The following is a 219,316-nucleotide window of genomic DNA, read 5'->3' as shown; positions in this document are numbered from 1 at the left end:
TCTCTCTCTCTCTCTCTCTCTCTCATAACCACAATGCGGTTTTGGCTCTGCTGCCACAAAGCAACAAGGAATATTTGCTTCTAATTACAGTACTGTATTGATCATCTGCTATTCTAAAGTGAAAGAGGTCTGCCTTCTCTTTTCCATTAGTGCAGTGCAGCATTCTCCAAGCAGATGCCCTCAGGATCAGACTGTAACTTCCATCAGCCCCAGTCAGCATGGCTCGGAGGTCACCAGGTTGGGGGAGGCTGGGGAAGGGCGTTTTCAGTCTAAAAGCAGACCTTTACCTAACATGAGGTTTGCTTCTGGGATGCCCTGTGAAACAGGGAGGACTTAATTCCCTCCTTTCCCAGAATCCACCTGCTTGCTTGCCACCATTCCCACACCTGCAAGCCCAACCACTGGCTTATCTATCTATCATCTATCTGTCATAGTGAGTGGCAGTGTTTGATTTAAGGAAGGACTCTTCTGTGCTTCCTATCTCATATTGAGTTTGCAGGTGGCATCTGCTTTTATTTCATTTATAGCACACACACACACACACACACACACACACACACACACCTTCAAAGGTCCTGGGTCAGATAGCAATGTGCCATAGGACACTACCTTCTAAAAAAGAGGTCAAAATTAAGTCAGTACTTTGGGGATTAAGGACTGCAATCCTTCCCACCTTTGCCTAAGGTGTAAGCACCATTGAACATAGTGGGACTTTCCAAGTAAACTCGAATATACTTCTGCTGCCTTGGTCCTGCCTTGCAGCAAGAGGCTGTTTTGTATGATTTTGTGGTCTAATCTTACTCTGTTTCTATGACACTATGTAATCTGCACATATTTTTGATGGTCAGTTTGTTTGCACTTGCCAGGCACAACACTGAATTCCAGTGCCTTTTTTTTCTCAGAGTGCTATTAGTTTGTTTGACACCTCTGACAAGCCAGAAGCACTTAGCGATTTGCAGCTACTGCTCTCTCTCTCTCTCTCTCTCTGCATTTGGGACTGCAGCAGTTGCTTGCTAGACAGCTGAGTTCACTTCCAAACAGTGAGCAGAGGATGCTGGCTGAAATGTGCATTCCGGCATGCCAGGCAGTCTGCCTTCTGCACAGATCAGCTGATTCAAAACAGGAATAGAGGACTCCGAATGAGAATGACCTTTCTTGTCAGCAAGGGCAATCAAGTGTTTGTATAAAGCCACGATACTCTTGGCAGAAGCTTCCTTTCATAAAATGGCTTCTCTTTAGAGAATTACAATTGTTTTGCAAGCACAGTTTAGCTTAGAGGGGCCAATTCACATCACCATATTGTCATGGAGAATATGTGGCCTGAATGGATCTGGATTGATTTTCACCTCACTGTGAAGAAGAATGTGTTTGTTTAATTATACATCCAGCTTACAACTCAGCCACTATTTTGCCATGCTGTTGCTCAACCGCCTTTTGGCTTCTTTGCTGCATGAATTGGAGTTTGTTTCCTTAAGAAATTTGCTTGGCACCCTGCACATACAATTTACAATACCATTTATAATACAATATTACAACAATGACAACACATTAAAACTCAATAAAGCAGCAAAGTCTTAATCTGTTCTTTTTTATGTATTATGTTTTTTATGTCTTAATCTGGTTTATAAAAGGCAGATACCAGGTGAGCGCATGAACACATACTCTGCAAATGTATTAATCAAAAAACAATTTTTGGGGAAATTAGCAATACTTCTATTGGGGTCTTAATGGCAAGATTGCATTGGCTATGAATACCTTCCTTACTTTGGGGGATTAAGCAATGACCACTAAAGAACCAACATTAGTGTGCTTGCTCTAGAGTAGGTGTGGGGATCCTTTAGAGATCCAGATGTTGCTGAATTTCCTCTGTCATCATCCCTGGCCATTGTCCATGCTTTCTGGAGCTGATGGGAGTTGTAGTTCAACAACAGCTGGAGGTCTAAAGGTTCCCCACATCTGCTCTTGAGAGCTGGTAATAACCACACTACTGTTGCAATTGTAATATTTAAAAAAAGAATTAAAAAAATGATTTAAGAGTGAAAATAATGGCTTCTGTGGTTTGACATGCTGCTACAGAAATATATAGGGTTCAAAGAGTTAATAAGATACTACACAGACCACACACCCATGCTGCCTAGGTTATATGCTTAAGGATTATGCAGACTTCCTTTTGTGCTACATTTCTAGGCACAAGTCCAGGTTTTAAAGTTCCACGTCTGCAGGTGTCGGTGTTGGGTTTTTTTTTTTTTATCTTGCTGTTTTTCCAGGAAAACCCACATTTTACCATTTGAGTTGGAGCAAATGGTAATAAGGATTGCTGTTTGTTCTGATTAGGGATTGCCATTTGCTCTTCTTCAGTGGGTTTTCTCAAGGAAAGCACCAGGACAAAAGAGAAAAGGAAAACCACTCAGACACGAAGCTTTAAACTGTGGATCTGTGCCTGGAAAGCAAGGTGCAAAAACTGGGAGAAGCTTAGAGGCAGAGAGTTGCCTTCAGTGGAGTTAGGAGGCTGGACCTTACAGACTCAGCTTTGCCATGGACAAAGAAACTAAAGCAGGACGGGTGAAAGGTCATCTGCAGAAGTACTGGCTTTTCAATCAAAGTGGGACAGAAAAGCAGGATGATAAAGAAAATAAGAGAGTAAGGGAGTTGAGGTGCTAATGATCTTATGAAACCAAAAAAGCATAAAACTGGGTTTTCACTGTAACATGGAGGGATGCTTTCATGAATGGACTATAAATTCACCGCTAAGCCAGTCATCTCAAACTGTGAAAGTGCTTAAAACAGCAGCAACTACATAGTCCTCTAGATGTTATTGGACTCTAATTCCCATCAGCCCCTGACAGCATGGCCAAGAGTCCTGGGTAATGGGAGTTAAGTGTCCAAAGATATCTGGAGAGTCACAGATTTGCCATCTCTGTTTCAAAATGCCAAAACTAGCAGCTTAAAGTTCTGGGCTACATGCACCACGAAGCATTTGTGTCACTACATTTGCTGAACATAGCCTTGAGCTATGTGATTTCATTGCTTTATGTTAATAAACAAAACAAAAAAAATATGCATAACAGTCTCCAGTTCATTGTGTTTACAGAAATCCATCACTCTGTGTGGCTGGGTACACACTCCAGTGTACTCTGTACCCAGTGCACACCCATTGCTGGTTTGGGAAGTGTACATACTACATTAGCAACAAACCATATCTATCTTGTAATTTATGAAATACAGAGCCTTGATGTGCTTTCCTCCTAACCACCTTCGTTCCAAATTGAGAAGAAGGCCGGAGTGCAAAGAAGTATCGACGTCACTCTTTCTGGTAATTTTACAGGCAGCGTACTCTGACATAGCTCCAAGCATATCTAGTACTTCAGATGTGCCTTTGTGTTTTAGCTCGATAAAAGGAAGTGTAAACAGTGTTAGACATAAATGTAGATAAAGTGATACCTTTTATTAAAGCAACAGGAAGTGTTAAGTCAAATATCAAGTTTGTCTATGACGCACGTAGATCAGTTTGGAAATACTCTGCTGTCAAAAATCTGTAGACATGTGAAAACAAGGAAGCAAGACATTAGAATTCAAAAAGGGCACTGGAGAGTCTTATTGATCAACACCATAGGGCAGTGCTCAAATTATTTGACTTTCCAAGTTTAGCTCAATTGTAAGCACCTAAAAACAATAGCTAAGGGGACTGCCCCAGCCCTGAGGTCCATTTTGCACTCTCTTTGATGGCCTTCTGTCAACAGGTAAACGCCACCATGTTCAGAAAGGTGTCTTGTCCTGCCAAGTTGATTAGGTTCTGCTCCTGCTGCTCATTGATGTGTTTAGTTTAGCTGGTGCTTCTTTATGTCCATGCCTGTTTTTATTCGCTTGTTTCTGTGTCTTGATAGTTGCTTTATTGTACTTTATTATTGGAATTGTGAGTTGTTTTAAGGTGTTTTTAGTGGAATTGCAAGCTATCTGCCTTGGATGCTTTAATACAGAAAGATAAGGTAATAATTTTATGAAAAGTACTAATAAATAGCAATATTGCAGAATGGTCCCCAAATTTCTTCTGTGCACTAACTTGAGAAAATATGAGAATTCAAGCATGCCATTTAGATCTCATCCATGTGATAATTTTGAATGTGTTTCAGTCTTAGGGTCATTCCACACATCACAATTACTACAGCAAAAGCACAGAATGTGCAGTTGTCATTCCAGGCTAAGTTAGTAAAACTTAGTTCCCATTGAAATCCATGGGAGTTCATAAAGTCATGACTAACTTTTCACATTAGTTTCACTGGGACCCATCCACAACTAACTTACTCAGGATCCTTCCTATTGTGTTTATGCATAAGAGCTGCAGCCAATGTCTGAATCCTTGCACATAGATGCCTTTCATTATGTGTGACTGAAAAACCAACATCACACAATTGTCACCAGGCTTAAGATAACCACTTTCTGTAAAAGCTAGTTGGCGATCTGTATATATATTCTTGCATGCCACCCCATTCTCTGAGTGGTGCGAGACTCCAGGGGTTCCAAGCGCTTACCCAGGGTTCAGTTTCCTTGGAATGAGGGACAGTGAAAACTGTGGCTTCTTTACAACATATGGTTTATTTACACATATCTACAACCTGAGCCTAAGATGGAGGGCCTCACAGCATTAGCACTGCTGAAGGGCTTGCTTCTCCCATAGTCACAGCCATGGATTCCAGCCGAAATCAAGCATGGCTCCTTCTCTCTGGCTTCTCTGCCTGCTTCTTGCCTAGCTGTTACACACTCTAATCTGGCTATTGTCCTCCTCACCAGCAGCCAGGTGAGGGAGGGAGGTCTACCCATGAGCCCATTGGTACAGAGCAACCTCTTTAGTTATACTAATCACCATACATGCAGTTACCTAGGTAGCAACTATGACCCTTGCCTGGCTAATTCAACAATGGAATCCTCCATTAGATTTTAATCCTTACTGGATCCAGGTGATTAGAAGGGACTTGGGCCTTATACAACTCGCAACACTATAGATCAGGCTTCCTCAACCTTGGCCCTCCAGACGTTTTTGGCCTACAACTCCCATGATCCCTAGCTAGCAGGACCAGTGGTCAGGGATGATGGGAATTGTAGTCTCAAAACATCTGGAGGGCCGAGGTTGAGGAAGCCTGCTATAGCTGTTGAAAACCAAATTGACATTTTTAAATGAAATTGCAGCATACAAGTATTCTTTAAAAAATAAATAAACCATACATTTTAGGTATTCGCTTTAAAAACCACACAAAGCTGCCAGAATTCAGGTATCAGATCACAAATAAATAAGTACATCATCAACAGCCCATTCTCAGTCCTTGAACAGACCTGAAATTGTGAATATTTGACATATATTCTGGCAACATAGACTTCACCAGCCTAGATTTTGATGACAATGTAGTAGAAGAACTTGCATAATTAATGGATGTCATGCTTGAGGCCATGAAAGCTTTTAAAAACGTTGTTGCTGAAATTAGCCTCAACATAAACTGGGCTGAAACAAGAATGCTCATCGTTTGCAGTTTCAAGCCCTGGTATGAAACTTCAGCATTTTAGCATGTAGCAATCTAATTCATTTTTTATTTCACCTACTTTAGCTCTGCAGTTAGTTACGCATGTAGTAGCATTAAAACATGAAGGTGTTGCTTAAAGCCATGCCATCCAACAATACATTTCATACAGCAAGCTCAATATTCAAAAGGATAAAAGACCCAGATGATTTGTTGTGAATCTATGCCGTCTCTGCCAACTTTTTTAAAAAACACCACCAAACCGATACTTTTGAGGTGAGACACATTCAAACCATGGGAAATGTTAAAGGATTTAGATTAAAATCAAATTAAGAACTTTATTTTGGAACTTCAGCTAGATTAGGCTTTGCCAGCTCATGAATGATGTTTACATAATTCAGCCCTTTGATACGAAACTTCTGGCTCATATCAATCCCCTGGAAAGTTTTTTCAAATGCATTAGCTTATTCTGTCTTTGATGCCTGTGTTTGTCACCTTTAAAAGTTGTGGTATTATGTGACCTGACCACATAAGATGACCCAACTAGAATCTGTTTCTAGTTCTACAACACTGTCTTTAGTTCACAAAAGTAGTACACTTGAAGACTTGATTGCAGACTGACAGCTATCATTGAAAGAGAGGAGCAGTCCACCATTAATCAAAACCTTTATGCTGGATCCAGTGCATATAGCAATGTTCATATTCCACTTGCTAAACCATTTTAGCCCCCAGTGACAGCATAGCAAAACTGTAATAGATAAGAAAAATCAGAGCTATTATACATGGCTGGGGAACATTGCACACCTTTTTTTTTTAAGGGAATATGGGTTGAGGTATTGCAGAGCTAGAGTGTGTGATTTCGATAACTTTTTGCTACATGCCAACTAGGATTGCCAACTTTTGAAGCAGCCCCTTTAGTTGTCTCTTTAATAACAGTGTGATTTGCAGCAATTAGCAGATGATAATATTTAGCTCCATGCCATAAAAAGCTGCTCGCCTGCTGATTTCTCCCTATTAAACCCCTGCTTAAGGGATGGGAACAGACTGGACTGTTCCTCCCACCCCCTAGGCACATTGGCAATCCAAGTGCCAACTAACATGTACCAAATAAATCCTAAAATAAATGTGCTTGCTGGAACCCTGAATAGATGGATGAAAATGGAACACAGAGATTTGGAGAACCCTTTCTTGATAGCAGAAGGAATACCAAGACAATAGTTTTGTTTTGCTTTTTTTTTTTTTTACTTTCCCTGCTGGTGCCTAAGCATTTCTCTTCCAAAATACATTGTTTCTGTCCTAGATTATTCCCACTCCCCTTTCTTAATTATTATCCTCTGCATTCTTCCCCCTGGTGTCTTGCCATTAATTGCTTTGTTCTCTAGCTTGCAGTAATTAAAGAGTACTGAAATACAACGGGAGAGTTGCCTGTTTCTCTTGTGAGTATGAGGATGTTGCTGAAGTTGAACTGGGTGAGCAAAGCAGAGACCAAATACGCAAAGGCACACATGGTCATGACCGCATCATGATTAGCAAGTCTGTTTTCTCTTTGCGTTGTTCCTCGGGGATCTGTTCTTGGCCCTCTGCTCTTCTCTAGCCTTTACTCACTGTCCCTGGGTGACTTCATCAATTCCCACAGCTTTCAGTGCCTCCTGTACAGATTACACACACCCTGAACTCTCCTCTCCATTCCAGTCCTGCATCATGAACTGCCTCTTCAGTATTTCAGCATGGATGCTTGGTGTCATCATCTCAAACTCAGTATGTTCAATCTTTCCTCCAGCCCTTCTCTCATACCCTTTTTATCCATTGACAAATGTTACTGTTCAAGCTTTGGCTTTATCTTGACTCCCCACTCTTTCTCCTTTGCTCCCTGTATTAAGTAATTTGCTAAAATGTGCCACTTCTCCCTTTATTACATTTTGAAAATATGGCTGTTCCTCTTGGCAAAAACTCTGGTGCATGACTTGATCATGTCTTGGCTATCTTAATGCAATCTCCTTTCTGGTTGTCCTACCTGTCTTCTTTTGTCTCACCTTAGTCTATTCTGTGTTAATTGGTGGAAATTATCAAACTTCTGGAACAGAGGTTAGAAACCTGAAGCCGGAAGCCAAATGTTTCTCTACAGGCCTCTCGATCTGGCCATCGGAATTTCCCAACCCATGCCCAGTCCAGTTCGCATCTCCTCTCACCAGGCTACTTACCGTATTTTCCCCTCTATAACACGCAGATTTTTTCTCCTAAAAAGTAAGGGGAAATGTCTATGCGTGTTATTGAGCGAATGTGTGGTCCCTGGAGCCGACTGGCCCAAGTGCATCACACATTTTCTTCGAGGGACGTCTTCGTTGCGGTCAGCAGAAGCCAGGGAAGTGCTTGCTAGGAGGTTTGGCCACTCTGCAGCGCGACTGTGTGTTTGCTAGTGTGTGTGCTTTGTGAGTATGTGGTTGCCTGTGTGTTTGTTCGCTAGCGTGGGTGCTTGGAGGGAGTGAGAGAGTGACTGACTGCTGCATCTTCTCCTGCAATTTGCCTTTTAAAAAATTGGAAGCAGCGGGGCAGTAAAAACCACCTCCAAAAGCCCCATTTCTCCCTTCTAAGGCTGCAGCTCGGCTTTGGGAGCCCTGAACCCCTGCCTTGTTCTTGGGGGATCTTTGAGGTTTTCCCTTTAGCTTTAACCCAGCCCCCTTATTTTACCAGTTTATCTTCATTCTCTGCGTTCGAGCCTCCCGAGAGAGAAAGCTGTTGCTTTCCTGCATTCTGCCTCAGGGTCTTACTGCCCACCCGCTTCTGTTTCATTACTGTGTTTGCTCAAACGGAACAAAGAGCAGAGAAAACCCCTCCCCTCCAGGCAAGCAGAGGGGAAAGCAGCACGTCCTTCCTTCTACCGTAATTCCTCTCCGTGCTCCAGTGCTGCTGCGTCTAGGGACTCGCAGGCAACACGCAGGTGGGGGGAGAGAAAGAGAGCGAGAGCTGGCTGGCTGGCTGGCTGGCTTGGGTGGGTGGGTGGGTGGGGGAACTTTTGCCTTCCTTTCCTCCCTCCGGTAAAACCCCTCTCCTGCATTCTTAGCCAGCTGCTTCGCACACCCCTCTCGGTGCTCCTTGTCCATTCTATGTTTTTCCTTCCCTCCCCACTTAAAACGTGGTTACAAAGCACGGATCCACATGGATCCTCAGGATCTTTGCATAGGGTCACCCCAAATTCACAATCAGATCACATAGTATATCCATGACTACAGCCTGCACCAAAAAAATCACGCACCCACTGTTGCCTGGGGCTGCAATGGTGCAAAAACGTGGTTACAAAGCACAGATCCACATGGATCCTCAGGATCTTTGCATAGGGTCACCCCAAATTCACAATCAGATCACATAGTATATCCATGACTACAGCCTGCACCAAAAAAATCACGCACCCACTGTTGCCTGGGGCTGCAATGGTGCAAAAACATGGTTACAAAGCACAGATCCACATGGATTCTCAGGATTTTTGCATTGGGCTACCCCAAACTCACCGTCAAATCACATGTCTGTGGCCACAGCATGAAGCACAAAAATGATACATCCACTGCGTCATTCAGAATTTTTTCCCTTGTTTTCCTCCTCTAAAAACTATGTGCGTGTTATGGTCAGGTGCGTGTTATCGAGCGAAAAATACGGTAATAGCCCTGGGAAAAATGCAACCTGATAAGGGGCCATCCTTTAAGCATGTCATTTGTTAAGGATGAATGGGAAAGTTGTGGGAAAATAAGGAAAGCATATTGGTTAGAATAAGCAATGAGAAACCACAGTGTGTGTGTGTGTGTGTGTGTGTGTGTGTGTGTGAATTTAACAGTGCAATTGTATACATGTCTACTCATAAGTAAACTTCATTGAGTTCAATAGGACATACTCTCAGGCAAGTGGGGGGTAGGATTAGGATTGCACTGTAAAACTAACGTATTTTATGGACAGTACCTATAAGCCACCTTAGAAGCCCAGTGTAATTTTATCTACTGTTTCTCCCCACACCCTCTTACCTTTCATATAAATAATGCATATATACATCTGGCTTATGTAAGAATGTATACCTCCTCACTTATTTCCAGGTGAAATCTGAGTTGGTGAGTTCATACATGGGGGCATTTATAAGTGCATGTACGGTACATTATCTTAGTCCTACAGGAAATGAATTCTTCCAGTGATGGTATCTGAGCCTGATGATTGATTTCACCCCAAGAGTCTGCATTGTCTGTGCACCTAAGTGTCCTCTAGTGGGACAAACACCAGCTTTGGGGCAGGGGTCATTGCAAAAGCACTGCAGGAAAAGATTTAACCCTCCTCACCCAGCATTGTGGCTCAATCCAGATTTCCACACATACACACCCGCCCATCCACAAGTCTTGTATAGTTAGACCTTCTAAGGTTGGGGGTCACTGACATGGTGCCTATAAATGCTGGGGTACCCCCAGGAAACTTGGTATTATGTCCGCTGGGCTAGCTGATCCCCTCTGTACCAGATTGCCAACCCTGAAACAGATTAAAATGGCCTCATTTCAATATCAGCACAGCCCACCATATGACCCAAATTCATTGCTTAAACATCAAAAAAAAATACTAGCCTGCTGCTGCATAGATTCAACTGTCAGCCCAGAAAGCTTCTGTACATGGATAATTTTATTTTATTCTTAAGTAAAAGGCTACAAATCATAAATAACAAACATAAGAGAGAAACGCCCAGAATTACCACAAAGGCAAGTAAAAGCAAATAAGATATAAGACCAAGGTTGGTGCTTAGTCTGATTATTCTGCCTCTCTTCACAAGTTCCATAGCATGCACCATAGAGTTCCCAAGGTACTGATGACTGATATTTGATAGCAAGGCTTTTAACTATTACGAGTTTCACAAACCTTGTATGCCTTGATGGTATATCAGGGGCCTCTACCCCCTCATTTATATATTTAGTAAAGTCACACCACACTGTGGCAGGGGGTTGGACTCGATGGCCTTGTGGTCTCTTCCAACTCTATGATTCTATGATTCTATGATTCTATGATTCTAAATAAAAAATGTCATATCTTGATATCCCTCTCTGTGAAAAGCTTAGCTTTTCTGACATCACCAGAAATCAGACTTTGTCATACCAAATTTCTACCGTGGCTTTATCCATGTACTTCCAAAAGCATGTGATGTTCGGTCTAGCTGCCATTAGCAAGTAGTCAAATCGTTCTTTATTTTATTTGCTTCTAACAATGAGGAAAGCAGCCATGGTTTCTTAGGAGTGCTAGCTCAGGGGTCAGCAAGGTTTACCTCACCTGGGCCAGTTCACTCCAGCGGAGATCCCTCCGTTGGCCAGATCGTGAGCGCCCGTGCTCGCGATTTCTGGCATCTGCGCATGCGTGGGGACTCGCCAAGCAGGCAGCGCGGTTTGGGAACAGCTGCTGGGCTGGTTAAACAAACCCCGGGCACCGCTTGTGGCCCATGGGCCTTAGGTTGCTGACCCCTGTGTTAGCTGATATCTGGAGCACCTGGGACGGACTTCATCAGTTTGCAATCTGAATCTTGGAAATGACTCTACAGGATGACCTCATGGCTACAACATCAAGCTTAATGTTTGTACTTCCTTGTTGTTGTCCCCCCCCCCCCTTTACCCCACCACACTCTGCTTTGTTAACATCTTCCCTAATGAAGAGTTCTGGAGAACTTGAACGCCTGCCACATTTTTGTGACTAAATGGTTGGTCCTATATAAAAGCATTACCGAACCTTGGACTTGGGAGGGTTTAAACACACACACACACACACACACACATATTAATAAATGTCAGAAAATTGGTTCAAATCTTCCTGTTTGGACAAGTGCCCAATAAGCTTTCATTGATGGTAGATTGAACTATATGATGGAATGTATTGTTAATTAGATTTTAAGTCTTTTAAAACAACATCAACCAATATTTGCTCTGTACTCAGGTTTTTATTATATTTACTTTAGATTACTTTGAGTTGTATAGAAAAAGAAGTTTGTAAAAAAATAAAAAAATGCACACTGGCATTGAGGAATAGCCTTAATAGTCTGTGCACATTCTGAGCTGTTCTAAACATATTGGCGGCTATTCAGCAGCCTCTGACAATTTATCCCCCACCCCCACCCCTCCCTGTCTTCTGTATTTACCACTTGGTTCTTTGGCAGTGGAGAATGTTTCCCTTATTTTTCTCACCCCTCACAAAAGCTGTGCTCTGCTTAACATGCACATTCTTTCTTCCAGAGCTCTTTGCAGCCCCTCCACCATCTACTACAACTGGCTAAATGCCAAATGGTAGGGTGGGCAGCATGGGGGGGGAAGCTTTATTTCACAGACAAGCTGTCTTGCAGTTTCTTTCTTGTATTCAAGGTGCATATGGATGCTATTACAGAGACATATTTTTAAAGCATGGATAGATACAGGCCTTCCTACAGAACTGGTGCACAAAGCCTCTGATGCTTATAGAGCAAGCCTAGGCTAACATAATGCCAGGGTGTATTGCACCACCCTGAACAGCCCTGTTACAAGCTGAACAGCCATTGAATCAAAGTAACCTTGGCCCAGGATAAAAAAAAAGCAATACAAAAACTGCATTAAAAATGACAGACGTGCCCCCAGCATCCCTGGGAACACTGCCAGTGCCCACCAATCAGGGACTGTGCCAGTCAGCCAATGAACTCATGACAACAAGAACATACCCTTGCAGCCCCGCTTACACATAATATACAGAATGGCAGCACAGTGTCCAAAATCCATTGGCCCCAATGGCACAGAAACCAGTTTCCTCAGGCATCCCTTCAGGCCAGAGGGAAGAAGGTGGGGCTACATAAACATAGCACCTGATTAAAGTCTGCTTGTGAAGAGCATACACAGGTCTCCTAGGATAAGCATTCAAGACCACCCAGGGCAGGATAAGCCTTCTTTTCGCCAAGCAGCCAATGGGAGGAGCCAGCAACAAGGGCAGCCATTGGCTAATGTGGACAGAGTCACAGAAGGTGGAAGTTGCTGTTTCCTGCCTCATGTTGAAGTCAATGGGGAGGAAATTATTTGTGCCAGGTCTGGGGCTGGCGTAGAATTGGGCTGTTGACAAGGATGTAGCTGTGGACTGAAGCAGCATTAGATATAGCGACAGTGTGTCCATCCCTACATTCCCCCTTGACACTGTTTTGTTTGGGCCATTCTGCCATCTTTGCCAGTGCAAAGGCTCTGTCAACAGAATGTGTTCTGGGGTGTGCTGCATTTGCACTAATTTCTGTAGCCCCTTCAGCTGGAGGAACTCAGGTATCGGATATTTTCCCCCATGCAGGATATATGTATGCTTTAGAAGATTTGAAAAATAGTAATTTTCACAGTATTCATATTACATTGGTACCTTGATTTAAGAACAGCTTAGTTTATGAACAACATGAATTAAGAATGCTTCAAACCCAGTTTGTGAACTCTGCCTTGGAATCAGAACATGTTTCCACTTCCTGTTGAGTGTGTTCCATTTGTAAATTGAATCCCCCACTGCTATGGGAAACCACGCCTTGGTTTAAGAACGCTTTGGTTTAAGAATGGACTTCCAGAATGGATTAAGTTCATAAACCAAGGTACCACTGTACAGGGATATGAAGTAGTGTAGAAGTGTTGTTTCTTGTTCTTTCTTTTTTTTACAATGATAGCTCAATTATTTGAGTATTTACTCATGACCAAGGTCCACTGAGTTCAATAGAGTTTAATGCCACATATATTTGCATATGTGTGTTGTCTTTGACTGAAACACTGTGCATACTTACTAGACAGTAAGGACCAAACTGCCCATTGCATCAAATGTATAGCTTAATGGGGGTTTTTAAAAAAAAAGTATGGGGGGGACATATGCACAGGGAAGATTTTTGAAGTCCTTTTCGGCTGCATTGTGGACCTGATTAAAGTCCATCCGTCCCCGGTATTTGTCATGAGAGGGAAGCTTCTAGTCGGGCCAGTCTGGTACTGTACAAGAGAAATAGAAGGTGTCAAAGTGAAAAGGTGTTCCAAAGCTCCAGTGGAAATAAATCTTTTGCTTCTTGTATCCCTTGCCAAGTATGGAACCTCTGGTAGAACCTCATTGGTGAATCTCAAATGTCGAGGAGTTTTATAGGGGAGAAAGTGTTCTCTGAGATAACTGGCACCTCCTTAGACATTTGGGGCTTAAAAGTTAAAACCAGGTCCTTGAACTGAGCTTGGAAATTAATGGAGTCTGTTACAGATCTTTTAGAAAAGGTGATATATATGAGAGCACCAACTTCAACCTGTCAGTAATCAAGCATTCTACATTAGCATTCTGCAAAAGCTTTAAGTTTCCAGACCGTCTTCAAAGATTACCGGTATTGTAGGAAACACTACAATAATCCAGTCTGGAAGTGACCAAAACACTGATGACAGTTGCCAGGTCTTTCATCTTTCAACAGCAAGTGTAACTGGCATATCAACCAAAGCTCATAAAAGACCCTCCCAACCTCAGCTGCTTCCCTGAGACTCCTACATATGTGCCCTGCATTAGAACGGAGAAGGAAGTTGATTAAGATGCATTTTAATGTACTAAAATGAAGAGGCTGGCAAGAAGGAATGGATGCAGAAATAGTTTTCACATACATTAATAATAATAATAATAATAATAATAATAATAATAATAATAATAATAATAATAATAAATATATTATTTATACCCTGCCCATCTGGCTGGGTTTCCCCATACATCCCTTTCAAAAGAATATTCTGAAACTGGATTCCAAGTCTCTTGTGTTCTGTAGGAGAAAGCCTGGCTGCTGTGAATTAAAAACTCCCGACTGTTGCCAGGTCCAAATCCTGGGCCAACTCAGGGGTGGAGAGAAAGGAACAAGCACAGACTAGTGGCGTTAAGTTCTGACACCTGACGAAGTTCCTCCCCAGACTGAGCAATGTTCAAGCCTCCCCGTCCCCACACCCCGCTGTCCTTTCATTAGCCACAACTTGAAACAAATTCATTGAAGTATTAGACGGGTAAGTTTGAAAAAAATGGTGTTGGAGAAGGAACTACAGCCTGAAGGTATTGTTAAAATGCTTTGTTTTCCGTGTTTGCTGTCACCAACACCCACTGCCCTACTATTAATTTCTAAAAGCATAAAAAGCACAGGTCTAATTCAGGAGCTTTTCTGTTAATGTCTTAATTTTTTAAAATAAATAAATAAAAGCTTTCATGGGGTGGAGGAATGCTCATTTGGATGATGTGACGTTAAATGTCTTGGATTTCTGAGACCAAAGCTGGATTATAAGAAGAGACCATTGACAAAGCAGCTGCAATATGTTAAATTTTGAGTACTAGATGGTTACAACAAATGTATTTATGATATATTCTGTAGACAGCATTCCATAACTATGGAATATTTCCCAATAATATAGGACATGACTACCATAGTGAAATTCAAGGCTGCAGTGTGAGTTCTAGTAGGGTGATTTTTTATTGACTTGCCTAAGATCCAGGACAAAGAGCTGCATTTCGGAAATTCCCCCCAGATGTCAATTCTGCCTTTGAAATCCCAGAAATGTCTGGGAAATTCCGGATGTATGGCAGCCCTAGTTCTAGGATGTTTAGGGTGCAGTCCTAATATACGCAAGTTGTGCTGACTGAGGGGCTATGGGATATGATGGAACTTATGATAGGCTACTGGCATAATAGATGTGCCAGCAGAAGCCTCCAGATACATTGGCAGAATGGCTGAAACAAGGTGCAGTCACTATGACACGGGCAATACAGAGGATGAGCACATTTATGCTGTATCTTATACCACCTAAATCCATGGCTGCACCCCTGTCAGTGGCAGAACTTTATACCATCCCAAACATGGAGTTCATTAGCTCCATGTGTGGGTGGCAATCACTTGCATAGTTTCTATTTGGTTGCCACTGCTGGTGTTTCCAGGAACACTGTGGGCATGTTTGTCATTTTAATGTTGTTTTGTATGTTATGGTTGTGTGTTTTTCCCCTCCCCTCCTGGTCTGAGTATGTATAAGATACAGTGGCTGCTCCATCAATGCAGCAGTAAGCAGAGTTGCTCTGCCCTTTATGCATTGTAAAAATGAAACGTTTTCTATCTTGTGGTACTATGTGTGATACAAAAGATCTGAGTTCCTCCACCAAGGAAGCAATTTCCAATCTCTTCCTTTTGCATCGATGCCATTTTCAGTCACGTAATAGTGTCCAATTCCCAGACAATTAAGTATTCTGGGGAAAGATTATGAAAACACTCCTGAATATTTAGGAAGACATAGTAACATTTGAAGTAATTGATTTTTATTTTTATTTCTGTTTCTTTTGATTTCCAGCCACCAAAGCATGGGCCTGGAACTGATTTTTACTGAAACCATTGTGATATTTCCCATAGGTTCCAGAAATAAGCATGATTTTTGCTATTCCTATAGTCTGTCATTTTGGGATAAAAATGCATCAGATGTTTTGGACAGCCATTGAGAAGACTTATATAACAGATGTTTAAATGCATCTTGGAATGATTGAATAATGAGGAAAATGAATCATTTGCTTCTGTTCAATAGATCCAGACATCTGCGACTAGTTAGCAATGTGCAGGCTTTCACAAACAAAGAAATCCTCAGCCAAGAGATAGCCATATGACTTCATTAATTCAGATATATCAGAATTGTGTGTGTGTTTTCATGTTAGAAAAATGTAGATATATGGGTACACAGAGGAATGTGGAGAGGACGAGAGGGAGGAAAGATGAAGAAACCTCACAATGCTTAAGGCCAGAAAGGGGCAAGTGTACTAGGGACAGTGGCCAAGAGATAAGATAGTTAAAGGAAGGGAGACAAAATAAGGTGAAAAGCAAGGGACTGTGGGCATTGGTTTGTAATACACATCTAATTAGTTGGCTGGAGACTTCTAGTATTGAGTTCATGTTACTACAGTGGTACCTTGGTTCTCGAATGGCTTAGTTGTCGAACAAATTCGCTCCTAAACGCTGATTGGTCCTAGAACAATAGGATTCAGAATGCAGCAGTCTGATTGGTCCTAGAACAAGGCAGCAGTATGATTGGTTGGCAGGAACCACCCAATCATGCTCCAGATAGAAGTGAATCCACAACCTGATTGGCTTACAGTAGAATTCCGGAATTAGCCAATCATGTGCAGCCCATTGTGTAAATAATGTATATAAAGCAGATACTTTCCTCCTCACCACTATGAGCTGAATAAAGAGCATGAAATCACTTTGCGACTCTGAGTATATTTCAAAACCCAGAAGTAAGAGTTCCGGTTTGCGAACATTTTTCAGAAGCTATACGTCCAACACAGCTTCTGCAGCTTCCAATTGAGTGCAGGAAGCTCCTGCAGCCAATCGGAAGCCATGTGTTGGTTTTCGAATGATTTCAGGAGTCAAACAGACTCCCGGAATGGATTAAGTTTGATAACCAAGGTACTACTGTACTATGTTTTGTACATTGTGGAAAGACAGTTGCCATTTTGGCTCATGTGAGGAAGCACACTTTTCTTAAGTAACCCAAACATTCCCAAATAATTACTTCATACTACATGAATACTTGTGAAGGATTCTGTACTAGAAGTATTACTGACCTCGTTGTATCACCTGATCTTCCATGAGGTACACTTCTTTTTCCCACCCCGCAACTGCAGAAGTTGGCTAATATATATTTAACATAGAGAGAGAGAGAGAGTAAGTGCATTAGAATCATCTTGTCAGATGCAATTTGAACAATTCCACAGAAGGCTTTAGATTGCCTTAACAGTTCACCACAGCTTTGACCTACATGGAATGAACTTTGCTGGGAGGAGGCAGTGATTAGGTTTTAATGAGAGCTGATCCCCAGGATTCTGGGGGGATGCTTGCTGCTTTATAGGAAAAGGCTAGTAGGTGAACAATGAGCAGCTGCTGGTGTGTGCATGGAGTGGACGTTTTCTTGTTTGGCTGGTTTGCCCTCTTAACTGAGTTTTAAATTGTGGATGAAACTGGTACCTCACAGTATTTATCATTCTGTTGTTTGGGTTGGCATTCCAAACTAAGCAGATCTACTTAAAATCTATAGCCTATGCGGAGATTCATTCATTCCCACACACCCACTAGGCCATATGCTTTGAACAGACTTGGGTGAAAACGACATGATGAAGAGACACAAACAAGGTAAATGTTCCACCAAGGGATCACTACTTTTAAAGCAACAAAACCACTCGTGAATTTTTCAAAAATTGCATACGTTTATCGCAAAAAATATATAACATACTGTTAAAGCATCTAAGATACAGAAAAGATGGGAGAGTGGCTTTTGTACATAGTAATCAAATGAGTCAGTCAAAGCATGCCAAATCTGTGGAGCCCAAAGACTCTTTCCAAGGAACTGTTTCGTCATAACCTAGTTCAGTTGTATAGCAAACAATGGATATTGATTGACAAAAGAAATTATGTGTCTGGAATAATAATGTTTTGACTCAGGCACAGAATCAGTTACTTTTTTAAAGCTCCTGTTTGAGGAAACCCCATTATGTCTTCAGCCTTTCCTGAGATACTCTACAGGTCCCAAAGACTTGGCTTGGAGCTCACTAAGCTTATTTATGTTTGAGAATCCCTCTTTTCCACTTCTGGCACTGTCTGAAGGCCTCTTTAGCCTAGACTTCCTAGGCTGGCCAATAGGAGCATTGGGAAGATTGTGTTGTGTGCTTTATTGTTGTGAACAGCTTGAAAGATCCATGTCTTCATGTTTGTTTTCAAACATTTGTTTGCATTCTTGCAAATTACCGGTAAGCATAGGTTGTGAAAGTAATTGAAATAAAATTTGGATCCCCCTCTTATATTCAATGGGTGTAATTCAACATTGTCCTACTACAAACATTCAATCTGAGCAAGTATGGTATATCAGCTTTCCAGAAAGAGCAATCTGAAGCTCACTTTGTAAGCACATTTTCTTTTAAATATGCATTATCTGCTTTTGAAATATGGGGGGGGTGTGTCATTAATTGAGCTTTACTCAGAGTAGACCCAATTAATAGGCCTACTCTGAGTAGGACTTGCACTGACTACAGCCCATTGATTTTGAAATGATGTTTAGCAAACTTCTAACTGGTAAAATCTTGGTATGTCTGGAAAAACAAAAATCCTTTTTATCCCAAGGAATTTGCTTTTCACCAATTGATCTTACCTATTTTGCAAAGAAATTGTAGGATGTGAGCTGGAAAGTTTCTAGTTCAGAGCTGCCATCCATCATGAACCCACTAAGTAACACTGCTCTCGTAGCTTCAGCAATATGACTTGCCTTCTAGGATTCTTGTAAGGATTGCTATCACAATGTAAATGAAGTAATTTGAATACTTGAAATTTGTTATAAATACATGCTAAATATTCTAATAAGCATGACACTGCAATAAACCTGGAGAAAGTAGTAGTTAACTCAAATCCTTTCAAATCCAAAGGACTTTTCTCCTAGCTTTCTATGGGAACTTCTAGAGGGTGGCTGTATATTGCAAAAGGGTCATTCAGATCTGATTTTGGGGGGGGGTGAGATTTGCATGTTTGCTTCCATGCATTCTGTTTTTACAGTCATGCATATTCATTGCTTTTCTACTCTTTCTCTCTTATACACTCTGGAAGTGTGTGTTACAGTAAAAATTATAAGGACTGAAGCACTATATCTTGGAATGTGGCTGCGCATAGTACTCATCATTTTCCAACCCTAATGGTTCAGGAGAGAGACTGTTTCAATGAACATTGTCAACTTTCAGAAGGGAGTAGTTTGCAGAAACTTAAATAGCCCACCGTTGTCATGGAGATGCTCTGTTCATTGTTAATAGGATATTCAGCATAGATAGCACCTGTTTCATTCATAGAACTATAGTACTGGATTATCATTATTGGCTTTTAGCACATTTGTAAGGAGCATCTTTGAAAACCAGTTCTGATTAGCAAGATTTTATGAGTATTCACTGAAATGCTCATAATGCTCTTCTATAGTAAAGACTTACAGCTCAGTCCTATGTCTACATAGATGCAAGCTGTATTGAGCCTGATGACAAAACGTACATTTAGATCCCCCTGTGCTTTTAGTTTAGGATAATTTATTGGTGCACCCTATGCGCTGTGGGTTAAACCACAGAGCCTAGGACTTGCCGATCAGAAGGTCGGCAGTTCGAATCCCTGTGACGGGGTGAGCTCCCGTTGCTCGGTCCCTGCTCCTGCCAACCTAGCAGTTCGAAAGCACATCAAAGTGCAAGTAGATAAATAGGTACCACTTCAGCGGGAAGGTAAACGGCGTTTCCGTGCACTGCTCTGGTTCGCCAGAAGCGGCTTAGTCATGCTGGCCACATGACCCGGAAGCTGTACGCCAGCTCCCTCGGCCAATAAAGCGAGATGAGCACCACAACCCCAGAGTCATCTGCGACTGGACCTAATGGTCAGGGGTCCCTTTACCTTTACCTTATGACCAGTGGCGTAGCTTGGGTTGTCAGCACCCGGGGCAAGGCAAGTAATTTGCGCCCCCTAACCCGTGGATTTGCGCCCCCTAACCCGTGGATTTGCCCTAACCCCCAGATGTTGCGCCCGGTGTGGCTGGCCCCCCCTGCACCCCCCCACTCTACGCCACTGCTTATGACTCCTGGAAAGTAAATATATTGAAAAAAATCTCAAAGAAGCCAAAGACTCTTTGCACAACCAAAAGCCTCTGTTTTGTTGTACTGTATATGGCAAACTGTTATAGTTTCACTTTTTTATATTTCCTTGCTTCCTTCCCTTTTGGCTGCTGTCACTCATAGCTCTTAAGATGCCATAACACTCTTACCTAAGAGAACACCCATCAGAAGTTCTCTTGTACTGTGTTGGCCAGTACCCAAAGAGGCATGCACGTGGAAAAAGATAGGTTGCAATTGGTTCTGTATGTTTGTATCCAAGAAGGACGTGGAAAATACAAGATCCTGTTGGTCACTACTCATTGGGTGATCCAAGAAAAAAAGGCATGGACAAAGATCTTAATGTAACATTTTCCATCTGCTTATCACCTTGAGCTTAGATCTGGCCATATTATGACCTACATGGCTTAAGTGGCAGATAAGGTGGGACAATGAATCACATGCCCTTATCCATCCCCATGGCTGATACCACTGCCACCCACCATCACTGCTTTTGTGCCTGTAGCATTTGGTACTTCAAAAAGTGGCTAAGGGCCAATGTGAGACTCTCTGGTCTGCCCACCTCTGGCCTCACTCTGAGGAACATATTGTGGGTTAGATGGGTGTCACAGGTGCTCTCTAGGTCAGGTTCTGAGGAAGGGAGCACTTCCTCAAAGTACAGTATGCAGGTGTCTTGCACCAACCAGATCAGTGGAATTGATTCTAAAAGCACTACTGAAGAAACGAGAAAAATAGGGCCTTCATTTAATAAAGTGGGAAGTTATATTCTGATGATTCGCTTCTATACCTGCCTTCCTTAATGGGAGGCATAAAGATCTCTATATGTGCCCACAAGGCCTTTGACCCAAGATTTTAATTTTAAAAAATTCCAGGCAGCTAGGCTTGCTTCAAAGCAAAGTCCTGGTGAGGCTCTAGCTGTTTAGCCTATTCATTTCTCCAGAATGCCGCTGGCCCCAGTGTAGGCCCAAAGGCATTATTTTGGAAATAAAGATGGTAGTCAGCTGGAGTCTTGCTAGCACTTCACTTTGAAGTTTGCCTAATGGCCCATAAAATGTTTTTAAAATGGGACTGCACACTGCCTGATAAATGTAATGTGGGAGGCAATGAAGAGTGATATTTTTTTTGGGGGGGGGGGAAGCCTTGGGGTAAAGAAAGGAGCAGAAAGAGTGGGCACAGAGGAAAGTCAGTGAAAGAAGACTCTCTCTCTCCCTCTCTCTCTCACACACATGCGTAACTGAAAGCTTTTGAATTTGCATAGTTTTAATGCAGGACCCCCAAAGCCACCATTAAATAATGGATCACATCTATTTCCAGACTCTGAACCATAAAAATAATGGATCTGGCATTTGTGGTACCACTATGGCACATAAAATGAATAATTGGACTGGATTGTTATGGTTTGTCGTTCTTTTTTTACAATGATACCCCTCAAACCACAATGAAATCATATGGCACCTTTGTGTCCACAGGTGTGTTCTGCGAATTACTGGTGGTTTTGCTGGCATTCAACAAAAAAGAAAAGTATTTTGGATCAACATTTTTGTGACACTGCTTCCCTGGCAAGTGTTGGACCTCTAGAGCTACAAATTTTAATTTTAATTTGATGGTGGTTTGGGGAAATCCTACGTAAAAATCATGCAAATTCAAGAGGATTCATGTTAATTCTGGATCCATCTTTTACCCAGACCTCATGGAAAAGTGTGTGTGTGTAGCTCTAACCCTTTATGTGAGCAAGTTGGGATGGGGGGTTGGAGTAACAGATGGGGAGAGAAGTGACCCTGTACCCATGTGAGGACTCTGCCAATTATTCAGGAAAAGTTTGCAGACAGATTTTCTGAATTGGAAAAATGGCCAAGCAACTTCAAGTCTCATATTTTTAAAACAATGAAAACTAAAAGTTCTAAGGCTCTACTAGTAGGAGTAATGGGCTGCTAGTTTGAAAATGTTTAACTCCACATTCATCAGTACCTTTGGTGACTTTTCCATTAACTTCAATTGTATCTGGACTTTCTGTAGTGTTTTTCTTCTGTCCAGTTTGGTTTCCATCATTCTTACTCCTTTCATGAGCTTATGAAGGGAACAGATTCAGCTACTGGTAATCAACAGTAAGTAATGGAAATGATTAAATGTCATCACTCTTTTGAGAAAATAAATGCCTTTATGTTTAATGAAGTTCAGCATTTGTAAAATTTCATTTCAATAGCCATTGTTTTTTTCTCTTGAAGTTTAATAACTGTCTGGCTCTCCATTGTGAAATGCTGAATGAAAGGAAAAGGAAAAATGACACACAACCCATTGTACAAAAAAGATTTTAAAAAGGACTTCCACCTAAACTGCACTTTTCAGTTCTGCGTATCTCTATTACTGGTATGTGACAACAACAGGCCAACATTCCCCTATGTACTGTATGCTAGCATAAAAATATCAGGCTATAGTTACCGTATTTTTTGCACCATAACACTCACTTTTTTCCTCCTAGAAAGTAAGGGGAAATGTCTGTGCGTGTTATGGAGAGAATGCCTACGGGTGGCATGCCTACAGATTTTCCTCCTCTAAAAACTACGTGCGTGTTATGGTCGGGTGCGTGTTATAGAGCGAAAAATACGGTATTTGGGGAAATGTGGTTATACAATGATAAAATCACAACTGAAATTGATTCAAGTGTCTGTACTGATAGATGGTTTAGAAATGAAATACAGTGGTACCTCTGGTTACGTACTTAATTCGTTCTGGAGGTCTGTTCTTAACCTGAAACTTTTCTTAACCTGAAGCACCACTTTAGCTAATGGGGCCTCCTGCTGCTGCCGTGCTGCCGCTGCCCAATTTCTGTTCTCATCCTGAAGCAAAGTTCTATACCTGAGGTACTATTTCTGGATTAGCGGAGTCTGTAACCTGAAGCGTATGTAACCCGAGGTACCACTGTACATACCAGTAGATACAATTCTTAAACTAGAATTATCTTTTGCCAGAGCATTTAGTTTAATGTTACCAGACGTCCCCATTTCCCGGAGACAGTCCCCAGATTTACAAATCAGTCCCCATACAGAATCCATTGAAGTTGAAAAGTGTCCCTGGATTCATTGAAAAAAATCTGGTAACCTTAACTTAGTTAGGTCACATGAATTTATAATAAATATATTGCCGTAAGTGCTTTGTATGTGGCCTTATGCAGAAGGAATCACATTCTTTTCAAGCATACGGTATATGGTTACAGGGGATGGCACACTTTTGCAGAAGGATTAAAACCCAGCTGCATTAAAGCCCAGCTAATGGGAGTTGGAGTCCAAAATAGCTGGAAGGTACCAGGTTGGGGAAGGCTGTCCTACCCATTTTGACCTAATTATGATTCAGTTGACTTCTTTAAATAACTGGTGCCACATGTCAGTTGCCATATCCTCATTCATCTTGTGTAATCTTGATGTGAAACTATAAATGTTCTGTGATTCTTCAACTGAAAAATTAGCTGTGGAACTAACAGCCTGCTACTGACTCCAGCATGGACTATGAAAAAGAGGAATGAAATTTTACTAGAGATTCCACATAAAATAAACCTGGTGTTTTATAGTTAAGTATTGTTCAGCTTCCAGTTGGTATTATATCTGAATGAAGACTAAGCTAGCTCTACACTTCTCTCCAGTACTGCATTTTATACTTTATTATCATACTGTTATCTAGTTTTGTTGTGAATTACTTTTGGAGGCGGAAACAAGATTTTTTTAATGTAATGAATATCAATAAGGGAATGCCATATCTGTTTTAGGCTGTTGGTGGGAAATAAGAAAACTATGGAGTAATTGAGGGAGAAAAATTGAGAGGCAACAGATCATCAGGTGAATGTTGCTCAAAGCTCAGCCTGAAAAGAAAGAAAAGAAAAACCTAATAACAAACCAGAATGCAACTCTGATCCTAAAGAACGCATATATCTTAGGTAGTGACAGAGTAGCTTGAACAGCTGTTGCTGCTGCTGCACTCTTTAACTTGTTTACACTTGTTTTTAAAAGTTTTTTTGTAAGTCACTTTGAGTTGTTTTTTCTGAAGACGTGACTAATAAACAATAAAAATAAAATAAACAACTGCTTCGACTCTAGAGCTCCTTTGTGTTGCAAATGCATAGTTTTATTGCAATGAACTGGAAACATAATGAAAACAGAGGTTGCACCCAGCCTTTATACTGTTAAAAAAGTAGCATGGTCATCTCAATAGGGTCTTGTTCCCCACAGGAGTACAGCCCTGGAGCCCAAGGCATCTCTCCTATTCTCTATTCAGCCCGCCTGCCAAGATGGTTCTGGCCTTTGTTTCCCTTCTTCTTCCCAGGACATCTTTCATAAGACTGCTGAAGAAAAAGAAAAAACGAATGAAACCCAGTCACTAGGGGCCTGGTGAGGAGGAAGTGGTGGAACTGCCAAGCCAGGCTAGTGAGGGGCCCTTCTGAGCCTCTGGCACTGTGCACCAGTGCCTGTCTTGGCTGATCACTGGCCCCAGGTCTGCTCTTCTCCATGGTCAAGGTCCTTCTAGAGTATTTACTGCCTCTCTTGCTCATCTTGTTGCTCCACAATCTTACTCAGAAAAATATTTCAGCTGCTCATGCATTAAATATGTCAAAGTCAGGAAAGCAACAGGAAGAAGTGAACAAGAAAAAACCCCTCAATGAATAGAATGAAGATATACTGTACTCTATCCAGAGTAATCTACACTCCAATAACCTCTTGGTTAGATTATGATGTACTTTATGTGGGGCTGCCTTTGAAGATGGCTCAGAAGCTCCAGTTAAGAATATTGCTCCCTGTATTTTTAACTGGTAAAATTCCTTTGGATCACAGCTTGCCAGTTTTAAAAGAGCTTGGCTGATTCCTTGTTCACTTCCAAGCCTAATGCAAAGTGCTGATGCTTACTTTTAAAGCCCTAAAGCTGGAGCTTGGAACCTGTGTTAACGGAAGAAAGAAGTAGAAGAGGCATTAAATATATAGTGGAGAGGCTGTATGGAGGAGAGAGATGGCCATATTAGAAGGTGATTCTGAGGCAAAGGCCTGGGGTGAGCCTCGGATAACAAAGCTTGGATTTACTTGAGACCATCTGCTTTCCACGCCTGTGCTGTGTTTCCCCTACCCACTCACTCCTAGCTTGCACTTGGCAGCACTGGTGGGTTAGGTAGCTGTGATCTCTTACAGCAAACCCTCGCCGCCTTGTCCCTCATGCACAGATTTTTTTTTGCAGTGGTCTTGGGAAGCCAGAGGTTTTGTAAACTTTGGACTTGGATATCATACTAAACTTTATTTTTCTATGTATGCAATGGGATAAAGATTTTGTATGGAGAAACTGAGCCGGCCAATTAAGGACCATCTTTTCAAAACCATATTTCCTACATATATTTTACTTATTATTACATATTAACTTGCACTAGTGCTAGACTATCATCAAGTGATTGTTATGCGCTTCCTTAACATTACAGACTGTTTCTGTAACAGGCCAGGGCATAAAAAGTACAAATTGTTTATGGCAAGGAAGTGCAGTTAACAGACTTGCACCTTGCTTAGAAGTGTTGCTGCAACAAATGTAATTACTATTTAAGCATCTATGGTAATGTGCAGTGCTATGGCAAGCACAAATGTAAGTGTTTAAGCAATTTAATACAAGCAAAATCCATTACATAATACAAAATGAGGTGTTAAATTGTATTATAAATTTGCTTTTGCTCTCCTGCAAAGACATTTGTCAGCTGTGGGCGAACTTAGGGGGGGGGGAGTGAGAAAAGTAGCTATGCCAAGAGAATGACATACTCTTTCCCTCCCTCCCTCAAAATATGGGCCCAACATACTATTTGCCCTGCAAATTTTGGGTCCCATAGCTAGTGCACAGAGCCTGTTGTTTTATTATTGGTTTTGTTGTATCTCCTCACATGCAAGATATTGTTAACTTTTATTGCTGTTAATCATAAGCCTAAATAACAATGGTGCATCTGCATCAGCAAAAACAGACACCTTCATCTACCCCAGCTGCAATAAAGCATGTCTCTCCCATATTAGGGACGTGGGTGGCGCTGTGGGTAAAAGCCTCAGCGCCTAGGGCTTGCCGATCGAAAGGTCGGCAGTTCGAATCCCCGCGGCGGGGTGCGCTCCCGTTGTTCGGTCCCAGTGCCTGCCAACCTAGCAGTTCGAAAGCACCCCCCGGTGCAAGTAGATAAATAGGGACCGCTTACTAGCGGGAAGGTAAACGGCGTTTCCGTGTGCGGCTCTGGCTTGCCAGAGCAGCGATGTCACACTGGCCACGTGACCCGGAAGTGTCTCCGGACAGCGCTGGCCCCCGGCCTATTGAGTGAGATGGGCGCACAACCCTAGAGTCTGTCAAGACTGGCCCGTACGGGCAGGGGTACCTTTACCTTTACCTTTACCTTTACCCTCCCATATTGCTCTCTACAGCCACAGCAGGCACTGTAACTCTCCAGTGATTTGACTTTACCCCCTATGGCACACTCTTCCATTGTCTTTCAAGACATACAGATGCCAATAACAATTCAGAAAACTGCATGAGTAGCATGATTATAGTTAATATAGGACAGCCAACTAAGAGATGATTGACAAACTAGGAAATACTTACTTGGAATTTTGCCTCTACCATGCACTCACTTGAAACAAGTCACTCTTTCTTAGGCTTAGCACTTCCTTCTCCTGCATATGCAATATAAAGGTAATAAACTTTATAAACCTATCTTACAAAGCTTTTGTAAGGATTACAGGATAATGAATGTGAAGCACTCTGAACACCTCTAAAGCACGCTATAAAGGTAAGTGCTATTTGTTTTTAATTTTTATTGATTTAATTATGGTTTTGTGACTATTTGTTTTCATGGATTTTAGCCAAGTTTTACCTAGAATTTTATCAGTACACCGTTTGGATGATTTCTTTTTTTAAAAAAATCAAGAGGTTTATAAGCAATCTGTTTATCCAACAAGGCTTTGGAATTGCTTTCAAAGAGCACCAGTCTTAGATGCCACAAAGAAAACCTCCTTTGAAAGTTAGGGAAGGGCACGGTAATGCATTCTAGCTTCACTGATTGAGGTGGTGCAAAATAGTTCTGCCAAAACAAAAGAGAGCATATGCCTTATTTGCACATTTAGGAACTTGTACAGATGTTGAGGCATAATAAAGGGATTTGCAGAACTAAGTTTCAGAAGGTAAATGCTAATAAGCTATAAGCTAGGTTTCTGGTGGTATAAACTATACAAAAGCAGCCAAGGATAGGCTTCATCTCAGGGTCTGAAGAACAATGTTTAGCTCAGGAGGAGGTGGTCATTTGGACTCTTGATGTCATGGATCACTATAGAATTAGGGAGGCATGAGGAAAATCATGCATGAAGACATCATACAGGAAGAACAATCTCCTACATTTTATTTTAAATAGTTGGTCTATCCATGTGAAAAGGATCTAGGTGCCTTAGTGGATCACAAGCTGGACATGAGCTAGTAGTGTGACAGGTGTTTTTCTCTCTTTCTTTCTCTCTAGTTAAAAAACGAAATAAATAAAGAGTAGACTGCACAATCAAAAGCAGTGTCCCAATCATGGGGAGTAGTATTTCTTCTCTATCGTGTGCTGGTCATACCACATCTGAAGTCATGTGCTCAGTTCTGGTCACATTTTAAGAAGGCTATGTGTACAGCTGAAAGTGACCAGCATGGGTCTAAAAACAAAGTCATGTGACAAAGAGTTATAAGAGCTGAGTATGTTTATCCTGGAGAAGATTAAGGACACAGTGGTCTTCAAATATATGAAGCACTATGATGCAGAACATGGAGCAGACTTTGCTCTCTCTTTCACTATTGGGCATCATGAGACATAACAGTGGAAATTGCAGGGCAGCAGGGGAAGCTTCCTAATGGCAAGTGTGCTATTCCACTGTTAAGAGGTGCTGGGCTCTCTCTTGCTGTTGGTATTTAAGTAGAGACTGGATGGCCATCGGTCAGGGATGTTATAATTGCATCTTGCATGGCAGACTTTGCATTGAGCAAAGAGTTAGACACAGAGTTGGACCTCCAAGGTCCCTTCCAGCTCATTGTTTGTAAACATATCATATATTCCTGAGACTGTTTTCACATGGGAACTCCCCATTACCTGCCTGTAAGATCTAGTTCGACCAGTTCAACTAAAGACATAGCCAATGTTCATGCCAGCAGCCGATTTCCCACAGTTCGCCAACCTCTTTGCGCAAACTGGAGAAACTGCCATGGTCACAGAACACACACACACAAATTTAGAGAGGCATGTGGCAAATCCTGCAAGAGGCACAATAAGTCCCATTTGCACACCTCACTGCTGGTGTTTTTTCTCTACCATTGTGTGAACACTTGAGAGAGCCAGTATAGGATTTTAGACTGCTGGATTAGGTCCTAGGTTCAGAACCACTCACTGAAGCAGCTGACTGGGTGAAGAAGTCAGAGGACGGCCCTGTGCCAATCCCTCTCTCTCAGCCTTGCCTCCCAGTGTTGTTGTGCAGCTAAAAGAGGTGGGAGGATGCTGCCCCTGAACGTTGATGCAGGGTGGCGAAACATTCGTCGATCCAGGAACCATGTGGGTGGCCTTCATCCCGCAGGTTTCCTCCTGCTTCATTATTGTTGGCATTCTGACACTGACACTGGCACTAACACCCCCCCCCCTTCGACCAGTAGAGCACTCTCAACACCTTTGCAACATATCTCAACGGAATGGGGTTATCGCAGGCTGCAAAGCGGCTCTCACGTGGCTCCCGCTGATGCCAGAAACTAGAGAACCTCTTCAGAAACCCATTCGCAAGGGTCCGCCTCTTCCAGCGCGTGCTAGTGGCGGGTGAAGCGGAGCATTGCCAGTCCGCGGAATGAAGCTGGAAAGCGGCTTCTTATTGCCGAAAACTTCCCCAAGCGAGAGCGGTTGAGTTCCCCCCCTCCTCCCGCGAAGTTCGCGCCTGCAAGGCTGCCCATAGCGGGCTACTACCAGGCAGCGCGCGAAGAAAACAAAACACCACAACAAGGCGAGGAAGAGGGATAAGAAGCAGCGCGGCTCTCGGAGGGAGCGAGGCATTCCGGAGTCTTTTGTGGCAGCGCGGCCTGAACCCCGCTGCGAGGAGAGCGGCGGCGCTTTGCATTGCGGCTGAGGAGACCAGCAGGGCTCGAGGGGCGGGAACCTGAGGCGGTGCGGCTCCTCCTCCTCGTCGTCTTCGCCGCCGCTGCCGCTGCTGCCGGTGTGGCCGGGCGCTGCTCCCTCCTTCCGTCTCCTCACCATGGTTGCAGCAGCACAAAGCGCGAGCGAGCGCTGGAGGCCGCTCCCGCCGTGAGCCTCGGCCTGCCCGACCACAACACTCCTCCTTCTGCTTCCCCTCAGGCACAGCTCCGCCGCCCCTTCCCTCCCTCCCTCCCCAGGCCGGAGACGTAGCCCGAGCGCGGCCAGGACGCGGCGGCCCCTTTCCCGCCCCGCCGCCTGAGGGGATGCGGCGGCGGCTGAGGCGGGAGAAGCAGGGCGAAGACGACGACCGCGGCGGCGGCGAGGACGCCGAAGACAGTGCCGGGCAGCCCGGCAGAGGCGGAACTGGGAGTCGCTGCTGCTGCTGCCGGCAACAGGCCCCGACCGGGCGGCGGCGCTGCTGAGGCCGAGGGGCTGGTCGCCGCCGAGGAGGAAAGAGCGGCGGCCCGAGTGAGTGAGTGACGGGCGGCCAGCGGGAGCCGCCTCTCTCCCCCAACTCCCTCTCGGCGCCCGCCGCTGGGGGCTCTGAGAAGCCCGCCTCGCCTCGGGGCCAGGAATAGGCGCTGGTGAGCGGCAGGAGACGAGCGGAGGGGCCGGGGCGCCTCGTTCGGCCCGGAGCAGAGAAGGGGCGAGATGGCGTCCTACGTGGATAACAGCTTCCGCCAGGCGGTCATGAAAAACCCGGCCGACAGGAGCCCCCAGGTATTTCTCCACCCCCGAGCAGCTTCCCCTCGAAATTCACCTCAATCTCCTCTTGCTGGTCTTGCAATACAGTATTCCCCACTCTTCTCTCTCTCACTCCTCACCCCCGCCACCCTCGCCATGTATCTCATTTGGGGATAATTTATCTGTCTCTCGTCGAGAGGAGAGCCCAGCCATAAACAACCCCTTTCTTCCCCTGCGTTTCCCCACGCCAACTCGGCCTACACGTATAGGGAGCTCTTCTCAGTATGAGTTCCCAGTGCCCCATAAATGAGATATAATGCATCGAATATGATGTCTCTGTTGGCACAATCGCGGGCGGCGAGTTCACTCCGTGTTCCTTTATTTTAAAAAATGTCATAGCCACCTATGTCAACAGAGCTGTGATGTTAAGTGATTGTAAGGGTGACGGGTGGGTATCATCACACACACACCCAGCCCGCCTGCCTGGCCAACGTAGTTAGAATTGAATGGCATTCTCTGGCTCTTAGAAAAGTGTGTATGTTTTCCCCAAACGCCCCCCTCCTTCTCCTCCAAACAACTGAGTTACTTTAGATTCCTTCTCTTGTCTACACAGAGAGATACATCAGCTAATCTGCTGTTTTCAGATATCTCTAATCCCTTTTCTACTTACGGGAAGAAAAGCTTCTCTCATTCATTCACAACACTATCACTAGGCTCCCCTCCCCCTATCTCCACCAGGATTGTAACCCCTTAGATGGGTGCTAGTATTAAGATGGATGCTTAATTTAGTCTTTCACCCTTCTCTGCTGCTAAATTTGACTTGAGCATTCATTTCAGTAGGTTGATAGCTTCATACCTAATCTTGGGGGGGGCAGGGGGCGGTTAGCACTGTGGTTTAAAATCTCTCCCCTCTCAGTTTGGATATTGGATTTCCACAACATTGCTTTCTGAATAGCTATGCTAAAAAACAAAAACAAAACACCCTTTAATGAACAAGCTAAGTGCAACACTTATTACAATGTTAGGGTGTAGTGGCATTTAGATTTGTTTATTGTGGTAAGGTTTTTGAGCTCTGCTGTAAAGGAACTGAGATATATCATTTGGTGTATTGGCTTGTGATTGCAATGAGATAATGGTGCAATAACCTGTAGTCTCCTTTGCATGTGGTGCTTAAGATACCCATTGTAAAGTATGCCAGTGATTCTCCCTAGGAAGAGACTATTTAGATAAAATACTTTTTGGGGCATATTTTATAATGTCATGCAAAAAAGCTTGTTGTCTAGGATGCTCCACATCCTAACTTGAAAGAACAAATCATTTATTTCATCTGCTTTCTTTCCTTACTGTTTTTGCCATATTTTTATTAATCCACAGTGCTTTGTGGTACTTCTGGCAGATGTATGTTGCTCAAAAATGCAATGAACTTCTCCAGCAATGTGATAAGTGTTTTTCTTTTTTATCCATCTGTACATTTCATTTCTGGCCTGGTTCTGTGGAATGTCAGGAATTGGCTTGGTTTCTTTGTCAGATTATTAGCTCTTGGTAAACAGGATCTGAATTGGAAGATGAGGCTCATAGAGTACATTTTGATAGGATAACCCTTTTAAGGTTGTGCTAAGCTGTGAACAGATTCTGTCTGATTTGGAACAGTGACTGTATGGGTTATTAGTGCCAATTGTTAAAAGATAAATTAGCTTTAAAAAAAAAAAACACAAACCTGATCCCTCTATATAGCCTTGACTCAATAGCTAATGCTTTATGGTGTTAGTTTGCTTGTTGGAGTTAGTGCCATCTGTCTTGCTTTCTAAGGGGTCTGTATTGCCATGTATTTCCATGATTGTTGGGCAATTCTGGGGTCCTTTTTAGGCTAAAGTTTTAAATTGTGCACAAATCCAATTAATTGATTTTGAGATGACTCACCCTTAAACCCTTACCATTAACAAGTTGCACTAGGCAGTGTCAGAAACTCTGATAGGAAAGCTAGGAGCTAAATGGCACCTTAAACCTAGATTATGGGCGAAACAATGAAATGTCTAAGTACACTTTTTTGATAGCAAGAATACAGAGCTGAAAATGAATGAACTGCAGCTAAAATATTATGCTCACTTTTCACATAGTCTAATCTTTTCCCTGCCCACCCTCCCCCAATATTCTTAAGAGGGTCTCTTCTCCAGTCTTCAGAGAGTAGCTGGAAGTGGGAAGGCAGAAAAAGGTCCTCTTTCCCTTCCATTCTGCTCGTGTTAATGAAATTCCCTGTCACAAAATGCACCTAGAACAATGGGAGTACACAGACATGTGCATACTCGTGCGCGTGCGCGCACACACACATGAATACATACATACACACACACACACACACACACACACACATCTGGTGTTTATGGTTTGGATGTGAGTCAAACCATATCTTAGTTGTTTTCTTTTTTAATGAATGTTGTTACTGGTTTTTACTATCTTGCTTGAGTGGAATGTTCTTATGTCCTTGCTTCACCTTTTAACTGTGACTATATTTACACAGTTCCCTGGAGTTCTGGTTGTGTGTAGTAAGGCCCAGGAAAAGCTGCATTTTTATTAATGGGCCTCTGACTTGCATATTGGAATGATAGGAAAGGAAAACTGTTGGTCAGCAGCAAGAAAACTGGCTGGATTTCAGCATCATCTAGTCCACTAGGCTAGGGTAACTGTGTTCTGTGCCAAATAAAGTGAACTTTATTTTATTGCCTTGCTGCCATATATATTTTTTTTAAAGGAAAGAAGTGACACAGTAAAAAAATTAGCTTTAGTGTAGAGATAGGGCCAACATAAATGGTGCAGAAAGCTAAATCCAGAACACTAGGACTGCATTAGCACTGCAACCTTATGTATCTGCAGACTGAAAACACTGTAGCAACATGCTTTAAAAGGTAGCTTATATCAGTAAGGCCCCAGTTGGCCTTTTATATTAGTTTAAAAGAAAAATTCAGACTGAAGGGAATGCACTTGGTTGGCAACACTGGAAACATTTTGTTCATTTTGTTTTGGATTTTACCAACGGAATAAAGGATGATACTTTACCCTTATTGTGATTTCACTTGCTATTTCAATATTAAACTTTCTCTTGCATAACTACCGGTACAGAGTTATTTCAGTTATTTCTTTTCAATCTTGCACTGTCTCGGTAGGTGCCTCTAATGCTACAGTCTATGTACACTTACCTGGATTAAGTTTCATAAATTGACATGCATAGGATTGCACTGTAAGACTATTTCAGTGCATCTTTAAGACAGTCAACTAAGTTCTTGGTTTACTTAAGTTCAGATGGTTTACCTAAGTTCAGATATATGAGTCTGTTCATTTCATACTGTTTTTATAGAGAAACCTTTCAACCAGATTTATATTTTGCCTTTTATCACTGTTTGGTACAAACTGAACAGTCTCAGTGTTTAAATATGGCTAAATTGTCAGTCCTGAAATTAATGGGGATAAGGGGCTCCTAACCTTTGTGCCACTGCAGCATGACTAACAACATGTCAGGCCAGGATTGTGAGCAGGATGTGGCATATAAAGTATTAATGATGAAGGCAAAACATGTGGAAGATATCCCCTATGTGTATCTTTTTATTTCCCCATAGGTGTATTTCCCCCTAATGTGTATGTGTATGTGTGTATTTTAACAATTTAGAATTCACATTTTAACCCTGAATATATCTTGGAAATTTCAGACATGATCTAGTCCACTGTGGATACAATGCACTCTCACATGCAGAGGAATCCTGTTAGACTGACAAGATCTGTTTTCTCCTCTACCTGTGTTCAGACAGGCAGCGTGACAGTGAGAATAGTAGGGCCAGTGCACACCTACCATCTTTCCATCCAACCCACCATTTTGCTTCTCTGTCCACCAGATAGAGGGAGAATGCTGAATGGGATGTGGCAGGTGTTCAAAGGTCTACTGTTCTCCCCTAATGGCCCATATAACTGCTTATGTGTATGTATAGTGGGGAGGACTTCAGCTACACTGTGGAAATCGTCTGCATTTGAGTGCTACATCTGAAGGGAAATGATTTGTGTCCATAGTGTGTTTCAATGGAGCAAATGAAAGCAGGAGATAGATAAGCAATGGTTGATGAACATATGTTCGTTTATGTTTTGGCAGAAAAAGTTATGATGTAATATAGCATGCTGACAATTGTACTTACCTTAGAGTAGACATACAGTAAGCCCACAACTTGCACTCATTTAACTTGTGTGCATTCAGCTTTCTCTCTCTCTCTCTCTCTCTATATATATTTAAAGAAAGGAAAGGGGGTGGGAGTCCAGGAAAAAGACTTTGGCAATCCCACCTGCCATTGAACCCAATGTGTTTTGACTATACACGATTTGGGCTGTATGTGCGATCCCCACAATGTAACCCCCACGTAAGTTTTGGGCTTATTGTACATAGAATTGGACGGTTAAAAAGGTGAGTCAGCTTTTTGTCCCTTTCCAGAACTCAGGGTGTGTTGGAATGTTCTGTTTTAAAACTTGAAATAGGTAGCTCTATGACTGTAGAACCTGGTGGAGCTATAAAGTAGAAAGTTGTAAGCTGATTCAGAAAAGCCTTGAAATGGTAATGAAATCAAAATATATATGGATTGGGGTTGTAGGTCACCTTTATAGAAATAAATAGTCTCTCACATAATCCTTTTGATAAGTTTACGTGTTCGCATGACTCAGTTTGAAGCAAAATAAAATTTAAATAAATAAATAAATAAATAAATAAATATCCTTCCAGTACCACCTTAGAGACCAACAAAGTTAGTTATTGGTATGAGCTTTCGTGTGTATGCACACTTCTGGTTTATTTACCATTTAGAAAGTAAATGATAAACGACTTACCAAAATGAATGCAGTGATGCCTATTTTGTTCAAATATATTACTTTCTTCTTTGTAGGGCTACCTGGAAGGAAGTCTCACTTTATTCAGTGGCACAATTTCCACACAATCTTTCTTTGTCATAAATTTCATGTATTTGAAGTAAATTTCAAGAGCATATGTTGGGATTCAAATCCTGATGAGTTTAAAAACCATTGCTATTTCCTTTCTTTGTAGGCAATTTTTATTTAAAAATAAAGTTGAACATACAGGCAAGAAATACCAGTTTCTGAAAGGTTATTGGGGACTGCTGCCGCCCTGGTTTTCTTGTTCTTGGCAGATCACTACATTTGTGGCCTTGGAGGCTAAAACTTGAAGCAAAATGAAATTATCTTGCATTCAGTACTTCTTTAATGAATAAAGAATGTATAGGATAAAAGTAAAGGACTAACAATGTTAGTAGATTGACATCATTGGTTGGCACATCATCCCAATCATTGAGATGTTTACCACAGACTTGATACTCTAGAGTTTTATACTCTAGTTATCCTGGTTTTTAAAAGGATAATAATAATAATAATAATAATAATAATAATAATAATTTATTATTTATACCCCACCCATCTGGCTGGGCTTCCCCAGCCACTCCGGGCGGCCTCCAACCGAATATCAAAAACACAATACAGCATCAAACATTAAAAACTTCCCTAAACAGGGCTGCCTTAAGTTGTCTTTTAAAAGTAAAATAGTTGCTTATTGCCTTGACATCTGCTGGGAGGGCTTTCCACAGGGCAGGCGCCACTACCGAGAAGGCCCTCTGCCTGGTTCCCTGTAACCTCACTTCTTGCAGTGAGAGAACTGCCAGAAGGCCCTCGGCGTTGGACCTCGGTGTCCGGGCTGGACGATGGGGGTGGAGATGCTCCTTCGGGTATACAGGACCGAGGCTGTTTAGGACTTTAAAGATCAGAACCAACACTTTGAATTGTGCTCGTAAACGTACTGGGAGCCAATGCAGATCTCTCAGGACTGGTGTTATATTGTCTCGGTGGCCACTCCCAGTCATCAGTCTAGCTGCCGCATTCTGGATTAATTGCAGTTTCTGAGTCACCTTCAAAGGTAGCCCCACATAGAGTGCATAGCAGTAGTCCAAGCGGGATATAACTAGAGCATGCTCCACTCTGGCAAGACAGTCTGCGGGCAGGTAGGGTCTCAGCCTGCGTACCAGATGGAGCTGGTAGACAGCTGCCCTGGACACAGAATTAACCTGCGCCCCCATGGACAGCTGTGAGTCCAAAATGACTCCCTGGCTGCGCACCTGGTCCTTCAGGGGCACAATTACTCCATTCAGGACCAGGGAGTCCTCCACACCAGCCTGCCCCCTGTCCCCCAAGAACAGTACTTCTGTCTTGTCAGGATTCAACCTCAATCCTTGATCTAACAGCTCCAAAGTAATTAGAATTGTGGTTTGCACACACAGAGTTGTATATTTGCAGTTGTTTGTGTTCCCATTTAACATGTGTGGTCCATATAATTTTACCCTCAAACAACACCAGTCTTAATGTTTTTCCCCTGTATATTTCAGTTTACCCAGTAATGGGATAGTATAATAAGATGGGGAAAATTGGGCTCTAGAATATTCCACATGGAGTCACAGATTATTTGCTTCAGTGTGGGTGGATCGGTCATCACTTTCTGCTGCTGCCCTTTCTGTGCCCAGTACTTGTCCAATGCTTTCATTTCCCCCCTGTCCCTTCTCATAACTGCTTCCAGTGCAGTACTGTACACAGTAGCTAGCATATATTTTGATCCCTCAAATTTGCACAAAACCAGGAAACTGCAAATGTGTGTGTGCTGAGAATTTACAGTTGCTTGACTGTGCTTTTGCATACTTCCTTGGTGGCGATGTATAAATAAGGTCCATGCAGTTGTCTGTGCACAACCCCTGTAGATAATCAACATAATAGAACCAACAAATTAGAAGGCAGGGGCAAACATAAAAGGGAATGCCTGCTGGTATGAACAGGAAAACAAATTCAGTTTTGTATGAATGTGGACAACTCTGGTCTAATGCGAATGAGAGAAAAGTGCATTAAGAGCTAAATAATGTTCAGATGTGGAGAAGCCTTTGGTAAAGTTCTCAAAGTGATTATGTCATGTTTTTCATATTGCGTTCACTGCTCCACATTATTAGGTGGAAGGAATTGGGAAATAGGTATGTGATGACATTACATCACAAAGGGAAAGGGGAGAATGTGCCCTGAGGAAACTGTTTTTTGGCAGCCATGCTGTGTTTACTGTAGGTTGGTTCTTGCTAGTAAAGTTGTCAAGATCTCTCTTACTATATTGAGCTAGTAGAATTAAGAAGGCAGCAATTACTCTCTAGATTCAATTTTGTGAGCTGGTTATGTTATGACATAGGCTTTTGAACTTGCTGAATTAAAATCCTTTCATGCAAGAAACTCTTAATTGACACAAATGTTCAAGCCATGAGTAGTTCTCAGGGTTTTGGAACACTGACCCCTTTGTTCCACCTATTCCAACGCACCTGCTAACTTCAGCCTTTTCAGCAGGAAAAACATGGAAGAATTTCAGTTTGCGGGGGGGGGGGGGAGAGCGTATCTCAGTTTTTAAGCATGCATAAAAGTGTGTCACACGTGAGTACTGAAATAGAATGTGCTTTTGATAAAGCATCTGATTCTCTTTGTGGTGTACATAATAAAATCTTATGTATTAAAATGTTTGGACTTTTAAGCTTTGAATGGTAATAACGTTTTTAGTGGCATGGTCCCTGGTTACAAAATGGAGAGGACCTCAAAAGACTGCTCTCAATTATTAGCTGCTCATGTTATTTTAACAGTTGTATACAATCATACTTTGTGGTTTGAGTTGGCTATCTGTGTCCTGTTGTGATGATTTTGAAACACTTTATTTACCGGAAGTGCTGACAACAAGAGAACTTAAATAGATACAAATCAACAAATGTAGGAAAAGAAGGTGAAGATAATTGTTGGTAAACTTGCATGACTAACTATGCTGATGGATAAAGTGTTTTGAGCATTGTGCTTAAAAGTTGCCCAACACTTCATGTTTTCAGTTACCTGAAGATCTCACTGAACTTATACAATTTATTTTTACTTTCTTGCTGTTACATTGTATTAAGTTTCAACAAATATTTTCAAGTGAATGAGGTTGCGGAAAATTGTTCTGCTAGTATTATGGTTTTCTCCTCAGAAGTTCCCATCAAGACTGTTTTTGGTTGTGATTTTCATTGCATTAATATCCAATATTAGTAATACAGTACTCAATTGAAAAAAGCAAACAAAAGTGCACATACCATGTGCCTCTCTATTAGGTTCTTTTAAAAGTATACACAAAGTTGTTAGTCATTCCTTTAACTAAAGAAACGTTTCATGTTCCTTATTTCCCAGTAGAACTTGGAGATCCCCTTTGCAGGTGGAAGTACATTTTGCTTACACCTAGGGGTCTGTTTGATCAAAGACTGTAACATGGTGGAGTGCCAGAATGTGTACCATTTACTTAGTCTTGGAAGCCACACCAATCAGATGCTCAAACAAATTTTGCCTGTTATTTTGCCAGGTTATTTATTTAAGCTTCCTTGTACTGCATACAATTCTTTTATCTGTGTGTATTATTGTTGAGAAGGTAGGTGGAAAGAAGTTTCTATACAACAGAACCTGTTTTTCCATTCCTGTATAGTGGGTCTGGCAGTTAACTTGGATAGGGTAGAAAAGCCATTCTGAGATTGTGTTCAGCATCTGATCTGAGTTTAATCCTTGTGTGCAAAACGTATCCCTTTACTCTTGCAACTTTTCTGCATTTGGACAGTATTACTGCTTTGATTGGTCAGTAATTAATTTTGGGGAGCTAATGGTAAAGCTATTTGGAATCAGTTAATGTTGTTTTGTAGCTATCTAGTGTTTGGTTTTGAATTTATAGTTGTGAAATTTATAGTTGTGTAGGATTCAGAAGCTTGGATTTTCTACATTTATATATGAAGCATGTTCTGCACTGCATCAGCTAGAGCTGACCTTGTGCTATCTTTAGAAAATTGGTTGCCTCATCTGTTAAATATGAAAAGGGGGTGGGAATGAAAGGCATTCTGCTTGAGGTGTGCATATTGCTCATTAGGGACTGACATCCAAAAATGTACCTGCTGTGAATGAGGAAGGAAATGTGTTACACACATGCTCTTTCTTTAGTGAGACCACATTTTATTTATTTGGCGAAATCCTATATAGCCTTTGAGTCAAACACTTCCCAAAGTGGTTTAAAATGCTAAAATAATAATGTTCTTGCATTATAACACAATAAGACAGTATGTGATAAAAACAGCAATTAAAGGCACAATCTTAGGCATGCTTACTTAAAAGTCTTGCTGAGTTCAGTGGGGCTGTCTTCTAGGTAAGTATGCATAGAGTTGCAGCCTTAGAGCAGTGATTAATACAGTTTAAATTTCATAACTTAAAAAACACAGCATCTCAATTTTTCTGTTAAGACTATCTTTAAGGTTTGCTTGAAGGATGGAATTATGGGGCAGAGCTTATTGTAAAGTGAAGGGGGTTAGGTACCATGTACTTTGTTCCTTTGCTCATGGAGTACTCAAGTTCTATTTCCCATAAAATGCACAGCAGTACCTCTTACATTTATGCTCCCTCTTCCCTTGGTAGTTGCAAAGTGTCACTTTCCATGTTATTAGAACCTTTTAATTAATTAGCATGTAGACAGTGCACAGACACTGGCTATCCTCACAATTTGGAGAACCTTGTTCACCATAAGTCTTCAATAGCCACTTTTTACATCAGTGTGAGTGTAAACTGGAAGCTTCTATGAAAGTGTTTCTATAGCAGCTGAGTTTATTCTCTGTACCACTGGCGTTCCGGAGAGAAAAAGCAACTGTTGAGTAACATCTGTAGGATACAGGCAAATGGTGGTGCTCATCTACTTATGTAACTTGCACCAAGAGAAATCACTTTTATAGGGATGAAGGCATAGCTGACCTGAGTGGAATTTGTCTGCCAAATCTTTTATTTCTGTTTAAATTTCAAAGGAATATGATAATGGTTTTAAAAGAAATTTAAATAGCACAAAGCAGAAACAGTTCACATTAGCCAATATTTTTGAGGAATGTTTTTCTTTCACTCTTCTATTTATGTAAAACTAGTCCAACTCTGGAGATGTGTCTGAACTGTTAATGTCAACTGCAAGTACTCTGTCAAAGGTTTAGTCTATCATAATTATCCTATGGAGAGACATAGATCTTAACACAATATGCTGGCTTTGCATATAGAGAAGTGTTTTGAAAAGGAGATTCATTGCATATCATTTATGGATAAATGATAATTGATTGAATAGACCATATTTTGACAGGACATTGAGTGAGAAGAAAAGACATCCCCTCCACCACCTGACACCATGGGGGAATAATATTCTGGGGAATGTTATGACAAATGCAGGTGTACAGATTTTGATTCATACTGGTTGTTGTATATCCGTGTACAGTACTTTGTTGGTCATCATGTCATCATTATTTTTATCTTATCCTTCCTTCAAATAATTAAGGGCAATCTGTATGATTCTTCCCACCATTCATTCTATTATTGCAACAACTCTGTGTGAGGTATGTTAGGTTTAGAGTCTGTGACTGGCCTTAGTGAGCTTTGTGGCAGAGTAGAGATCTGAACTTGGTTTTCCATGGTCCTAGTCCAAAGCATATTGACTTTCCATCACTTAATGACTTTTAGATGAATTTGGAAACTCCCTCTACTTGAAAATACTGCTTTGAGTTGACATAAGGTGACATTTAAAGTTCAATGAAAATTTTACATGTGGTGTGTAATATGTAGTGCAGGGATAGTCAGCTTGATGCCTTCTAGATGTTGTAGACTACAACTCCCATCATCTCTGCCTATGGGTCATTCTGAGTGGAGCTGATGAGAATTTCATTCCACAACATCTGGAGGTCCCCATATTGATTGCTCTGATGTAGTGCCTTGCTCACACAGGCAAGTTACCCATTACTAATACTGCACATAAACAATGAGTAATAAGGTGTGTAAATGACCTAGTGGGCATTATGAAACAATATTTGATATGAAGCAATATTAGAAAGGATTGAATGTAAAGATTTTGTATTGGCAGAAGGCAATTAGAATTTCTTCAGAAATGTCTGCTGCTACTATCTGGAAGTAAATTACAATGAATCATCTAGGAGTAATTGGGAGTGATGGAAAGAGTTGCATTGAAAGAGCTGAGTAGAAAATTTGGGGAAGAACATATGCACAGTATGACAAGATATTGAGATATAGTAAAAATGTATGCATAGAAACAAAGTCATAAAGGCTGAAGTAGCCATGGGGGTAGACTCTTAGGATGCATGAATGCAGCAGCCCTGGGCCACAGAATGCTAGTGAGCAAGGAATCAAGCAGCAGCATGAGAGAAAAAGCAAAGGAGATCATGAACAGATGAAAAAAAATCTGTTAGAAGACACCGCTTTCTAAAAGTCAGTGAAGCACTGCAGTACTTGGCTATCAGTCTTAATAGAGAATGTTCCTAGCTGAATCTTAATAGGAAATGATTTTAGTTTTGTGATTACCTCTGTATAAAATGAATGGAGGTAAATAGCATAATTTTTTAAGGCATGTTGAGCTATGTTTTTGTCTGTTGATGAGACTAAGCAGTTTATATCAACCCCTTAAAAAGGGGTTTCATTATGTAGTTTATATCAACCCCTTCATTATGTAGATGTAATTCTCTGAGCATTTCTCTAGCAAGCCACATATCCACTGGGAATCATTAATTCACTGGATTTCATAATGAGCTTTGAAGTCAGAATTCCATTGAAAGAGGAATTCATTTGTAGCAATAGGGTATTCAAGGAAACTAAAGATATGTTTGCTCTGTTAAATTGCTAGCCAGTGATCACTATGTATTTCAGCAATTGTGAACATGCTATAATATAGATTTATTTTTAAATATATTCTTGTATTAAAAGTGCAGTTCTCGACTGAACAGTGTTCTGTTAAAACCACTGTATAGTTATTCGAGAGCTTGGTATTGATGCCTGTGGAAAAACCCCATTGTATCTCTAATACTGTGTAATGTGTTTATAAGTATACCATATTTTTTTGTTTGTAACTTTTCTATTCCTATGTTATTTTGTTGTTGTTGGCATTTGCAAAATATTTCAGGTCTAGAAATATTTTAAAAAGTGGTAGTCATAGACGACAATAGCATAATACAAAGCAGACAAATGTTGCATAAAACTTGTGGAACTGTGATTCTAAAGGTATCTTTTACTTCAAGTTGATGTGGAACAAGTGCTATATGTGGAAGTTGCTTTGAGAACTTCATTAGTTAGGACAGGAAAGATATTTCAGTATCTGGCAGCAGAATCAAATGTTTAGGGGTCTGGGATTTTCTAGCGCTATTATCTGACTCATAAGTGTTGTTTCTCTGTAGGGAGAATGTACATCTGGGGAACATGTTTCATAGAATTCTCATTGAATTGTTTGAGCAGATGGTAGGGCAGTATTTTGATAACCTCTGTTATGAAGCTTATTGGTTTATGAGTTGTGCTGACTTCTGAATTGTAACTTTTAATTACTGTAGTTACTCAAATCTAATGCATACCTTTTTTGGCCAAATCACGTGAAAATTAAGGTGCACATTAGATTTGATGGCAAATTTACATTCACCAACAAATACTTTTTTGGTTTCAAGGTTCTGAAAATTGAAGTGCACATTAGATTTGATGGGGCATTAGACTCGAGCAAATACTGTACACTGATGTTGAATTAAGTATTTATTGGAAAAAGGAAGGTGGAATAAAAGTATTAAAAATGGATCCATAAAGTTAATCCTGGGCTCAGACTTGTGACTCTGCTATCGTTTGCAATCAAGTGGTGTTTAGTTTATACTCTGGCAGTTCAGATTTGTTAATTCATCTAGTTTAAACCTGTCTTCTTTGAATTTGTCAGGTCACTGGCCCTCAGCAACCAGTGCTACTCTGAACATGGTGGAAATGTAAGAATTGTCTCCATTGCAGTGCATATCTGTTATATATGGCAACTCAAACATGCTATATATACATTACTTAAAGACATTATTAGGCCAGCATTATCTAAAATAACCATCCTGCCTTAAACAGGGCAGTATTATTTAGCATTTTATGGCATATTTGCATTGTTTATAGTACTTCACAGACATAGGAAGCAGCCTTGATTGAATCAGATCAATGCTTCATCTAGCTCAGTATAGTGGATACTGACTGACAGTTTTTCAGGCAGTAGTCTTTCCCAGCTCTTTTTGGATATTTCAGGGGTTAAACCTGGGACCTCCTGAATGCAAAGCATGCTAACTACTACTGAGTTATGGGCCATTCTCAATGCATTATCTATATTTTGTGGTTATGAAGCCTCTGGTGTTGACTAGCTAAGCCAATTTGAGAAGAAATGTCTATGAACATTCCAACTGTTGGGAACTATACCCCCTGGCAATAAATAGTCCAGTTTCTGTGGGAAGAAGATAGTATTCCTTTCCTCAGTTTGCAGATGTGAAAGGGTTTGAGAGAATATAGATTGTGGATGGCCACTTACACAAGTGAGTTCATGAGGGAAGTCCAAATGGGAGCACCGAAGCTGCCTGAAAGCCCTTTGCAAACAGTAGAAGGGTTTTGAAACTGCTTCAGGTTTTCAAGCACCCAATAGCCATCTCCCTGTCCATTGTTTGGAAACCCTGCACAAGGGATTTTGAGGAGTGGGCACACCTCCCACCTGTCAATCATTTAACATCATAATGGTGCCATTATGTCCAATTAGGCCCATGAAAGCAGTCCTGATAAGGATCTGGCCTGTGGAACCAAAAAGGTTCCCCACTCCTGGGTTGAGAAGTCCCTGTCTCACTATACCAGTCCTATATTTTTATTTCGTAGCCCCTGGAGCTGCATATAACAAAAACAAAAATCAAATGCAAAGAAAGCACAAGTGGTGTAGTCTTGGTGTAGTATAAAGGCAGAAAACAAATACATAGTCTGTGTGGGAGAGGACAGCACAGCAGTCTGGGGGAAGGGGCAGTACCCACTTTGCAGGATGCCCTTCTTTCTAATCAGAATTATACATGTTTCTGCTGCTGCTTTGTATTCTCCCCTCTTGCTCCAGTCACCTCAAATTCAGCCTGTTATTGGTGCTGGACTGTAATAGACTCTCCTAAACTGAGCTATGAGCCAGGACATTCCTTAGTTCTAATATTGCCTTGCCATTGCCTCAGTGACTTTAGACAAGTATGTGGAGTGGAGATTTCTCCTCCACATCACAGACATCTGTAATCTTGAGATAATACTAACCAACAATGCAGGATGGTGATTAGAATGTATGTGAAGTACTTCAAATGCACAATATCAGAGCTATTCCTTGTTTTTGCACGTGTACTTCACTTCAAGTTGTGCTAAGAGTGGAGTGAAATTAGGGGGAAAGTGAATAGTCCCATATTTTTGCTGCAAAAACTGAGAAATTTATTGTAACCTATGTACAGTAACAGAAAGGTAGCCGTGTTGGTCTGCCATAGTCAAAACAATTTTTTTTTTTCCTTCCAGTAGCACCTTAAAGACCAACTAAGTTAGTTCTTGGTATGAGCTTTCGTGTGCACTTAGTTGGTCTTTAAGGTGCTACTGGAAGGAAAATTTTTTTTTGTTTTGACTATGTACAGTATTCATCTTTCCCTTCCAGCTCTCTTCCAAACCTTGGATAGGTGATACCTCAGCAGTTCCTCTAAGGGAGGAGATTGCTGCAACTGTCAAGCTGAACAAAAACTAATTAGAATATGTGATGGACAGGCACTTGTGTGCGCAGCTACATGGATTAATGAACTTGGTTTAGACTGCTGCAAGCATTCAGGAGAAACTCAAGTGTTTGAGTTCCACAGAATCCAAATATGCCAGGCTTTTAAGAATCTGATTTTGGAATGTTTATTATGCGGCCACTGTTTAGCACCATCACTTTCCCTGTAGCAGTCAGTGTTAGAAACTCGGGTATGTAAGCTAGGTGCCAAATGGCATCTTGAATCTAGATTGCAGTCGCCACAATGGAATGTCTATTTGCCAGGGTGGTTGAACCAGATGACCTATGGGGTCCCTTCCAATGCTACAATTCTACAATTCTGTGATCTTAACTACACTGTAGTTTGTCCTTACAACAATTCACTAGTTCAAGTATGCAAGAAGGAAAAAAACACACAGTGGAAATGGAAATGGTATTAACTATGGCATAAGGCAGAGGTTTTTAAACTGTGGTTGCCAACCTGGCACCCAGAAATTTCCATGTAGTTGCACTGATTTCAGACACTGGTAGCAAAAGTGAGGACCACATTTCCTTGTGGGCAATCTTATGAGGCCTCCATGCCAGTGGTGGTTGGAGCTTGAGGCGAAGTAGATGAGGCCAGATGCCAAAGTAGGCAGAGCAATGGATGTGACTTTTACCTTCGCTCAGTAGGCCCTGCTCCAGGCATCCAAGAGTCAGAGGTTTCTGGACCCCTCACACCTTTATTACTACCATTCCAGTTGAGTGTGTAGAGCGAGTTGGTGAGGGGCATGGCTGGTGATCAGTATTTCCAGCAAGCCCCTTTGAAGGCATTTTCCCAGCACACTGACAAAGGAGGTAGCTGTAACCACTGATCAGCAGTTACAGTGACCCCCTTTAAACTTGGACAGCTGTCTGTCACCTGATGTCATGATAACAGGTGATTGATAGGTGGCTAGTATTGACCACTGCTCAAAGTTGGCTTGTGGGGGAATCCAGTTCCTCACTTCTGTTCTAATGGAACATATTTCAGTGTAACTGTGGTTAGGACTACAGCCTGCATGGTTAGAAGTTAATTTTTTCAACTCTACATATAACTTATTGCACGAAGTATGGTAGACATGTGGAGAGTATAGGTAGTCAGTAAGCAGCAGGGAAATGAAGTAGCAGAGCACAACACTTTAGTGGAGTGTTGGGGTGGAAACTGCAAAGCATGCAGATGTGTTACTTCAGTGAGGTACAAAAAGCCTTCTAAAAAAAGGTCATGAAATTAACTGGTAATAAAGGGTTAGTTGAGTTAAAAAAATACTTCTTGAAGAAAAACTGGAAACTGGAAAACAGAAACTACTGAGTTTCAGTAGATACAAACAGGAGAGCCAAACAAAAGAGAGTAATGAATACTGAAGTAATCCATATACATCAAGAATACACACCACTACTTGGATCTAGACTTTGCCTTCTGTGGACAGACAGGTTCCTTCTGTCCACAGAAAACTTTTGATCCAGTGAAGGAATCCTGCTGATTGGGGTTGGGGTGGGGAAGAGAGGAACATAAGGTATAAGCAATGCTTTTTTCTGGGGGGAGACGCAGGGGTATGCATACCCCTAAACATTTTGTGAATCTTTGTACTTTTGTCCATTTACTGTATTGATTTTACCTGATTTGAACTATAAAATGGTGATTTACTTGAGTCAAAATGAGAGTACCCCCTAAACATTTTTTAAAGAAAAAAGCACTGGATATAAGTCTTTTTCTCCCTGCCTTCAATCCCCAGCAGCTTTTCTCAATTATTTGGCAGGGTGTGTGTGTGTGTCCCAACCCTCCAGTACAGTGTAGGAGGTGGTGCAGGGGGAAGGGACCAATAGGTTTATCCCATGACCAAAAGTCAACTGGATAACTGTATTTAAACATAGACTGCTCTGAAAAACGGGATTTAAAAAAGGAAGAGGAAATAGGAGCAAAAAGTGGGGTACGGCAACCACACAAAAATACTTTGCAGTGTTATTTGAGGCAGTCTCAGAGAGGGTGGGGTGGAGAGACTGCTTGGAACAGTGCTTACTTTAAGGCAGTTCCCAGGCTCAGATGGGAGAGTGGGGCTGCCTTAAAGTGCTTCTCCTTGAAGCAGGCAGAGGTGCAGAGAGGCAAATAAGCCCTCATTGTACAGGCTCCTTTAATCTTTCCTCTGCTTGCACATCTGCCACTTGCTTAAAGGAGAAGGTCCTGCTCCATAGCTGACATCACCAGTGACATCAGTGTGTAGTTCGGGGGAAATGTCCTCGTGGGCCAGACTGGACCTCCAGGCAGGCCAATATTTTCCTGTGGGTTGTGGTTCCTATGGATGTCTGAAAGTAGACGCTTCCAACCTCCTCATGGCCTTGCTGGGGAGGGAATATCTTTGTTCCTGTCATGATACAGTGTAGTTTAGAGTAATGTCTGAACATGGACATTCAGTTGGATGGTGTACATCTATAGGTATAAGCATAACTGACTTCTGTTGTGCCCTTGACTGTGAAGGTGTGATCGATGCTTTCCCTAATGCCTTCTTTTTTTATACAACTACAGAACTTGTCTAGGCAATGTTCCAGTTCTTTGTACAGTAGGCTTCTTCCAAAACCAGTTGATGAGATGGTACAATAATTATTCTTTGTTGAAGTTGAAAGCTTACTCTTAGGTTGCCCTTGACAACATATCAATGTTAGGGCCATTAGCTAAATATGTGCCCTTTAAAAATTCCTGGGAAATACCTTTTGCTTTCTCAGTTTTTGACTAGTGGTTTATTTATTTAATGTTTGCAAACTTTATTCCATTTAGGCACTCCAGGCAGCATATAATATTTCTAAAACCTATGAATATGTGAACTAACTAAAATAAAACATATTAAAAAACATGAGCAGCAAAAAATGCCCGGTGCATGGAACCAAAGCAGTAGCACTTAAAACCTGGAGCAGGCTTTCTCAACCTTGGGTTCCCAGATGTTCTTGTACTACAACTCCCATCATCCCTAGCAGGACCAGTGGTCATAGATGATGAGAGTTGTAGTCCAACAACATCTGGGAACCCAAGATTGAGAAAGGCTGACCTGGAGAATAAAACTTTGGATTTAAAAGACCAATACAAAAAAAAAAAGGATAAGCAGGAACATGGACTGGCTTGTCTTTACATGAAGAGCAATTCCATAATTGCAGCACTGCTACTTGAAAAGGCCCAATGCTTCTTTTCATGGTCTCTGTACAGTCCCATGTGTGGGTTCTGCACCTGAGAAGAGTGTCAGCCAGAACTTTCTAGCTCTAAGCTTGAGTTTTAGTGGGAAGCCTGCCCTCTATTTTTCAAAAAGGGCTTGCATTAAAACCAAGAACACTTCTAACTGTAGGGTTAGGGAACCTGTGGCTCTCTCAGTGTTGTTGGAGTACAACTCCCATTAGACTGACCTTTGGCTATGCTGACTGAGGCTGAAAGGAGTAGGAATCCAACTTTATTTGGAGGGCTGCAGGATTCTCTTTCCTAGTTTAAAGGAAAGTTCCCTTTTACAAGAGTTCCATTTATGGCAGTAAACTCTGCATGTCTGATGGGTCCAAAAATTAATGTTAGCCAATACTGTACAGCATTCTGTGCTTCAGAACTATCTTTAAGGGTATAACCACACTATGCACGTAACAGTAATCCAAGTGGTTATTGGTGCATAGATAACAGTAAGTTCTAGTTATTAAGAAAGGACTGCTGCTAGTTGTGAGGTGTAACACACCTGCACTCCTGGGCCTTGTAGCTACATGGTATCTGCAATCACTCCTGGAGGGGTGACATAACCTTCAGAACTGATAATTGTCCCCTTTACCTTCCATTTATTTATGTAAGCTTCATGCTTAATGTTTCTTTCATGTCTACACTGGATATAGTCTAGTTTTCAGCCTTTTTAGCTGTTCCTCAGTGATCCCTTGGCTGTTCCATATCTGCACAGTAGAGTACTGTGAATTCTTCAGGGTGGCTATAGTGTGGATTTGCTTTAAAAGCTTAATGGCAGGCCACCAGATATCTTCTAGCCAAGCTGACTCTTATGGAATGCAGCCCTGCAAGTGCTAGGTAACTGGAATTCTTTCCTTACGTATTGTAATACTGTTCCCTTTGTGTTTTGATTCTCCTTTACTTTGTCATAGAGGATGCTGTTTTAACCAAAATCAATGCTGCAATTTCCTGTTTAGCTGCGTGTGTATGCATCTCTAGAATGAAGGACTGCTTATTGCAGTAATTGTAGCTAGCAAGTTCTGCAGTATTTGGGCAGCTTATGTTTTGAAATGGGAATTAAACTTTGGAAGAGTGTTGGGCATTTTAAATGTAACATAGGAGATTTCTGTTGTGTTGCAGGATAATCTTATTTATATGTCTCATCTTGACTTCACTGCAGAAGCACCCTTTGATTCTACTCCTGTCTGCTGGAACTCCTAGTTTTCAAAAGTGGGTGTTTTGCTGTAGCTTTTTGCTGCTTTCCAGCCAACCACAGGGAATTATTGCTCCTGTTTCTTGACAGCTGTTATTTTTCTTGGAGCGCTTTCCCTAGTTATCCTGTTAGCATTCCTTTGCTGTTGCCTATTTCTAAACCATCCTTAATATTCCTGGCAGTTTTTATTAGCTCCCATTTTTGTAATAGAAATAGTTGCATTGATGGAATAATCCTCACTGGATACAGTCATTCACTTTCATTTTCTCCTCCCTAAGAACTTTTGAATTACCCCCAGTTTATCTATTAACTTGCTTATACCACACAGATATTTATACTCATGATGGTGTCTACTCTGTAATATGTAAGTGTGGTGCAAATATTCCTTTTGGTGTAGGACAATTATTTCCCTCTTGTATAACTAGAAAAAGGCTTGTGTTGTCCTTGAGGACAGCTTCTCATGCTGCTTTTTGTGCTCTTCGACATTTTTACATTGTGGGATTCCCCTCTCCCCCAAAGCTTTGTTTCCCATTAAAATCACGAAAAGCTTGATTTCTCACTTTTATATATTTAAGGTAAGTGCAACTTCACCCCCCTATTTACATGTTCACTCTTTTCTGAAGGCAGGGGTGAGGAACCTTTGGCCCTCCCTCCAGGCCTCCTTCCCAAGTTCCACCCTCCTTGGGTGTTTTTATCTGGCCACAATGTGTCATTGAAGTCTGATGTTGACCCTTTTTTGCTTGGATGTGGAACAGACAGGGGTGTGTGAGTGGATGCAAAAACCAGCCTACTTTACAAACAGGTTTTTCTATGGTTGTTCTCCGTCTGTGGAATGCAGTCCCCAGAGAGGCTCACCTGGCACCATCATTACATGTCTTTAGGTGCCTGGCAAAACAGTTCCTCTTTACCAAGTCCTTTGGCCATTAAATAATTGATGGTCTGTTAAAGTTGGGGGATTTATTATGATTATTTTATTATCATGCTGTCTGTTATTACTATGCTTTGAATTATGTTTGTATTATGCTCCGTAAAATATGTTTTCAATGTTATGCATCACTCTGGGATCTTTTGATAAAAGGTGGTATAAACAAATACAATATAATAAATGTAGGGTGGTGTACTACTGCTACTACTATTACTACTAATATTTAAAAAAAATAGTTTTCTACCTACTTTTGACACATTGGCAGGTTGCCCAGAAGTGAATGCAGTCCTTGGGCTAAGACCAGTTTCCCACCCATGACAGATAACTTCCCTAAATTTATGCACACAGTAATACCTCTGCGAACGTCCGCCTTGTCTAGTGTCCATTCCGGCGAAAGTCCGCTGCAAACCCGGAAGTACCAGAATGGGTTATTTTCAGGTTTGCCGCTCGCGCATGCACAGAAACGCGAACCGGTCCACGCGCATGCGCAGACGTGGCGCTTTGCTTCTGTGTCCTTTTTGGCTAGTGGCCGTGGCTCCGGAATGGATCCTGGCCGCAAAACGAGGTACGACTGCATATAGTAATGTTAGATGGCTTTAACCAGAAGTGGGGGGTGAATTTCCTACTTTTCCCTACATCCCCGGAAACTGGAAGACATTCTGGAGCAACTTTTGGAAGGGGTGTGCGCATACAAGTGTCTCCCAATTGTGTATGATATGTTTGTGGTAGTGTTTGAGATTTCTGCATGACTACATGATGGAGTGTGAAAAGCATTCTTTGGAAGGAATAATTTGTTTGCTGTTATGTGCAAGGATTCACATGCCATTAGATACTTTATTGAAGTTTATAACCACAATTTCTATAATCTTATGATGCTAAATAATGTGTACAGTCATACCTCGGGTTGAAGTAGCTTCAGGATAAGTATGTTTGGGTTGTGCGCTGTGGCAACTTGGAAGTAATGGAGCGTGTTACTTCTGGGTTTCGCCGCTCGCACATGCACAGACAGTCAAAATGATGTCACACGCATCCGTAGAAGCAGTGAATTGTGACCCGCGCACGCGCGGATGCGGGTTACATTCGCTTCTGGATGCGAACGGGGCTCCGGAACGGATCCCGTTCGCATCCAGAGGTACCACTGTATAGCTATGTTCCTGGGTAACATTGAGGAATAGGTTTTTTCCCCCTCTCAAGTGGCCACCATTTAAATTATGCCAGTTGTAGTACAGAAATTAATTGTCCTTAGCTTAAAATGAGTGTTAAGTGCGATAAGCTGTCCAAACAACCTGAATGATGGTCAACCAGGCATGACTAATGCCTGCTTAAGAACTATATGTAAACACGGCAGATAAGGGCCATGGTGATATATGGTAGTTGAATAGACTCTCAATTAGCTGGAAGCATTTTGTTGTTGCAAAACCTGTTACAACTTTTCAAACTTCTTGAGATCCCATTGGCACATGTTTCCTATGATGATTAAACTTTGATAGAATACATATATTATACGTTTGGTTGGGGATCTTTCAATATTTGTAGGAACTTTTTCCAAATACTTTTTATTACCAGGCTATGATTATCTTATTTCAAGTTATAGTGTGAGTTGACAGTTTAGGGCAGCACAGCAGAATAACTCCCAGGAAGAAGCAAATTATACAGGAAAAAATGTAACTCCTTTAGAAGCTTTAATTTTCTAAGTGATGAAGAATGCTGAGCTAAGCATGCTTTATGTAAGTAAGCACTTGAAGAAATAGGGCTGAATCTGCATTTTGAGCCCTGACGTTTCACCTTCATGACTTTTTACATTAATGAAGAATTCATTCCAGGCTTGCAAAGAAAACAGTACAAGAATAGAAATACTCCCATGACTACTTATATCTAAACTGAATCAAATGGAAGGAGGTAATAAAAATATCTCATGAAGCAAAATATAATATTTACGGTAATGTTATTATAGTTAGGCTTTACCAACAGTTTAGTGCTTTTAAAAGTGGCCTTTCTGAAATCTCCAGCCTCAAACCTCCCCTGAGATTACATTATATTCTGCTTTGTTTGTAAACTGACATTTTATTTGTGGCCTCATTCTATGCACTGTTACATATTGATATGTAAACCCAGGAAATCAATAAAAATAGGGCAGATAATGTTAGGAGTATATTGCTTTTGATGTGGATTGCAAATTTTTCATGGTTTGATAGTATCACCTTGTACCTGTTGGTTTTCATCTCTGAAAAGCTGTATACAGCTGTTTTTGCGGACAATAGCATGTTTCAAGGTAGTTTGACATACATCTAATACAACTTCCGTAGGATGGTTATTGTGGAAGCTTTTGCTTAATAAACTGATCTATGCAAGCTGTGTAATTAAGCCTATTTTAGATAATTGATTATTTATTAGTTTAGTTAACAGTGTGCACTATTCAACAGTGTTCACATAGGGAGTTATGTAAGAGTAGCTCTCTGATCTCCTTCTGAACATAGCTGAAATTTTTCATAGCTATTAGGTTTGTATGTGGAAATCTTTTTTTGAGTGGATTCCAAGTGGTAATGCGGTATTTATTGAGCTGTATTATTTCCAAGACTGCATTCTTCATCTCCAATTCAGGGATGCAGGCACATATTTCCAACAAACAACGGGACAGAAAAAATGAACAAAAGGTAAGGGTAAATTTGGCTTTCACATAAACGTCAGGGGTAACTATTTTGGTGAAGACTTAGACAACGGAGAGTCTGTTATGAAAAATTCATGCACGCTAACTATTGGTTACTGTCTACTTTCTGTAGGGTAATTCCTTCCAAGCTACTCTCATGACTTGTATGATAATGATGTAATTTGAGAGATCAAGTAGGAAAAAAGAAAGAAAGATGCTAAGAACCAAACCAGATTTTACAGCAGCAGACCTGTAATAAGAGTTGATTTGTTGTTGAATTCATATCAATCAGGGATCGGTTTTTGAGTTCAACAAGGGACAGGCAGGAGGGTGGGATCTGAATCCTCCCTCCCACCATTTCACTCCTTGAAATTGCTTATTCCCAGCATTTTTTAAAATAAAAAATGGGGTTCCAAGATGGGGAAGTATCTTCAAAGAGTGCCTGATTACAGAAGGGACAGGCTGGCCGGGTTGGGGTTATGTTTCCTTCTGCATGCCTATGTTGCATTTTACCCCACCCCTAGGGCATCACTAGCTTTATGTGAATTTGGCAAGGGTTACACTACCATAATTTCTAGTTTTCCCTAAAGCAACCTGGTATTGTCAATCTTCATAAATATGGAGAGAGAAAACTTTTTTCTATCAGGAAGGAGTAAGAATTAATAGGGAGCCAAGCACAAGCAAAATACACATCTTCTGACAGAGATTAGCTTTGAAAGTGCAGATCAGGCTGGCTATTAGCCAGCCAGCCTTTCTCATCCATGCTTTCAGAGTTGAAAGCAAGGATTGGATCACCTGTCAGATGAGCCCAGCTGTTTGGATTCAGCAAGTCTCTTCACAATCTTTTCAGCTGGGTGAAATTCATGGGTTTGTATTTTCCTACACTTTTATGAGATATTGAATATTTCAGTTTTAAGCTAGGGATGTGAAGACCCAGAAAAATTACCGTATTTTTCGCCCTATAGGACACACTTTTTCCCCTCCAAAAATGAAGGGGAAATGTGTGTGTGTCCTATGGGGTGAATGCAGGCTTTCGCTGAAGCCTGGAGAGCGAGAGGCGTCGGTGCCCACCGACACCTCTCGCTCTCCAGGCTCCAGGAAGCTATCCGCAAGCATTGCATGACCGGCGTGCAAGGCTTGCAGGCGGCAGCCTGCAGCGCGGAGCACGGGGCGCCCTCCGGAGGACGCCCTGTGCTTCGCGCAGGTGTCAGCAAGCCTTGCGTGCCCGGGGGATCTCCCCCCGGGAGCGCAAGGCTTGCGGGCGGCAGCCTGCAGCACGGAGCACGGGGCGCCCTCCGGAGGACGCCCCGTGCTTCGCGCAGTGTCCGCATCCTGCCGCCCGGCGCGTGGGGCGCCCTGAAGCAGAGCGCCCCTCGCGCCGGGCAGACATCGGCCAGCCCCACAAGCTTAGGGGACAGTGGGGAGGCGCAGCGCCGCCATCCCACTGTTCCCCGACCTGGTTTTGGGGGGGAAATAAAGAAAAAAATTTTTTCCTTTATTTCCCCCCCCAAAAAAGTAGGTGCGTCCTATGGGATGGAGCGTCCTATGGGACGAAAAATATGGTAGGTGTTGAACAGTTCTGCCTTCTCTGTGTCACCTGATAGCATTTCTGTCTTCACGCAGAGGGCCAGCTACTTGCCTGGTCTTCCTCGTGCTTTCAGCATAGGTGAATAAACCTTTTAAAATTATGTTTAATTTCTTTTGCAAGCCTGAGCTCATTCTGAGCTTTAGTCCACCTGACATTCACCCCACAACTGTTGGCTACTCTTGTATACTCCTCCTTCATGATTTTCCCTTTCATCCAATTCTTAAACATGCCCTTCTTAAATCCCAGCTCATCTGTAAGTTCCTGATGATATCACCTGCACAGCCAGTGGTTTACTTCCAGTATTTCCCCCTCTCTTCCTGGGCCACAACCTTCAACAGGAAGGAGTGAAGAAAAAACACACAGTCTGTACCCCAAGGTCCTTGCTGTATGTAAGAGGCTGTGTGTGGCAGTATTGTTTGTACCCACATGAATCAAAAGGAAGGGGTTGTGATCAGTGGGCTTTATAAGACTTGGCAACTTGTCTGTCACATACTGAATCTTCGCACCTTGAAGACAGCACACCTCTTGAAACAATGTGTTACCTGCACACTGCTGCCTTTGTCCCCCTCAGTAGGGAGTCACCTACGACCACCACATGCCTCTTCCTCCTCTAGGGAGTGGCAGGAATTGTTTTGTACACTGTACCTTCCAAAGCCATCTCAAGAGTGTTATGAGGTCTGCAACTGCTGATTTTTGCACACTAGCACTGCTTTAGTCCATTGACCTGAGTCATCTCTTGTCACATGCCTTGTGCATGACCAAGGGGATGACCACCTATCTGATGGGTGGACAATCTAAAACTGATGTTTAGTCGGAATCTCCTTTCTATGAAACTTACCACCTAGGTCTTTTAAAATTGTTTATGCCCATTTTAACTAACTTTGTGGCTTTTCCCACTACCTCTCTTGCTCAAACGTCAACCTCACCTATTGTTCACACTGGACTAAAATAGCAGGACTTAAGTGGATGCAGCAAGCAAACAACAGAGAATGGTGGAGAGAAATTGAAGAGATGTATATCCAAAGATGGATGTGAGACACTATAGAAGAAGAAGATGCCCTCCCCCATTTCTATTATGCTGAAGTTTTAACATCTCCCCTGTCCTCCAGCAGGCACTGAATTTGTGCTTGTATATGTGTTCTTCCTCAGGATAGTCACTTGAGAGAAGTTAATTACCACTTTCAAACTGCTAAATTTGTCAAGTCATTTATCAGTTCATTATTTTACTGAAAATCATTGTGAAGCAGTTCAATTTTGGAAATGGTAAATCTTCTATTACTGAAGTAGGGTTTTATGCTAGCAGTTTGATCTCTCATTGTAATATCTTGCATGTATGAATAGAGTTGGATTTTCAAACTTTTTCTCTATCAGCTGCAGGGCAGATACACTATAATTAAGCTGTCAGTGCAGCATCAATCTTTAAATTGCTTCAAACCATAAAAGATCAAGGGCCAGTGACCCTAGTCCTGCCAAATTCAAAACCCCTTTTTGGGGATAATTGCATGGGAAAATAAGTCAGAATTCTTTGAAGATGTGCAAATCAAAATGTAAATGTCCCAAAGAATTCTTATTATTTCTTGCAAAGCATGAAAGTGCTGATATAGTGATATTCCAGAGAAGAAATCGAGTCTTGAACGTAGCAGCAGTTTATAATTAGTCAGTGCTAAATAGTTGTGGAAAGAAGTCTCAGCTAAGCTGTAGTGCTTGTGGTGTAAACACCCAGTGAATGAGTTTAATATTTTGTCTAATGGTGGCCTAGAAATGCTGCCACAAAAGTATGTACCGATGCTAGAAAAATCTAAATGAGCAGGTCTTCTAGTTGCACAAGGTAATCTATGGTAGCTGATTTAAGTTTTTATTAACTCCATTGTGAGTAGCCTACAGAACTGATGTTTTAAAGATACTGCTGTAATTAACTCTAGAAGAGCAGCTGTGTTAGTCTGCTGTAGCAAAAGCAAAGGAAACTTGTGGCACCTCAAAGTCTGACACATTTCTATTTAAAGTGGCCTGGGTTCTTTTTAGCTCAGAGCATATTTCATCAAATACATGAGGTGGACAGTTATCGACTTGGATCAAGTATATGCTTACGTGGTTGAGTGTTTTATAAGTTGAGAGCGGGGCTTCGCCAAAGATCACTTAGGCAGCTTCCAAAGCGATCAACAACCAGCTGGCTGGCTGGAGCTTTTGAAACACCTGCTAAGTAGGAGTCAAGTGCTAAGCAGGGTTGCCCCCCCCCCCGCCAATGTGAAGAGATGGGTGTCCTGCTTAGTCCAAGTTTGCATGTGATCTCCCTGCAGGGAGTTTCCTCGCACACCCAACCCCAGTGCAAAAGGGGTTTGCAGTGAAAGAGCTGCAGAAATGAAGGGGGAACCATTGATTGGCTTGCAAGGCAGATCTTGAGAAGGATCTGGCCTGTAGAATAAAAAAGGTTGCCCACCCCTGTGTTTATGGATTTCAAATTTCAGATAAAGCTGTTTTCTGAGTATTTAACATTAAAATACTTAGAGATTATATTCTAGCATACTCCATGTGGGGCACTGGCCAGACTTGCTGAACTTCACTGTTGTCCCACATATGTGGCCTTGTGCCCTGAGCACACCCAACTCTCCTTGTAGGTGTGTGCATTACATACTTGGAAAGACCAGAGTTGTGAAGAAATTGTTTTTCTACAGTGTTTCTGCTGGCTTTTCAGATGACTGCCACAGTCAGGGGTGCTTTTCATCAGCCTATGCAGGTGAACTGGCTGCAGTCCCTTCAGACAAGGTTTTGGCTTCAGTTATTCATGTTTTGGTGATACCTCATATCAGCTTCTGCAACATGATCTGTGTTGGGCTGTTTGGGAGCTTCAGTTAGCAGAGAATACTGTGGTCCATCTCTTAATAGGAATAGGTGTGAAGAAGCATATTTCCCTTCTCTTCTGACTTCCTGTTAATTGAGCTATTCAGCTAGTCATTCCTATATAACACTTCAATATGATCATTTCTTAGTGTTGTAAATGCTTGTGCAGTCCATTTCTGATATTTATGGATTGCTTTTGGGTTTTGTTTTTTAAATGTTTGTCTATAGAAGTTAGAAGTCTTCGTTGGTTATAGAAGGAAAAAGCAAAATTGACAAACATAATTATTGAATTTGCTGTTAGATTTTTTTTAAAAAAATCTTTCTAATTCATTAATTTTGAGTCTTGTTCATACATTTCTACTCAAAGCACTGTAGGTTAAAGTACTTGAGCCAAGCAAGTTTTTAAATGTATGTTGTGCGTTGGCTGTGTAAGGGAAGGTATTTATTTCAGTGCATATGGTAACTTTTAACTGTATTGTGAGGATAAGGTATAGCTCACCCAGTGTACCTACACCATGTTTTGCACACTATAACTATTTCAAATATTACATTCATATTTTGCAAGAAAATGTAAGAAGTGACCTAAACAGTTGCAATGTAAAGGTAGTATGTCCTGGTAGATAATGCTAAAATTTGGAGCAGATAGCTATAGCAGTGATTAAAAATGGCTCAGAACTCAAGTTCCCCTAGCCTTGTCTGTCTAAGTCTGTGTAAAGTTTCCAGTGGAGGTTGGGTGAGACCAAATTCCTTCAGGTTTTTATTTTTGTTCCATGAAAGGTGGGGTCATTTCAGTGGAAAGAAATAGTTTGATAAACAGGAACTCCATAGAATTGTAAGGAAATGGAGTCGTCCAATCCATTCTCAAAGGACGAAGGATAAGCTTAGCCTGTGTAGTCAAAGATTTCACACGGCTAAATTAAGAACTATTGTTCTTGAGAGAACGCAACTGTCAAGACCTTGTCCTTGCTTTTGCTACTAAATAAATAGAAATTGAAGCTGTGCTAAAATTTAAACAATGACAAGAATCCAATTGTGTTCATGCAAATTCTTTAAGTGCTGTAGAACTGTGACTGGCTTGGACCTATTTTCTGAAATTGTTTAGTAGTCCAGCGTAGTCTGGTATCATTTCCATATTACTTTTAATTTCTGTGGTATAAGGATTATTTTGCACATTCATATTATTTGGGGATAGGGATATGTATCTTTGTCTGTAAATACAATGCTTTATTTTCAAGCTGTGCCCTGCTCTTGTTACAGCTGAAAATCGACTTTTAGCAGTTCTATTTTTAGCACACTGGCCTTATTTTTCTCTACAATTTAACCTTGGCAATCTCTAATAGTTTATGAATGGCAAACCTGCGGACATATTTGTGCTTCGGTTCATATTTTAGAGGAAGGAGGATTAAAACTGATAATAATTAAGCTTTGCACTTGACATTTTTGGCAATTTACCTGGTAATATGTAAATTAAGACACACCCACAACCTGAAAGACACACAGGAAAAACATGTTTGTTTTTTAAAAGTCTTGCTTGATCCTAGGAAACCATTATTACCACAGATGACTAATTGTTTAGCAAGCCTGGAATATCTGATATTTCAGTGAAATGGGATGAGGCTTTCAGCTACACTGCAAGGCCTAGAAATGAAAGATCCTTGTCATCTACATTTGTTGACCATAATTAGAGGATAATACACACCACACTATCATAAATAGGAATAATAGAATCTCAGAGTAGGAAGGGACCTAAGGGTCATCTAGTCCAACCCCCTGCAATGCAGGAATCTCAGCTAGAGCATCCATAACAGATGGCCATCCAACCTCTGTATAAAAACCTCCTAGGAAGGAGAGTCCACCACCTCTCATGGGAGTCTGTTCCACTGCCGAACAGCTCTTACTGTCAGAAAGTTTTTCTGAATATTTAGTCAGAATCTCCTTTCTTATAACTTGAAGCCATTGGTTCGAGTCCTACCCTCCAAAGCAGGAGAAAACAAGCAGGCTCCCTCTTCCATGTGAAGATGGCTATCATATCTCCTCTCAGTCTCCTCTTTTTGAGACTCATAATTCACCATATGCCGCGACTTTCTGATTAGTCACAATTTCAGGTTCTCAGTGTCATTCTGTAATTAATTTTCTTTATAAACTATTAACATACCAGGAACACATAAATTCATAGGTTAAAACTTTGACATGGTTTTATTCCGGATATTTAATATATTGGAGTAGTTGTTGATTGCCAGTCTAGCTTGCAGTGTGAGAAGTAGAGCTTGGTAAAGCTTAGTTTTTCATTGATGGACTCTTATTGTTTCTGATAAAGGGATGCCCTCATCCCTTGCCTTGAGACTTCATATTTTGGGGGCTTATTGTATTTATATTCGCACCAGCACATTGGTGTTGTGGATAGGTAATGTTGCTACAACTGGTCAGAACAGTGTGCTTGGATCACCTTCTAAAGTCTAAAAAACATAAGGAAGGAAGCTGTCAAAATATTATCAGTGTCCTTTGTGCGGGAAATGAACAGCACGAATGTAAGTTAGCCTTTCTTATCTCCTTAGTGACATGTATTTATAATCCTTGAATATCAAGAGGCTTCTCATAATTCAGCATGCTGTTAATTTTTTCATGTAAAGTAAAGGGTTCTGTGGCAGCCTGCCAATAATGGGGCAGCGAACTTGAGGATGAGTGGGAGAGATAAATTAATGCACTTACACACAGATGGATTAAATCTGTTTGCACTTGTAGTCTATTAAAATAAATGAATGATGATGCCTAATGGATAAACTTTTGAAAGAGAAGTTTTCTAATGAGAAGTAGTCATGTGATTGAGACCAGAAATTACAAGAAGTTGACTTTATAGAAGTGTTTATGACCTTTAGAGCCTTTGGAATATTGACAGTACCAAATGATGGTATCTTTTTATTCGTAATCAGCATTGTATAGGGTAACGATGGAGATTATTTTCATTCAGTCCTCATTTGTAAACAAATTCACCTAATTAATACCTCTTGGACTAATATATGGATTGGAATGTAATTATCCATTGGATTTTATTCTTTTCTGAAGTTTGTGATTTTCAGCTCAAGAAAGTTACCAAACTATACAAAAAGTATATATTTTAGGATAAATGTATGTACCGTATTTTTCGCCCCATAGGACGCACAAAGTTTTTTTGGGGGGAAATAAAGGGGGAAAAAATTATTTCCCCCCCCAGGCGCTTGTGGGGCCGGTAGCGGGGAGAAGCGCTCTTCTCCCCGCAGCCCACCTTCAGACCAGGTCCGTGGACAGCGGGAAGACGTGCTGCGCCTCCCAGCTGTCCCCGGAGCTTGCGGGGCAGGCAGCGGGGAGACAGCCACCAGCCTCCAAACCACTTCGGGAGACAGCGGGATGGTGGCGTTCCGCCTCCCTCTGTCCCCCGACCTTGTGGGGCCGGCGCTGGGGTTCTCCTGAAGCCTGGAGAGCGAGAGGGGTCGGTGAGGCTTCAGCGAAAGCTTGCATTCGCCCCATAGGACGCACACACATTTCCCCTTCATTTTTGGAGGGGAAAAAGTGCGTCCTATAGGGCAAAAAATACGGTATATATCCTAATGTATCTATGTATATATCACACATACATCTACACATGTATTGTATAAAATATGTTTAGAGGTAAAATGCATTTTTAAATACAGTTTTGTGATAAAATATCTATATATGTACATTTCAAAGTGTTTGAATAAGCATTTTAACCACAGATTAAGTGACAGAAAAGACTTGGGAATGGAACATACAAAATTGAGACACAGCAGAAATAGACTGAGCTGTCCATCCCTAGTATAGTGACATGTTGTAATACCAGTCACTTTATTTAACTGAAATTGTCTTATTTTAGATACAATTTATGTGAGATGTGTAAATGTTCTACCATGATTAGACTTCTCTGAATTTCTGCCTTATTATTTCTTAAATGGATAAATCTTTCACCCTTCCCCCCTAACAAAAAAACAGAAGTAAAGAAACATAGCATCTTGGCTCTGTGAATGGAAATAAGTTTCTCCCTTCCTCTCCCCACCCCCACACTCAAGCTTGTCTGGTGGTTTGTGGTCCACCAGAATAGCATAGAATGCAGGTGAGGAGTTGATAGGAAAATCCTTGTCTCATGAGTTTCTTCTTTTTATAGTTCTTGGGATCCAAGCCAATAAGTGTATTGTTCCTTATGACCTTAAATCAGAGTTGAGCTGTGGTCCAGCTATTGTGTTAAGAGCCTGTAGACCACTTTTGGTACAAACACAAAAAGTTTGCACTCTCTGTTTGAACATGATGATTCCTATTTGCTGTAGTTGAATTGGCATTCTGTGTAAGGAGGGGTGGGTGGAAGGAAAACCAAATATGTCATTTGCTTGGAAGTTCACAATAGGTATCGAGTTTTATTTGCTAGCTGTTGTGGCCTCAACAAAATTCCTGAAAATATTAAGTAACTTCATCTCTTCCCCTGGCCCCATCTTAAGCTCCAAATTCATAGAGGGAATACCAAGATTGCCTTAATCTTCTCCCCACTGCACATGACTATATAAACAGATGGCATGGTGTATTCTGTGCTTCGATCATTTTGTCATAGGTTTCTGAAAGAAGGTTTTGATCTCTTTAAATTGCTGCATTTATTTTCTTATATTGATTATACGTGCCCAGGCTATTTCCTAATTTAACACTATGCTAACATAGTACAGTAAAAGCCACTTGCAAGTCCACTGTGGAGTTAGTGTCCACTGCAAGATCCAGAAAATCAATTTTTTGGTATTGCAGTCATGGAAGTTTGCCATACATGCTAGAATTGTTCACTAGTCAAGGGGCTAGACTGGAATGGGGTGTCCTTTTCCTCTTGCCGATAGCTTTTGTAAACTGGGTTGCCCTGTTTTTATTTTCTGAAATGTAGATATGTGTTTAATGCTACTGTTACAGCATTATGAAAGGAACGAGTGTATGAATCACATTCTATACTGATTTGCTGTTTTACAGTGTCTTGATCATACACAGAATAGACACTAGAAGTCATTTGGAGGGTGGGGAAAAGTAGGTAATGTATCTCTTGTAGTTTTCCTCTGAACCCAGTTATGTCATGTGATCTTTCTGGTTTCTCAGTGGTTTGTGCTGCCAACCTTGTTTGGCATCATGAGGACAGCACACACACCACTTTGCCATTTGGGAAACTTATTTTAAAAGGAGGGTTTTCCTTTTAACCTTGGTGTTACCACTTATTTGTAGTGACACCCCAGCTTATGCCTTGCCTCATGTTAGAGTCTCATGTTGGAGCCCAGCATGCAGGATACCCACTTTCCAAAAGGGGCATCATTTTGAGGAAATTGGAAATTATTATAAATCAGACTTGCAAGAAAATGTTAAAGTGTATCCCTACCATCCCTAAGGATTCCTCCTCCTTAGAAATCTAAGCAGAGCCACAGACCTTGCCACTTGGGAATAGGGGTAGAGGAGAGAAAAAAGTATACTGGAAGCCCTCTGGTTTCTTTCTCTTTCTCTTCTCTTTCTCTCTGTCTCTGTCTCTCCCCCCCCCCCCAATTCTGTAGATTACCAGATTCATGGAAGGGACCACACGGGTCATTTAGTCTGACCACCTGCAATGTAGGAAATTTCTGCCCAATGTAGTGATTGAATCCACAAGATTAAGAGTCATATGCTGTACCAACTGAGCTAAGCTCAATTTTGGGATTGGACCAGTCCTGAACCTGATCACTTTATAGCATATGTGTGGAAAGAAAGGGTTCTGGATAGTGGGAAAGAGAAATTGTGTCGTTTTACCTTCATTTCCTCCGGAAACATGGTGGCAGGAATTTTTTTAAACATCATGGCACATATCCTCCAAACCCCATCTCCCACTCTTTCCCTTATTACTCCTTCCAGTTTCTTAATTTTTGCAAACCTATACTTTTGCTGACCTATAGAATCCCCCAAGTATGTAAAAACCAACTCCTTATTTTTTTACTCAAGTACTCAAGCACCTGTGTTTGCTGTTAGAGGGAAAGAGTGCAGTAATATTTTATATAGCTTACACTTATATGTGGAAACAGCAACACCATGTGCCCAAGAAACCTAACTGTTCCCTAATTTTAAGGTGCTTAATGCTATGTCAAAAATGTAGCATTACAGAGAACCTGTAGCATATTGAAATAAAGGAAGGCAGTCCGTGAACTGTGACAGAACCGTAAGCAAAATGTGCTTCAATATATTGTATAAAAATGGCTTACACCCTAAGCCTAAACATATATTGTTATTAGCCTGTAATATGCAATATGTTTTGAAGCACCAGCACAATGCTGCAATTGTTTGTAGTGGTATAATAGTAGTAGTCAGTACTTGTAAATATTTAAATGCTTACCTTAAAAATCTTTGGAGTGGGCTATTTTTTTTTGTTCTTCACAAGTACTTTTTTAAAATCTTAAAACTTCATAGAATATTGACGGATAATTGGTTGGTGCTGTGTGCCAGCAGTCAATATGACACTTTTGCTCTTTGGCAAACCTCTGTCTCCAGATTTATAGTGCACATGGTTCCATAAGCATTAGATAGTTTTCCTCCTAAGAATATTTACTTGGAAGTAAGTCTGTTGATTTCAGTAGACCCTTATTAAAATCAATGTGTTTTGGGCTCCTTCAGGATAAATGCTGCAATCTTTGTTTTCTTTGAAGTTTTATTAAATTTTCTGTACAGCTGACGAGGCAGACTTTTCAGTTGAACTAGTAATCTGCAAGCCACATAACACAGGATCCATTGTAGATAGACTTCTAGCAAAACTTTAGTAATGCTCTAGGATGTTGTAAGCTGTGTAATGGTGGGAGAAGATCCCCAGTCCTTGTTTTTCTTCATTGAGACCAACTTGCATATCGCAGTGGAATTGTCATTTTATATTACCTGGACTGAAGAGGATGGAATGTATGTTCTGACTGGTTTTTAAATTTTAAGCTTGGCTGAATTGAGACTTCATTGAGGGCCTGGTAAGATTTTATTTTGCCCAGGAGAGAATTTAGCAGATCTTTTGGTCTCTCAATCTCCACCTTCCTTCTTCTCACTGATAGAGAATGGGAAATCTGTGGGTTATTTCAGTGTGTAAATTCATATTACCTTAGGAGCTTTACCTTGGGATAACTATGAGATTCCCCAGGGCAAATATAGTCTCAGCCAACTTTTGTGTTGCGTGTGTGTGTGTGTACGTGCGTGCGTGCGTGCGCGCGCACACACACACACACACACAGAGTATTGTGTGTTTAAATACAATTTTGATGTAGTTCTAAGTGTTGAAAGATACACTGATCTGGATACAATCTACTCATTCCTCTGTGCTGATAGAACAGGATGCACATAGAACTAGATTAATACAAGCAGAAATTTTTGGAAACTTAAGTGTTGCTAAAAATGTGCAAAATTCAGTATTGCAAAATGTAAGCAACACACTATAGGGATAGATTTAAAAGCAAAAGAAAACTAAAAACAAACATAAATAGACCATTGTGTCAGATGTACTTTTAATTGCCTGCATAGATCTCGTAGAATAGAAAAGTTTTCAACAGGTATTAAAAAGTTGGCAGAGAAGACACCCACTGAATGATTGATTTAGAAATACAGTCTGAGATTGGGGTGTATGGGGAGTTGGGAGAGGGGTAGAACCTCTGGTAAGGGACCTGTTGTGCTCCTACTGTGGTAGTTTGCCCACATTTGGTTTCCAACCAGCACTCAGCTCTCAACTTTGGCTCCTAGAAGCTCTTGGCATGTGACAACAGCCACACCCTGGAACAGCTTTGACTGACTGCTAAACCAGGTGAGGGCAGCCAATGGGTCTCAAATCCTCAGTGTGTTAGGGACTTCCCCTGCATGTGAAGACAGGCTCCAGCGGGTGAGACCAACAGTGGGTCCAGCGGTCCAGAAGGCAGTTTCTGCATGTGGTGTAGAGGGAAGTGAGGGGGGAGGTGGGGCTTGTCAACCTGGGAAGGTAGCCCATCTAGGAAAATGAAGACTCTGATCCTAAAAGTCTGCTGCCTTGTGACTATACTCATTCATGAGAAAGGCTTCAGGAGTAAACCCTGAGGGAAAATCTCTGACTGCCTTGTGAGACACCTTCAGGAGAAGAAAAGGCTAAGCAATAAACCAGGGGTCAGCAAACTTTTTCAGCAGGGGGCCGGTTCACTGTCCCTCAGACCTTGTGGGGGGGCAGACTATATTTTGAAAAATAATAATGAATGAATTCCTATACCCCACGAATAACCCAGGGGTGCATTTTGAATAAAAGGACACATGCTACTCATGTAAAAACACACTGATTTCTGGACTGTCCACGGGCCGGATTTAGAAGGCGATTGGGCCAGATTTGGCCCCTGGGCCTTAGTTTGACTACCCATGCAATAAACCCTATGTAAATCTGGGAGTGGAGTCCCTAACATGGTTGGATGGCACATTAGACACCTCCTTCCAGCACTTCCTGCAGCCAAGCTGGTGTCAAACATATTGCTCTGCTTTCCTTTGGACCATATCAGCAAGGCCAAGAGTGAGGTTTTGCCGACTGCATCCCAGGACTGCTGCTGCTAACACAGCAATTTGACTTTACCTCCGGAGTTATACTCCATTGTCTCTTGAGGCAGATGGATGCCAACAACTCTTGAGAGTTGGATATTAAACATCCAAATAAATAGGAGGGTCATGCACAAAATCATGTGTACCTCATTATGAGAGCAAATTTCAATAAATATGTGTGTTTTGAAGCTGCTACACAGTGACTTTACATGTATAATTATAATATCTTAAACTTATATAATTATTATATATGAATATGCACATATGTGTTCCTATACTATGATTAATCTTGCATTGAGGACAGATGTCATGTGCAATGACCTTAAATGAAGCATCCAGTTATTTTGTTCATCCTTGCTTGTCTAGACATCATTAACTAGATAAGAATATCATGTGTGTCATTGGAAAATTTAATGGCCTTTGTAACTTTAAGTAAATCAGAAGAAATCAGTTGCTGACAGAAGTTGTGAAAGCTTAAAGAAGGCACATAAATCTTGCATAAGAAAATTGACAGGATGCCAGGCATCTTTCTAGTAAAACTGGCCTAAATAATTGTTTTGACTAGGATTGCCTTGGTAAATACTTAGGGCATTTGTGTGACCATGTGGTGCTGGAGCTGATTAATTGGGCTTATTTTGGTGATTTTACCGCTCACTGAGTAAAACCATGACGTCATCAAAGCACCTCAAGTTGGATCAGGGCCTTTACAAAGCCTTCTGCCACTGTCACTGTCACCCACCTCCTTTTTTCTGTATGCTATATCTCTTTTTTCTGTACCTCTTTGTTTCTCTGCTCTAGGTTCATGAACTTTGCAAGAAGTTAAGCTGTTTAAATACCACCTGTGGAGCACAACAGAGTTCTGGGTTGTTATTTTTTGTTAAAGCAGAAGGGCAGAGTTAAAAGTTAAACCTTTATTTCATCTGCTGCTCTGCTTGGGGAAAAAAGGAATCCTCTGGAGCTTTTCAGCAGTCCACTGGCAGTATCAAGGGCAGCTTCCCCTTTTAAGGCCTATTGGATGACATTCTTTTCCAACACAAACATTGCAAATGGCCAGTGTGAAGATGCTATTGTTAAAAAGATGTATGGGCAAAATATACTCCATCCCTTAATTACTTCAAAGAGAAAGAGACAAAGGCGCTTAAATATTGGAAACTAATATGAATTTTGTATTTTGCTTGGTTTCATAAGTATTGCCCTAATATGGATTATGGAGAAAAGTGAATACCTTCTGCTTACTACAGAAAAGCTCCTGGACCTGCAATTTATCAGACTTTATCCACTCTGAAGGGGCTTCTGTGCCTGAATATTTCATCTGCTTCTGCCAAATAGAAATAAAAAGTTGTATCCATTTACAGATTCCCCATAGAATGGGGAATGAAGAGCTTTGTTTTGTACAGAGTGTCTCAGAACCCAAATCAAAGATTTAAATGGACAAAGATAGCACAAAGTGGTTGAGAAACCGATACAAGCTGAATTTTGGGGCCCTTGCTATGTTAGTTGTTATGAAAATCAGGGGTTGCGAAATGTTTTGTGTTTGCCTTATTCATAGGTTTGTGCAAGTTTGAGGATGCTGGTGTTGTTTTGTTTTGTTGGTCTGTGGACTACTGCTGGTAAATCTGTAACGTTCTTCCGTTGCCTGGGCTTTAGCACAATCTGAAGCTGTACTTCCAGCATACCTGCAGCTAGCCTTTGAGTTGCCTTTTTATTATTTATATTTTAACCATCCAAGGAGCTATGCTTCATTAACTAGACACTGAATTACAGAGAGCATTAGCAAAGATTTGTTCCTCAAAGTTTGCTGACAAGAAGAAAAATGGCTGTGGTTTATTGATTCTTTTTAATCTTTCTTCATATCTCTTATCTGGTATAAAATCTGCTTATAGCAATCTTTGTCTTGAGGTTGTTTGTTTCAGAGGTCCTGTGTTAAATAGATTAATCCTTGGGGTCTTGTGATTTCATGAAATATGCTCTCCTATTTGAGCTCATTGTGGGATTGGTTAATAATTAGGGCAACTTGGTGCTTGTTCGGTGCTGAAAGGATTATTGTTTTACTCAGGATTCAGAGGTTAGACATGGAAGCAGCAACAACAAGCTAGATGCATTACAGATGGTATAATATTTTTATCAGCTTCCCTGGCAGGTTTTTTTTTTTAAATGTAGCAAGCCACAGTAATAATGATGTAACTGTTAGTTATTTTGCAGGTACACAGAATACTGGTGCTTAATAGTGGGACTTCTCAAAATGTATAGTGTATAAAAAGCAAGTCCCTGTTAGCCATTAAATGCATATTGATTTTTGCATTTCCTGCCCTCTGTGGAACACTGGTTTATCTGAAAGCAGACCACTGGAAAAACGGTTATGACCTATTGATTACTTGTGAGCTACTTTGGGGAAAACTCCATTTTTTTATAATAGCAGTAGTCAACTTGTTTTATAATGAATTACAAAGGTTATTTCTTTTAACATTTTCAATTGAACATGAAATTATTTTTTAAATATATATCTCAAACCAGCTTGCACCACCACCATCGAATGCATGTTTGCTGAGAAGCCCCTTTTAGTTCACTATGGATTTCTTTGCACACAAATGTATGTATGTTTGCATTATCATAAACTCTGCACTTGTAGACAATTGAAGTTATGTGGTATAATACAAGCTATGGCAACTTTATGAACCCATTATATCAGAGAAGGGAAATTTGAACTTTTAACCTGAAGTTTTGTTCTGAGGATTTGCAAACCAGGAGTGGGTTATATAAGGGTATCCAACTTTTTTTGGCCTTATGGGCAAATTTGGAAATTGAAAAACCAATTATGGGCATCATTACAGCATGGTGACCAGGGTGATGGCGGCTAGACATAAATAAAAGTAAGAAACTGTCAGCACTGCCCAAGGTCCCAGCTCACACAAGACCAACGCTGCTTCTTGCTCAAGTTTAAAAGTCTTTATTGAAGTTCAGTTTCATTTCCAGACGCGCAGCGCGCAACGCTACATCTATCCATCAGACCGTAGAAGTCCCATCTGAATCTCCTCCCCCCTGACACCAGCTTAAGATTCTAGCCTTACTCCACCTCTTCCTCTGTTCCTTCTTTCTCTGGGTCCTTCTGCTAGTCGGAGTCTCAGCCCTCCGAGATTCCTCTGACGCTGATTCTCCCGACTCCTCCCCCCCCTCTTTCGGGCTTTAGGACCTGGCTCCCAATCCGGGTTTTCTGCTGTCCCGCGCTCCTCCACATTTGAACTTGGCGCGCGCGCGCAGCCTCCCACTTTCCTTCTGACCGTTACACTTGTGTCACTGCTCCCCCTTTCGGGGAGGCTAGCTGGACCTGGCCTTCCCTCCGTCTCCCCACTCCCCGATGGAGGAGAAGCTGGTCCTGACTCACGTGACTCTTCCCCCCCACTGTGCTCTGGTGAGGGAACTGGCCCTACTCCTCCGCTACTCCTTTGGGACTCCCCTCTGGTTCCTTGTTTATGGATCGTCCCCTCTGGGATTCGCCTCGCCCTTACCATAGGCGCCCCCTCCTGGGAATCTTCAGATTCGCTGGAGAAGCTCATGGAATCTCTCGGTCCACTGTCATATTCCCCTACGCTCCCCTCTGATTCCTCTCCTCCGCTCTCTATTTGCTCTCTCCCCTGCTCTTCTGCTCCTGAGCCTCTGACAGAAACTAATCCCAGAAAACAAAACTGCACATTTCCACAATTTCCTGCTGCCAACTGAAAACCTACTTTGAAGAAGGCAAGCTGGTAAGACAGAAGATGCCCCCCAAATAAAATATCACAGTTGGGTCAGAAGTCCAAAGCACAAAGGCACACTTCTGCTTGAACAGTTTTCTGTCCAGCAGAGCATTTCAGAAGGCACACAATTTTCCAAATCACTCCATCAGTCACTTTCTCTTATTTACACCCCATCTTTTCATTTGCAAACATTCATCTGAAACACATGTGTCCCTTTTCTTGCTCCTGGGATCTAACTCTATCCTTTAGGGAGTGAGGTGAGGGATTTGGAGGATAGTCAGTTGCCCTCAGGGTCACCAGGTTGTATATACTGTACTTGAAGAGCTTGTGTAAGAGAAGCCCATTATGCCAGTACCTTTCTGGCCTGAAGTAGAATTGCTCTGCTCAAACTACAGCTTATGAACACTAAGGAAAACACAGTTTCCCCCATTCTGTTAGAATCAGTGACTACTAAAGAAGGCCGGGGCGGGGCAGGGTTTTAAATGAAATGGCTCCTCCATGGAAGGCCGATTCAGCTACTGAGATAGAGCTGAGGCTCCTATTTAAGGGAAATTCTGGGGGGGTGACTGCTGAAACAACACCTGAGCCCCGCTCTTGGCAATTGCCCATTTCAGCCCTGCCTGGAGCTGTCCACGGTACCACTGAAGGATACTGAAGCCTTCCCTCCATACTGATGATGCCGTTGCTCAAAACATAACAGTTCAGTATTCCCCATCCTTTAATACATGAACACATAGGCACAGCTCATCTACCACTTTGTCCCTTTTTACTTCAGTCAAACTAAAGAATCGTGCAAAATGGAGGTGGGCATGTGCAAAGAAGTAGCAGAAGAGGCCAGAACAGATTTAGAGACTTGTTTGGGTGGTGGGATGACCAGGAGAGGAAGGACATTCTATTGCAGAAATGGAAATCATTTCACTGACAGAATGAGTTACTATCTTCTATGTAAAAATGGTAATATGGCTTAAACAAACTAATTGATTCATTTCAGTTACAACCCTGAGTGTGTGATCTTCATCATGACCAGTTCTGCTTTACTCCTTGTCTCACTAGGTCACTAATGTGCAAACTTGAATGCTGATTATCCAATTGGTTAGGAATTGGCTAGTTAAGTAGTAACATTAATGGAATTCCCAAATTAACAACATGGGACATTGAGTGTTAATTTTCTTTATTATATGTGTTGGAAGCTGTCCAGAGTTGTTGTTGTATTGAATTACCAGCACTGTCTGTTTTTCTGTTAAATGCTTTGATTTCTCTACAGTAGCTGTTTCCGCTGCAAGCTTTGATCCCTGTTGTTTGGGTATCAAGTATAAAACAAATTGCAGAAAACAAACACACATACTATCTATAGAATAGCTTTACTTATTCCACTCCAGATATATGCCTCTTTATGTGCCTTTTCAATTAATGTAGGCAGCAACCATCTTGCAATTGTAATATTTTAACAACTCCTCCTCCTCTTCTTCCTCTTCTTCAATTTTGGCAGCTATATCTAGCTTTTTCATGAGATTCCTTTAGCAATGTTTATATTTTATGTTTTGCTTGGTTTTAGTACTTGCCCATTTGCCTCTGAAAGTACCTCACAATTTATCAAAGTTTTAGAAAATCACAATTTTGCTGAACATGTTTGTCAAGTGTTAATGGTAGTTAATAGGATCAAAAAGTTTATACGTTGGACTATATTTATGCTCTAATACAGGCATAGGCAAACTCAGCCCTCCAGATGTTTTGGGACTACAGTTCCTATCATCCCTGACCACTGGTCCCGTTAGCTAGGGATCATGGGAGTTGTAGTCCCAAAACATCTGGAGGGCTGGCTGAGTTCACCTATGCCTGCTCTAATATGACCCAGGTCTTTGTGTCTTACCTATCTGTTACCTAAACTGGTGGGAGCCAAGCTCTGGGTAAACTGACTGAAGTTAAATGTGCACAAGTCTGAGATAATGATGGTTGGCAGTTGTGTGACTGACTGAGTGGGTGGGAGAGTAGACTAAGGCAAAACAATGCATAATACATAGTGTTTAATCTTTCTTGGACTCTCAAGTTTGAAGCATTATGGTGCTCTGTATGAAGAGTGGCGTAAAATCTGGTACAAATATATCCATCAGTTTCTGAGATACATTTTGTGGTACAAAAAGCACTGTTTGCAGTTAAAGTGTAACCTGATTTGAGAATAGATTTCTTACTCCAGATCTTCAACGTCCTTTAATTGTATGACTTCTGACAATGTCTCTGAAGTGTGCAAGAAAGGAGAATGGGGCACCCTATAATTATCTGTTCACTTTTTTCTGACTGAAAGAGGTGACAGGCTCTAATTTTCCATCTAGCCTCTTTCACATTTATCTTCTTCTTGTGGCATCATTATAATCATGGATGTCTTATTTTCATCACTGTTATTCTGTTAAAAGATTCAGCAGCAGCATATGTTGCATAAATTGTGTTGATTTGAACCTCAAGTATATAAAAACCTCCATGTGTGGGTGGATCATTAAGTCTTCGTACTGTTTCGCTTGAGTAGATTATCCTGTATACTCAATAAAATGATTTTTAATAAAAGAAACAATTAAAAATGCATTTGAGAAAGACTTGCATCTATATATCTATCATAATGAGCAACACACTGGTTTACTGGAAACATCCTTTAATGACAAATTATCTGATTTAATGATACAGGATAAACATGAAGGCTATTTACTTATTTACCATGTTTCTAGTTTGCCCTATACCTAAAGGTCCCAGGGTGGAAACACAAAAGTAAACAATACTCAACTCCACACTCTCTATATACATGAATTCCATATAGATTAAAGCAGCAGAAATAAAAGCCAAATCTAATGTACCTCATCCTTCCCTTAAAGCCTGAGCAAGCTAGTGCATCCTCACCTAATAATGAAACATGTCTCAGAGTTGAGGTCATTCCAAAGGCATGGGGCACTACAAGGGAGAGCCCTTCTATGGGTCCTTCCTTCAAATATTTCATTGGGCATGAGGACCACTAGCAGAGGTTCTTTCAGATCTCAAAACACAATGAGGCTAATGTGGGACGAGATGTTCTTTCATATGTTTGAGGCCTAGGTTATTTAAGGCTTTGAATGTCAGCAAAAGTACCATAAATCTGGCCTCAAAGGCAACCGGCAACCAGTGTAGTTGTTTTTAAAATTGGTGTTACATGTGAGTGTCTCCCAGCACCCTGGCCTCCAGAGTTTGCATGAATTGCAACTTCCGGACCATTTTCAAGGGCAATAGGGTTTCTGATGTAGTTGTATTCTTGTTGTGTTGCATCCAGGTTTAGCATGATCAGAGTTTTATTCATGGGCAGTGGCATAGTTTGTGGGGGGGGGCACAGGGGCAGTTGCCTCAGATGCAAAATTGTTAGAGGGAGCAAAATTTTAATACACGGTGCTGCCTCAATGCAGCTGTGCACTTCCATTGAAATATGGCTTCATGCAGACCAGAAATTGACTTCTCCAAACAATGGAATGACTCTTCTTTTCTTATCTCTGTGGCTGTGATATCCTGGGTGATGGGGAAGCTGTTAGGCAGTTGAATGCACATTGAATGCACAGTTGAATGTGAGAGCCAGTGTGGTGTAGTGGTTAAGAGCGGTAGTCTCGTAATCTGGGGAACCGGGTTTGCGTTTCCGCTCCTCCACATGCAGCTGCTAGGTGACCTTGGGCCAGTCACACTTCTTTGAAGTCTCTCAGCCCCACTCACCTCACAGAGTGTTTGTTGTGGGGGGAGGAAGGGAAAGGAGAATGTTAGCCGCTTTGAGACTCCTTAAAGGGAGTGAAAGGCGGGATATCAAATCCAAACTCTTCTTCTTCTACATGTGTACTCCATCAGTTTCCCTCCCTCTGTGTGGACCTGGGCGCTGGCAACACACGCTATGCCACGGCTCATGGGATGCTCCTGATAGTGGAACTGAGGAAGGGTGGAGGGTAGACTGTTTTTGCCAATTTGTTCTTTACCCTGCAGCCTTTTCTTTTCCCTGAAGAGCTGCTATGAAGGCTTAGGTAGCACTCTGGAACAGTGTGGGAGCCGACTTGGGTGCTGCAGGAGAAGGAGGAATTGGTAACAACAACAACAACAAATTCTCCACCTTCCTCTAGTGGGAAAATCCACTGAATCAGACAGACCCCTTTCTGTGAAAGGAAGGAAGGAAGTCTATTTTTTAAAAGGCGTGTCTGGATCCAACCCCCATATGTGTTTGTATTTGCCCGATTTTTTTAAGTTATGAAGTACTAAGAAACCTAAGATACATTAAAATGGAGGAATGCAAACATTAATGAATGTTGTCTTGCCCCTGACGTCCTTGGTGTTGTGTTTCTAGCCACTGTTGTTGGACTCTTGATGTAGAACTGTATCTCGTGAGGTGTGCCTTATTTGGACTGTGGTTCTGCAGCTTGCAGAGTCCATAAAGTTGGGGAAAGAAGTAGGAAACACAACAACACTTCTTCAACCCTTGTATTTTTCAAGAATGATTGTACACTTCACGGTTTGTAAGGGTTGATTTTGTGTGCTGCAGGTTGTCTTGGTGTTAGGAGAGAGAGGGGATGGATGGGCAGGTGGATAGATAGTGAATTAATGGGGTACAAGCTTACATGAATAGATGTATATGCAAGAAGTGGAGATTTTGTGAATGTGCTCTTTGTGAATGGGTGCATGGGTAGTGTGTGTGTCTGTGTCAACAACCTGCAAGCACTCCCCCAACCCTGGAAACCAACTTCAAAGACTTAAGGAACCCTAGAGCAATCATTGCTAGTTAAAGAATTAAGAGTGCCTTTGAGCATCTTTTAAAAAGCATAAAGTGACAGGTGCTACAGGATTTTTGCACTTGACTTGGAAAAATGCACTTTCTAAAGCTACCCACTGCTATCTGATAGCTTAAAATATTCCCACCCCACAACAATTTAACAGTTCTTTTGTCTGTAGTAGTCACTGAAACATATGTGTAAGAGGGTCTTCACTGATAACAACACCAAAGGATACTGTACGAACAGCTCTTGAGTTTGAAAAGGAGACAAGATGTAATTAATGCTACCATGTATAAGTAAAATCTTAACTTATAAAGACTTCAATCTTTACCTGGCAGTAAGCCCAATTAACTTTTTTATAAGTAGATATAAATAGGATTACACTGTAAGTCAATAAAAAACAATGTTCCCTTTAAAAAACAACTTTGTAATGACTGTGCCTTACCTTATTTTAATAGTGTAAGCCAATGTATGTTTACATTGCTATCAGTGTTTACTTTCAAGTAGGCATGTATAGGATTGCAGTCCAAAGCAGATTCATTTCTTAATAAATGCTGCTCCAGTAACCTGGAAGTTGTATTAACTTGGCATGTTTGCTCATTTTATGGTTGGGATTTTATATAGCTTACAAAAAACATCCCTGCCATCTTCTAACACAGATACTTCAAATCGACCAGCTGCATGTTGTTTCACAGTTGATGCCAAAGTTAAATAAAATGTCATGTTTTGATAAAATTATGACTTGATTCATTAATGTCAATGAAACAAAGTATATTTAATTCCAAAGCATTTTTTTTCATTCAGTGCTTAAAGAAACCCGCATATTGCTGCTATTAATTTTCCAAATACTGTATATCAGATATGCATTTAGGTGTCTAATGCATACAATCCTTGCCACTCATCTCCAGAATCATAGCTCTTATTACTACTTATATTAATTGGAAGCCTCTTTATATACACTAGTTCATGAGCTATTACACTGTGATGGAGCTATTACACTGTGAAGGAAGGACAATAGTATCCAGGTCTGAAGGACAAGTAGCTAGTTATAGGAGATGGTGCACAATAGTGCCATTATATTTTACTTCTCTACTGCAGGCTGCAAGCACTTTTTCTGATATTCAGAAAGTACCGTATTTTTCGCACCATAGGACGCACTTTTTCCCTCCTAAAAAGCAAGGGAAAATGTGTGTGCGTCCTATGGAGCGAATGCAGGCTTTCGCTGAAGCCTGGAGAGTGAGAGGGGTCGGTGCGCACCGACCCCTCTCGCTCTCCAGGCTTCAGGAAGCCATCCGCTAGCCGTGGGAGACCCAGCTCTCCCACGGCTAGCGGAGCGCTGCATTAATCCTGAAACTTGGGGCTTGCGGAGCTCAGCGCGCCCCAAGCTTCTGGGTGCCGGCAAGGTCTCCGCTAGCCGTCTAGACCTTGCCGGCACCCAGAAGATTGGGGCGCGCTGAGCTCCGCACGCCCCAAGCTTGGGATTAGCGCTCCGCTAGCCGTGTCTAGGCTGCAGATAGCAGCCTGCTTCCCGGAGCATCGGGCGCCCTGAAAGCAGAGCGCCCGGCGCTTCGGGAACACATCCGCAGCCTGGGGAGCCTTGCAGGAGTTCCCCGCAAGGCTCCCCACGCTGCGGATAGCAGCCTGCTTCCCGGAGCGTCGGGCGCCCTGAAAGCAGAGCGCCCGGCGCTTCGGGAACACATCCGCAGCATGGGGAGCCTTGCAGGAGTTCCCCGCAAGGCTCCCCACGCTGCGGATAGCAGCCTGCTTCCCGGAGCGTCGGGCGCCCTGAAAGCAGAGCGCTCGGCGCTTCGGGAACACATCCACAGCGTGGGGAGCCTTGCAGGAGTTCCCCGCAAGGCTCCCCACGCTGCGGATAGCAGCCTGCTTCCCGGAGCGTCGGGCGCCCTGAAAGCAGAGCGCCCGGCGCTTCGGGAACACATCCGCAGCCTGGGGAGCCTTGCAGGAGTTCCCCGCAAGGCTCCCCACGCTGCGGATAGCAGCCTGCTTCCCGGAGCGTCGGGCGCCCTGAAAGCAGAGCGCCCGGCGCTTCGGGAACACATCCACAGCATGGGGAGCCTTGCAGGAGTTCCCCGCAAGGCTCCCCACGCTGCGGATAACAGCCTGCTTCCCGGAGCGTCGGGCGCCCTGAAAGCAGAGCGCCCGGCGCTTCGGGAACACATCCGCAGCGTGGGGAGCCTTGCAGGAGTTCCCCGCAGGGCTCCCCACGCTGCGGATAGCAGCCTGCCGCCCGGCGGGTGGGGCGCCCTGAAGCAGAGCGCTCCGCGCGCCAGGCAGACATCAGCCAGCCCCACAAGCTCGGGGGACAGCAGGGAGGCGCAGCGCCACTATCCCGCTGTTGCTCGACCCGGTTCGGTTTCCCTGACCTGCTTTTGGGGGGGAAATAAAGGGAAAATTTTTTTCCTTTATTTCTCCCCCAAAAAACTAGGTGCGCCCTATGGTCCGGTGCGTCCAATCGTGCGAAAAATACGGTAAACATTTTTGGTTTGCAAATGTTGTCAGGTTTGGGATTCTGATGGCTAAGTATAAAGTAATCTGACTAACACAAGTTCTAGCTAAAATTCAAACAAATTGTCTCCAGGCTGAATTTTAAACAAAAAGGGGTGTGTGGAACATTGAAGCCAGGAAGTCAACAATTTGCATTAGTTGTAAGATGGCCCAGTTGTGCAGACTTAATTAGATCAGCCTCTTTAATTTCAGGTTTCACCAGTGGCTGCTGGGAAAAAGAAACAACCATAGCTGATCCTCCATTAAAGAAATATTTAATGCAGTTATTGATATCTGTACCTAGTAATAACTGGAATGCATAGATTCCATGTGAAGCCCAAAATAGAAGCAAAGAGAAACATGCTTGCTTTTTTATATAAGCAAAGCTGGACAAAATTAATGTGCACTAGTCAGTAAAGTCAGCCATGAAATTCAGTGTAGACTCAGGCAAATTGTTGTGGCTCAGCTGAATTTACCTCCCATGTTTGCTTTGTCCTCAGAGGGCAAAATCAGATTGTCTTCACCCGAGCTTAAGTAATGGTTAGTTGATTTCTATATTTAACAGCAGGAGTTCATTTAATTTGCAAAGATGGCATGCCCATCTATCCAGTAACTATCCTTCATTATTCTCTAAACTGAGAAGTTGGCCAGGTGTATTTGGTTTGAACCCATTTTTCTTTCTGATCTAACTCTGGTTAATTGACAGCAAGCATACCAAGTCAGCCCATGAAATATTTGTTTCAGTGCAGACTACCTATTTGTATCTGCCAATTAAAACCTGCTTTCATTCAGTTAAATGCTATTCCTAGTGGGTTATCCCCTTTCTAGATTTGTTTGTGTTTTTAAGGTGGGGGGGGGCGGACAGAGAGCTTGTAGTAAAGTGTGACTTGCTTTCAAGGACTTGTTCAGCAAGTTGTGAGGAAACAAATGCAACATGTATTTTATCCTGTCTTTCTGTTGACATAGTTTACATGAATAACAACTGTTGGTTGAAGGAAATAAGCTAATGAAATTTGTTTGCCGGCTTACCACAAAAATATTTGTGTGCATGTTGGCTTGCAAGTTAAATAACAATAATAAGTTGAATACCACATTCAACATTGTGTAAATTGTGTTTAAAATATTAGGTTTTTTGTATTTGCTGGAATAAATATATTTCAAGTGGTTTGTTTTTTTCATTCATGAAACACACAGTCTATAACTGTTGTAGCATCAGCATTGCAAACAAATTCAGTCATAATTCATTTAACAATGATTAAATATTAAGCAGTGGATATAGCAGGAGCTTTAAATTGTGCAAAATTTGTCCCTGTTGGGGGGCACAATCAATAATTCATTTTATAATAACTTTCCAACATAAACTAATAATACATTCAATAAAACATTTAAGCAGAAGAGAATTATAGTAAAGTAAAATGTAATATAATTACATTTCAAAATGATTCATTCTATTCAAAGCCAAAGCTTTTAAAGACTATTATGTATATTTCAAAAGAATAAAAGTTATGTACTGAGCAGCTCGACTGACATTGACAGATTCTGTGTGTCAGGTGAAACACCTAAACAACATAATTTTATGTCTAGTTTGTTAACAGAATATCTTTAATTATTGGAATTGAATTTGGTTTTTTTAAATCAACCTTTCAAAGACCAAAGTTGGTCCAGACTGCCATCTAGTGGAAATTTGAAACTTTTTAAATTTCTGTCAGGAATATTGGCTGTATATTGGTATTCTATCTAAAAGAATGTTGCGGCTGTAGAACATGGACTCTGGATCTTCATTGAGTGGCAAACATGCCAAAAAGTCATGTGATTGAATGCACATGCTACTTATTGGAACCTAGTAGTACTGCTCAGAAATCAGTTTTTCACTTGAATATTTTCACTTTGGAAAACAATTAGTGAGCATCTGTGTGCATAAGGAATATAAAGATGATACTAAAATATTTTTTGTTTTCCTTTTTAAAAATGTAAAAACAAAACAAAACAAAATCTGGCAAGAAATAGTTTATTAATACTATAAAATAAGGACTCCCAACTTCTATAGACTGCAGCCAATATTGCCAATGGTCAGGGAAGATAGGAGCTGAAGTCTAACAACATCAGGAGGACCATACATCCCCACCTCTGTTAAAATCTATTATGAAAATCCAAGTCATTTTTACTTCCTTCTGTTTTACATTGTAATAATCAGTCTTTATTCTCCTTTTGCATCTCAGGACAATTAGAATTAATTGTCCTGTTTCTTTATGCACCATAAATCTGCTATATGTAGAAAAGAAGAGGTCATATAGTAGTATTCTTCCAAGAAATAGTACATTAAAAAGTTTTCCAAGGAAGATATACACAAGCAATGATAGAACCTTCATCTGCTTTTCTCTGTAAAGTAAAATATTTCATTGGGTTGATTCATAGTACCTTCCAAGAGGACTTAGATTTTAAGATTTCATGTGCATGGCCAAGTAGCACAAATATAATTGATGAGTCTTAGCAATTTTGATCTAAACTTTCTGTGGTGACTCCCAGTACTATATAAGTGGTAATATCTGCAGCCAATAGGTAATAGATATTAACTGCATTATTGATATATACGCAGAGCAGTTACTTCCTTTTTTGCAATGAATGTGTCCATCAAAGTCCAGTAGCTGGCTGTGCCATTTATTTCAGTGCATTGCATGATTCAGTGGTGTTTTGCCTCTGCAAATTTTATCACATGAACATTTCCTATCTGCAAGCTGGAATGGAATTACTTGCTTCCCTTTTATAAATTTCCAGCCCAGAAGAAAAGCATATTCCTGCTTCTGCCTGTAGTTGTCCTCATCTGTAGACATAGTTAAAAGCACACAATACAGAGGTACATACAGTCCTGCACTAGGGTTAGTGTGGCTGTGATCTGAATTTACTTTCCTTCCTTCCTTCCTTCCTTCCTTCCTTCCTTCCTTCCTTCCTTCTGGAGGTATTTGTAGTCTGCCTTTCATTCAAAGGTTCCAAGGCAGTATATGATAAACCAGAGGTTAGCCAACTTGGTGCCTTCCAGATATTGCTGGACTACAACTCCCATCAGTTCCAATCTTTAAGGTCAAGGGCATGGGTTGGCAAACTAAGGCCCACGGGCCGGATCAGGCCCAATTGCTATCTGGGTCTGGCCCGCAGATGGTCCGGGAATCACGCGTTGATCACCAGCGCACACGTTCTTTCCCTTTCCCTCCCTCTCCTTCACAGGGCGGCGCCAGTGCCTCCTCCCTCCCTCTTCCCGTCTTCTCCCTGCCCTGCCTAGAGGAGGAGGGGTCTGGGCTTTGTTGGTACTAGCAGCAGCAGTGCTCGAGTGGCTGCCATTTTACGCAGCCCCTCTCTGGAGCCCTTTTGCGCGTCACTCATCGTTCCTCCACCACCACCGCTGCCTCCAGCCCCTGCTGCTCACAAGACACAGATAAGCAGCCACCGGGGCTTGTGGTGCTCTTGCATCATTTCCCCCCCATATAGTCCGGCCCCCCACAAGGTCTGAGGGACAGTGGACTGGCCCCCAGCTGAAAAAGTTTGCTGACCCCTGGACAAGGGTGATGGCATTGTAGTCTAGCAATATGTGGAGGGCACCATGCTGACCTCACCTTCAACAAACATTAAAACTGCAATTAGCAATAAAAAAATTAAATCAAAATAAGCTCATAAAATTTATAACCATCCCAAATAAAACCATGTACAGCCAGGTGGCATACAGTGGAACCTTGGGTTACGTACCATCCTCCTTACGAACGCTTCGGGTAATGAGCTCCGCTAACCTGGAAGTAGATGCTCCTGGTTGTGAACTTTGTCCCGGGATGCGAGCAGAAGTCGTGCGGTGGCGGCAGCGGCAATGGGAGGCCCAATTAGCGAAAACATGCCTCATGTTAAGAACGGTTTCAGGTTAAGAATGGACCTCCAAAACAAATTAAGTTCGTAACTGGAGGTACCACTGTATTAATTTTATTAAATAAAACAGGCAGCAGAAGCAAAACTAAAATATCTCTTTGTACAGTGGTACCTCTGGTTGCAAACGGGATCCATTCCAGAGGCTCGTTTGCAACATGAAAAGAGTGCAACCTGCAGTGGTGTGTCTGCACACGTGCGGGTTGCGATTCGGCACTTCTGCGCATGTGCGTGACATCATTTTGCGCTTCTGCGCATGTGCAAGCGGCGAAACCCGGAAGTAATCCTTTCTGGTACTTCTGGGTTGCCGCGGGACGTAACCTGAAAGAACGTACATGAGGTATGACTGTACTTCATCCCTCTCCAAAATTATTCTGAGTGTTGCCTCCTGATTGAAAAAGAGTTTGAGGTGGTCAATACCCCCCACCCAGAAGTTCACAAAATACTTATTTTTCCATTATCTGTGAATGGCAGGGGCAGTTGGGGGGTGCTGTTTCCTAATAGAAGCTCCTTCTTAGCGCTTTGTGGAAGAGCTTTACAGGATTTCACACTACCTTCAAAGCAACTGTTTGTGGAATAGATTGCCTAACAACAGATGACAGGAGCTCAGATTATGCAGCAGCTTGAAAAATGTTTGCAGAGTTACGATCTGTTTTCATAAGATCTGTGTGTCTGTGAGTGTACTTTTCTTTTTCATCTCTAGCTCTGTACTTATTTAAAACAGACGTAGGATGTAGATTACTTTCCTCTTGCCCTCTTGGTTAATTAAGGAAAGCCTGCACACTCTTTCCTGTGTAAGAAAGTCTGACAGCAACCATAATTTGGGAACTCCCTGCTTATTGACATCAGGCATACTTCCTTTTACTTTTTGGTTCCTGCTAAAAAGATGTTGGGGACGCGGGTGGCGCTGTGGGTAAAACCTCAGCGCCTAGGGCTTGCCGATCGCATGGTCGGCGGTTCGAATCCCCGCGGCGGGGTGAGCTCCTGTCTTTCGGTCCCAGCTCCTGCCCACCTAGCAGTTCAAAAGCACCCCTAAGTGCAAGTAGATAAATAGGTACTGCTTTATAGCGGGAAGGTAAACGGCGTTTCCGTGTGTTGCGCTGGTGCTGGCTCGCCAGAGCAGCTTCGTCACGCTGGCCACGTGACCCACGGGACAGCGCTGGCCCCCGGCCTCTTAAGTGAGATGGGCGCACAACCCTAGAGTCGGATACGACTGGCCCGTACGGGCAGGGGTACCTTTACCTTTTTAAAAAAGATGTTTGTTTAGATATGTAGAATGTTTAATTAACATTTTAAACTGTTTTTAAACTGATTTTACTACTTTATTCTTTTAAAAAATTGCTTTGAGGTTTTTTAAATTAAAGAATCAAGTGGAATATAAATTTCTTAACATAAAATAAATAAAGATAAAGGTGTGTGTGTGTTGGGGTGTGGTTTTATTGTTGCCAGATGACACAATTGACCATTAGAGTGGCATGCACAGACTTCTCGTCACCCAGCTATGGAAATAATAATAATAATAATAATAATAATAATAATAATAATAATAATAATAATTATTATTATTATTATTAATACCCTGTCCATCTGGCTGGGTTTTCCCAGCCACTCTGGGCAGCTCCCAACAGAATTTTAAACAGAATAATTCTTTATATTGCTGGGGATAATTTTTTCCCCTAAGTTTCTCTATAGTATTCCCCCCCCCTTCAAGATACATAGATTAGTGAAAATATAAATGAAGCAGCTGTATTTTATGATCACAGTCTATTATTATTACATTTGAGAGATTCATTTTTCTTCATGGTGCATGCAGAGACACCCACTGTTTCCGTTACCTAGTTACTGTATCCTCTACTTCGAGTATGACAGTGTTCCAGCGGTTTTCCACATAGTCCTTTGATATCCTACTCTAACTTAAAATTGGGACCACTTTTCCAAAGTGTAGCGATATTCACAACTCTTAGTAATGCCATTCCTGTTTTAGAAAATCTAGCGTAGAGATTTTTTAAAATGTGAACTGCATTACTTAGAGTTGTGAATCTATACACTTTTGCAAAGTAACTCCCAATTTAAAATGAGAGTAAAATATCAAATAACTGATATTATTATTATTATTATTATTATTATTATTATTATTACTACTACTACTACTACTACACTGGTGGTCTTAATTTTTGCTGTGGGTGGCTACATGCAATATCTATAGCGTACACCTGTGCTGCTGTGACATTTCAAGGGATAGTCCAAAACATTAATAATATTTTACTCTTCCCATCTGGCTGGGTTGCTGCAGCTTACAATATAATAAAAGCACAGCCAAAGTCAAACATCAAAAACTTCCCAATACATTAAAGTGATAGAATCTTCAAAAGAAATGTCAAGAACAACAATTTAAGGACCTTCTATATGCCTCTGGTCCATAAGTAGAATAGTACCTCACAAGTAGCCAATTGGCCCATATGTTAAGAATAATTGGTATCAGAACAGCTTCATTTACCAGAGACATGGGCTAAGAAGATGTTATAATGGCTAGAACACAAGGCTTTGAGGCATTAATTGTTTGTTATTGGTAGTGGAAAATATATGAGAACCAATGGTACAAAAAGCTGTGTTGAACTGATGGTGGTATTTCAGATAACAATTCCCAGTCTAGCATGTAGTTGGAATCAGTTCTATATCTTGTCATGGTGACTTGGTTTGTTCTTTATTCACAGGTTTTAAAATTCTATAAAGCACAATGGAATTTCTCTAATTTATTTCTATTATTCTTGTCAGTAATAGATGCAGCCTCAAACCTTTAAGAATTTTTTTAAAAAAAGTTATCCCCCCCCCCAAAATATACTGCTCAAGTTACACTAATTTTGATTTACTTAAACTATTTTGGTCAGGTAATCTACTTTTAATTTAGTGAATTTCTTCCTTTTAATTCAAGTGCTTTGCATTTTAATATAGCCATTGATCTATACAATAATGGGTTCTTTGAATTTCTGAGATTGTGCGCTTGGTGATGTGTTTTTCAGCAATAGCTGGTGATAATGTTCTAGCTTGCAAGATATTTTTAAGATTTGTGATAGGGCAGGGGAGAAAGAAGGTGATATATAGGCAATGAAATCATTTCATTAGAGATCTTCTTGAAATGGCATTCTAATTATGTCCAGTTTACGTTCTTCTATTTAGAGAAGAAAGATGCCTTCAAGAAAATCCCAGTCTTGTAAAAATAATCAATTCTCCCAATAGTCCAATAGATTAGCACTCATTTGTTTTAGGAGGCTGTTTGTGTTTATGTATATAAAAATATAGCTCCCTTCTGCATACTTTAATACTGTAGTAAGTATTTAAAGTGATTTTCATTGATCTCAAAATTTTAATGATTGTTTTCTCTGTTTATAGGATCTGGAGATTGTGTATTCCTATTTACATGGAATGGAAGCTTTGTCTAATCTACGAGAACACCAGCTCCGGTAAGTTGTTTAATGAAAGTGCTTTATCCTCTTTTTAACACAAGGTGCTGCTTTTTAACAGAAAAGATTCTGTTTTGGGAGTTAAGTAATACACTTCCTCTCAGTGTGGATTAACTGAAACTTAAAGCAAAATTAAAAACTTTAGATAAGGAGTACCTAAATATACAGCCACTGGTCTCATGAAAACACACACACACACCACACACACACACACACACACACACAGAGAGAGAGAGAGAGAGAGAGAGAGAGAATGGAGAACCAAATAGAACTCCTATATTGACACAATTTTATATACTGTTGATTAGTGAAGTTTGCAGAGCAATGAAAAGTGATGGCCATGAAGTTTATTTGGGTGTCTTGTAAGAATGCTATTTAATGATTTTTTAAAAATCTGTTTATTTGAAGTTGTTAGATCCCATTTTCTTTATAACTTAACTCAAAGCAGCTTATGACACACTTTTAATATGAAATTCAATATGTAAGAAAAGGAAGTTACAGTAAAAATAGCTAATGATTTTTTACTTCTGACAGGGTGTCACTTGGAGAAGGGCATTGGCCGATAGTTTTATAACCAAAGTGGGTTGATATGAGATCAGGTTGTTGTCATGCATCTGTCTCAAAGACAATGGAATGTGCCGGGGGGGGGGGAGTCAAACCGCTGTGTTAACATCAATGAAGTGACCTCCCTGGGCTGCAAGCCTGGTCAGTGTGTATGGAGGTCCTGGGCTGCCCAGATGACAAGACTCACTGATGTGGTGCTAAGGAAATCAAAGCAATACATTTGGTACCAGCTTGGCAACAGAAGTTGCACAAGGCACCATCCAACTGTCTTGGGGAATCTCCTCCGAATTTGTGTAAGGTCTTTTCTTCTCCCAAAGATACCCTGCAAAGCAGGAGAGGTTTAAGATCAGAGTTTTCCTGCTCCTAGATGGGCTACTTTCCCAGGTGGGCAAGCCCCATCTGCACCTCACTTCCCTCTACAGCATGTGCAGGAACTGCCTTCTTAACCGTTGGACCCACTATTGGGATCAGCTGCTTCTTAAGGGTTCCAAGCAACCTAGAGTTTTAGATGTAAACAGTAGTTTGCATTGGACTTGAAAATTAGATGTAAACAGTAGTTTGCATTGGACTTGAAAATTATTAGCCAGCGAGGGACACTTTTAAAACCAGTGAGATATGATCTGAAAGAGCTGTGTCAGTTAAAATTCTTGCTTTTGTATTCTGAAACAATTTGGGCTTCAGAACCATCTTATAGGCAACCCAACTTACAGCACATTGCAGTAACCAAATTGGGAGGTTAACGGAGCAAAGATAGCTGAGGTCAGACTATCCCTATCCAGGATAGCCTGTGGCTGGTGAGCTATCTATAGCTGGTAAAAGGTACTTTGTGCCAGTGAAGCTACCTGAGACTAAAATGTAACCAGGAAAACCCTCAAGCTGCGAATCTGCTCCTCCAGTGAGAGTGCTGCCCCATCTGGAGCTAACTAAGTGTTGTCTCCTAATCATATGGACAAATGTGGATTCACACATTGGCTCTCTGAGCAAGCTGTGTTAGAAGAAAGAGAAAAAGCGAGAGTATGTGTGAATGCAATTGCTTCAAATTGCTCACAGTGTTGTATTGTGGAACTCAAGGACAACTGAAACCTGCTAATTAGTGTTCTGAAATACTAAGTATGACTTTGGGAACTATACATGCCTACACTTGGCTGTGATAAGTTCTGTCAGAAAGTTAAGGAAATATCAGAAATCTACAGCCAGATGGAAGTTGGTAACAGTTCCTTCATTCTTCATCACACATCTTTTCTTTTGTGAATGCACAATCAGAGTCTTAAATTTAATTGGAATAAACGTATCATGAGAATTCAGCTCTTCTGAAATGAAATTTTTAATGAAAGTAGTTTGGCTGAATGTAGGTTATAGGTAAAGTGTTTCAAGTTAGCAATTAAGCCATTCTGTAGAGGATGGAACTGGTGGGAATAGAATCTGTTAATTCACATTCCAGGAGTATTGTTAGATAAACTTTGTTAAATACATGTGAAAATCTCAGATGTCAACTTTATGAACAGACACATTTGACTGCTATCATTAAAGCATTATAATATTGAGCAATCAATCTTGTGTTTCCCATCTCTGTCATGGTACCTGTTACTATTACAAACAACTTGGAAAATTAGATTGGAAAGAGTGTGCAACAGTGGCATTCTCTGCCTTGCTTTCCTTTTTTTTTTAAATTGCGCTTGCATTGCTGTATGTCAAAACATGTTCCAGCATCATATTATTACTTGTTATCACAGGTTGAAATTACGTTGCTGCCTGCTGATGACAGGGGCAGGTACCATGGTGCCCTGAGCTAGGCCAAAATTTAATATTTGTATCCTGCTTTTCCAACAGCAATGTTGAACTCAAAGCAGTCCACAATAATAACAGTAGGATTTAAAATTAGCATACATTACAACCACTATAATATCAAAAACACAATAGCATATAAATAACATAGAAAAACAATCAAATCCATCAATTAACACAATTCAATACAATCACATAGAGGTTCAAAATACTGCATCCAAAAATGGGCTTACGAGCACCAGTGCTAGTTGACCTTCTCTCTCTGGGAAGGGTATTTTTTTAACCCAGTGTAGCAGGACACTCCCAGGCAGCAAATTCTTTCATAGTTTTGAGCCTCAGCTTCTTTTTCACCCTTAAGAATTTGATCACTTCTGTGGAGGGGTGGGGCAACAGTTTTCATAGAATATCCAGATTCTCTATGATTTCTTTTCTCCATATACAGTATTTAGGGTAACTTCTTTTCACAGCTCATTTGGAAGACTGCACTGGGCTCTCTCTCCCTCATTGCAGGGGCACAGGTTCCTTTGACTTGTGCCAAAAGGCTCACACCTCTGACAAAGCTTGAGCTTTTAATGTTATCTGGAGGGAAAGAGAACAGACAGCCCCAATAAGCTTGGGAGCTGCCAGGTGGAAACACACAGAGATACAGACTCCCAGCAGACTCCTTCTGTAGCTGATTCTGGCAAGGGATGAGCTTTGAAAGTTACCTGGAGGGAAGGTAGCTACTGACATTAGTATATTAGATTTTTAAATAGCACAATTATGTGAGTTGCAACTCATGGTGGCAAAGAAAGTCTAGTGGCATAAAATCAGTTATTAGAACCACAGTCGCTGACAGAAGTGACAATAGGGAATCCTCCATTTCTGTTGTAAATCCCAAAAGTACAGGAGTCTGCTTGTTCATTTTCTGATAAATCTTTTGAGTAAGAATTCCATTCCTGCCCTGGGATACTGGGTAAATGTATTAACTTTTCTGCGCTAACATGATTTGTAGCTTACATGTAACATGAAAGGTATTTCTATGCAGTAGAAGACACCCCCCCAGACTTAAGAGGAACCATTCACTTCAATAAAATGAATAAGACTTAATTAAGTAAATCTGTTTTATCTCTTTATTCCTGCCCCCCAGGACCAGGTTTGCATAAACATGTAAGACTTAAGGTGCTTGTAACAGAGCAATATCATTATCTAATTTTTTAAAATAAGTTTATATCCTATACTCCCTGCATTCAGCATTTTGAGAAATTTCTGTATGTATATATTTAAAAACATAAATATGCCACATACTTTGCTTTCTGGAATGAGACCAAATTTAAATAAATGTATCTTCAGGCAGAGTTAACAAACAACATGGAAAGTGACACATGGAATGGAATAGAATCACTGTCACTTAAGGGATTGCGATCTTGACATTATTTTCCTCATGATGTCTACAACAACAAAGAACATTATTTGTGAGGACTTAAAATTTCACTTCCCTGAAATCAAATATAGCAGATCATGGTCCGCAACCTTCGCTTTTTGCACATCTATTTTGATATGTGTTTGAAAACCCACTGTGAGAAAACTGCTACATTGCAGCCATATATTAGTGACAGCCACTTATCCTCAGCATGTGTGGCTTTAAGGGAACTGGCCTAACTGTAATATAAAATAGCAGCTAATAAAAGCGCTCTTACTTATAAATGGTTTTTGTTTCTTTTTTCACAGAATGATGTGTGAAACAGTGAGATACGAGAGGCACGAAGCAAATGAAGTTTTGTACTAGTGAGTGGTTATCTTTCTTTCATACTACATTGCTTATATGGAAACTTTTATCTGATCTTTGCACAGCAGTTTGCCACTTCCAATTGTATCACTGTGGGGGGGCAGGTAGGTGGGAGATAGTGGGCAGGGGGGTGTCATTTACTAGTACTGGCATAAAATACAATGAACTAGATTATGTTGCATCAGAGATGAATTTAAGGGAGTCTTTCTACCTAGCGACATTCCACAGTGTAAGTGTCCTAATACTGTGCTTATGTAATGTCCATACTCCTTTGTAAGTATTGAGAAGAAAGATGTGTATATGCAACTTGACTACATTTTTAACAGGTATGGTTAGTCGAAATAGTTTAAAATATTATGGACCAATAGCACTTGTTGTTCAGTAGCATTTTGATACTTTCTGAGATCAGTTATTCGAGATCTAAAGCTCCTTACAATGCTCTTGCTTTAAATTTGAATTTTCTTTCTAGCAGTTTCCATATAGGACAAGTAGAAAACAGAATTTTATGCCATGTTTATCCACCCATTTTCCATTTGGCATTTGCATGACTGACCTGTTTGTTATAGACATAGAACAAATTTAGGGATTTCATGAAGGTGCAAACTGATTCATAGCATGGGGTGACATCTAGATCACAATTCTGGCTTCATCCTGTTGCATAATCTTACGATCCAGTTGAATTGGTTTGTGGGTCACACTCTATAGATATACTGGCAGGTCAATATAATATTGTCTTGTGATTTTGAGCATGATTGTTTGTTTTTCTTCCCTGCCCTTTAGTAAGTCCTGAGGCTCTCTCTTCAAAACTAGCTCCTACTATGATCAACCCATAAATTATTGAGTGGCCTATTTTTCTGTGTGCGTGTGTGTTTGTGCGTGTGTGTATCCTCCTCTGGGCAAAACATTTTATCAATACTGAGAAGCTATGGCTCCATTCTTGTGCACATTTAATAGAGTGAATGCTATGTTAAACCCACATAGGAATGCGCTAGAAGTCTTTTCTTTTGGAAGTTTAAATAGAAGCTATGGTATCTTCTCACAGGCACAGTATGGGGAAATGCCACACAAATTAGATGTGCCACTTTCTGTCAGCCAATAGGGTTAGAAAGTGTATCCACTGGATTGCTGTGGCAGAAAACATTAGGAGTTACACTGGGTTTGCCCTCATGCTTCTAGAGCATCCTGGGTACAGGAAGAAGAGAGAGCTTCAAGCCTATATTGGGTGCAAGATGCTCCACATGCAAAGCCTCCTTACCCATCCTTAACCTGTTTTAGCAGCAGCGCAAAAGAGGGAAAAGGATCCCTGGGAGAAGGCATGGGGAGATATGCATCCACTGAGGTCAGTTAACCTGCCTACAGGGAGTTATTAACTGCAAGTGGGTGTGTTCCATTTCTGGGATACAGACTGTAGGAAGAGGGGAAATGTTTTGGAGGAAGTAGAGTCAAATTCTTGTTCCCCCAGAAGTTTTAGTTTTAGGTTTTGTTTTGTTTTGCTTTGTTTTTTGCAGAATAAAGGATTTATTGGGTGGGATGTAAATAAATGGACTCAGAGGATGCACTTCCTCTGAGTACAATTCCCACTCCTCCACCTCCCCTTTCCCCACCCCGTTGAATAACTTTCCCAAGTGTCAAACTCAGTAGTTCCTTGTGTTAGTGGAACTTACGTTGAAATTTAATGCTATTGCTTGCAGATATCAGCCTCAAGACATTTTTTTCTTACACTATTGTCTTAACTTTCTATATTAAATATGAACTAGCCAGCTTACGGATAGAGTAATGACAATAAAATAGCAGTTATTAAAACAGTGTACACAAGAAGGCTAAAACCATACAGTGCCTCGGGTTACATATGCTTCAAGTTACAGACTCCGCTAACCCAGAAATAGTACCATGGGTTAAGAACTTTGCTTCAGGATGAGAACAGAAATCGTGCTCTGGTGGCATGGCAGCAGCAGGAGGCCCTATTAGCTAAAGTGGTGCTTCAGGTTAAGAACAGTTTCAGGTTAAGAATGGACCTCTAGAACGAATTAAGTACTTAACCCGAGGTACCACTGTACTAGCAATACAGTACTCTCCTGGGTGGTTGCTTCTTGGTGGCACAACTGCAAAGTACCTAGCAGATGGCACAGGGATCCATAGAAATATCTTTCAAGAGAAGCTATATTCTTGAGCAAACCCATATGGAGAATAGTACTTCAGGTGGTCTCTGCAGAATTTATAATCAAACCAGTAAGAGGTTTTTTTAAAAAATTGAAGGGGTCGAGCAGTCTGGGTTAATAATTATGACAACTGGTTTGTTAAGTGTTTAACAATAGTAAATGCTGTAGAGGGTGTGGTGGGTAAAGATTGCCTCTGCTCTCCAACTGGCAATCCAAGAAAAAAGGGAGGAAGGAGATAGTAAAAAACAAAACAAAATGCCAGTAAGGCAGGGAACGAGAACGATAAGAACAATATTAATCAGGGTAAACTTGAAAGAAGAGGTGATTCTGAAAATATGTTTTCTTAAGAAAATGGAAGCAAGACAAAGACTGAGATGAATATCTAGGGGAAGTGCATTCCAAAAGAAGCAGGAAGAAAATGGTTAGAATAAAGGATGTGAGGCTTTAAGATTTAAAGAGAGAACAAAGAGAAATGAGATGGGAGTGTTCAGAAATAGAGAAGGAATCTGGGTAGGATCGATTTAAAGGGGGAGGAGGAGTTTAAAATGAAGCCAGAAAGCAAGGGTAGTCAGTGAAATGACAATGCTTCTTATGCTTAATTTGTATACCCAAATATGGGAGACAACTTGAGGCTGCAGCCACAGAATTTAGAATACCTTTTAGACAATTAGCTAATGCAATTGGTGTCCTTTATTGCTGCAATAAGATATAGAAACAGCTTTTATTTTAGGATTAACCGTGGACCATAGGGTTTATGATTATACAAAGGCTTGATTTTCAAAGGAGCACGATTGTTCTGCAGAGGTGTCTGTGAATGTTGGTGGGGGAGAAAAAGTTTGTGTTTCAATTTGGGCTGCCAATGTGTAAACCATAGCCTGTGTTACATGATAAACACTGATTTCAGAGTATTACCTGGTCCTTAATGTTTGTTTCCAAGGACAAAGAAGAGATGTTAGAAAATTATTTTAAGTAAAGTCTGTTCTTGAAGCCTTTGCAGAGTTCTGCGTACCAATTTCAAACAGTGTGCTGAGGCCTCTTCAAGCTATGGACGTTCATTTGCACTGTGCTTCCACTGTCTTTGTGAAAGTCATCCAATAGGATATTTAATAATGCAAAGAGTAGCTGCAGCCAGACTAGTCTGTTGATTTTTCACTCCCCCTTCCTCCCCCTGAGGTATATTATACCTTCTGATAGCTAGACAGTTGGCCAGGTTGTCTTGGGATCTAGCCAGGTCTGCACTGCAGTAAATCAGAATGCTTATTGGGAACATATTTTTCCACAGGGAGCTTCCAGTCAGCCTTAACCACTAGGACCAGTGTGTACAAAAATCCAGTCACTGATTTTGGCTATATAATGATTAAATAGTTTTGTAGCTTCTAGACCAGGCTTCATTTCTTCTAAAGGGTATATGCCAAATCCTACGGCCAGTTGTTGGGGGTTATTATTGGATGTTAGTGGCAAGGTTTCTTGCTGGTGGACAGGATGTAATATCACAGTGAATGGACCAGGAAAGAGACTTTGTGGTCATAGCAAATGGCTTGATGATGTTGACCCAGTGTGCAGCTGCTGTGAAACAGGCAATGAATGAATAACATGCACAAACTTTGACAATCTTGGATTTACAGCTTTTTTAACAAACATTTTTTGTGAATGACTTCCCTCTTAGGAAGAATTTTCAGACACCAACTAGTAGACCAAACCAGTTCTAACCAACTCTAACCAACTGAGCTGTTTGACCACCACCTGCTGGATCAGGCCAATAGTCCAGCGTCCTGTTCTCACAGTGTCCATTTTAAAGAAGCCTTACTTTTTATAAAAAGAAATTGGATGTGGTGCATTCAACTGGAATTAGCCCACTAGTTCTGAACTTTAATAACCATGCTGTCACATCAATCAATCAATGGGCTGGTCCCTTTTCGTTCATGCTAACTATTTGTGACTTGTACTTATACTTGGTTTTAATGCTTACAGAATGATTGAATAATGCAGGTCCTTAAACATATTTGCCGCACTTTGGTGGCTGTGTTGGTTATGAAAGTTATAGAAACAGATGTCCAATTTAATATGGGCATAATTGCAAAGGCAAAACAAAAGTTGTGCCAAGGCCAATGACTTCAATGTAAAAGATAGCAGAAAATAGTATTTTAACATAATCCTAGCATTCATTAGAAGCTAGTCTGGTTTCCAAATTGTTCCAAATTGTATGCTTAAAATTTGAGAGATAATGCTCTGCAACAGAAGGATCTTCCTGTCTCTCGGGAAACGTGTTTTAATATTGCAAGAAGAAATAAGATCAAACAGTTTTCTCCACCAGCAGCTAAATACTTAGCTGGTTCTGACCTCCAAAATTAAGCAGCTTTCTAATCTTGACTTTGTCAGGAAAGAACTCAGAACATTTTGCACAAAGTAGCAGCTTTTAGTTTGGGGGTGGTGGAGAAGAGAAGAGAAGAGAAGAGAAGAGAAGAGAAGAGAAGAGGGACTTTAAATAGAGAAAGAAAAAAAAAGAAGACATTAAAATGTGTTTGTGTGGTTGTTCTGTAGGAGTGAATCATTACAGCTTAATCCTATGTTTGAGACTTACTCTTGAATAAACAAGTGAATTTCGTGGGACTTACTCCCACATACGTGTGTACAGAATTGCAGCCTTAGGCTGCTGTACAGTTCTAACAAGCCAGTTGCTGTTATCAAATGCATTCAAAGTACCATTAAGGTTGTTTTGATATATAAAAGTATTGGACTGTATCAGACTAAATCTTGCTGAAGAGTACATTCAATGAAATGAATACATGCAAGCTAATCCATTGGTTAAGTTAATCCATTTTCTCCATTGGTTTTTGTGAGTCCATCCTGAGTATGACTGAGTTGGATACAACACTATATATGTAACCACTACATGTTGAGGAAGAATCAGTTTTAGAAAATTCACCACTTAAAAAGCAGTCTGTCATGGGCAACTCACATGTAGATTTATATTGATAATGTTCTGTTTGCGTCTGTTACCCAAATTGCACTTCCTAACATTTTCTTGTTTTTATTTACAGCCCCGATGATATTGGGACCTGTTGGTATATTCTTCTGTCTGGTTCAGTATTTATCAAAGAATCAATGTTTCTTCCAAGGAGCAGGTATGACTAGAATTTGTTTTATACTTCACATAATTAAAGATAAATAGTTCTCATCTAATATTGAAAGAAATATTAATTAATTGCATCAAAGTGTTGAGGGGCTTAACATAGTTTACAGGTTTGAGTCCATTCATCAACACACGTTGAATTAGATCTCTAATCACTTTTCAAAAGTAATTTGAGCCTATGTTCATACGCTTTGAAGAGAGTGCACACCCGCCTCTTGCCACACAGTGCTTGCCCCATTCAAAAGGCATTGTATTCTTCCTTAAAAATACGCTGGCATTGAACCATTGGAGGAAGAGTGTTTCAAAGCTGAGCAGCAGTCACCAGGATCTTCTCTGGACATGACCTTGCTTCTGGGGCTTAATGGCTATCACTAAGTAACCTGTTTTCCATGTTTGTAGTGTAACACAGGGAACTCTTCAGCATGAGACACGTTGTTGGCAACTGATCATTCATGGTTAATGTAAAGTGGTACTGTTCATTGAATGTAAAAGCATGATGCTGGTTCCCCCCTTCCCCATTTTTCTTGGAATGTGTATGTTGAAAAGTTAGAAAAAGACTTTAGAAATGGGGTAAAAGCTATTGTCAGTTGTGGATAATATCAGAGAGGTGGTGGCAATGTGGGACGTAGGGGGGGGGGGGAGTCTTTCTTCACATGCCTGCACTATACAAGCCATGATCCCCTGCACATATGTATTTTATCCAGGACAAGAAAGAATAGTTTATCAGTACTTGTGGCTGAGCAAAGGGGGTGGAAGGCCTCTACTTGTTCTTGTGACCTTTGTTTTCTCCAGCCAAGGTGCTGCGTTGTGTATGAGGAAGAGCACTGACAACATAACAGGGTTTAGGGAAGCTGTATTTCCAGTTCTTTGAAAGAGCAAAGAGGACCTAATTCACTAGAACTAGTTTACAGACCTATTGTTAATGTGAATTGCCTTTAAGTCCATGAAATAAAATGTACATTTTCAAGTAGGTGTGTGTAGCTACCACATGAATTTTGAGCCAGTATGCTAAATGAACGAATGCTGCAGTGTGAAAAAGATTTCTGTATTCATCTTGCATTCTGGGATACAGAGGAAAAATCTGACAAAAATATTGCCAAGTAGCAGGTTGATACAGATTTAAGTCAACCTTGAAAAGGTCTCTCTTGATTTCTTTCCCTGTGCCTTCGCTTTGGGTGTCTCATAGCATTTAAATCAATTTTATGCCATTTTGCCTGAGGCTGTCAGCAAGGTAATACACAGATGTGGATTAAAACCACAAGAAACTGCATGTATTCTATCATGATTTAAAAAGCAGTAGTAACCAAATGTATAGCGTGTGTATCATACCAAGCAGTTGCAGAACTGTGTTTAGTAAAAAGTGGTAGTTACTGATAACAGTATTCACTGACCATTTTATAAATTCCTGAATTAACTACCAGAAAGTGTGATCAGTTAGTTACAGCTTAATATTCATTCATTTCAAAAGATTTGAGCTGCTTTCCAGGTGAACTCCTTAAAACGAACAGAAGTTGCACAATAGCCCTGCTTGGAGGATTGTATCTCTACATGTTGATCCCAGAAGGCGATTGTACATGCACACAACCTTGTGCTCGTATGTTGGAAGTCAACAGTATAAATTAGATGTGCATCTGAATGCAGAAGTTACTGGTTTGCACTACATAAAATTTTAGATATATTACATCCCTTATGTGTTCTTCTGCTCACAAAAGGCTCTTGGCCTAATGGATGAAGAAGGGATGCAGTGTTATGCTAATTTTTCCCTGCAGCCCTGCAGCGCCCCCTGAAACTTGTTCAGACAGTTGAGGAACCCTTTGGTACAGGATGGAAGACGGTATGGGGTGTGTCAGTCAGCACAATCACATTCCCTTCTTTTCTGTTAGCCCCGGTATCGGCTTGATCATAGAATCATATAATTGTAGAGTTGGAAGGGATTCCAAGGGTCATCTAGTTCAGTCCCCTGCAATGCAGGAATCCCAACTAGATCATACATGACAGATGGCCATCCAACCGCTGCTTAAAAACCTCCAAGGGAGGAGAGTCTACCACCTCTCAAGGGAGTCTTGTTCCACTGTTGAACAGCTCTTACTGTCAGAAAGCTTTTCCTGGTGTTAAGTCAGAATCTCCTTTCTTGTAACTTGAATCCATTGGTTCAAGTCCTAGCCTCTGGAACAGGAGAAAACAAGCTTGCTCCATCTTCTTGCCCTTTATATATTTGAAGATAGCTCTCATATCTCCTCTCAGTCTCCTAATATTCAGGCTAAACATGCGCAACTCCCTCAACTGTTTGTCATTGGGGTTGGTTTCCAGAGTCTTGATCATCCCTCCTCTGCACACGTTTCAGCTCGTCAATAACTTTTTTAAATTGGGGCACTCAAAAGCTGGCACGTTACTCCAATTGCGGTCTGACCAAGGCAGAATAGAGTGATGCTATGACTTCCCTTGACTGGGGCACTATACTTCTGTTGATGCAGCTTAGAATAGCTTAAGCCCTTTTGCTGCTGCATCACACTGTTGACTCATGTTAAGCTTGTTGTCTACTGAGACCCCTAGATCAAAAGGGCACAAATTCGAATCCACACTTTGTTTGCGTATTTGGATATGCACTTAGTGTGAATCAACATCTACATTGGGATATGAATGGAATGTGTGTAGAAAGGTGCACCCCACTGAAAGTAATGTGGTTCAAATAGGCATATGTTTGTCTGGCATGCTAGAAGTTGCTGATAGGTGTAAAGAAGTATGTTTTGTAATGTATTCAGGCCTTATGATCTGCTCTTTTTCATGACTTTAGGTGAAATTCTAGCAAATGATAATTCAACTCAAAGCATTAATTCAAACATTCATTTTTTATGTTTTAACAAAAAAATGATAAAATTGAACATTTATGTTTAAGGTAAGTGGTAAGAATTCAGATAAAATACTATACAGTACCTTGTATCTTGTAATAGGACCTGCTGTAATACTGTCCTAAAAAATAGTTGAAAAACTTACAGTGAAATATACAGTGGAACTTTTTCACTGGCATTGCTTAAAACATCACTCATACTGATTGACAGTGAACTCAATTTATTATCTCTGGAGCACCTTAAAGGTTAATAGGCATTTGCCAGAACAAATGCAATCTAAATTTTAGATATGACATGATTAATGGAAATTAACATTAGTTGGGTGGCAAGAAGAAAATAGATGCTTAAAACAACAGGTGACAAATTGCTTAGACAAGAGATGCTTTACAAGAGAGATTTTAGAAGGTTTTTATCTCTGTTCGTAGAGGTTCCACTTATATAGCTGCTAAGAGTGTTTGAGATTTTAAACACCCAGGTTCAAATTTCTGCTCTGTTCTGAGATGGGTAAATAGCCACACGTCAGCTTAATCCTGACTCGTGATAGTGAATATTGTGGGGTAACAAATTCAGCTCTGAATTACTAGAAGGAATGGTAGACTATACAGTAAATGTAAAAAAGGAGATTAATTCTGTTATTTGTTTGTTCAGGATTACTATCTCTCAGTTTATTTTTGTGTTTCATTTATTGTATGTCTTTACTTGAACCCACCATATTAATCACAATATATTAAACAAAGTATGCAATCAAGTTGGTCTGATGTCAACTTTTATTTTGGTATAGAGTATTTAAAAGATTTGATATTTCAGTGAGATTGTTACTTTTACTTTGCATAGCACATATCTCTTGCTATATTTATAAACTGCTTTTGGAACACTTCTATTTTTCAAAAGTCACTTGTGATCTATCATGGTGTAGTATCTTCTGTTCAAGAAACCTAAGTCCAAGCTCAAGCTGGGCATGTAGAATTGGTTGCACAGCTATTTTGATCTAAGTTGTAGTTATTCTAGATCACAATTTTTACATTCAGTTGTGCGTGTTAGTTAAGGATTGTTTTTGCCGCTATCATTTTATTAAAGGGTTTCTCATAGAATACAAATTAACCATTCCCCAGTCCTCCCTTCTTTTTCTCACCCCCCCCCTTTTATCTGCAAATGTCATTGTTTGGTCTATTCTTAAAAGTAAACAATATAATACATAGAGTGTGTGGTATCACATGATAGAAAGCTTCCATAAGCAGAAAAGGAAGGGATGCAATTTTTGCACTGCAGTGTCCCAAGCACACACCAAATCTTCTCCAAAAGATTGGGAAACCCTCTGGAGGAGATTTGGAGAGTTGCTTTGTGTGCAAAGGGAACAAAGGAAATGAGGATAAATAAGGAGTATTTAAAAGGCATATGTATGAATTATATGTTTACCATGTTTTTCATTTGCAGTTTATCTAATAGTTGTGAGTTGCTTTTGCATGTCTTGGAAATGCAGGCAGAGTATCAGAAATGGTAAAAGCTGTCCCATTCCTTGATAACTCCAAATATATTTTTCAGAAATACATTCATCTATAGGAAACATTGCTTAGTGATTTTTCTTTCTTTTTTTAATGTATTTTTATTAAAGATTTTCTTGGTTTACAAAAGTATGTGCAATCTCTCCCCCCCCCCAAGTACAGTGGTACCCCGGGTTACATACGCTTCAGGTTACATACGCTTCAGGTCACAGACTCCACTAACCCAGAAATATTACCTTGGGTTAAGAACTTTGCTTCAGGATAAGAACAGAAATCCTGCAGCAGCGGCGCAGCGGGACGCCCCATTAGCTAAAGTGGTGCTTCAAGTTAAGAACAGTTTCAGGTTAAGAACAGACCTCTGGAACGAATTAAGTACTTAACCCGAGGTATCACTGTAACATTTTTTACAGATCAGTTTCATTTGTTGAGGCATTAGGAAGAAAAGGGGGAAGGAGGTGGAGGGGGGAAAGGTGAGTGGGGGTGGGGTCAGGTGGCGATGTTTCTATTTTACTTAATATATGTGGGGTTTTGTGTCAGCGTCGCTTGCGCAGGTTCTCTGCTATTCACTTGTGTTTCTTTAGTGGTGAGAGAGGTTGGGGTTGCCCTAGGGTGTGGTTGTTTGTTTGTGATTGGCTGTGAGTGATTTTTCTTTCTGAAACATTTGAAATGAAACATTGGCTTTTGATCGGTAAAGGAAAATAAAGTATTTCTTATTTCTCTACATCATCAAACACAATCATTGAAAGAAGGGAAGCTCAAATGTTTTCATTTTTTAACTGTTAAGTTTTCAAAAGATTTTGTTACATGTTGTATACAGCTGTAATATTTTGCATGGAATCATAATAAAACAATAAAATAGCAAAAGGACAAAGACAGGGCTTAGAATCTATCCAAAGCCAAATGAAAATAATAAATCTCTTAGTGTTTAGAATTAAACCCTAAAAGGAACAAGTGGGTTCAAGGTCTATCCTCTGCCCAAGGGAATCCTGACTGTTCTTTAACATCTGCAATAGACTGCTAAAACAGCATGCAAACTGCTTTTCATGGAGACTTCAAAAGATTCTTTGCAGTTACTTTCTATTTTCCTTTCAATGAAATAAAAAGGATCCTTTTGGAAAACACAAGTCAATTGTAGTAGATCTGCCCCTTCCAAATGCTCAAGACGCCTTTCAGTAACTGAGTCCCTATAAATAAGACATTGCAGCAGTTGTTTGCTCTTGAGTCTCCTTGTTTTGATATACAGCACACCTGAGCCCCAAATGAACTGTGCTTCTGCAAGTACCATTGAAATGAATAGCACTTAAGCTGAAGCACTCTGAGGACTGGAGAATCTATGAGATAATATATTGCTTAGCCTTATTCTTTAGTAGATATTGATAGTTTGTTTCAGGCTATTTTCCTCCTTGAGCCTTTTTGTCTTGTGATGAGAGAGCCCCTCAAGCCCTGGTTTTCACATCTGGAGGCTTATGCCCAATCATGCCATATCCTAGTTGATCCGAATAGCAACTTGTGTTCTGTTGAGACACAAGTTGCCGCAGTTATGAAGTTTTGGAAATACTTCGCTGTCTTCAAAGAACTACCGTTGAATCTGTTCCAACAGGGAAAGCAAAGGGCAGCACATTCATATGCTTGTGCACTCAGAAGTAAGTACCACAATATTCAGTTGGCCTTACTGCCAGACAACTGTGCATAAGATTGCAAACAATCAGTTCGGGTTTAATAATGGAACTTCATTTTAAAAAATCCAGCAGTATGAGACAAAAACCAATGTTTGTTTGTTTGTTTATTTAAAGGTGATGTGAATCTGCAGTTGGAATGAACAATAGAAATGTAAAAAGATAAAGGGACCCCTGACCATTAGGTCCAGTCGTGACCGACTCTGGGGTTGCAGTGCTCATCTCGCTTTATTGGCTGAGGGAGCCGGCGTACAGCTTCCAGGTCATGTGGCCAGCATGACTAAGCCGCTTCTGGCGAGCCAGAGCAGCGCACGGAAACACCGTTTACCTTCCCACCGGAGCGGTACCTATTTATCTCCTTGCACTTTGATGTGCTTTTGAACTGTTAGGTTGGCAGGAGCAGGGACCGAGCAACGGGAGCTCACCCTGTCACGGGGATTCGAACCACTGACCATCTGATTGGCAAGTCCTAGGCTCTGTGGTTTAACCCACAGTGCCACCCGCGTCCCTAATAGAAATGTAGCCTGGTGCTTAAACAATGATGACACTGAGGGCTATTGCAGCAAACCTTTCCTTATGATTAGACTGTCAGAGTAGTACATTGGCTTGTCTCAAAGATGTTTTAAACAAGTGAGTTCATAATGCTGGTGGTTCTAGATGAGATAGAAATGCTTACTCTTTCATGAACATTCTTTCTTCACCAGAGATGTGGAAGCTCACACAGGTGTCTGAAAGTATTAACATCTCCTCTGCCCTGCAGCTCCTGTTATAGTTTTTGTAATTTGGTTTCCCTTCACCCATGAAGTAAATCCTTGCCTAGTATTTGGCTTAAAATCCTTCTATTTGATCCATATGTATTGTCCATGGTGTGGTGTTTATGGTTAACAGTCTTATGGCATAAAATATTATATGTTATTTAATGCATAGATTGGAAGCATACCTACTTTGCCCATACAGAACTGGTGGGTGGGGCAATAATGAATTTTGGGCGCAGGGTCACATTTGACTCATTATCAGTGTTAGAAATTCAGATATATAAGCTAATCGCCAAATGACACCTTACATGTAGATTATGGTCGTTGCAACAGATTGTCTAGGTGTCATTTTGTTGTTGTTTCTGCTGCAATGGAATTAGTTGTTATTATTAATATTATTCCTTTCATTTCTATACTGCTTTATATTTTAAAGAAAAAAATTCAAAGCAATATACAACACATCAAACCATCAAATAAAACAATCCAGAATTAAACAAATTCAAGCTTCAAGGAAAATATTTTAGATCCTTCTCTAAGTGACATTTTGCTTTCCCCATATTTATTTACCTTTTTGATTTATATAGCTGCCCCATAGCAGAAGTACTTTAGGAAGCCAGTGTGATGTAGTGGTTAGAATGTCAGACTAGGACCTGGGAGTTTATGCTAAATAAACCTTGGATTCACCAGGATTTATTTATTTTTTTGGTATTGGCGCAACATTTTCAGCATTTATTCTCATGATGAATAACATTCCACTGAAGTGAAGTTGGACATGAAAACTAGGAATGTAGAGGCCCAGCAAGGGCAAGGGAGTAATAATGAATACTGTAACTTTTTTGTTGAAAATTTTGAATTACTTGCCAGTGTGTATTATAGCATATCTGACAATGTGGATGTTTGTGAATAGAACACTTGAATGGAGAAAGTTCCTCTGGCCTGTTGATGTCATGGTATTTTTAATTAACATAGGAAAATTGCACAGATTGTCTTTTTGTCTCCAATTTGCTCATGTGTGTGCATGTTCTCAGCATATTTTGTTACTCCCCTACTCTTTTTGGTGCTTCTAAATAACAAGTGTTTAAAAAAATATTGTTAAGGGTTTGCATAGCTTGGAGACAACAAATGCAGTTTTCTATACAGTAGTAGCTTTCTGTCTTGTTTCAAATATGCAGATAAAAAGTATTGCCAGCAAACATTTTCTATACTTGAATCAGAAATGCTTGATTCTCTTTCTGTATTTAGAGTGCAGCTGATGTTTTGGCATCCTTTTTACAATTGTTATAATAATTTTTCATGATGTAATTCTGACTGTTAAACAAATACAGTAGTAAAACCTGGTTTCTATGCAGGTCATTGTTCTGCTGAACAGACAGAAGAGAGGATTATGCTTTTCTGACATGATTTGTAAAATGAAAAAAACAGCAGCAACATTAAAAAACACCTTTGGGTTTAACATACTGTGTTAAAGGGTTCCCATGTTAATTCAGGCTTCAAAATGCCAGGAAATTATGGCTGTTAAGGGCCACACCCCAAACACGCATTATTAATATGGTGTGGTATCCTGCCCTGTGGTTAGTTTCAGCTTCACAAATACCTTGGCGCTGGATGGCTGTAGGTGGCAAAGGTATGGACCCTACTCACAGATTTGTTTGTTCACTGGGACAGACACATCAGTTCTGTGCAACAGAAGAACAACCAGTTTTCCAAAACACATGGTATAATTGGATACATCTTTCTGCAGAAAAAAGCACCCCAGCAAAGCCTATGGAAGGAAAACACAGAACACCTATTAACTTGCCAGAGTACCTTATAAACTTTTAACTCATTCAAAATAAATAATTTCTCATAAATTATTTCCCAACTTTGAGATGGACCATCCTTAAACATACCTTCAGGGCTGTCTTACCTATAGGCGCTAAGGGTGCAGGGCACCTGGGTGCCGGGCTCTCATGGGAGCCAGGCCGAGAGTCCGGGGCCTGAGAGTTGAGTCCGGGGAAGAGCCTGCCTATCGGTTGGAGTGCCGTGATGGGCTCTTCTGCTGCGGGTGGCTCTGTGCTGTGAGTTTGGGGGTGACTGAGCCAGCAAGACGCTGAGGTGGCTGGCCAGGTCCGCCCTCCTGGGACTGGGAAACCGGGGGTGTCTGTGTGCTGGGTGGATCTTTGCACCCCAGCGCTGCATATGCTTAAGACAGCCCTGCATACCTTCCCCTACACTGCCAAGTTTCAAATCAGTCACCTGAACTATAAGGCATAGATCCCACCTTTCTCTGATTTCTCATTATAATGGCAGAATGAATGAAACATTATTTGCGTCAGCCCTCAGCCACAGGAACAAAAATAAATGGCAGAATGAAATGTAGCCAACTTGTTCTTAACTGTGGCCCTATAATTAATTCTGTTTTATCAAGCAGTTTTCTTTGTAAATAAATATAAATTCTAGGGCCATTTTTTGTTTTTTAAAAAGCTTCATATCCTGACCTGGCGTGATGGCATATAAAGTCTGGCCACATTAGGTGAACCAGACCACTTAAAGGTAGTGAATTAACTTTCAGTGCAATCCGATGCACGTCTAATGTGAAGTAGGACCCCCCCCCCCCGGTGTTCGAATTGGGTTTATTCCCTAGTAGGTGTGTATATGATTTCAGTCTTAAGAGGTAAGAGAGAACATGCTTTCAGCCATGCCTTTAAATTAGGTTTTGGAAATAGTGTAGCTTGAGAGCATATTTTATATTCAGAACAATTAGTAAAGCCAGTATGTTTGTTCCCTTGGAAACCATTTATTTTTTATAGAACCATATGGAGCATTTTCTTCTTAAGTGAATATTATAATAAAATTAACTATACATGTGAAGTGACTTCTATTTTTCCAGCCAGTTAGGAATGCTTTGATTCTGTCCATTGTAAGCATATTTTTAAGAGGGCTTACTTCAATGCCAAATGGCTGTACTGTATGAATCTGTTCTGGAAAAGGTGAGGTAAGCTTTGTTTTGAGTCTGCTTTAGTCTAGGTTGTTGTGTTATCTGTGCCAGACTGAGATAGTGTAATAGGAGAAGATATGCCAAGATATAGTACTATGAAAGCGTGTGCAACTTTCAGTGGTGTTGTAATGGTAAACTTTTTAAGTACACGAGCGGTTCATGACGGCACCCCCCACCCCCCAAAAAAGAGTAAAAAAATGAAGGCAACAATGTTGCTCCATTATTGTTGTTATTTCTCTACTCATTCATTGAACTTTCAAACTTCTTTCATCAATAGTAGATCCCAGAGTGGCTTACAAAATGTTATATAAATCAGAACACAACACACACACAAAAAAAAAGCATTATCAAAGTGTTAAAACCAACAGTGAAAGAGTACACTTTCTATGATCCTCAAACCAGTTCTTTGTTACAGTAGTAACAGGACCTTGAACATTCAATTTCCAGCAGTGGCCTGTGCTAACAAATAAGTCTCAACTGGATGTTAGAAGCCCCAAAGTAAGAGTCATCTTTGCATCTAGAGAGGGCGTTCCACAGTAAGGGTGCCACTTCATAGAACCCTTGTATCAGTGAAAGCCTTCCCCTCTCCTCCCCCACCCCCATTGGTTTATACAGGGAAAAGGTGTTCAGGGCTTTATTATGTCAATATTAACACCTTGAATTGAGCCTACTAACAAAGGGGTGGCCAACGGAGATCCTGCAAAACGTATGTAATATGCACAGGTGTGATGGAAACGTTTGTTTTGCTGGGCAGGTTGGGTCACCAAGTGTTTCCTTTTCCTTTCCCCCTGCCAGTAAATGGTTAACGAATGGCAGCTTTTGATTGGCTGGGGTTCCAGGAGAGGGACTTGAAAAGGAGAGGATTTGGAGAGACAGGTTTCAGGTTGGGAGATAGGGAGTGAGAGGAGAGAGAGTTGGTTCTGGGTAGAAACATCTGAGGAATATATCAAAAGCTACAGAAAGGAGTCTCTGAGCTTAATGTGAAGGACAGTGTGTGGTGTCCTGTGAGAGTAATAGGCCAGGAATTAACTGGGAGGCTGAGCCAGGAGAAGTAGAAGCTGGAAAGATACAGTCTACTTAGGTCTTATTCCAGTCAGGAGGGCAGAGATTGTGCTACAAAAAGAGAAGACTCCCAAACCAGCTAAGAGGGGTGTGGTGATCCCTTGGGTCTGTTACTTGAAGTAGCTCAGGAGTAGGGTTGTCAAAGGGGTGTGTAACTGACAGGAAGTACCACCTTGTTTAAGAACCAAAGTATTAAGCAGCAACAGCTGTGCAACTGAGAAAGAACTGAAGTGAAAGAACTGGAAATAAGGTGAGCATTTACCCTTTAGTCTAAAAAAACAAAACAAACCTGTAACATCTACCTGAAGTGAAGTAACTGAACGCAAGCAACTGAAGTTTAAAAGAAGTTGTGCTTGATTAGAAGTCCATAACATCAGTTAGATTTAGTATCAGTATTATTAGGTGAACGGTTACCTGAAATTACATTATAACCTGAAGTATCCTTTGTTTTACCCGCTTTGTGTCATAAACTTCCTTTGTTTAATAAAATCTTTCTTGTTTGTTTGATCAAATCCTGCCTGAGACTCCAAATTATGACGTTTTCCCTCACACAAGTCCCCCACTAGATAATCTGAGGTAATTTGTAGAAATTTGTGTAACTGGTGTACTGTGAGGGACTATATTTAAGTGAGGGCCGGCCCAACGGTGCCGGAGTGAAAATGTGCCATTGCACCATCGCAACAGGTGCATCAGTCAGCCCTCTGGAGGTTGAGTTCTGCTTTTGCTATGCTTTCTGGATTGACTTCAACGGTAGCCCTACAGAGATTACATTACAGTACTCTTAACATGAGCCACCAAGGCAAGTCCATCTCAGTCCAGAAACAGGCGTATCAGCCAGAGCTGGAAATAGGCACCCCTTGCTGTGACACACATTCTGTGTGTGTGTGTGTGTGTGTGTGTGTGTGTGAGAGAGAGAGAGAGAGAGAGAGAGATCATCAAGAGCACGCCATTCATTTTATTCCTGTATACAAGAACCATATATCAACCTATCGTGCCAGGTTTCAGCCTAAGTTATTGGACCTCATTCAACCCCTGCCCCAAGGGAGTGGTTTAGTATAAAACAGCTTCATCTGGTTCTAATGGCATGGAGAAATAGACCTGGGTATCATCTGCATATTGGTGGCAATGAGCCCCAGATCTCTGGATGACTGCTCTTGGCAGCTTCATACTGATGTTAAATAGCATGTGGGAGAAGATTAAATCTTGCAGGATGCCACAGCATAACTGGATGGGAGCACTATTAATGACACTCCCTCCCCCATGGACCAAAAGGATGTCTCATGACAACCAGAAGTTGTGCTTTAAGTGTAGTGTGCCCAGCTCTATGGAACTTCCTCCATTAGAAATCAGGCAGTGCTGTCCTTGCTAAGTTTCAGATGCCAGGTTGTTTGTATTATTAAAGTTGTTTTAATGGTTCTGTTTCTTGATATTTTAATCTATGATATCAGTTTTGTGTATTGTATATATTTTTTGAAAATGTCTTTGAGACATATAGTGAGTAGCAGTGCATAAAGCCCTTAAATAAATGGAATGCTGCAGAGTTTGGAATTCTCTGGAAACATCCCTGCAGCTTGGGACAAAACCACCGTGATGTCATGGCTGTGATTCTTAACTCACAGAACCTCTTGAGAATACAATGGTCAATAGTATCAAAAGCTGCTAAGAGATAAGAAGAAGGAATATGGTCATTTTAGGAATATGGTCCTATGGGAGAGGGAGATTTCTGAGAGGGGGAGAGGTTCTACTCTTGCATTTCTTCCCAGCATTCCTTAATTCCTAATTGGTGCCATGGGTTAAGTCTGACTGTCTACCCAGGACGGGGGATGGGGTGATGCAGAATTAGGTCATCCTGTCTCATGACATAGCATTCTTGCTGCTGTCTGCTCCCCATGGCATTCCTAGTCAGCCTTTGAATCATAGTCCCAAAGAAAAAATATGATACTTCTATCCATCTGTGTCACTCAGCATACTCTCAGTCTAAATGCAAAAATAAATGTTGGAGTCCCTGCAGATTAATTTCAGCAGCGAATATCTGTATAAACTGCTGCATAATTTAGCTGACATATAATTTTCAGGTGTAATTTTAACTGATCCCACGAACACTTAAGGTGGTGAAATATCATTCAGTTCCCACCACAAAGCATGGTTTGTTTAAGGAGCCTGCACTTCTACCTCAAGACAGCTGACCTATCCAAATTGGGAACCAAATAAGTTTCATGGGCTTGTAGGATTAGAGGTAAAGGTAGAACTGTTACAAGGGATCAATTAATGCTTTTCCATGGGAGCAGGAACACACAGACACCCCGGGCAATCCCAGGACCGGGACGACAGCAGAATTACTATACCAAGACTGTTTATTCCCTTCCCTCTGTGTGATACAATTTTACTACACCAGTCAGATGGGCGGTGTATAAATAATAAAATGGTGATGATGATGATTTGGCTTACGTGACCAATCTCAAGGTGGTCTCTCGCATGACAGTGCTGCTTTTCATTTATGCTGTGAAGAGCGACCCCATTTGACCAGTGGGACCACATGGGGAGAATAAAGAGCATGGAGTCAAAAGCATGCTTTGAAAAGGGCCTAGGGTGGAAAAGAAGTTCACAAGTTATAGTGCAAAAATTAATTAGGAATTGTGAGCCTCATTAATACAGGGAATTGACTTACACAGAGTGCACCTCCCTTGCCAGTGTGGGATCTTTGTATTTAATAAGATGATTCTTAGTAATGTTGATGGATGATTAATAAATCTTGATTATATATTGACATTTCTTGACTTTATTTCATTTACATTCCTAAAAATTCAGGTTTGACAACTTTGTACTCTGGCATTTAGGTAACCCTGACCTAGAGGCTCTCATTGATAATCTAAATTCAGCCTTCGTAGTATGAGTGCAATAATTTAATTGATTTAATCAATTAAAATTGCTGACTGAAGGATGGAAAGTGGGAAGGTGAATGCCATGAGCAAAGAAGTGTGGTTGCGGAGCAGTGTTTCTCAGACAGTGGGCCAGGATGCACCAGTGGGCTTATGCATTGTTCAAGTGGGCTTCAGTGCCATAGCCTGCCCAGTGCCTCTTCACTTGGCTTCCCTGCCCCCAAATCATGACATAGCCTTCAGCTGATTCCAGCGCCAGCTGGAGCAATGGTGGCAGGGAGAAGAGTTCAAGGAAGAAAGAAAAGGGAAAGGAAGTTCTCTTCCTCTGAGGAGAAACCACCACAGGAAGTGTTGGAAGGAAGCTAAAATGTTAATATTCGCCATGAATGTTAATAAAAAAAAATAGTACAGCAAACAGGGAATAGAAATGAAAGGGATAAGGAAGGAAAGGTGTTATAGGAGGAAGAAGTGAATATAAAAAACCAGAGAGGAGGGATGAAAGACACTATTAGCAGTTGGAGGAGAGTAAGGTTCAAGTTGAATGTAAAAGGTGAATGGGAGAAGAAATTACAGGAGATGGGAGGCATGTGGGGGTAGGAAGGGAAGAAGAAAAAAGAGAAAGCCACCTTCATTAGATCAGCAAATTCTGCTTAAAATGGGGACACTGATTCGCAATACCTCCATAGCAAATTTCTGTACTTAGCTTGAGGAAAGTTAATCAATGGAACTGCTCACTGCAAGGAAAACACAGTGGTGAAGAATTTACACGTTTCCAAAGATGGATGACATATTAGTAGAAAGTGATGTCCATTATTGCCAGTTGATTGTCAAACTTGCCCACTATTTTGTAACTGCTTCTGCACCACCATTTTGTCACTGGCTGACCTTTGTAATTTTCAGCCATCTGAAGTGGGCCCTGGGGCTACAAGGTCTGAGAACTCCTGCTCTGGAGCTGAAAGACCTGAAATTCCACATATATGAGGCACAGATGGATTCAGGTTGAGAGGAAAAGGGAGTGACAAAGATTACGAACATTTTTCCCCAGTAACCAGAAACTACCTTTCTACTACAGTGATTGCTGTGTAATATAGTCCTCGTAATGCTAGCATAACGTCATTGTGATGCTGAGCAAGTATAGCAGTTTCTAATTATTGACATTTCAGCTATATAAAGACAGGTTCTTAGTGGTTTAACAGATTTTTACAAGTGACTTGCATTTTATCAGTACAAGCAAAATTTGTGCAGAGGTGAGAATAAACGTTTTGAGTATTTCTATTTTAAGAGTGGTCCTAATGTCTTACATTTTACATTTGGATCCATGTGCCTTAGTATTCAACAATATAGTATTGGATAAAGTAATGGGACAAATTTCTACTGTGAAACATGTGTGCCAAAAATACAAAATGAAGAATCCCATAAATTTTAAGCAGCCTTTAAGTCTAATTTGTATTGCCAATACACCCCCACCCCTGATATTGCCTCAGAAGAAGACGAAAATTGATTGAAAATGTGGTTTTGTCATGTGCGTAGCATTAAATTTTAAAACTGTAGCTTTATAGACTTGGTTTTGCTCAAAGTATTTTCTGTCCTCTTTCAGTTTTGGCAAACGTTCTGCAGGAAGCTTCAGACGTGGCTGTGAATGCATTGTTCTAGAGCCATCTGAAATGATTGTGGTAAGCATAACTAGATGAATGTCCATGTTAAGGAAATGTACAATTATGTATTTGAGAAGTGTATCATTTGCCATCTTTAAAACGAGTTAGTTGCTTGGGTTTTAAAGTAGGTTAATTTAAGGAAGACCATGGAAAGAAAGTTCTATGTCCCTTCCCCGCAGTCTATGATTCTAGAACTCCTGTCTCCTGCATCCACCTGCAACCCTTGAAAAACTTGTCTAGAAAGGGTGTTTGTGTTTATATAGAACGGTGCTGGAGAGCTCTCTGGATCCCATCCCATGTTGCTCAGGAGGAGCCCACACTCCCAGTTGTCTGAACAAGTTTCTTTAGGCACAAGTGGCTGCAGAGGGAATGAGGGTATGGGAAACTTTCTTCCCGTGAACTTTCTTAAGTTAACTTGCCTTAGAATCCAAGTCATTATGTGTACAATAGGTATGCATACAGGATAACTATATTTTATCTGTTATACAGATTAAAATTCAGTGTTGAATAAGGAATCCTAGTTTTGTAGGAATTTTTAAAGATTTCTTTAAGATAGCTGGATTTAGCAACACACCTGGAGATACTGTCAGAATATCTATTTTAGTAGGCAGTAGAGCGAATAAATTCATTTTTGTGCAAAGAAACTTTCTTACATAGGCCTTCTTAGCACACAATTAATTTATCTACTAGCAAATTCATAAAGTGACCTTTTAGGAAGCTCTACAACCTACTTTTCATCTTGGTCTGGTCTGACCATTCAATTTCCTTCAAGACCTCCCGTTTCCCCCCCCCCCCCCTTACATTTCAGGCATTGCAGAATCCATTACATAATTGTTTTGCATCTTATTGTTTTTGGTGGTTTTTTGCTTTTGTTTTGTAAAGGAAATGTTTTGGGTTGGACTAGATGACTCTCATGGCACCTTCCAACTCTACAAATTTTAAGTAAAAATTCTTGTCACTACGTATAGGGAACATTTACATTTTTAAATACTTCCTTTTGGTGACTGATTTCCGCTCACCCTGCTATAATTGGATTAATCACGATATGAAACAAGGGCATTACCCCTCTTCCGTATTTCAAGCAGTGGGTGTAGAGCCCCACAATACAGTATTGCAGCTAATACTACCTCACACAATACTTGCAGTAGCATTCAGAACTGGCACAAAGTTCTTTATAAAATAGTTGTTGCATGCTTTGTCATAGCTCAGAGCCTTATCAAATACAGTGTTACCTTAGCAGCTGAGCATCCAGATTTCTACCCTCTCCAAAGTAGAAACGGCTGTGTGCAAGATGCAAAATACAATACTTGTTGTAGGTGTGTATCAGAAGATTTTTTTGTGGGGGTTGACATTATTATAGTATACCCTTGTGCAGTTTTCCTTCAAGTCTTTCTTTTTTCTTTTAAAAATTTTGCTTGCTTTAGAGGAAATAGGATGCTGTGTTTTAGAAGAGCTGGCTCCCACAGGATGGGAGGGGTAGCTCCCCAATGGCTTATTGAGATCAGCCGGAAAGCTTCAAGTTTGCTTCCTTCAGAAATATTCTTTTTTTCTCCCCAGTAAGAAACTAGCCTTCTGTGTGAGAGAGAAAAAAACAGACGCTTCTAAATACATAGGTGTGCACACGCACAGTAGGTCAGTTGTAGAATATATGAATGTCAGTTGAGTAATTGTCTTAAGAATTATGCCTGTTCATTCTCACTATGTAGGAATAGCTTCTACTGTGGAAAATGCAGAAATTTTTATAACTACTTACTGCTGATTTCTGTGAGAGTACCATTTCGTGTGTTCTATCTCAAACTGAAATGAATGTACGTGCTTTCTAATTGTAGCAGAGAAGAGGCCATCCATAACCTTATTTATTTTTATCATATTACAAAATGTATTTTTTTGCTATTAAATATGCCTTTTTATCAGGTGGATTATATGGATGAAAATGAAGAATATTTCCAGCGACAAGCATCTCATAGACAATCTCGACGGAGATTTAGGAAAATCAATCAAAAAGGAGAAAGACAAACAATTATTGACACTGTGGATGCTTATCCTGTAGGGAAACCACCGTTACCTAGAGGTTATCACACGGTAAGCCATCCAAATTATTTTGATAGTGTAACAAATTTGAATATTAGCAGTTGCCAAATGCTCATTCTTATTTTGTGAAAGATTCACATGGCCACAATTTGCCTTTCTTAAAATTTCATGTGCAGGAGATTTTTTAGCAGCCATAAAGAAGAAACTGAACTTGTAGTTAAGAGTCCTTGGAATAGTTTAGAAATACTGCTTTTGGAGCAGATCAGCTTCAAAATGCCAGCTTAAAACACTTTATTCAAATTTGATCTCTGTAATAGATAATTCTGCTGACTTTATTTAGTTTAAAAGACATCCATAAACCAATCACTGAAACATTAAGTTCTGTGAATAGCCACTTCTTCTTGAAGCACTATCATCTATTTAGGCCATTATTTTGCTTTATCTCTTCTCAGCATGAGAAGTAGACCAGAGCGGGTTGTTTATACCGATGTGACTAATATCAAATTGTTCTAACAAATCTACACCATGCCTTTATCATCTGAGAGAGCATTATGTCTATATTGCTTTATCCTTCAAATTATAATTATTCTGCATTCTCAGACTGATGGAGAAAAGTCTTCACAGTTCATCACTGTAGCGTAGAAATACAAAATTGCGAACACTGATGTTCAGAATGGAAGAAACCCATATTTGTGTTCTATGTGCCTAAGTGCTTAAGATGGGTGTTATATTAAAACATATATCATCATCATCATCATCATCATCAAGTATTGTTTCTTACTAATTCACAGTATCAGCTACACATTGCTGGAACTAATTTGGCACCAATGCTATTCATATTAGCACTTTCCATTATGCAAACAGTATTCTAGTACATAATTGTATGGGGAATTACGACATTTACACATACCTATAAAATTATAAATATCTTGGGACTAGAATGTCCTCCTTGGGACTGCATCCTTCTGCATGAAGATGCCTATCAGTCATCATCTGAAGCCCTGTTCTGTTCTGCCACCAAGGGTAATGGTAGTGTGAGATTGGGCCTTTCCTTATCTGTGTAGCTTTCTCCTGATAGAGGCTTGACTGGCCGCATCATAAATGGTTTTTATGTGGCAGTCAATACATTTTTATTTCATCAGGTTTTTAATGAGTTTCAACTCATAAGTTATATTTGTTTCTTACTTTGTTTTTATTGTAGTTTTGTTGCTTTCACTTTTTTCTAATAGAATTTGTTTTGTTAATCTGAATTGCCTTGAGGAGCAGTGCCACCATATTTCTATAAATAATAATATTCAGTATTGTTGTGTGGCAACAAAAAACCCTCACAATCACGTATATTGATGCTGTGTTGCATATTTAACAAGTATTTTAATAGTTCTTTTCTCAAAGCTCCAGAGAGGTATACAATCAAATAAAACAAACATTTAAAACTACTATAAGCACCTCAAAAAATATAGTTTCACCTTGAAGACTTGACAAACCAGAAACATTTCACAATGTTATGAAAAGGGAACCAGCATCTCCCTATATATCGCTAGTTTACATGATTTATCTTTACATAATTGTATTCCAGAGCTGATATGGAATACAGTTCTTCATGCAGGGAATAAAAGTTTCCCAAAATGACTATGTGAGCTATTCTTTAGTGTTTGTGATTAACTCTGTAGGAACTCAGAGTTCCTCACAATATAAAGCCTCAGGAGTACATAGCCATTTGAGATTCTTCATGTGCTCTCTCGGATTTTAAAGTACTCAGGATTTCCCACTGTTTCCTTTCCTAAAAATTAGGAGTTAATTAAAATTAAATTAATTAAATTAGGAATTTAATTAAGAATTAAAAAATTCTTGTCAATTTCCATCTACAATTCCACCTGCAACTGTTAGCACCTAAAGGTTTAACTATGTCTCTTGTTAATTGTCCAAGTTTTTTCTTAGATGTCTTGTGAGATTCTTCAATACTTAGGTGTTTTGCTTGTATGACAGAAGGCTTGATTTTTCAGGTTTTGATGTAACCCCATCTTTCATTGTAATTTTATTATGAACAATTTACTGAAATCTAATAAGTTGATTTGTGGTGTACTAATATGGCATACTTCTTGATCAGTTTTATGAATGACTAAAAGGAAAATGTTAATTTATGATCATATGTTCCCATTACTCAAAGTTAATCAGTTTGTTTGTGGGAAGACGTGCCTCTCCAAACACATGGTAAGAACATCCAAAGAACCTCATTTTAGATATGGTTTTCTCATATGTACCCACAGAGAGTTTAGAGATGCAAGTCTTCCCTTTTGTGCTATACATATCAAGGCAGGAAAACATGGCTGCCAAATAAAATATGAATTTCTTTATAGTGTTATAGTTTCTTTTAGGGTTATAATATGTAGATATACTGATTGAGATAGTATGTGATCAGCTGACTGTGTTTCAAAGACTAGTGTACATAATGACAGAGAAGTGAATATATGTTATGTTTTAAAGGAAAGTGCTTGACAAATACTAGCAATGCTGCTATTATACTGTTGTATGTTAAGTGGCCATATGGGTCAGGGAGAGTATCTACACCAAACTCATAAGTCCATTTAAGAACCTTCCTTACATAATAGCATTAGTTTCATAATGGTACTATATGTTTTGAGCATCTCTGATAATGTTCATCTTTTCCTTTCCTCCTATATGGCATTCATTTCATTTTGGCTCACAGGAATGCACTAAACAGCAGGTATTGTAACTTATGTGTATGGTCCTCTAACCCTTTACACCCCCCCCCCCACTTTGGAGTGTAACTAATGTCTTAATACTAGTTTGCTGTTGCTAAATTTGTTCTGCATCCATTCTGTTACACTATATGATACACAGTTTACCTTCAGTTAAAATCACACAAACTGAATGTAGATAGAGCCTAGTGACATCACCATTACTTGCATTTCAGTTTTTACCTTAAAAAAATAATAATTCATTTCCTGTGGTGGTGTATTTTGTTGTTAGAATTCGTCATGTGGTATCAATATATGACATACAAAAATGATAAAGTACTCACATTGAACAGAACACTCTCCATTTATTTCCTTATTTAATATCCATTACCCAACCATTGTCTCTATCTTACTCTTTAGCTGTTGCATTTTGAAGCAGAAGTTTCTAGATAATGGCTCTGATACAAGCTGAATATTTGTAGGCCGTACTGTTATAAAACAGATTATTTTGATTCTGCTCTATATTAGTTGCACCTAAAGATACTATAGAAACCACACGTTCCTAAAATACAGAAGGTGTTGAAACAGAAAGTGGAATGGAAGCTGGAGGGGAGGGACTTACGGAATTACTTTAATTATTTGTGGCAGTATTTTCACTTGTTTAAAATTTAAACAGTGTGATATTTTGTTATGAACTAGCTAGTAAGAGTTAATTTTATGTCACAGAATTATGATTTTTAGACTATTGTAAGCAAGCAGTGAAAAACATGCATAAAACATATAATTATTATGGTTATATTATCCTTCCAGTGCTTTATCTTGCATACAAATTTAAGGTGGTAATAGCATAATCACTATAGCATAACTGTTTTCATTTTAAATTGCAATCATGGTGTGTTTTGTGTGAAATTATGACTGTAGTGGCCTCTGAGAATGCCAAATACACAACATCAGAAGGCATCTTACTGGAACGCTGGTTGATAAAAGGATACTGAATGTAATATGTCTCTGTGTGTAATATATGTAGATGCTTTGATGTTTTCAACTCAACATAAATAGAAAAGCTGTCCCTGGCAGGAGAGCACAAGGTTCACTTTGGAGCTTCCTCAGCCCCACTCTTCTCTGCCTCATTTCTCCTTTCATGAATGTTGACACTTTTATTACATGAATTTTTACTGTTTACGAACATTCTATACTACCACAGCAGTTGTCAATCACTATTTTAACCCCATTTGCACACGTGGCAGTGAATCCAACACAGTTATGTAAGCATTAGGGGTATGCATTGACTGCAACAGGGGTGGAAATCTTCCCTAACCCTCACAGGCCATATTTCACAGTTGTCAATGATGTCAGGTGAACTTGCACCTTCAAAGAGGGTTGCTACAGGAGCAAGAAATGATTTGTATTAAAACCACTGCTAAAATGGAGTTGTCCCCCGCCCCCATTCATTTTCGCAGATGTTTCAGTGCAAACCACTTTCTGCTCCTGGGTCAAGATGTGCTTCCACCATTCATCAGCTGATGGTTGGTAGAAGCATGCCATGCTCCAGCTAAATAACAAGAGCTCACTTTAAGCTCCTAGTTGTTCCTTTGATACCATGTCAGTGTCTGCATGGTTTGTCAGTAACAGCCTTGTGGGTCAAATAGGGGCCACAATATTTTTAAACTAACCCAGCTCCAAATTCTGCGTCATAGAATCATATAATTGTAGAGTTGGAAGGAATCCCCAGGGCCATCTAGTGCAGCCCCCTGCAATGCAGGAATCTCACTAGATTATACATGACAGGTGGCTATCCAACCTCTGCTTAAAAACATCCAAGGGAGAGCCCACCACTTGTGGTGGGAGTCTGTTTCACCGTGGAACAGCTCTTACTGTCAGAAAGTTCTTCCTGATGTTTAGTTAGAATCTCCTTTCTTATAACTTGAATCTGTTGGTTCAGGTCCTAGCCTCTGGAGCAGGAAAAAATAAGCTTGCTTATTGCTGACCGCCCTTTAGATGTTTGAAGATGGCTCTCATGTCTCCTCTCAGTCCCCTCTTTACCAGGCGAAACATACCCAACTCCCTCAACTGTTCCTCGTAGGGCTTGGTTTGTATTTGTAATAGATATGTGTAAGGTGAATTTTTTTTTACTAGTAAGATAGATAATGCATCAGAGACCACTGTATCTTTTTATGTACTGTTCAGGAAAGGTGAAGATCAAAATATAAGCTTGGCTTCACACCATTAATACAATTCTGTAAATAAAAAAAATATTAAAAGTAGTAGTAAAATACTGTGTTACAGTCGTACCTTAGTTGTCGAATGGAATCCGTTCGACTTCCGAAAATGTTCAACAACCAAGGCGCAGTTTCCGATTGGCTTCAGGAGCTTCCTGCACTCAATCGGAAGCTGCAGAAGCTGCGCCAGTCGTTCGGCTTCCAAAGAACGTTTGCAAACCGGAACACTCACTTCCGGGTTTGTGGCGTTCAGGAGCCAAAACATTTGAGTTGCAAGGCGTTTGGGACCCAAGGTACGACTGTACTATGTTTGCAATCTATAGCAATTAGTGGTTTAATACTTAATAGTAGCTTAACACTATTAATTTCATTGGTTTGTCATAGGCTGCTCTTTTTAATACTTTCAGTTGTAATATTTCATCCTAACATCTGAAATCCTATAGAGATTAGCAGCATCTGAGGGTAGAAATCAAAAGTAGTTTTTGTACTAGACAAAATAACCAGGTACTAAGTATTCCTAAAGTATAATGATTTAAGAACATTTAGGCTTTGAATTTTTTGATGTATGTCAGGATAGATGGATTTATTAGCTGTAGTGGCATATTTAACTTTGTTTTGCTTACGTATATCCTAAATTTATATTTTCACAAGGTGCTTGAGTGACTATTCTTAACTCATAGCCAATACTGTTTATTTTTTTTGTCATATCAATGTGGCAAACGTATGGATAACAACCTGAGATACTGTTACAGTTTCTGTTGCCATTGTGTGTGTGTGTGTGTGTGCGTGCGCGCGCGCACACACACACACACACACACAGTTGAAAGAAGTGCACAGCAGTTCAAGGTACTGTGGGGTCTGTTTACCTAAGTTTCAGCTTCTGTCTGAGGATACCTTTCTGTCTCTATACATTACATCATCTTTGCTGCAAACGTGTGTGTCCACTGGGATTTGCTCTTCTTCCATTCCCCTTGGAAGAAGAGCTTGTATTGATGCCATAATTGGACCCATCTTTTGGTTGCTTTGGAAATTCACTGTAATAAGGGTGTTGTGTATCAAGCCATGCTGCATTTTAGGCAATTTAGGTGTCAGTAATATGCCTGCCAGTCTGGGTCCTGTTTCCAATTTGTGAAAATTGACAGTGCTGGGTTGCCTGCCCTGTAAGCTTATAAATCTGTTAAGAGAGTTACTGAGATATTCTTCAATAAGCAGTTTTTGTATCAGGTGGCATTTTTTCTGAATTACTGAAATGTGGAGTTGTGTCACATTAAATGCTAGTGTTAAATGTATGCTTATTTGTTAAGAGAAGATTGGGCAACCTTCCTTGAGAGAAATCCATTTAATAATAGAAAATTGAAACCTGTATATAAATTCAGTAGAAAATTGAATGACAGACGATTGTTAAAAACTTGGAAAAACATTGAATACTAAAACTTTTCTTCACCACTGGTTTGCTACTAACTTTGCAATATTTGAATATTGTATATACATTATGCTTGGGCATCTTGCATCCTTTTGGAGTTCTAGAGAAGAAATAGAGATCTTGGTATTTGTTTCATGTTGATGAATAAAAATATAATCTATAGTATTCAGTCAAATTCATGCATCAAAATTTGTTGTTGAGCTGCCATTTTTAATGAGTGGGGGCACTAGTCTGCTATGACTTGTGCAGAGGTAACCAGTCAGTATGCATTAAATACATTTAATCTGATCACACTTAGAAATAGGGACCTAGAGATGAAATGTCTGTCAATATATGCAACTCCTGACTCTCAGCTCATTCCTGGGAATTAAAGTGCTGGTTTCAACCTGACAAGCCCTAACTGGCTTAGGGCAGGTTTCCTGGAAGATTGCCTCCTGCATAGCCTACTCAAACCTTAAGCCTTGCTCTGGTTGCATGACATCTGATCACTGGCGTATGTCTACCAGGGAAAGGGCTTTCTTGGCCATGGTACTGTAGCTATGAAATTTAAGTATTTTCCTGTCTTTTTGGATTCTTTTCCTAAAAAGTATAATGGGGGGGGCATCCATGCCATACAAGCTTCCCCTTCTCTGTGGCCTGAACTTTTGGACTGTATGGGAGCTGCAGGGGGAAAGGGAGGAGAGGAAGGGTAAGTCTTGTCTCACCAGTGGAAGCCTGGTCCACTAGTGGGTGGCCACAATTGGATGTCATTCTCTATTTATAAATGTTTTGTTTGTAAGATACCCAATGAATATTTATTAAGGGTGACTAACTAATCAATCAATCAATCAATCAATCACTCAATCAATCAATCAATCAATCAATCCAGTCAGTCAGTCAATCAATCCCTGACTGTTCAAACTCCAAGTATCCATAAGCTTATGATTGTTATAAAAACAACAGCAAAACTCATTATTCTGATTAAAGCTGTGGAGTGCTTACTTTAGACCGATCACATCAGTGTCGATGGCTATGATTCTAAGGAGACTTGACTTAAACATGTCTGAAATAAGTAGCTGCACATACTTAACTGGGACCATAGTTTTGCCACCGCAGAACCCAAGTCCAAGTAGCTGGCCAGTCCTCAAAGCAGCATGTCTGAGAACTGAGGGAGCTTCAGCACTGAAAATGAGGGATGTTATGAGTAACTGTTGGAGCCTGACTTTGATTGAAATCCAGGGAGTTTGGAAGACAAGGCTAAATGGAACATAAACCTTCAGATACCTTGACTGAACTCTTGCACCATCGGCTACTCTCTTGCCACTCCCAGGTCCCCAAGCATACTCCCTTTCCTTCGTCCTGTGGTGTCCTAATAGAGTAAGGAGCAGTTACAGTGCCCACTCTGTCATTAACTGTAGCAGGAGTGGGGAACCTCAGGTCCTCTAAAACAGGAGTGCAGTGGCTGCCTTAAAGAATTTATCAAAAACACTGTTTAAAGTAGCCCCCTCTCCTTTAAACTTTCAAAGATAGATGCTTCAAACAGCGCTTTTGGAACCCAGCACTAAGCAGGATCACTGTTGCAAAGGGTGAGCAATCCTGCTAAGCTATGGGCTTGGGTACACAAGATTGCTACAAGCTCTCTAAACGCTCTTGTGCAGCTGAGCAGAGCCCTAAGCAGGATTGCCCCTCCCCTCCACATTGGCTGTTGCAAAGGAAAAGTGATCCTGTTTGTGTGATAGTTCCTTCAGTAATCCATAAATATGAATAAACATCCATAAATATGCAAATTTAAAAAATGAGGGCCACCACCTGTACTAGCCAGGATTGCTTTAATGCTGTTGCTTTTTAAACATTTGAAATGCTCCAAGGTATAAGCTTTGTAAGATATGTGAACACTTAAGCCGCCTTTTTTGAGGTATAATTAAAATAGATTTTAAAGTATTTTTGCAGCTTAAAACTTGTGTGTTTGCATATGGCAGGCTTTTCTAGTTTAGTTATTAAATCCTGCTAACAAAACAGCTGGCATTAGCTGGAATGGCGCAAACACTTCCATAGTTTTCTAATGTTTCTGTTTTAAAGTAGCTATTTAAACAGGAGTCATGGATTAAAAATATTTAATACCTTTATACACACTGCTGCTCTTTTAAGCAGTAGGAAATGTAAATGGAATGTTTTTCTCTAAAAGCTAAGAACAGAATGTGCTATATGACTAACCAATCTGCAATTAAAGCAAGATTGGCAGGTGTCAGCAGCAAACCCAGCTAAGGCACCAATGTGTCTGTGCTCAGTGCTGGGTGTATTAAAGATCTGGATTATGGATTCATCCACAGTAACAGCTCAACAGAATGGTATTTGTACAGATGGTCTGGAACACCAGCAAATGGGTTAACCATGCAGCATATATTGCTAATAGAGTTGGTGAAGATAGAATGTTAACAGGATCTAAGCCTAAACCTAGAGAATCTAAGAAAAATGCACTATAACATTATTTGCAAATGTAATATTTTAAGGTTAAATAGTAATACATTAATAATAATAAGTCAGGGTAATTATATTTTCCTTTTTACAAAACTGAAAATTTCAAGTGGTATGGGAATAAACTAAAGAGCCATACTCTGGCATCCACATATGATTGCCTGCCTGCCTACTGTTGGCTTTAGTAGTGGATTGGCAACCATGATTCAGATCACATAGTTCTTAATTGCTGCCATTATATCTACTGCAGCCACTCAGACCAAAGGGTAATGATGTGCTGAAACCTGCCCTTTTATTTTGCAATTTGAATAGTGTTACTACTCAATTTGAGTAGTGTTACTGTTGCTTGTTACTACTACAGCCCTGCAAAAAGATTAGTTACAAAGAGATAGTCATTCTGCTGCTATAGTTGTCCCTGGATATTTTTGTCAACGTGTTCATCTTCCAGGTTGGATATAGTACTGGGAAGGCACTTTTTGTTCATGGTTCATCGTTCATAGGGAGAGGTAGTACCCTATTTAATCTCACTGAGATTGTGATGTATTGGTGTCATGGCTGTAGAAGTTGGCAGTACTTTATGGCAATGCAGATGAGTTATTCAGTGCACTACAGATTGGAAGGGTGGCAATAGGTATAATGGGTGGTTTTCATCACTTACTGGATGTCCTTATTAAAGTATTCACTTGATGCTATTCTGAATCTTCTACCTCCTGTTTGTGTTTGAGACCACAAAGTAAGGTGTTCATAAGTTCACTGCCATCATCACTAATGATGGCCAACCACCACCCTATTTTCATCAATGTTGGATCTTGTACTTGACACTTAGTACTTGCCTACAATGACATCAGTGTATAGTCAACCAGCAGGGGTGAGTGGTGCCGTAGTCTAAACTACCGAGTGTCTTGGGCTTGCCTCTATGATAAGGTTGGCCGTTTGAATCCATGCAATAGTGTGGGCTCCCATTGCTCTGTTCCAGCTCCTGCCAACCTAGCAGTTCGAAAGCATATCAGCGCGAGGAAGTAAATAGGTGCCACTGCGGTAGGAAGCTAAATGGTGTTTCTGTGTGCTCTGGTTTCTGTCACAGTGTTCCGTTGTACCAGAAGTGGTTTAGTCATGCTGGCCACACGACCCGGAAAGCTGTCTGTGGGCAAACACCAGCTCCCCCTGCCTGAAAGCAGAGGTGAGCACCGTACCCCCTGGTCAAATTCGACTGGATTTAACCGTACAAGAGTCCTTTACCTTTACCATTTTACCAACCAGCAATGGAACCCATGGAATATATAGTTGCAGTTCAGTTTTTATAACTGCCCCAGATGAAAATTTCTCACAGAATGATTGAGAAGCAAGGTTTTGGGTAGCAGAGGGGGTGTTGATATATTTTGCTGACAAATTAGACTGCTTGGATAATTAATTGATTTAGCTAGGTTTCTAGTAGCACTTTTGTCTACTAAAAAAGAATGGCATTGCCTTAATGATATGAAATAATGAAGGTAGCCAAAGAATGTCAGGTAGATGGGACTGCCAACAGTGGTGTTAAAAAGTGTTGAGTTAAATTGTAAATGAGTAGGATTCCCCCCTTTTTGGCAGTTTGTGTTACAATGATTCTTTCTAAAAGATATTGAATATTGCAATGTGTGGTGCTATTAGTTTCTGTCTGTTGTAGCAGTTGTAATGCATTGTGCTTAGAATGGTAGAATTGTAGAGTTAGAAGGGACCCCGAGGGTCATCTAGTATCCTGCAATGCAGGAAACTCAATTAAAGCATCAGTGACAGATGCTTAGATGCTGCATGGTTTTTATTTGTATTTTTATTGCTTCTTTTATTTCTTATATTGCATTTGTATTCTTACAATTTCAATTTTATGGAATGCAAACTGTAATACAATACAATACAAATGTAAATGAAAAAATAATATGAATGTTTAATGCAGACCTGCTGCGGACCACCATGCTGTGGTCTGTGGTCCACAAGCCCCAGTTTGGGAACCCCTAATTTAGACTTAATTTTAGGAAGAACTTTCTGACACCACAACCTATTTAACAATGAAAAAGGCTGCCTTGGAAGGCAGTTGACTGTTCTTTACAGATTTTTAAGCAGAGCAAGTCTGGGTAGTTACTTATCAGGGATGCTGTACTAGTAGATTTCCAGCGTCAGCAAGTATTGGACTTGATTACCCTTTCAGGCACCTTCAAACTCTATGATGGAATTATGGTCACTATTTCTGAACTAATTCTTTGTCACTAATAAATAATTCCATTACTTCATACTTTGCTGACATCCAAATTTGCATGACAGTGATATCATGTCATTAGATAAGAGTAAATTCTGGGAATTGAAATGCAAGTGACATGACATCTGTGTCCATAGGGATTTCATTGTTAGTAAGTTCCGATGTATTTCTAATGAAAAACATAGGTTTGATAACAGAGTAATGGGTATATAGTGAGGTCTTTAAATTGTATCCTAAGGCTACCTAATTTTTCCAAGCCTGTGTTAAGTGTGTTTGTATTGGTCAGTTGCTTACTACTATTCTAGACTTGGGCCTGTTTTCACAGCTCCAGAGTACAGACATTATATACAGTAGGATAGCTTTTCGCAACCTTGTGCTCTTCACATATTTTGAACTACAAATCTTATCAGCCTCAGCCAGCATGGCCAATTGGTTATGGAAGATGGGAATTTAGGACAAACAATTTGAGTGTTACCAAATGGGGGAGGTTGCTCCAGGGGTCAGCATACTTTTTCAGCAGGGGGCTGGACCACTGTCCCTCAGACCTTGTCCCTCAGACTATATTTTGAAAAAAAGAACGAATTCCTATGCCCCACAAATAACCCAGAGATGCATTTTAAATAAAAGCACACATTCTACTCATGTAAAAACACGCTGATTCCCGGACCGTCCGTGGGCCAGATTTAGAAGGCGATTGGGCCGGATCTGCCCCCCAGGCCTTACTTTGCATACCTATGTTCTAAGGTATAGAACTGAAACTTGGGGATGGGGGGCTCATAGAACCTTCCCATGCCATGCATAGAATATACAGAATGAACCAGGTCCAGCTGATTTTTAACATTTAAAGATTTTCCATTTATTTGTAATTTTCCCTTGTTCTGCAACTAATTTTTGATCATCCTTAAGTTTCTTCCTTTTGTGGCTTGAGATAATTGACCTTGAAGGTTTTGCACATGGTGGGGGAAGGTGTGCAAGGCTAATGCTATGCATCTCTGCCATCTGTAAAATCGACAAGTTGTGACTGGGACCTCAGTGTCCCTAGCCCATACTTAGTGAGCCACTTAACCTTTGTGAAGTGAGACTGTATAGCCTTTGTGCTTAACTGCTGAGCAGCATTTCCTAATTTAAATCTAAACGTGCTTCTTTTAGTGACCTTGGTAAACATTTGTTTTCTCCACCTCTCTGTGGGCACCTTAGGGCATTTGAAAATGACTTCTGCTAGTTCCACATACCTCAGGCTGCTGCCACATGAGCCTAACACATTTTTTATTGTAGCTCAACAGTAGCCAGGTAGTCATGGAATCAAGCCTTTGCACCTGCGAAGTCTTGTCATAAGTCGGGCTATCAGAACAAAATGTGAAGAAGGAAGGAGAAAAAGAGGATAAGAAACCAGAATATGGGAACAGGAAAAAAATCCCAAACAAACAGAGAGCTTTTGTCTACAGGGCTGTGCCTTCCACTCCAGTGAGGAAGTAGTAAGAGCTTAGTGAGTCAGACGACTTGCTGCAGCTTGCCAGAAGAAAGCCCAGCAGCTGTGTGAGAGCTCTTCTAGATAGGTTTTGTGTTGCTCTGTGATTAGTATATCTGAGCTGTCTTCTTTTGACAGCCATAGCACATGGTGGGAGAAGCAATTGCCACACTTCTTCACATCCCACTTCTGCTTTTCCTAGTAGGTATCACTGCAGAAGGAAGCTCAAGCCTTACCCACTATAAACTACTGCCTGTGGCACTTGTGACTTCAGAAATGTTAGCCACATTACCACCAGTGTCATGTGTCCACTAAAATCTAGAGACAGAAGTGTTCTGGGCATGGCAGCAAGAGGAAAAGATGCAATAAGAAAACCATTGTTGGGGAGGGTGCTTCCTAGATATTAAGAACCAAAGAGTCCAGAGTAGGGCGTTTCCTCATTTGCTTTCTTTTATATGTTTAAAGGGAAAAGATTTGCAGTCGGAATAAACAGTGATGGTGGGAGGGTGACAAACGTATCCACGTTTGTTCTTTGGCTACAGCTAAAAATAAATTTGAAGACCACTGCTTCAAATGAGTGCTATCAGCTCCCACAATACTGTAAAATGCTTTCAAAAATACTCTTGCACGTGCGAATACACATGCATAAAGGCAGTTTTTCCATAGTCAAACCCTGCAGAAAAACCTACGGTCCCATATTAGTCTTATTCTAGATTTCCATTCTAAGGAAACATGTTTTAATGTGTGTTTTAAAAAGAATACACGACAGATTATTATGGTATACACAAGCCTAAAAATGAATGATCCAAAACATTAAAATATGGTTTAGTGGTGGTGCTTGTTTTTATTTTTTAAAGAATTCTATGGCTTTATAAAAATAGACTTTTAGAGAATCACCTTTTGGTCTGCCAAGTGAGCTTTGACCTGCAGTCAGTACAGGAAAGCATTACTGTATGACAGATTAAATTAACCAACTGAGAATGCATGTGTCTGGTAGAAACAGCTGCAGCCTCTGTCTCTGGCACTTTTCTATATTGTTCATAAATATATGTTTAAAGTTCTTGTCATCTGTTCGATTTTTGTTACTGTAGTAGCAGAAATGAGCATTCTTTCCCTTCCTTTCTCTCCCAAGTTGTGTGTGCACATGGGCTTGAATACCAGGAATGCATTGTAAGTGTAAAAAGGTCAGATTTTCATGATAAAAAATTGATGGCAAAAAGTCTTCCTTATTTTTCTCACTGATGACTTGCATAAAAACATCGTGGAAGTGTGTTGCTTGTAATGTAGCAGTGCTTTGTGCTTTTTTTGGCTGGAGTATGCCCTTCAGCTTAGTTCATGTGCCATAATGCTGTGGTGACAGAGCTAGTTTTACATGGGAGTGGCTAGGTTAATTTCTCCATTTAAAAAATGAAATACTACCTTCAAGAGACATGTTGGATCTGTACAAATTTAGAGCCTGCCTGCCTATTCCAGTGCTATATTCTGTGAACTGTACACCTCTTTTAATGGAAACTACATGTTTGACCTGTGTGGCAAACTGCAGACTTTATTTAAACAAATTTCAGCGGAGGATTGTGAAAATTCACAGCTATGCACCTTTCAGTTACCTAAGCCTGAACAGTATCATACCTGTGTGCCCATGAAAGCTTGTCAAGTATGCCATTATTAAGCAGTTGATAGAGATATTTACAGCTTTGCCGCAACATTATTTTTGGGTGGGGGAGGGTGGGGGAGGAGGTGGCAGCAAACACCATTGCTTTATATTCACCTTGGTGAAAAATGATATTTAGTTCGGAGCCTGTTCAAGTAAGTCTTTCTCCTTATTCCCACCCTGCCTTCAGTGGTATTCACTGGAGCCAGCAATCAATGGATTCCTTCCCCTTTGGGATTTGCTTGACCTACAGAAGCTGACATAATACAGGCAAGCGCTTGTTACTCTATCTGAATTGTCCATCTGTACCTTAATGAGTGAAATAGTTAAGCAGCCAAGGGGGCAAGCCGCAAGGAATGTGTCTTCCATTTGAGTTGAATATTTCGATGTATAGGGGGAGAGGGAGGGAGGCAGAGAGAGAGAGAGATCCACTTACATCATTAGAACTGCATTGAGTGTGCCTGTGTGCAGGTTAAGAGACAGACTACAGTGTCTTTGCTTTCTGCAGGAAGCAGCAATGCCGTTTGTATCCTAAGAGGAATTTTTTATTTAGAAAAGGAAGCGTTCTTTCTACCCAGGAAATGGCTTTCCTTGTGCGTTGCTATGCCAACTGCCTGCAGCCATGGTCTTCCAAAGTAAGCACAATAACGTAATTATATTGGCGTATTACATTCAGACTCATGATTCTCTAGGTTTTTCTCTGTGTATGTGCCTTTGGTGTTTTTGGTTTGTTTGGCTTTTTTTGGTTTTTTTCCCTTAGTGACTCTCTTGATGGTAGGCATGGTTTCCTTGAATGTGAGGGACAGGCATCATTAAATTAAATGTCCGTCAATGTCATGCCGCTTGGATTAATTGTGCGAACTTGGTTAGTTGAGTGGAACAGAGATCACTGGTCACCCTGTCAGCATCATTAGCAGCCAGAGGGGAGGTCCCTATTCACATGCTCTGCCCTGATTTTTTATTTTTTTTAATGGGGGTGAGGGGCTCTTTATTACTGTGATTGCAAATTAAACAGGAGTATTAACAATGCTTGGTTGAATGCAGGAAGCTGGTTCCCGCACCCTTACTAATATAATACTGTATTAAGCTTTTTTGAGGGAGTCTGTGTGCAGTCAGCCATTTTAGCTTTTCTCTCTCCCCCCCCCCTTTTCCTCCCTTGCGCTCTCAGGGAATGCTCTCGTTCTTGTAGAAGAATGCTGGATATGTATGGTGTTGCCAGGCACTTTACATCCTTGCACGCTTAAGACTTCGAGTGTTATAAAAATGGAGACAATTGCTGCTGTTTGGATTGCTTTTCTGCACTACAAGTGTGAGAGATTTTGTGAACGGCACTTTGAGCTCTTGGCTTGGTTTTTCCCTTGGTTTTTGTTTGTTTAGTTTAATGCAGTAGAGGATGATTTGCTATCCATGAGAAATTGGTACATGATGTGTAAATTCAGTTCAGCATATGTTTGTTCATTATGAAACCTCTTGCAATCCCAGCTAATCATGGAGTTATGGGCCAGCAGGAGAAACATTCAGTAAGTATAGCAAATTCTGCTTATTTTGGGAACAGGCTTTCGTTAAATTTCATTTTAAATTGTAACTGCCTGTATACATGCTCATTTTGCTTTGATTGTGGATATAATGGGGCTGTTAAATTGTAGTAGAAAAACAGATGCCTGCTGTGGTGTCAGTTGTGATTTAATACTTTGGTATTTCATGTTTTAAAATATGGAAGTTGCTTGCTTCTAAATAGAGAACTTTGAAATATTATACTTTATATAGAGTATGTTTCAGCTAACTTCTGACTTGAAAAGAAATACAAAGTTAAGATTTCTTGAAGGCGTATAGTGATGTCGAATACTTCTGTAACCAATATTATCCTGTATTTGCATGAAAGGTCTGTGTCATTTTGGTTTGGCATACCATGACCAACTTAAAAAGCAGTAATGTTTAACGAAAATGGGAACAATTTAAAAGGAGCAAGCAATAAATGCTAGCCCTTTTAATTAATCCCACGGGCCAACTACACCTCTGTCATGCTGTAATCCCATAGGAAGGTACTGTTCCTTGTTTGTGAAAATAGCATTCATAGGCAAAATAGAAAATCTTTAGAAGTGTGGGCCTTGAATGCCAAAGATTTCAGGCCACGATCTAGAGAGCTGTTAGGTGTACCCAGCTGGGCATCTGTCTTTTTTGTTTTTTATTTGAATGGCAGATTCCCCCCCCTTCCCTGCCCCACCCCCAATGCCGCATTGATCAAACTGCTTTGGAAATTCCCCTGAATTTCTAAAGCAGTTTGCCATGATGTGCAGGAGGCTGCTGCTTGAGAAATAGAGGTCAAAAACCCCTTTGGGTGGTGCCAGTCTTCTTGCATGGCTGTCTGAATTGTGGCCTAGATTTGTTTTTTAAGTCTTACAAAACCATTAAAAAATATAAAACTGTATACTAACTCCTCAGGCATTACTATTACATAAATATTTATGGTTTACCAGTGAATTCTGTTTAAATTTTTGTTGTTGAGAAGTGTGCAAGTGTGGATTTTGCAAATTATTATTATTATTATTATACACTCTGTCATCCCAGGGTGGGTTGCAACCATTAAAACACAGTGTTAAAAAGAGCTTAAAACAACTTGCAATCACAAAAATAAGGCGGGCCCTAAAATATACATCTCAGGCCCGGGTACCAAGGTGTGCAGACATGCTTCACTCTTCAAACTACTTGTTTTTTCTTAATCCTCATGAAGTCACACTGGGACTTATATGAAGCAAGAAGTTTTTGACACATGTGAGAATGTGCAGAAGTGTGCATGAAAGTTTCATACATGTGAGATGGAGACATACGTGACTATTAAAATTTGTGTGCGGGCATACAATATAATATTTAGGTCATGAATCAGGTGGTTGTTAACATTACAAAAGTAATTATACAGTGACTTTAGATGTGTAAAACAAACATTTAGATTATTCAAGATCTTAGGTAATCATTCTCTGCCCTGCGTTGTTGTAAGACCATTCTACCCCAAACACAGCATATTAGTGTAGGGTAAAAAACTTAATGATTGGCATTCATTTGGTGCCCTTGCACTCACAGAATGACTTTTAATTCAATTGATGCCTCCATTAATGGAAGAAGAGGGGAGGGGCTTTTTTTGCCAGTATCTCATGCATCCCCCAGCTTGAGGAACATTCCATAGCAAGGTAGAAAGTGGTATGGAGGTCCATAAAGGGAATTGCAAATTGGTGCAGATCACTTCACCTCCCTTTCAGTAAGCGGAGGTGCCCACTGGATCAAAAGCTTTTTCACAAGTGCATGGGCACCACTTGGATTCCACCTAATGAAATTATACAGTCCTCAGTGAACTGATGGAGGTGAGCTGGAGAAATGTCATGCTCTGGATTCTATCTATCTGTGAAGTCAAATTTCAAGAACATGGCACCCTTGTTTTGGAACTTCTTCATGAATAAGCAGTTGCTAGATTCTAACTCTATTATTTTAGAAGTGTGAAAACATTTTTTATTTAGACACATGTGTGTGATAATTGCTGCTGGTTCTGTCCAAGCAGCTGTTTAACTTCCTTTTTCTGAGCTGTATTGTTTTTAATGTGTTTAATAAACTGTTCTCTGTTTCATGGCATTATCTACTGTTGTCAGCCATCAGCTTCTTGAAAGTGGAAAGAGATTGGAAACAAATATTATAAATGGACATTAGTAGAAGCCAGCTGAGGAGCATTGATTCCCCCTGCCCTCATGTAAATTGGTTGCTGCAGGTTCATATTTTGAGGAGAACCAATAAGTGGAGGAGAACAGCTGTGGTTTGGAATGAGATAAAGCACAAGCCTAGGTTCAGATGTAATACTAAGCCAAACCATGGTTTAGCTCCCAGGAGCATGGCACCAGCAAGACTAGGGAAGGACTGAGGCTGCATTGATTTTCTAAATATATACCAGCACAATTTCTCATTCAAACTTAGACATGGTTGAAGAAGGACAGTAATGAAATGTTACCTATCTATATCTTATCTATCATCTATCTATCTATCTATCATCTATCTATCTATCTATCTATCTATCTATCATCTAAACTAAGTTTTAATCGGTCTCATTGAAATAAATGACCATGGGTAGGTTAGGTCCTATAAATTCAATAAGCCTGCTCTGCGTAAAACCTAGTTGAATACCACCAAGGTGTTTATTGTCTGAATCTATATTAATAGCCATGCAACTTATTGAACTGGAATTAGCAATACTACTATTTCTTGATTTTCTAAATGCTCTATTTCATTTTACAGAATATTTGTAAATTGCTACTCTAGGTTGAGAATTTAAACTCTGGCCTTGTCAGATTTTTGGAATCTCCATAGAGTCTGTGTCATGTATGCCCAAATACAGTCGGCTTAATTTTCCAAATTATCAAACTAGTAAACTATTCTGTAATTATTTGTATCTTCTTAACCTTATCCCAGTTGGCTAGTGGATGGTTCAGGTCCTGCAATCCTGTAAACATGTTTGCCATTGTTAGTGGCCTTTTCCCTGGTTGGTTGGTTGGTTGGTTAGTAGCAACAATCTTTAAGTTAGTTAGTTGCTAAACAGTTTGTTTTTCTGAGGTGAGGGGTAAGAACTTCTTTAAGGGAAACTAGTAACATACCCTTAAATGGTCTACTAGCACTGAATTAACACATCCCCCTTCCATTATTTGTGACATACATGACACTCATTCAAATAAGAATTTTTGTCCTATAGTAGTTTGGAAGGTAATACGGATATTAAGCTGCTCTCAGGTACCCAAATATTAGTGGCACTACTTTTGCCATGTAAAAGCAGCACGCTCATGGGCCTTTCCTGCAGGTGTTTGGATGCAAAGAGAGAGAGAGAAGCTTGGTGACATAGCTCTTTGGAGTTTTTTGTTTGTTTAGCAAATTGTTTAGCTCTGTTTTGAACAGAGGTGGAGAAACCTTTTCATTCTGAGGGCCACATCTAGACAGACTTCATGCCAGAGGAGGGTAAAGGCAACACTGGGCAGAGCAAATTTTATCCTTGTACAGTAGGCACATGCACTCGCACACGTGCACACACACAATCTTCCATCCAGAGAAGTAAGAGGCATTATCAGAGTTCGAGGACACATTCCTTTCAGGCAAAAATACCCAAGGAGAACATGAAGCAGGACTGTGGAGAGAGTTTGGCTCTTGGGCCATAGGTTCCTCACCCTGATTTAAAACAAACTGGCCAAGTTAAACTGTCTCAAAGCAACTTTGCAATGATGGTGCCACTTGGTTTATTCATAACGCCAACAGAAAAAAGAGATGGGTGGCACCTAAGAGACAAGAAGCTTCCCGTCCCACCAAAGAGGAATCTCTGAAGACCTGGAACAATGCTGGAAGCAAAATAATATAGTATTCCCTATCATTTCAGCATGTCAGCCTCTTCAGGAGCCAGCAGATCTTATTCCACATTGCAGTTCACTTAGAATGCATTGTTTTATGCATGTTGTTTCAGGGGTGATGAGCTGAAATGCATTGGTCATAGTATGCTATAAAATAAAATCATTTTGCCTTCCGCAACCTTTTGAGGTTTCACCCTTTTTAGTCTTACGTAATGCTTCTATTGTTCATATACTAATGCTCATGCAAGTTTGCTTCAGTAAATTTGCATCAAATTGTCTTGGGAATACAAAACTAAGCTATTGTATGTTAGTGAGCTGAACTAATCTGCAATGATGTAAAATGTTGTTGGGGTTTTTAGGCATGCAAAATTGTGAACATGTGCATTTACGTGGCAGAGGGGATGGGACTCCCCCCTCCCCCCGGAAGAACAAATATTGGAAGTTCAGACCAGCGTGAGGTAACTGCCTCAGGTGGCAGGTGATGGGAGACAGAAAGAAGCAATGCACGTTGAAGGACAGAGCAATGTGTGCCTCACAGCCTTCCTGCAATTCCCTAAGTGAGTCTGTTGCTTTCAGGTGCACTGTCCTGTTGCCCGTGTTGATGTCAGTAGGACAGTGCACCTGAAGGCAACAGACTCACTTAGGGAATTACAGGAAGGCTGTTAGCCAACCCATTTACTCATCTCTTCTGTTCCCCCACTACCAAAATACAATCTCACATACTTCTAATTTGTTGATTTGGCAGTGAGAAAGGCATGCTATCTCTTCCCCATGGCCACTATGCTTTTTGTCTTGGAGGTTGCAGAGTATTAGGTGGACAGAAAGCATGGAGAGAGGGACAGACCTAATTCTCCTTTCCATGTACTGCTGTTACCACTGGATCTTGGGGGTGAGGGGCAGACAGAAAGGATGTCTTGGTAGTAAGGGGGGCAGGTGGGTAGGTGGTGCACAAACTTACATGGTTTTTTTTAGCACAGATTTTAATTGAACTGGAAAAGAATATGTGGGCTTGAAGAACTATCATCTCTTTCTGAGCCCAAACATGGAGAAGTTCATTGGGATTTCTACTCTTAACATCATTCCTTATAAATGGCGGGTCTTCAGACCTCCTTATACATTGTGTTTGAACTCTGGTGTGCTTCCAAAATAGTTTGTTGTAGGTAGGGTGAGGCATCTGTTTAGGAAGTTGAAAGCTTCATTGACCCAGCTAATCACAGTGTCCTCAGTTGTGGCTAAAACTGCTAAATAAATAGATTTATGCAGCACTGATGCAACTGTGGGGTCATTCTGGGTGGCTATCGGCTCTTTGCTCTTCAGGTTAGGTTTCCACAGGATGGCTGCTTCTTTCAGATTCAGCTGCTGTTGAGTGGAGTTTCATGGGAGCCTTCTCTTAGCTTACTCATTTAGTTTACAGCCACATTAGCAAGTTCAGGGGCACCTATGATCCAAACTACTTTCAACATATAATTTTATTGCAGTCTGCATACATTTATGGCTAGCTCATTAAAGATGACCCAGAAGCTTTGATTAGTTCAGAGCTCAGCTGGTTTAATTCTGATGGGTACAGACAAATAATTTAATACTCCATCTACAACTACATTGAGTTGTCAATGACTCAGTTGATTGAGCTAGTCAAGAGACCTCACAATAAAACTTATGCATCTATTAACATGCAAATAAGGTCGAATAGGTGTATTGTATGTTATGGAAAGTAAGGTCACATTGATTTAGGTAAGATATTACCTCATGTCTTCATTTCTCTCGACAGGAATTTAGCTACAGATGCTGTAATACTCTTATTTGTATCAGAGAGAAGAGAAATGTAATGTGCAGGCAATCTTCAAAGATACAAAATGGTTACTGAATCAATCAACTCTTTCTGGAGACCTCTATAAAAGTTACAAAACATGGAGGAAGGTTTCTATTTCTTCTGAGGAAGAAATACATCACTTATAAGAGTAGGGTTTTACCCTAAATCTCCTCTCCATAAGAGCTGAAGGTATCACACTGAAACATGCAGGATAGGAATGCCCTCCTGTATTTTGTTATGCTTAAGTTCAGTGGATATTTTGTCTGAGAATTAACAGATGTACTGGAAATGCCAAATACCAAAGCTGAACAAGTCGTCTTGACTATCAAAAATAGGTTTTGGAAGCCTATTTATTTAATAAAAGATCTAGCCCGAAGCTGTGACAGAGAAAACGCAACACAAATTTTGTTACTTAGCAACTTCATCTATGTACTTGCAAACTGGTCTGCATGAACCAAAGATAGGTAGCTGTGTGAGATAATAGGGGGACATTAGCACTGAATTTTTGATTCTGTAGCAGAGGCAAGAAACCTCTGGCTTGTGGGCTAGGTCTTCCCCTTTAGCCTATGAAGACACTTCAGCCAAGACACAACTACCGGCCCTGCATCTGATGTTAAATATGGCATCAGATTGTGGTGCATGTAAATACCTGGTTCATCTGAAGGCAGCCCTGTTCAGGGAAGTTTTTAGTGTTTGATGATGTATTTTTTTTTACTGTTTTTTGTTGGGTGCTGCCCAGAGTGACTGGGGCAACCCAGTCATATGGGCAGCATGTAAGTAAGTAAATATTATTATTATTATTATTATTATTATTATTATTATTATTATTAAGTGTTTGCATGCAACACCAATCAGCAACACAGCTTTGTGCAGAGTGCTGTGCACAGTGGTTTGCATGACTTGACAATCATCTGTGTTGGATCTTGCTGAGTGTTTTGCAAGGGGGTTCACAAGACCCAGCAATCAGTTGATCATTGGTGTCCATGCGGGCAAAAAGAGTTACCCAACATCATTGTGATAGCCCAGGACTGACTTATGGGAAGTCCCCATTCCCCATTCACCTTTGCAACTTGGTTCCTGTAGGGTGGGGGAAATAATTATCTGACCTTCTAGTCAGAGCTAATCTCTGCCTCCTTTCTTCACTCTAGAATTCAAACCTCATCTCTAAGCTCAGGACTGCTGATGATGATACATAGTTTGGGACACCAAACATAGCCCTTAAGAGCCTTGAACAAACTTTTTCAACACTTGAATTCAAAATCAAAATCTGAACACCATATAAGATTTGGGCTAGCAATTTGGCAGTTAAAACTTGTCATGCTGAAGAAATATAACACATCCCTATAGTGCACAAAAGTGTTGAATCGCAACCATGCGTTATGTCATTGGTACTCTATTTACTTCTGAACCCAACTTAAGATGCTATATTTATCTTAAAAAGTCTTAACTGTTTTGGGCTAAATACTTGAAGGAATATCTCTTCCCATACCAGTAAACTCATGTCTTAATTTTAGATTATCTTTGCCTGTTTAGATTTTAATTGTTGTTGATGCATTATTGTCCTTTATATTTATTGGTTGGTTTACAATTGCATCTATATATTTCTGAATTAGCTTTTATTTGCTCTTCTCTATACTATCCTGAATCTCTTGAAGGGTGGTTTTAAATAAATAGATACATGGAAATCAATGTTCTTGCCATTTTCCTTGGCAGATGATGTTTGCCAGACAGTGTTGTTCTGTTAGACATATACTAAAAAAAACAGGGAATGCAATGCATTAATGAACAGATTTGTGTTCCTCCTACTTTTAGTACTACAAGAAAGTAGGAAACTCATTGTAGATGTAGGAAAAATATTTGGTGAGATAGTATTTCTAAACTAAAACAAATTTACCTAGTTTTTACTTAACTTCTGCCAGAATTGATAATCTTAAAAACATGCCCATATTCACAGCTCCTTTTCAAATAGCCAGTGGTAATGCTAAGGCACCATCCATCTCAAATTAGGGACATTGACAGCAATGCTTAGGTACCTTCCCTACACCACTTGGGTAGTTTGCAGACAGAGGAAAATGATGCACATATCTCTGTACAATTACCCTGCAGATGTTACTCAGAACCCAACTAAGTACATAACCATCAACTACAGCAATTTTCAGCAAACAGTAGAGCAGACATGATGGATCAAAATGGATGAAAGAAAATAAGCTTTGCAACATTTCGACACACTTTTGCTGATTGGGAACTTTTGCTGATTCTCAGTAGTCATGTGAGCAGTGCTCGAAACTCCCATTGTTCTAGGCACATCTTGCAACAGGGAATTTCATTAGCGTGAGCAGTTTCTGAGCTCTGAGCGCAGTACTGCGCTTAAGATTTCAGATTAAAATTGCAGAGTAGAGGGAAAGGAGGACCTTTTTCTGCCTCCCCACTTCCAGCTACTCTGTGAACACCGGAGAAGATACCCTCTTAAGAATATTAGGGGGGGCAGGTGAAGGCCTAGACCATGTGAAAAATTAATATTTTAGCTGCAGTTCATTCATTTTCAGCTTTGTATTTTTGTTATAGAAAAGTGTGCCTAGACATTCCATGGTTGCACCCATAACCTAGGCTTAAGGTGCCATTTAGCTTTTAGCTTTCATATCTCAGTTTCTAACACTGCATGTGAGATGTTAACATCTTAGATGATGGTAAATTTAAAAACAGCATCATACTTTTACAAAGTAACATTCTCCCCAACTCCCTCCACTTGCTGTCTGTTCAACTTTGCTTCATGTGTTTTCACTCAGCTGAAACCCACAGGATCCTGGCTCACAGCCATGGATGGGTAACTGAACTTTATTCCAAAATGCTAATATGTGAGAAATTCTGTTTCACAACTAGATGGGCTGGAATAAGTCAAAAGGAGGCCAAATCGTCAATTAAGAAAGGAAATAAACTCTGATGGATTGCTTTGTTAAAGCTATTTTAATGTTGTTCTTATACAATTCTTAGTATATTTTATTTTTGCAGTACTACATTGTTTTTATGTTCCTATGCTGTGATTCAAAGTTCAGAGTATCTTCTATATAAAGATAATAATATGCTTTGAAAGAAGCATTGGACACCAATAAGCTGACTGATTCATTTTAGTTCTAGACTTGAGTCTGTGATCTTTATTACTGGTTATGTTTAATCCCCATTGAACTGAGTTGCTAATGAGCAAATTTTGACCCCTGGTTAAAGGACCCAATTAACTTTGGTGTGTTGGCCAAGAATTGGCTGATAAACACTAGTGTTTATGGGATCTCCAGATTAACAGATGGCCATCAGGGGTACTGTAGCTTTCAACTTGGTAGGATCCAGGTGACCTGTGGAGCCTGTAATGTATTTACCTGTTCACACAGACCGTTGAGGCTGGGCTACAATAGCATGCTTGGATGCCCTGCCTACAGTGCAAGAATTAAAAGAGGTTAAAGAGGCCCTTTCCTATTTCCATCCACTGTTAGATTGTTGCAATCTAAATTTAGAAACTTTTTAATGATAAGAAATACAGGTATGTTTTGAATTTAAAATGCAGAGCTATTTATTGATAAATTTATTTCAAAGTGAGATTTACAAAAAAAGTTATTTGCTGCAATTTTAGGGTGGTATTGAACTAAGTTTTACTCAGATGAAACCTATTGAAATTAATGAACATAACTAAGTTAGGTCCATTAACTTCAATGGGTTTGAGTAAAACTTGGTTGAATACCACCCTTAGCTTTCCCTTGTAGTTGCTCATTATTTATTTAATATTTTAATTGTTAATACCTCTGTAGATTGCATAGAATAACTCAATGGGATACCAGTTGGAGCTTTTTAATGCCTTTCCACTGTCCAGCAGCTTCGGCCAGGAACTCCCTTTCCCAGCAGATCTGATTATACTGCTTCCACCTCATTTTTCAAACATCACCTGTCGCTTTTTAGAATGCTATGATATCTGCTCACGTGGTCACTTTCTCTTTGTAAAGGCATTGGGGGATCTCAAAAAAGCTCTGTTAATGACTTTTTGAGATGTGGTTCATAACATTTATCTTTATGTTTCCCACTATAAAATATGACTTTATAATACCTGGCCAATAAGGAATTTTTTACAATAATACATAGAGACAATTGCTTGATCTCAGGATTCCAGGGAGATGATTAATTGGAAACCAGTGAATAATAAATCACACAAAACAGATTAAAGGTAAAGGTACCCCTGCCCGTACGGGCCAGTCTTGACAGACTCTGGGGTTGTGCGCCCATCTCACTCAAGAGGCCGGGGGCCAGCGCTGTCCGGAGACACTTCCGGGTCACGTGGCCAGCGTGACAAAGCTGCATCTGGCGAGCCAGCGCAGCACACGGAAACGCCGTTTACCTTCCCGCTGGTAAGCGGTCCCTATTTATCTACTTGTACCCGGGGGTGCTTTCGAACTGCTAGGTTGGCAGGCGCTGGGACCGAGCAGCGGGAGCGCACCCCGCCGCGGGGATTCGAACCGCTGACCTTTCGATCGGCAAGCCCTAGGCGCTGAGGCTTTTACCCACAGCGCCACCCACGTCCCCTCACAAAACAGATTACTATACACAAACTCAGATGCAATAATCCAGCACAGAGGTTGGGAGCTGCTTAAATCCATTTGATTGTAGCTGAACATGTGCACTTGAACATAAGAACTCCTCTAATACCCTAGAAGTAGATGATAGTAGAATTCTATAGTTCCTATGGTTTCTATGTTTGCTTAGCATCTTATATGTTAAAAGGTTAATAGGTTCCATTTAGCATTGGCAATTGGTTGTATGAAGCAAGTGGTGGTGCCAGTAAAGGGTACAATGACAAGAATGAAGGTCTTTTTAGCCAGTGAGGTCAAGACCCAAAATTAGCCATTTTATTTGACAGCCATAGCCTGACAATCATGCTATTTACTTTACATGGGTTCCGGTCTTCTTTTAGAAGCTTGGAACAACTTAAATGTGGCTTCCTGTGGTTTTCCAGCCTAGCATCAATCAAACCATACCTGTTTAGCGTCAAAGCAGCTATAGCAACAGGTACTCCTTGATTTCATTGGGCATTTTAGAAGATTGTTCTGTAAAGTTGGAGTAAGTACAGGAAAATTTTTAGTCCCTGCTAACTTATTTCACATAGGGCACCAACAATTGATACTAATGCAGTTGTTGTAATACTTTGTATTTGAAATCATTTTTTATTCTAACACATATCTCTTTTTTGAGAATAAATCATCATCTAGATTTGTTGTCTTAAGTTGCCTATTTCTAGATATATTATGAATCTTGAATGTGTGTGCGTGCGTGTGCACGCGCACACACACACCTGACTTGTAACTTAGTTTTTCCTTGATCCATGAAGTTGTTGTTGGAAATTACCCTTATTTCTGTAATATATGAACAAAAACTATGAAATAATGCTTATTATGTAAATGAGCAGTTTAGTTGGTGTGTCCACTGATCTTTATGGGTAGCATATTTCCCCACAGTTTGTTTGTAGAGCAGATGTGGAAGGGTATATATGTGAAATTATAGTAACTACTCCATGCTGTCTAAAACTATACAAACATAAAGCATTAATTAGTTACATTCCAGTGTAAACTGTCTGTTAGATTTAACACTATGGTGGGCATGTCCTTGTGCAGCATGTCTATAAATGAAATCAATAGAAATCAGTTCATTATTCTGTAATTAGGTATATTGACTGCCGCCCTGTAAATTACTGAACCATACAACTAATATTTCCTCCAATGTTTCACTTGGTTAGGAAAGAAAATGAATTGCCTTGAAATAAGAAGTGTATAAGACGAATAACTGCAAACCTTGTTTTTAACCTAGATCTTATTGTTCAACTGGCAGTGTTCAGTTATTCCAGAAATTAATAGGGAAGCATTATGTGATTATTTTGGTCACATGTGCTTAGGCTTCCTTACAGGCTGATCTATAGTTAGGACAGGAGTAACTAATGAGGTGTCCGCATATGTTGTTTTTATGAAGTCAGAGAGCTGACATCATGCTGGTATCATTGAAGGAAATTCCAAACATACAGTGCAGCAAGGAGAGGAGGTTGCCACTGAAGGAGCAGGAGATCTTTGGATGTTGGTGGAGCTTGAGAGAATATCATGGGGAGGGATGTATTGGAATATTAGAAATGTGAGATATGGGAGGCAAGGCTATGAAGGGAACTTGAAGGTAAGGAAAGACAGAATGCCAGTGTAGCTATTTGAGGGGAAAACATTTTAGTAGCAAGAGTGCTGAATGTGTGTTGGCATTTCTGCGTGAACAACTTTGAGACAGGTCACTGTGTTGGTCTATAGGAGCAAAAAGAAAAAAGAGGCTGCAAAACCAATAAAGACCAGTATGCTTTTATGATAGTGTACTTTTGTGGGCTGCAGTCCACTTCAATTGATACATGACTTTGTTGATTTCGCTAATAAGAGATAACCCCCCAGCCTTTGTATATCTTTGAATGTGGTAACATTGTTTCCTGAGTAAAGAGGTATTGGATAACACTCTCTTACACCTGGAAGAACAAGAAAATATAATTATATTATTATTACTGTTAGAATTACAGTATTGTTATGACAGCCTTGTGCCTAATGTTGCTTACTGTACTACATTGTGCAAAGCCTTTGTATTATTACTTGGTCGGTAATTTTATTTCATTTCTTCTTTCCCTCTCTTTTAAAATCTGCCCCTTCTTCATTTTTGCATTTCTAGTTGTATTCTTGTGAGGATGTAATTTGTTCAAAATAAATTATAGAAGATTTTTTAAAAAACAGATGCATGAAGTGTTAACCATCACTTGTCAGGATTTACAGGGCCACAGTATTGACACTATGTTAAGTGTGAGCCAGCTATATTGAATCCTGCCATTATAATGATAATTTTTTGGGGGGAGGGAAGACAGTACAGTTAGAAAATAGTTCAATGGATTGATTTTAAACGGCATCATAGGAAAGGTAAGCTTGAGGATGGTTCATGCCGATTTGGGGATAGAAAGGATAAGAAACTGTTCTGATTTTGTTAACCACTTGACTTTTGATGCTCAAAAGTTCGCAAGATATGTGTGTTTTTCTTCTACAGACTTTGCTGGGGTTGTTTAGGGAAAAATATATCTCTGCACTGTGACTTTGGGCAAATAGTTTGTTGTGTTAGGTCAAGAGGAATGTCTAGTAAGTGTCATTATTACCCATGAGTTGCATAAAATATTTGTAATCTTTGTTTGAAATGCATTTTTATGGCTAATGTTAGGCAACAGGAATTCAGAAGGGTTTCCCTTCACGTACTCATTACTAAACTGTTTTGAGAGAAGCTTGGGAGTTTAATAGATTGCTGAGTGAGCGTAACGGGCAAAGAGAGTTTGTTGGGAAATGGACTGGGGGTGGGTGGGTGAAGTACATTTGTTAATTTTGTTTATTCAGTTTATATCCCATCTTTACTCCAGTGATCTCAATGAGGCATACATTATTTTCTCCCTCACCATGTTATCCACACAATACAAAGGATTTTAGTGATGTAACTGGGCACCCCAAAACAAAATGGTTAGCAGCAAAGACAGATTGAAAAAAATGGCCTGCACAACAAAGTCCAATATTGTATCATATTATAGGGGGTGATGTGGCTGCGAATGTGTGAGTTACCTCCACTCTGCAAAGTAGCTCAGTGTTACAATCATATTGCTGGAAAGGGCCTGAGAGGGAATAGTGTATGACAACCCTGTGGTATAGTCAAGATTCCAGAACAGTACACTTTAAAAATGTATTTATGTTAGCTTTGTAGAATTGAAACAATATAGAAAATCTATTCTAATAATTTACCACAGGACCTTGAAATGCCTTTGTCTTTGGACTTTGTTAATCTGTGTCAGCCATAGTTATGATTCTTTATAAGGTCACTCAGAAATGATGACTAACAGAGCATTTCAATGGCCCTTTCATACTTTCCTTAAGTAAGAGATCCAGTTATTCCTTATAATTTCCTATTGAAATACTGATGAGCTTTAACATTGAGAAATTGCTGCTTCAGAATGGGTCATAATTTGTTTTCCTAAATATTTAATCACAATCACTTTAGAATTGTAACTTACTATTCCATTTTTTGGTGGAATAAAACTAAAGTACAGTAACTGTGAACTATAGTGACAATCACAAATTCACAATTCTGCATCCATATTCTCTAGGCTACTTTTAACAAACACTTCTGTATTCTGTTATTTTTCCCCATTTGCCCCACCCCATAAATGACTCTTGGGTAATACTCTTCATCAGTATGCTAGTTTTAATTAGTACAAAATGGTGCTTCCTAGATCAGTGTTTAACAGCACCATGTAATTCTGCTTTAGTTTTTGGAATCTGGCTTTGATAGAGACAAAAGAACAAAAGAGCAGTCCTGAATACCAGAAAAAAGAAGAACATTTGTAGAGCAAGGGTGGCTAGCTTGTTTTGAGGGTAGGGCTAATTCCACCTTGGCCAACTTTCTGGGGCCTACAAACCAACTGGAGGTGTGGCCACCCTACACACACACACACACACACACACACACGAATCATAACTCTACATTGTAGTATTCTCTATACATGGTGATGGTATTCTGTAAACGTTTTGACCTGTGAAGCCTTTCTCTCTCTCTCTCTTTCTCTCTCTCTCTCTCTCTGTGTGTGTGTGTGTGTGTGTGTATGCCAAACCATGGCTTTGTGTGTTCAGCCTCCCAGATAGGAGATTGTAGCTAATCTTATCTGGTCCTGCTGCACTGCTGTGAATTTATCAAGTGTGTTCATTTAAACCATGGCTTGTGGTTTGTTTTCTCCAGACAAGCAATGAGTTATAAACCAAGAACAAACCTTGTTTGCAGCATGAAGCCAAGCCATGAATTAGTTTGCTGCAGTGCAGCAGGGCCAAAGCAGGACCAAAGTGGCCATAATCTCCTCTTGAGGAACCCACATGTTTGCACTTAGCCATGGTTTGTCTTAGGTCTACATATGAGCAGTTCAAGGAGTGGGGGTTTTATGCACTTAGTTTAACATGCAGATATTTAGAGTTGTATCCAACTAAATTATTGTGTATGTGTGGAATGACTTCTGCAAAGGGAACGTAATTTTCCATTCCTTTTCACTTACCGCCTGTTCCCTGCGCTACCCCAAAATCTGCTCTGGGGGCATGTTTGAGGGGGCAGGGTGAGTAGGAGAAGGGAAGTTCCATTGTACTAATGGATGTTATTTTGTGTGTGCAATGATTTAGTTAAACAATATAATAAGATTCTTAAGTGAAAAACTAGGCAGGGTAGATTAGGTTTAGAGTTGTGCAAGATTGTATAAGTGTTCTTATTAGGTGATGTAGGGAGATGTTGCTCTCTACAATGGAAACGGTGATCTTATGTAGGCTCTGCATTTCAAAAGTAGAATCTAGTAGTGGGGAAGTGCTTTGGAATGATCTTATTACTGTGCTTAGCTGACAAGTAGTAGCTTCTTCCATAACCTCCCACTGTCAATATAAGCTGAATCGCTTCAGGCTCAGCTGTGGAAATATTTAAAGAGGACTGTGTGGCTCTTTGGAGCCATGCTTTTCAGTAGTGTCTTGTAACTTCTTTAAAAGCCATAGTTTGGGTAGAGGGCAACCAGATAGAGACTAATCTAGCTGAGCTCCATCTTCTGATGGTTCATTTCCTATAGGGGAACTGGAAACAAAGAAAGTAGCTAGAGCAGATAGCAAAGGCAAGTTTATTATTCCTGTCCCATGCACTCCCCCATCCACTTTCATTCTAATTGAATGAGAGGGTCTGGAGTGTGGGAACTTTCCAGAAAAACCACTGGTAAGGATGTCTAAAGCTTGGGAAACTAACTCCAAATTCTTATTAAGTATGCATGCATCACAGGGGTCTGTATCTTTTGGTTCCTCTGGAAATTTGTGAACTATGGGAGAAGCATAAAATGAACATAGGTTCTGAATGAACAATTAAGGGTTAGAGGGATAAATAATTTTACTATTTATTTGTTTCTTCAGATTACTGCTTAGAAAAAAATAGTACAACCCCCCCCCAAAGTATTTTATGTTGTCAACCAACCTGTGTTTAAACAACAACAACATAGCAGTTGAGAGGTTATGCTAGCCATGAGCATCATGTTTTGTTTTTAAAAAAACCAGACTATAGAAATTTCAGAGCTTTCTTTGTTTAACACAACTTCAGTCGCTTACATGTTGCATGATACATAGCTATAGTTTTGCATTTCTGCCTCACAAATGAAGTAATATTTTCCCACTTCTCATTAGTTTCTAAAAACTGAATCAAACAAGTTTGAAACATATTCCAATATTTAAGCATTGCTCCCTCAACCCTACTTGGCACAAGTATTTGTGCATTAACAGGTGTTCATCTCACAAAAGCCAGTGACTACCATCCTAAATATAGTCATGGTAACTCCCACTGATTCCTTTGAGACCGTTTGCATGATTCCAGTGGGAATCATGAGTAAATGGTCGCTAAAGGGTTTGTTCTTAGCAAGTCATATTCCATTCTTATATTTACAGCAACAGCTATAGTAATGTTTATGTTTGTCACATATTTACAAAGCATACATTTCAAACACCCTCTCAACCCTTCTGTCCTTAAGGATTTGCTTAATGAATTTTGTATGGTTTTAGTACTGACGAGTACTGTTAATCATTCAAATGTTTATGAAGTGAATGCCTAGGTACACAATTTAATTATGCCTTTTCTGTTTCTGTCTACAGCTTCCTGCAGATTTCACAAAACTGCACCTTACTGACAGTCTCCACCCACAGGTGACCCACGTTTCATCTAGTCATTCAGGATGTAGTATCACTAGCGACTCTGGAAGCAGCAGCCTGTCTGATATCTACCAGGTATGATAGTGAACAGTTGTAACTGAGCTAAGTCAGCATTTTAAAAATGGCAACCAGCAAAATCACTACATGGAGATTGGGAGAATTCGGTTAAATTGTAGTGGTTAGTTTCATAGTCTACAGAATCTTATACCCACGCCCACCCATCTCCTTTCCCTATTCTGTGTTCATGTATTTTTTTAATTTTTTTATTAGAAAACAGATTCATTTGCAAATGCCAGTTAGAACCTTTGGAGGCAAATACCACTTTATAGCCCTACTGATTGAGATACACACTTTCCTACATGCTTAATGGAGGAAGACCTTGTTTACTCTGGGTAATTAGTAATTTGGTAGAAATCTGGATAATATGAAGATAATGGTGGGAACATTATGCTTTGTTATTTCAGTGCAGTCATAGCAATTTCACAATGGGTTGCCATCCATTTAAGTGGAAGGCAAACTATCCAGATGTCATAAATAAAACTTGTTTCTTACAAAAGGGTCTTTACTTTTGAACAGCTCAATCAGTTTGCTCATGCATGCACATGAAATAGTTAACCTTCTACAAGTGACATCTTACTATTTGTTCCACTGTTTTTGTTTACTGTTATATTTAACATATCACGTGCCCTTCAACCAAATAGTCCCCAGTGCAGGGCAAGAGCAGACATGAAATAAACAAATAAATGATTAGAAACAGTAGGTTAAAATAATTACAACTCAGATTAGAAAGTGAAGTAGAACAGGAAGAGCCTAGCCTGGGACTAAACATGTTTCAATGTAAGCACATTACATACAGTTTGAGAAGGGTTGTGCTAGTGGTCCTAGGTTCAATCCCGGGCATTCCTTATAAGACTGGGAAAGACTCCTGTATGAAACTCTGGAGAGCCACTGCCAATCAGCAGAGACAGAAGTGAGCTAGATGGACTAATGGTCTGAGCTGGTATAAGGCAGCTTCCTATGTTCCTAGTATGTAAGGTAATGGGAAATAATTAATAGATTTAGGGATATGGTTCATAACACTTTCAGAGTCTAAAACATTGTCACGAAGAACAAAGTAAACAGCCGTTGGTGATGGTGGTGGGGCATTTCTGCAAGTTCATTCTATGATTATGTCTTAAATTGTACATTAAGAAATGCCTAAGGGGGAAAAAAGTTAGAATTCAGAATAAATGTAGGATGTAATTACTAAAGGTTGGGATTGATTGTCCCACAATAAAACAAATATTGTGAGAAGGTGAGGGTCAGATTATAAATACGTAGTCTGCAGCTCAGTTTTGACCCCTCTGCTTTTGTATTGATTGGAATACAAAGATGTGATCTAGAATGGTTATGGTGATTGTGTGAAGATTGTTTGCTCTAGTCTTGTAGAAGAACTATAATGTAATCAGGGGCATGGAACTGCCAGCCCCTGGGTCACTTAAGGGGTTCCATTTTTCCCAAGCTACACCCACCCATCAGCTGATGTTGCTGGTAGTAACAACTGTTGGGCAAGAGGACAGGGTTTAGAACCCCTTCCCTGCTTATTTAAGGATGAAGGGGAGAGAGTACCACTGCTGTCTTCCTCCTGCTGAAAGGAGAAGCAGAGCAAAATGCTGTTTGAAACAGCTCTTTAAAGAATGGGAGAGACTGGGTCAAATGACACTTTGCTGCTTTAAGCCAGCCCTCATGTTCCCTTTAAACAGAGGCAGGTGGCTGGTTCTAACAGCACTTTGCCGCTTTAAGCCATTTCAGGGGCTGGAGAGACAGATGCTGGTATTTTACAAGCAATGTGTCTTCAAGAGAAACCCCTTTTCACAGTGGAATTAAAAAACAGGGTTTTCCCTTCTGTTTTCTGATCTTCTGTGAAAGAGGCTTCTCTTGAGTTTAATGGTGCTTGTAAAATAGGCTTCTTCCTCCTCGCTGCTTCCCCACACCAGATGAGGAAAACCTATGTTCGGGTCTTGCAAGGCGGCTTTCCCCTCCCCATGGTAGGCAGAGAGTGTGATGCTGGTACTTCCTGAAGCTCAAGTGAAACCCCTGAAAAAGCAGGGTTTCCCTCCTCTGCCTTTGCAGATCTGCAGCTAGACATATTGTGCCTGTGGGGCACTTCAAGCAGTCTGTAGGTTAGTTTAAAGTTTTGAAAATCATTGGGCCAGTTTGCTGGTCAACTCCATTGAACTGATAATTGTCAAGTGGTAAGTTTGGTGTCCAGTGAACAATATGTTCTAAATATACTATCAGAGCAAACCTTCCCTATACTAGCTAACTCCCAGCAACAGGAAACTAGCCAAAATAGAGTATGAAGCAAATGGGATTCCTGGAAGCAAAACACTGTATTTTTTAGGGCCAATGTGTTTTTTACTGGTGAACCTTAAAATGAATCAAATAATTAGTGCATATCACATCCTTTGGGATCACCTGTCCTAGTTGCTTACTGGAAAACGCAGACAAAGGCACATTAGCCAAATGCTGCCTTCCAGTTTCACACACAAAAAAAACCTGTGAAAAGAGGCACCCCTCCCCCATTCTCAGGACACTTTTGCATTTTGGTGAGCACAGGGTTTAGAATTTACTTTATTGCTGCAAGGTGTCCATGGTTGGGTGTACATTTCTCTATACTTTAAATATTTATTAGCACTCTGCAGTCTCTCTGTCTGCCTGGGATTTTTGATCCATAGGAGGAATTACCTCACAACATTTTCTACTCAACTTTAAATGAAGTGGGGGGGGGGAGAGGGAGGCTGGATACTGAATTCCTGAGCATGGTTCACTTGCTGATTTTGCTTTTTACCTTTTAATGTCTCTCAACACTGATTTATTTAAAAGTAAAAGGCCTTCACTTAAAACCATAACAATGAGCAGTTGTCAGGTACACAGCTGAGTCCAGCTGAGAATTTAAGGAGTTTCCAGAAAAGGAAAACACACAGGAAGGTTGAAGAATGGTAGAGTACCAGCGAGATGATTTGTAGAATGATTGAAAGAACATTAAGAAGCATGCCTTGGCCAACTTGAAAGTAACAACAAATTGTGCACCTATCCATGAAAAGTTCTTCACACTTTCTCACTTCTTTGATACTTTTTTTCTTAAAAATAATAATAAGCAATTCAAAGAGCAGCTTAATTTTCACTGGGGTTTTGAAGGTGGAATAACCAAAAACAAAGCAAAAGATAGCCTTTGGCCGAACTAAATCCAGAAGATAAAATCATTGTAAGTGATAGACTAGGCAAACATATATTGATTCAACAATATTAATATAATGGCTTCAGTCTTTGGCTGTATCATGTGACTATTACAATATAGCACTGATTATTTATCCAAGATATTCAGTCTAGATGATAACTCAGGGAACTAGTGCAATTTCACGACTTATTTATACCCTATTGTCCCCCAAATCAAGGGGGTACCTAGTGTTTTCCTTGTTTCCAACAGGTCTGTTGCTTAACCTGTTTCCTTTAGGGACTCCCTCCATCTGGATGACCTTATTAAGCATTGAATTACAACAGAATTGAGCAGCCAGGCATTTGTTTAGTCTTGCTCTTCTGATGCAGTGAACCATCCAAAATTACAAGCCAAATCAAAAAGCTGAACCAAGAAGGAAATACACAATCTTGAGATATAAAGAAAGCTACATTGTTCAATACTTTTACATCTGGAGGCTTCTTGCAGAATAAGTGATCCTGAATACAGTATCCTTATCCCATTAGAGTTGTACTTACGGATATTGGCCTTGTGTCATCTCAAAGTCTTTTCTTCATACTTAGTACATTGGTTCATGTGCCCCTTATTCTGCAAATATCTAGTCAATTTCCTTTATGCTTGTGCCATAATGTGTATGGTGCTTTATAAGATAACAAAGTACAGGTCTCTACCAGGAGGAACTAACAAATCTAATGTTCAACATGGAAGCAGTAGCAGAGAGGGTAAGGATGATTAAGGTAAGAGCCAGCCAGTGCAGGTGTTATGGGAGGGTGGTTTTATAGCCTGGTCAATGAATGATTTTGGCAGCAAAATAGAGGATGGAGATGAGAGAGGGCTAAATGTGACAACAGCAAGCTAGAGAGGAGAATAGTGTAGCAATTAAAGTTTGGGGATGATTAGAGCATGAACCAAACTTCTGCACAAAAGTCAGAGAGGCTATTTTCATAATGTTGTACTGGGAGAAGCAACTTGACTTAACAGATTGTATAAAATGGAATGGAGGAATTAAAGATAAACACAAAGCTGATCAGCAAGTGTCTGATCAACAAGTGGGTAGTAATCTTATCAATGGATAAGGAGCATGTGCAAAGACAGTAAGGTTCAGTAGGAAAGTTCAGCCCTGTATGTATTGAGACAACAATGAAACATAAAATAGGGAAACCAAAAAGCAGTTGGAAATGAAGGATTGGATGTAGAAGGAATGTTATTGGACAGAGAGGTAGAGTTGGGTGTCATCAGTGTGTACTGAAAGCCACAAAGTTTAATGAAGTCACTAAGGAACAGTATAGTTAGAGAAAATAGCAGAAGGCTGAGAATAACTCCCTGTGGAGGTTCAGCAGAGAAGAACTTTCCCTATGGAAACAGTGATCGAGTAATTAGACTGATAGGAAATAAACCAGCTAAGAACAGAGCCATAGAAACAGAGTACGTAAAAGGAGCAAAGCAGAAAAAGTAATGAACTGTATTAGAGGCAACAAAAGCACCAATGAGAAGAAGAAGAAGAAGAAGAAGAAGAAGAAGAAGAAGAAGAAGAAGAAGAAGTAGAAGTAGAAGTAGATAGATAGATAGATACCTTTTGGATTTGGCATTGAGGAGTGATTTGATGAGGGTAGCTTCAGTGGAGTTCAAGAGGTAGAAGCCAGATTACAGGGAACTATGAGAGGAATTGAGAGAAATTTAAGACAGGGAAGTACGTGGCACAGTCCAGTGATTCGAAAGCAAAGGGTAAAGCTCAGATTATTTTTTTAAGAATGTGAAAAAGAGAGGCATATTTAAATGCAGAAAGGAAAGAGCCAGAGGATGTGGAGAAATTTAATATGTGGAAGGATATTTGTGATAAAAAGATATGACACCCAGGAGGGCAGGTAATAAAGGACAACATAATAGTCAACCAAAGAGAAAGCAAAAATTGGTTGAAGTAGGTTTAAGAGGCAAAATACCTAGAAATGAGAGGAAAGATGTGCATTTTGGATACTGTGTTCATGATTGTGTGATGAACAGAAATTCTCATTTACATGAGTAAATCAGGACCATGTGTGTGAGGTGGATCTACTCTTTACAACCGCATTTTGGTCCAAGCAAATTTTTTTTAAAAAAAATTATATTTTTAAAAAAATTATATTTTATTAATTTTCCATACATTCATACCACATTACAATTTCTATTAAATTTTCCAATTTTTACTTCCTTCGGCTTCTCTGCCAATCATCCAAATTCTAACTTCTTTAATTCACATTTCCAAATTTTGCTATTGCCTTTATACCTACCCCCCACTTCTATTTTGCCTTTTTACAATATTTCTTATGCTGTTACAGAGCTTCTCTAAATGCCACTAGCGTTATTTCATTATCACTTATACATTCCCAGTATTCAACTAATTTCCCCCAGTCCTCGATGAACTTTTGATCTCGTAGATATCTGATCTTCCCAGTCAGTTTATCAAGTTTTTTTATCAAGCAAAATTTTCCCCTTAGTTTGGTGAGAAACAGTAAACTGGTATACAATGTATGTCAGAAACATAATGCAAGGGAGAAGGGTTAACCTTCCTCCTACACAATAAGATCCCACCTGTATTGTCCTTTCCTCCTGGCAGCAGCTGCTTTAAAAAGGGGCACATATCATTAGGCTATGTATTCATCATTATGTGTTGTTTGACTCAAAGAGATTGACTTGAGGATGTTGGCTAAAGGCTGGGGTATTTAGAGGGTTCAATAGTTAGTTGAGAAAGCTGGGGCAAACAAATCTAGAGTTGGTTGATGAACTGTACTTAACCCCTGAAGAGCATAAGGGAGACATGGCAGAGAACTAGGAATGTTTCCAAGAAAGCCTTTCACCACTTGACTGCAGGTGACAAATGGAGCAAGAAGTAGAATATACAGAAGGCAGAGAGTGTGCATGTTGAAGGAGAGAATGTGTTGCTCAGATTGGATGAACTCTGTGGCACAACCTGAGCATTTCCAAGTGAAGTAGAGAACAAGAAAATGCCCAAAGTCATATGTTGGGGAATGCATCCCAAAGCAAACATAGAAGGAATGAGGGACAGGAGATGGGAAGCAGCTGTGTCACAGAGACAATGAATGTTAAGTTCAGGAGGAAGGTACAGAAGTTGTCAGAGTCTGAATGGAAAGTTGAGAGTGGCCAGGAGGTGATACAGGATAGAAATATAGAGATGACATGCAAAGGGGAACAGATTTTTGTGGAATGAATTTGGGAGGCAGTGGAATGAGAGGTCAGCAGAAGCAGGGAGAATTTGGGAGTGCAAAGGCCACCACCACAGTAACCTCCAGTGAGAAGTGTGTGGAAGAAAGTAATTTGAAAGGAAAGGGCAACAGTCTCAGGAGGGGGCAGTAAAGTATTTGAGAGAGCTGGTATTATGCTTATGTAGAATTAGTAGTTGTTTATGACATGTGAGCAATAGAAATTAAAATGCATATTTTGTTTTGTTCTGTGGTGCTGTACTAGAGACTACTTTCTGTTTTCACATTGTTGCAGGTAACTTTGTTTATAGGTTGGGAAATAGATGAGTATGTTACTTTATTGAATTGAACAAGCACTTAATAAAAACTACTATCCATCATTTGTTATTTAACATAGTCTAGTAGACACAAATAAATGAACTAGAAAATGAATTGTGGAAGATAAGAGACTTTTGTAGTTCTCAGAAGGTTGATATCCATATATATTATACTTACTCTTTTTAAAATGGTAAATTATGTAAATATTAATGTTACTGACTACACTGTGGGTTTTGTTAGTGTGGTTTCTTCCTTTAGTTGTTTGGGCACCTTCTTATGGAGACATTCACAAATCACACCCAGAAGTAATGGTTCACCTTATGTTTGATTATGGAGTAAAAAATAGTAGCTGCAAATATTACTTATGGTGTTGTGTGCTCAGTTAACTCTTTCCAGTATTTGCTTCATATGAAGTATTTAATACTGCAGGTTTAAGAGCAACTATGCAATGAAAATATATTCATAGACGTCCTTTTGAGTTGAATAAATCATGAAGCTGAATCTTGAGATGCTTTCGGCAATAATCTGAGAATATTCCTGTTTAAATATTCATGTTTGTTTCTAAAATTGTATGTCATGTGTTATACATAAAAGACAAATCCATTTAAAACAAGAATTACTTGCCAATATGAAATCTCCTACAATCATTATTTGTAAGAGGTCATTGAGGTCCCTTTGAATATACTGAAAAATTCTAATACTTTTGCAGGGTCAGGGTAAGCAGTTTGCTCTCTGCCCTGCAAAACAGTAGTATTGTGTAGCATTCAAGCTTTTCTTGGAATGTTGTGCTATCCCAAATTCCACGTCCGTAACAAATTCCTGGCCTTTAAGGCTAGATTGTATCTTCAAAAATACTGATAGTGGCAATTGGATGGATAATACTAGGTAACCAAACATCCAATACCTTCCCCACATTGCCCAAAGGCTGCAGTCACCATACCTCATGATTTAGACTTCAATTTGGATGTTAAGAGCTGTCAGTACACCAGTACACCACGGTGCCTGGCCACACTAATTTAAGGGGCACTTACCTTCTTCGTTTGTTACCTATTGAAAAAATAATAAATGGATGTTATGGTGCCAGTTTAAAAAATGTGGTCTTTATGTAGAGGCTGCCATGAACCACTTTTGAATAATTATGCATCAATATGGTGGTCATAACCTTTTATTGGACTTTGATGCATGGTCTAACCTAATGGCATTTTCATCAGCTGTCCATATAACCTGGCCACCCTGCAGAGGTAGCTTTTAATAAATTGATTAAGTATACTCATACACCCAAAAAAAGAAAAAAAGAGAAACTTCATCATATTCAGCCAAACTTAACACAAGTGATATTCCAATTTGACATAATTTCACTACATACCTAGATGCTTAACAGATTGCTTGAACTTGAATTCTTCCACCCCAGTACAGTTTATTCAGTTTGAAGTTGTGTGTATCATTTGTACTAGTCCACAAATACAGCAAAAGCTAATCCTGACGAACTCCTTGAAACAGAGCAGTGGCTGATAATTAAAGCCTAGGCTTAGGAAGCAAAGGCATGTATAATAATCTGTCACTAGGAATATTATACAATTGACATGGTCTTGTTGCTTCATTTCAATTTTTGAATATTTGCTTTCAGTTAGGGTGCATCTAGACAAGTGTTTCCGTTGCATCATAGAAAGGTGTTTCTGAACTGCAGAGGTTTAAACAACAGTGCAAGGCCATTTGCCAAAAAAGCTTTCAAAGTGCACTGCAAATACCCTACGATCAGGATTCTGCACTGTGAAGCCCCCCACACCTGTCATATTTGGCCCAGCAGGGGTGGGAGGATAAGAATTTGACTCTCTGGCCAGAAAGTTTTCTCACCCTTGTAGCACAGCATCCTGTTTCTTGCAGTGGCCAGCCCCAATGCCAATAGAAAGTTCACAAGCAGGGCATGAGTGCAAAAGCCCTCTCCTGCCGCCTCCTGGTTTACAGAAGCATGCGGTCTATGATCCTTAAAGATAAAGTCTATGCAAATAGTATAGTTTGTGTTCAACATGGCTAATAATTTGTTTGCTCAAGAAACATAGAAAGTGACTGTATACTAGGTCAGGTTTATGGACCTTAGATTTTCTGCTAAAATGGCTTTTAACCAGAGATAAAACTTGAGGTCCTGGAAACCTGTTGCCTGTTAGAGTAGATGATACTAGATTAGCTGAACAAATCTGGCATGGCCACATCATTGGGCTGAAATAAAGCACAGTGTATTTGGGTGGTTAATGGATTAATACCTCTAAATGGAGTCTATAAGTGAAAAGGGACTATCAGTTAAGACTAAAACAAAAGGTTTGGGGGGGGCAGATAAATTTGTTCCAGTAGGAAAAGTCTTTTCAGTACCATACTTGGAATAGCTTGGCTAGAGTGTCAAATCCACAATTTTTATGCTAGAGCATTTATTCAGCTGTCCATTGAAAACAACTTTTTAAAATTCTATAAGGATAGAACATCTGTGGAAAGTCTAGCATGTGCATCTCATATAATCTCATATCTCAAATTAACATTTTTTTTAAAAAAACATACTTGACCTTTTCTACTGCTATCTGACCTTTAATATTTTAGCCCCAAGTCTAGTAAACATCAGTTTGGAAAGCAATGGTTTACAGAGCATTCTCAATAGTCTTCATCTCCTTCAAATCATAACAGTTGAAGCTTAGCAGATGCTGTGGCATTAAATCTACTTCTGCAGAAAAAGCAGCTTTATTTCAAACGGCAGGCAAATATGTTTGGGATTTATTAAGTGTTTCATCTTAGAACTGAAACAATAAAATGTATTCACCTCTAGTTACCTATTAATGACCTTAAGCCATGTGTTGGCTGGATTTTCTGATTTCCATATGATCGACAGAGCAGATTAGAATTGGGAGATAGTGTTCTTCCTCTCTGGTACACGTACAGTGTCTGGAAGTGAACTCCCATATCTGATAGACTGGCTGTTTGCAATTTTACGATACAAATGTGACCTGCATCCAGATGCTGCAGCGTGGAGTTTTTCTATTCATGGTTCCATCCATGTCCTCTTGTAGGGTACCCTATTGCATTCCAGCAGCACCCCAATTTTTCTGCCCCAATCAGACATTATTCTGTGGCCAGTGAGCATGCCAAGTCCTCATTGAGCTGTTCCTTTGCATGGAGTAGGGGTAGAGGCTCTTAGGTTTCTGTTCTTGAAAATTATCTGTACTTCTACAAAACATAAGAGCTCCCCAAAGCATGCTGAAGCATCCCATTTGCTTCTTGGTAGCTCTGCTTTGCCTTTGGTGGTGCTCACCTGCTGAGTTCATGACTGAAGTGAGTGATTAATTGATGTCAGTGTTCTAGGTTTCATCGCGAACATGTAATACTTAAATGGGTTTGAAAATGGGACTAAGAAATGGGTTTGAAAATGGGACTAAGCAGCACCCACAAATATATTAACCTTGCTTTCGATTTAAGTATGTTCCAGGTGTGTCTACTTTACCCAAAATACAGTGAATTCCTGTTATATACTTCCCACAGGTAATGGAAAAGTGCTGAGAAAAAATGAACCTTGGCTTGTCCGTGGAGTAAATATTAAATTCGCTTCATGTACATGTTTTGAGTTGTGTTTAGTATTATAAGAGGCCTCTGAATGTTTTTTTCTCGATACTTAATGATCATTTCAGGCCACAGAGAGTGAAGCTGGCGATATGGATCTGAGTGGGTTACCAGAGACAGCAGTGGATTCTGAGGATGATGATGATGAAGAGGATATTGAGAGGGCTTCTGATCCTCTAATGAGCAGGGATATTGTTAGAGATTGCCTGGAGAAAGACCCAATAGACAGGACAGATGATGATATTGGTAAGAAACCCAGCAGAGGAAGATGTTAGTGGCATTTGCAGTTTCTTTAACATGTATTTTATTTTCCAAAATTTTACTAAATGACACTTTAACAAAAAAAAAGATTTTTAATATAATAAACAAAAGGAAGTTGTAAAATGCTTGAAACGTAGTATGATTTATGACTTGTTAAACCTGTAGAATATAATGAAAATACAGCACACAACACATTGTGGAATAATACAAGCTTAGAATCCCATGGCATATTCCTAAAATCTCATTATCAAGTAGTTGTCATTGCTTATATATGTTTAACTCGGTGAGTTCATTATTCTTTAGAACAACTCCTGGAATTCATGCATCAGTTACCCGCTTTTGCTAATATGACAATGTCAGTGAGGAGAGAACTCTGTGCTGTGATGGTGTTTGCAGTCGTAGAAAGGGCGGGGACCATAGTTCTAAATGATGGAGAAGAGGTAAGTAGTTGCATAATTCAGTGGTCCTTCCTGAGAGATCTAAAACTTCTTTTTTATGTTCTTAACCCCCCCCCCGATAAAATATTTTTGCACCGGTGCTTACAGATAACCATTTGCTGAACAGAATATTCTTGATGTAGCTTGGACTTAGACTTCAGTTCAGTTCACTTTCACATTTGTAGTAGATCACAGATGGGTGTAATGTAGCCTGAATGTTATGCCAGTGAAAAATGGTATTAAATGTATGCAGCTTCCTATGTTCCTGTATTTGCAAGCCCTTCCTTACAACCACAAGGCTTCAGTTTGACAGATAACATCAGATGCAAATTAGTTGCAGCAACTGCAGTGATCTATAACTGCCAACTGCCCCACCCTCCGTGTTCTAAAACTGCCAGCTTGGCTTAGAGCATCTTTTGATCAGAGGAGTTGAGAGTCAGGAGTGAAAGCGATAGAGTGCTGTCTGGTTTGGTCGTGCGATATTAGTGTTGGGTGTGTGATATCAGCGTTGGGTGTGTGATATCAGCGTTGGGTGTGTGATATCAGCGTTGGGTGTGTGATATCAGCATTTAGTGTGTGATATCAGCGTTGGGTGTGCGATATCAGCATTGGGTGTGCGATATCAGTGTTGGGTGTGCGATATCAGTGTTTAGTGTGTGATATCAGCATTGGGTGTGCGATATCAGCGTTGGGTGTGCGATATCGGGGTTTAGTGTGTGATATCAGCGTTGGGTGTGCAATATCAGCGTTGGGTGTGTGATATCAGTGTTGGGTGTGTGATATCAGTGTTGGGTGTGCGATATCAGCATTGGGTGTGTGATATCAGTGTTGGGTGTGTGATAACAGCATTTGGTGTGTGATATCAGCGTTGGGTGTGCGATATCAGTGAGTGTTGTAGGCATGCGGAAAGTGTGCTCGAAGTGTACCTGTCTGCATGCAGATTCTGAAGAGAGAGCAGAGCAAGCAAGTGTAAGAAAGAGCTTGAGAGATCAGGAGCCATGTGTCACGCAGCCCTCGGATGGTTTGGCAAGCTCAAATGTGACCCATGGGTCTGAAAAGGTTAGCTGTCCTGTTCCATACTGCTTATAGCAGAAGCAAATCCAATGTTTAATCTTCTTTGCCTTAAAAGTAGCTGATAAATAAGGCAGCATATCCAGTAGATATGTCTGCATCTCCTTTAACCTCTGTACATGTGTAAAGTTTATGTTGGTAAAACTGCAGGATCATGAAGTGGTTTTTTATTATGTATACGTGTACTTTCCCGCTTTTTTCATTTCCCTTTTGCAAGCATTTATTGAAAAACAAATTCACACAATGATACCTAAAAAGGTGAAATGGTTTTCCTATGTTTGTATGTCTCAAACTCTATGTTTCATTTTTAGCTGGACTCCTGGTCTGTTATTTTGAATGGTTCTGTGGAAGTAACCCATCCTGAAGGAAGATCAGAAATATTATGCATGGGAAACAGTTTTGGTGTTTCCCCTACCATGGACAAAGAATACATGAAAGGAGTAATGAGAACCAAAGTGGATGATTGCCAGGTAGAAAATAAAATCTGAATTACCTGTTAGAATAATATGCAAATATATGACAGGCTCAGATGTAATGCTGAATTATTATTGGTGTGTTTTCCTCTCTTCTCTAGCACAGCTGTGTGGAAGAGATCAGAATATGTGGTTACTCAATGATAAAGCTGGCCAGTGGGTTGGATCCAGAATTCCCTTACCTTCCACAGGCCACTTTTGACAGGTGGTCAGGATCACCCACCTGCCACTCACATAACATAAAACATAACATAACATAACATAAGAACATAACATCAGGTGACCTAACTTTGAACCCATGGCATAGGAATCAGGAGCCACTCTTAAGAGCATCCACTTCCTCCTTTGCGGTCTCAGCTTGAATTCAAGCTGCAAAGATTCCTGCCAAGAGTGATTCTTGCATTTGGTGGTGGATTTAAATTCAGTGCAAAATGCAAGTGCCACTCTTGGAAGAGATGACTTCATTCAGAAGTTCCAGTTGGAGAGTTCTAAGTGGAGCCAATCGCCAACAAGGCACAATTGGCACTAAATTTACATGAACAGTTCCTAAGTGGAACAAAGCAGAGCATGCATTTGACACAAAATGCAAAAGACAACAAATGTAAGTCCCGCACCAGGAGTACACTACTCTAGTGTGTCTTTGCAGCCGCAGCTTGACGTTCTTCACACATGCTGTCATATGGTATCAGCTCTGGGACAGTTGGGTGCGGCTGAGGAAAAACAGCTTTGTGAGTGCTAGACCCCAGGAGGAAAGATGGAGCCCAGCCACCCAGGTGAAGGCAGCCTCGTGGTACAGAGACTCCCTGATGCTGATACTAGGCCCAACGCTCGCCAGCAGCATCAGGCAGCCCTGTTCTGCAAGGCTGGATAGGGTGGCTTGCACCGTACACCTTGTGAAGTGGCGCAGAGGCTGCCTGATGGTGGTGCTGGGGCAAAGCATACACTTGGCTACTGCCTGGCTGCCTTCACCTGGGAGGGTGGGCTGTGTCTTTCTTCCAAGGGAATACAACCACCCCATGAAGAAAGAGGCAGCCTGCCTGCTTGGGTGAAGGCAGTCAAATGTATGGAGCCTGACAGGTTTGGTGCTCTTGGCTACTACCACCTAGTCCATCTTCTGGGAGTGGAGGGCGAATGGGCTATCGCTTTTTCCTAGAAGAAAGAGGTAGCTTGCCCACCTCCCCCACACCAGCCAAGGTGGAGGCAGCCTCGGAAAGGAGCCTGTCAGGCTCCATCCCAGGGCTCCCTCCATCTTTGAGGAGGGGGAGGGGTGAGCGGGCTATCTCTCTCCCCTCCAGAAAGAGGTAGCTCACCCACGCCAGCGAAGGCAGAGGGAGCCTCAGAAAGGAGTCCCTGCCGCTCGCACGCCATAGATCTGGAGATCTATGCCTGATCTATGGGTTTGGGAAACGTCAACAGGCTTTCCCATTTGGATAAATGGGTCTTAACAACTGACTACTTGTTAGGGTCTTCATCCTGTTTTAAATATGTTTGTGTTTTAATTTTTTAAAGAATTATTTTACATTTAAATCGCCTTGAAACTATAAATTTAGAAGGAAATTAATATAACAAGGGTAGCAACAACAATAATAAACCACAGTATGAAGTTGTTTACTAAACCATAAAAAGAACAGCCAAGGGTTATCCAGGTTTGGACAACTACCAACTGGGGTTGATCAGTTAGCTAAAACCTTAAGTTAGTTAAAAATGGAAGTGACTGCTTCTGTACTTCTACCCATCGCTGTGCCAAAGGAGGAATATGGAGAGGTGAGCTGGCCAGCCTGAGGCTCACTCACATAGCACTAAACTGTATTGCAGCTGAACAAAGCCATTATGTGCCATAAATATGAGAACATTAAGTGATGTAAACTTGTGGCTGTAATATAACTTCAGTGTCTCAAGCGTGGCCTCATTGATCTGTCAAAAAACCAAAATGAATATCCCGTGTTTGTGGTTAATGAACCTATTTGCAGCACTTGTTAGTAAAGATCACATTCTTATGAATTTTAAATGAAAGAATATTAATTTGAAATATATGAATATTTATTCATTTCTTTCTTTGTTCTTAAATGCTGTATTTCAAGGTAGAGCCTGCCCAATGTGGCTTACAAAATGTAATTAGTTTGTATTAAATGCAGGATAATTTAGATTCATATTCATAACAGATAGAGAGAGGAGTGCCTTGCTGCTGCTGCTTCTCCCTCTGATGGCCTCAGCAGTTGTAGTTGGCAGTTAGACAGAGGGAGAATCTCAGCTGCAGTTGTATCCAAGAATATAAAAAGCTGTAATTTTAAACATTCCAGTATAAAAGGGAATACATTCATTTCTAGAACAAAAATAGTTCATCAACAACCCTGGGTGATAAAAACTGGACATTGCACAAGTGTGGTGTGTTCAGTTAAAAACTTGCATGTTGTGAAAGGGTGAGGACATGTCTGTCAGGTGGAAGGAATCACATATTTTATTTTACTTTATTATGCTTGGCAATAATCTGATTAAAAAGGGGAAATAGCTGCTTATTTTAATTCTAGAAGCAACTGTTAAAAAGGCATTTTCCTTTCATCATTTACTTTTTATATTCCCTCAAGATGGAAATTAGGAATTTCCTTAAAATAAATGTCAAGTCAGATTTAGCTTTTATTTAGGGCAATAGGAGAAGGATAGAGATATGAGATTTCTTTGATAGGCATTAATTCATATTTTATCAATTAATCATGCACTTTCCTAAGGCAAGAATTATAACAGAATATATCATCCTGGCTTATTCAACCATTTAGTGTAGCAGAAATGATCATAAGGCACATTTGGATATTCATTGCATAAAGCACTTTATCTGCAGTGATAACAGAAAAATTGCTTATGGTACCCCTTGTGATAGTGAACAGTTCCAAAATCAGAGAAATAGTGGAACCTGTAGAAGTTCAACTTCTGCATTTATTCTGCATTTAGCTGGAAAACTAATTTAGAAAAATATGTATGTGCCATAAAAGTAAAAAGAAGTTAATAATAATGAGCTTTAATGGGGGTTATTAATCAATCTCATGAAGTTAAAGGTCTGACTTCATAGTTTCTGCTACATTTGAGGATGGCGAATCTATAGCATCCCTTAACACTTGGGACTAAGGTATTCTAGACAGCAGGGCAGGTTGGACAAAGTACTCTTAACATTTTTGAAACCATTACCTTTGAACTTGTCTCTTGCAATCTATTTTCCCTAGTTTGTGTGCATAGCCCAGCAAGATTATTGCCGCATCCTCAACCAAGTGGAGAAAAACATGCAGAAGGTAGAAGAGGAAGGAGAGATTGTTATGGTTAAAGAACATAGGGAATTGGATCGCACTGGAACAAGAAAGGGTCACATTGTTATCAAGGTATATTTTCTATACTATAATATACCTAATAGCAGTTTATCTATTTCTTTCAAACCACAGTCTTTTTGATTTATATCCTAATGTTATTACAGATGCTATCTTTTTCAGACTTTTTAATGAGAAAAACCACCAAAGAACTATTCTTAATTGCTGTGTATGGTACTTTGTGTAAATCTGGTTAACTTCAGTGAGACAAAAAAAAGGGGGGGCTCAAGCTGAGATGCATTCATGTGTATTGATATTTGAACATTTACATTTTATAGGGAACGCCGGAAAGGTTGACAATGCATTTGGTGGAAGAACATTCAGTGGTTGATCCAACATTTATCGAGGATTTCCTGTTGACCTACAGGACATTTCTTTCCAGCCCAATGGAAGTGGGGAAGAAGTTATTGGAGTGGTTCAATGATCCTAGCCTCAGGGATAAGGTTGCATTAATAATGACATTCTAAAATATGACCGTATTTTAATATACACTAATTAAACAAATTGTAACGTGGTATCGGTTAGTTTAATTGGACAACAAAGCAGGCAATATCCCCCCCCCCACTGGAGATAACATTTCAATGGAGGAGAAAAAGAATGTATATAATCTGATTGGCCACCTATGTCTATTTCACTACTTGTAGCAATGCATGTATTGAAAAAAGGTAAAGGACCCCTGACAGTTAAGTCCAGTTGCAAACGACTCTGGGGCGGCAGCGCTCATCTCGCTTTACTGGCCAAGGGAGCTGATGTTTGTCCACAGACAGTTTTTCCGGGTCATGTGGCCAGCATGACTAAGCTGCTAATGGCGAAACCAGAGCAGCACACAGAAACGCCGTTTACCTTCCCGCTGGAGTGGTACCTATTTATCTATTTGCACTTTGATGTGCTTTTGAACTCCTAGGCTGGCAGGAGCTGGGACCGAGCAACGGGAGCTCACCCCGTCGCAGGGATTCAAACCGCTGACCTTCCGATCAGCAAGCCCTAGGCTCAGTGGTTTAGACCACAGCGTTAAATGTACCCATCTTCATCTGGACCTGAAAATCAGTTTTAAAAACTTTTGTTTGTGTTAATCAGATTAAAGTTTTCACATTTGACATTCATGCCTGACTAGACTTTAGCCAGATATGTGAAAGAGGTTAAAAAGCTTTAACTGGAGTTAGAAATGGGCAGAGCAGTCCTAGGCCCCAGCTGGAAGCAGCAGAGTGGTGAGTTGACAACCACATTCAGAAACACACAGGATTGTCCTTCAGTGCTCAAAAAGGGAGCTTCACTGAGATTGACTGGCTGCACTTCATCAGGAACTCCCTAGTGCAGCTGGTAGGGCTCTCAGCTCTCATCAGCTGTTGGGTGCTGACAGCCACCCTTTGGAATATGTTTGTAAGCGGCTTATATTCAGAACACTAGCAAATGGACTGTCAAGGGGGTAGCTTGTAAACTGATTGGTGCCGAAAACTGGCTTTCAAAGGGGCTTTGTGAGCTCCTTTCAGGTTGTCACCCGACATCATAATGATACCAGGTGATTTACAGGTTACAATACACTAGCCAGGTCCAGTTCCTCAGCTGTGCACTAAATTTATGGTGCATAGAATTCAGCATCCTGAAAGATTGTTTCTAGCATTTAATGGCTATGAAGATAAAGATCTATTGACAGATCCAACAGGGTTATCCAGGGGAGAAGGGAGCAGACCACTGTGATCTGCAAAGTCCTTTGCTTCTTTCTTTCCATGTTAGGCAAAATATTCCTGCATTGCTGGTACTTGGACTAGATGACCCTTGTGGTCCCTTCCAACTCTACAATTCTAGAATTCTATGTTTGGATGCCTCAATTCATGTTAGGTCTAAGAATTCAAGCAGTCACTTTCAAATTTGTGGCATTGTAGCAGAACAGGGATTTTAGAAACTTGGAGGGTAACGGGTTCTCAACAGCACATTGTCGGAATTTCAGTTCCTGTCAAGGTCTATTTATGGATTATTTAAACTCATTGTAATGAAAGACTGCATTGAATTTGGTGTTTTGTTAGTGCATAGAAGTGGTAGTTGTATTGATTCCATGTTATTAAAATCTATATAATGAATAGTGGCTTCTGATAGTGACTCAGTTTGCTGACACAGCAGGAGCAAAGTTTTCCTTTTGAACTAAGGTAGCATAGCTAAAAAGCATATTACAGAAACATGCAAAATTGGAAATGGCCTTTAGGCCTTTTTTAAAAAGAAGAAAAAGTAACCCAAATTTATTTTTTAATCCGTTATTTTTGTAAGACAGTTAACTGTTTGGAGCCTACTGCTTCAGAAGCAATTCTTTTTAAATTGCTACCATTTCAACACTATAGTTTCATGAAGAGATATGGTGGTTTTTCTTTTTTGCATAGAAGTCCTGTAGTAAAAACGTAGGATACCAGGTTTCTCTTTTCTGAAAAGAAGTACGTGAAGGATTTTGTACAAATGTGAAGCTTTATGTTTAAAACCCAGTTTCTTGCTTTTCTTTTTTTTAACCTGGTGGACTTCTAGAAATTTTTAAAAAATGTCACTAGATCAGATACTGAAGTATATGGTGTTGGGGAAATGTCTAAAATAAGAAAGCAGCTGAAAAATAGTTTTCCTTGGGTTTTTAAACTGCATTTATATAAAGAATTTATATTGTTTCTTTCAGGTTACACGGGTAGTATTGTTGTGGGTGAACAATCACTTCAATGATTTTGAGGGAGATTCTGCAATGACTCGTTTTCTGGAAGAATTTGAGAACAATTTAGAAAGAGAGGTATGGATTATTGGCAAAATAAGAGACTTGCTGTCCTACACTGAGGTGACTTTACATCTAACAAATGGCTCTGGATTCTCTCCCTACAGAAAATGGGTGGACATCTGAGGCTGTTAAATATTGCATGTGCTGCTAAAGCTAAACGAAGAATGATAACATTAACAAAGCCATCTCGGGAAGCCCCTTTGCCTTTCTTATTATTGGGAGGATCTGAAAAGGGATTTGGAATCTTTGTTGACAGTGTTGATTCAGGTAGCAAAGCCACTGAAGCAGGCTTGAAACGTGGTGATCAGGTATGTAAATTAAATTTCACCAGGTTGTTCTTGGAATGCCAATAGTTGTAGTGAAGACTCCTCATCGTTATTAATTGCCAGGATTCAATTCTTTTGTTCCTCTTTCTAGATATTGGAGGTAAATGGCCAAAATTTTGAAAACATTCAGCTGTCTAAAGCCATGGAAATTCTTCGAAATAACACACATTTGTCTATCACTGTGAAAACTAACTTATTTGGTAAGTTTAAAGCCATAGGTTTAAGTGTAACTTTTATTATAATGCAATAGTTTTAGAATTGTGTTGCGATGAGACCAGGAGTACCCTCACCAGGATGTCCTTAAAAGCACAAAGACAGCTTGTTCACTACTTGCCATCTTTTTCTGCAATGCACAACCATAGATGAGTATTGACCACGTTTTACGGTGCATTCCAGAACACGTCTTTAAATTGTGCAGAACAGAATTTCCACAGGCAAGGTCGATGTGGAAAACGATTCACTGAGGGTAGAAAGCAAGACATCCACACTTGCAATAAATGTTTCAGTCTTCGTAGTTACTGCTTTATAAGAACAAAATGTGCAAATGTTATAATATTTTATAACAATGCAAAAAACTGATAAAAAATCATAATAAGAAATGGAATCTATTTGCTGTCCAACTTAGTTCAGTGGGGTTTACTTCCTCTTAAGTGGGAATTGTAACCTTAAATTACAAATGTTCCTGTCAGGGAACTGCCATCGGAACGAGAGGAGGAGGCGAGGCTCCACAGCGATGCTGGAGAGGGGCCAAGCAGGGAGGGAGGCAGGTCTCTGGTTGGGGAAGAAAATCAGCGCAACACCAGGGATAGAGGGGGGCCAATGGGGGAAGCAAAGAGCAGGCTCCGGGACTCTTCACTGGACACCAGCGGGGAAAGCACAGGTCCTCCGCTACCCACGCCCTCCCTGCGCAGAAGACTTCCGCAGAGGGAGAGTAGGAGGAGACTGGGCGTCAAACAACTTTTATGTTGGAAAAGGTTTAAGAAACGCCCACTGACGGATTCTGCCAGCGACTGAACAGCCACGGAGTGGATGGCTGTCCAGCGAGAAATGGTTTAACCAGCCAACCTAGCCCAGAACGGCGGCAACTTACGCACAAGCAACCCCTAAAGCCATTACAGTTCCCTTTCAAAGTTTAGGAAAGATTAAGGTCAGAAAAGACTATTGCAGTAATGAAATTTAACTTCATACATAACATAATATGTATGTCTGCACAATGTTTCTAAAGTAACTACAACCAAGACCCTTAGTGTGAAATGATTTTGGAAGCAGTGTAAAGTTACTAAAACTGTTTGCGGAAAATCATTCTTAGAGGCCTTTGTACCTCGCAGCACTCCTCTGAATATGTTGAGACAGCTTGTATATAACTATTGTGTTATGGCTTTCCTAGACTTGCCACTGTAGGATTTCAGTTGACCTTCTGGAAGGAAATATGCCATAGCTTTTTTCTTGTTTCTGACATAAACGAGCCCTTGCTCTTTAGCTGTGTATGGATTTTTAAACTCTCTTTATTAGGTATAAGGTGAACAACTTATTTTGAGGCTTAATTCTATGCCCAGGAATAGATTTTTAGAAGTATCGTTAAGTCCAAGCATGGATTCTGTTCAAATGTGAAATACCATTTTGCTTTTCATAGCCTGTGCAAGAAGGGTCTGATGTATTTCTTTTGAGTTTATTTTCTATGTGTTTTCCGTCTTTTGTGCAGTTTTTAAGGAACTTCTAACAAGATTGTCAGAGGAGAAAAGAAACGGCGCTCCTCATCTTCCTAAAATTGGTGATATTAAAAAAGCAAGCCGTTATTCCATACCAGATCTTGGAGTTGACGTCGAGCAGGTGATAGGATTGGAAAAAGTAACCAAGAAGAGCAAAGCCAACACTGTTGGTGGGCGAAACAAGCTCAAGAAGATACTAGACAAAACCCGCATCAGTATCTTGCCTCAGAAACCATACAAGTGAGTGTGATGCACAGCACCGCAGAGTGTTTTCCATCATGTCAACACAGTCTATAGTTTTATTGTATTGGTTATTGCCTTGAAATCTGCATCAGTATTAGAATTGTTTCTATGATGTTTTATTGTTTTATCTCTTGTTGTTTGTTGCCCTAGGCTCCATTGAGAGGAACAGCAGGATATAAATTTAATAAATAATACCATTATCCAATAGCCAGTTGAATCTCTGTGTATAAATGGTTCATGAAGAATAAAATAAATACATCAACATTTCTTTTCCAAAAAAGGGGGGGCGGGCTCCTGGAAATTTTATCACATACTTTCATGAATTCTGGATACGTTAAAAACAAAATCCTGAGCTTTATTTATAATCAACATTTAGGTGTAACAGTTCCAATCTTGCTGGTACCTTACTAGTGAATATGGCTTCGCTTAAAACTTCCTGTTGAGTAAGTTTGCCAAAGCAATACTTATACTTTAAAAATGTGTAAGATGAATGGCTTATGTGGAAGTCAGAAATACAGGGGGAAATAAAGCAATATAGGTCACGATAATATAAAAGCACTAAATACTTTTGTTTTCCCCATCGTCGTAGCGATATTGCAATTGGCCAATCTCAGGATGACAGCATTGTGGGATTGAGGCAGACCAAACACATTCCTCCTGCTCTGCCGGTCAGTGGAACACTGTCTTCAAGCAATCCTGACTTAATGCAGTCACATCACCGCATCTTAGATTTCAACACAACCCCAGGTGAGCCTCAAATTTTCATGGGTGTCCTTGGGGCTACTTCTGATAGGTGTAAGTGGGTACAAAACCTATGTTCCTCGAGTTGGGATTTCCATGTCTGCTTTGCATAAAAATACTTCTTATTTTTTAGGACACATAAATAGTCTGATCTACTGAAATACTCTGTAATACATTTGTACCATTATTATTAGTTAGCACTTATTTATCATTGTCACTGTGCAGAGAGTGATGGCATGCAAACCAATGTTAAAAGGACTGGGGTAATGGAAATGGATGTAGTTGTCCCTGGAACCTGAAAATAGTTGAGAAGCAGCCAAAACTAAGTAGAACAATTCAAGGTAGAATTTCTGAATGAATATGTCTTGGGGTGTAGGTAATAAGACAGGAAAATGATTTTCTCCAACATGGAGTTAGGAGACTGATAAGGAGACACATGTGGTCAATAAGCTTCACATTTAATGAAAGGCCTGAAAGATACGTGGGCATATAGATTCTCAGAAGCAGAGAGATTCAGTATTAGTGAACAGTATACAAAGTATTGCTTATTTATAAACAAGAGAAATGAAGTAACTATATTGTGTGATATTACTTTGTGGATGGTTACATACTAGTATTATTATTTTATCTATTGAAAACCCTTTTTATACCACCTGTCATAAAAATATACATACCGGGACAGTTTACAACCAAATAAAATGGTACAAGCTCATTAAAATCACTTCCAGTATACACTGCTAGGCATTTTTCTTTGTGGTGTTTGTTTTTGAATTGGCTTCTTATACTCTTATTTATTTAACATTAACGTATAATGCTCCCTTGAGGGCTTTAAAGAAAGTTGGGCTATAATCTTAAGCCACAATGCATACTTGAAGCTTCAGAAAATGTACAGTCTCAATAGTTTTCTTGTTACTTTGGACTGTGTTGGAGATGGGGGAGGCATTCAGGAAATCGAATGTACTAGAGCAGAAAGAATTCAACCTGTCAGAATTGCTGTTCCGTAGAGCTTGGAGGAGCCGAGTAGTGCTTAGGGAGGAACAAAAAAATGCTTGCTGTGTTAAGTGGATTTGTAAATCAACATTTCAGTATGGGGATGTTCGTGGCAATAGAGATCATGAACTTGCAATAACATTTTCCTATACAATTGTTCTGTAAGTTGAAAAAGTCAAACCCAAGCTTTGATATCCTTTTCAGTGTCTTGCCAGACTGGCATTTTAAACCAGAGAACAGATTATTGCCTTGCCTTTTTTTATTTCAGCCTTGCTGTAAGCTTCAGGTTGCAATCTTATGTAAGATGTTTACTAGAGGTTACATTTTCCTTAGTTGAATTTGTTAAGAGGAAATGTGCAGTTCAGGTAGAGGGGTCTTTACAAATTAGTTGAGCAAAGGTTTAATATATTAAGATATAAAGAGGTTCACACACCTACAAGTGCAATCATGCATGTCAAATATTCCATCTCAGTCTTACAGGGAAGCCACTTGGAGGAAAGCAATCCCCAGCAGACCTCAAATATACCCTAATCTGCACTTAAATTTCACAGTGGGTGGAGATGTAGCTGTGATGCATCTGGAGTTAGGAAGAAAGGGGGAGAGAACTGGTAGAAATGGTAACCAGTGGTTTGGTAACATGTCAACAGAACTAAGGGGGAGGTACTGAAGATGAAGTTGGGGAGGATAATCGAGAGCAGGCAAGGACGTGAACGGGTACAATGTGGTTTTATCCCTTGTTGCTGGGGAATAGAGTTGATTGTGTGATGAGGTTTGTTTATTAGTGCAGAAACCAGCAAGAAAAGAGCGGGTGAGAGGGCTGAACACTGCTCTCTCCTACAGCCTACTGTTCTCGTTCACACAATAGGTAGGAGGCAAAAACAACAGAAACTGCCAGCTTCATTTCAACAAAAGGCAGCTGTGGGTTTTGTGTGTGTGTCTGGCTTTGCAAAACATGGATCCTGCCCCACCCCGTAGGTGAAAAGAGCAGGGGAATAAGGGACTTTATTTGGGGCAAGGGTTAAATCTGTACCCATACTTTACATCATACTACATTTTTATGATTTCTAGTGCTACGTTTTTTATTTGAGATTAACCGCAATAAGTAAAAATAAACTTGCTTATGGCATCCATTTCACCTCCAATATAAACCTCTCCCCTTTTGCTGTTCCTTGTTTGAATTGTTTCATTTTTCTAGATTGCCATTGTCAATCACTCAACGTATACAATATTTTAAGAGGAAGGAAAGGAAGGAAACTGAATTTTTGTGTGTGTTGACAGATGAATAATTGATAAAAACCTGATGACACAACCTTTTCTTGGTTGTTTACATAATTACTTCAAAAAACAGAGTTTTGAAGAAACATTAAGTTATTGGTTGACCTGGACACCTTCCTTTCAGTTTGAAACAATAATATTTGATAAGTGCTAAGAAATAAAGGTCCATCACCACCCAGTCATCAGGAAATTATATAGCAAGCTAAAAAATTGGGGCCATACAGGCACTAATGAGTATTTAGAGTGTCTTGTAGGGCAACTACTGAGGCAGGCATACTTTGGTTTATGAGCTCATAATGACTTAAAATGAAGGTTACTTAATCACTCATGCCCTCTCCTATTTGAAGTTGGCTTGGTTCAGTATACTATGGTTAATAAAAAAATACAGTTTGTAATTTTCTATTTTCTATTTTCATGTCCCCATTGGAATGGAGGGAGGGGCAAGCTTGAGATTCATTCATTTAAGAATAAACTGCAATTTAGTAGCATGTCAGTATGTAGTCAGTAGTATCAAAGCTGAATGCACTGATTATATACTTTGTGGTTAGCAATTTATAAATGTTTACGGCACAAAGCCAGCATGTTGATCCATTTTGCTTTGCTTGGAAATGACTTCTGATCATTGGCAGAAAAAAGACTGATGATCCAAAAGAAGGATAGTGACTAGAACAGTTTCACAGGAGCAAGATGGCAACTAAAGAAAATTAAGTGTGTATCTGTTCCTATTCAGATACTGACTGAAAAATAAATAATTTTACTCTATTATATGGTTTATATGCTGTAATAGGATTCCCCCCTCCCTACAGATTTACCAGACCAGGTTCTGAGGGTTTTTAAGGCAGACCAACAAAGCCGCTACATTATGATCAGTAAGGACACAACTGCAAAGGAAGTGGTTATTCAAGCAATCCGAGAATTTGCTCTAACCACCACCCCAGATGCATATTCTTTATGTGAAGTTTCAGTCACTCCAGAGGGAGTAATCAAGCAGAGGAGGCTTCCAGATCAACTTTCCAAGCTTGCTGACAGAATACAGCTTAGTGGAAGGTGAGACTCGTACATCATCTGCCATTTCAGAATATAATTGAATGTACTTCTTAAATATACTGATTTTTAAATTCTAAACAAGCTACCTTTGCTTTCCATTACTATTAGTGTTTTCGTTTCTAGAAAACTTTATTCCCTCTTCCCCCCTCTCCCAGGTATTATCTGAAGAACAACATGGAGACAGAAACCTTGTGTTCAGATGAAGATGCTCAGGAATTGCTGAGAGAGAGTCAAATTTCTTTATTGCAACTCAGTACTGTCGAGGTGGCAACCCAACTCTCTATGCGTAACTTTGAACTGTTCCGTAACATTGAACCTACAGAATACATAGATGACTTGTTTAAACTGAAATCTAAGTCTAGCTGTACTAACTTGAAAAAGTTTGAAGAAGTAATAAACCAAGAAACCTTTTGGGTGGCATCTGAGATTCTGCGAGAAACCAACCAGCTGAAAAGGATGAAGATAATTAAGCACTTCATTAAGATAGCATTGCACTGCAGGGAATGCAAGAACTTCAACTCCATGTTTGCAATAATAAGGTAAACAAGACTACATCACCCCCCCAATGATTTTGCATACAGTTTATAAGAAGTAAAGTGTAAATAGATGCTTCATAATGATGATACTAAATTTTAAGAAAAATACTATGTGTACATTTTACTGTTTTATGAATTAGTAATTCAATACTACAATAGTCGTATTTCATTAACTTAACAGTCCTCAGCAGCAGCTTTAGACAAAATCCTAATCCAAAAAGAGCAAGACTGGTTGAAAGGCTAGAGAATTCTTCCATGAAAAGCTGTTTAAATTAGCATTGCAAGCTTCTCATTGCTAACATCATAATGATATATCTGATGAAAGTAGACTCTGCTCCATGATCACATGTGTCATTATAAATGTATTAGTCTTTGTTGTGTTTGTCATTTTTATAAGCATTTGTTATCTCTAGAAATCAAAATATCCTTTGGAACAGACTTGGAAAAAGCAAAATTACAAAAGAAGTCATTTATCTATCTCTGTTTCCACTTAGTATGCAACCATGGAGTATGTTTTATGTGTGAAAGACTGCACATAGTCCTGTATGAATCCAATTCATTTAGTATTATTTAAAAGGTTTGCATGTTGGCATGCAAAATCCCAGGTATAGGTTACACAGGTTTTTAACTTAATGCAGTAGAAGCTAATTGTTAGACTGTTGGTGGTACAAGGCAGCCTTAAATCTTTGGTTCTCCTCCTTCCTACGCCCACAAAAAGTACACTTCTAAATTTTCCAGTTACCTTCCTTTTGAAAGGGTCGTTTCAAAATGGATTGTCACTTTGTAAGAAGCACATTTGGTTGTTGTTGTTTAGACCTCATGTGAGCCTGCTATTCAGCTTTTGAATCCAATTGCAATCCCTAGACTGTATTTGAAGGCTTCCTTGATAAGGAAACCTTTGCTTTGTTGCATTTATTAGTATTTTCAGCAAGTATTGATAGCATTGGTCTTGACATATTACCATTTGCAACTAGCAGGCGATGTAGAGGGACTTCTGGGATTACTCAACAGCACTCTCCCTCCCTGGCACTGCTGTGCCAGCCCTCAGTTTCCCTTCCCTCAGGTGAATTCCCCCAAAAGAGAATGAATCACGAGCGACAGTGGGTTTTTCTTTGGGGAAAACAGGTTGCAAACAAACTTTATTATAACAGATGTAAACAAGGAGTTTTTGGTTCTTTTTCTTCCACAGAAATGTATCAAACAGTGAGGTTATTGGGCACAGTGCTGTTGCTTTTTATTAAAATGTATACTGTTTCAAGTTATAGGCTGTATGCTGTTCAGGCTTAAGGTTACTTTCTTTTACACATCTTTCATAGATCAGACTTTTCCACACACACTTCAGGAATTTAGCATTTTAACTGCACTGTTTCCTTACAGACCCCCAAATCCTCTTTGGCCTGGGAATCACTACTGCCCTTTCATGTCAGAGTATTCCTTCTGAGGACCCTTTTTCCTGTAAACACCGTGGGAGACTGTGCCTTTTCTATTTTAAGAGTGTTCTGCGATTCAGAACCTTAGAGCATATACTGAGAGTTCTTGGCTCTCCTCAGCTCTACCACCTGTCTGAACGAACCCTCCTGACAGAATCCCCCTCACAGACCGAATACCTCTCTCAAGCACTCCTCACTCCACAACTTCATGCCATTTCTACTAAACCTTCCTGTAGTCTGATACGTGAACATAGGCAAGATAGGGATTTTTAATCAGTACACTCAGGATGCCCACTTTTCTTACAGTGCTGATGCTCCTTTGGCTTTTCACTATGGGTGACAGTGATTTTGGAAAGTTATATTTAGCATCAATTTAGAAAAGACTGGGCATGGAACACTGTGATTTGGGGGCATTATTGATAGAGTTCTAAGCCAGGAATTCTTTTAATCAACTCAAATGAAGTAAAATAAGTTACATTGTCTGCCTGGATTTGATACTGGTCACTTTCATGCCTTGTTAAATTTCATGCCTCTGTGTTAAATTACTGTAACTTATTCTGCTAATATACTTGATGAAACTTGATTTGGGGATCAAAGGTGGTCAATAATCTCAGGCACCAGTGCTCCAGATAAAAATAATTAATGAAAAGGGAAACTAATACTTGTTGTGAAGGGCAGCAAGATTAGGGCATCTGAGAGAGAAAAGTAGATTTGACAGTTGGTGGCCTCTGTAAAAAATTGTTTGCAGCTCTAAAACATTTAACGTTAGGATCACTGAATTCAGACATTTTTGTTGACCATTTCAACGGACTATGGAAAGCAAGGCTGAATGTCAGATATCTATGTCTCGGACAACAGAGGGCTTTTATAATCAATATCACCAGTGCATCCAAATGAGCTGGTTATGTCTCTTCTAAACCTCTGGTAATAACATGCTTCTTTTGCTAGTATACTAAGGGAATGACTCACAGCATTTTACAGCTGCAGTTTCTGAATAGACTTTACTGTATTACTCATTACAATACTTCCATCTGGCAGTAACAAATACTTACTGATCATCATAGCCACATCTTTGTACTAAAAATGGTCCTTGTTTATAGAAGTGTCTGTTGCTCCAACAGTGTTTGGAAAGCAATGTTGTAATAGCTCTGAGAACACTTTTGGTAAGACAGGAAAGCCATACCACTGCTACCATAATCTTTTGATGATTCTTCAACTCACAAATATTGCTTGAACATTGCAGTTCAGAAAAGACCTACAATTTTATGGTGCATAATCTCTGAAAGCAGTGTTTTTGTTTACCAGTGTCTACATTTGTCCGTTGCTAAATATGATATGATATGCATTTAGTTTTACTTCAGAAGATTGTATACAGGAACATATGTTTGTGATGCTGCAAATGCAGGTGTCATTTTGAATAGAGATTAAAACCCCTAACATCTTTTAAAATTCATTCTTTAGTGGCCTAAACTTAGCTCCAGTTGCAAGACTACGAACTACTTGGGAAAAACTTCCAAGCAAATATGAAAAATTGTTTCAAGATCTTCAGGATTTATTTGATCCATCTAGGAACATGGCAAAATATCGCAATGTCCTGAATAGCCAAAATCTACAGCCTCCTATTATTCCTTTGTTCCCTGTAATCAAAAAGGACCTTACATTCCTCCATGAAGGTAAATGTTGCAAGTGTTTTTTCTGTATTGACTCTTTGGTGATGGCAACACCTGTGTTTTTACTTTCACTGACCAATTGCAGAGTACTATAGTTATTTCCTATCATTCTTTTGGCAATGTAGGAAATGATTCCAAAGTGGAAGGTTTGGTCAATTTTGAGAAATTACGAATGATCGCAAAAGAGATTCGCCATGTGGGTCGAATGGCTTCTGTTAACATGGATCCTGCTTTAATGTTCAGGACTAGGTGAGTTATTTTGACCAAAGACTAACACACTTGAAGTGTGAAATAAAAACCATTGAGCTAAGATTGTCTTGTGTTACAGATACATACTTTAAACTTGGCTAGTGTTTAATGCTTGCATTCAGAGAACAAGGGTAAGACATAGAATTGTCTTTATTTCTCCAGCTAATTAGCTGCAAGTTATTTGACAGCAATCAGATATTCTCTTTATATATCAGCCTGAAAGTAAGCAGTTGTCTTTTCATCAAGATGAGTAACACCTTTCATCTGTGTTGTCCTCTTGATATCTACTATGCCAAGATTCCTAAAGTTCATGACAAATGAGCATTGCCCAATCATAGCAAGTAGACCCTGCTTGCTTTTTACCCAGAATTTGATTCTTCCTCACCATTCTACGCAACACTTTTTCTTACAATGGTTTTGTTTGATTTCTACATATGTGCATTCATGAAGGATATTCTACTATTACAAATATACTACTAACACAAATGAATTCAAACACAAACATACATGAGATTTGTTTTGATCTTAGATATGTATTTTGTTCTTGCAGTACAAGTTATTTGGGCTTTTGTGCCAATAGTGAGTTCTAAATAAGATCACCATGTTTCCTTTTAAACTCTTATGAACACATAGGAGGCTGCCTTATACTGAGTCAGACCATTGGTCTATCAAGCTTAGAACTTCCTATGCTGACCAGCAGTGGCTGTCCAGTATTTTAGGCAGGGCTCTTTTCCCAACCCTGCCTGTCAAGGCCAAGGATTGAACCTAGGGCTTTCTGCATGCAAAGCAGATGATCTACCACTGAGCTACAGCCCTTTCCCCAAAAAGCAATTAACAAGAAAAGCAGTTCAAGAGTTCAGTGTTGAAGACTGCTTCAGAAATCTCATAGTATAACTTAAACTATTAAATAATTATGACGCATACACTTGCTAGACTGAAGCCCTGAAGCCATTGTTTTGCAAGTTTTGAGTTTTAAGAAATATTCAAGTAATACATTTTCCCCTCTTGTCTGGCCTGTAATTATAATGTTGTGCAAATTAACTGATTCACAGGGGTGGGTAAATGTTGCAACCAATCAAATGCCCCCATCAGGAAAAGGCAGTACAGATGGAAATGGCTCTTCCTGTCATTGCGTAATTATGTTACGTTCATTGTTTAAAGGTCATGGAGAACAAGAGAAATAATAGATATTTAATCACTAGTCTTATTCTTACTTAGATAAAATAGATATAAGCAGAGTTTGCATTGGATCAGTTGGGATAGTTAAAATAACCCCTTTGGTTCAATGTATAGGAAATGCATATTGAATGAATAAATGTTTTAAAAGGAAATTATATTATGTGAAAGCTGAAAAGCAGAAAGAGGATAGAAACAAAATTCACTCCAGATTTTAGAACACTATTTTACGCTAAAGGTGTAAGTAATCCAAGATGAATTCAGTTTAGTGTGAAATGAGCTTTAATCTTATGGGCATTCTATAGACACCTATTTAATGTATTATGCTGACTGACTGAGAGAAGGCTGTTCTGGGCTTTCTGGTACTGCTTGTCCTGAAGTCTGATCCTTTCTTTCTGAGCTTATAATCTCTCTGTCTCTTCCTTAAATCCATGCTTCAATACTCATGGCTCTCACTTGCAGGAAGAAGAAGTGGAGGAGTTTGGGGTAAGTGGTTGGAGAGAACACATACAGACAAACTTCCTTTTCTGAAAATCTGCATTGTTTCCTACCTGCTTCCCTTAATTTTCTGGTGCTCTGGCATTTTCCTCCTTTTGTTAACCCTTCTGTACCTGCATCAGATTTAATCCAGTGCTGCTTTTGCTTGAGGTTATAAACCCAAGAGCTGTGAAACGTTGAAGAAGTGCAAAGCAGTGAGATTCATTGGTTTGATCTAGAATTCATAAAATTGCCTTATATATGTTAGGGATAATGTGAGTTGAGTGGACATAATTTGTCCATGCAAAAGAATTTTCTATGTGGTCTTAAGGACTGAGCATATCTCAACAACATTTTGTACATTATCCAGCAAGTATACATATTCTCTAGCAGACCTCAAGGAATGTGCATATCATGACAGGTTTTCCCCTACATTCTTTGGGAATATTCACACAGAATTCACAGGGGACACTGTTCCAACACAAGCACTACATACATACATACATACATACATACATACATACATACAACAATATATGTGTTTGGATGCATAAGAGTGTAAGGTGTAAGGAATAAAGTGTGGGTGGTTCTCTCTCTCTCTCTCTCTCTCTCACTCTCTCTCTCTCTCTCTCTCACACACACACACATACACACCCCTCTACTTCTACCTGTCTTTCCATCCTGCATAAAGACACTGGGAACTTCTGTGTGAATGAATTAACACATACACCCCTCAGCTCCCAGTCCATTTGCATACACTCACCTCCCATGTATCCATTAACATCGCTGAACAGTGGGGAAACAGCTGGGTTGTGGAGAAGAGATGCCAGAGTCAGTTGGTTGTGCAGAACAGCTGAGCGGCATGGAAAAGAGGACATACTATTGTAGAGTATATCTAGTGACAGGATAACATGCTTATTGCTCAAAGAATGTAAAAAATGATGCTGAGATGCTGAGAAAAATGATCATGTTTTTGAGAGTACGCGTATCGGCCAGGAAATATGCACAATTTTATCTTTACGGACAGTTGAGGTGCACATTCTCCATGAGTCATGATGAATGTGCACAATGGCTGGCTGTTATGCAGATTAGCCTCTCAGCTTGCATTATCCCTAACATATGTACATAGGTAACCAGTCTCAATGGGAAGAGTATACCAAAATGGGGTTACATGATGGTGGTTCAGATAAAAATAAGCAGTAAATTTATACGCCACACAAGTTAATAGAACCATCCAAATCCACAAATTTTATTCCAATGTTGTGATTTTTAACAGCTCAACTAACTAAATTTTCTTTCTACAAACCAGCCTTCATTATTGCTGTTAACATATTAGAAGCAAAATAGCTCCCATACATAAACACATCCAAATTTGCATGCTTCCTCATTAACTAATTGAACGTTTTTATTTAACATGAAGTCCTATTTAAGGCGAGGGAAGTGGGGAATGAAAATGCAGTAGACTTTTTGGCACATTGCAGATGGAATTAAATGTTTTAATAGAGGCACCTGAAAAGTACAAAGTGGACATTTCCTGCCTGATTTTGAGAGTAGTGGATTTTGAGTTTCAGGAGGCTTGACCACTGTTTACTGGTCTGAGACACCTTGCTGCATGAGCCTGCCTTAATATTTCTGTCCTTGTAATACTCAAGGCTACTGGGAGAGAGTTTAACCATTTCCCCAATGACATGGAATTTCATACTTGGAGCAGAGTAATTCTCAGGGGCTGACTTTAATGAATCCATATTCACAATTGCAACTGATTGTTGTTCTTTATTTTTATCCTTTTCCTATTGTAGCTGTATGACTTACTTGAATGAGGCATGTAAGCTTTGACCATAGACTGACATTCATGCAGACCTTTGCATGTTTCAAGTCATTGAAGGATGCAGTGATGAGCTAAGTTACATGTCATCTTGTCTCTCTTCACCCCAGGTCTCTCAGTCAAGGCAGTACAAATGCAGCAGTCCTTGATGTTGCACAAACAGGTGGACATAAAAAGCGGGTCCGCCGCAGCTCCTTCCTCAATGCCAAAAAGCTATATGAAGACGCTCAGATGGCTCGGAAAGTCAAGCAGTATCTCTCCAATTTGGATCTGGAAATGGATGAAGAGAGCCTTCAGGCACTCTCTCTACAATGTGAACCAGCCAGCAATACATGTGAGCATTTTTCTTAGTTGGGTGTGCACCTCAGTCTGGCAAATGAGCTGTTAATTTATCTTTATTTAGCCTACAGCTTAACTGTCCCTCAGGCTTAGGCTTGGCCACAGCATCATTGAGAGAAGTATGTGTTTCTAATCAAGCTGATCACTAGAAAACAAGTTATTCCATGCCACTGCAAATTGTAGACAATATTACAGTTGGCATATGTGGTACTTGTTTCTTAAATGGCATACATTACCTAATTGGCTCTCCAACTGCTGATTAGGGCATCATTTTACTATAGTTTGTGGTAGTATATTATAGCTGAATGAGAGGACTAAAAAATTCCAAGGTTTTTCAACCAAGAGAGGATATCTCTTTTCCATCATTGATCCTTCTTCCGGACACCGTTTAATATAAAATCAAGTACTCTTGAGGTAGTCTTAACTGTAATCTTAATTCTACTTTTTATTTAAAGTACCCAAGACTCCAGGGGAAAAACGGTCTGGAAAACCTGAAACATCCCCAGTCGCACATAGGTCAGGTATCCAGCAGAAAGTGCAGCAGCAACAGCAGCACAAAGCAAACCAAGCACTGCAGGTTCCTGCTGTATCACTTTATCCCTCTCGTAAGAAAGTACCAGTCAAAGACCTTCCACCCTTTGGTAAGTATTGCGGATTGTTCTGTTCAGTAGAAAAACAATTTTATGTTAAAAATGGTTAAACAAATTCTCAAGAGCATTAAAAAACCCACAATGTTTTCAAATTACTAGCGGAAGTTCCATGTTTCAGGATTGTATTTTCACAAATGACAGGTATGCATCTTGAGCAACTGCAAACAAAGGTGGGGAAAACACAGGTTCTAATACATTGTTATTACTGTTGTGTTTTGGAAATGGAAGGTTCAGTTAAAAAGTGTAACAGAATCAATGTTAAGAGATCACACGAAAGTCTCATCTGTAGTTTGCATTTAACGCAGTATCATCCCACTTTAAAAAGTCATTCCTCCCCCAAAGAATCCTGGGAACTGTAGTGTGCTAAGGGAGCTGACAGTTGCTAGAGAGCCCCTCCCCCCCACCTCTGACTCTAGTCCCCACCAATCTTCCTCTTCTTCCTATGTTGGGGCCTGCTAATGCAAGCCCAGTCTTGACAGCACTATGAAGCGGATGACATCCACTGCACATTTTTACACCTATCCAATTTTAACCATGGTTCCTGATCTTGTAATCAATGTCTGTAGAGTCTATATGTTCTTTAACTCTATTTTTCATTTATACTTACTTTGAAGACATAGATTATATATATATAACACCATGGAATCAGTGAAGTAGCCATTTACCTTCTAAATTTAATGGCACTTCAGACATGTTTAAGCTGCAGGTTTCTGTCTCAGTTGCAGGCCTGAGGGAGGGGATAACCTGGGATACTAGCTGTAGTCAATGTTTTTCCATGAATGGCTGAGAACTAAGAACCAAACACATTTTCCAAGTGAATGTAAAACAGAAACATTGGTCTAATCTACATTTTACTTGGGCTGAATAGTTATGTTTAAATTTGTTTTTATTAATTGCATATAATTTTCTTAGAATAAATTGTACGTTGGTGTGGAGTAGTGGCTGGAGTGACTTAGCTTTAAATCCCCATTAAGCATATTCTCTCAGCATAACCTTACTGGGGGGTTGTGATAATAAATGTGGGTATGTAATGTACACTGCCCTCAGATCTGCAAAAGAAGGGTGGGCTAAAATATCATAGTAATGGTAGTATCTGTGGTCCATGAAATGGCCTCATTTGAATATGCAAGAAAAAGTGCATGAATTTATATCAGATGTGTTACTTCTTCTTTATTGAAGGCATAAACTCTCCACAAGCTTTAAAGAAAATTCTTTCACTCTCTGAAGAGGGAAGTTTGGATCGTCATAAGAAACAAGCAGAGGACACAATTTCAAATGCGTCTTCACAGTTATCTTCTCCTCCCACCTCGCCACAGAGCTCTCCAAGGAAAAGTATGCCAGGGTCCAAATACTCCTCACCTCTCACAAGTTCTCCTCTTTTGTAATTGTTAGTGATAACTGTTTAAACCTAGTTAAGATGCCAAATATGTAGTCAGTTGTGGTTTAGCATGGGCAGACATTTCCTAAAAGCACAAAGTTGTCACATGCTAAGTATGCAAGCCAGAAGTTTTTCTGTCAGAAATCCTGATGCAAGTCAATACTGAGTACAAGTCAGTACTGAGTGCAGGCATACTGAGCTAAATGAACCCGCAACCTAACTCAGCACAACCAGCTTCCTATGTTTTTGCCTTCTCAGATGCAGTTGGGGAAGGAGATAAAGCAGCCTAACTATCCCCATATCCAAGTGCCAAGAACCATAATGTTATTAGTTGTTATTATTAGTTGTTCACACCCCTGTTTGCTGAAACCATTCATGTGTGCAGCCTCCCACAGTATCAAGGATGGGTAGAAATGCATAAGGGTATCACGATAAAGACAATTTGTGTGGAATAAAAATCTTCATGCAAAGTATTTTCTTTTTGGAATTATGATGAAGCTTCCTCTACAAATGAGACCACATTTATGTTTCCCATATGCATCAATCCTGGCTGTGGAACCAAGCATGTTTACTATTGTTCATATGTGTGGCAGCACGCCCCATCCCCCAAATTTATTTCACTTTAAGCAAAATTAGATTCCTATAATTGGATTGCTGTGGGCTTTGTCCAGGGATACGGTTGGTTTTCTCTATTCAAATTCTATCCCAATGGATGGCAAAGGCATACAGTGTGGAACCCATTTGAATCATGTTAGTTAGATAATGAAACTGCAAGTAAATTTTTTTTTGATCTTTAAATTATCATCAGTTAATGTTTTCTCCCCCCAGATTCTCTATCTTAAAAATAAGATGATACTATAAATACCCCCTTATAAATTATTTGTTTTCAGATTTAAAACAACAACAACAATTTAAAAAGTAATTTTGGTACAGGGGCTGCATAATTTGAATATTTATACAAATGCTGAAAATTTTATAATGAAAATTGTTATAATCACTCTTCCGTGTACAGGTTACACTCTGGCTCCCAGTGGTACCGTGGATAACTTTTCAGACTCTGGTCACAGTGAAATTTCTTCCAGATCCAGCATTGTCAGCAATTCTTCATTTGACTCCATGCCAGTATCACTACATGATGACAGGAGGCAGAGGCACTCCGTCAGCATTGTGGAGACTAATCTTGGAGTGGGCAGGATTGACCGAAGAGCCATAATTGAACCAGATCAGTACAGCATAGGGTAGGTAGTACATGTCAGTGTAATTACATTTATCAAAAGCCTACCCTAGAGCTGTAGATGCTTTTTCTCTCATGAGCAGATTTTAGGAACATGTATTCTGTTACAAGGCATCACTTGAGTGACTCTGCCTTTAAAGGAAAAGCAAAACACTGCAAACCTGTGTCCCATAATGCATAATGCTTTCTTGGCCCGATCTTTCCAAAATATCCTGTTATTTATTTGAAAATGTAGGGGTCTTCCAGAAGGAATGGAGAGGGGAAACCTAGTAGACTTCTTAAAAGAACGCTTGTGTAATTCTATACATTTGGATAAACTTTGATCAGCTTGGACTGAGGCGTCTTTTAGAATAGGATCTAAAAGTAGAATGGTCCCAAGTTTTTGAGTTGGTGTTTAGTGAATGCTTGAGAGAAATCTCGGTTACATTTATTAATTTAAAAGAAGCTGCAACTTACAGGACAGGAGAGACATTTATTTTAACTAGAAATCTGTTTAAAATCCTAGCTGATATGCACCCAGATATTTCAAGTAAAATCATGGAATTCAAGTTTCTCACACTACTTCTTAGGCAAAAATTAACAAAATATCAATGGGGGACCTCATTTAAACCCTTATCTTGTTGAATAAGAAACTGTGGTTAAAACATTAGCTAATCAAAAGAAATAACAGATGGAAGGAATATTTAGTTCAGATACTGGAAAGGACAAACTTATCAAATATAAAAACAGAATAATGAAGATAATAAATTCAACTTGAATCAGCAAGTGGGACTAGAGAAGCACTGCATCAAGAAGAACAAAGAAAAGTAAATTATTGTCAATAAGGGAAAAGGAGAGAGGAGGTGACAGTGCAAATTAGTATGTTAAATTGGAAATCTAGAAAATGTTAGTGCTGGGGACTACATTTATATAATTCTCAAAATTAAGGAATCAATATTTGGGAAAAGTTGTGTTTAAACTACCACAGAATGAATACAATGCAAATTCTTTCACTAAATATTAAAGGGCTGAATTCACCATTTAAGACACCAAGAGACCTCTAAGCACCAATGAAAAATGAACTTGTAAAAAGTTTCATTTAAATGTACACTGATTTTTTGTTGAGGGACATTTTTGTCATATCCAATTCCAGATAGTGTTTAGTGACTAATGTCCTAAATCTTTTCCCCAATTATTTTGATAAGTATTAGATGATATACCTGCATCTCCAAGAGATATTAGGGGAAGAATGGGAAAAATGCATGCTCCTAATACTCTTACCAGATTCACAATTTGAAAAATATTTGAAAAACACCCAATGACACTTCTGATCTAGTGTTCAGTTGGTGCGCAAAGTATCACAATAATTTCATTAGACGTATATTTGGCAGCTATTGAAGCATGTGAATTTGAGCAGACGTCTTTAGAGTTAACTGTTCTGTACTACAAATTGAACAAAATGCTTTGTGCAAATTGTTACTGCGGTTTGATATTCTAATTGCTAGTGGCAACATTGTTGCTTTATGCCTATTAATTATTTTGTTCCTGTGTTCTTCTAGCTACTACCCACCACTGTCAGAGAACAGAGGCTTGTATGCTGGGGCAACCATGCTTTCTTCTCCTAGCACCGAGGAGCTGTCACAGGATCAGGGAGATCGAGCATCACTTGATGCAGCGGATAGTGGCCGTGGCAGCTGGACTTCTTGTTCAAGTGGTTCCCATGACAACATACAGACAATACAGCACCAGCGAAGTTGGGAGATTCTTCCTTTTGGACATGCTCATTTCGATAGTTCAGGCGATGGGGCAGGACTGTGGGCCTCAGGCAGCCACATGGACCCGATGATGTTCTCCGATCATGGCACAAAGTATGGCAGGCAGAGTCAAGGTAGGGAGGGCCTTGATCAAGCACAGTCCAGAGCAAGCTGGGCATCCTCCACAGGCTACTGGGGAGAGGACTCTGAAGGTGATACAGGTACCATAAAACGGAGGGGTGGGAAGGATGTGTCAATTGAAGCTGAAACCAGTAGCATAACATCTATGACAGCAGAGGATTCAAAGCCAGTTCCCATGCCAGCTCATATAGCTGTGTCAACAAGTAATACAAAGGGTCTTATTGGTAAGTTTACCTTTGTCTACCACAAAGTATCCTACATATTTGCTATAAATATGAATTTATTTTACAAATATTTTTTCTTAATCTTTTTTTAAGCAAAACATATAGCCAGCTCATAGTCTTAACTTGTGTTTTGCTTTTTCAGTAAAGCCTTTTGTGCTGAAGTGATGCTTCCTCCTGCAGATATTCCATTGTTATTTTTTAGTTAATTTTTTTTTATCTTGCCTCAGACCTGCCCACATTTCAGTCATTAACATAAACTCTTGTTTTCTTTTCCTTTCTAGTTTGTTAATATGCTTAGGCCAATGTCTTATAATATGGGGGTACAGTTTTCTCTCTCTGTGTATGTTAGTAATATAGCCCTAGTGTGCTCTGCCCTATACCTCCATGCAGTTGTTTAGCACAATTTTATTCTATGCCTTAATCACTAATGCAGATTTAAACTTGTCTAGGGATATAAAAAGGTGAAGATGCTGGTGTTGGAGAGCAGGAGATGAAAGGATTTGAATAAATCTTGCTATAGGATTTCAGGATATAAATGTGAAAGTGTTGTAGATCTGGAGTGGAGCACTGCATTGCACGCAAAAGGTCCAGGTTCAGTTGTTGGCATCTTCTGGGCTGACAAAAGACTCCTGTCTGAAACCCTGGAGAGCTGCTGCCCGTTAGCAATAAAACTGAACTGGATGGGCAAATAACCTGCCTTAGGAAATGCAGGCTGTTTCCTATGTTTCTTTCCTGACAGCACACTTTTTTATGCCAGTTTGCATATGTCACAGATTCTGGTGTGTAGAGTGACAAGGGGAACCCCACAACCTTCAACAGAAATATGGGAAAGGGGAAATGTCCCCCTGACACTGTCTAAACAGACTGGCGGTCCCTGGGATATATTCTTCATGGGTAATCCCTTGACTTCACACTATTCTTTCTCTCTGACGTTTTGAGCACTCATCAGCTATATGCACAAACCAAAATGATTCAGTAATCAACGACAGTGGCTACTTCATTTTTACACAAACATGTATGCATGCAGATGCAGACAGAGAGATTTCTCTCCATTCTCCATTTTGGCAAGTGAGAAACATTATCACACTTCATATTCCAACCAGGCAAAGGCATTCAGAGGATGGGTATGGAGCAGAACCAGTGAGGTGTGTGGCCAAGGGTTGACTAGAGTGGTCCAAAAGGACTGCATTTAGTCCCTTGTCCTGAAATTCACATCCCTGGGCTACATGATTACATGATCACACAATGATCTTCCTGCCCTCACTCTTAAGTCGTTGAGTATTTTTGCCATGCCCCCCCCCCTTCTCCAGTCAACATAATAGGGAGCTCATTTATTTGGCTTATCTTAAATATTTTACTTCCTGGATTTTAAGATTCCTTTTCACTTATTACAGCTAATTCATGTATTTATTCTTTATGTTGTTTTGTGAACCATCCTGGATAACTTCTTTTTGGAAAGACAATATAGGCATTTAAAAGTATATTAATGATGCGTAAGGAAGGAGTATAGAACTCTGAACCTGAGCACAATATATGTGCTTTATTATTTGAACTATAAATACTTTTTATTTTTATTTAACTATGCTGAGAGAATTAGGCAAAACATGAATCTTGTCAGAATATCACCTCAAGTGAGAGAACTGTATATACTTCAATATGCAAAGTGGGTTAGTGCTATTTCTGTTTTTTTGCTAGAAGATGAAAGCACAGTCATATATGTCTATGCTTCACAGTGTCTTTTTATCAACTGTGTTCTTTACAAATCTAAGTTTGAGATTCTTTTTCAAGATGTCACCATGCCCTATATACATAATTTAAGTGTTATCACAAGCTGCTTTCTATAATTGGCTCAGGTTTTGTATTAGTTATCTTCTATTTCACTTGTTCTTTTTCTTTGTAGCTTTGCTTATGTCTATGTTTTTAATTGCATAATATATATAAAATTAATATGTAGGTGTATAGGTATTTGGTATGGATGTGCCTGTATAATCCAGCCAGAATTAAGCAGTTTTAGATTCCATTGATTTGAATGGGAAAGTTTTAAGAATGTGCTCAACTCCCATTTGGACTCAGTGAAATGTAAATGCCTTTACTTTTGGGCTGCCTCATGTCCATACTGTGGTTGTTTTTAATGCCAAGTTGTTCAACTCCCTTGGAAGCACATCAGAGCTACCAGGATTATGACATAATAGAACTAAGTACAGGCATAGATATTAGTTGTAACAAATATATGTAAATGATTATCATTGCTGATGATGCACTATTTTACTGCAGCTCGAAAAGAGGGCCGCTATCGTGAACCACCACCAACCCCGCCTGGTTATGTAGGAATACCTATTGCTGACTTTGCTGAAGGAGTTTCCCACCCAGCCCGAAAACCTCCGGATTACAACGTGGCACTTCAGAGGTCTAGGATGGTGGCACGGTCAAGTGAAGCCCCTGGGACTTCAGCTTCACAGCAGCAACCACAGGGTCCTCCATCTAGCAGGCCTGTGGGCAAACCTCAGTGGCACAAACCAAATGAGTCAGACCCACATCTGGTTCACTATCAGTCTCAAGGGTTTTCCACAGAGGAGGATGGTAAACATCTTATAACATTTTGAAAATAATAAGTTAAGGGTTCGTTTCCATAAGTTCTTTTGCATCCAGAACAGTTTATGCAGGTGCAAGAGAGGGCGTGTACTTTTATCCAGCTCTGAGCTCAGAAGTGTTTCTGACTTTGTTTCTTGTTCATATGACGGAAGTGCTGGCAGCTCATCCAATCATTTATTGATTGTTTTTATGTGGTGTATATCTTGGTTCTGAGAGGGAGGATTTTCTATGGGCTGTAAAATCGAAGAGGTCTTCAAATACTTTGTAGACTAAAAAGCTGTAAAGTTTGCACTTCCTCTGCAGCACATCAATGCTCTCAGGATTTTAACTTAATATTGAGTCAAGTGCAGGGCCATGTAATGTTTGTAGCAAAGGTGTAAACATTAGAACTTTACTGAGTTGAATGTTAAAAACAGTCTGATTTGGTAAAATTAAAGTGGAGATGGCAAAGCAGCCAAATGGTATTTTAATCTAAAGGGTAAATGGAAGAGCCATGCTGAAAGAAACATAAGGTTCAGTATTTACTTGAGAGAGATGTAAACACAGTGAGCTGGTTCACATGCAAAAGTAAAATTGTGGTTTAGCACTATGTACACAAACTCAAACAAAGGCTCTTGCTTCACCCCTTCAGCTTCTGCTGGACAGCCTGAGAAGGCTTTTGCTAGTATTTACTTCCAGTGTTAAAGAAACCTGACTTATTACTGATCAGCTAGAGATTGGAGCTTAAAACAGACTCTGGTTAGTTTCTAAAGTGGGCTGGGGACATTTTTCTGACTGGTAAACCAAATCCTTATCTCCCCACCTCTGGAGGTTGTAATTTGACATGTGAGTAGTGCTGTCCACTTGTCAATCACCTGATGTCATAGGGGCATCAGGTAGCATTGTGCTTTGAAGCCTGCACTTTTGGGACTTCAAAGCACCATCAAGGGATATTTGAAAGCCCTTTTGCAAACAACCCAACCAGTGGTTTAAAGTGTACTGCAGGGCTTTGGCTGTGTATGCCTGTTACCAGCCAGATCCTATAACTCTCTGCTCACCAGGTGAACATGCTGCTGAAACAGATAACAGAGGGAGGTACTTTGCCCTTGTAATAAGCAGCTGATTTCAATCAGTGATACTAACTGATGGACAAGTGGGTGTGCGAAATGGCCTTGTGGATCAAGATTAGTCAGTGTGCCACAGGTTTGCCAGCCCTGTTGTAAACAGACCAACTTTAAAACCGTAGGTTATGAAGCTGGCTTGTTTCAAAACATAAATTGGTTAGTTAAACTCTAATATCTGATTCCTATGTACCAACTAGCGAGAATTCATGGCTAGTATTTACCTTCTTTTCCAAAGTCCTGATCCTGGCTGCACAGGAGAGGGCATGGGGAGTGAATGTGCATGCTACACTATGGGTTTAGTGTTTCAAGTGAACAAGCCTAAGATATAAATACATTGGCTATTTTAGTTCTAAATACCTTGAGATGTATTTACCTCCTATCCTGTTGTGTTTGCAGAAGATGAGCAAGTCTCTGCCGTCTAAGAACTGGGGCTTTCTGGATCCTGCGTGAGCCAACTTAAAGGAGAGCACAAGACGACGCCCCTAGTATAGGAGCCTTGGAACTCTAAAGGATGGTGGACCTGTTTGCCTCCTTCCCTGCCTTAAAGCAGCATGGGGCTTCTCCCCCTTCCTCCCGCACTCTTCTTCCCTTGCATGTGAAATACTGTGAAGAAATTGCCCTGGCTCTTTTCAAACCGTGTTGCTTGAAATGCACATTGCAGCAGTTTCCCAGCTACCACTGTTGCTGTCTGCCACATCACAGTATCATTCTAACTTCCAACATCTACGCATCACAATGAATAACTGATTGCACTTCTCAAATGCCTGGAAGCATTTTTTAAAACCTTCCTCAGATCTTAATCACATTCAGAGGTATAGTGGGGTGGGGGCTGCTGAGGGCACCGGAGCTGCTGCTTCCTTCTCAGCCAGAGGAGTGTGGCGGCTTTATGCGCTGGCCCCGTGCTGCTTTTGCAGGCAACATGGGACCCTCAGTGTTCCCCTCAGCCACCCTCCAGCTAAAGGGTGCCCAGAAGAGATGTGGTGGCTTGGGCACCCTGCAGGTCCTGCGCTGCCCTCAAAAGCAGTGTGGGGCCGGCACACGGCGCTGCTGCATCTCTCCAACTGTGAAGGATTCAGCAGCTCTGGCACCCTGTGCCCCCCTCCCAAGACTGCACTCGGGTCGATGTCCCCCCCCAGCACACCCCAACCTACGCCTGTAATCGTGATTAAGATCTGAGGAAGGTTTTAAATGCTTCCAGGCATTGGGGAAGTACAGTCAGTTATTCATTGTGATGTGTAGATGTTAGAAGTACACGTTTTTGATTCCCAACTAAGAAAAATGCTGACATGTATTTCTGGCTGGTTCATTGATGGAGAAGACATACCCTCGCTCGGTTGTAAAGCCTTGGCCTATTTAGAATTTTTTAGCTGTAATATGAATAATACTGTGATGTGGAAGACGGCAACAGTGGTAGCTGGGGAAAACGCTGCACTGTGCATTTCAAGCAACACAGTTTGAAAAGTGCCAGGACAATTTCTTCACAGTATTTCACATGCAAGGGAGAGATGTGGCGGCTCCATGCGCCGGCTCCACACTACTTTTGCGGCTTCTCGCTGCTTTTGCAGGGTACCCAAGCTGCCACATCTCTTCTGGGTGCCCTCTAGCCAAAGGGTGGCTGAGGGGGACGCAGTGGCTTGAGCGCCCTACAGGTCCCACAATCCCCACAAAAGCAGTGTGGGGCTGGTGCATGAAGCTGCCACATCTCTCCCCTGCATGTGAAATACTGTGAAGTTATTGCCCTCCAGCTGAGAAGGATGCAGCAGCTCTGGCACCCAGCACCCCCCTCACAAGATTGCACCTGGGGCGACGCCCCCCCAGCACCCCTCACTCTACGCCTCTGATTGTGATTAAGATCCGAGGAAGGACGGCTGAGAAGGACGCAGTCATTCCGATGGCATACCCCACCCCATGGCGTGCCCTTTTGCCATTGTGTGGCACGCTCCCACCCACCCCAGGCACCACCGGGTCATGCCCTGCCGCTGATCACAATCCGTGCACTTCACCTCGTTGGGATAATGAAATCAACTAGTTGACAAGCTACATTTGGCCTTTACCCTACTAAGAGAAACATGTTGAATTCCTTCAAGTACACAGTGCTTGTTTGCTTGTTTACAATGCCTTTGTTGCTACTCTAAATGTTGTATTCGGAGGGGGGGGGAATTACACCTGCATAATTTCAGTATTATTTTGTACTTTTTAAGAAGCGGTTTTTAAAAAGCTATAGTGTATCTAAGTAAGGGTGGTCTATAGGGAGGATTCGGCCTTTCATTGACCTTCAACCTTCATTTTTAGTGTTCCACACTTGGAACACAGTTGATCAGTTTTGGAATTGCTGGTATTGCTAATTTGCATCTATATTGATGCAGGACAATTAGTCTTGCATTTTAATAGATGCAAATCCATTTTGCATCCCTTTCCTGTGCCTTGAGGAATACAGAATGGTAAATAAAAACATTTGTCGCACTTTGACAAATGGCAATTCCATCTTTTACTTCAAATATTTTTTCCTTTTTATCATCCTTGTAATACACTAACAGTTGTCACACACAAATTATGAGGATAATACTACAGTTAAGGCAATGCAGGACACTGCAACTAATGCCAACCCTTAATAGTGATGTAATAGGCTCTTTTTATTGGCTTTGCATTAGGAAGTGATACAACCTTTTTATAAAGAGGAGCAATCTCTGAAGATCTACCAGCCTTAGCAGTGCAAAAATATTCACAACTGTGGATTACTTTTATGGAACACTGCATGTATAGAGAAGGCCAATCGGGTAGCAATCACATGCTCACAGCTGCTATTAATCCTTGAGTGACTGAAATGAAATGACACCCCCGACTTTCTGTTTTTGTGTTGGTTTTGCACAGACTCCGGAAAAGTGAAGGCTGCCAATCTGAGCAGTACTCAGATGTGAGGAACTGCTGGTCTTGGAATTTTTTTTCATTGAACTCAGCTGATCATATTGATCAGTAGATAAACGTAAATAACTTCAACTTCTAAAGATCAAATTGCAGTGTTTTTTCACTGTATTGAATTATGTCAGTGCTTTATTTAATTATTCTCTTTCTCCTGTATTCATGGCTTTTGTCTTATTTGCTCATATATCACATTGTCAATTATACATTTGTAATTTTACATGTAATATGCATTTGCCAGTTTCATTATATAGGGTATGGACCACATGTGCATATAGCAAGACAGAACAAACCTAGCTGTATCACAAGTTGCACAAATGTTATATAGGCATTAAGTAATTGTAGACCATAGGACTGCTAATCTCAGTTCACTCTGTGATGTCAAGTGCAGAATGTACAACTAACTGGTGATTTCCTCATACTTTTGATACTACTTGTACCTGTATGTCTTTTAGAAAGACATTGGTGGAGTCTGTATCCCTTTTGTATTTTTAATACAATAATTGTACATATTGGTTATATATTTTTGTTGAAAATGGTAGAAATGTACTATGTTTATGCTTCTATCCAGTTTGTATGAAGCTGGAATATAAATAAATATAATGTTAATGATCTCCGTATTGTTTTGTGCTGTCTTGGATGTTTTCTTAGGCTTTGCTATTCATATTTATGGGAGAGAACTGCATGTGCAGCTGTGCTTGCTAGTCTCTGTGCCACTACTGGAGGCTGTCCTGAGCTAGTATAGCGACACCAGCAGATCTTTAGCTTATAGAATGACATTTCACCAAGACTTGTAAAGCCCTGGCCTTATATAACGACAGCTACGCTAATGTTCACTAAATGATGCTAATGAATTAAGACTCAGCTCCTTGGCATCATGTTTGTTTTAAAACCAACTCTAGAAGAATGCAGCCTTCAACCCTTTTGTTGCCTTTTCTCAGCTTGGTGCTCCTTTCTTTCCTAACTATGTTTCCAACAATTCACAGTCAATGTTGACAGATTTGCAAAGCCACTTAAGCCCCATTCTCAATAAAACTGTATCTGAGCAGTACTATTTCAGGTGGGGGTTCAGATGTTTGAGTGCTCGTCAGTAATAATGGAAATCCCTGTAAATAGAAAAGCAGGTGCCAGGAAAATACAGTTGTTAAAACCTAGTCTTCTTCCTGACATGGCAATTTTCTATGTGAACCAATTAAAAAAAAATGAAGAAGCATACCATATGACACACACACCCGTGCTGATAAATTAATTACCATTTAATTAAAACTTGACCTTGAGAGGATTACTGTGAGTCGCCAGTGTAAACATACATACGTACATCATTTTACTTGCATGCCACCTTTCCACAGTTAATAGCCATGCTCCAGGTGGCTTACACCATGAAAAGAAATGCACAATTCAAAATACAGCAAAAGTAGTCATGAGGGATAAATAAAACATCAAAAAGTACCAAACCAAACAATTTCCACATAAATCATAATAAAGGTACAAAAGAAAACTGCACAAATAACAGCAACAATAACACCCCCTCAGCAAAAACCCCTAAGCAATAATAATAAAAAATAAACTTTTATTTATATTCGGCCCTCCCCAGCTGAAGTTGGGCTCAGGGCAGCTAACAATGCCCCCACCCAGAGTCTGTTCAGCAGCCTCATCATCAGACAGCGCCCCCCCCCCCCGGACAGTTGGAAGAAGGCAGGGAGATCAAATAAAAATGTTTACATAAAAACCACTGTAAGCAGATGGAAACATTGGCAGGATTTTGATTTCACTTGTAGTGTAAAAATTACCATGGGAAATATCGATAGATATAATAGAGTCTGGAAGAAGATGCAGTTTAAGATGTTTAAAATGGAGATCCAGGGAGGGGTTGGGGGGTTAGTACTGAGATTTGGAGGAATCTCTGTATATGAATATGCATATGATTTTTTAAAAAATAAATTTGTATTGGAAAATCGAATAAAAATGTTTATTTAAAAAAAAAGAAAGGGAGGAAGAAGGCAGGGAGCAGTCCTTCTACAACTCACAGCCAAGATGATATTCCAGCAGTAAATGTAATCCCTTATTCTCTGGCCGGAATTACTACTCCTTCAACATGGATGCTTTCTTCCCAACCATCCCCCCCCCCAATCCCTCTGCTGCAACGGTCAAAATCCCTCCAAACATTATTCTGCCTCATCTTTGCCCTTAAAGGTGCTTTTTATTTTTTTCCTGTCAAGTCCACTCCTGCAGGAAAACACTCCCACCAGAAAATATATAGCCTAAAATATCTGTTAATGTACAAATAAATGATACAAAAGCGGGGTGGATTTGATTTAAATTACTAGTCAGTAAGACTTGATGTACATCACACTTTTTTTACAGAAAGACTAATTCTTGCTGGTTTAATAATATTTACAACCAGATGAAGGTCTCATTTCTGGAATAATAATTTTTCAGAGTAGTTTTTACACTTATATAAAAAAATCACTGAGTTATACTATTAGAAATACATAGACAGATAATTATGAAATTATTGTGAGGTTTAATAAGTTCACTTTATATTTGTACTTTATTGGAAGGAGAAAAATAATCATTCCCTTAATAACAATTTAAACAATTTATTTAACTAAAGCAATAATATTATAGCATATGTATCCATGTTTGTTAACTGATGTGGTTGAACTTAAAAAACAAACAAACTTAGACTGAGTTTTAACACACATGAAAAACTTAAAACAAATCCTTATTTCCAGTATAGCCTTTGGACTATACAGTAACTTAAACAGAAAAAGTATCTTTAGAAAGATTTTTCCTCCAAAAGCATTTTATTTTAAAAATCTGATTTAAATTTTTAAAAATCCGATGTAAATAAAAAATCTCATCTTTTAAAATTTAAATAATTGATTTTTATCCACCCTGTACAAAAGCTTGTTTTTAAATGAAATCCTTCACTAAATGTGTTGAATATACACCATGCCAGCACCCAAAACTCCTTGCATGCTGAGATAACGGGGCAGGGAAAACAAAGTTGGCAGGGGAGAGGAGGAAAATGTCTTCCTCCGCTAAGGGAAGAGGAACTGAGGAGATGTTGAAGGAAGCTAGAAAGTGAGGTTAAATGCTAATATATAACATAATCAACAACAGACAAACTGGGAATGGAAAAGGGGGGGGGGGATATCAGAAGAAACAGGACCAAAAAGTGAATGTACATGGCCATGGAAGAGAAAATGGGAGAAGAAACCACAAGAGATGGGTAAAATATTTTTGAGAGGCTGGGTGGAAATACGAAAATATAAAAGCAAAAGCTTTCCGCGCTTAAAGCTGGATCAGCTTTCCCAATGCCACCAGAAAAAGTGCCTGTATTTAGCACGAGGAAAACTGACGTAGTGGATTCCTTGCTGCAAGGAAAATGCTGAGGTAAAAAATAGCCATTTCCAAAGATTGATTTGCTACCAGTAGAAAATCATGCAAGTGATTGCCAGCTCCTTGTGCCAAACTCTGCCTTGCCACCATTTTGTAACTTCTGCCCCTGCACCACCATTTTGTGACTGGTGGGTCTTAGTCATGTTCAGCCATCTTAGTGGGCCCTGGGAGCAAACAGTTTAATAATTTATGATCTAGTTAATCCTAAATAATACTATCTTCTCCTTTTTAATGCAATTAGTGAAGTATAAAAGCTTCATATATTTTTATCAATTTGCACGCTGTGTTTATTTTAAATCCTACTCTGTATACATTATACTTCCACGTACCATCCAATAACCAAAGTTTGCTTCTGATTCTGTAATAATAGCATGATAATATGTGTGTGCGCGCACGTGGACAAGATATGAATGTACACTTTTGAAGTTGCATCCTTATAGTTTTTAAAATACAGTGGTACCTTGGGTTACATATGCTTCAAGTTACATACGCTTCAGGTTACACTCTGCTAACCCAGAAATAGTGCTTCAGGTTAAGAATTTTGCTTCAGGATGAGAACAGAAATCGTGCTCTGGCCGTGCGGCGGCAATGGGAGGCCCCATTAGCTAAAGTGGTACTTCAGGTTAAGAACAGTTTCAGGTTAAGAACTGACCTCCGGAACGAATTAAGTGCGTAACCAGAGGTACCGTTATATTGTTCATGAAGGTCACTTTCCTTCTGCTGTGAAATACCCCTTTTCAGATGAAGTGTGTCAGTATCTTAAAAACATGGAGTTAGGTAGACTGAATCAATACAGACACTGCAGCCTGCCAATGAGAAGTTGTGTGCTTGACAGCAGTGCTTCACTTCACTTTGATATTCTAACTGCAAAGGCTGCACAAATTTATTACAGTCAAAATCCAGCAATCTCCTTAAACCTTTCTATAGGGGGTGGCGGTGGCGGGAATCCTTCTACAGCCAAGTTCTTACTTTAACAATTTAAAGTAGGAATGGGGGACCTGTGGCCCTCAAAATGCTGATGAACTTCAACGCTCACCTGCCGCAGCCATCATGGCCAATGAGCAGGGATGATATGAGTTGTAGTCCAGAAACATCTGGAAGAACTGCAGGTTCCCTGTCCTTGGGTTTGCTTATGCTTTGGTTGTGGTTTTTTTGTTTTTCCAAAGTGGACATAAAGTTATCAGTTATATGTACTAAAGATGATATGTGCTACAGAATTTGAGGATTACTGAGATAAATTATGTAGTGTATTTATTACATGTGTATGTTTTGTTTTTTGTTTTGTTTTTTTGTTTACAGAGATCAGCACAGTTTATATATTGCTTCTGTAAATATTGTCACCCATTCATCATCCTTGTAGGAAGGGTGAATTTATAATGTAGTAATACAGTCAGTTGTATTTCTTGTAACATTACAGCACAATCCTGTACATGTATACTCAGAAGGAAGTCCCAGTGTGTATAATGGAGCTTTCTCCCTGTTAGGAAGGAATAGGGCTGCAGGAATAGGTCTCCTAGCAGTAAACATACATACATACATACATACATACATATATACATACATATATCATTTTATTTGCATGCCACCTTTACAGTTATACCATGCTTCAGGTGGCTTACGCCATGAAAAGAAATGCACAATTCAAAATACAGCAAAAGTAGTCATAGGGGATAATTAAAACATCAAGAAGTACACAACCAAACTGAACAATTTCCACATGAATCATAATAAAGGTACAAAATAAAGCTACACAATTTAATATCAATAACAGCAACAATAACAATAACACCCCCTCAGCAAAAATCCCTAAGCAATGCCCCCACCCAGAGTCTGTTCAGCAGCCTCATCATTTGCACATGGAGTCAGCCCCAGGACAGTTGGAAGAAGGCAGGGAGCAGGGCTTGCAGGACTCACAGCCAAGATGATATTCCAGCAGTAAATGTAATCTCTTATTCTCTAGCCAGAGTTACTATTCTTTCAACATAGATGCTTTCCCCACAACCGTTTCCCCCCGCATCCCTCTGCTGCAAAGTCAAAAGCCCCTCCAAACATTCTTCTCCTTCATCTTTGATTGTCCTTAAAGGTGATTTTTATTTTTTTCCTGTCAGCTCCCCTCCTGCAGGAAAACACTCCCACCAGAAAATATATAGCCTAAAATATCTGTTAATGTACAAATACATGATACAGAAGCTTGTTTTAAAACAAAATCCATCACTAAATGTGTTCAACATACCATGCCAGCACCCATAATTCCTTACATTCTGAGATAACGGGGCAGGGGAAACAAAGTTGGCAGGGGAGAGGTGGGAAATGTCTCCCTCTGTTAAGGGAAGAGGAACTGAGGAGATTTTGAAGGAAGTTAGAAAGTGAGATAAACAGCTAATATTTAACATAATCAACAACAGACAAACCAGGAATGGAAAAGGGGGGATATCAGAAGAAACTGGACAAGAAAGTGAAGGTACATGGCCATGGAAGAGAAAATGGGAGAAGAAACCACAAGAGATGGGTAAAATATTTTTGAGAGACTGGGTGGAAATATGTAAATATAAAAGCAAAAGCTTTCCGCACTTAAAGCTGGATCAGCTTTCCCAATGCCACCAGAAAAAGTGCCTGTATTTAGCAAGAAGAAAACAATCGTAGTGGATTCCTTGCTGCAAGGAAAATGCTGAGGTAAAAAATAGCCATTTCCAAAGATTGATTTGATACCAGTAGAAAATCATGCAAGTGATTGCCAGCTCCTTGTGCCAAACTCTGCCTTGCCACCATTTTGTAACTTCTTCTGCCCCTGCACCACCATTTTGTGACTGGTGGGTCTTAGTCATGTTCAGCCATCTTAGTGGGCCTGGGGATAAGCAGTTTAATAATTTATGATCTAGTTAATCCTAAATAATACTATATGCTCCTTTTAATCCAACTGTTGAAGTATAAAACCTTCTTTCATATATCCTGTACATGTATACTCAGAAGTAAGTCCCAGTGTGTATAATGGAGCTTTCTCCCTGTTAGGAAGGAATAGGGCTGCAGCCTTAGTCACTTTAGGACACTGTCTCCTAGCAGTATGACACCTATCAAATGCCTAGAAGAGAGTGTGAATGAATCGGGAAGCTGGCTTGCTGCAAAGGCATCCCTTTATTGAGAAGGTGAAAGGAAAGCTAGAACTGATGACAAAAGCAGCAGCTATGACAGACTCCCAAGCCTATGGTCATCCATTTTGGAGAGGGAGGAAGTAAACTGGAGCTGTACCTTCCTGGAAACTTGCTTTATAAAAAATGGACTGAGCTTCAGCTAACTTTCATATTGGTTATGCTGTGATATACAGAAAAACATACACAACCTTTTTCTCTGTGTTGTATATTTATGTAGAGCTGGAATGCTGACAGTCTATATTTAAAAGCACAGCTTTCTGATGTTTTCAGATGGGATTATGTGGTGGAATTAGCACACTTTGCCATCTGTCTGTACAGATTTTTCTGTTGCTTCTCAAGGTCTATGTGGTAAAATACGTATCTGATACAAAAATCCGATGCTTTAGTAGAGATTGCTTTATTGCAGGGGGTTGGACTAGATGACCCTTAGGGTCCCTTCCAACTCTACAAATCTGTGAAATGTGAGAGCTGGCTGTCATGTTCAGCATCAACCTCTTGTGTTTGTAATGTGAGTGGGATGATGTACAGTGGTACCTCGGGTTACATACGCTTCAGGTTACATACGCTTCAGGTTACAGACTCCGCTAACCCAGAAATAGTACCTCAGGTTAAGAACTTTGCTTCAGGATGAGAACAGAAATCGTGCTCTGGCGGCGCGGCAGCAGCAGGAGGCCCCATTAGCTAAAGTGGTGCTTCAGGTTAAGAACAGTTTGATGTGCTTTCGAACTGCTAGGTTGGCAGGAGCAGGGACCGAGCATCGGGAGCTCACCCTGTCACGGGGATTCGATCCGCCAACCTTCTGATCGGCAAGCTCTAGGCTCTGTGGTTTAACCCACAGCGCCACCTGCGTCCCCAGCGCCACTCGCTAGATGTAGAAAGAAAAATGAAAGCAACCGAACCATATCCTCGCCCCCCCCCCCACTTCCCGTAGGACAAACTTTGTGAGCAAAAGATGAGAGAAGGCCAAGCGGAAATTTTTATTCATCTAATATAATTCACATACTTATTGATTGTAAGAAAACTTCTAGGCAAGACATAAAGAGATAAAACACATGTGACTTCTACATGCCTGGATAGGCTTGCCTAAAGAAAAATGTTCTAAGTAGGTGCCCAGAAGGGTATGTAGTGTGTACAGCAATGGCGCATTCCAGATATCAATAGGCAGGGTGTTCCAAAGTAAATTGCCATTAGACCAGACTGTTTTCCTAACAGTACAAGAAAGATCAAATGTCCAGCAAAATCCGGACATATGGCTTTAAAACTTCAAGAAATAAATGGTGACCTGATTGAAGACTGTGTCTATTTGATGAGTGAAAACTGCAGAATCTTAGTGCAGGAAAACTTGATGGAACTGAAATTTCCACAACTACCTCTAATACAGGGAGACTATATATTGTATTTGCTGTTTCATTTAAAGTGATAGTAACCATATGGCATGTGCATTCAGAAGGGATGGAAAATTTGCCTATTTCAACTTTCTCATTTTCCGGATCTTAAATTCAGTTCACCATATTTTCACATCAGATTGCATTTTTTTTAACATTCCCACAAAGATTAGCATTTCAGTCCATTTCTCCTAATAAATACATTTTGCACACAGTTTTGACTAATATATACATCCTTTCAAGATACAGTATAAGGTGTTTTGCATGTTATTTTCATGGGTATGTGCATTTTTATGTACACTGTCTCCTAATATACACTTAGTGTGAATTTTACAGGACAGCTGTATTTGGGTTCACATATTGTTTCTTGAAAGGTAAATTAGGTAGCTTCATCGCAAAATGCAAACTGAACCAAATTTCGACGCACCCCTAGTCTTCAGCAAGTTCTTATGTAATTCTAAGATTTTACCAAATGGTATGCTGTGCAGTATTTTTAAAAAAGTTCTTGCAGAATATATATTTGGTGTTGGTGTGCTAACTGGAGATAAAGCAGCATCTGAAATACATAGTTAAGGAGACCTCTTGTGTTTGTTGTTAAGTACTACAGTTTTAATACGGAATTATTCGTGGCATTTATTTACATCCCAGAACAATTGCAGTTTCCAAGTCTACATTTGGATTACCCTCGCTTTTCTGCAATTAAATCTAACAGCTGCTTGTACCATGAGGGTGCAGCTATTCAAGCACAAAAGCAAAGTGTGCACATCCTATTGGATACAAAGGCCATACTAGTGTTATTTCTGTTCCCCTTTCTTTTTAAAATACAGCGGAACCTCGGTTGTTGAACGTAATCTGTTCTGGAAAACTGTTTGACTTCCAAAACGTTCGACAACCAAGACGCAGTGGGCGGTTGGCAAATCACACTGAGAAAATTCACAGAGAAATACTCTGTTTTTCTTCTTTTTAGGACACATAAATAGTCTGATCTACTGAAATACTTTGCAATAAATTTGTACCATTATTATTAGTTAGCAGTTATTTATCATTGTCACTGTGCAGATAGTGGGGGCATGCAAACCAATGTTAAAAGGACTGGGGTAATGGAAATGGATGTAGTTGTCCCTGGAACCTGAAAATAGTTGAGAAGCAGCCAAAACTAAGTAGAACAATTCAAGGTAGAATTTCTGGATAAATATCTCTTGGGGTGTAGGTAATAAGACAGGAACATTATTTTCTCCAAATGTGGAGTTAAGAGACTGACAAGGAGACACATGCGGTCAATAAGCTTCACATTCAGTATTAGTGAACAGTATACAAAGGTCCGTATAGTTAAAGCCATGGTTTTCCCAGTAGTGATGTATGGAAGTGAGAGCTGGACCATAAAGAAGGCTGATCGCCGAAGAATTAATGCTTTTGAATTATGGTGCTGGAGGAGACTCTTGAGAGTCCCATGGATTGCAAGAAGATCAAACGTATCCATTCTTAAGGAAATCAGCCCTGAGTGCTCACTGGAAGGACAGATCGTGAAGCTGAGGCTCCAATACTTTGGCCACCTCATGAGAAGAGAAGACTCCCTGGAAAAGATCCTGATGTTGGGAAAGATGGAGGGCACAAGAAGAAGGGGACGACAGAGGACGAGATGGTTGGACAGTGTTCTCGAAGCTACAAACATGAGTCTGACCAAACTGCGGGAGGCAGTGGAAGACAGGAGTGCCTGGTGTACTCTGGTCCATGGGGTCACGAAGAGTCAGACACGACTAAATGACTAAACAACAACAATACAAAGTATTGCTTATTTATAGACAGGAGAAATGAAGTAACTATATTGTATGATATTTGTTGATTATTGTATACAAGTATTATTGTTTTATCTATTGTAAACCATTTATATACCACCTGTCATAAAAAGATACATACCAGGCAGTTTACAACCAAGTAAAATGGTACAAACACATTAAAATCACTTCTAGTATACACTGCTAGGCATTTTTCTTTAGTGGTGTTTGTTTTTGAATCGGTTTTATGTACTCTATTTATTTAACATTAACGTATAATGCTCCCTTGAGGGCTTTAAAGAAAGTTGGGCTATAATCTTAAGCCACAATTCATACTTGAAACTTCAGAAAATGTAAAGTCTCAATAGTTTTCTTGCTACTTTGGACTGTGTTGGAGATGGGAGAGGCATTCAGGAAATCAAATGTACCAGAGCAGAAAGAACTCAACCTGTCAGAATTGCTGTTACATAGATCTTGGGGGAGTAGAGAAGGAACAAAAAATGCTTGTTGTGTTTAGTGGATTTGTAAATCAACATTTTAGTATGGGGATGTTCATGGCAATACAGATCATGAACTTAGAATGAAAAATTTCCTTTGCAATTATTCTGTATGGTGAAAAAGTCATATTCCAAGCTTTGATATCCTTTTCAGTGTTTTGCCAGATTGGAATTTTGAACCAGAGAATAGATTACTGCCTTGCCTTTTTTATTTTGGCATTAAGTTTCAGGTTGCAACCTTATGTAAGATGTTTACTAGAGCTTAGATTTTCCTTAGTTGAATTTGTTGAGAGGAAATGTGCAGTTCAGGTAGAGGGATCTTTACAAATTAGTTGGGCAAAGGTTTAATATACAGGGTGATTCATAATGAAGTATACAGTTTCCAGATGCTGTACGACAGTAACAGGCAACGACACGGATCACAATTGCGAACCGTGAGGTAGATGTACAGTGGTACCTCGGGTTACAGACGCTTCAGGTTACATACACTTCAGGTTACAGACTCCGCTAACCCAGAAATAGTACCTCAGGTTAAGAACTTTGCTTCAGGATGAGAACAGAAATCGCGCCGCGGTGGCGCAGCGGCAGCGGGAGGCCCCATTAGCTAAAGTGGTACCTCAGGTTAAGAACAGTTTCAGGTTAAGAACAGACCTCCAGAACGAATTAAGTTGTTAACCCGAGGTACTACTGTACTCATAAAGTTTGTGTTCCACTACTGAGGGAAGTGACATAGGCGATAGCATGCGATTCATGTGACTAGTCAGGCAAAATGGCTGCGTCTGCAGCGGAGAAGGTGTTTCGTGTTCTTGAATTGAGCAAAATGGAATCTGTAACTGTTGTGTGATGGCATTTTTGGTTGTGATTCGGGGGAAAAACCTCCAAGCAGAAAATGTATCTACAATTGGCATAAAAAATGTGAAACTACAGGCTGATTGTGCAAACTTAGAAGTCCTGGAAAACCTTGTGTATCGGAAGAAGCCAGTAGTGTTTGCACCATCATTCAATGAAGCCCGGGAAAATCAGCACGTAGGGTGAGTCATGTTTCAGCAGATAAGGATTACCGGTTTGATGTGTGACAATGGGTGCACATATAGAACATCTGTGACTGTTTCTAAAAAAACTTTAAACATTCCCCTGCAATTCTGTTACAGGTAATATATATTCTTCTTTTTTATGGTGTGTTGAAACGGTATATTTCATTATTAATCACCCTGTATTAAGATATACAGAGGTGCACACACCTACAAGTGCAATCATGTCAACTATTCCATCTCAGTCTTACAGGGAAGCCACTTGAAGGAAAGCAATCCCCAGCAGACCTCAAATATATCCTAATCTGCACTTAAATTTCAGAGTAGGTGGAAATGTAGCTGTGATGCACCAGGCTCCAGTACTCCAGATAAAAATAATTAATGAAAAGGGAAACTAATACTTGTTGTAAAGGGCAGTAAGATTAGGGCATCTGAGAGAGAAAAGTAGATTTGACAGTTGGTGGCCTCTGTAAAAAATTGTTTGCAGCTCTAAAACATTTAATGTTAGGATCATTGAATTCAGACATTTTTCTTGACCATTTCAACTAACTATGGAAAGCAAGGCTGAAAGTCAGATATCTATGTCTCGGACAACAGAGGGCTTTTATAATCAATATCACCAGTGCATCCAAATGAGCTGGTTATGTCTCTTCTAAACCTCTGGTAATAACATGCTTCTTTTGCTAGTATACTAAGGGAATGACTCACAGCATTTTACAGCTGCAGTTTCTGAATAGACTTTACTGTATTACTCATTACAATACTTCCATCTGGTAGTAACAAACACTTACTGATCATCATAGCCACATCTTTGCACTAAAAATGGTCCTTGTTTATAGAAGTGTCTGTTACTCCAACAGTGTTTGGAAAGCAATGTTGTAATAGATCTGAGAACACTTTTGATAAGACAGGAAAGCCATAACACTGCTACCATAATCTTTTGATGATTCTTCAACTCACAAATATTACTTGAACATTGCAGTTCAGAAAAGACCTACAATTTTATGGTGCATAATCTCAGTGTTTTTGTTTATGAGTGACTGCATTTGTCAGTTCCTAAATATAATATAAAATAATATAATGCACTTTTAGTTTTACTTCACAAAATTGTATACAAGAACATACGTTTGTGATGCTGCAAATGCAGGTGTCATTTTGAACCCCCAAGATCTTTTAAAATTCATTCTTTAGTGGCTTAAACTTAGCTTCAGTTGCAATATTATAAACTACTTGGGAAAAATATACTCATGCCAGCACCCATAACGCCTTCCATGCTGAGACAATGGGGCCGGGGAGACAGAGAGGTTGGCAGGGGAGAGGAGGGAAATGTCTCCCTCCGCTAAGGGAAAAGGAACTGAGGAGATGTTGAAGGAAATTAGAAAGTGATATAAAAGGCTAATATATCACATAATCAACAACAGACAAACCGGGAATGGAAAAGGGGGGATATCAGAAGAAACAGGACAAAAAAGTGAATGTACATGGCCATGGAAGAGAAAATGGAAGAAGAAACCACAAGAGATGGGTAAAATATTTTTGAGAGGCTGGGTGGAAATACGAAAATATAAAAGCAAAAGCTTTCCCCACTGAAAGCTGGATCAGCTTTCCCAATGCCACCAGAAAAAGTGCCAGTATTTAGCATTAAGAAAACTGACGTAGTGGATTCCTTGCTACATGGAAAATGCTGAGGTAAAAAAATAGCCATTTACAAAGATTGATTTGATACCAGTAGGACATCATGCAAGTGATTGCCAGCTCCTTGTGCCAAAGTCTGCCTTGCCACCATTTTGTGACTTCTGCCCCTGCACCACCATTTTGTGACTGGTGGTTCTTAGTCATGTTCAGCCATCTTAGTGGGCCCTGGGAGTAGACAGTTTACTAGGTAATCCTGAATATTACTGTTAAGTTGTGGGCGAACATAGCAGACGACACAGCGATTTCTCCAAAGCAGCTCTTTATTTGTAAGCTGGACAGAACTGAACAGCAAACAGCTCAGCCGGCCTGCTTTTATAGGCAGCCGGCTGTCAACATTGTAGCAACAACAATCCAGGGTTTCCCGCCTAAAATAACTGACGTGGACCTGAGTGAAAACTATCTACAGTATCCCCCTGCTGGCCCAGGGTGAGAACATCAGTACATAACACCCCTCCCCACCGAGATAAGGCGTTAGTTACAATCGTAATGGTTTCCTTATATACAGCACTAGACATAATGGTTCAATTAGGCACAAAAGCTTATCGGTTACATTTCCCATACTTAGACCAACAGTGATACATGTCCAACAACATAGTCCTTTAAATAAGTTGGGCGCTTGGAAACTCTGCCAGACCGCCGGGGACTGGTAGCCAAGTCCGGGGGGCCACACAATTCTTGCTGAGGCTGTGGTGCGACCCTAGGTGGCGTTGAAACCAAATCCCCTGGATCCGCTGCTGTGGGTGGAGCCTCCGCAAGTGGAGTGGTCTGAGTCTGTGGTAAGTCTGGCAGACCCTGTGAAGCGGCTTGGTTCGGCTCCACGCTGGCAGTTTCCGAGGGAGGTGTAGGTGGAGCCTCGCCATCTGTAAGTGTCTCTTCTGGAGCCACAAGCGCAGTTGGGGGCACCACGGTAGTGTCCAAGTCCCCAACCCTGCGCCTAAGCTGGTCTATGTGCCGGCGCCACAAGCGTCCGTCTTCGAGTGCCACCCGGTACGAGCGAGGTCCAGTGACTCCCACTACTGTGGCTGGCACCCAAGGAATGTCCCCCACATAGTTCCGGGCAAAGACCTGGTTTCCTGGAACAAATGACCGTGGCGTGTTGGCACAGCCTGGGGGTTCGGCCATGGCAAAGTCTGGGTGCAGCCGGTCGAGCGATGACCTGAGGCGGCAGCCCATAAGCAGTTCAGCAGGACTCCACCCTGTGGCCGCATGAGGGGTGATGTGTTGCACAAACAAGTATTCAGCAACCCACTCGTGCCAGTCTCATGGTCCAGGCGCGCCAGTGCCTCTTTTGCCGAGCGCACCATTCTCTCCGCTTGCCCGTTGCTGGATGGATGAAAGGGTCCGTTAGGGCATGGCAGATGCCCAGTCCCAAAAGATACCGCTCAAAAGTGCCTGACGTGAACTGCGGTCCGTTGTCGGAGACAAGGACATCAGGACACCCAGGCGTCGCAAACAGGCCTCGCAGCACCCGGATGACGGCCTCGGTAGTGGTGGAGGGCATCAGGGCCACCTCCAGCCATTTGGAATAGGCATCCACCACTACCATAAAGGTCCGGCCGTGAAAGGGGCCAGCCAGATCGATGTGCACCCTCGACCAGGGTGTCTTTCGCGTCTCCCAGGTGTGTCCCTTAGCTGCCGGTGGTGCAGGCCTCGACTCTTGGCACGCTTGACAGGCGGTGATGGCATCGTCCATGTTAGGCCACCAGACGTAACACCGATCCAATGCCTTCATTTTGACAATTCCCGGGTGGCCAACGTGCAGAGCCTCCAGGACGCGCTGATGGAGTCCCTGGGGAATCATGACGCGGTCTCCCCACAGCAGACAGCCGCGATGAGCCGAGAGGTCATGTTGTCTGGTTGCGAAGTGCTGGAACTCTGATGCAAAAGGCCCTTGTGGCCACCCCCTCCACACCCAGTTGAGCACCCGGCTGATGGTGCGATCCTGGGCAGATGCGGAGGCCACAGTGGCAGCCAATACAGGCGCTGCCGGAAGATCCTCAATCAGGAGGAGTGATGAAGCTGGAGCCGGGTCTTCCACAAACGCTGGAAGAGGGCAACGGCTGAGGGCGTCGGCATGGCCCATCGATTTGCCGGGCGATGGACAAGCCGGTAGTGGTAGGCAGCCAGGAAAACAGTCCATCGCAGCATGCGTGGCGAGAGGACCGGTGGAGTTGGACGATCACCGGTGAGGAGGCCCAGGAGCGGCTTGTGGTCAGTGATGAGGTCAAAAGTCCTGCCACAGAGGTATTCATGGAACCTCTTCACTCCAGCCACAAGTGCCAGTGCCTCCTTGTCGAGCTGGCTGTAATTCCGTTCCGTCGGAGATAGCGTCCTGGAAAAGTAGGTGAGCGGTGCTTCTCTTCCGTGTGGAAAACGGTGACTAAGGACAGCGCCGATGCCAAAAGGTGAGGCGTCGCAGGCAAGGACCAGCGGCCTGGCTTCACTGTACTGTACCAGCACACGGTCCGATGAAAGGAGAGCCTTGACCGCGTTGAAGGCCGTCATCTCCCGATGACCCCAGGACCAAGGCGTCTTTGTGCTGAGGAGTCGGTGAAGAGGCTCAGCCACCGTGGCTTTGTGGGGCAGGAACATGTTATAAATGTTCAGCAGCCCCAGGAATGCCTGCAACTCCGTCTTGTTCTTTGGGATGGGGGCCTGCTGGATAGCACGGATCTTGGATGTGGTCGGGTGAAGGCCGGAGGCGTCAATAAGATAGCCCAGGAACTCTACCTGTGGAACGGCGATCTGGCACTTCTCCCTCTTTACCTTGAGCCCGGCCTCTTGGAACCTGGTCAGCACAGCACGGCACTTAGCGTGGTCAACCGGCTCCAAAACTCCTTGGGCGATCAGCTTGTCCAGTTGTTCGTCCACCTTAGCCTTGAGAGCAAAGGGAACCCGGCGTGGCTTTAGCTTGAAGGGGGTGACTTGTGGATCAAGGCTAAAGGAGATGGGCGTACCTGTATATTGCCCCAAAGTGCCGTCAAAAACCTCGGCAAAGTCTTTGACCAGACCCTCAGACTCTGCGTTAGAGATACAGTTGATGCCGGTGATTTCCAGGCCGAGGGCATCAAACCAGTCTATCCCTAGGAGGCTTGGCCGCTGACCTTCGACCACCACCAACCGGAGCAGGCCCGAAAAATCCTTGAAGGCGATCCGGAACCGGCCAACGCCTACCACGGGAATGTCGTTTCCCTGGTAGTCTCTCAGGTTTACGCGGTGAGAGTCGAGTTGCCTTTTGGACACTCTGGGTACCAGTCTTTTGATGGTGCTCCAAGACACGATGGACAGGGCAGACCCGGTGTCGATCTCCATGTCACATGGAGCTCCTTCAATGAGCACCGTGACGTTCAGCTTGCGTCGCGTAGGTGAGTCGGTTTGGCCAATCGTGGTTCCAGACGGGCAGCGGCAGTTGGTGAGAGCGAAACAGCTTTCCTTGGCAGACTGGAGTGAAGACTTGGACTTGTGAGTCGGTGAAGGGGGGGCGTCAGATGGAGCCGATCGGCAGACCTTAGCGATGTGGCCCCTTCTGGAACACTTCCTACAGATGGCGTCTCTGAATCGACACTTGGCACGGGAATGGTTGCCTCCGCAGCCGGCACATTCCGGTTGGCCCTTGGACTTCTGTTGGAACTTCCTGCGCTCCTGCTTTGTCTGGTGCACGTCATCGTCTTCACTGGAGGATGCCTCATCACTGCTGGCCTCTTCATGATGCACTGGAACTGGCTTCCTCGCAAGACGCGGGCTCCTGGACTTGCGGATCTCCTGGGCGGAGCGTTCAGCAGCTTCTGAGGCCACAGCCTCCTCAGTGGCTTTCTGTAGCGGGAGGTCTGGCTTGGTGAGGAGACGCCGTTGCAGATGGATGTCCCGGACCCCGCAGACGATTTGATCCATCAGGGCATCGTCTAAGTCTCGGAACTCGCAGTGCATTGCAGCCTGTCAGAGGGCGGTGGTGTAGTTGTTGATTGACTCCCCCTCTGCCTGGTTCCGGTGGTAGAACGCATGGCGGGCAGCAATCTTGAACGGCTTTGGGGAGTAGTGGTTGCGGAGCTTCTCTTGAATCATGTCCCAAGGTGCTGCCTAGACTGCTAGAGGCGCAACCAATGCTCGGGCCGTCGCGAACACTTCGGGGCCACAAGGGCTGAGGAGAGGCCCCGCTTCTGCACTACAGACCCTCTTGTCAGCTCATTTGCTTGGAGGTAGCAGTCAAACCGAGCAAGGTAGGAGTCCCATGATTCAGAGGCTGGGGCAAATGGCGGTAGAGGCACGAGTGAAGCCATGGTTCCGATGCCGACGTGGAGGCGATGGATGGAACACCGTGCTCTAGCCAGAACGGTCAGCTCTGAATTGGTTCTGCTCCGTGATTTCGCTCAGTGTTTCAGCTCCGTGATTCAGCTCATCTCAGAGGGTGGCCGCATCTGGCTGTGCTCTGTTGTCCATCGATCCCACCTTCATCGCCAGTGTTAAGTTGTGGGCGAACATAGCAGACGACACAGCGATTTCTCCAAAGCAGCTCTTTATTTGTAAGCTGGACAGAACTGAACAGCAAACAGCTCAGCCGGCCTGCTTTTATAGGCAGCCGGCTATCAACATTGTAGCAACAACAATCCAGGGTTTCCCGCCTAAAATAACTGATGTGGACCTGAGTGAAAACTATCTACAGTATCCCCCTGCTGGCCCAGGGTGAGAACTTCAGTACATAACAATTACAATCTGCTCCATTTAATCCATCTAGTGAAGTATAAAAGCTTAATTCATATATTTTTAACAGTTTGCACATTGTGTTTATTTTAATTCCTACTCTGTATACATTATACCTCCATGTACCATCAGATAACCAAAGCTTTATTCTGATTCTGTAATAATTGATAATAACATATTATATATTATATACAGACATCTGTTTTCTTGGAAGCCCCACTGTGTTCATGGAGCTTACAACCAGGTAAGTGACTGTGTGCTCCCTTAGTATTGTGATAAAGTTCAATACACCCAACTGCTTTGGGTGGGAGGAATATTCAACTGTTGCTATTGGAGAGGGATGTAGTATACAGCCTTTTTCTGAGGTGCAGGCTATTGATCAATCTAGACCAGTGCTGCCTACTGTTGGATGGCAGCAATTCCCCAGGATCTGGTGCAGCCTTTTCCATCCTCTGCTATGGTGGAGCTGCTAGGGTTTGGTCCTGGGACCGTCTGTGTGTGGACTTTGTTACTATGGTCTGTGACTTCATTGCCTCTCTTCAGGTCCAACCTAAGGTACTTTGAAACGAGTCAATGTCCTCTTGGTTGAAGGATGAAACTATGCATGTATGTATCCTATTTCCAACTGACCTTAAAGATAGAAAGATCCGCTGGTTAAGAGTCTGGTGTATCATTTAATGAGGCAGCTTCCCCCCCCTCCCCATCCACCAAAAACCTGCTTTCTATTTTCTCTCAGTACGCCTCTTACTACTAAGTGTTCACCATGGAAATTTGGAACTGGATCTGAATTTGTAGTTTCCATGGCAATCAGGATGTGATTGCAATGATGTAGGGCCAAATGAGTCCTTGGAATAATGCCAAGAGAAGGCAGCTTTCCTAAAATGTTTGCATGCCATTAATTTGCTATATCACCCGGTGTACAAAATTCTAAATAACTAATATATTGTAGGGACGCGGGTGGCACTGTGGTCTAAACCACTGAGAGCCTCTTGGGCTTGCCGATCAGAAGGTCGGCGGTTCGAATTCCTGTGACGGGGTGAGCTCCCGTTGCTCAGTCCCAGCTCCTGCCAACCTAGCAGTTCGAAAGCACGCCAAAAAGTGCAAGTAAATAAATAGGTACCGTTCTGGTGGGCAGGTAAACGGCGTTTCCGTGCGCTGCTCTGGTTTCGGTGTTCCGTTGAGCCAGAAGTGGCTTAGTCATGCTGGCCACATGACCCGCAAAAACTGTCTGCAGACAAATGCTGGGTCCCTCGGCCTGTAAAGTGAGATGAGTGCCGCAACCCCAGAGTCATCTGTGACTGGACTTAACGGTCAGGGCTCATTTACCTTTTTAAAAAATATATATGGGCAGGCACTTTCTCATATATATATATATATATATATATATATGAATATATATGTGTGTATATATATATATATATATAAAATTTATACCCTGCCCATCTGGCTGGGTTTCCCCAGCCACTCTGGGTGGCTTCCAATGGAATATTAAAAACACAATACAGCATTAAACATTAAGCACATCCCTAAACAGGGCTACCTTCAGATGTCTTTTAAAAGTAAGATAATTGCTTATTGCCTTGACATCTGACGGGTAGAGGGGGTGATCAGAGAAAGGGAGATGAGGAGCATGTTTCCTCAAGTCTCAATACAGCTGTTCTCCTGCAAGAATGTTGTGTTATCCTCCACAGGTCAGATGGGGAGCTTGTGGCCTTCCAAACGTTGTCGGGCTCAAACTCCCAGGATGGCTAAAGGTCAGAGATAATAAGATTTGGAATCCAACAGCACCTGCAGGGCCACAAGTTCCACATACCCATACTGAACACCCACAACTGTGATGGCCCAGGAATCAGCTTCACCTGCTGAACAGCAGCCTGAAAGGGGAGGTGGTGGAGGAGGTGCTGATGAGAACCAGCTGGCTTCAGTCTTCTTAAGCAGAGTTTCCAGCAGCAGTCAGATGCCAGTAACAACACTTGTAGTTCCTGGTCCTACCTTGCTGATTCCTGCATGTCTGGACCCTTGACCACCAGATTCCTTGACTTCTGTCTCACCACACGGATTGCTGTTTGCTGGACCCTAGGGCTGGACCTGACCTGACTTTGCAAGCTGATTCTGCCTCCAGGCAAGTACACCTCATAAACTCTTTGCTGGTTGGCCTCCCACTCCACTGAGATCTGTATGTTGTTGCTTAGCAACAAGACTATGACAACAACTTGGTCTGATGCAACTGTTCAAGCATTGTTCCCTCACGCCACACTTCTAGTGCGAGTTCAAACCCCAGCCACAAAGCTTGATGGGATGAGTCCCTGTCTCTCAGCCTCCACTAACTTATAGTGCTGTTTTTAAGATAAAATGAGCAGAGCAGAACCATGTACATTACCCTTGTAGGAAGGGTGGATTTATAATGCAGTAATACAGTCAGTTGTCTTTCTTGTAACATTACAGCACAATCCTGTACATGTATACTCAGAAGTAAGTCCCAGTGTGTATAATGGAGCTTTCTCCCTGTTAGGAAGGAATAGGGCTGCAGCCTTAGTCACTTTAGGACACTGTCTCCTAGCAGTATGACACCTATCAAATGCCTAGAAGAGAGTGTGAATGAATCGGGAAGCTGGCTTGCTGCAAAGGCATCCCTTTATTGAGAAGGTGAAAGGAAAGCTAGAACTGATGACAAAAGCAGCAGCTATGACAGACTCCCAAGCCTATGGTCATCCATTTTGGAGAGGGAGGAAGTAAACTGGAGCTGTACCTTCCTGGAAACTTGCTTTATAAAAAATGGACTGAGCTTCAGCTAACTTTCATATTGGTTATGCTGTGATATACAGAAAAACATACACAACCTTTTTCTCTGTGTTGTATATTTATGTAGAGCTGGAATGCTGACAGTCTATATTTAAAAGCACAGCTTTCTGATGTTTTCAGATGGGATTATGTGGTGGAATTAGCACACTTTGCCATCTGTCTGTACAGATTTTTCTGTTGCTTCTCAAGGTCTATGTGGTAAAATACGTATCTGATACAAAAATCCGATGCTTTAGTAGAGATTGCTTTATTGCAGGGGGTTGGACTAGATGACCCTTAGGGTCCCTTCGAACTCTACAAATCTGTGAAATGTGAGAGCTGGCTGTCATGTTCAGTATCAACCTCTTGTGCTTGTAATGTGAGTGGGATGATATATATGCCTTGACCTGCAGGGAAAGGTTAAGCAAGCTAAGAAGAGAGAGGCTGGATTTAATGGGCCGTTCAATGGTATTTAAATAGGAACACTATTTAAATGTGCTTTCACGGGTACCAGGATTAGAGCTTGTGGCATGCTTTATTTATCAGATTTTAATTAACAGTTTTGAATGTAGGGTGGGGTTGTTGTTGTTGTTTAGACCTTTGTGTTGTCCACACTCTTGCCTTCCACATGGAGAAAGCTAGAAATCTGGATATATGAATGGATGAAAATACTGCTGCTCTTTCCAGTCCCCATGTTTTCTATCCTTCGTGTTGGGTATTTGTTCTACATGTGATCCAAATCTGAGATGGTGACTGGGTAGCCAAATGGGGCTAGATTAATGGCATGATTTTTTGTTTATTACATTTATACCCCACGTTTCCTCCAAGGAGTTCATGGTGGCGTACACTGTTCTTTCTCTCCTCATTTAATCCCCACAACAACCCTGTGAAGTAGGTTAGGCTGGGAGGCAGCAGCGACTGGCCCAATATAACCTAGTGGGCTTCATGGCTGAGAGAGAATTCAAATTCTGGTCTCCCAGTTCCTAGTCCAACACTCTAACCACTACTATACACACTGGCTCTCTGATTTGGTTAGAATTGTTGTTTGTAATAGGAAGGAATCCATCATGTTTGTGTGTGTGTATGAGAGAGATTTCGAGAATCATCAAAATGACCTGCCCAAGTCATCAATGCAAACTGGACAGGAAAAACGGGGAAAGTCAGTTTTGGTTCAACTGCATTGTACCACATGGTTGCTGTTCCACATAGTGAGCCATTTCTGTGCACTGGTTCACTATTTGGATCTGACCCCAGGGGGAAGAGGTCATGGGCCTGATTGAAGACTGCAGGAATACTTGATGGAACTGAAATCTCCACAACTACCTCCTTATAGTGACCGGAAGCCTATATTGTATTTGCTTTGTCATTTAAAGTGATACTAACCATATGGGATGAGCATTCAGAAGGGATGGAAAAATTGTCTATTTCAACTTTCTCATTTTCCTGATCTTAAATTCAGTTTCCCATAGTTTTACTTCAGATTGTATTTTTTTAACATTCCCACAAAGGTTAGCATTTCAGTCCGTTTCTCCTAATATATATCTTTTGCATGCTGTTTTGACTAATATATGCATTCTTGCAAGGTGTTTGTGTGTTATTTTCATGGGTATGTGCATTTTTATGTTTACTTTCCACTAATATACACATTTTTTGGTACACGGTTGGAGAAAAGCACAGCAGAATCTGGAGTAGTGTGAATTTCAAAGGTCAGCTGTACAGTATTTGGATTCACATCTTGTTTCTTGAAAGGTAAATTAGGTAGGTTCATCATAAAATGCAAACTGAACCAAATTTCCACCCACCCCTAGTCTTCAGCAAGTTCTTATGTAATCCTAAGATTTTACCAGATGCTATGCTGTGCACTATTAATTTTTCCCCTTGCAGAATATATATTTGGTGTAGGTATGTTAACGAGATAAAGCAGCATCTGAAATACATACTTAAGGAGACCTTGTGTTTGTAGTTAAGTACTACAGTGTTAATACAGAATTATTTGTGACATTTATTTACATCCCAGAACAATTACAATTTCCAGTTCTACATTTGGATGACATTGTGTGTTGGATGACATTGTGTGTGCACATCCCATTGGATATAAAGGCCATGCTAGTGTTATTTCTGTTCCCCTTTTAAATTACTTTAGTTTGTAAGCACGTGGACAATCTCTGTGTTGTGTTTTATGTTATTTTGATTGCTTTATAAACAATGATAAATACAATGATAACATTAACAGCAGCTAGACCTTACCCACACAAAGCTCACATGCATTTTGATAAAGGAGTGATTTATACATGTAGGTGTTTCAAAAATACCATATTCATGTATTTTTGTACTTCTGAGTGGCAACAGAGCACAAAGCATCATGTAAGAAGCAACCTTCAGACTTCCTATCAAGAGGGCGTGCTAAATTGAATGCGCATGCTAAATCTTTGTGCATGAGAAATTGAATGCGAAAATCTATGATTGTACTAAGCTCAGTTGCCCCAGACCCTGCCAACATGGCCGGCGTTCAGGCATGCCAGAAATGGACTAAAGCTGTTTGGCAGTGGAACAGACTCCCACAAGAGGTGGTGGACTCTTTCCTTGGAAGTTTTTTTTAGCAGAGATTGGGTGGTCATCTGTCATGGTGCTTTAGTTGAGATTCCTGCATTGCAGGCGGTTGGACCAGATGACCCTTGGGTCACTTCCAACTCTAGGATTCTATGAAAAGTCATAGGTTTCCCACCTCTGCCTTATAGTGTATGGGCAGTAAAGAGGAAACAACACCTTGAAGCTGATCCAAGTGTGAGGCAGGAGATGTCTAATAGCTCTCACCTTGAGTAGAAAGTCTACTGAAGCTGACAGTTGGCCAGAGGAATGAAGTTGCATTCACAATTCAGGTAGCAGGTCTTTGTGTCTGACATCCCCAGCTGTTAAATCTGCACTATCTAACGGGTGGCCCATCCCATTTTGCTGCCTGAGGTGAAACAGAAAGGTGCCAGCTCCCTCCACCGAAGCTTCACTTACTGAGGTTGCATGGTGGCAGCTTCTCATGAGATCTCTTGTGAGATTTCTGCCGTTGCCTCTCCTCATTTCTCCAGTGCCAGGGGTGGGTGGGTCATATGCAGGGGCACTGCCCTTTGGGATTCTGCCACCTGAGGCAACTGCTCAGGCCACCTCATGGGCAAACCAGCCGTGCTGTCAAAAGATGGCTGAGATAGGGGTGGTGTAGGTGCTGTGAACTAGGCCAAGGAAAGGGCACTGGATAGGCTGTATGGTAGTCTTTACTTTGATAAGGGAAATAAAGGGCATAGGGCAAAGATGGGGCCTGTGGCCCTTCCCAGACAGCATGATAAATTATTGGGAATGGCAGAAGGTGCTGTCCAGCAACACCTTCAGGGCTTCAGGTTCCACACCCCTGACACAGGGCCACAGACGTTTTCTTCTGGAGTCAAATCATATTGCCAGTGATACAGTGGTTCCATTATGCTGTTTTCCTTCTGGAATTGACATATGGTAGCACCCAGGGAATTAGTGTGTACCCAGGCACTGTCTGTTGCCCTTAATGCATACCTCTAGTAGAGACATTTTTGTTGTTAGTTTAATTAAAAATTGTGGGGAAATGATTGCCAATCTGCAACAATGTTGGTTAGTATGTTAATCATTTATTTGCCCCATTCATTTTTGGGCCCAAAACAAATCCCTACCCCGTGGGAAATAACATTTTCCTAAAGTGCACTATAAAAGCATCATGAAGGGTTTCCAAAGGCAATTCAGGCTTTTGAACTTATTTGCAGTACAAAGGGAAGATGTGACTTTTGTGTGCTGGCAATGCTTTTACCTTTTTACCAACAGTGTGCATTGGTATCGAGTTTATTCTGGCTTAACCTTATCTAAAACGAATGAAAGCAGAGAAGCTTCCACCTCTATGAAGTGTGTATTGATTTCTGCCTTTTTCTTTCTTGTCTGTTCTCAGTGGTCGGCTGTCTCCCTAATGTGGCCATTTGCAGCTACTGCAGGCTTTGCTTCAATGCTCCTTGTGGGAGAGTAAAAGAGGTCAGTCAATCAGCTACCAAACTAGAAATAGGTGCAATAAGGCTGAAATATTATACAGTGATACCTTGGGTTACAGATGCTTCAGGTTACAGACTCCGCTAACCCAGAAATAGTATCTCTGGTTAAGAACTTTGCTTCAGGATGAGAACAGAAATTACGCAGCGGTGGCAGTGGGAGGCCCCATTAGCTAAAGTGGTACCTTAGGTTAAGAACAGTTTCAAGTTAAGAACGAACCTCCAGAACAAATTAAGTTCTTAAATCGAGGTACCACTGTATACACTTACCTGGGAATCAGCTGCATGATACACAGTAGGATGTATGTCTGAGTAAACATGCATAGGAGAATGGTGTAAAAAATGGTATAAGCGATGTATATTACCGTACCTTTTGGAAATTCAAATTAGCAATGTTGTGTTGAAGGGAGGTACAGCAGCTCAGCTCAAAGCAACACAGTTAATTACAGGGATCGGGGAGGATCTAGTCAATTCCTGATCATAATTTAAAATATGTTATACTCTAATGCAGGTGTAAGAAACTGGCTCTGGAAGGTGGGCCCAATCCTTGTTTCCTCTACCCCTCACAGGGTATGTTATGCTTACAAATGTATTCTTGGTTATGCACACTTTATCCTAGGATATGCCTTTTTGTACGCATTAGTTGGCTGGAGTTCTGGACTGCAAAGTTCAAAGAAGTATAAATTTTGAAGGTTGTGTTTAGAATCATGGACTCCCAGAATTATAGAGTTGGAAGGAATCCCGAGCATCATCTAGTCCAAACTCTTGCAATTAAGGTATATTTTTGCTGAATATGGGGCACGAACCCATGACCCTGAGATTAAGAACCTCATGCTCTATCGACTAAGCTAGTGTGTACTGCTTTGGAAAGCTAGGGAGGTTCATCTTCAAATGTGAACTGAATCAAATTTATTTCCCATCCCTAGTGTGTAGACAAGCTTCAGACAAGGATAGAACTGTTGTCTGCCCCCGATGTAAAAAGTTTTAATGTCAGCAGAAATGGAGCACATGTATCTTTCTTCCATTACAACATTTCTGTTGCTGGTATGGTGGTGGTAACTGCAGGTGAGGGTTAAAGAACTTCAGCTCTGGGGACAAACAAAGACAATTCTCTTGGGAACAACTGTTGGGGAAACCCTGATTGGCTGTGGATTCCAAGTATGTGTTCCCTGATTGTTTAGGAATATTCATTTACTCTGAACATTTTTCTAGTTTGCTGCAGTAAATCCAGCTGTGATATTAGCCTAGCCATGTATGAACCTGATTACTACATCATTAGCCCTGAGCTTCACAGAATAAGTATTTTATCCTGTTTCCTGTGTCCAGTCCACCAAACTCCAACACTCTACCCACGTTCTTAAGAATGGATGAGATATGAAATGTCTGAGTTCTTTGAGCTTTTCCTTTGGACATTCAGCAGCTTGTTCTTGTTGTCTTCATAAGATGGGGTGTCAGAGAACCCAATGCATTATCCAATGAAAAATCAAGTTGACAAAGTCAACTTTCTCCTGTTAGTCATCTAGTGAAGAAAATTAATGCATTGTGAAACTACTGAACCATGAGGGTTCATGTGTCGATAGTGCCATCTCTGATGAAAATAGAGTAGAACAGCAATACTTGCTTCATGTAAACTCATTTTTAAGATGTCAGCTAAATCAACAGCAGAGGCACATGCTTACTGTCAGAGCAATGACTTCCTAAGACACTAATGAGTTTCAATAGTTATGCAGAGGAAATTTATCACTACAACAGTAGTGTAGAAAGAAGCAAGAAAGCAGGTCCCTGACCCCAGGTTCACAGACAGTAAAACAGTAGAAAAATACTGAGAACTTTGAAACAGGATCTGTTGGCTGAGTGCTTGCGTGTTTTAGAGCAAGAAAGCTGACCAGCAGAATGCAGTGTACTACTTATCTACTAGTAAAGGCTACTTCCTCTTGCCAAGAAATAATAAAGGCAAATGCTATTTATTGTAGGGAAAACTTACAGGCTATACTTCCAACCTTCAGACCTACCCACTACCTGAAGCCTTTGCAAAGTGATGATATGTATAATGTTTTATGGTTTTGAAAAAATGCTCATAAGGCCTTGCTGTCATTTTCTTCCTCTTTTTTTCTTTCTTTCTGAGGGGGCGACAAACTTTATCCAACTCTATTGCAGCTACTTCTCTACCCAAAAACTCAGTTCGCAATCAAGAAAGGGGATTTTTGGCTGGAAACCAGCATAGGCCACGTATCAGTGTTTTGCATGATCTAGATTGGTGCTCCATTGCTTTTTCTTCCAAATAACAGTGTCTTGCATTTTTACTCCACTCTGCCTGAAAAGGCCTCTCTGAGAGGGTTACAAAGGTCAGTAGTGTGACAAGTCCCTGCTCTCAGGCTTAACAGTCTTCATGGAGAGTGCGATCCCATCCAAAACCAGTTGAACACATAAGCACATATCCACTTGTCCTCATCCAATTCCACCACTAATCTCAGGCATTTGTTTAGGATCTTCTCTTCCTCCCTGGGATGATGTCACCCAGCAGTTTTATGCAGATGTTCAAGAACATGGGAGACAAGACTGACCCACACAACAGTGTACATAAATTAGGCATGTCTATTTCAATACGTTTACTCTGAGTAGGACTAACATTGGACACAACCCCTCTGAGACCTTTGGAGACTTGCTGACAGTTCTGGGCTAGATGAACCAATGGTTTTTACTTAATATAAGGGAACATCATTTATTCCTAGGACATGGAAATGTTCAATTCAAAAAGGCAATATTGGGGTGTGTGTGTGAAATACGGCATACTACCCCTCCTCCATCTTCCACTAATGCATCCCTTTATTTTCTTCCCTTTTCTGCTGAGTTTCTTCTTGCCCATTTTAACAGAAAAGCACAGAATCAACGCTTTGTTATTGTTTAGAGTGGCAGGGCATTTTTAAAAAATGTTTTAAAGCCCTTCTTTATGGTGTGTGGGCTGTAGATTACATTGTACTGTGGCTAGATGGCAATGTGTCTTAAGCAAAGAGCTGCTGTGGGCTATGGATTTATGCCAGTCTTGAATTTTTCGGAACTGCTGCTTTGCTTCAGAATATCCGTGCCTAATAAGGTTTTGGCTTGATTCTGTGTTTGTTGGGGAGGGACGGAAGAGAGAGATGGGGACTAAACCAAATAGAGAAAGAAAGTAATTCATTTGTTGAACCAGCGGGGTGGGGGAGATCACCCAGAAATGCTATCAGACAGGAGCTAAATCATAATCTGGTTGGTTTCTTTTAGCTCTTTCTGTGCCATCTGTTGCTTCTGCACCATCCCAGCAGGGACAAGGAGAAATGATGGAGAATCCCATTGTACCTCTGGAATCATGAGCAGACTGAAGGTGTGAGGGGCTCAACACGCACACCAGTCCAAGCTCTGTGCAGACTGCAACACGGAAACTTTGTCGACAAAAACTGTGTAGCCCAACTTAGTGGTGTGAAATCTGCAGCTATCAGCAAGTATACAACAGATAGGTCAGCTGTGGGTTGGCAGGCAGCTGAAAATATGACTCAATCCACTGATTTGTATTCATGCAGGTACACTTTTAATCATCTTGTTTATTGGACATGATTTCAAGGGCATGAGTGGTGTTTTGATTTAATCACCATGCCTCCTAAGAGTACGAAGAGACAGGAATACAAAGTCTTAAGGACTCTTAACACGCCATTTTTTAAGGCATAAATTCTGAGGGTACAGTTAAAAATGTGGAGCATAAATGTCACCAAGAGGTGCTTGAAACCATGTGCTTCATATAGGAATACATTCTAGAGTTGTGGGATCGGCCACAGTTACCTCTTACCTGGATCCTTAGACCAAGGCCAGAGAAGGGACTACTTTACTTCTTTCTACTCCCAGGGTTCCTGTGTCTATTAGCGTGAGGTGTGCAGTCTCTTCTCTAGAAAATTGCACATATATTCTTGTTGGAAATGTCCAGTCATTCTTTGCCAGCCATTCTGGGATTTGGCTTGAAACTAAGCAACAATATCATGTACAGTGTAAGAATGGCGTCTCTACTGTGCAGCTTTCTATGCTTCATCACTTCCATCTGATTTTATATCTGGTCACTGTCTTTTCTATCCATCCAACAACTATCTATATACAATAAAAATGAAATAACGTCATCACGCAGTTCATACTGGAGGATTTGTAGAGCCGCATCACAATCCTGGATTTTCATGAAGTCAGGGCTGGGTAGGAGAGCAAACGTGATGGCAGGTTGCACAACGGCAGCGGCTGTGGCCTGGGAGAGTGAAGGCAGGAACACTGAGAGGGATAAAGTGGTGGTTTTAAACAATGGCAGAGGTTTGAGTAAAGAGGGGAGAGACACTGAGAGGGGGCAAGTGGCAATTTTAAACAATGGCAAAGCAGAGCTGCAGTATAAAAGAGAATTTGGCTTCTGAAACGGAGTTGGGGAGTTGAGAAATGAGCTTAGTGTTTGCATAGGAGTTTAAGGTAGGGGGAATGGCAGGGGTTTGGTGAGTCAAGCGAGCCAGGATACAGCCCCATGTAACTTGATATGGTGGTTTCATGTGCAGAGTAGGCAGCTGGAGCAGCTCTAAATCTGTATTTTCCTCCTGTCTTCATCCCCATAGTGTCTTCCAGGTAGAATCATAGAAAAGCAACCTTTCTTTTTCTTTTCTTTTTAAAAAGAAGATGATAGGTTTTACATTTACACTGTTTTTGAAGTGTTCTAATGACAACGTTGAAAGAAACTGTAGTGTTTACCATTGGCCAGTAGAGTGTGCTCAGTCCTATCTCAGTGAATCGGCGATTGCTCCTGCTTTTCTAAGCACATGGAATACACTCCCAAATGGTATTTATAAATAGATCTCCCTAATACAGCAGGGCTGTGTATTGCAATCTTGCAGCCTATTAGCCTAAATAGAAATACATTCTGGAAGCGTTCCCTCTAATGTTAAAGAACGCCCTCTCAACATGCTAGTGGGGATGGCTTTTAAGGCATGAGGGGCTAGTGCCAGCTGGTAGTCTTATTTTCCTTGGCTCCAGGCTGGCTGGGAGTGGCACAGTCTGTGATTTGGACTGTGTAGCCTTCTGTTCACTCCACCCACAAGACAGGAACTTTCTCCTCTGTCCCATCTGTGAGGAAAGCAAGATGACAATGGGGATGTTTTAATGGAGTTGCCTTACAGGCCTCCCCACCCTTTTTTTCCTTGGCAGAAGCTTCCTATGGCATTGGGGTCAGATTAGATTTAGTGAAGGATGACTGAGGTGCCTTTCATCACTACTTGTGTGCGCACATCCATGTGCGTGCACACAGGGCAGATCCACACCATACACTGAAAGCACATTAGTTCATATTTAAAGCACATGGCATCTCCTGGGAACTGTAGTTCCTTAAGGGGGCTGGGAATTGTAGCTCTGTGAGAGTGAAATGACAGTTCTGAGGATTCTTTGGGGGAAGAGTGTGCTTTAAATGTGCTTTTCATGTATGTTATGGATCTGCCCACAGACTTACACACAGAGATGTAAAAACTTGGCTGGTGTGATACAGTGGCATTCCTAATAGGCTGTTAGCTGGCAAAAATGTAACTGTATATTCTTATTTTGGAGTGGGGTTGTAAGAAGTTACCTTTGGCTTGCAAAATTCACAAATTTTGTTTTGAAAGGGGTAAGGAGTTTCTTAAAGATGCATCCAAAATCTAGTCAATTCAAAAAGCCAGGTGCTATGACATCAGAGGCTCCTCCAGACATTTTCTATTGCACATTTATGTGGTGCTGTTGGGACAGTCGCACACAATCCTGCTTTCATGAATGTTTATGCAAGCAGAGGTTTCTGGTGCTTATGCCTTTTCACTCCTAGTGTACTTCCTGAATCGATATTCTGTTAACATTCTCCCTTCCAACGTCTAGAACCAATTGTTGAGATAAGTATGCTCTCATTCCAGCCATACAAATATATCCAAGGTAGGCACAGAACTAGGCTGATGAGGGGTGTGGCCAGAGGAGAGCTTGGAGGGCCAGAGGGAAGGCCACATTTGGCGCCTGCACCTGAGGTTTCCCACCTCTCTTTTAAATGAATTTCAATTGTTGGAACAGCAATGGCATATTGTAGTATATTTCCTTTCTCATGTTCTTCTAAAAATGTTGTGCCTAAATGGTATCTTGTGTGATCTAACGTGAGCATGATATATTTGCATAGGTTGTAACATTTAAGTTATTGATGACTAACCAGAACTGCTATTTGTATGGAGCTACTACAATAGAAAGTCACCCACCCACCTACCTCAGAAAAGAAGAAAGTGGGGATCTTTCTGAGACCTCTGCCCAGACTTCTGACCCCACCTGGTTCTGTCCAGTTCAGCACATGTTACCTGCTCTGTTGCCCCTGTACACATTATTTGAACAGTTTGTCCCCTTTGTCTTGAGTATTGACAAGCAAGGGAGACCATCTGAGGTGAACCAGGAGCTGGGGAACCACCAGCCATGGGACCGAAGAACAAGTCACAGCCACAAGTCAAAGCAGGAGACAAGGTTGAGAAGCAAGGAGTATACGATTCATCTCCTGTCCAGTTCTAGCCAAATGGTCCTATATCGTATTAGTTTTCTGAAAAAAGGCAATGCTGTAGTATATTGGGTTGATTTCTAACAGCTGTCAATGGCATGCAACATTGTTCCATTTGAACCTCTTATCCCCCATTGCAAGCAAATATCTGATGTATAGGGAAAGAGAAACGACTATATATGTTCCTGCTATTCGTGCTGCGCAAGCCTTTTACATCTCACGTCCCTGGTGATCTGTAATCACTTTACTGTGATTCTTCTGTGCTGTGACACCATAACAGAATATTAGATTATAGTGGCATAATGTCATACATAATAACATTAAAACATGGAAAGCCTGAAGCTTGACTCACTTTGATATTACATTCTCATTTTTAAAACCCAAATGCCATTTTTTATTCCAGAGGAGGCTGCTTCAATGTTTAAAACATTTTGAGCGTTATGGTAAAAATGCAAATACTATTTTTAAAGCTGTCTTTTCTCAACAGAATGCCATGCTTGTGCTACATGGCAGATAATGCACTTAATAGAAAGATAGGCAATTAATTATATTCCTTATTAGTTAATTTTGCTTGGCAAATTCAACAGAACTTGGTTATGCTCTACGAATCCGGGTAGACATGGAGACCATTCTATAAAATCAATACGATTCAATAGACCTAAGGAGATCTTAACCTCTCC

General features: G+C 40.6%; 1 protein-coding gene and 1 long non-coding RNA gene across 9 annotated transcripts; one reads left to right on the top strand and one right to left on the bottom strand.

Annotated features, from left to right (window-relative positions):
• Nucleotides 1–29,769: 29,769 nt before the first annotated feature.
• Nucleotides 29,770–185,524, top strand: RAPGEF2 (Rap guanine nucleotide exchange factor 2). 8 transcript variants are annotated; one of them, XM_053402968.1, is made up of 30 exons: nt 29,770–30,060; nt 83,948–84,018; nt 88,078–88,134; nt 93,336–93,419; nt 108,725–108,800; nt 110,697–110,864; nt 113,521–113,538; nt 142,870–143,001; nt 153,348–153,525; nt 153,844–153,980; nt 155,360–155,518; nt 158,737–158,889; nt 159,153–159,317; nt 161,528–161,635; nt 161,725–161,928; nt 162,038–162,146; nt 163,649–163,895; nt 164,488–164,645; nt 167,711–167,951; nt 168,107–168,490; nt 171,379–171,590; nt 171,713–171,836; nt 173,475–173,498; nt 175,425–175,648; nt 176,109–176,294; nt 177,483–177,635; nt 178,694–178,919; nt 180,454–180,782; nt 183,288–183,593; nt 185,105–185,524. In XM_053402968.1, exons 1-30 carry the CDS (start codon nt 29,992–29,994, stop codon nt 185,128–185,130), a joined length of 4,728 nt encoding a protein of 1,575 aa, XP_053258943.1. In that variant the 5' UTR covers nt 29,770–29,991; the 3' UTR covers nt 185,131–185,524. The 8 variants fall into 8 exon arrangements, with proteins under 8 accessions (XP_053258943.1, XP_053258937.1, XP_053258938.1 ...); XM_053402962.1 differs by having other exon boundaries at nt 180,454–181,013; XM_053402963.1 differs by lacking the exon at nt 113,521–113,538 and having other exon boundaries at nt 180,454–181,013.
• LOC128420924 (uncharacterized) lies at nt 173,277–175,430 on the bottom strand. The gene is made up of 3 exons (XR_008332173.1): nt 175,302–175,430; nt 173,564–173,676; nt 173,277–173,467 (listed from the first exon to the last, which is right to left on the bottom strand). It is a non-coding gene; the product is annotated as an uncharacterized LOC128420924 (long non-coding RNA).
• Nucleotides 185,525–219,316: the final 33,792 nt, after the last annotated feature.

This window comes from Podarcis raffonei, chromosome 9 (assembly GCF_027172205.1).
Source record: "Podarcis raffonei isolate rPodRaf1 chromosome 9, rPodRaf1.pri, whole genome shotgun sequence".
Classification (NCBI taxonomy): Eukaryota; Metazoa; Chordata; class Lepidosauria; order Squamata; family Lacertidae; genus Podarcis; species Podarcis raffonei.
Note: the sequence above shows the minus strand (reverse complement) of the source record. Positions and strands in the feature narration are given on the sequence as shown.

Excerpts from the sequence above, each read along its gene's own strand:
- RAPGEF2 (XM_053402962.1), top strand. The coding sequence starts at position 29,992 with ATGGCGTCCTACGTGGATAACAGCTTCCGCCAGGCGGTCATGAAAAAC. Across the intron at positions 171,837-173,474 it reads GCTTTAATGTTCAGGACTAG|GAAGAAGAAGTGGAGGAGTT; the intron begins GTGAGTTATTTT and ends TCTCACTTGCAG. Across the intron at positions 176,295-177,482 it reads CAAAGACCTTCCACCCTTTG|GCATAAACTCTCCACAAGCT; the intron begins GTAAGTATTGCG and ends TCTTTATTGAAG.